Below are 288,358 nucleotides of genomic sequence, written 5' to 3' on the forward strand. Positions count from 1 at the left end.
TCGCCATTGCATCGGCGAGGGTGTTGCATACCCCGGGGGCAATTGAAAGAGCCGCCCTCGGCTCGACTACAGTTGTTTTGGGGCACAGAGGGGGCTAAAGGCACTTCTGGGAAGTGCAGGCTGTGTGAGGTGTAGGGACAAACCGCCCATGGTCCTGGAGACAGGCACCTGGGTTGGTGTCGGACTAAGACAAAAATATGTAAGAGCTGTATGACAGTTGGTCGCTGACGCCATTAAACCGAACTGTACAGTAGGAAAGGTGTGGTGTCATGTCCTGTAATCCACTCCTTGCACCAAGGTCTGTATATTTGTTTGATCAACGCTTCTTCCCTGGCGGCAATTATATGGTGTCTATCTGCATTGCATGAGCATATGCGACACAAGTACCTCCTGACTGACAACCTTACCCATGTATGAGTGGCATCCAGGTGCTATCTGTGTAACACCCCCGGTTCCCTAAAGACCCGCAGTTTACGGACTACCCCCATGTGCAAACCTCAGTTTGAGGGATCAGGTAGCGGTCAGTGTTTTACATAGAAGACGGTCCGACACAGCCACACTACAACCTGAAAAGCCTATGAAAGGGTTAATGCAGACTACTGGCAGATATGACAGTGTGCAAACATTTGGCAAAATCACATTGGCTTAGGAGCCCAATGGGTACACATCTTGAACGTTATAAACGTTACAGAGGTGGATAGGCTACTCAGGGTAGCACGGTAGTAAATGTCTCTTTACCTGAAAAGGAAAAGGCATAAAAAGTGCAAGCAGAATGTCCATACCTAAAAAGGAAGGCATTAAGTGCAAAATAGTAGTCAATAGACATAGCAACTTTTCCCTGGTAGTATCTGGCAAAAGTCTCTCAGAAGGTCTCTAGTAACAAAGTCCATCTTCTGGGTACAGCCCTTGATGTGGGGGAAAAGTGCACTGAGATGCAAAGGGTCTCCTCTATTTGGAGAGGGACAGAGTCCTTTGAAGAAATCTCTGCTGTGGCAGAGGAAGAGGTGCTATCATAGCACAGGACAGTGTATAATCTCTTGACTGAGATAAATAAGGGTAAGAGTCTCAGGAAAGTCTCTGGCTCTTTGGGGAAAATGGAGTTATACACAATATTTACAAAGTACCTGGAGAGGGCTACAGCCCTTCAGGGATTAGTCAGTATCGCTGGGTTCAGCAAAGACAGGATCCAGCTCCTGCAGGGAATCCTGTGCATCCTCAGCGGGAGTAGGTGCCGGCTGGGGACACCCGGTGGCAGTGGTGGGTACTGCAGGTGCAGCAACATCCTCCGGACCTTCAGGGGGAGGAGCACTGTCGCCCGGGGTGTCGGCTGTTCCAGCCGGGGGCTCAACTGAGCCAGGGACCACAGAGGGGTCCAGGAAAAAATAGACGGAGTCCAGCGGCCGCGCCGCGGCTCCTTCCAGCTCCGGTTCTTCCGGGGCCGGGTCATCACCCCATTGGTAACCGGCAAGGGGAGATGCGGGCCTAGATGGAACCTCCGGACAGGGTTCACTAACCGGGATGTCCTCACCCACAGAAGAGCCGCGGGACCTGACAATGCTCCCGGCAGGGGAACCGGTGGGGGTGGCGCCCTGTAACATGCCCGGCCCATGGATGGCAATGGGACCCGTACTCACAATTACTGTGGATGGGGCATTCACGTGGGTCACCGCCCGGGGACTTGCAGCCGAGGAGGAAGAGGTGTTCGGAGACTCCGGCCACTCGTCGTCCTCATACCAGTCGTCCTGCGGGAAGTAACGGTCCTCATCGGAGTCGGGGATCCGGATCACGCCAGCCGCCCAGGGTCCTCGAGGTCCTTCCTGCAGGGAGAACTCGATACACTCTCCCGGCTTGAGGTTGTGCTGGCTCTCCGGCAGATCAGGCCTCTTGACGGACCGGCGGGGTATAAATACTTCCCGTCCGGTGTAGTCCTGGGTGGCGAAGCCATAGCCCTTCCGCTTGTCGAAGAACCGGACCATGCCGGTGGTGCGGTTCTTCTCGACCCAAGCTCCCGCTGTGGATCTGCCGGCCATATACCGCTGGGCCTCCTTCTCTCGGCGTCGCTGTTCCGAGACAGCGTCTCGGATTCGCCGGCGGGTGGCCTCACCTCGGCCTTGAGGCTGCGGAGGTTTCGGTGCTGGGGCTCGTGGCTCCGGTTCGGGTTCGGATCTCCTTGGACGACAGGTAGGTGCCGGAACAGGAGCAGGAACCACCGGAGGGTCAGGAACCACTACAGCGGGGCTAGCAGGCCGCGCAACAGGAGTAGTAGGCCTCGGAGCAGGTGGAACGGCCACACTAGGCCCAGGCGTTGGCTCAGCAGGAGTCGGGGCCTCCCCACGTGGCGCCTCCACGTGGACCCGCGGTACCGGGATGGTAGCCGGGATAGGGACGAGGAACCGCCCGGGTGGGATTTGATACTGCGTCACCGTTTGGTAGCATGTCCTGGTGACGAAGGCCCGAGTCAATCCTCGGTGCAGCCGATGTCCAGCGGAGGGTCTTCGGACAGGCTGCGCAGAGACCACCACCATAGTCTCTAGGACCTCGTAAAACTCCGGACGCTCCACAGGAGGGAAAGGCGGAGGACCCCACATGGCGTTGTCCTCGCTGTCCAAAGTCCACTCCAGTTCTGGCGCTTCTCTGAGGCAGGGCAGGAAGTCCGCCTCGAGCCAGTGGGAGGAGTCCAAGTCCTTCCCGCCAAGAGCTGTGGCGGGCTCTAATTTTTCCTGCGCCACAGGAGGCGGGGTTCGCGCGCTTCGCGCGTGGGTGGAGCTTGATGCGTCATCTGGGTTTCCCGCCAGTGAAGGTTTTGGCGGGCTGGAATTATTTACTGCGCCACAGTTTCTGAGGTAAAAATCTTTAGGCGCGGCAGCGCCGGATGTAGCAGAGCTGGTACAGTTCTTGCCAGGATTAACCTCTGGAGTGCGGGAGCGGCGCTCGACAGCACGTGGCAGCAGTATCACACAGTTCATTCCAGAAACACACAAGTCCTTGGGCCTAAACCCGGATGGCAGCAGGGTTAGGCAGCACAGTCTTTTAATAAAGGAAAGTCTTTAATGCCGTAATAAGGCACAGAAGTCTATATCCTGTTCGTGATGCCACTTGCAACATCCCCCACCGGGGCCTAGCCCTTGATGTGAGGCCTGGAGACAGCCGGGGCCCGCGGTACCGGAGTGGCTGGCGGTTGCGGCCTAAGCACGCTGTTGTCACGGTGCTTGGTACGGGGGAACCGGAGGGCTGTCCTACAGCCTGGCAGGTCTCCCGCAGGGTGGTGTTGGCAAGAAATGATGAGGGAGAGGCTGCTATAACGGATCTCCCTGGGGCAACCCCTTAAAGTCCCGAGTGTGAGTCTCTGGGTGATGGACAGGGTGCCCGGTGATGAAGGCAGGGGTAGTAGCAGGGACCAGACGGAGGCAGAAGTTGAAGAAAACAACTTACAGTTCTTTATTGGAACCTCAGGAACATCAGCAACGTGCCTTTAACAAGATGGTGGAGTACCGGAGAGGTATTTGGAGGGAGCCACAGGATGTAGTTCACCAGCCTGGATGTTTAGGGCAGGCTGGGAGGCAGCTGTGTCCTTAGAGGATGCTTCAGCCCGGTCCTGGATCTCTTCAGGTATCACCCTTGAAGGTAGGATGATACCCCTTTCCTCACTACACTAACTCTAGTCTTATTCTCCACTTCAGGCAGGGGCTAGGCTCTTCCTGCGCTGGTCTGGTGTGCTAGAGACTCTGAGCTGCTGCTCAGCTAACTACTCTCTGCTTGCGTCCTGCAGACCCTGAGGGCCTGACTAGGACCGGTCTCTTCTCCCTTCTGGGAGAGACTGCTCTCTTCTCTCTCTTGGGAGAGACTTCTCTAGAACATTCCTGGCCAGAGGTTTTATTACCTTCCCTTGGTCAGGTGGTGGCTGCTCCTCCAATTACCTCTCAGTGCACAGAGACAGGATGCAACACATATCATTGGATAATAGAAATTACATCACATATTAACATCTGCCTTGCCAGGCAGGATTAACCACTGCAATTTCCCCTTGATCCTATAAGGACCATGTAGTGTAATGTGGTGTTACCTACAGATGGGACGTATTCGCAAGCACTACCTCGCCATTGCATCGGCGAGGGTGTTGCACATATTATAAGGCAAATTTAATAGGAAGCCAATTAACTCATCAGCTTTTAACTTTCATGCAACAAGAATTCTATCACACCATTAAATGCTTCTAAAATTAGTAACATCGTCATTGATATTCTGCACATACTGTATTTTTCATTGAGAAAGCAATAAAACCCCATCATAGAGATGATGGAGCCAATGTTTTCTTTCTAGCATGTGCTGAAGAAGTTTAGCAGTAAGGATTATCCGGGGATAACATGAATTGCTGTTCAGCTCTTTAGATTACACAGCCATCTAATTTTGTCTTTTTTTGGGTTAGCATTTGAGTATAAATATGCTGTCCTTCTTCTGAGACACCTAATGTGATTAGAACCCTTAATCATTGTTGCTATCTGAAGGACATCGGAGGCAGCTTGAGCACTATGCACAGTTTGAATAGAGGTCCTCCACTCTGTCTACAGATCATCTCTTTAATTATCATGGTGTCTTTTGGACTATACAGCATCATGAAGGGCATGTCTTTTGGTCTGTTCAGCTGGTGGTATGTACTTGGTGCTACCTGCATGGTGGGCTCTGCTTTTGCCTCCTTCCGCATTTATGAAGTTTGCAGTGTTATTGCGTACAAGGAATCAGCTGCAGAGTTTATTCACAATCCATAATCTGCCAGAATTACACAGGAATTCTGCATAGAGAAAGAGACTGGACAAGCGTTACATAATGCTTTACAATTGTAGAACTGTTTTATCCATTTCTATTTGAATACAATGATGTAGCTATTTTTGTATGTTTGTACTAACATTCTACGTGTACGTCTTTGAACTGTTTGTCTATTCCAACAAATAATTTGTTTCATTATGCACCATATGCTAAATCAGCCTGTCATCTGTAAATGGGATGCTGCATATTTTATACTCAATTGTTTGTGTTATGTTTTTTTGTATTTCTTTACTTAGAAATTAAATAAACATCTACATACAACACCCACATTTTAAAAGATAAAAATGCATTGCAAATTGCAATTCTAGATAAAGAAGGGGGAGTATCAGGGGGTCTATGGATATCTGCAAATAGGCGATTTTTCAATATCTAAGACCTAGAAAAAAAGAAACACAGGAAATGGCCAACATACAACTAGACACACACCTACCATGAAACTCACACATTTTCATATACATGGCCACTATCTGATGCCATCTAAGAAACCTTGCTCAGTCTACAAACACTTCATCATAAACAGAGCTTCCAACAATAATTAACTGCACCATAAAGGGTGAGCCAAATGGGCACTGTGCCATTGAGGAGACCATGGATGCCTATATGAGATTCCCATGGCTCATCTCTTCCAGGGAGGAGTTACCCCCACCCCTTGATCAGGCTATAATGGGTTGCCTACTTCATAGAATGCCCAAAGTTCTTGCACGTAATCCATTAATAGTCACCTGAGACTTGCAATAGGGCTAACTCAGCATGTATAGTTGCCTTAAATTGGGGAATTAAACATCCAATAATCCCCCAAAGGGTCCCACTGCATCTAAAACATCCCAGCAGACAAAGAAAAAAATTAATAATAATTCTTTATTTATACAGTGCCGACAGATTACACAGCGCTGCACAGAGCTTGCCAAATTGGTCCCTGTCCCCAATGGGTCTCACAATCTAAACAACCTAACAGTATGTTTTGTAGTGTGTGAGGACCCAGAGGAAACCCACGCAAACACGGAGAGAACATACAAACTCCCTGGGTGGGATTTGAACCCAGGACCCCAGCGCTGCAAGGCAGAAGTGCTACCTACTCAGCCACAGCGCCACCCTAAAAAATTGTTGTTTTATGTGTTTGGTTTGTCAAAATCAAGCATGACAAGCCAGAGGCGCTTACTTATAGACTCAGGCATTGTGACTGTGGTAATCTTCTTATAATTGTTATCCATGGCCTCCTTCCATCTAAAATCAACTTTTGAAAATATGCTGTTGAGTCTGGAGGGCTACCCTGGCCACTCTGTGATCTGGCTTTACATGATGTCACACGCTCTCAACATCAGGAGTTGTGCAGTGAGCACTTCCTGATATTCTGGTAAATATGCAAATATATTTTCTACCTTGTAAGGAAGCCTCTTTAAAGGGATTAGCCACTCTTTAACATAAATTGTACATGTGCCTTTACTGCCTTAATAATATTCCCTGAATGTTCACCAATTGATTCATCATCCCAGATGCTTCCTTTATTGCTGTGTGTAGACTCTCTGTGCAGTCTGCATAGACATGTAAACAAAGATCCTATACTGATAAATAGGAGGGACCTGTAACAGGTGATGATGACTCGTCCTGCTGAACCCCCTCCCTTCTCCCTGTGTAAGTCAGTGAGACAGATTGAGAGAAAAAAAAACACACTGCCATTATGGAAGCTGCCATTATGGACAGACTAAAGGAGTGAGAAACAGGAAGTTGTGTGGAAATGCAAAGTGCAGCATGGGGATAACAGGGAAAGGCTGAAACTCTCACAGGAGGCAAAAGTACAGGAACATATAGATGAACCTGTCAAATGGAAGATATTTATTGAAATGTGGCATAGTCCTTTAACATCAAGAAAGCCTAATGACATGATGAACATTAAAAGCCAAACCAGTACATCTATTCCAAAAGGAACAGATTGCCCTTTAGGAAAAGATATACAGGTTTGGCTTTTAACGCCCATTGTGTCATTAGTCTTTCCAATAAAGTCATTTTTGATGTTGCTTACAGGTTACCTATTAGGCAATGTTTTCCTTATCCCATCCTGGAAAAGATATTTGTATATTTCCTTTCACTGCCTCACTGTGTTCACTTAATCTCTTGGCTACTACCCATAGTGCATGGAGATCCTCAAGAGGTTAAAGAGTAACCGTCATTCAGAGCAAAAAATAAAAATAATAATTCTGCTCCAGATGTCCCTGGCAATCATTCCTCAAAGTATTTTGCCTCAGTCCTCATTAAGTACCTTTTTTGGCTAATAGCAACTATTGTTTCCAGGTCTTCTGAAAAGAACTACAATCAGCAACATGGAGGGTGTGAACCTGAATCATGTGACATCACCACAAGCACCCTACTTGTATGGGGGTATGATATGGGCAAAATGAAGAATTTTTTGGCATGTAATTTGGGGTGAACAATGAAAGCCGTAAAATCCAAGCCCACAAGAAAAAGGTGCAAATGCATTTTTTCACCAATTTCACTGTATTTGTATTTTTTTCCTGCTTCCCAGTACAAGGCATGGAATATTAAATTCTGTCACTATAAAGTGCAATTTGTTACGCAGAAAACAATCCCTCACGCAGCTCTTTACATGGAAAAATAAAGAATCTATAGAATTTTCAAGGTGGGGAACAAAAAAAAGAAAACACAAAAAAAAAGAACTAAGTCATTAAGGGGGTCAATAAACAGATTACATCATAAACATGTCAGGTATTGCAATGTCCCAAAAGTCCTGTTCTATCAAAATGTAAAAGCCTTTGGGTCAAATTAGACCAAAATAGATCTTTTTGGAGTCAATTACACTGGCTGCGTTTGGAGGAAGAAGAAGGGTAAATACATTCCCAAAAAGACTCTTCCAGCTGTGAAGCACAGGGGTACTTTTCAGCAAAGGGGTCAAGAAAACTGCACTGCATTAAAAGGAGGAGAGGACCATGTTGCAGAACAGGGACCAGGAGGAAAGATCAGCTACTGGTGCAGTTTCCCGGCAATGCGCAGCGATGCACAGTCACGGCTTCTTACAATGTAGGAGACGTGTACAATAACACATGCGCAAGCTTTGAACCTCGCGTGACAAAATGACGTCACTGAGGCGGGCGCATCATCCTGAGAGCGGAGAGACTCTCACATTTCCCCACAACCAAGGTAATGCCCGCCAATAATGCTTACTATATGAGCTTTTGCCTGAGTATATGAACTGTTGGCAGAATACTCAGCATATGAGCTGGTACTTTTAGTACTCCAGCAGTATACTGCATATAACAATGAGAAATGTAAAATGAGAAATACTATAGTCATGAGGCTGGAGTACTACAAGTACCAGCCCATATGCTGAGTATATGAGGTGGCACTTGTACTCTGGCCTCATGGCCATAGTACTTCTCATTGTACCCCTTTATATTGCAGTATATGAGCCCCATAATAATCAGCACCATATACTAAAAACAGGGAGAAACTGAGAACTGTTGAGGAAGAGCTTCGTGTGTGTCTTTCCACCATTCCTGCCAGGATATCCCTTTTGTGTTTATCGAAACAGGCCCAGGTTTGACACTGAATGAGTAAAATGAATTTAGAATCTATATTATTAACTATATGTATAATATGACTGTTTTAGTGTCATTTTGTGCTATTTTGGTTGGTGGTGTGCCCCAGGATTTTCTAAGTATAAAAAGTGTGCCGCAGCTCAAAAAACGTTGAAAATCACTGCTCTATAGCACAGATGTGTGGTGGCAGCTCCTCCCCTGGCGGGCCCCACCCCCCTTCCTCTATCATCTCAGAGCTGCCAGGACAGGAGAGGAGGAAGGACTGCGGGGGAACGAGGCAAATGTAAGTAGCAAAGTTTTTTTCCTTTGTTTAATACCCAAGAATAGTGGAGGACAGGTGGCCACTATGTGACAGGAAATGGAGGACAGAAGGTCACTATATTGGGGGAAATGGAGGAAGACAGGAGAACACTATATCGGGGAAGATTGTGGACAGGGGGACAGGAGATCGCTATATGAGGGGAGATGGAGGAGGACAGGGAGCCAATATTATGGGGGAGATGGAAGAAGACAAGAGGCTGATTTATGAGGGGAGATAGAGGAGTACAGGAGGCCACTATATGAGGAGAGATGGAGGAGGACAAGAGGTCACTATATGAGGAGAGATGGAGGAGGACAGGTGGCCACTATATGGGGGGATATGTAAAGTTGTATGATGGTTGTACAGGCTGTCATCCGTTAATCTGGACAATCGCAATCACCAAGTTGTCTGCTTTCAAAAAATGTATAGTTTTAGGGTTACCTTTATGTTTTTATCTGTTTAATCACAATATTTGACAGTTTGTGAATGTTGTAACATGAGTAGTTGAAAAGAAGATTTTTGGTTATTTCATTGATTTTATGATAATTTATCCATGTGAAAATATAACTCTGAGCTAATTATATTCTGTTTTGGGCATATTATCATTGTGCCACCCACCTGTTAATGTTCCCTAAACATGGCCTAACATGTAATAATGCACTTAATAGCTGTCACCTCTGCTAATGCCCCTGTAAAGTGACCCTTCTAATTATGTACAGGGAAAGGAGACACCTAATAATACCCACAATAAATAATTCTCCCACATGAAATAAATCTCACCAATAAGTGATGTACCCACATACCCCATTAAGTAATGTGCCCCACAACCCTCCAGTATATAATGTCCCAGCAACACCCTAAGCCAGTGGTGGCAAACCTATGGCATGGGTGCCAGAGGTGGCACTCAGAGCGCTCTCTATGGGCACCCACGCCATCACCCCACCGCAGACTTCGTGAGACAAGACTCAAGACCTCTTGCAGTATCATGCAGCACAGGACCTTAGAAGGAAGCTACAATGATAACCAGAGATTTTTCTCCTCCTTTCTACTGTATTGGTGTCCTCAGGTGCCTATACAAACATGTGACAGAGCAGGGAGTAATAAGCTACTGTTTAAATTGTCCCATCGGCACTTTGTGAAAAATATGTGGGTTTTGGATGTAGGTTGGGCACTTGGCATCTAAAAGGTTTGCCATCACTGCCCTAAGCAATTAACAATCTCCAAAGAAATTGATGTTCCCCAAAGCCACCCAGAAATTCATGTTCTCTGCAGCCCCCTTGATAACAGAAGTCCCTCCTGTCTCTCACACTAATTGACGCCCTCCCATCCCCTCCCAGGAATTGGTGTCCCCCAAATCCCTCAGCAATTGATGTACTCCACAACCCCTTCAAAAATGGATATCCCCCCCAAACCTCCAAAAATGGATGCCCCCCCAGCCACTTAGAAATGCTTCTCCCCACCCCCAGCAATGGATGTGCCCCGTAGACCCCCAGCATTTAATGTCCCCCCCACCAAGCAATTGATGTCTCCCACAAATCCCCCCAGAATTGGATGTTCCTATTAGCTCCTCATCAATGGATGTATACAGCCATACAGACAAATACAGCCCCCAGAAATGAATATTCCACCCCAGCCACCCCAGAGCATTGGATATTGTCCACCCCCCCCCCCCAGAAATGAATATCCCCCCCCAGACCCTCAGCAATGGATGTTCCCTCCACCAGCACCTCTTAGCATTTGATTTTACCGGCAACCCCACCCCCAGCAATGGAATTGCCGCATAGACCCTCAGCAATTGATGTGCCCCCTTCTCAGCAATGATGATTGATGTGTCCCACAGACCCCCCCAGAAATTAATGTTCCCATTACGTCCCAAGCAATGGATGTCATCCACAGCCTCTCCCGCCTCAAAAAATTTATATTCCACACCAGCCCCCAGCAAGGGATGTCTCCCCTAGCAATGGATGTTCCCCAACCAGCCCCTCTCAGCAATTGATGTTGCTCCCAGCCCCACCCACAGCTATTGATGTCCCCCACAAGCCCTCCCCCCAGAAATTAATGTTCCCATTAGCACCCCAGTAATGGATTCCCCCCAGCAATAGATATTATCCTCCACATCCTCCAATTAATATTTGCGCCCCTCCCTCAGAGCAATGGTCCATAAATTAAATTACTGTCCCCCATAAATGTCCCCAAAGCTCTCCAGCAAATGATGCTCCCTGTCATTTAATGTCCCCCAGCCCCTGTCCCCCTAGCAACTTCCTACACTGTGAATAAAAAAAAACAACCTGATAATCACCTGCCTTCCTTTCTTGCCTCTCTCCTCTTCTCCTCGCTGTATGGGATGAGTCGTGGTGACGTCATCACACCGCGTTTCTGGCTCCTAGCACTGTAGACAGATGGTAGAAGCAGGAGATGCGGTTTAATGATGTCAGTGTGTCTACTGCTATTTGAAGTGAAGGACGGAGCTGATGGCACTTGCCTCTAACTGCATCCGGAAGGGACGCAAAAAAGTAGAGAGAGTGGGGAGAGGACCCGGACAGTGGGACAAGAATACCGCTGATCCGGGGCACAGGCTAGGATCTTTTAGCCTAGCGACGCCCCTGGCGTGCGGTATTAACTGCAAAATCATGAGACACAATTGACACCTGTATTGCTCTAGAAATAATTCTCTGATATACGCTAGAGATCAAAATTAGAGAACAACACTTTGTAGTCCTATGTGAAAATATCCTAACATGTGTAAAATAGCAGTATTTTAAAGGATATCTACCACCAGGATGAAGGATTGTAAACCTAAAACACTGACATACTGGTGTGTGCCCCTGTGGCAGGATCCACTTTTTTTTAGCTTTCTATGAGCTCGTTTTTAAGGAAAAAAGGCTTCAAAATGATACAATCAAGCTAAAGGGCTCCAGGCTCCATTAACACCTACGTAGCCCGCAGCCCCCTAGGCCCATTTGATTAATTTTAAAAGCTTGTTTTGGGGGTCAAAAAAATGGGACATAAGAAGCTCAGAGAAGAGAAGATCCTGCCAGAGGGGGCACACACCAATATGTCAGTGTGCTTGGTTTACAGTCCTTCAGCCTAGTGGTAGAGGTCCTTAATGGCAAAGGGTTAATTTTAGTACGCTCCACCTCACCACTAGGGTCATGTGACCTCAATTTTGTATTTAAGATGTGTGTTTTTAGTAATTCAGATAGATCATGACTAAGGCTTAACAGCCGAAACGCGTCGATCAGTTTTCTTCATTGTACATATCCGAACTTGCTGTTGCACAAATAAAGAAGTTTTTTATACCGTCTGGGACAAGCGCTGGAACTCTTCTTTTCTACCTGTGAACCTTCCCTTGCCGGGGCGTTTCCGTGTACGCAGTCCTGCGGTGAGCATTGGAGTGAGTGGAGCTGACACAGACTTTTTCCATATGCTCAAAATAATTTGGGGGGATTTAAAGTATTAGACTAGGCTTTGTGTATTTAACCTTTTGTGTTCCCCTAACATGTTTAATTGCTGCTGTGATATTTACACTCACCGGCCACTTTATTAGGTACACCTGTCCAACTGCTCGTTAACACTTAATTTCTAATTAGCCAATCACATGGCGGCAACTCAGTGCATTTAGGCATGTGGACATGGTCAAGACAATCTCCTGCAGCTCAAACCGAGCATCAGTATGGGGAAGAAAGGTGATTTGAGTGCCTTTGAACGTGGCATGGTTGTTGGTGCCAGAAGGGCTGGTCTGAGTATTTCAGAAACTGCTGATCTACTGGGATTTTCACGCACAACCATCTCTAGGGTTTACAGAGAATGGTCCGAAAAAGAAAAAACATCCAGTGAGCGGCAGTTCTGTGGGCGGAAATGCCTTGTTGATGCCAGAGGTCAGAGGAGAATGGGCAGACTGGTTCGAGCTGATAGAAAGGCAACAGTGACTCAAATCGCCACCCATTACAACCAAGGTAGGCAGAAGAGCATCTCTGAACGCACAGTACGTCAAACTTTGAGGCAGATGGGCTACAGCAGCAGAAGACCACACCGGGTGCCACTCCTTTCAGCTAAGAACAGGAAACTGAGGCTACAATTTGCACAAGCTCATCGAAATTGGACAGTAGAAGATTGGAAAAATGTTGCCTGGTCTGATGAGTCTCGATTTCTGCTGCGTCATTCGGATGGTAGGGTCAAAATTTGGCGTCAACAACATGAAAGCATGGATCCATCCTGCCTTGTATCAACGGTTCAGGCTGGTGGTGGTGGTGTCATGGTGTGGGGAATATTTTCTTGGCACTCTTTGGGCCCCTTGGTACCAATTGAGCATCGTTGCAACGCCACAGCCTACCTGAGTATTGTTGCTGACCATGTCCATCCCTTTATGACCACAATGTATCCAACATCTGATGGCTACTTTCAGCAGGATAATGCGTCATGTCATAAATCTGGAATCATCTCAGACTGGTTTCTTGAACATGACAATGAGTTCACTGTACTCAACAGTTACCTAGCCTCCACAGTTACCAGATCTCAATCCAATAGAGCATCTTTGGGATGTGGTGAAACGGGAGATTCGCATCATGGATGTGCAGCCAACAAATCTGCGGCAACTGTGTGATGCCATCATGTCAATATGGACCAAAATCTCTGAGGAATGCTTCCAGCACCTTGTTGAATTTATGCCACGATTGAGGCAGTTCTGAAGGCAAAAGGGGGTCCAACCCGTTACTAGCATGGTGTACCTAATAAAGTGGCCGGTGAGTGTATGTGTTACCAGGACCTTGTTACAGATTAGATATATGATAACTCCCAGTCCAGATATTATCACACTATCTGTTGGTTTTTTTTATGTGTATCTCTTTTAATGGGGTGTTTTTAAATACTTTTTCTGATTATTGTGTATGACTGATGTGATTAATTAAAATGAATTATGTGTACCATATGAAGTATTGGTTACTTTACTTATTCAGTGCTATTGAGGTTATTTTTTGTTAGAAATTGCTTGCCAGTTCAGGGTAAGCATCTGTCTCATCATACAGTGTCACATTGTTTAAGGGCAATTAGACTGGAATACCCCCTCTGCATTGACCAAACCTGTCATTACCAGAAAGAATCAAAAGGCTAGACTTACCTTTGCTGAGAAGCATGTTGTGTGGACAGAGCAGCAGTAGTCCACAGGTTATTTTAGTGATGAAAGCAAGTTAAATTTATTTGAATCTGAAGGGAAATATTATCTTTTTCGACAAACTGGGGAAAGACTGAACCCAAGGTGTGTAAAAAAAGTCAGTGAAAAGTAGAGAAGCAAGTGTCATGGTTTGGGGAAAGTTATCGGAAGCAGGAGTTGGACCTCTCATATAGATACATGAGTGAATGCAAGTGTGTATCTTCAACAATAAGTAGTTCCTTACTTGAGTTCATCACTCAATCAACCAAAAATTAACATTCAGGACAATGCTCCCTATTACACAGAAAAACAGACTCTGCACCAAAAACCAACTTCCGACACAATTATGAAGGCTTTTGGACAATTTTTCCCCTTTTCGAACAAAGGGAAAAGGAGTAGTCATGGAAATAGCCTGGACATGGAAATAGTTTTGATGCCAAAAAATAATTATGGTGTGCCACAATGTGGTGTACAGTTTGAAACAGTTATAACCAGGTCTAAATGTGGACAGTCCGAAATTGATGAAACACATTAATCATCACAATAAATCACAGAACTGTGGAGACTGGAAGAAGAGTGGAACAAAATCCCACCAGAGCAGTGTGAGGGACTAGTGATGTTATTTGGCCACAGATGGGCTGAAGTCCTTCAGAGCAAAGGCCTGTATATATACAATATGTGTGAAGAACACATTGCAGATGTATGGAAACATCTGCAATGTTTTTTTTCACACATATTGTTCTTCACATACTATTGTGAAGAACACCATTCGGCGCGTGTGTCTTCCGATAAGTTAGCAGATGTACGGAAACATCTGCAATGTGTTCTTCACTGTGTTCTTTCAGTGAAAACATCTGCAAACATCTGCAATGTGTTCTTCTTTAGTGTTCTTTCAATGTGTTCTTTCAGTGAAAAATGCTCGCGTCTCCCATTGACTTCAACGGGGCTCGTTATTCGATACGACCACTCGAGCATCGGGAAAAGTTCGACCCGAGTAACGAGCACTCGAGCATTTTAGTGCTCGCTCATCTCTAGTGATCATACATTGTTCTCTCATATTGATCTCCAGCGATATGGTAACTACTTGATTTGATTCTACACTAGTGCTTGATGTCTGAATTAATGTGATTATTTCAGTGGGGTACGAGATGATAGCCCCAATATTATAATCACTGTGCTTGCAGACATTCCTTTCAGTTCCTCTGATGAGAGAAGAGATAAATCAGAAAGCACCCTCCTCTCAGTAACACACATGGCATAGTAAACTTTTTCCTCTTAACCCGCTTGTAAACATTGCAACAACATGCAATGTTAACATTGGGTTAACGTATGTGTTTTGTAAATGTAATTAGGCAAGTCTCCTCTCTTCGGTAGCTCCACTCAATAAAAAATTTTCACGCATTGTGATTTTTACCTGCTTTTGGCTTTGAAAACTGCATCTGAAAAATCGAATGTGTGAACACAGCCTGAGGCCGGTTTCCCATTTGCCGTTTTAGTCGCATTTCCAATGAAACGCAAATGCGTTTTGGCCAAGCCCCCTTCCACTTGCGTCTTGGATGCTTTAAAAATGCAATGAAAACGGCACATGGGAAACCGGCGTCAAGGCACGTTCACATGTGGTGTTTACATTAAACGCAATACAACAGCTCAGTAGAGGCAATTTCCCATTTACATTGCTGTCAAGAATGTGTTCTAAGAATGTGTTCTTCATGTGTCACGAATAACATTGCGTTAATGCTTGCGTTTTGTAAATGCAATGCTTACAACATTGTCATTAGGCAAATCTTCTCTTCTCAACTATTGTAGCGCATTTATAACTGCATGTGTGTGTTACGGTGATGGCACATGTGGCATTTTTGGCCCGTTTTTAAGCAGTCCCTCATCCGTTTTTGACAGGTTTCACCAATTATGTTAATTGAAACTGGTCAAAAATGCATGCATTTTCAAAAACGCATGCGTTTTTTGACAGACTGCTTAAAAACAGACCAAAAACGCATTCAAAATGTGCCATCACCCTTAACTGAGAAGAGATTTGCCTAATGACAATGCAAGCATTAATGCAATGTTATTCTTGACAACTAAATGTTTTTCCCGACAACCAAAATGAACACAGCCTGTGGTTGCATTTTCTTTGCGCTTTAAAAAGCATTACAACAGTTGAGGAGAGGTGATGAAAACGCAAACAAAGCGTGCTACGTGTGAACGCGCACAGGGGGCGGAGCTCAGGCCGATCGCATATGCATTTCCCGGGAAACGCATGCGATTGATAACCCGATTGCATGCGTTTCTCTGGAAACGCATATGTGATCTGCCCGAGCTCCGCCCCCTGTGCGATAGCGTCGTGTTATGAACGCGGTGTAAGCGGAACGTGTGAACGTGCCCTGAGGATGCGTTCACATGTTCCGTTAACGCATGCATTGCTGTCAACAATGCATTAACACAATGTTAACATAGTATTAACAAACACAGGTTTTGTAAACAGAATGTTGACAGCGATGTAATTAGGCAAATCTCTTCTTCTCAGCTGTTGTGACGCGTTTGAAAAAGCGTTTTTTGTTGTGATTTCAAACGCATTGAAAATGTTTGCTTGCATTTCCGTTTTTAAAAACGCAGTGCTTGATGTGCATTAATTGTGCATGTAATCACATGCGTTTCTACATGCAGACCACAAACGTAGGCATTTTCAAAATCGGAACCGCTTTGAAAAACACACCTCAGAATACTCAGACACAAAAAACGCAAGAGAGAAATCACAAAGTTCAGGATACTTCATCCAAAAATCGATGAAAAAACGTGCAAAAAATGTTATGTGTGTCATTGGTCTAAACATGCAAAAATGCACGCATTTTCTGTGTGTCTAAAAGAAGTACAGCACCCTCTCAGTCAAAATGCATTGTGTGAGCACAAATCAGGTGAGTATGTTCCCATTAGGTTTTTTTCTCTGTTTAATCTCCACACAATCAATGCAGTAAAACGCTACCATGTGAATAGGGCCGTGCAGGCATTACCTCAGCATACACAGGAGACACACGAGCACCTGATTGGAGGACTGCTGATGAAGAAGCTGTGAAATAGAGCAGCACCGCCTCCAGTGCGGGGCAGAAGTTTCTTGAGCTGTGGACGTATTGGCTCTCCCATGCTGTGTTGTGCAGGTTTCTTCCGTCAGCTGCACTGCCCATTTACCACAGAGCCGGGTGGCTGTGCACGGCCCCATTGCCAGTTCAGCCATGATGCACCTGAGCCTGATAATAGCTGTGTGCTGACTAGTGGTGAGGCAATCCAAGCTCTGCTCTGCTGCCGTGTACCGGGTTATACTGTCTATTATGTATATGTTAATAGGACACTGTTAGTTTTTGCAGTTTCTCGTCTGTGGTGTTTTTGTAGATCTTTCTTCAATTCACCACAAACTACTCTCTCTAACTTTTGGTGTCTTTGCCCTCATTGGTCCTGCTTGGACTCTGTTCACACTGCAGTTGGTGTACATGTTGTATGCACTGAGAATGGAACTACACTCCCTTTAAGAAACCTACTGCACAATGTGTTTGTGGAGGATGATTTTTTATCAGCATGGCAGCCATTATTTCCCAATAAGGTGCTCTGGAATGAATTTTATTTCCACAGAAAACTGTAGGCTGCACTCACATGTTGTGTTTAGAAACTCAACACAAATGTACATGTGTGGGGCTGAGCCTGATCGCATATGTGTTTCCATTGAAATGCATGTGATCGGTTTGTTTATATGCGAAACTCTGGGAGCTTGTTCCTGATCACATGCGTTTAAGTTTTTAATGCACTTTTAAATTTCGTCATGCTCTACTTTTGCAAGCCACGTGTGTGAAAAACGCACCGCACAAGTCTATGGAGATGGATCAAAAACACATTTCACTCTGAGACACATGCAAGTCCAATGTGTTTTACAATGATCAATTGCCATAGAAAAGATACTCAGTCCTGAGTCCTTTTCACGTGTGTTATCTGCGCATGAAAAACGCATTGGAAACCCCCCAAAAAAGTGTGAAAAACACACTGAACAAACTGACTGATAACTGAAATGTGATGAAGTGTTCACTGACCAAACCCTGATCAGACGCTGACCTGCAATGCAAGTGTGAAAGGGGCCTCACACATGCATTTCAAAATGCTGGAGAGATTTGCCTAATTAAATAACTGTTAACATTTGCATTTTGTAAACACAAGTGTTAACAGATGTTTAACCCCTTAATGACCGCCCTATCTGCTTTTTACGCAAGATTGCAAGATTTGGAGACATCGGGGCAGTATAGTGCCAGTGTCGGGCTTTGATATCACAGCCCAGACCTGGCACTAACACCCGGAATCGGAAAAACACCGATACTGGGTTTTTAAACCCTTACACGCAGCGGTCAAGCATGACCGCAGCGTGTAAATGTCCCCACTGTGGATCGGACCCCCCTGGTGTGCTTACCAGGGATCCAATCCCTCCTGCCTCAGCCCCGTGGTCCGGTGAGTGCCCCAAGTGTATTGCAGTGTAAAGGCTTGAACAAGGGATCGGGTGAACGCTTGTTCAAACCAAGAAGTAGAAAATGTAAAAAAGTGGAAAATAATAATAATAATAAAATAAGTCCCATAATCTCCCCAGCTACACATAAAATGCAAATAAAGTATATAAAACACAAAAAAATATGCATATCTGGTATCACTGCATCCGTATTACACTGTACAATAAATCTAAATTAATATTGAACCTGCTCGGTGAACGAGGTAAAAAAAACACGAAAAACTTCCCGTAATATACAATTTTCCATTAAACGCATCATAAAAAATGTTCTAAAAAGTGCTAAAAAAAAGTTACATTCCCTAATATAATACAACTGAAAAGAACAACCATTTTTGGCAAGAAATAAGCCCTCAACCAGATCTGACAACCGAAAAATACAGAAGTTATGGCCCTGAAAAGTTGTCGATAGTATTGGTTTTGCTCAGTAAAATTGGGCAAAGATAAGAAAAACTATAAATGAGATATCACTGCAGTTGTAGTGAACCAGAGCATAAAGATAAAATATTACTTTTATGTTACGGTGAGCGGGGGAAAAAAAATGCTAAAAATCCAAAATAAAAATTGATGGTTAATTAAATCTCATGAATAAGCTAGGTAAAATAATTACCTATACATTGTATCTCATCCCGCAAATAATAAGCCTCATATGTTCGCATTACCAAAAAAATAAAAATGTATAGCTTGTACAATGTGACAATACAAATCTTCTGTGACTAGTGCCTTTCATCCTATGCCCGTCCGTGCGCCCATACAGCAGTTTACCACCAAGTATGGGGTATCAGTACACTCGGGAGAAATTGGGCATCAAATGTTGCAGTACATTTCATCATTTAACTTATTATGAAACTGTCGGTTTTGGCCTAAATGCATGTATTTTCCCCCAAAAAATATAATTTCTAAATCGCAGGTCCATATTGTTTTAACCCATGTGAAACACTTAAAGGGTTAATAGACTAAAAAAAGTTGTTATATATATACGTTGTGGGGTAATTTATGGGCTTTAACTATTATTTAGGCCTTTCAAAGTCCCTCAAAATGTGAGTTTTGGCAATTTTCATGAAAATGAAAAAAAATGGCACCTAAAGTTCTGCTCCTCATAACATCCTAGAAAAGTGAGAGAACGCATAAAATATAATCTCAACAGACATTCCGTAAATGTTAATTATCAAGCTTTTTGGGTAGTTTCACTTCCTGTCTTGAAAGCAGAACATTTCAAACTTGGAAAATGAAGAATTTTTACAAACTTTTGCAGAACGTTCACTTTTTTTTCAGAACAAAACACAAAACTTATCACTTAAAATTTACAAATAACATTAAGTACAATTTGTCACGAGAAAAGTCTCAAAATCACCGGGATATGTTAAAGTGTTGCAAAGTTATAACCAATTACCGTGCGACAGGGCAGATTTGAAAAATCGAGTCTTGTCATTGAGCTGAAAACTAGTGTCGGTGATAAAGGGTTAATTAGGCAAATCTCTCTTCAGCTGTTGCTATAGGTTTTTAAGGATGCAGTCACAGGTCGTAACACATGACTGTAGAGGGTCTCTTAGGAGGTCAGCCCTAATTCACTTCATTGACCTGTGAATAAGGGCCCTTGCATTCTGATGATTTCTACTATAATTGTGTTCTAAGCCGAAGACATTGTTGTATCATTGCGCTTGTATTGCATTTAGAAATGCAATTATTGTCCATCAGGGAGTAGACCTTACTGCTTGCGTCCACGAACTTCTTCTACTGGTACATAGCACAAAACTTGATATAGATAATTTGGGCCAATGACTCTAAGCACACAAAGCATTGGCTTTACATTACGGTATGGCGGGCATACATTGCTTGCATGTAGGTTTAATCCCACAAAAAATGCAATAAAAATTGATTAAAAAATACGGTTACAAAGTACATGTCCTGCAAAAAACAAGCCATCAACCAGCTATGTAGCCAAAAAAGTAAAAATGTTATGCCACATGGAAGAAGGCGATGCAAAAATGCAATATTTTTTTCCCCACATTAGGGTTTTATTTGGCAAATTTAGTAAAACATAAGAAAAAATATTCAAGTATAGTATCCCTGTAATCGTATTGACGCATAGAATAAAGATAAAATTATTATTAGGATATATGGTGAACACCAAAAAATTTGTAAAAATGTATGCTTTTCTACGCCTGACCTAAAAAAAAGTTGTAAATTTTCAACAATAGGGGACACAACCCCAAAATGGTAACACTGGAAAAAGCATCTCATCCCGCAAAAAAATGCCATCAGATGGCCCCAATAACGATAAAGGTAAATTTTTATAGCCTACAAAAGGGGCCAATGAGGAAATGAAAATCCTGGCACAGGTAACATCCACATGTGGGGGGTCTCTGTTTTCGTGAGAAATTGCAATTTTTACACACAATTCATCATTTTTTTATTTTTGTAAGTAAACTCAAAACAAGCCAAAATTTACCAGTAAAATGAAGTAAAACAAAAAACAATCTCTTAATCTCTTTGATAAGTAAGTGTTCAAAAGTTATAACCATTCTGACACGTCATAATAGAAAACATGGGGCTGCGCCTTAAGCTATGATCTGGCTACATCCTTAAGGGGTTAATTCATCTTGGAGGTTGATATATCTGTGGGTTTTTGGGGACTTCTTATTCAAAAGTGGAACACTTGTGCAATCTTTTCTAAGGTTTTTACTAATCTGGACTGGAGTTTTTGTGACTTGAACACATTTTGTGCCAAAATTGCTTCATTTTTGTGCATCCACATCTGGTTTTTAAAGATGCATCAGTTGCAACACTGAAAAATTCTTGTGCATTTGACAAATTTGCAAATGTGCCATAAGTTGCAGATATAAGCAAAAAACGAGAAGCTCAAGATAAATGACGCCCCCCTTCCCCCTATGTACATTAGTTAAGCTGATTGCAACCCTGCCGGGTGAACAGATCCCTATGTAATAGGTTTAACACCTTAGCGCTCTGCGCCGTAGCTGTACTGCGCTGAGTCCCGCGATTAGCGCTCAGCGCAGTACAGCTACGGCGCAGAGACGATGCCGGTTCAGCGCTGTATAGCAGCCGAACCGGCATCGCTAGCCGCGGGATTTCAGCGGTAATCTACCGCTGACATCCCCGGCTAACACCCGCGGTCGGAGTGGGCTCCGATCGCGGGTATTTAACATGCCTTCTGGGGGTCTTTACCCCACGATCGCCCCCCCCCCCGCACCGTTTTCGGGGGGGCCGATCGGGACCCCAGAGAAGCCTTGGAGGGTTTACCTTTAAGATGGCGTCTGTGACGTCATCTTAAAGGCAAAGTGTCAGCCTATGCATCTGCATAGGCTGGCACTGATAATACCCTGCAATACATTAGTATTGCAGAGTATTATCAAGAACAAGCAATCAGATGATTGCTTGTTCATATCCCATGGTGGATCAAGTAAAAAAATGTAAAAAAAAAGGTTTTTCAATAAAAAATTACTTTATAAATCACTAAAAATGCCCATAAGCCAGAAAACATATAAAGAGACATATAACGCTCAAAAAAGTCTAAATCATAACACAAACCCCACATATATAGTATCACCGCGTCTGTAACAATCCATAGAATAAAACTAAATAACTATTGAACCCATATGATGAACGCCGTAAAAAAAAACGTCAAAACCCGCCAAAAAATATGATTTTTACCTATTATATCCCACTAAAAATGCAATAAAAAGTGATCAACAAAACATATGTACTCCAGAATGATATTGTTGCAAAGAACAACATGTCCCGCAAAAAACAAGCCATCAACCAGCTCTGTAGCCAAAAACGTAACAATGTTATGCCACTTGGAAGACGGCGATGCAAAAATGATAGATTTTTCCCCACATTAGGGTTTTATTTGGCAAATTTAGTAAAACATAAGAAAAAATATTAATGTCTGGTATCCCCGTAATCGTATCGACCCATAGAATAAAGATAACATGATTATTAGGATATACGGTGAACACGGAAAAAAAAAAAAGTAAAAAATCCAGTACAGAATTGATGCTTTTCTACTCATGACCTCAAAAAAAGTTCCAAAATTTTCAACAATAGGTGATACCATCCCCAAAATGGTAACACTGGAAAAAGCATCTCGTCCCGCAAAAAAAATGCCGTCACATGGCCCAAATAACAGAATAGCGAAAATTTTATAGCCTTCAAAAGGGGGCAACCAGAAAACTAAAATCCTGGCAGCTGCAGGGTGCTCCTTCCCTTCTGCGCCTCGCTGTGCCCCCATAACACAAGTAACGGCCACGTGTGGGGGGTCGCTGCATTCAGGAGAAATTGTAGAACAAATTTTATGGTGAGTTTTCTCTTTTTATCTTTTGGAAATGTGTAAATTTTAGGGCTAAATGAACGTATAACCGACAAAATTTGATAAATTTGAAATTTCTAAATTTCACCGCCATTTTGATTCAATTACTATGAAGATCTCAAGGGGTTAACAATCTTTGTAAAAGCTGTTTCTGATAGTTTGAGGGGTGCAGATTTGAAAATGGGTTGGTTATATAGGGGGTTTTGTTGCTAAATATGTAAAATTTGATTTCAAACAGTATTTATCCCCAAAATAGTCAATTCCGAAAATACGGAAAATCGCTATTCGATTTGTAGGCCGCGTGACGTCAAAATAAATTATCCAAACATTTCAAAAATTATGAAAATGTAAAGTAGACAAATGGGAAATGTTATTCTGCAAGTTATTTAGGTGGTAAATCTATCTGCCTGAAAACGCGGTGATTTAGAATTTCGAAAATGGCAAATTTTTCTAAAAATTCATCATTTTTTTTCTTTTTTTTGTAAATAAACGCAAAACTTATCAGCCAAAATTTACCACTAAAATGAAGTACAACATGTGGGGAAAAAACAATCTCAGAATCGCTTTGATAAGTGACAGCGTTCAAAAGTTATTACCACAGGAAGAGACACTGGTCAAATTTCAAAAAAAAGTTGCGAGCCTTAACCTGCAAACAGGCTGCGTCCTTAAGGGGTTAATAGGTATGCCAAGTTGTTTTTATTTACTTTTAGTCTGTGGGGAAAAGAACTGAAACTGCAAAAAACGTAATAATGTGGTGGTAAAATATTTTCATACTACGGGATATGTTGGTTGTAGCAATGGAGGTATAACAGAATATGCACAGATCCTAAGTGCATTAAGCTTTCTAAATATTTCTCTTCCTTCCAAAAAAGGTTTTTTGTTTTTTTTTTTTTTTTTTTTTTTTTTTTTTTTTTTTGTTATAGGGAAAAACCTGCAAGAACTTGAACGACTTAATAAAGCCATTGAGGCCGTGAAAAATGAAGTTGAAGAGAAGCAAAAGACCCTGCTGCTGTATACAAATGGTACCCAGGGTGCAGAAGATCCTGAAGCCCAGTCTGACGTCAATGGCAACATTGTAGAAGATGTGGTTCAAAATCTGCAGCCTCCATCAGGAAAAAATGTTAAAGTAGTCTCCATCAAAAGCAGGAATGCCATTCCCAAAAAAAAATATATTGTGGATAGAAGCTGTCCAGCCACAGACTTGGAATACGACCCATTGCTTAACTATTCTGCAGGCTTCTTTGGTACCAGTCCAAAAGGAAAGGAGCGTGAAAATAAGTCAAAATCAAAGAGAAGGTGTGAGGATGAGATGGAGGACACTCGGAAAAGGCCAAGGGCTGCATCTCCTATTAGACTGGAAATTAAGCTTCAAGAGTCTGATGATGAAGATATGCTTGTAATTGATGTCCCTCCGCTACTGGAAGTCTCAAAGAAACCAAGAGCAAATAAAGTATGTGGAAGTAAAGACAAGCACTTACAACTATGTGAAGAAGAAAAAGTTCCAGAGGAAGGAGACAATCTCTTGAGTGATCCAGCTGAAGCCACTGCTACTCTTTCCACAGAAAATGCTGTCCATATGAATGCAGACTCTGAAAGTGAAACCTTCCCTTCTGGTACAGATGCAATTGATCAAAACAGTGGCAGCAATCAAATAGACAGTTCTCCCCTCAATAATGATGATTTTGAGCCATATCCATCCCCAAACTTAAAAGAACTGGAGGTAGATGAGACAATTGTTGCCGTAAATGACAACGAAAAGGTTGAAGAGCATTTAGTCATTGGCGCAGAGTCTGCTAGCCATAGTGATTGCCAACCTTTGTTTCAAGAATTTGAATTAAAGCAACAAAGTAATGTACTCCATGAGGGTGCAAGCACTGTAAGTCAAGGCCGCAATGTTGGCCTTTCGGAGACTTGTAATGATCCAGGTATAGTGGAGGAACACAAATTTGAGGAGGCAGCGAGCAGTGCTGAAAATGAAGTGATTGTTGTAAATTCATCTTCTGATGCGGATAATAGTTCAGATGAGGAAACTGATCTGACCGATTCTGATGATCCAATAGAAGAATGCCGAAGAATTTTCAATGAATTCACTGAAAGTGAAGCAAAGAAAAAAACTGCGCAGGTAAGTCCTTTTTGGCTTCTGTACACATTTCCTTCAAAACTGCTGCAGGCATTTAGTCTAGGCTTGATCTTTTGATCTGCAATGGTTGTCAGGTAAGTGGCTGTGTGTTATTTCTTTTATGGGGGGTTTTTATTTACCACTAATGGAAATTGCTGATCTCACCCCAAGGTGCTTGGTGTAGTTGGTGAAAGGGAAACCTCATCACTCGTGTACAAAATTGTCCATTTATGTGAGGTATGGCTACTTCACTGAGGAGATCCACTGGACTGGTGTTCTGGCTATTTAGTGGTGAATGGGTGGTGTGTGGGAACACCCCCCCCCCCCTTCTTTCTGTTTGTCCTCCCCTTATTCTGATGTTAATGCAATGCTTCTAGTTATTGAAATGCTTTTGCTGAATATGCTTTGCATTTTAGATTCAAGATCAGTCTGATATAAAAATGCCAGAAACAAAGGAAAGCGATGAAATTCCCGGCCAGAAGAAGCGAGTTGCTCACCCATCAGCGAAATGTGATGTAACTATGGACCTTTTATTGTTTAGTCATGTTATATTATTTGACTGAAATATTGTGCAAATCTTACCTCAGATTGAGAGAACTCTCCTTAGAGTAACATCTGCAGGAAGCTTGCATTTTTGTCTTTCTTTGGGGAGCCCATGTTGGACACCATAAAAATTAAACGAAATCAACCAGTTGGGGAAAAATACTCACCACTGCTTTTCAGAAGAAGCCGTCTGTTCTTTGCAAGTCTAGACACTCCGACATCACCTAGAAAAGAAACTTATAATTAGCAGCCTGGAGTGCGGGTACAGGATTTTGTACCCCCCCCCCTCTTCCTGCATACTGAAGGGCGTGCATAATTAGCAGCCTGAAGACCTGGTCATCTCGTCCCCACGCTTCAGGATGCTAATTAGAAGTTTCTTTTCTAGGTCATCCCGACATGTGAAGACTAGCTAAAAACACAGCCAGGATCCATATGAAGAGGATCAGAGGCGAGTATTTCTAGGGGTTTATTTAGTTTGTTTTACGATTTCAAATAAAACTCTTTTGAACTAGGTGGAGGACAGTAATGAATGAGTTAGAAATTTCCTTTGTACAGTACAGACCTTGGTATTCTACACTTGGTGGCCAGTAGGAGGACATTTATATAAAATTTTACATACAAAATCTGCCTCTCAGCAGAAGACTCTGGCCTCACCCAAGTCTTCTATTCTCCCCTAATGGTACCAAATCCAGTCTAAAGATAAATGTTCTGCCTTCAACCTCCACTTAGAAATCTAGGTGCAGCCCATCTGCATTACAATGCTTTCCTAGCTAGCACTTGATTATTCTTTGGAATAGCTTGTAAACAACTTTTAAGCTTGCATGTACTAGCTCTATCACATTCTAACACTTGTAGGTACTGGTCCTGTACATGCACTACCATTGTAAGGGTTCCTACCCCATATACAGAACAAAATCAATTGCAGGCACTCTTCATGAATAATTGTTTATCAATGCTGCTAGACAATCTTGTAAGGTTTCGGCAAAATTCTTGCCTTTCTCAAACATCCAATGCTAGAAATTCAGGTTCAATTGCATTATAGAGCTCTTTGTAGAGCACATCCATGTTAACTGAATCGCACACTTCACGGTGCCATTCACTTAGCATGGACATACGGGATAGAGCACGGTGTGTAAAGCAATTGAACCCGACCTTCTAGGGCCTGATGTCTGAGAAGGGCAAGACTATTGCTGAAACGTTACAAGATTTAACATTGATAAACTAAAACAATATTTGACTTGAAGAGTGCCTAAAATTTTGTACTGACATTTGACAGACATCACTAGTTATGGCTGCATCTTCTGGAATTCACTTTGAGAGCACTTTCTTTGCTATACTTGGTCGCCATGTCTTGAGTTGTTTGCCAAATATGATAGGGAATCCAAAGTTAAGAACGCTTTCTTCAGAACAATGATTGTCGAACATAATGTTTGTCGTCATACTGTTGCTTTTTACAGTAACTTTGGATTTTCTTTAGGTCAAAACAAGTGGCACTATACTGGTGCCTTTTAGAGGTACTGCCACACAGCATCTGCCTCCTGCAAGGATAGTACATGTGCAACAGCAAGCTATACAGATCACCTCTGCTGTGAAAAATGGACAAGCTTTTGTAGCCACCTCTCAAAAGAGAATTTCTAGTTGCCTAACACCAGCCTATAATAATTTTGGCCAAATGGGTAAGAAATTCTTGTTTTTCTATCAGTCAAAATGACTTAGTGTGGTGAAGCCTTTGTAGGAACTTGCTACATAGTTTTATTGTGCTTAGTATAAACTAATATGCAATACTGTCTGTGCAGAGCTCAGCTTTTTAATTTTATAAACTACAGTCATTAAAAATGAAAGCTGAGCTCTGGTTGTCATGAACAGCTAGAAAAGTTTTGTTCTAACACTTTTGACACGCTCTCATTCGGTGGAATTTTAAAAATTGGGCATATTGTGAAATATGGTATACAAGGCAGGATAAATGGTCCCCCACGGAATAAAATTGTTTTTGTACTAGTTTTGTACTATACTTGTCAGCAGGCCACTTCATGGAAGCACTAATTTATTATTCTGTCCTCTGCTTTTTCTGAAACTAAACATTTTATCCGTAAATTTAGAAGATCTCTTCTAATTTGGTTCTTTCTGTAATGCCCTCTGGTTTTACTATACGATTTTTTTTTTTTTTTGGCAGTTTGCCTTAATTTAGTGGAAATGCAGCCAGTTGTACCAAATAGAAGTCAGCTTGGATTATTTCCAGGAAATGTGTGCATCAAACCTATTTTACCGCAGAAAAGGACCATACCTACAACACCAATGAAGGTACCTCTATGATCTTAACCACTTAAGTTAAATACTTAGCCTTTCTGTCTTCTAAAATATTAAATGGACCAGTATTAAAATGATAAATAAATTGGGGTGACGGGGAAACTTCTCTTTTTATACTCCACATATTTGATTTTGAAAGGGACAAAAATTCTGCTAAAGAACTTATTTTGGGCAAAGTGTACACTTGATAAATCACTTGGTATGGCTCATCATAGTACCCTCAGCCTCTGATTATATTGGCTGCTGTGGGGGCTTATTTGTGATCTCTAGGAAAGCAAGAATATTAACTTTGTCATAAGGTGGATGGAGGAGATGATGGTAATTTGAAGAACCTGAAATGTTTGTGTTGCCAAATCTGAAGACAGGTCATTGCACATCATTGTTGAGACACCAGATTTTTAATAGCTGTTGGCATTATCCATGAACACACAATTTCGCAACATGTATTGTGGAAAACTGAAGTCCCTGTATTTGGAATTGCTGTTCCAGCTAGCTACATGGAAACATTTATACATTACCGTAGATTAATCATGAAGTATAATATCACAGATAAATCTGTTGCAGTATAAGGCTGACTGTTTCACCCTGCATGGTCCTATAATTATGGTTCTGGTACAGTATGATTATAGTAAGCTAGGTCCAAACACTATAATTGGTTTTGGATATGCTATATATATGTTTCTATACAGAAAGTTACAAAAGCGTTTTCATGCACCAAGTGTCAGATGCTCTAAAAACTCTACGCTGTAACAGAGTCTACAATCAATTTAAAGGCCAGCAACCATGATGGTCTTACATTTATGTATGTGAAATGGTAGTTGGGTACAAAATTTGACAGCCACGGGCCCTAAAATAACTAATGGCTGCACTGCCACTTGGACTTTATGTACAAAAAGACAAGGTTATCAATATTGGCTTCTCCAACTTGTAAATTGGTTTCAATATGTTCAACTATCAATCCCTTCCCCCTTCCTTTTATGTTGGGTGGATGGTCCCACAGAACTTAGTTTGTTCAGAAAAAAAGCATTGCAGCTTGGCATTGTTGACAGTTTTGCTACATTTATGTTAAATGTTGGCCCTTTACGGACTTCCTATATTTGAGTGCAGTAAGCATGTTTCTGTTACTCCAGCACTCTCCAACATGTAGCAGGTCAATGGAACCTAATTTCCACTGCAGGTTTATTTTATTTTTCATGTTGCGTTAAAACGCATGCAAAAACCACTAAAATGGCATGTCATTAATTAACAAGTAAGAAGAGCTGAATGTAGTGAAGGTCTCCATGAAAACTTAGTTATCAAGGGGATAAAATGTTGGTGGTAAATGGATGTGTAATTTTAATTATTTCATCGTAGATACCTACACGTAAAAAGCAGCATGTTGCAGCAGAAAGTGGAAGTAAAGTGCCCCATGAAACAAGACAACGCTATATAAACTCTTTTGTTGAAGAGTTCTTAAAGGAATCTGCAACTGTACAGGAAGCTTTTGATAAGGTTTGATCATTTTTGAATTTTATGGGTAACTTTTATAAAACTTGGTTATTTACTCAACTATATTCATAGATTTCAAACGGTGTGTGTGTTCTCGCTCTAAAATTCCCTGTTATATTTGCCATTTTATTTTTTTATTGGCACAGCGCAGAATCTAAAAATCTAATTGTTTGTGATCAGAATAGTAAAAAAACTTAGTTGGATGACATGATGCTGCATGTAATTGTGCTGCATGCTTTGTGTAATACACATACAAATTTCAGTGATTTTTATCTTTTCTTTATTTAGGCTTTGGCAGAAGAAAAGTCAATATACGATAGATGTGGCAGTAAAAATATGTATCTTAATATAGCCGTTAACAGCCTTAAAAAATTAAGAGATCAGCAAAATGTTCAACTTGGTAAGAGAAATTGGTACAATGGTGAATTTTATCCAATATTTTAAAATAAATGCAAAATAAACGGAGTGCTGCATTAGGATGGTTTCACATCAGTGTTCTTTTTGAGTTCACTGACAATGGGTTCAGTGTAAAAATCGTTAAAAAAAACACCAATGGGGAAACCACATCAAGGTTCCTCTAGATCAGAGGTTGGCAATTAATTTTCCCATGTGACATGAGAAATTGTAATGGGTTTTGGAGGACCAGACTTGTATACTTAACGCTTTTACCCAATTTCTATATAATGTATTCAGTATGTAACCTATCCCTACATTAAAAAAACTGAATAATTGCTAGGATGCATTCACACGATTGTCGGGGGGGGGGCATGTATGTACGGCCACAAGCTTCTGGCTGTAGATATGTCCACCATAGACGGCAATAGGCGCACAGAGCGATACAATGCAGCACCGTACTGCTTCGTACACGGGGAAAAGATGGGACATTACAGCGCTGGAGAGGGCAGGGGTCACCCGGCAAACGTAGGCCCAGCTACAGCCCGGTGGGCATATGTTCGTGTGCATGTAGCCTAAGGTTTTATCTAATGTTAATATTGAGGACCTAATTTCATCATTATTTAATGATGGGAACAGAAGCTCAAAATTTCAACACTCACATAGGCTGGTCAGAGATGGATGAAGGGCAGGATGTGGCCCTCAGGCCATACAATACCCAGTTATGGTCTAAATCAGTGGTGGCAATCCTATGGCATGGGTCCCAGAGGTGGCACTCGGAGCCCTCTCTCTGGCACCCAGGCCATCACCCAGCACAGGTCAACATTCAGGACTCAAGACCTGAATCAAAGAGGTGTGGACAGAGCTTGATTATCATTGTAGCCTCTTCTCCAGACCCATGATTCATCCTGTTAAGAGGACTTTAGAGGGAAACTACAATAACAATCCAAATTTCTCCTTTCTCTTGTATTGCTGTCATTATACTTCTAAATTTATTTCAATAGGTAACAAGTATAGACGGGCTAGATTACACCCCGCGTGGCTTACAGCTACAGTTAAAAGGGCAATTAATCAGAAAAAGAGGGCATTTAAAAAATATAAATCTGACGCTTCACCTGAGGCTTTCAATACTTACAAAAAACTTACCAAAATCTGTAAAAAAGAAATCAAATCAGCCAAAATACAAAATGAAAGACGGGTAGCTAAAGATAGCAAAACAAATCCCAAGAAATTTTTTAGGTATATCAATGCAAAATGAGTCACAACAGGTTGGACCCCTTTATTCTGAAAATGGGGCATCGGTGACTGGAGACCAGGAGAAGGCGGATATATTTGATAGGTTTTTTTAGCTCCGTTTATACAATAGAAGAGAGAACTTCTGACTTGGGTGGTGCCAGTGCGGGTCATGGATCCTGTGATATACTAGGCTGGTTAGATGTAGACAGTATCCAATCTAAGCTCAATAAAATCAATGTGTACAAAGCTCCTGGACCAGATGGGTTACACCCCAGAGTTCTTAAAGAACTCAGTTCTGTTATTACTGTACCGCTGGCTAAAATCTTCAGGGATTCTGTAATGTCTGGTGTGGTGCCAAGTGACTGGCGCAAGGCAAATGTGGTGCCAATATATAAAAAGGGCTCTAGAACTTCCCCTGGCAATTACAGGCCTGTAAGCTTAACTTCCATTGTGGGGAAAGTATTGGAAGGGTTAGTAAAAGACTACATACTGGAGTATGTGACATCAAATAGTATAATAAGTGACAGCCAGCATGGGTTTACTAAGAATAGAAGTTGTCATACTAACCTTATCTGCTTTTATGAAGAGGTGAGCAGATGCCTGGATGGAGGAGCAGCTGTGGATATTGTGTTCTTGGACTTTGCAAAGGCATTTGACACTGTCCCTCATAGACGTCTGATGGGTAAAATTAGGGCTATTGGTTTGGCAGAAATCATTTGCAATTGGATTGAAAACTGGCTGAAGGATCGTATCCAGAGTTGTGGTCAATGATTCCTACTCGGAATGGTCACCAGTTATGAGTGGTGTACCCCAGGGTTCTGTGCTTGGCCCACTACTATTTAATATATTTATTAATGATATAGAGGTAGGAATTAATAGCACTGTTTATTTTTGCAGATGACACCAAACTGTGTAGTGTAATACAGTCTATGGAGGATGTTCATAGGCTGCAGGGTGACTTGGACAAACTGAATGTTTGGTCATCCACTTGGCAAATGAGGTTTAATGTGGATAAATGTAAGGCTATGCACCTGGGGGCCAATAATCCAAAGGCAAAATATGTCCTTGGGAGTAAATCTGGGAGAGTCCCTTGTTGAGAAGGACCTGGGGGTACTAGTAGATCATAAATTGAATAACAGCATGCAATGTCAATCAGCTGCCTCTAAAGCCAGTAGGATCTTGTCATGTATCAAAAGTGGTATGGACTCTCGTGATAGGGATGTAATATTACCACTATACAAGGCACTGGTTCGGCCACACCTGGAATATGCTGTCCAGTTCTGGGCACCGGTCCATAAAAAGGATGCCCTGGAGCTGGAGAGGGTTCAACGTAGAGCCACAAAAATGATAAGGGGTATGGAGGGTCTCAGTTATGAGGAAAGATTAAAACTAGATTTATTTAGTCTGGAAAAGAGACGACTACGAGGGGACCTGATTAATTTAAATATATGAATGGTCCATACAAAAAATATGGTGGTTAGTTGTTTCAGATTAGATCAAATCAAAAGACGAGGGGGCACTGTCTCCGTTTGGAGAAATCAAGGTTTAATCACCGGAGGCGACAGGGCTTTTTTACTATGAGAACGGTCAATCTGTGGAATAGCCTGCCTCAGGCGCTGGTCACAGCAGGGACAGCGGATAGCTTCAAGAAGGGTCTAGATGCCTTTTTACACCTAAATAACATTGATGGTTATGCTATATAGGATTGTTTCCCCTAAATCCCTTCCTCATCCAATCCCTTCCCTTCCTTGGTTGAACTTGATGGACAAGTGTCTTTTTTCAACCGTAGAAACTATGAAACTATGAAGGGTGCCAATACGTTTGAAACCTGTGAATTACTTTAAATTGGCATTTGGCACTTTGTTTAAAATATCTGGCTTTTGCTTGTAGTTTTGGCACTCAGTGCTTAAAAGGTTAGCCATCACTGGTCTAGATGGTACATAGAAATAAAACCTCTCAACATTTACGAAATTGAGATATGCCATTAAGATTGCCCTACTCTCAGCCAACTTTCCAATTGGAGTGCGCCACACCTTAAAGTTTTTCTTCCAGAGAGTCTGGGTCTGCAGTGAACTTTCCTTCTTTACCGAAGAAATTTGGGTGCAAAGCAATACAAACCAAACAAAGGGCTGACTTCTCCAATCTCCTCCCTGGCAGAAGGGTTAATTCTGGGGAAAGGCCTGGGCTAGTTGTCTTTCTCAGAAGGCGGTACCATGGTCAAAGGCTAGGAGCTCAGGGTCTATGGCAGAGTATCCCCATCTCAGCTGTTTCTTCTGGTTAGTTAGGGAAGAGGGCTTGAAGAAGACTAGTGTCTGCAGTTAGCTAGACTGGCAAAGACTGGGACTATTCTCCTTACATACTTTCTACCAGGGGAGAAGTGGTTACATTTCAGCATAAAAACTATGAAAAATAATTTTCCCATAGACTTGTCACCATAATATTTTAGGGTCGTTTCTAAAGTATAGACAATTTTCTAGACTGCACCTGTCAATTTAAATTTCAAGCTTGTAAAGGTAATAGCTTGACATGCTCGTATAGAAATCAATTGGAAAATTGGCTTTCTGCATTTCTGATGTTTTCAAGCTCTGCTACATATATGGTAAAATTTACTTTCTTCCTGGAACTTGCTGGAGACCTTAAATCCCCCCCCCCTACAATAAAGTGTGATGGGATTTATCATCCCATCCTACTTGTCTTGACCCCAAGCAACCCCTCACTGCTAAGTTATTTGCAATAGTATTGATGGTCTGTACTTTATCAATCAACACTACCACTAGCAGTGAACTGCATACATACACGTCCAAGAGCTCGCTCATTATAAAAAAAACTGGGTCATAACTTTGCTTGGCAGCTTTTTAGTTGCAAATGAGCCCTAATTTCCATTGTAGAATCTGGCCATATGCTGCAAATTATGGCATGGTGTCTTTTCTATCCGGCGAAATATATAACTTTCAATTTGCCCATGATAAATTTAGTTTAATAACTAATGTTAAATTATTATGAACTGTTTAGGTTTGGAGAAGTCCAACAGCAGAAAGATGAAGGTTATATCCAAAAAGAAAGTTGATAAAAATGGTAGGTGACCCTTACTTGTTACCAGATGCATAATGAATGACTTCTTTATACAATTGCCAGATTCTTGCACTGCTAGACTGCAACAATGTACCCTCTACTATCCTTGTTTTCTTTATATTCCTCTAAAACTGTAATTACAGTGCTGATGCTGCTGTTTGGCTAGCAGGGGCTATTTCCAACATATTTCACTATGATACGAAGACTCCCATCCAGTGCACTGTACTTGGTCCATGGGATCTGAACTTGAACCTGAATTGCGAAAACGTGGAAAATACTAGGGAAAGGAAGAAGGGTTGTAGTCGGTGATCCAAACTTCATACTCAATTTTCTCTTGATGCCAGGTCCACTAAAATGGTTACTCTAGCAGTTGTAAGAGGAGATCAGGCTTTCGTTCCTTCCCATTGCATTTTCCTTATGATCTGTAGTGAAGGAGCTTCTCTACTAAGCATGTGCATAAAGTGCAGCACGCATTGTTCTACTAAAAGCCTAGATCAGGGGTGCACAGCTGCATGCAACATGTGAAGCCTTGAGTTGTGACTTGCAGCCTGCTGACAGTCCAATTAGTGCTTCCATATCTGATGGAAGCATTTATGGGTGCAAGAGGCCAGGTAGCAATGAGAGCACCTGAGAAGTCTTCACTGAGCCATGAACCCATATGTTGTAAGGACTTGTCAGCTGTACTGTAAACTGCTCTACCTCTTTAACCATTTACCCCTGTATATTTGCATACAAAGTCTTTAAAACTGATTTTATCCTTTTTGAAGCAACTTGTATTTATACTGAACAGCCCCTGGTCCAACTGCAGTTATGAGGTTGTTATGAGAAAGATTTCCTCAGTACTGCACTAAAATTTGATCTTGGAAGGAGTTGAAGAAACTTTAAAGTTGAAGGTAAACTGAAATTTAAAGGTGAATAGTTCTTATGTGCAGTTCAACACATATGCAAGTCAGCAAGACTGTAATATACTGCCAAATTGGTGTGCCGGAATAATATAATACTAAATGTTTCTGTATAATCATGGCATGTTCTTAGAGGTATTCCCACAAAGACAAGATTCTTAAACTCAGGATAACAATATAACAAATTATCTAATTTACTGTTCGTAAGAAAAATACAGCATTTCAGATGTAAGCACCAGGACTGTTAGAAGATTTACGGTTGTATTCGGGGACAAGCAAAATTATAATTCGAATCTATCGCTGACTAGGGTCTGAATTACCCACTCATGAATAGCTTCTCTTGTCTGCACACTGCAGTGGTCTCTACTTCCTGCCCATCCCCATGCATTAAAAGACCAGCTCAGATAGGCAATCCAGCTCAGATAGGCAAGCAATAGTGTGCAGAGACTTGCTCTACAAACCTCAGACAGGAAAAAGGAGAGCTGACTGTCTTATTAATTTGAGGTAGCAGAGCTCAGTGTTGTTTTTTTATACCCATCTCATGACTCTGATCTTGCTGTATGTCAGATATTAGAATGTTCAGAAGCTGAATATCGTATCAGAACCATGCAGAGGAGAAAAAAAGCAGTATTCAATACTGTCTTCAGTTGAAAATGTAGCACTTGTTCAACTACTGTTGAGAGAATAAAGGCAGCGGCATGATCACAGCTCATTCCAGGGATCATATAATGAAAGGCATGATTGTCGGGATGCTGGCTAGACCAGCACAGCCCAAACCATGATAAATGTCATTAGAAGGCCAGCTGCACATGGATGTGCTCGGTCAGTGGAAATGGAACTTGGTGCTGCTGTTTGGGGTCTGACAGTACAAACTATGATTTGAGGACGCCAGTGCATTTGTCACCTGTAACTGACTGCACAGCATCCCTGGTTTCAGTGGAAATGTAAAAATAATCCCAAAAGTCTAAAATATTGAATACCCCAAAAATATGTTCACCCACAAATCACGAACTTCAACTTATACACCCAGATGCTCAAAATTTGCAGTATAAAGTACCAAGGTTACTAGCTAGCCCAAAAAATGAGTTTGAGGTATTAAAAGAAAAAAAACAAATTGTCTGGTCCAGAAGACTCAAAACACCCTAGCCATTTAATCTGTTTTACAGAACTTTCCGGGCCTCTCCTTTATAATCTGCTCAAAGACTATCTTCTCTCAGAAGACCAGTTAACTGAGAATGGTTATCCGAGACCACACCCAGATAAACCTGGTAGTGCTGTAATTCACTGCACAGCAACAAAAACTTCAGGGAGTGATGGTAAGTAAATTGTGTGTATGTGTGTGTAGGGTCTACTCCTAATTGGGCTTTGGTTAAGAACCTAATTACTTGCAAAACCTATATAAACTATGGCCACACATTTAACAGGCCTGTTGTGACTTTATACATTTTTAAAATGCTTCTAAAATTTTTGTTCATCAAAGCATTAAGACGAGTGTGCTGTAGATGTGGAGAAACCTATTCTGTAACACCACAAGGGAAGCATCTGCGTAAAGAAGAGTGCACCTATCACTCTGGTAAAGTGTTGAGACATAAAGGCAAGTTCATTAAACTTTAATTTCTTGTTTAATCAATAAAGTTGTAAGCTTAAATGTTCATGGTTAATTTAATCTAAATTAAAATTACAGTCCCAGGGGGAATGGAAACGCGCTATAGTTGTTGTGAAGCAGCTGTAGGAAGTCCAGGCTGTCAAATGGCAAAGGTAAAATGTGGTTGTTGAATTGAGAATGACACACAGTATTGCGCAAACATTTTATTTTTCTCCTCCCTGCAGCTACATGTGCATGAAGGCCTAAAAGAAAATCTTGATGGATTTCTAAAAACATTTGTTAAACTCCAACCATCTGATGGAAATCCTGGAATATTTTCTGTGGATTGTGAAATGGTAATCAAAAGGAAATGTAGAGGGGTGGGGGGATGTTATTACTTGATTTTTCTGATCTTGTCTTCTGTATACCATATTTAGTGTTATACAACTCATGGTCTGGAACTTGCCAGAGTCACCGTGGTCGATCCTAGCTTACAGGTCGTCTATGATACATTTGTGAAACCAGACAATGAAATTATAGACTACAACACCAGGTATGTTTAAAAGTATATACAAGTTCTGAACCTTTCTATCACTTCTTGGTCATGTTGTTTTAACCGATGAATGGGCTAAAACGTTTCTTCATCGTAAGTTATTTTGGCATCTGAAAATTACTGATCTATGTATTCCCCTGCCCCATAATGGGGAGATCTTACATTACTTTTTCACCATCCTCACCCTACTATAAAGGGCTTGAACATTTGACCATGTCCGCTTGGCTCCCAGCTACTCAAGCCAAGTAACAACTTCACTGATCTCCACGTGGGGAAGCATTTTTCATACTTTCCCTTTCAATGAAGGTGAAAGCCTTCGTTAAGGGTTAATTTTTTTTTTTCAGCTGTCCACCATGGATATCTCCAAAAATTTTGACTTTCAGGATGCTGAATTGTACTTGAATTCCCAACAAATGTACTCTTTTTACCTGCCTAAATATCTCAATCCCATTTTTCCTATATCTATACACATTGTAACCTTTCCATGTTGATGCTTATTAGATGAGGACTGGAACCATGCATTGTCTTCAGGCTTAACTCCTTTCCAACACTTTGCGTAGTAATACTGCATGGTGGGCGGTGAGATTCCGCATTATGCAGTACTATTACATCATGCTTCTAGGACCGGCTCATGAGTGGAACCAGTGTCATCTGTATGTTACAGCTGACACCCGTCTCTAACACCCGCGATCGAAGATTTTTGTGCGCTTTGACCCCTTACACGCATGAATACAACTTTATTAGACTGTTAAGTGAATAACAACTTAAACAAGCGATCAGAGCATCGCTTGTTCAAGCTAAACTGTATGAAAAAAAAATTAAACAGAGATCGTTTTTTTACTAAAATATAGTAAGTCCCCTAAACACACAAATCCCCTATGCATGTCTAATAAAGTAAAAATAACAATCACAAAAAACCTCACATTTGGTATAACTGCGTCCGTAACAATCTGTACAATAAATCTGAAACCTTATTGAAACTGCTCAGTGAACACCATAAAAAAACTAAACAAAAATGTACATGTTTCATAACATCCCTTCCAAAAAGTGTTCTAAAATGTGATCGCAAAGTTTTGCCAAAATGGTGCCACTGAAAAGAACTAAAGGTGTAAAAAATAAGCCCTAATCTAACTGTCAACTAAAGTCTCCAAAAAGATGAAAAAGATGTGAAAATAAGAGCTTTTCTCTTAGTCTCCAGCAAAATTGTAAAAATATATTAAACTATATAAATGATGCATCACTAATTGTAGTGATCTATAGACGAAAGATGACATATTTTTATGCATTCGGTAAATGTTAGTTTGTTTTTTGCTGTTATGACTGTAGAAAGTCACAAGAAAACGATATTAAAATCACTTGGATATGTTAAAGCGTTCCATTTATAATGACACGTCAGATTTGAAAAAATGTCAGTGTCAGGAAGGTGAGAAGTGGCTTTGGCAGCAAGGGGTTAACTGGAGTCATAGTTGCCAAAGGGGTTATACTCCGACAAAACCCCAACTATTTCTGTACTAGCCTATGTAAATGGTCTCTTAATGACTGACTGATCAGTTAATGCTGGGGCAATTGAGCAGACTCGCTGGCACTTTCAGTCAACACAATTCCCATAGATCAGCCTGCAAATATGCCATGAGACTGTCACCTCTTTGTGGTGGGGTTAAATGGAGTGATATATTTCTGTTGCCAACAGAAGACTTCTAACTTGTGTGATAAGAAAATTGTGTGTTTTGATATCCAGTCTAGCCTTAGTTTGACATCAGGGGGTACTAGGTCTCATATCAGTCTGCAGAACTCGAGGTTAGTTCCCAACTAATTCCAACTCTGACTTCATGCCAGCGAGTTTCCAAAGTATTTGCTTAATGTATTTCTTATTTGATGGCCTTAAGGCTGCACACAAGCTTTGCATTTATTGGGCCTTAGTTACTTAAGTGTATAGCAAAACTGTGGCAACCAATTGGAGCTCAGCTTTTTATTATAAAGCTGCGGAGGGAAAATGGAAGCTTGGCTCTGAGAGCTAAACTTTTGCTCATGGCAACCAGGCACTTCTCATAAATCTCCCACATTGTGTTCGTCATACACTTTTATTTTGCCTAGTTGTGCATGACTAAAGTGGTTTTTAATGTGGATTTCCCAAATCATAAACAATGATCAGTGACAAAGAAAAACTACCATTTGATTTCATGCATTATAAACCAAACATACCTTGAGAATGCTGGAGCTACCGTATATACTTGTGTATAAGCCGAGTTTTTCAGCACAAAAAATGTGCTTAAAAACGTACCCTCGGCTTATACACGAGTCTACTACAAAAAAAAAAAAAATTACCCACTTAAAAAAAAAATAAACTTAAATACTCACCCTCCGATGTAGGCGCGGCTTACCGATGTCCCTGATGTCAGCGTGTTCCATCTTCTTTCTTCTCTGCGGCTTTTCTTTGTTCTGGCATGGACGCGGCCATGTTTTCTTTGTGGCCGTGCATACTATGACGTCAGCAGCGGCCGCGTCATAGTATGCGCATGCTAGAAGAAAACATGGCCGCATCCATGCCAGAAGAGGAGCCGCGGAGAAGAAAAGACGGAACACGCTGACATCGGGGACATCGGTAAGCCGCGCTGACATCGGAGGGTGAGTATATAAGTTTATTTTTTTTTAAGAGCTGTGGGGGCAGGCTGCTGTATACTACTAGGGGCTTGCTGTATACTACTAGGGGCTTGCTGTATACTACTAGGGGCTTGCTGTATACTACTAGGGGCTTGCTGTATTCCCACCCTCGGCTTGTACTTGAGTCAGTAGTTTTTCCCAGTTTTTGGTAGTAAAATTAGGGGTCTCGGCTTGTACTCGGGTCGGCTTATACTCGAGTATATACGGTACACTGATATGCAGAATCCTATCTTGTTTAATCCTTGTGCTGAGTGGTTTTGCTGAAAAAACAATTATAACATTCAGGACCTTGGGAAAGCTGGGTTGCTTCAGCCTGCCCTTGATGAACAGTTTTTGACCTGTGTAGTCAGGACTAATTAACCTGTGCTGGATGACTCTTACACAGCACCCGGGGGATGGTGCATTGATTGATTACTTCTGCTTGTCAGGGATAACACCCTGATTACATCATCATCTGGAGCAGTGCATAGCTAATGTGAGAGGACAAGTGCCAAGCCAGGCAAAGGAGCAAGAGCTCTTCATTATCATGATTTTGTAATTGTTTTTCCAGCAAACCGCTCGGCACAGGGATTAAATAAGATCTGTTTCTGCATCGGTGTAGTTACAGCATTTTCAAGGTATGTTTGGCTCATAATGCATGAAAACAAATGGTAGATTTTCATCAAATGTATCTGATATGATAGATTAACCATTAAAATGCAACAATCTTCACATTATGTGCCTTATGGGTGGATTTTACACCTACTGCCATTACTTGTAGTTTTAGCCAGTGTGATATGAAATTAAATTTGTCATCTGTGGTTTTATGAAATAAATTGATGCTATTTTTGCCTTCTGGTGTAATTCTTTTGTGCATGGTGGGAGGCTGTTGCCTTGCCCAATGATGTAGTGTTATGAAGATGTGCTGTTCATCTTTACAGATCAAATGATATATAAAATTAAATTATTCTTTACATAGCTTCTGGGCCTTCAAATGTCCACTGTTACATTTTGGGAATTCACATGAATGCTAAATGACAAAATTCAAGTCTTTGAGACCACTCATATATATACCACACCTTCCATATACATAGGTTGTCTGGTGTCACAGAAGAAAATCTGAAGAAAATAACAACATCGATTAGAGATGTACAGGCTATTATGCTCAACCTGTTCAGTGCAGATACCATTCTTATAGGACATGGGCTAGAAAATGACTTAATGGCACTTAAGGTAAGGATATATAAATTGATTGTTTAGATGGGTTCTATTGGAAATGCTTTTGTCTGTTTTGTAAATGGTCTGATAAATTAAAAAAGTTTTTTTTCATACTAAAAGTATACCTGTGATATTTTTACTAGATAAAATCCTGATTATTTTGTCTTGCAGTTAATTCATGATACGGTGGTTGATACATCAATAGTATTCCCTCATAGATTAGGCTTGCCTAATAAAAGAGCTTTAAGAAGTTTGATTGCTGATCACCTACGTCGCATCATTCAGGATGATGGTAAGATTGTTTTGAGAGGCTAGGTAACCTACTTGTTCTCTTCTATGTATGCTAGGTGAATGAGTTACTATTTATCCCTCTAAGGGTACATATACTGGTTTGGTTTTGATCCCACATGTTTTAAGGCTTCTTGTTCATCTGTTCCAGGAGGAACATATTACCAATTGTAGACAGCACTGTTCTGACCTTGTTGGGTCTTAGTAGTTGGCTCAACAGCTGGCATATAGCTTCATGCCAAGCTGCAAACTATGGAGCAGTGGATCTCACATGCCGATGATACATGCCAAACAAGACCATTGCTCTGTAGTTTCTGACATGCAATTGCACATGTTTGTGTACAGTGTAAATCCTGCCATTGGAGTACAGTTTAAAATCCATTCAATTGTAAAACAAGTAAAGCCCAAAGGGGGAAATCTAAGTTCAGCCTCCGGAATATACACTTCCTGAAAACTTGTCTTTTTAAACTGCTGTGAAAGTACAACCTCCTCCTAGGGAGGTTATTATAACGTTGAAGTGTAGGTATAATGCAACATGGTGTGGGATGATGCCACAGAAATCTATTAAACCACAATTCTGAAGGAGGGTAGACAAGAGGAGAGAAAAGATTTACTTGGATAATTAGGACAAAAACTGTTTTTACAGGGGACAGGTGGTGAAACCCATTTACTCCTTCATAACCTTGGACTTAATTTCCTTGCACTGATTTACAATGCAATCTATGGAGTTACCCTACCCTCTAGTACATGCATGCGTCCCGCATAGACGGCAATAGTCACGCGGAACACCTCGTAGGCGCAGAAAGAAAAAGCATGCTCTTTACCATATTTACGGCCATGCACCATTCTTTTCAATAAAGAGGGGAGCGGGTCACCTCTCTTCCTCTCCAGCCCGGCCTACTTATGCCCACCTGGCTGCAGCACATGTTTGTGTAAATGTAGACATATATGTATATAAACGTGCACCTGCTCCATTCTTTAGTGTGCCTTGGCCCCATAGCAGCTGTTATGGCTGCTACCCCTATTCTTCCACCCCTTCTAATGAGCTGGAAAAACGATGGACATGTTATCAGAGCCCCTTGATGTTGTAGCTACATTCTGTTGTTTTTCTGAAGGGTAGTTGAGACTGATGTGCTGCTGCAGTGTAACAGCATGTGAAATTTTGGTAAGATCAACATCTTAATCTACGAGATGCCAGGTGTTCTATATGATTTGAATGCAGCCAACTAGCTTTCATTATTAACAGAGATCAAATCCACAAATTGTGTGGTGAGGTAATAACTGGACCAAGGTAAGGGAGAGAGTTGGCAACCCATTTAAAGAGAAATGTTTCTTGCTTTGTTCACCAGCTTATGTATCTGGCAGTGCCAAAGGGTGAGGTTCTTTATCAGAAGGCTCCGGGGGTCCAGCTGCACTGGCATACGACTGTATGCCAGACCCTTCCTGGTGTAGAAGACAATCCTACCCCACACATACCCACCCCACTGACTCTACAGTTGTAAAACTATGCCCTATGGGAGACTTCAAGGCTTACCATTCAGTAGCGTAGGAAATTCTCAAAATGCTGGATACAGGATGTTATTGAAGAATTCTTGGTTCTCCACATGTGAGCTTGAGAAAAAAAATAAGACGCTAGAGTTTGTGCCAATCTTTATTTTATGGGTAATTATGATTGGACCCTAAATTGTTGTAAGCATCTCAGTTTTTCAATGTGGAATAACAAGTTTCATTTAACTCCTTTATCATATCTGCCAAAAATATATTATAACATTTTTGTTAAGTAGATTAATTTTTTTGGTAGGGCTTGTATTATATTTACATCCCTGCTCTATATTGAAGTCTATGGGGAAGTGTATCATATTGGTACATGGACAATACTAACCTATAGAACAGGAGATGAGACTGTGCTACCTGCAGACTATTGAGGGGGAGAAGGTAGTGAGATATAGAGATCTGGAAGTGGCTAAAGAGCTGGGGCACTTGCTGCTGGTATACACAACAATACGTCTGTATTGGATCCACAGGCTGAACACACTGTTCAAAGTCTGTGGGAGAAGATCAGACTGATATAAACAGATTAGTATGCCAAACACATGTACAGTATGATATGCTGCATGGAATCCTATTATGTGTTCAGTCAATGGGACCAAACCAAAATATGGGTCTGTGGTTGGCCAAATACAGAGAAAGGCTGGCTGCCCACAAATGTGTAACCTGTGGAAATGGACCCCTGTGCTGGTCCAATCCCACAGACCGAACACATTGCACAGAATGGGACAGAAATATGATAATAAGGGCTCTTTGCATACTGCCCAAAATGCAGAGCCAGTAATGTAAGAACTGCTAGAGTACAGTTGCGCCAATAGCATTTGCATACAGTGATGTAAGAATGCCCATGGGAATGGTCCTGTATGCTGGTCTGAACAGCTTTGTCTGCAGTGATACAAGATGCTGGTTACCAATTGCTTCTAAACTGAATCAAAGCGGTAAGGGCGCATTCACACGTTGTGTTTTGGCCTGTGTTTGAGGTGAGGTGAATTGCTTAACTACATTATTGTTAACATTTGTGCTTTGATGCGTTTTGTAAACATGTGTTAACATAGTGTTAACAAAAGTAAACCGTAATTTAAATTAGGCAAATCTCCTCTCCTCAGCTGTTGTAATACATTTCAAACGCAATGAAAACGCAGGTCAAAACGCAACATTTGACCGTACCCTAATTGGTGTCCATATAAGGCACAACTGGAGTCCTTTATTTCACATAGGCTTTTGGCTGCCATGGTACTACCTTGGGAATATCAGGGGGACAATATGCTATAATTTTACCGATGACTAACCATGGCATCTATCGTGGATATCTGCACGTGTTGCGGATTGTCATTTGGAAATTTCACATGTAAATCCACACCATATACACATTTTTGTGCCTTTTTATGTAGATTTGGATTTGCATACACTTGCACAAGCTCCCCTGTCATTTATGTCACTTCATGACTGTAAAAGGAAAATACAAGGACCCAGTAGAAAAGTCGCATGTTATTGTCCACATGTTTTTTTTTTTTTTTTTCCCCCAAATCTTTCAATTCAATTTCACCATTGCATTCCACTCCATCTAAAAGACGCAGATAGAATTGAGTTCTGGCATATAACTTCCTGACCTGGAAATACAAGATTCTGCTAAATATCAGATGGTTGGGAGGCATGTTTATATACAGGGCACATTCAAAACTGAATATATTGATTCTCTTATGACTAATATATCTATAACCTGGAGTGAAAGGAAGATACTACTTAGCTGTGAGATATAGTGAGCGTTGTCCCATTTTGTGTTTAAATTGTTGGTGTTGAAAAGTAGGTTTTTTGTTACTGTAAACTACGGTAGTTTAAAGTGTATTAATTCATTACTTTCTTTAATTAGTCAGTGGTCATGATTCAAGTGAGGATGCTACTGCATGCATGGAATTAATCATCTGGAAAGTGAAAGAAGATACCAAGGGCCGAAGATGAATGTTTCCAGAACTGATGTAGACTTACACGTTTACTTACACATTATGCGTGATGGAGAAGTTGTTAGAATTGGTTATGGCCAATTTTTTGGGGGGTCGCAAAATGTTCATCTTTGTAAATCTTGCTTGCATTTATGTTAATATTTTTCTTGCTAATAATTTAACAGACAAAAAATAATCTGGTAAAAGTTGCACTGAAACTTTAATATTTCCAAATAAAGTTAACTGATGATGTGTGAATTTACTCTGGAAAGAATAGTACAAAAATACAAATACCATGTGATATTCTGGGATCACATACACATTGGCTTACAAAGTTACGATTACTCATTTGGGTATAAGCTACTTCATTGCAGTAGAGGTATTGTTGATGCCTAGAATTCTATCTGTACCTTAACATGTGTAACATTGGGCTGCAAACAGACTCATTGGTGTGTGTGTATGAGAGCTGATACCCATAGAAAAAGACTGGCTAAAATGGGATATGCTCTTTAAAGAGGATCTGTCTCCCTCCAAAGCAGCGCTAGGAGCTGCTTCTTAAAGTAAGCAGGTCCTAGTGCTAAACCAAACGCAGCAGTGTTACAATGCTAGTGTTATTGGAAACCTCCGATAACGCTGCTGCGCTGTACACTGGAACCCCCAGACCACTCTCGAAGTGTATTCATGAGGGGGTGGTCTGAGGTGCTGCCTCTTTCCTGGACTGCCCCTCCCCCTCCCCCTCCATAGGTGACTGCTGTGCATCATGCAGCAGTCACTGCCCCATTCCCGACCGCTTTGATAGTGGTCCGGTGGTTCCAGTATACAGTGCAGCAGTGTTTGTAAGCGTTAGCGGAGGTTTCCAATAATGCTAGCGTAGTAGCACTGCTGCATCTGTTTTAGCACCAGGAGCTGCCTACTTTAGTAAGCAACTCCTAGTGCCGTCTTTGAAGGTGACAGGTCCTCTTTAATTTGGGGGCTCAGGCCAGGCAGTTGGCTCATGCGCAGTGTGGTTTAGGCACTAGGGAAACCATGGCTGTATTTATGAGCACCCCACCCCAAAAAAAAAAAGCCCTGTGCTGAAATGTGTAGTAGTTTTTTTTTTTTTTTTTTATCATCCTGCAAGTACCCTATTCACATACTAAGGACTTGTCGAAATGTAATATTTGATTTGCACTTATTGTTATTTCAACAGCCTTTTTCGTTTCAGAGGTGTTGATTTATACACGCACTCACTCTAAAGTTTAGAGATATGTGGCTGTCATTTAAAATTTATGGGAAAGCGGTCACCTAAGGGTGCTGTCTCACGATACATTCTTGGTCACTATTGTTAGTTGTTTGAGATGAGATCACTCCTGCACACTGATATATCATCACTGCAGGGGTACTGTCACACGGTGCGTTCTTGGGGTTTTGCATGTTTACCATGTGTTTTGGTTGGATTGAATCTGTTTTTCTTTATTTGTGGAAATTTAAGCAGCTGTGAAAATGTTAATACAGGATTAAAACCAGCCAAAAGCATTATAAACATGCAAAAATGTGTTTTCAGTACATTTAAAAACGCACTGTGTGACAGCACCCTTACAGCGATGAGATATCATAACAGTATGGCATTTAAGTAGAAGCGCGCTGTGGTGATCTCTTCCTCTCAAACAACCAATAACAATGAGTATTCCCTTCAACACAAGAAAGAAAAATTTACATTTCTCAACTTGTCATGTGGCATTGTCACTGTACTAATTCATAAAGCATAGGGCATTTCTATATTGACTAAACACAACTGCCACTATAGTGATGTTGACGTCTCTTACATCTGTGGTGGCGGCCATCATTGTTGCTCAGAGTAAATGAACTTTAATCAGTGAACAGTCTTTTGGCCTACTGGTAAATACAAGATGACGCAGGCTATGCTAATGTAATTTGTTTTGAGAGGTATGTTCTAACACTTGGGAAAGGCCCGTTTCACATTATTCTGTGATCGTGGACATGAGAAGTGCTGTTCACTATGCTGGGGACTGAACTCTGTGCATCATATTGATATATGATGCACAGAGTTCTCTGCCACATATTGGGGAAACAAGAACTCTGGGAATCATTTAAATGTTCCTTATCTTCCCCTATTATATTGTACGCCCAATTCCCCCTTACATAGCCAGAAAATTAGGACTGGACCAAGACAGTTGAAAGGGATAATGTCAGAGCACCATGGTCCAACACAATCGGCAGCCCTTCGAGTTATTTACAAGTATATGACCACATATAAAATATGTTCATTGAGAATTTTGCAAGAAAAACAAGTGTACTTGGTTTTAATGTAACTGTATTCTTTCTCGTATGTTTGTGTTACATGACCCTCTTTCCATTGGAAAAAAATTAAGTTGGATCCAAAATGGCCATCATGGTCAACCCCTCCCATATACACTAAGCATTCCCATTTTATTTATGTGTATCCATATAAATGACCCACCCTGCAGAGTAATAAAAGTTATGTTAATTACCCAGGGGTGCTCAGGGTATGTCACCCAAGCCTAGTATTTAAATTTCTGCCCCCCGGGGTCTAACTGTCCCACCCGTCACCTGCTCTATGTACTGTACAAAAGTTACAAAACTGGAACAAGTGGAAGAAGACACTGCCCATAAAGCCTCACAAGTGTATATATGACAAATATACAGTGTTTATATCAAAATTATAGTGCATACTAATATAAACAACAGTTGTGGACAAAATCAAGCTAATTAGAGTTAGAATGGTTAATGACTTCATTTGGTTGTAAAGACAAATAGTATATAGTATATAGTACAGCAGTTCAGATATATCCAGGGCCATGTTACATTATCTTTCATTGTAGAGAACAGTTTTATTTATGCTTTATTATGCTGAACTATTAGACATTACCAGGAACAACTGAAACACACACACACACACATATATGTACACTATAGATGTCATTTGTTATGAATCACAATCTGTTTACATTTAGAAATTATTAATTAAAAAAGGGAATTAACAATTTTGAACTTACAACTAATGGTAAAAAGTCAATACTAAAACTATAGCTACTCCAAAATAAAAAGAATTGTATTTACAGTGTTCTATAAACATTTACATTTGCAGATGTGGGGAAAAAAAGTATTATACAGATTTTCAGACAAACACTATATTGCACACCCAAAACATTTTAAGCATATATATGGGTCTTCATGCAGCTTCTTCAGCCGAGCAGTCAATACCAGCATAGGCAAACTTCTCGTAAAGTGTTGTATTCACATAGGTCTAGAAACAAAAGCAAGCATTAGAAGAATAGATGCACACCAATATAAAACTCAGGTTTAAGAGCACAACTCTTAACAACAATTGTGAAAAGGCCAAAGTTTTATTGTTTGCAAGGTATGAATTGGTGGGGGTGCTCGGAATTGCGCTTTTCTCATCTCGATGGTCAATCTTAAATCTTTCATGACAAAGAGTCATTGGTACCTAAATGTCAAGGTCAATGTTTACATTTTATTTTGCTCTTCTTCAAATGACAACATATTTGACATCACTTATCATAACAAGTTTTTCTTAGTTTTGTTCATGATGTGAGATTTTAACTTGCTTAGATAGGTAAATAGATTTATTTATACAGTAAGCAGACGGGTTACTACAAATGTAAAAAAATTAAATAACATTTTGCAAAAATATGTTTTTTGTCGCCTTTACCCAGGTTCAGCTACGCAGATGCAGTGGATGCATGCAATCCTGCTAAATGTCATTTTTGTCTCCCTGTAGCTCCCTCCTCTTCTGCCTTCAGATGACTAGCTAGCGGAGGGCACCCTACAAATACCTATATCTCCTGAACCATGGTATAATTTTAAAGAAGAGAATCTTCACTTAAATATCGCATCAGGATTGTGTTTCAAGGTTCAACAGAACCAGAGATATTTACTGGTAATATACATCTCTCCATTTCTGACTGTAAACACATTTTTTACGGCAACTTCAGCTTAGCTCCAGTTTTAGGTTCCAAGGTTCAGAAGATGTAGCCATTTGAACTGGACCACTGTCATAACGTCTATGCTTGTGGTATCTGCACAGAGTATGTGCAATTAGGACATATATAGTCACATGGCATTTGTGAATGGGTTAAGGATATTTAACCAATATTGAAATCAATGAAAATGTACTGTAGTATTGCAGGATATGGTACAAGTGATTATTTGATTACATTTTTAAACTCTGTAAGGGGCTAACAAAAATGTAAGAGATACATTAAGTAAACCCCACATTTGAAAATACTCAAAAAAAAAAAATATCAGATGGTAAATCTTTTTCCCAGTTAGCCATCAAAATTTTTAAAATGCACTTTTTAGGAGATTTGCCACATGGATGCAGCATTGTAGACCAAGCACACATCTGTGTGAAAATTGTCTGTTGATGTTATGCAAATGAGCCTCAGGGGCTCATGTCTACTCCATAGGACGGAGGAAGAATGGATCCCGTTTCAGGAGACACACACGTGTGCTTGGTGTACAATATTGCATACATGTGGTAGATTTACTTTAAAGGAAATCTACCAGCCTCACTCGCCCCAGCCAGAGACACAGTGATATCACCCCGCTCTTGGCACTTCCACATGTGCACATCAGAATTGACCACGCATGCACAGGAATGAGGAGCTGGGAACAAATCCCTGTGAAGGGGTGTGAATAATAGACAACACAGCCTGCAAGGGCTCTGGTGACGACCCCAAGAGCCCCTGAGGCTCATTTGCACAATTCTAAAAAGTTTTTTTTTAGTAAAACAAGGGCATAAGAGAAAAAAAATTTGGATTACACTTTTTAAAGCTATTTAATCAACAAAACTTTAAATATGATGTAACCAAAGTGGTGTACAAAGCACTTATAAACCCTTTTTGTACCTTTCTTTCCTCAAGCATTCGTGTTAGAGAAACCAGTATTTTTCCAAAAGATGGCCGTTCATATGGCTTTTCACGCCAGCATTGTCGCATAAGGTCATACCTGTAGTTCAGTAAACAAAGGTTACGATCACCAGATAACAATACAGGCGGTCCCCTACTTAAGAACATTCGACTTACATACAACCCCTAGTTACAAACGGACCTCTGGATATAGGTAATTTACTGTATTTTAGTCCTAGGCTACAATAAACAGCTATAACAGTTATCAAATGTGTCTGTAATGAAGATTTATTATTAATCTTGGTTCTTATGACAGCCCAACATTTTTAAAATCCAATTGTCACAGAGACCAAAAAAATTCTGGCTGGGATTACAATGATAAAATATACAGTTCCGACTTACATACAAATTCAACTTAAGAACAAACCTACAGACCCTATCTTGTCTGTAGTGTTCATATTTGGGGTCGAGTAGATCTCTGAATAAAAAGACAAAATATATGCCGGGCAGCACTCACTTCTTGCAGATTCACTTGGAGCAGTGTTTTACAAGTATGTCTGGTTCAAATGTTGCATCGCTGAACCGCTAAATGAGTGCTGCTCTCTATTCTTTATCTATTAAAGGACTTTCTACATAGGTGGTATACATCAATCCCACTATGCACCTACATTTCTTTACATGCTTGGGAATGCTGTCCATTTTGTTTGATTTGTGAATTTATTTTATGTATCTGTCAACCAATATGTTTAATTTACTTGCAAGCAAAAGATATCCACAATCAATGGGCATATAAAAACAATGCCTTCATCAGGTTAAAACCACATATGTACAGAGAGATAGCAGTGTATATGATTAAAAGCCTTATATACACTCACCGGCCACTTTATTAGGTACACCATGCTAGTAACGGGTTGGACCCCCTTTAGCCTTCAGAACTGCCTCAATTCTTCGTGGCATAGATTCAACAAGGTGCTGGAAGCATTCCTCAGAGATTTTGGTCCATATTGACATGATGGCATCACACAGTTTCCACAGATTTGTCGGCTGCACATCCATGATGCGAATCTCCCGTTCCACCACATCCCAAAGATGCTCTATTGGATTGAGATCTGGTGACTGTGGAGGCCATTTGAGTACAGTGAACTCATTGTCATGTTCAAGAAACCAGTCTGAGATGATTCCAGCTTTATGACATGGCGCATTATCCTGCTGAAAGTAGCCATCAGATGTTGGGTACATTGTGGTCATAAAGGGATGGACAACATGGTCAGCAACAATACTCAGGTAGGCTGTGGCGTTGCAACGAAATATTCCCCACACCATGACACCACCACCACCAGCCTGAACCGTTGATACAAGGCAGGATGGATCCATGCTTTCATGTTGTTCTGACCCTACCATCCGAATGTCGCAGCAGAAATCGAGACTCATCAGACCAGGCAACGTTTTTCCAATCTTCTACTGTCCAATTTCGATGAGCTTGTGCAAATTGTAGCCTCAGTTTCCTGTTCTTAGCTGAGAGGAGTGGCACCCGGTGTGGTCTTCTGCTGCTGTAGCCCATCTGCCTCAAAGTTCGACGTACTGTGCGTTCAGAGATGCTCTTCTGCCTACCTTGGTTGTAATGGGTGGCGATTTGAGTCACTGTTGCCTTTCTATCAGCTCGAACCAGTCTGCCCATTCTCCTCTGACCTCTGGCATCAACAAGGCATTTCCGCCCACAGAACTGCCGCTCACTGGATGTTTTTTCTTTTTCGGACCATTCTCTGTAAACCCTAGAGATGGTTGTGCGTGAAAATCCCAGTAGATCAGCAGTTTCTGAAATACTCAGACCAGCCCTTCTGGCACCAACAACCATGCCTTGTTCAAAGGCACTCAAATCACCTTTCTTCCCCATACTGATGCTCGGTTTGAGCTGCAGGAGATTGTCTTGACCATGTCTACATGCATAAATGCACCATGTAGGCTGTTATTGGCTGATTAGAAATTAAGTGTTAACGAGCAGTTGGACAGGTGTACCTAATAAAGTGGCCGTTGAGTGCACATACAAACAGAACCTCTTTTATAACTTCTCTCAACCAATATCGTGTGCCAAAGAGTAATCCAGTTACAAATCCTTCCCCACCTCAGTTCTTTTTTTGGCAGCACAAATGACAACATCTACTTTACAGATACAGTAAAGTAGCATGATTTACTTACACTTCATCATCGCAGTTTAGTGGTTTCTCAAGTCTGTACCCTTGTGGTAGCTTCTCATAGAGTTCTGCACAAGTCATACCACAATATGGAGTTCCACCTATAAACAAAATTACATTTCATTGCCATTATTCATTTTATCAATTTGACTTTAGTTTGTCAACATTTTAACACTGATTTTGATACAGATCTGATTTTATTATGAATAATGGTACATCCTGTCATACATATTCGGCATAGTGTACAATCACTGTGGGAGCACATCTGTATCTGACAGCTGAGCTTCTATTGATACCAAATGTCTGACTCTTGAAGTGGCAAAGTCAAGAATTTCCACTGCACTATTGTTATACACAATAATACATCAATATTGCAGTGTGTAAGTCTGAACATTGGTTCAGGTGACTACTTGCCCATGGCCCATAGTGGAACTAAAAAAATGTAAAAATGAAACTAATAAAAACATCTCAAACTACCTACTTTCCATATAAAAGTAGTACTTACATACATACATACAAGTAAAAAACCAGTATACACACAACAAATATAATATCAAAGCATCTGCACCAACTACAGCAACAACAGACGAAAAAACTGACGAAAAACGGAATAAAAACCAATAAAAAAAGAATAAAACGAAATAATCAGAATTACCAGAATTTAAAAAAAGATAATATGTTATATATGCAACACTGTGAAAGGCAAAAACAAAAAATCAGAACTTATCTTATTATTAGGCCCCTTCTACACTCGCGAGTGTGATGCGATGAACTCGCGTCACACTGGCAACGCAGGAAGCAACCCCCATTTTGGAAACAATATATCGATAAAGACTTAAGAAAGAGTATACTGAATATTTTGGTCCCATAGGAGTTATAATAATTAGCTTTACAGAAATTAATGCAGATATAAATAATGAAAACCGATTGTTTTAGGAAGTTCAGCAATTCGGAATCTATTATGTTGTGCCCTTATTGTATGAAAAAAGACATCAATTGTCTCCAGTGACTGCGATAAAAACCATAACTTACCTTTAAAATCGTGAGTTCCATTAACATGTTTAGGACACATTAGTTGTCTTTGTTAATCTGAACAAAGACCCAGACTTGGGAGGTTATGAGTTTTTAGGGCGCATATGATACATGTTGTGTCCAAATAATGCCGTTCTGAGAAGTCAACTGTCTTATAATTCTGCTACGTGTCTACATTTTAGGAACAAACTACAAGGGGGTCTAATTTATTTTTAAAAACAGAACATCACCATGCACATACGAGGCTTAACTTGGTCATATAAATGTGCAGTATAATACATATTCTGTAGAACGGTGCACATTTTTCTTATTTAGTGTGACATATCAGGTGAGTGGGCCCCCTGACACTGTTTGCCCCATAGTAGCTGCTATGACTGCTACCCCTGTAGTTACACCTCTGAGTTGGATACCTAATGCATGTATTAAGAATGCCATACTTACCCAAACTGACAATTTCCCATAACAAAACACCAAAGGACCAGCTGAAATAAAAACATAGAAGAACTTACTCACCCATACAATATTTATCAGTTTAGCAAAAGGAATAAAAACTAATTGAAAAGTTATAATACTAACATGTCTATAGAAAAAGATAGCACCACCTCTGTAGACATTGGTGATAATGGTAAACAATAAACTAAAGGGAAACTGTCATCTTCACAGACACATATAAACTTAACTTGCAAGAAAATCTCTATAGTGGACCATGAATGTACCCACAATGTCTGCTGCACCCTTTTTTGTACAGTTTTAAACAGGAAGTAGAACATTAACAATCAAGGATAAATGGTTGGAACTTGATGTGAAATTGGATATAAGAGACAGTGAACTGCACCTGACTACCACGTTCATTTGCATATATATAAAATGAAAAAAAAAAAGATTTTTGCATTCGGTCCTTAGTTTTTTCAGAAAAACAAGCTTATGATTTAGGACACTTGTTTAAGTAGCCCACATTACAAGCTTTATTTCCTTTTTGTAGCCAAATTAAAAAAAAAAAAAAAATACTCGGTGCTGTGTACTGCTTTGAAGATAATAGGTGCACTAGTGTCCCCACACAGATATAGTTGATGTTCGGGACATACCTCCTACCAATGCCAGGACAAGGGTAGGCGATCATTTAGAGTTCCACCAAGCCTTCCACCCTGTGGGCACCATCCCAGCCTCTCAGTGGCAATCAATGGTATGTGCACAAACCACTGATTGCTGTGTGTAGGCAGCACAGTATTACATCTTCCTTTGCCCCCTTGCGTGGTCCAGCTAATGCCGTTGACTAGCAATGATGTCATTGGCACCACTTTTATCTATAGAGAGGATGATGGCAGCAGTGTCATCACCATGCCAGGGTCCCATATATTAGGCGGCATGTGCTGGGCTACCTATATAACAGGGGCATGTGCTAGGTTACCTACATATTCAAGGGTTGTGCTGTGCTGCGTATATACTGGTAGGCAGCCTATGTACTGTGGACATGTACTGGGCTACCTATATACTGAAGACATGAGCTAGGCTACCTATAAACTGGGGGCAGGTGCTAGGCTACCTAGATACTGGGCACATGTGCTAGGCTACCTATATATTGGGGCATGTGCTGGACTACCTATATACTGTAGAAATGTGTTGGATTGCATATATACTCAGGGGGTGTGCAGTGCTGCATATATATAGGGGGCATGTAGTGGGCTTCCTATGTACTGGGAGCATGTGCCTCAGCACATATACTGGAGACTTGTGCTAGGCTTTCTATATACTGGGGGCATGTGCAGGGCTACACGTCTCATGGGAGCGTGTGCTTGGTTACCTGTATACTGGGGGATTTGTTGTGGGCTACCTACATACAGTTGCATGTGCTAGACTACCTACATACTTGGGGCATGTTCTGGGCTAACTACATAGTGGGGCATGTGACGGGATACATATATACTGTGGGCATGTTCCAGAAAACAAATATACCTGGGGTATGTGCTGTGCTACCTATATACTTGTGGGGAGTGTGCTGAGCTGCATATATACTAGGGGCGTGTGCTAGGCTACATATATGCTGGCGGTGATATCTGTTACTGTCTTACATTAGTAATACAGAGAGATAAAGGGGATAGCCCTTGAAGATAATGTTGTTTGTATTTGGGACTGTGGGGGATGATTTATCAAAAGTGTCTGAAAGCAGAAATGTTCTAGTTGACTCATTTTACATCTAGTTAGGTGACAAAAGGGCAAAATGGGACCTGACTAAAAATGATAGTTTTAAAGTTATTTCGCATGTCTTGGTTTGCAGCCAGAAAAGGTTGATGCACTGGACAAGTTTTAGGGGGTGAGTGATTGCCTTTTTTAACAGTTAAAATACTGGCTACTAGATTTTTGGTCAACGTAAATGAACTTGTTTACTCTCCTAATAGCTATGCTTTCATATTAAGTAAGACATGGGTGCCAGTAGAATGTCAGTAAGCTGAATGCCATAGCATCTAAGGGCCGGAATCCTGAATGATAACCTAATACCAATTATAAAGGCAGTTTTTTCTCTCTGGGAAATTGTACTTTAACTACTAGAATTGGTAAATGACCACTTTTGTACCCTTTTCTTCAAAGCAATAGTTGTATAAGCAACATCTCATAATAGAAAGCAGTTTGAAGCTCTCCCCTTTGAATGGTCTTAGCAGAAATTTATTTAGTCATAGTTCTTTGAATAAGCTGTAGTGTGAACTGTAGTATTAGGTTTTCATGAGTAGAATATTTAGATTGTTAAAACCACCATTGGGACCCCTTTTCATCAAAAGTACAAGAGACATATTTAGAAAATTGGGTAGTAAAAGGTAGAATGTAAAGGTGGACCATGGATTCCTTGATGCCTACCCTGCGCGATGATCATACATGGCATTTCAATTGATTGACAGCTTTAGCTAAAACTATGGAGCTACTATAAATTTCTCCACATTAGTATACACAATTATACTGTATCATTCTACAATAAAGCAGTATACTTACACATCACTGTTTGACGTATAAACACTGTAGTTTAAGGATTCAATTGCCATCCATCGAACTGGAAGCCTTCCCTAGGAAAATGCATAATGAAAAAACAACTTTTATTAATCCTCTGGTGTAGCAGCTATCCAGTCAAGGGGGTGGTGGAGCTCATTTATCCAGTCAAGCTACCCCACCTCCTAACAACTGCTCAGTGTTAGGCCTCTGCCCCACCCCTCAGTTCAACATCATGGAATCCTCAGCATATTTTCCAGACATGCATGCTGAACCTATCAATACGGCCCTGGTCCTGCATGTCCCCGGCTGGCTGTACAGACGCACTGTGCATGTGCCAGTACTGTGCACTGTGCAGGCAAGAGTACAGGCGCATGTTTTGTGCAACTGTGAAGCCAGCAGTACCTTGCTGGCTTCACAGTTGCACAAAACATGCGCCAAATTGATATGTGCACTGCAACGACATATTCTTCAACTGCCTAGCTAATCTGATTAAACTAATTGTGAAATATTAGAAAAGTGCCTGTTACTGGAAAGTGCCACTGTGAGGATAGCCAAATAGACTGTGTCTGTGAGAGCAAGAGCTGCTTACCTCTTCTTCTTTTTAGAAAGCTGCCCCAGCTACTACCATACAATTTTAAAGGAAATCTACAATTAGGATGAAGGATTGTAAACCAAGTACACTGACACACTGGTGTGTGCCCCCTCTGCTAAATTCAGCATTTCTTTTAGCTTCTTAGGACCTTATTTTTACAATAAAAAGGTTTCACAAATTATGCAAATGAGCCTCAGGGGCTCTGTCAATGGAGCCTGGAGCCCCGAAGGCTCATCTGCATAATTTGTAAAACCTCTTTTTCTTAAAAACAAAGGCATACAAAGCTACAAGAAGAGCATCTTCTGCCAGAGGGGGGACACACCAGTATGCCAGTGTGCTTGGTTTACAATCCTTCATCCTGGTGGTAGATGCCCTTTAAGATTAGTTTGCTCTGCTCTACCTGTAAAGTGGTTTGCTAGCTATTAGCTCTGATAACATATATGCAGGCCATGGCAGAGCTAATAGATGGGAACTGTATAGAGGGACCAGGATTAGGTGAGATATCACCTGTAACCAGGATAACCATTGGTAGAAAGCAGGTGGTTGAAGGGTAGGGAATAAGATGGCTACGTGTTCTTTTACTCACTTGTGGTTTGTTTTAGAGTAATTCAAACTTAAACTTTAAGGGATATCCCCATCTGGGGATTTACATTTAATTTTACTTCATTTGCCATATGAAAACATTTCTTTAATTGGATGTTATTGAAAAAAAGATAATTTCTCATAAATGTAGCCTTGCTGTCCCTTAGAAACTAGTTCCTCGGATACGACCACCTTGCACTCTGGCAGCGGTGGCCAGACATGCGCTATTGAGCCCTGTCTGACCACCTGGCTTCACCATTCATTACCACAGGACGGCTGTGGTAACTGCAGTAACTCCCAGACATTTCATATACGAAAAAACTTCTGTTTCTTTGTGCAATCACTCCATCAGAGGTGGGCGTATCCAAGGACACAGTCTTGTTTCTAAGGGACCATAAGACTACATTTATGAGAAATTATCTTCACACAGGTAAACATTTTTTAATAATGTTATCTAATTTAAGAAATGTATGTACTGTATATGGCCGATTCATTAAACTGAATGTGATTGCCGAGACGAGAATACCCCTTTAACATCTGCATTCAGGACACTTCACTAGGTAAGACCCAGTCCTCTGGGTTTATATATTGTATATATATATATATATATATATATATATATATATATATATATATATACCGTATATACTTGTGTATAAGCCGAGTTTTTCAGCACAAAAAATGTGCTGAAAAACGTCCCCTCGGCTTATACACGAGTCTATAACAAAAAAAAATTACCCACTTAAAAAAAAATAAACTTAAATACTCACCCTCCGATGTCAGCGTGGCTCCCCGATGTCGGCGCGACTTACCGATGTCCCCGATGTCAGCACGTCCCGTCTTCTTTCTTCTCCGCGGCTCTTCTTCTTTCTTCTATCTTCCGTTTTGGACGCGGCCATGTCTTCTTAGTGGCCGCGCATACTATGACGTCAGCAGCGGCCGCGTCATAGTATGCGCCTGCTAGAAGAAGAGATGGCCGCGTCCATGTCGGAAGAGAGAAGAGGAGCCGCGGAGAAGAAAGAAGACGGGACGCACTGACATCGGGGACATCGGTAAGTCGCGCCAACATCGGGGAGCCGCGCTGACATAGGGTGAGTATATAAGTTTATTTTTTTAAGGGCCGTGGGGGCAGGCTGGCTGTATACTACTAGGGGCTTCTGTATACTACTGTGGGCTGCTGTATACTACTAGGGACTGCTGTATACTACTAGGGGCTGCTGTATACTACTGTGGGCTGCTGTATACTACTAGGGGCTGCTGTATACTACTAGGGGCTGCTGTATACTACTAGGGGCTGCTGTATACTACTGTGGGCTGCTGTATACTACTGTGGGCTGCTGTATACTACTGTGGGCTGCTGTATACTACTGGGGGCTGCTGTATACTACTGTGGGCTGCTGTATACTACTAGGGGCTGCTGTATACTACATGGGGGCTGGCAGGCTGTATACTACTGGGGGCTGGCAGGCTGTATACTACTGGGGGCTGGCAGGCTGTATACTACTGGGGGCTGGCAGGCTGTATACTACTGGGGGCTGCTGTATACTTCTGTGGGCTGCTGTATACTACTAGGGGCTGCTGTATACTACATGGGGGCTGGCAGGCTGTATACTACTGGGGGCTGGCAGGCTGTATACTACTGGGGGCTGGCAGGCTGTATACTACTGGGGGGGTTTGACCAATGCATTTCCCACCCTCGGCTTATACTCGAGTCAGTAGTTTTTCCCAGTTTTTGGTGGTAAAATTAGGGGTCTCGGCTTATACTCGGGTCGGCTTATACTCGAGTATATACGGTGTGTATATATATATATATATATATATATATATATATATATATATAGACATGTATACAGCTAAGTCTGAGTAACGACAGCTTCCAAATGGGAACAAATGAGGGAACAAATGAGTGCTTCTTGTTACATTCTACATATGTTTCTGCTCATGCAACCAGGGAATATTTTTTAATGTCTGTGTCAATTTACTGTATACAGGGGAATGGAAAACATATAAAGTTATTGATAAAAAAGGCACTTGGTTGCAGAGTGCTTTATACACAGTGAGGTAGACTTATCAGCAGTCTCTGAGAACAAAACTGTTCTAGTTGCTTATGGCAACCAACCAGCACTTAAATAAAATTTTCTCAGCAGTTTAAAAATAAAGCTCTGATTGGTTGTCATGAGCAACTAAACCGTTTTGCTCTCAGACACTTCTGATAAATCTCCCTCCATGTCATTAATTGTTCACTGATACTGAATAGTTTGTAAAGACAACTATAAAATACAAATGATGGAGAAAAAGTTTAATACAAGCCTTAATATTCCATGTATGTGAATGGAAAATTAAATTCAGGTGTCTTGTTCACTTTTATATGGTGATCTGGCTCAGTTGGGGTGTGGTCACAAGTATCCAGGGGCGGCGCCATGACTGGGCATACCTGGGCAAATCATGGGGCTGGAAGGGCCCACCTACTGAATCCATAGGTGGTGATATAAAAAATGATGATAAACTAGGGAATATTTTAGGGTATCGGAGACTGGTTTAGCTCCAGAATTTTTAATGCCGCCATGTGAGTTCACTGCAAAGGGGCCCCACTGAGGCTCTGTTGCCCAGGGGCCTACGGAAACCTGGAGCCAACCCTGTAAGTATCGCTAGCACTGCGGGGATGGGCCTAGACCCGATCACATATGCGTTTCTATGGAAGTGCAAGTAATCAGTTACCAGAACCAGGTGTTTTGCATCGTTTTAAGGTTCTGGTTACCTACTGCATGTGTTTCCATAGAAATGCATATGCAATCGGGCAGAAACCCCTCAGTATGCTAGCGCTGCGTTTGTAAACGTAGTACTAGTGGTACATATGGCCACACTCTTATTGACGTTATAGCTGATTTCTTCCTCTTCAGCAATTGGCCTAAACTGAGAAGTTTAATTTAGCTGTTCTGGGTTTAGGAAATTAAATCCTATAGACACACCGAAAGCTTATTACAACAAGCACTTATCAGTTACAGCGGCTGGTCTCCCATGCAAATCATATATATTATAAAAATTGGTCTACATGATATTTTGCTAGTCTATGTGCCATGAATTCATATTTACCATTGTCTTTTTTACATAAACCTCTTGTCCTCTAGATAAACCAAAATCAGCAATTTTTGCAATAAAGTTTTCACCAACCAAAATATTTCTAGCTGCCAAATCCCGATGAATGAACTAGATAGAAAATGAAAAGAAGATATTATTGTAACATTTTTGTGGACTTGTTAAATATGTTGCCCTATTGCAATATTTCATCTTATTACAGCTCAACACCTTTATCTAATAGATAAAAGATGAGTACATATGTAGGATAGAAACAGAATACAGTGAAACTTTTCCAGAAGACCACCCCTTTGAGTAGACTAGCTCCCTAAAAGGCTGATTTTTCATTGTCTGATTTTTTTTTATTATTCCTTATTTATTAAACTCTGTGGAAGCTGGCCTCCTATGAGAAGACCACTTTTTAAAGATCAATTGTTTGTGCAAAACGTTGTAGCCTGCTCAAAGAGGATTTACCGTATTTTTCAGCCTATAAGGCGCACCTCTAATAAATGCCTGCTAAGACATCTAGGTTCATATATGAGGCGCACTGGAGTATAAGGCGCAGGATCAAATGCAGTACCTAAAAATGACCGGCGGGTGGCAGACCTGTGCACAGTTCTAGCCAACTACACTTCCCGGGAAACTTGTCTTCAGCGTGTCAGAGAGCTCCGATCTCAGAGGTATGGCTGCTGGGGGTTAATGCAGGGTGATGCAGCAGGGGTTAAGCGGTCTCCCTCTGCCCCTTCTCCTTCCCTCCTCAGCCAGGGTGTTATTCCTGTGGGGTTCCCTGTGACTCCTTCTCTTTCCCCTGTTACAGGGCTGTCAGGTATGGGGGATTGTTTACTGATGATGATGATTGCCTCGTGGTCGGCACTATGGCAGCTCACGTCTCTCCGTGCTAGGGGAGGGCAGGATGGGCACAATGTTAGTTGTGGTGCCAGGGCACTTCAGGAGCCAGGGACCCTGTATACTGTGTGGGAGTGTGCAGGAAATTTCTGGGGATGGAGCTTAAACACTTGTAAATGTACAGTACATCTTGTCTGTAGTACATTTCTGTATAAGTTCATATATAAGGCGTACCGGCCTATAAGGCGCACCTTTGATTTCTGAGAAAATAAAAGGATTTTTGGTGCGCCTTATAGGCCGAAAAATACGGTACTGTAATCTATAAAACCATGATAGGCACATTTTAATTACCTTCAACATTATATAAAATATAATAAAAAATAAAACATTATTTTGCGCATATGCACATAACTATAGCACAGGTAGAATTTGAGAACTGTGTCTGTTGCTTAAACGGCAGCAGGATATGGCAGCATGTTTGTATTTTTAGTGTGCTGGAAAAGGAACTGTCCACTAAGCACAATAATAAAATGTCAATTCTTTTGGAGACTTGTAAATTCTCCAAAGACCTCAATAAGTCGCCAGTCCCCATTATCATGGACAACAAAAAAAAAATTGTATAATCAGAAAATAAATAGAGAATGGAAAAAGCGATGTGTTTTGCTATCTGTTTTAAAGGAAAATCAGGGACATACTCCCTTTAAGATCCTCAAATTAGTGCAGTGGAGATAGTGTAGAACTGTAAGACAAGCCTTCACAAATCTCACTTACTGTAATATCTACCACCTACAAATCTTGAAACTTCATCTGGAATATCACATACTTCTTACTTTACAGCTTCAAATAGCCTGTCTAGAATTCATAACCTTCTTCCGATTTCATCACTTTACATATATCTGTAATATTTTCCAGATAGTTGAACCAAATTATGTTATGTGAAGGAGAATATCTATATAAAATGTGAATGAGCATATCCATATAAAATATGTAGCTACAACATATTTATAAACCATTTTATGGCTATTTATAATTGCTGCACAAACTGTTGCATAATTCAGCTCAGATTTCATAAATGACATATTTTAAACCACACTCTTGTATTTTATGGCACAGGAAATTATGCAGATTGTCAACCTGTTTTTGGCTCAGGTAATCCATGCCTCGAGCGACATCTGCTGCAAATTGTAGAAGCTGCTGGGAAGACAAGGTTGATGCTGTGCTGTTGGCTATGGCAAATGCTGGATCTGTTTCCAGTACTCTGCTTTTCCGTAGAAAGTCCAACAGGTTGCCATGGGGTGCATATTCTATAGCCAAATACAAGTAACCTATATGAAGAAGAGATGGAAAGTTAATGTATTCTGGTTCTTATGCACATAATACTATATAATATATAATACTATAACACTAAATATACATACTATATTTCCACAGAACAAAGTGTTTTCTCTGTTGCTACAGCAAAACGTGTGCATTTCCCATAATGTTGCTTTCTGTAACATTTGGAAGTATTAGTAATCTTTACTGACCTCTGTGTTCACAGGCTCCCAGAAGATTGATAATATTGGGGTGACTTCCCAGTTTACAAAGCACTTCAAGTTCCCCTGCAAAATCTCGATGGTCATCTTTTGATGCATATTCTAAGAGCAAACAAAAATATCAGTATTGATTGTTGATAGTAGAACAAATAAAATATGATTTTACTTTTTAGGTACCGTATTTTTCGGACTATAAGGCTCACCGGATTATAAGGCACACCATCAATAAATGCCTGCTAAAATGTCTAGGTTCATATATAAGGTGCACCGGATTATAAGGCGCACCTGATTATAAGGATGAATGACCAGCAGGTGGCAGACCTGTGGACAGTTCAAGGCAGCTGTTGTCTGTAAGTACAGTTCATATATAAGGTGCACTGGACTATAAGGCGCAGATTTCTGAGAAAATCAGGAAGGAATTTTTGTTTGCCTTATAGTCCGAAAAATACAGTACTTTGTTCAAAGATACCTTTCATCCTCTTAATAGCAGCATCCATACGTAGACCATCCTTTTTGATACGAGCTTTAAGGACCTGTCCAAAATTTCCTTCACCTATAACATCTTGAAACTTTATATCATTCCATTCCAACACAGGATACTCCACTGGCTCTGGACTGTTTTTAGCTTTCCTTAAGTGGTTGAGTGTTCCAGCATTAAACTGCACAACTGGTTCTTCCCTCTGAATTAAAGTAAGATTGGGTAGACATTATAACTTTATACAAATAAATGCTGTGCACACAATAAAACAATGCATAGATCAATAAAACCATGTGTCAAATAATTAGAGTAGGTCACAAAATATGATGAAATGTTAAATAGATAGAAGTTGAGAGTCCTTAACTTTGTTGTTGATACCTTTTATAAGCTAGCTAAAAAAAATTTGATGACAATTGGAAACTTTCGAGACTACTCAGGTCTCTTCATCAGGCATAGTATAAGACAACATCTGAGTAGAACACAAATTTATACACAAATGGACACAGGAATGGTAAAGTATGGTGGATTGGGACTGGAAGATTCATATGCCCATTATCATGTAACATAATAGCAATCTATCATTGTACTTGATTGTAATAAACTTACTATTATTACAATAAATGAATGTAGTAAAGATGTAACAAATTCTGGTAGTATGCAGTGTTACAAATTTAACATATATGGACCATCAAACCGTGTAATAAAAATTGAGTAACGATGAACAATTAGTGGGTTCTAAAAATACCTTTTATTGAGTATGCATTGAAAAATCTCCTAGTATAAAATCACACAGCAGCGATAATTTCTTTCTGTGGGCATAAAATATCATAGGGCAATGTGTCCCTATACTTACACTAAGACATTTACTCTTGTTGATGAAATTGGATTAATTGGTATCTATCTGATATATTTCTTCTCCCCACTGCTAGCTAAATCCGTCTGTGATGTACTACCCTAGAATTAAGCACTACAAATCTCAGCAAGCCTTTCTTAAGAAAGTGACCCAATGCATTTCCTCAACGTAATTCTTCAGCGGTCAGATGAAGATTGAACGTGCACACAAGGATAAAGCACAGCTCTATTGGTACAGGTACACTCCAATTCTTCAGATGTGGGGGTTCTCCAATGCTAGGGTACTCTACCAAAAACCAGTACAGACGGTCCCCTACTTAAGGACACCCAACTTACAGATGACCCCTAGTTAAAGACGGACCCCTCTGCCCACTGTGACCTCTGGTGAAGCTCTCTGGATGCTTTCTTTAGTCCCAGACTACAATGATCAGTTGTAAGGTGTCTGTAATAAAGCTTTATTGATAATCCTTGGTCCCATTACAGCAAAACATTTTAAAACTCTGATTCAACTAATTCAACTTAAGAACAAACCTATGGACCCTATCTTGTACATAACCCAGGGACTGCATGTAGTGAACACACTCTTTGATTGTGCAAGAAATCAATTTTTATTTTATGTTTCAACGCTGATGCTTCAGCTAGTTTTACAAGCCTTTCTCAAACACATGAAGACCAATAACGTGAGTTAAGGAATAAGCTTGAGATGGACACCAGGGAATGGGGTATGGAACATCTGTGCTTTGTGAAGAGTCACTTCCAACAAGAAGAAACTTTTACCCCAAGCCATGTCACAAGGTTTCATGGAAATCAGGCACATCTATGAGGAGCTGGCTTCTTTAAGGTAGCACTAAAGGCATAATATACCTATACATCCAATAACCATTGAGAGGCCGCTATCATGTCACTATTGACACAGGATGAAGAAGTAGCATGGGGGCATAGAATAAATGTGTCACAGTACAAGGAGGATTCTTAGCAAAAATTAAATTTTACACTAGAAATTCAATGTGCTCTGCACACATATGACTATTGGACTCGTAAGTTAGAATGCATTATGGGCCTTTCTATTAGGTTTGTCACTTCTATAAGTAATGTCTTTTATCTATACACATTTATCTATATAATTTATTATATGGACAATCAAGGTAGCACTGTCTTATAAGCCAAATGGAAGGCCAGATACAAGCCTCAACAGAATCATCCAATTCTGTAGAATATGTTCAATGGAATGACAACAGTCATGTGCTCAGCATTCCATTTATATATTGAAGAATCCAAGGAAGCAGCGCTCCAATAATGTGTGATTAGTTTATTTACTTGAAAATGGCTCCATGGAGCAGCTGAATCATTGTATATTTTCACTGTTGGTGAATAAACTAATCACACTTTATTGGAGCGCTGCTTCCTTGGATTATTAATTTGTGGTTTAAACACACTTGGAACTGGGTTCATTTGAGGCATGTACCCTACCTCTGGACAAAGATCTGCTGTCACACTGCATATTGATACATCTAATAATATTTTCATAGAAGAGCATCATTATATTCACAATATAAATATTAAAACCTACCACTCCATTCTGGAAAGCCTGGGCCATTCTGTGCTGGAAATTGGCACGTTTCAGTTGAAGCATAATAAGAAATGCTAGTAGAATAGTTAGACAGGTCATGCCGGCAGAGCCCAAGATAGCAATGAGGAGCATATTGCTGTCTTTCGATTCATAAGGCCCTGGGAGAGGGAAAGATGTAGGAATACAGTAAGATCGTAATGTCTTCTTTACAGTAAATTGTTACATAAGCCCCTTTAAATTGTAATGTCATGTTTTCACTGGGACCACCCTAGTACCAAATCTAATATATCTTCTGGGCATACAATACGTAATACAGACGGTCCCCTACTTAAGAACATTCGACTTACATACGACCGCTAGTTACAAACGGACCACTGGATATTGATAATTTATTGTACTTTAGTCCTAGGCTACAATAAACAGCTATAACAGTTATCACAGGTGTCTGTAATGAAGCTTTAGTGTTTATCCTGATTCTTATGACAACCCAACATTTTTAAAATCCAATTGTCACAGAGACCAAAAAAGTTCCGGCTGGGGATTACAATGATAAAATATACAGTTCCGACTTACATACAAATTCAACTTAAGAACAAACCTACAGACCCTATCTTGTATGTAACCCCGGGGACTGCCTTGTAAATGTATTTAGGAAATTACAGGGCAGCTTTCAAATTGTGGCTAATACAATAAATAGAGTTAGAAGAATAGCTCTGTTTTCTGTAACCCAGCCAGGTCAGGGAACTGAAAATCATTGCCCAATCAAATAATCTCTTTTACACATAAAAGTGTGTGCATAGTCAATACAACTTACTGGCTAAATATGAAGAACTTACAAAGGACCAGCGGATGTGGATGTAAGGTGGAAATGTGATTCAAATCTCAATATAGGAAAGAGTTCATTACAGTTAATGTAGTCAAGCTATTGTATGTCTCATCCCAACAGGCCATGTTGCAAACACAATGTCAACATTTAAAATTTCTTAGATGCTTATATATAATGATATACATTTGATCAATAAAGATGTTTGTCTTCTTTCAACCTATAAGTGAAGAGCTAAGCTGAAACTTACCTCTTACTTCTTGGCGTGTTTTTACATCTCGTACAGGATTGTGAAGGCTTTGTCCAATATTGTTTGCAGTGTATAACTCAATCAGGTATGGGGTGTTGGCTTCAAGTCCTTTCAGCTGATATTGAGTGATGGTAATATTCCTTATCTTTATGTCATGATTGTACTCTGTGTCTCCAAATATCTTATAACGGATAATAACAGTTGATATTGAGTGTCCCTCTTCAACTGACCAGGTGACAATTGCTGAGGAGTCTGTTATGTTAAGGACATTGATTTGTGTGGGTGGCGGTGGAGCTTCTGGAAGTAAAATAAAGAAAATACATTATGATCAATTAACATATTACTGTAACCTTAATAGTAATAATAAATAATAAAAAATGAATAAATATAATCATGAAAAGATGTGATTTTTTTTCCTATAGAACCTATTGCTTAATACATGTGCTGAGATTAAATCTTTTTGTAGCCAGTTAATGGAATTGAATGTAATGATGCCCAGAACATGAACCAAAATAGATATTAAAAATGCTGAAAAGATACTATACTAAAATGTGAATAATTCTTACAATGCTTCAGTCATCTGTGAAGGGATACTAGAATTCATGTTCATATTTTAACTTACGGTCACTGTAGGTCCATGCAGATATAGGCTCACTCCATTCACCCTGTGACTTGGTGTTCACTCTGACTTTGCATTGGTATAATGTCTTGGGATTGAGGTTATCTATTATAATTCCAGTACCATTGCCTGGACTGGATTTGGAAATCACTTTTTCTATAGCATTTGGACTACAGCATTCTGCTTCATATACATGTTCTTCTTCTGAGTCTTCCTCATTCGGTAACCAAGTCAGGTTTAAAGATGTTTGACTGCTCGGTGTCAGAGTGATCACTTTTGGGGGAGGAAGGCCTAAAAAGTAAAATACAAGTGGTATTGGGAAATAGTTAATTTATTAGTATGCTTATCTCAAGCTACAGTTTATAGCATTATTAGGAACTGCTTTCATTAGGGTTATGAAACCTTAACAACTACTGTATGCCCGGTCCATAACTGAATTGAAACCAGAAAACTGTGCTCCATTTATGGTACTTTGTTGTTTGGGATTTGGAATGTTTGATAGCAAAACACAACTGAACAATGTACTATTTGTAACAATACCAAAAAGACTATAACACACCCAAATTCTAACCCCAATGACAGCTGAAGTGAACATCTGCGAAATTTTTAGATGCATTTAGAAAAAACACAACTAAATTTTAGAAAATCTAAGCAAATTTAGAACACATTCCTGTTTGCATAAGATGTGTATATTCTGTGCATAAATGTACATGAGTGTATAAATGTGTGTAAGATTGTATAAATGTGTATGAGTGACGATATTGTATGTGTATGTATCTATGTATGTGTATGAATATAGTAGTATAGAGTATATAAATGTGTTTAATTGTAATATACAAATATGTATATTTTTTAAGGTGGAACAGGGGCAGCATTCAGGAGGCTGCTATGGGGTCCTTTCTCTCCTAGTTAAGTATGTCCCAATGCCCGAGCCACAGCAAACCATATCCAAGACCTGAATAAAGGGCAGTAGATATGTGGGCAGTAGACATGTGCTTGTTGAATTGATGGTCTGCTTTCTAATCAGGATGTAAATTGCAAGGAAGTAAGTCAATCACAGAAACAAGCTGTAACATCATTTATTTAGCCTTTACCTGTATTTCCGCGCCTAATTTGTAGGTATGAGACAAACCCTTTATTAATAAACTATGAGTGAAGGTTAAAATGGCACTGAACGAGAACAAAATTATCTTTAATGACACCTCATGGGAAACCATATTATCAAATTGGCCAAAAAAATTTTCATGCATAGTCCTTTACCAAAAGCTTCCGTGGTGAAGACACTTAATGGACCTGGATGTCCCACACCTCCTTCTCCTTTGCGTCCCAACTGAACACACACTTTGTATTCTGTTCTTGGCTCCAGGTTTTCAAGTTTCACAATTTTATAATTCACAGGTACTGAAAATAAATTAGATGAGATTCACTTGGCTAGTATTCTTTATCCTTTTATCAACTGCATCATTTTATAAATTTTATACATTTTTGTGATAATATTTAACCCTTTAATGGCAGACTTTATTTGTTGGTTCAATATGATCATAAATATAAAACATTTACAAGCGGTCCCCTATACCTGACTTACAGACGTCCCCTAGTTACGGACCTCTGGATGTTGGTAATTTACTGTATTTAGTCCTATTGTTAATTAGGCTTATTATTAATCCTGGTTCTTATGACAATCCAACATTTTTAAAATCCAATAGTCACACAGACCAAAAAAATTTGGCTGGGGTTACATTTATAAAATATACAGTTCCGACTTACAAACAAATCTAACTTAAGAACAAACCATCGGAGCCTATCTTGTACGTTACCCGGGGCCTGCCTGTGTATAGCTTTTGTTATCTTTTAATACCTTTAAAAAAATAAAAATCTTATGCAAGAATAAATTTTGTATTGTCATATTCTCATAGCTTGGTGTGAGAGTAGGGGTTGTCCAGGTATATAAAACATTTTATATTAAGTGTTGACGGAGCTTTAAAAATAATAAACAACATATAATCACTTCTCTCCGCTCCCATTTAGCTGCAGAGATGGCTGCCATTGCCAGTCTGTGTTTAAACAGTGCCTTAGTTTCAGGCAATAGCCAGCATGTGATAGTGGTTGGGACAGCACTGCTGGCCTCTGTAAAAAAACACTGAGACCGCTGAACGGGAAACTGTGTATATACTGGTGAGTATATGCTGTTTAATATTTTAATGCAACTCTAAGGTGTTTATTGCTGGACGAGCTGATATTTTTAATTATATCATTTTTAAAACTGTACATCCTTTTGATCACTTTCTATTCAAATGTTTATGGGAGATAAAATAGCAGACATTTTTTCACTGAGTTCACAAAAAATGAGAATTATTTTTGCATACTGTACTAATAGAACTAAAAAAAACTTTAAAAATGCATAAATAAAAAATAAAAAAAGGGAGAGAAGAACACATGATAATAATACTGAGAAACAGTGACTACTGTTGTATAACTATGTAAAGATTGCAGTGTTATACAAATGAAATGACCCTTTGTTTTATACAGAAATGGATTTGTCATTTCTTGGGCCCAAAGAAAAGTTATTTCTAGGGGCCCCATAATAAACATTTCTGCATTTAAGTCCAGAATATGAAGTCTGCCATAGTTTTAAACTATTAAAAAAGATTGAATGAACAATATTTTGTTGTTCACCGGTCGATTTCCATGCATTTTTGTGAATTAGATGTCAACTATTAGATTGGAATATTTCTTACCACTTAAGCTATTCCATCCCGTTGTTTTCGTGGAAGGTTTATACAATACAGTTGTAGTTACAATAGGACCATCTCCTCCATAGGAGTCAGTGTTAACATATATGTGAAGATAATTGGGTCCACTTTTATTCAGCATTGGGCCATACTGAGGATATGGGGCAGCTGAAAAAAAGAGAAATGAAGGAAATATTTTAAACATATGATCACGGATATAACTAAAGACCCATGTGCCCCAGGGCACAAGTATTTCTTAGGGTCCCGATGCAACCTTTTCTCATGCCAGTCAGTACCATTCAGCAGCTTGAGTGACCCAGTGATGCTACAGTAGCAGCTAAATTCATTGCCAGGGCCTTAAAATTTCAATAAATATTTCTATATTTTGAAAACAGTTTATCAATAATACATATTTTCTGACAAGGCAGCTTAGCTACAACAACTACAGCTACTGTATATGTAAAGTGGATGTCTCAATCATATATTTTTAAACCAACTAGACATGGAGAGAAGTCTTTAGGCTCCAGTGTTACTTTGTGTGATAAATCCCAATGCACAGACTGAGGATGAAGGATTTATGGTGAGTGCTGTACAGTGGCTTTTGAGCCCTATTCAACTGCAACCACTGTGATCTACAGTATGTAGCTAAAGCTCAGACTATTTCAAGATATGCAAGACCTGAACATAAGAAGTTAATATGCCTCTTAATAAATAATGCACATGGGCAATGCTCTGTGTCCTTGAAATTCAAGTACACAGTGTGCCAGCTGGTAGCTGGTACAAATGTGATCTATAATTGACACCAATTGTAAGTGTACATTATAGTGAGTTTATCGAGCAATGGATACCATGATTCCTCATTCTAAGTCTTGATCATGCAAGCAGTAAGAACTGGCCAACACATGGGACTGGCCAACATCCCAACCTAAGTTGCATAAAAACCTTGCAGTGTAAAATTATTTTCACTTCAAGTATAGAATCAAAAGCATTTCAATTATTGCTGTGAGAGTTAATGCTATTTTCGAAACTTTCTGTATCATTTGATCAATAATTTCCTACCTTTCACATAGATGTGTACATGCTGATCATCTGTCCCTGCTGCAGTCTTCACGCTATAGATCCACCAACCTGAAAATCTAGGTACGATCTTTCCAACTAAGAATTGGGCAACTGTCTGCTGATCGACTTCAGTGGTTGACAAAGCCTATGGAAAACACAAATATTAGTCACCGAATGCTGAGCAACACATCAAATAGCCAAAAACAACTTTTGGAAAAGAAGTGGATTTGAAAATGTTACAAGATTTTGATGGACACTTTCTTCATAGGTGTCCTAGGCGTGTGTGTGACCCAAGACTTATAAAACGTTTGTATGTTATAGACATGTATTTATGTGTTTCACATAAATGGTTCAAAACATGCTGAAAGGTTAACTGGTTTTCACTGCAACCAAACCTTACACACATGTGTCCGAGATAAATAGGATTGTATAGGAGTATAGAATATGTAGCAAGAAATTAAATTGGGAGACTTTTCATAAAAAAAAGTAATGCCTTCATTTTGAAGTGTACGAGATCAATTTTAGTATTCTAAACAGGACAGTTCGAAGTAAAAAATTTCACGGATATTAAAAAGGTTGAATATTCTAGAGAATGCAACCTGAAACATGGTGCCATCTTCTTTAAAAAGCAGAAAATCTTCAGCAGATGGTTTTGGGTAGCCACTGACCCTACAGGTTGGCTTAAAATCAATTCCTGAGTTTAGTTCCAATGTTGTTTCCATTTCTTGTATCTGTGGTGGGATGTATGGTTTACCTGCAAGGTATAAATTTATTATCAATAGAGATGTTGAAAAAAATATGTATCCAAAACACATAAATTGTCCTACTAAGACATAGGACATAACTGCCCAACTCCTGGGTGTTATTCAGTCAAATGCAATTCAGGATCTATGGGAAGCCTAGTGGCTATTATATCTTACGTGGGTTTTATCAGGCTTTTCTTTGTTGAAAGGAAGCCTTCCTCTAACACTGCACAAAATACTCTCCTTCACTTCGGACATCAGGGACAGTCTCCAATCAAGGGAGGTGCTTCTTTCTACAGACAAGGGAAAGTGTTGGGGACTGCCCTTGTTAAGGCGGGAGTCTTGTTGGTGATAGGGTCAGAGGTTGAGGGCTCTACACACCCCCTGCAGCGCCTACTTGTACAGGTCTGTAGACTCCCTCCCAGCCCTACATCAGCGATGGGTATTGTATATTGGTATGGTAAGACACATTAGAGTTACGGTGGCCTGCACCATTTGTTAAGAGGACTGCAGTATTTACTCTTTGGTGTATGTGTCACCCCTGTCCCTCCTATGCAGCCCATCTATGCTGAAACATTATAGCTGAGATATTGCCGTTTCTTGTTCATATTGTATGTCTTATTTTTGCATTTATATGTATTAGTGAATAGGGGTGTTGTTTAGCATCGCTCTTGCGAGTATTAGAAGAATTTTAATATTTACTTAATAAACTTTACAGTTTAGATAATTACTCTTATACTGCTCTAGAGATGGCAATAAATATTACAGGCAATTCTTGTAATGTGTCTAAGACTTGATCTGAACTCAATACCCTTGGTATCAGAGGTAGCAACTTAGTGTTTTAAGTTCACTATTTTATCTTATTAATAGCAATCTTCTGCGGTACGAGCATATAATACTGGATTGTGGAGATATAACAATAATATGTACCTATCTCCCTCTCATAACAGGTGAGCTTGTGACTCACCACACTATGTTGTGGCCTCTGATACCAAGATACCAAAATTTCCATGTAATATTTGATCTGAAAATGTATATTGTATTATATATATATATATATATATATATATATATATATATATATATATATATATATATAAAAGAAAAAATGGCAGCACTCCGAGATTGAATGTGATCAAAAACGTACTATTTTATTCCAACATGTGCCAAGCAATGTTTCGGCTCCCAAAGCCTGCAGCCTTCTCAGGTTTGAGAAAGGCTCCATTTTTTCTTCGTCTATAACTTGGAGGAACTGAGGTCCTGGTTCTGGGAAGTGCACCTGAGTGGTATTAATTATTTTTTGAGTGCTGCTATATATATTTTTCAAACTAATATATATATATACCCTGTTTCCGCCATACATTAGTATTAGTAGATCATTTAGATACCACAAGAGGTTGTGACTTGCAGCAAGAAATCATGGGATAAAATCTCTGACTGTTGCGCTGCAAATGTGATACAAGCAGCCACCTGGACAAGAAGTGCTGACAAAAAGGGGATCATTGGAGAAAAGTGCTATTGCTATTGTCGCCAATAATTGTAATGGAGTAACAAGAAATTCTGCATGAAATAAGTTTGGCCAACAATAAATGTGAATTATTTTTCATGGAAATATAAGACATCCCTTGAAAATAAGACCTAGCGCCGGTTTAGGAGCAAAAATTAAGACACTGTCTTATTTTTGTGGAAACAGGGTATATATATATATATATATATATATATATATATATATGTGTGTGTGTGTGTGTGGCCTGTCATCAATATATAACAATACAGTGTTACCTTGCTTTACCTTCGTTTTCACAGTGAAGCCCACGCCACCCTTGCGGACAAATACACCCTTTGAACCTATCGCATTTCCCTCTGGTGCAGAGACACTTCAGCTTGCAGTCAGGCCCATAGAAATCCTCAGGGCAAGCTAAAAGAGAAAATCAGTAAGCATTGTTTCTTGCAAGCACAGCTATGCAGATATCTATATCATTCTTTTAACATTTCTGTGAGAATATTGATAGGAGCTACATTACTTCATCTATCCTCCAATTCAATCATGACACATAAAATAAGGGCATCTTACTCTTTGACTATTACTAAGGCTGTTTTTACACCTAACCTATGCTCGACTGGCCCTATCTGCTCACACCTTCCGCACAGGGCCGTAAACACAGGAAAAGATAAATCATGCTCTATCTTTTCCCCATGCACGGTGCATACCGCCACCCGGTGCCTATAGCCTTCTACAGGTGACGTATATCCAGCCATGCACGGCAAGTGTGATAGGGGCCTCAGATGTAATGTGGATAAGTATCCATCATAGTCCACTAGAAGGACTTATTGTAGTTATGAAAACATTATGTGGATACAACTTTATCACAGGAAAACATTTGTGGTAATGTAAGAGACGTGAATTGTTTTTATAGAATTTCTTTTTCTCGTTTACATTGGACTTTACAAACACCGTTGTTTCACTCCCCTCTGTAGGGTTTACAATATTAATTCCCAATCATCAGGTTTATGGAGTATATGAAGAAACCAGTTTACCCAAAGGAAACCCACACAAACACATAGAGAATATACACATTGAGCAAATGACATGTATAAATGACTTATGCTACTTATTTGCTACTACTACAGCACTATTTTATAGAAGAACAATTTATATAGTTTGTTTCCTGGTTTTATTTCTCACATATCCATATATTTGATCTGAAGTACCTTCATCACACATTAGTCCAGTCCAGCCTGAGGCACAGGAGCAGCCATAAGGGTCTATTAGGCAAAACATTTGTGATTTGCAGGTTTCTTTTTCTCCGCACGTCTGCTTGCAGGTTCTTCCAAATCTGTGTTCTCCACATGCTACAGAAGAGTATTGAACAAGGTTAACATTCCATATGTATGATAAGGATAATGATCTGGAGAATCACAAGATATCTGAATTTTATTTACCCAACATACACTGTACAGGTAGAACCTGCAGTCTTTAACCATGTATTTAGGTGGCTAAATAGTGCAGAGGCCTTCTGTCTTGTTTGTCTTGCTGTATTGTCTACAGCAGACACCTGCCACTTGAACCAGTGATTATGCCATTTGTATGCTGTGGTCAAACCCAAGAATGGCACTCATCTTGGCTCTCTGTTCAATCAGATTTATGATTCACTGAGCTTCAGAGTGAATCTATTTGTCCCATACATATCTGGCTTTGAGGCTCTCAGTGTTTACATTTTTAATTACAATTTTACCAAAAAAAAGTTAGTTGTATCCAAATGTATTTCCCTAGCACGGTGAACAAGATGAGCTGGTATTCCTAGGAGATTCATTTATAGCACAGTTATATTCCCTAATAAATCATATACATAATAATACAAATTTTAAAGGGGTTGTTTAGCAAACTCTCGAATTATGGCTGTTTGCAATATAAATTCTTCTTTAATATATAACATGGCTTTTTGTAATATAAATACTATTTTAATATGAAAAGATGCTCCTGGGATTTCTATGGACATTCAGACATTTTTATAATCTAAAGTGGTATTTACCACCTCTCATTAGAGTTAGAGTTGCCTTAAAGAACAACTATAAAGTATAAAAACTTTTGCCTACCTCTGCACTAAGTTAAAATAAGCATAAGATCTAATTAGATATCTAATTAGGCATCTGCAGCCATTTTCCTACTAGCAGGGGTTTGACCTTATCTCGCTGGCTACTCTCCCTGCCTTTGTTTGGATTGGTTGCCATGGGAATCCGTATCTGTAAATTGGAGAGGAGTATAGGGTGGGTGGATCTTGTTGGGAGGAGAACTAGCTGAGGTGCATGCTCCTGACCTGTAGCATGCTATGTGCAGGAGAATATCAGTCTTGACTATTGACGGCAGCAACAAGAAAACTCCAGGACCTTGAGTGATGTCAGAAGCATATGACAACTCATCAAGACTTCTAAATGCAGATACAGAAACCGCTCCTTACTCAATGATGTTTTCAAATTTAGTTTTTTATAATAATATTAGTTTCAGGGTTATTTCCCACATAGTCTTACTATTTAAGGTAAAAGGTATGCTGCTGAAGAGACATGTTGGGTTGACTTGCCATTTGCCGCAAGAGGGAAGCAGCTCTGGCGCCCAAATATAAAAAATTATCCTTTTTTCATTTTGCCACCTAAAATTTAAATAAAACCTTATCCCAGGTTGTAAAGTTCCCAATGTTAATAATAAAAATCAGCTGGTCCTGCAAAAAAACTGAAAAAAATTAAAAGGGTCAGTGAAATAGAGATTTTTTTCTGAAAGATTTATATTTTTGAAAGTATTTGAACATGGCAATAAATAAAAAAGTTTAGATCTCTGTGATTTTACTGACCCAAAGAATATATAGGGTGTGTCAATTGGAACACAAAAAGAGAAGCCTAAAGTAAATCTACCATAAACTCATAGTTCAATGCACCATGACTGTGGTAATATTCTTGCATGGCTTTCTTCCTTCTAGATTCAACTTTAAAATTATGCTAATGAGCATCCTTCACCGGCTTTTACACTGTGAGGAGCACTTGCCCCCTCCCACTTTGTGCCAATACCTGAAGAGGGTGTATTTTTAGAAGGCAGGAGGCCATGGATAAGAAATATACAAAGATTACCACAGTCACAGTGCTTGGATCTATGAGTAATTGTTCCTGATTTATCATGCTTGATTTTGATGCTAGATTTTCTATAAAAATAAAACCCATTGCAAAACAGCATACCTGTGATTTTATTGTATCAAATAGTAATGACCCCACTTGGAAACACAACTACTGTAGATACGAAGCCCTCATAGGGCTCACTAAACTTATTTATAGATAGATAGAGCTTACCCATTTCACATGTTGTCCCCATGAAGCCTGGAGGGCAAATACATTCTCCTGTATCCTCATGACAAACACCATTGTTACGGCATTCAGGGCAGGTCTTGTTACACAGTGGTCCCCACTTTTGTGCTACACATCCTGAAAAAAATGATTGCAATTAAAACGGTTTAATCTTTTCCCTTTTTAATTAGCTTTTCATTGCAAGATGTCTTTTTGCATAACTTACACTTCTATTGTAATGTTTAGTTTCACCTGCAACATGGTAAATAACACAAAGTGTTAAAGGTGTAATATACTTATACTGTAAATGTCTTTTCAGGTGGGATAAGCTATTAAAGGGGTCAATAACAGCAATTCTAGTAATTTGTGATACTAAAGCAGTACATGTCAAAATAACATCATAATATTTGTCGTCATAATCTACAGTTGTCAATGGGTTAAAGATCCCTAGATATTCTTATGAAAACCCCTGAACAACTATAATTTGCCACAAATGACAAGTCAGTGTCATTGTTTTTCTCAGCAGTCTTGGGGGTTTAGTGGTAGAAGGGATCAGTATAAGTTCCCTTACTTGCCTAAGATACTGAAATACCAGTTTCTTTGTTGATCCACATTGGTAAGGAATTAATATTGGAGAATCTAGTGGCCTAGAACAGTAATTGGAGTTTTGGTCATGTATGTTTATCATAAAGGGATGTTCAAGACTTGGGGCAACAGTCTATGAGCCAGAAGTGACAGACACTCTTATTCTGAAAGACTTTAAGCTATCCATGTACTACATATCATACTACTTTTAAGCTTCCTTTGCAGTATCTGGTTGGTCCTGGCTGTATCCAGAAAAATCAGCTGTTTGCCTGGAGTACATGCCTAGTCCTTAATGTTTAATTCCTGGTCTCCAGTGGTTTGTTCATTACATTAAGCAACAGGTTACAGCATAGCACAATAATAAATGGCCGTCTTAGGTTAAGTTCCATGAAACAAAAACTTTAAAGGGGTATTCCAGGAATCAGCATAATTCATATACAAATGGGTACTCAAAATATAAGCTAATGTGTAATTAGTTGTTATTTAAAATTTTGCTCTCGTTAGCAGAAAATGCTGATTACATAGACTGTAATTAAGAATTAAAATGCTACTGGTCCTTTAATCAGTCCGTTAATTTCCTCTGCGCGGTCCGTTGCAGAGCATACACGGGACAGAAGATGGACGCTGGTCACATGTCCACATCACATGTCCTGCACCTGCCTGGGCAGGTCATGTGATCACCACTACGTTTGGCTGTAGTCGGTTGGTTGCAGTGCATCCAGTATGGCCAGTGTTGTGGTGAGGTCAGTTACACATCATTACTATGGTAACAGAGCAGGAAAACCTGTTAGATCATCACTGGGAGCAGAGCCTGAGAGGTAGGAGGAGTTACTGAGAACTAAAGGATCATGGAACTTGTAGTTTCCAGTGGCGGCCATCTTTAGAGAGGCCATACATTTTGTAAATCATAAAATCTAATCTTTAAGCTCCGTTTTGTAACTAATGACATTGAGAATTGTTGTACTCATTTATTTATATCATCATGGGTTTTTGTGTCAGACGTTCATATTCCCGGAATACCCCTTTAAGCTTTACTCACAAAACTAAACAGGCACATGTGACATTATCCTTTACATTACATCCTAGTCTTTGCTATACTCTACAAGCTGGAAAGTAAACGTCTTTTAAGAAGACTTTCTAAACGACATGGCTGTGCATATTCTATGCCAAATCCATAACCTTCTCAACCTCTTATAATAAAATCAAATTAAAAACAACTTCCATTTGTAAAAAGGCAAGAGAGGTCAGCTCCCTCCACATCTATGGTCATCAGCTATAATATATAAAGAAGCACCACTGTATGAGGTGTATTGGCATATCCCATTCCACATCTAACCCTAAGACAAATAAGTAAACTTACGTCTGACAATTAATCGGGTCAAGGCCATGTTAAAGTGATTGCCTCCAATGTATCTTACTACGTAGGTACTTGCATCACTCGGCTGAACATTCATTATAGAGTATTCCAACAGAGGTGGCACTTCATGCTTTGGTACAGAGTGGAGGAAAGAACCTATACATATAAAGTAAGAGGTTAATTTATACAATGATACAATGGCATCAAATTCAGCGTCTTACAATGACTGCCCTGAAATTACGCTGCACATCTCCATGAAGCAGGCCAAAAGTGGTAAACATAGGCACACTTCAATAAGAATTGAACTAGAACGAGGTTTACAATAACCCAGGAGTGAAATATAAGTAGAAAATCAGGAAATATATTTGATCAGCTACTGTATTTTAACTTATTGCAATGTGATGCATGCAACAGCAGGATCCTCCATGAAAAGAGATACTGTGATTAAAAAATCCTAATAGGATATCAGAAAATGGGTTTTGGAATGTATATGGAATGGTTTTGGAATATATATATATATGACCCTAAGCATTACATGTTGATGCACCAGATGTAAGACTTACTGTTCTTGTAGAATACAACATCTTCATCTTTTGGGAGCTTCTTAACAAAACTTAGCGTGACATTGTCTCCTCTACTTGCAGTGACAGTCAATGAAGTTGGATGAAAAGAAGCTAGGAATCGATAAGCAAATAACAAATACTTTTAATGTAATATTTGAGACGTTTTATCAGTTACCTTAAATATACTGTTATTGGCAGCTTTCAAATGGTGACAGATCAGAGGTTACTTCAAAAACAAGGGTGCACAACTTGCAGCCTGAAGGTCACATTCCTCCTGCACTTCCTCCAGTTGTTGCCACCCATGCCAGATGACATTACCCTTCACCCTAGTTTGTCTAGGTCTAGGAGAAAGGTATCAAGGAGCTCTTATTCATGCAATGACCCTCCAGAGCTTAGGGGGTCCTTCATTATGAGCCTTATGGTAAAAGTGAATGTATAGAATTTATCTTGAATTTAGTTTCATATTGTAATTATTTATTTTTAATAATAAACTTCCTGTGAGCTGAAATAAATGGAGGTCACAGCAACATGAGGCTCGCAGCAGGGGTCCAATGCACTCCCAAAAAACAGAACAGCTTGTCTCACATGCTCCTTACTGCTCTATCCGTTGTTAGACAGTAAATGGGGAAGGAGTATGCATGCTTATCCTGACAATTGAATTCATTGAGGGTACAATGGACCCCCACAACTAAGAACATCCTAATGTACAAAATTATTCCCTATCCTTTGGATAGGGGATAATTTGTTGTGAACGGAATAACCCTTTAATTATTTTCTGTATTCTTCTGTTAAAACAGCAGAAACTGATAATACCTGTCACGCCGGATATAGAGTCATTAGATGGATATTTAGATAGATACACAAGAAGCATAGCACAGTTAAAACAAACTTAAATTAAAAAGGGTGCAAAAGACATTACAAGTCCAGGCAACAGGGCATCTAGTATATATGAAGAAACGGCAGTACTCCACACAAAAATGAAAAAAGGGTAGTGTACTCCATACACAGCGGCAATATTTCGGCTCAGAACACACTAGGCTTTTCTCATGCCCTTCACCAGCTTGGGAAAGGCTCTATACCAGTGATGGCGAACCTTTTAGAGACCAAGTGCCCAAACTACAACAAAGACCCACTTATTCATAGCAGAGTGCCAACACAGAAATGTAATTTGTGATTTACACTCCCTGCTCTGTCACAGCTTTCATTCATACCAGCACCTGAGGACACCAATAAAGCAGAAAATAGAAGAAATGTGGATGATCATTGTAGCTTCCCTCCAGGGTCCCATAAGCAGGAAAAATTGTCAGGGCAGGAGCTACAATGATAATCCAGATCTGTTCACACCTTCCCACTCCTCCAGTAGTCCCAGGTAGAGCTGTCACTTTAAAATATCTCTGAGCACAGCAAGTCCTGGGCTGTCTGGGACTGCAGGAAGATACCTGGAGTCCTCTCTGGTGATGGCCTGGGTGCCCACAGAAAGGGCTCTGAGTTCCGCCTCTGGCACCAGTGCCATAGGTTAGCCATCACTGCTCTATACCAAATTCTGTCACATGAATTGAATTACTATTCATATTTTCCACTCTATTTACACCCCAACTCTTCATGGTTCTTTGTGGCATATTACCCCGGATAAATGTCAGTTTTGTAAAACATCTGCAACAACCTCCTGCACACATTAAAAGAAGAATATTCATGAGATTCCAGAGATAATCATAATTCAAATTCAAGTGTGCCATTAAAATATAAGCTAATGTATAATTACAGTAGTTATTATTTAAAATTTTGCTGTTGACATACACTTTAAAGCAGAATTAAAATGCTACTGGCCCTTTAATCGGTCCAAAGATTTTGCCGCTGTGGAGTAGACACAGGACAGAATATGGCTGCTGGTCACATGTCCACATCACATGTCCTGCACCTGATTGGGCAGGTCGTGAGATCACCACTATGTTTGGCTGAAGTTATTTGCTTGCAGTGCATCAACTACAGCCGTTATTGTGGTGATCTCAGTGGTGCAATGTGCAGTGACAAATCATTACTATGGTAACAGAGCAGGACAGTCTGTTGAATCATCATTGGGAGCAGAGCATAAAAGGGAGGAGTTGTTACTGAGAACTGAGGGATTATGAGAGTTGTAGCTGTAGATAGTCTCCATCTTGCAGATAACTTTGCCTACGTTAGAAAGCCCATAAATTCTGTGAATAATATAAGCAAACTATTTAAGCTCCATTTGTGATTTATCACATTGAGTTTTGTTGTATTCATTTAAAGCATTATAGGTTTCTGTATTAGACGTTCATAATGGAATACCATTTATGGTTTTTACAAATCTGTGGCATCCATTTGGAAAAGAAGACATTCTATTCAGAGCGGAATTTATCATAGAATTATATGTAGTTATTTTTGTTTTAGGAAATAATAATACCCAGAACAGCTCTAACCTAAATCCTGATTACAGAAGAGATCCCTACAATGTGTCCAATCCATACCTAGTCTTTGAAAATATCTTAGACCCAAAAAAATCAGTACTCATAACAGACACCTAAATTAATTAACTCCAAACCAACCCCTTAGATAAGTTAGATGAAAAATAATTGATTACTTCCTAGACTAGACAACTAAAATTAATTCACACAACACCAGAACCCTAACTTTAATCATACACCAAACCTATATATATATATATATATATATATATATATATTGTTGTATGCATGCTGTATGTATGTGCTGTGTGTATGTGTTGTATGTGTGTGCTGTGTGTATGTGCTGTATGTATATGCTGTATGTTTGTGCTGTGTGTATGTATGTGCTGTATGTATGTGTGCATGTGCTGTATGTATATGCTAAATATATGTGCTGTGTATGTGTGTGTATACGCATGTGGGTGCTGTGTGTATGTGCTGTATGTATGTGTGTATGTGCTGTACAGTATATACTTTATGTATGTGTGTGTATATGCTGTATGTATGTGTGTGTATATACTGTATGTGTGTGTACAGTATATACTGTATGTGTGTGTACAGTATATACTGTATGTGTGTGTACAGTATATACTGTATGTGTGTGTATATTCTGTATATACCGTATGTATTTGTGTATATATTGCATGTATACGCAGTATGTGTGTATGTGTATACTGTGTGTATGTGTATAAACTGTATGTAGACACATGCATATAAATATTTATATGTATATGGTGTGTGTATCTGCTGTATATACTGTATATATGTGTGTATATGCTGTATGTATATGCATTGTGTGTATATACTATATATACTGTATGTGTGTATATGCTGCATATAGATTCAGTATGTGTATATGGTGTTTTTATACTACATGTGTGTGTATACAGTGTATACGCAGTGGGTGCATACCGTATGTAAAAGAATGTGTTGTATGTATGCTATATGTATGTATGTATATAAATAGTATGTATGAAACTTTGATGTATATATACTGTATGTATATACAGTTTGAGTTTGTATATACTGTACATGTTAGTGTACAAATATATATATATATATATATATATGAGTACATAAACTTGTGCATATGAGTGTATAAGTATGTATGTGTGTACGAGTATATAAAAGTGAGTGTAGAATGTTATGTGTGTGGTGTATTTAAGTGTATAAATGTGTGTGATTGTATAAACGTGTGTGCCTCTCCTAGTTACGCCACTGGCAAGGATTATAAAATTTTACAGTAAACGGGCATAAATTCACTGCTAGATGTCACAAGAGATGAAAATATAAGAAATATAAGGATCTCTGGACGAATAAGTAAAGGGGCTTCTTTGGAGGCCTCAGTTTTAGCAATAAGTGCAGATAACAGGCTATGGATATCCACCAAATATGTTATTAAACACAGCATCTCATCTCCTATACTTAGTTCTTCTAAAAGAACAATCTTTACATTGTCGAGATTTTGTCCAAGAACACTTCAGAGCCAAGTTGAAATGACATATTTCTAGACCTTTCTTTTGCCAGGAAATAGAGTTTTATCAAGCTCCAACATGACCAGTGTTTGGAGCATATGCAGCAGAGAGAATTAATGATACACTGAAAACAGAGCTGTACCTGGATGTACATCATGAGATGGGGAGTAATATCATTACTGCTTATATTCTGTATGGGGGATAATCTCTCTCCTTCTTCCTTTCCTATTCTTTACCTATCCATAGTAGGCTGCTGATCAGATCCAGGCTTTTGGAACAACCATTTACATTTCTCCTGCAGTGACTAAGTAAATGTAGTGTAATGGTAAAAATGGGTATTGAGATCTTATTTATGACATATTATGCCCTAATTTGACATATGAACAGGGGTTGTCTTTTTAAGACTACCCATATAACTGCAATAGAGCTTCCCAGGATCAGCAGAAGGCCTGGACACACTTACATACTCATGCTCGGAAACATTTCATTAATTATAATGGGTAAACATGACTGTATCAACTTCAATTCATTGTAATCATAGATTAGCATGTAAACATCACACACTAATAGCACAGAAAAGGATAGAGGGATTTGTTACCTTGGGATGACATTTTTAAAGTTCGTGTCCTAGTCACTGTGTCCTGTGATTTCCATTCACAGTAATAAGCTCCAATGGCATCCCTTGTCTTTTCCTTTTTCCACAAGACTTTCTTTACCGATCGTCTTTGTTCATCCTGGATAACTTCCAAAGGATCCTGAAGTTTATTACTAACAGCTTCAAAGTCCCTTGCAATAGCAATGGTCTCTGGCGAACTCCATTGAGGGGCAATACAAGTCATGGAGGTGTCAGAAGTTGGAACTAATGGAAGTGAGTTCACTAAAATCAGGTCTCTTAAGCCATCCACTCCACCTGTAATGATAAGTTATTGAAATATTAATGATGGAAAATAACATTACTGTATAGTGTATTTAGTCAGCGCTGTAAATTCAAGATTTGATGGCATTTAGCATAGTATCCAACTATTCGGAACAGACACCCTCCTTTGACATACTCTGAATCAACCCTTTTGAAGCTTGTAGCAGTAAACAAGTTTAGTTTGGCTGCCATATCAAGAATTTTAGAAGCACATTCCACAAGAAACTCAGCCTATTGTTTCAAAATTGGATTTCCCCCAAGGTCCGGGAAGCATCCATTCTTATTATAACTGTAGTAGTCATAATTTTACAGAGTTGTCATTTTTTGTGCTTAATATTGTGTATAGTGTATATGGTAAATATTATGAACTACAGACATTGGGGCATATTAATAAACTATTTCTGGCAAAAGGAGCGGGAAAAATTGAAAAAATAAGCTTTGTCATTTTTTCCCATGAAAAGTTTTTTAATAAATGGTAAAATTGTAAAAACCTTCACCAAAATATGTTATGAATATGAGGTAGAGGGTGCATGTAGTTTTGCAAAGTGTCTTCTACAGCTCCGTCTGCCTCCTGCCTTCAGTTGACACAGATTTATGCAAACTGGTGCAATTGGGCTTAGTGCAGTTTCCCTCACTAATGTGCACTTTGCACCACATTATTTAATAGTGGTGCACACTCTTAACCAAACACTCTGAGTTTGTTTTTATGTGGCATTTTGTACTTCAAGTTAGTGGAAAATATTGGTTGGTATATATTGAATTTATTTATGAAAAAAGGGGAATTTGGTAAACACTTTGAAAAAAATAGCTATTTTCAAACTACAAAATGTTCTGTTTTTCAAACTGATAGTCTTATTACCCAAATTAGTTACTAACTAACATTTACCATATCTCAGCTTGGATCACATTGCGGGGTGACGGGAGCAGAGGGAGCCCACTACCTCCACAGGTATGTAGATCCCGTGGTCACTACATTGACCGCGGCATCTAATGGGTTAACAGCCGGATTGGAACAGAGTTCCAATCTGTACTGTTAGAGCAGGGTTCAGGATGTCATATGACAGCCAGGGCACTGATCCTCCATGCCCATGCAGACCTTAGGTTAGGCTGACTGAGAAACCCATTGGCCCAGCCTATGGACCCTTAGTGACCGATGGAGAAATCTGTATGGGCAGTCATTAAATCTGATCTGTTTTTAAAATATGACACAATTACACATTTTTTCTTGGCGCAATTTGCTTCATACTGTTGCGACACAATTCTGTCAAATCACAGTATTAATTGTTAATCACCAACACTGTGATTAACTTATTTTCTTTCTGTAGAGCATATTTTTGGTTGGATCTGGGGCTGTGTTTCTAGGTGACACAGAAGCAGAGATATCCACTGTTAAAGTATCCACTGTTAAAGTTACAGTAAGTAATTGAAACTTTACAGCAACTTAAAGAGTGGATATCTCTGGTTCTGTGGCACCTACAAACACAAACCTGCTGTGATATTAAAGGTGAGATTCCCCTCTTTGATGGTAAAACTTGTGTTTCTAGGTGCCACAGTTCAAGAGATAGAAATGTTTGAAGTTGTCATCTGTCTTGAAATCTAAAAATGTGCTATCTGCACCGGGTATTTATAGGCAGTTGTGAAGAGTGTAAAGAGCTCTACCGACTACCCGATAACAATGTTGCGATTATTATTTTGTTCAGTAAGTCTCCTCTAGTGTCTATAGCCTGCTTTACTGAGATATTTATCCAGCAGATCCCTTTAGGAACAATGACATAAACAAAACAAAATTACAAACTTTAAAGGAAACCTACCACTTGTAGTGGCAGGTTTCAGATGGAAATACCGAGCACCAGCTCAGGGTGAGCTGGTGCCGGAGCTTATTTTTGTTAGTGTTTTAAACCGCGGTATCGCGGTTTAAAACACTTTTTAAACTTTATAGCCGGCGCAGGGAGGTACGCGCTTGGTGCTTACCATGCGCGCGGCTACATAGGAAGTGAAGGAGAGCCGCGCACATGGTAAGCGCCGAGCGCGTACCTCCCTGCGCCGGCTATAAAGTTTAAAGAGTGTTTTAAACCGCGATACCGAGGTTTAAAACACTAATAAAAATAAGCTCCGGCACCAGCTCACCCTGAGCTGGTGCTCGGTATTTCCATCAGAAACCTGCCACTTCAAGTGGTAGGTTTCCTTTAAAGAATATCCAAAGTTACTGTTTGTGTAACAAGGCCTCATGCACACAGTTGTGTGCAAAGGTTGTGAGCTAGCACTCGGCCTCTTAGGCTTCTATTGGGGAGACTCACGATGCAGTGCATGCACCCTGTGTCACCACACCTTGAAGGTGCCAACTGCTGGCAGTCACTGCTTAGAGCCAATAACTATAGATACCATATGAGTAAATGGCATTGATGTCTAACAATCCCATTTGCAGAAAGAATACACAGTTTGTTCAAAGCCATATTTATTACCTGTTGGCACCAACTGTACATATTCATCTATCTAGTGTATTAAGACTGATATTACTGTAATTAAGATATACAAGAAAAAGTAATAAAAGAATAGATAGATAGTATGGTGGAGTTTTATATGCTACTTACAATATACAAGTTCTAAAAAAATTTGAATTTCAGCAAAAAGTTTTTATTTCAGTAATTCAATTCAAAAAGTGAAACTGATATATTTAAAAGAGTAATGACAAACTGAGTGAACATTTATGTTATGTTGATGATTATGGCTTAACCCCTTAGTGACCAAGTTCATTTGTGCCTTGCTAAATAAGGCCTATTTTTCAAAACCAGCATGTGTCACTTAATCGGTTATAACTTTAGAAGGCTTTAACTTACCCAAGTGTTTTTGAGTTTGTTTTTTCTGGCCCTTTTGTACTTCAAATTACTGGGAAATTTTGGTTGATTTATTAAGCATTCATTTATGAAAAAAGGTGCATTTGGTAAACATTTTGAAAAAATGTGCCATTTTCAAAATTCTAAATCTTCTGTTTTTCAAACTGATAGTCCTACTAGAAAAATTAGTTTTCATATCTCGTCTTTGTGTTGACATAATTTTTTTGGTAAAATTTTACCACGCCAGAAAGATCGCAAATCGATTTATTTCACATGCATCAAAATCACAGCATGCTCTACTTTTGCATTTCATACACGTTTTTTACGTCCCATTAAAGTCTATCGAGACGCATCAAAAACGCAATGCTTTTTAAATTAATGGGTTGCTAGGTGATGTGAAAAAAAAGATTGTAACATTTGGGCGTATATTTCCGTTGCAGGGTTCACCGCCATTAATAATTGTTTTCATATTTTTACAGATTGGGAATTTGGGAAATGGTGATACCTAACCTATTGGGTGCTTAGGGACATTTTAATGAATTTATTTTTAATACATTTTTTTGTATGTAGCTCATACTAATACACTGCAATAACCATGTATTACAGTGCATTAGATGTGTCAGCCTATGCACTTGCATAGACTGACAGGTGCACTGCTCAGTCCTGCTAGGGGCTGGACCAAGCAGATTTTACCTCGGACAGACCCGGGGACCTCCAATAGTTTTCCGGCTGCCCGGCAGTGAAAACAGCACCCTGCGATTGCATCATGTATATTCATGTCTGAAGTTACATAAAAAACGTATATACATTATATAGTCGAGTATAAGCCGACAAGAGTATAAGCCGGGGTACCTAATTTTTCCACCAAAAACTGGGAAAACCTATTGTTGAGGGTATAAGCCAAGAGTGGGAAATGCAATGGTCACAGCTTCCCCAGTATATAGCCTGCCAGCCCCCTGTAATGTATAGCCTGCCAGCCCCTCAAATTATTAATCCTGCCAGCCCCTCAAAAAAAAAAACTGAATACTCACCATTCCGAAGTCACAGGCAGCTCCTCTTCTATCTTCATGTGTGCGGCAGGTCCGTGACTGCTCCGTGGGCAGCGCCTCTTCTTTCTTCATACTAGTGTCATGTCCACAACAGCTCTGTGCGCACGGTCCGGGCGGTGCACAACTGCAATGTCAGCCGCTGTCATGGACCTGCAATGCACATGAAGATAGAAGAGGCGCTGCCCGGGCCATCGGAATGGTGAGCACTCAGTCTATTTTTTTCTTGTATACCCGAGTATAAGCCGAGAGGGGAATTTTCAGCACAAAAAGTGTGCTGAAAAACTCGGCTTATACTCGAGTATATACGGGGTATAAGTTTAATGTTTAAATATTAAACTTATATATATATATATATATATATTATATTAAACAAAGCATATCACATTAGTAATATATAGGCCCAAATATAGTCCAGTTAAAGTGCACCAGTATTAATCATGGCCAAAATGCAAAAATTCACAAATATATATTATATATATATATATATATATATATATATATATATATATATATATATATATATATATACCGTATATACTCGAGTATTAACCGACCCAAGTATAAGCCGAGGCCCCTAATTTTACTACAAAAACCTGGTAAAACCTATATATTATTTACCCGAGTATAAGCCGATTTTGGGTTTTCAGCACATTTTTCTGTTCTGAAAAACTAGGCTTATACTCGAGTATATATGGTATATATCTATTGAAACATTAGTCAGACCTTAAGGTTTCATTAACTATAAGATATCAAGATAAATACAGTCCAGTATATTGAAAAGGCCACCTTATGTCCCCAGCCTGACACGCATTTCGGCAAATGCAGTGCCTTTGTCTGGTTATAACAGCGGAAAAACTTGTTGGACTAGTCGATGGAGAAATCCGTATAAGCGGTCACTAAGAGGTGAAAAGCAAGGAAAACCCAAAAGTCATTATCAAATTAAAATTATTGACCCAAAGCACCTGCAAAGGCTTCCTAAGCTTTGTAAAAGAACCATTTGTCTAGTTCAGTAGGTAATAGAATCATGGGGAAGACTGCTGACTTGACAGATATCCAGAAGGCAGTAATTGGCACACTCCACAAGGAGGGTAAGCCACAAAAGGTCATTTCTAAAGGAGCTGTCTGTATTCAAGCATAATAATGGAAAGTTGAGTGGAAGGGAAAAGTGTGGTAAAAAAAAAGTTGCACAAACAACAGGATAACTGCAACCTCGATAGGAAATTGTTAAGACAAGGCCATTTCAAAATTGTGGTGAGATACACAAGGAGTGGACTGCTGCTGGAGTTAGTGCTTCAAGAGCCAGCACTCACAGACTTATCCAGGACATGGGCCACAAGTGTCACTTTCCATGTCTCAAGGCACTCCTGACCAATGGAAAACACCAGAAGCGTCTTACCTTGGCCAAGGAGAAAAAGAACTGCACTGTTGCACAGTGGTCCAAGGTGTTGTTTTCAGATGAAAGTAGATTTTGCATGTCTCCCTCCCAGGGACTGAGGTGCTCCACCTGGCCTCACAATTTCCTTTTAAATGGAAAAATATCTCGGCAGACCTATCATCCCTGTATGCCTTAAACTACAAACCACTTCTAGAGCAAACTTGATCTAATCTCCCCCACGTTACGCTATCTCCCCTGGGTCCCAGTTGACTTTAGACCCTCGGACCTCAACCATTCTCTGTTTTCCCCATACTTTTTCTTTGCTTGGGACAGGCTGATGAACATGAACACCCTGCTTAGGATGAGAGGCCCGGTGACTCCACTATTTCACATTCCTGCCTTCCCACCTGGTGTGGGCAGACAGAGGTTTCTCTGTTGGGAGGCTTCTTCCGACATTCGCCTGGGTCAGATTGTCGAGGGCGATTCCATTCCCACTCTGGGGTCCCTGCAGGCCTCCCATCCGGACTCCCCACTGTCCTGGCTAGAGCACAGACAACTGACATCTTACGTAATGGCTGACCCAGAACAAACCTCATTTGGGTCGTCCCCCACTGCCCTGGAAGCATTATTTAGGTTGTCTTCTTCACCAACACATGTAATCTCCACCATATATACGGCTTATTATTGGAGGACGCCACTCCCGGTAGGCCGCATTACATTGGAGCATGGAAGGAAGCACTCTCTATCGAAATTACAGATGCAGAGCTAGATAAGGCCTTCCTGTTCTCGCACAAGATGCCGCTGCCCTGTAGCGCTCAAGAGAAGAATTACAAAATATTGTCTAGATCAGGGGTCCCCAAACTTTTTACATGCCCCTCATAATTAATTATTTCCTATGCTGCCCCTTATGAGGACTAATTAATTATGAGGAGCAGGATAGGAAATAATTAATTATGAGGGGCAGCATAGGAAATATTTAATTATAATTATTCCCTATGCTACCCCCTCATAATTAATTATTTCCTATCCTGCTCCTCATAATTATTCCCTATGCTGCCCCTCCATTATTATTTTCTATAATGGCCCCATAATCCATTATTTCATATATTAGCGCAGCCACAATCTTTCTACTGCGGTTTAAAAAAAAAACCCTGTACTTACCTCTGGCTCCCGCGTCTTCTTTCTTCTGGCTGCTGCCGGACAGGAAGGGGTGCATGGCCGCGCAGCCAGGTTCAAGGAGCGATGTGCGCCAGGGTCGTCTTCCGGCCACATCGCTCCACCTGCAATAACAGTGCTCAAGCGGCTGCTTCCGGCCGCATCGAGCACTATTTAGTGACGGGCAGGAGCTTTCCGTCCAGACGGACGGAGGCCCCTGCTCGACTGCCTAAGGCCGTGGCCTAATCATAGGCCACAGCCTAATCATTGACTATATTGGAGCGCCAGCCCGGAGGCTCCCAAATAACAAATCCGGAGGCTCGGCGCTGGATGGGCCGGGGGCCGGATAGAAACGGTCCGCGGGCCGCAAGTGGCCAGCAGGCCGTAGTTTGGGGACCCCTGGTCTAGATGGTATAGAGGCCCCTCTCGGCTCCACAGAATTTTCCCCGAAGTCCCAGATGTGTGTTGGCGCTGTGGTGCGGAGGTGGGTACCTTACTTCATATTTGGAGGAGCTGTACGGCTCTTCAACCATTCTGGAACAAAATCTTTGACACTTATCATCAGGTCACCGGTAAGACAGCCACCCCTTCTCCTCAGATAGCTTTGCTGTCGATTATACCTGGTACTATCTCCACTATTAAGAAAGGTCTCCTTCGTCACTTTTTGACCGCAGCCCGTACAGTAATCCCCAGACATTGGAAAAGTCCACAACCTCCTACGATAGTTCAGTGGGTACAGCAGCTCGGTTTTATCCGGAGGATGGAAGAGTTGGTGGCCAACGACTCAGTAGACCCTAATAAGACGAACACAGCATGGGCCTCATGGGACATATTTTTGGACTCTCAGGAATTTCATGATCTCCTCCTGTCATAGATAAAATGTGCAGTAGCTCTCCCAACCTTCAAAAGAAAAGTCTTACGGGCTCCCTATCCCTTATATGTGTCCAGCCCCCCCCCCTTTACCCTTCCCCCCAAGTTCCCTTTTCTTTATATTCATGTGATTGTTTTTCATGATTATCTTTTATTAGTTTGTTATATGTTATAGTAGTTACTTTGCCCGAGATGGCATTAGGGGGTCTTCATCCTTTGACTCTCATCCCCATATGAGCATATGATATTTGTTGTTTCTGACCCTGCGCATTCAGATTTATTATGCCATCTCATGTTTGTACTGATTCTCGTTATGTTCTCCCAATAAATGTTGATTAAATGGAAAGTAGATTTTGCATTTCATTTGCAAATAAAGGTCTGCTGGCGTCATCTACCAATTTTAAAGCACTTCATGCTTCCTTCTGCCAACAAGTTTTTTGAGATGGAATTTTCATTTTATCTGCAGGACCTGGCAACCATTCATACTGCCAAAAGTACCAATATCCAATAGACCAATATCTGGTTTAATAACTGCAGTACCACTGTGATTGATTTGTCAGCAAACTCACCTGACCATAGCTATCATGTATTATCAAGACAAAGGTGAGATACCCCAGACCCAAGAACTCAGACAATCTTAAAGGAAATCTACCACCAGGATGAAGGATTGTAAACCAAGTACACTGACATGCAGCATGATCCACATTTCTTTAAAGGGGTATTCCAGGAATAAGCATAATTCATATCCTTAAAATGGGGTCCTAAAATATAAGCTAATATGTAATTAGTTATTTAAAATTTTGCTCTCTTTAGCAGAAAAATACTGTGGACATACACTGTAATGAAGAATTAAAATGCTACTGGCGCTTTAAATCAGTTGATTTTCTCTGTGCGGAGCAGACACAGGACAGATGATGGCCGCTAGTCACATGTCCACATCACATGTCCTGCACCTGCCTGGGCAGGTCACGTGATCACCACTATGTTTGGCTGTAGTCGATCGGTTGCAGTGCATCCAGTATGGATATGTTGATGTGCAGGGATGGCAGTTACACACATCATTACTGTACTATGGTAACAGAGCAAGAAAGTCTGGAAGTAGAGTATAAGATGGAGGAGCTGTTACTGAGAACTAAATGATCATGGGACTTGTAGTTTCCAGTGGCATCCATCTTGGAGATAATTCAGCATACTTTAGAGAGGCCATAACATTTTGTGAATCATAAAATCAAACTATTTAAGCTCCATTTAGTGACTAATGAGATTCAAATATTCATTTATTTATAGCATCATGGTTTTTTGTATCATGTTCCCGAAATACTCCTTTAAGCTTCCTGTGCCCTTGTTTTTCCATCAACACCTATAGGTTTCAATAACATCTACAGAGCCCCTCAGGTTCATTTTGTAAATGTAATTGTAAAAGCCTTGTTTCATAAAAGCAGGGCATAAGAAGCTAAAAGAAGAACAGGTCCTTCAGGTCCTGCCAGAGGGGTCACACACTAGTATGTCAATGCTTGAACTTGGTTTACAATCCTTCATCCTGGTGGTAGATGTCCTTTAAGGCTGCTGTCATGAAACCTGAGCTTCCAGAACACCTCTGCAGTGCCATCAGCTGATCGCATCCATGCCACGCCACATTGATGCAGTCATTCAAACAAAAGTAGCCCCGACCAAGTATTGATTGCATTTACTGTGCATACTTTCATTTGGCCGACAATTGTGTGTTTAAAGAAAATGATACATTTGGTTATTTCATATTCCAATTTTCCAAGATAATGACTGCTGTGTTTTTTTTCTGGCTATAAGCCATACTCATAATCATTAATATAAATACTCAGTTTGTAATGACTTTTTGAATTGAAACACTGCTATTCTAATTTATTGAGAAGCGCTTGTATGTCAAACACACCAAATGTGAAGCAGCTGTCAGTAATGTACAAATCAGGATTTTACTATTCTAGAGAATACTTTCCATATCTGCTTTGTGAACAAGATCACAAAAGGTCCATCCTACCTCCTCTTTCCTGTCCATACGACTTTCCTTCCTCAAAGAAAAATGCAGACCTCAAGGCTGACACTTCCACATTTTCAACTTTCACTGGGACTTCTTGCTTCAAGGGACTTCCTTATTTTAGGGAGTTGCCAGTAACATATTCGGTGACTGGGACAAAAGGAAATCACTTCTAAACAAGCCCAGAAATATTCTCTACTGTCCAAAACTTTATATACAAGTTAAACTCTGAGCATTGCTTTTTAGTTACACCACAGGATAGCTTATATATTCTTTTAGTGAATCCAACAGAAGGGACAAAAAATAAAGACAAATGTAAAAAATACATATAGTGACAGATGCGAAGGTGCAACACACGTGACAAATCAATTACTATTAAAATGCAATTCAAAAGTTCCTCTTTACAGTTAAAATGAAACAAGCCTTATTACTGAATCAAATCTTTACAGGATGTCTACTCAAATGATAAGGTTAACCCCTTAACGACTTGGCCCTTTTTAGTTTTTTCACTTCCATTCTTCGCTCCCCACTTTCAAAAATCTATAATTTTTTTATTTTTCCATATAAAGAGCTGTGTGATGGCTTTTTTTTTGCGTAACAAAATGCACTTCATTGTGACAGTATTTAATATTCCGTGCCGTGTACTGGGAAGCGGGAAAATGCAGTGAAAATGGTGAAAAAACGCATTTGCTTTCACTGTGCGCCCCAAATGACTGGTCTACTTTATGATTTTTACTGTTTTTTATATTTATATCAGTTCTAGGGAAAGGGGTGATTTGAATTTTTAGGGTTTTTTTAATTATAAATTTTTTTTTAATTTTTACTTTTACTATTTTTCAGACTCCCTAGGGTACTTTAAGCCTAGCTTGTCTGTACGATCCTATCATATACTGCCATACTACAGTATGCCAGTATGTGTGGATTTTCCTCCCCATTCATTACCATGTGCTGATAGCACATGGTAATGAAAGAGTTACGGGGAGCGGCAATCCGCGACAAGATGGCGGTGCCCACGTGGAGCCATCCTTTTGAAGCCGCCGGCACCATTGCTGGCGGCGATTGGCAGGAAAACACCCGCGAGCGGTGCTAGCACTGATCACAGGTGTTACCGGTAAGCCTTTGCTGCAATATGCAGCAAAGACTTACCGGCCATGGAGAAGGCTCGGCCCGCGAGCCCTCTCCATGCACCGGGACCCAGCTTTGGAAGGGGTTAATAAGGCACAATAGCATCTTATGCTGGTCATATACTAGGAGTTTTGGGCATGTAAACCCAGTTATTCAGACAATTTTCAAACATGTCAAATGACAGCTAGTGAAGAAATTAGGCGATACCTTTTTGAGGCTGAGTATATTTGATGGTGAGCTTTGGAGAATACTAGTTCTCTTTGTCAGACATGATGTTATGCATCAAACAGTGATCCTGATTTCCCTACATGTACATGTTTTTTTCGGCACCCCAATCCTTCAATTGTGTTGAAACGCGTCAGGGAAGGGAAGTGCAAATGGAAAAATAGGGACAGCTTATTTAAGGATCACCCTTGTTAGGGCAGGAGCTATTATGGGTTTATAGGGCTATGTATCAGTACATTCGTACATAGCCTTTCCCCAAAGACGGACAAAGTTTTTTCTGAACTAGACTTAAATAGGAGAGATATGGATTCTGAGGCCAATCCCATGCATAGCAGAAATAGCAAATTTTCTACAATATGAAAACTCTTATACAACTGACATGGAGTCAAGATTAACAACTTCTAGTGGATGGCCAAACTAGGTGTACTCAGAGGTAAAAAGATATTTGCTGGTTTGTGTGTGTACAAGCAATGGTTAATACTCTAAAAAGTTTGGGTCTGCAGGCTAATTCATAAGCAGTGGTACATGTCAGCCACATGTGTCCCACTCCTGGGGCATTAAGTATTTGTGTTCTAGTTTTAGGAACATCTCCCTGCAGAGAATGGTTAGTATGTATTAAAAGCAGTATTAGATATAATAGAAAGTCGACATCTGTTTTTGAGTTTCACTCAGTACCACATGCCGAAGGTGTTATTTTGAGAGGAGAAAATCCTGTCACAACATTGATGCTTCAATCTTGATTTATTTTAGCATAGTAGCAGACACAACAACTCTTGTGATCTAGTGATACCAGCTGATCCACATATACCATGCTACAAGAATGCCATCCATTCCATTATACATGGTGTTTTTTTGGACTAGAATCAATAACATAAATTGTGTCTACTCAATGCATTTGTTGCAAGCTTAAGAAAAGTAGAAAAATTGTAATCTTTTTAAGAATTGGCATTCTTCATATACATTATGATAAATTCTTCAGATAAATCATCAATATATGTTTTGGAATTTAAGTTCCTTTGGCAATAGCCTTACAAAAGTCCCCAATGAGGGAACAGGTATCTCACCTAATTGAGTAGATTGTTCTTTCAATTGATCTTTCAATAGATCATTGTCTACTTGTCCCACAGTGGAGACTTTTGCAAGGTTAGTGACAAAGGACCTTAAACACATTCTTAAACATATCTACAATGATAATTTAACCAATGAACAACGCCAATGCTTAAAAAAAAAACAATCTTTGTCGGAGATAACGTTGTAGCTTGGCAATGTAAGTTGTACGAAGACTAAGCCTATCATCAATTGAGTGATGAGACCTGCTATAAACAATTTAATCCACTTTTATAGTATAGTAAAGAAATTTCTGGAATTTTGAATAAAGCTAAAAGTGATGGAATAATTAGCAAAACACTATGAGATGTGGTAAAAGTACACAGGTCGGCCTATTGTTTCAAGTATGGGTAGTCTTACTGAAAAAATTGTAAATATATGGACTTTATTCTAATAACATTGGCAGAAATGTTACCTTCTTTTACCAAGGATACAACGGATTTCTTGAAGAAAATTGAATGTCAAGATATGTACCTGGAGATGTGTGATGTAGAATCATTACATACAAGCAAACATCATCAGGATGGCATTAATGCAGTGAGATGTTTTCTTCAGATTAATATTACGGAAGAACGTTTTGCTAAATTTTTACCTTCATTACTCAAATTTGTTTTAACATATAACTTTTTGGGGTTTAATGGGTCCTGCCACCTGCAGCTCCAGGGCATGGCAATAATGGTGGCCTGCGTGCCCTCATTTGCCAATTTGTTCCTGGGGCTGTGGGAGAGGTACCCATTTCTGTCAGATGGGGCCATCTGAATGTACTGGGTTATATTTTGAACCCTGTACATTGATGATGTGTTCTTCATCAGACAGGCGCCTTTCAATGATTTGGATTTATTTTCCCAACAGTTAAATAAAATCCCATTTAACATCCATTTCACATACAAGGCTCATAAAAATCATATTGACTTCTTGGATGTTGAGATGGAACGGGACCCTGATGGGATTTTATAGACACAAGTATTTAGAAAAAGTACAGCAACTAACTGCTGCATCTTCTCATCCTAGTCACTTAAAAAGTGGAATCCCCGTTAGTCAGTACTTGAGGATCAGATTTGCTCAAATGAAGAAAAATTTGAACAAGAGGCCCTGGAATTAAAATAATGTTTTCTGGATCGAGGTTACATTCATCATACCTTGAAAAGAGCCTATAAAAGAGCAAAAAAATACCTCTAGAGCACAGTTACTACCCAACAAGGATTCAAACAATAAGGTAAGATTGATTATTGATTGACTTTCATTCCCAGTGAAACATGATGCGTGAATTTCTAAATACTGGCCGATACTCTATTCAGATTCAACAATTACACAGTTTATCAAACCAAGTCCAATTTTGACTGCACAAGGATCTAGAAATCTGAGAGAACAACTGGTAAGGAGCCATTATCAAACAACATTGACTAATATTTTTGGCTCAAGAGGACCTAGGTCTGGTTTCTTCTCATGTGGATGATGTGTAACATGTCCAAATATGGAGAGAGCAGTGGAATTTTGCAATTCTGAACAAACGAATATCTATCAGATCAAAAAACATATCTTTTGTGATATCTTTGCGTGTCTATACGTGTCGATGCCGCAAGATTTATGTTGGGTCACTATTAGAGAATTGTAGGTTGGGATTCGCGATCAATATGTTATATGGATTACATACGTTTAATACAATTAATATACTGCACCTTATATATGTTCAATGACGGTCTTTGTCTATGTGTGTTTTTCACATGGGTTCAATGTTGGTTATTGCAAATACATGCATGCATATTGTGATGTATTATTTGTACTTGTAACATGCATAATTGATTGTGGTGTACATGACTTGGTTTATTCATAGGTATTTATACAATGTATACTGTATATATTTATTCACAGTATGTATTCACTTTATAGTATGTTTTTTGTACACAATTTGTATGGATTTATGACATGTGTAAATTGATTACTTTTAACTTTTTGACATGAGCTAATTTACCTAGCACTTCTCACATCCCCTCACTTCACTCACGTCCTTTCACTTCACTTCCAGCACTTCTCTTTGCATCTTTACCTTCACCTTCCTTTCGCTCAACTCAACGGTATACTAATGGCAGTGTCATGTGTTTTTATTTTTACATAAAATTTTATTAGGTTTTTTTTTTTTTATTTAGGGGTCTTATTTTATTTTAAGTTCCCATGGTAATATGGGCATTATACACATGTGATGTATTTATAACTTTATTATTCTGCGCATGCCTAGTTTGTGCTTTCTCACATACTTCAGCATTCACTATTTCAGGGGGTAGTTGTATCCTACATTGCATTGTGCCATGTGACGATGCGCATGAGTGGTCAGGTGATCACTAGGTAATTCCCGGCTCTACCATGTTGGAACGCCGTGACAGTGAGTGGGCGTGTTCTACACTGAATTGTACCATATGACAGTGTATATGACTGGTCATGTGATTATTAAGTCACACTCACCCCAAAAATATTGAGCGCATTCACATGCTAACCTTACAGTTTTACAGGATGTTGCTCTTGTCAATCATTTAGGTGGTACTCTGAGCGGTGGGTAGTCACATGTTTACTAAATTACACATATTTACTAAAAACCACCCCAGAAGAAGGCAACGCCAAAGTGTGCATTAGAGTTAGGTCTGTACACAAGATTTAATACAGAATTATTATCTTGCTTTAGTCTGATGTAATTTGCACATCTGATTCTACATGTCATTTATCCTTGGGGATCCTCTCTACATTTATACTTATGTATTGCCTATTATGATATGTTATTGCACACATGTGTATATTATGAGTGCCCCAGGAATTATTACAGTTTAGACTTATTGTATACCCTTTACATTACACCACCTATTTATGTCAGTTCATTTAGATATTTATATATTCCTTGTGTAAGTCTGCTTTTCACTGTGGATTCTTCTCCTTTATTTTTAGAGGATTTTAATAGTTATTAGATTAATAAGGTATATTTGACATGAATTTGTGTTGTTTTGGTTCCTTTCTGAAAAGCAGTGCTTGTGGGAATTCTATATACATCAACTAATGTCTTTCAAACACCTATAAATATATAAACTTCCTATAGGGTTTTTCTTCATCTATCTCCATTGCAACAGATGCCAGACTGGGGTGGCTAGGAGGAGGGCAACCCGCAACAAGCATGTTATATTAGTTACATTTCATAAAAATAAAACCAAAATGGTTAAAGCAACAACCGGGGCCCATTCTAGAGTTATATATATATATTTATTTATATATATATTCTGGAGATTGTCTGATCAATTGAATGCTCAGATTAAATCTTCATTGTGCCAGGACAAACTTAGCATGTAGAACATTGAGAAAAAGCACTATGTGTGCACATAGCATGGCTAAAAAAAGCCTTCTCTTTTGATATAAAAGAACAACATACTTTGTAAACTAGTAACAGCAGCAGTCAAAACAAAGGTGGGGTATACTTGGCATTTCAACTTGTAGTGAACACCCTGACTGCCAGTTTGGCAGAAAGTTAATGCTGTCCTTTACGTGCCCTTTTTACTTCCTATGGCTCTAGAAAATGTCAAGATTACTTTTCTGACCTCACTAAGAACTTAGCATTGTCTTTTCACAAGCCAGTAGGAAATGTGAAATCACAGTGTAACAAAAGAAGGAAAACTGACATGGCTGCTGCGATGGGCAATAGACTTCAAAATGTCCACTTGTAGTCTCAACTACATTAAAAAGTGGAAGAAATATACAGTACCCTACAATCTAACACCACAGTAATAACTTATACATAAAATAATGAACATAACGAAGCAATTGAAAAGAGAAATATAACTTTCAGTGGTGGCCCATTGTTTTCAACTTTCACTTGTCCACAGCCCATACGTAAATGATAAATAAAATCAATTGTTCTAGCTTTTCCTTACTTGGAAGTACTTTTCTAAGTTGCTGATACAATGTCAAAATCATATCGGCAGTGGAACATACCGATAAGCTCTGCCGCACTGTGGCACTTAGCAGTCTGATCACCGGCCACATGTTGCAGCGGTCTGGCTTATTCATGAGTGGGCCATCCAATGCATCAAGCCTGCCACAAGCTACAGTCACCGCCATCATCTAGCATGGGAGGGGTGAAGAAACAGAAGAGAGGGGGTGCCTGGACGGCCCCCTAATGAATAATCCAGTCCGCTGGAAGATATGGCCAGCGATCGGACCGCTAAGTGTGGCAAAGCTTATTGGTATTTTCCGCTTCAGCTATGATTTAGATAAAAGGAAGACGGCTAGGGACAGTTTTTCATGTGTAGCTACTCCTTTTTTTGAGCTGACAGGTGTCCTTTAAAAGCCTGTTGCCTCTTAAGTTATAGTACATTATAACAAAGATATGTTTATAAAACAACTTGTAGAAGTAAATAGTTTACCAATGTAAGCAAAAAAACAAAATAAAATACCAAAAAACACTACTAGCACCACCTACATAATAAAAAAAAGAATGTTCCGTGGGCAAGAGTCCGCCAGGAGTAAAATATTGATGTCTTGTCCTTTGTGTGGTTGTGCTTCTGTTCAGTGTTGCACTGGCCCATCAAAACTGGACTCCAGAGGGCTGATAGAGCAGTCCAATCTGGAGGCTACTAGGATATATTGCTGATGGAGAATGGGATCCTCCAAGGAACCCCATTCTGCCGGGCGTTGCAGGGTTCAGATTGCAGACAGATATACCATCAATATTTAAGTCTTATAAAACATCTTTTATATTACAATTAAATTATATTTTTTAACAGCTTAACTCTCCTAAACGCAATCATAAAAACAATTGATTGGCCTACCACTACCAAAAATATAATAAAACTATTTTTACTTTTCAGATTCAGCAGATTGTTCGACAAAGCTTAGAGAGAACCTGACACCACATTTTTCACAAATACAGCCAGTGGCAGGTTCCTATAGAGCCCTAGTAACTATCTGACACTGTTCTAAAAATTGCTTCCCTTAGATCCCCACAAAATCATAAGTTATAAACATGCCTGGTATCTATGCATCTTTAGAGCGAGTCGAGAGACATGGCCTAATGTCACAGGACCAGGATGACGTCATCACAGCGTCTTAACAAATTGTACCCCATGCACATATCTGACCGCATAATAAAATCACAGTATGCCTGCGTGGACTTCTACTCCTCCCCATGCAGGTTTCATGTGATATGATATGCTTGGTGTACAGTTTTCTAATGTTATAAGACTAAAGGACCCGTGGTGAAGTCACCCTGGTCACATGACATTACTACTGCATGCAGAGAAAGCAAGGGGAGGAGCTTCTGGATTTAGCCTGAGGAGGCCACGCCCACCTCAACTCACTATAGACATGCTTGGACAACAGGTAAAATTATAAAGTTGAACATATCGGTATCTGAGGGGAACAATTTTTAACTAAAAGAAGGATGTCAGTAAGTTACTAGGGCTCTATGGGAACCTACCACTAGCTGGATTTGTGAATAATGTGGTGACAGGTTCCCTTTAAATTCCATTCTAGCTCTAAATTTGGCAAACAGAATGCATTCACAGATCAATGACCAATCCACAAAATATGCAGGCGCAAATGCATCTATGCCTGAATTCCTCAAGAAAACTTTCTCTGGCAGATTCCCAGGCCATCACTTCTTTTACAGTAAAGAACGCTGCCACATTATGAGAATAGAGTTTCTATTTTTCTTAACTTGGTTATTGTTTTCCTTACTGTATATATTTCTTATTTTTCATAAGATTACAATATTATTTTGGTTTTTTTTTTCTTATCAATATCCCTTAATGACCTGAGGAATTGCCTAATTTGCCTTTCAGAAATTGACAGTATAATGCATTGCACCAGATAGGTAGCGCAGTGCATTATGAAAGAGATGAAGTGATATCCTGCCAATCCACCCTTGAGGGGCAAAGTAATTAAAAAAAAATAAAAAAATAAAATAACCTCATCCCTTCCAACCGAGAAAACTTATAAAAAAATAAAACTCTATAATAGTATTCATCCAGTACAACAAAAAATGCAAAAGAAAAAAAAATTAAAGGAAAAACGATGCCCAAATTGACATTTTTAATCATCCATTCATGACAAAAAAACTTCAAAGATATGGAGCTTGAAAGCTAATGATGGAACCAATTATTTTCTCCCTCAGAAGAAATCAATTATTACATTTAAGGTCACATAAAAAGAAGAAACCTAAACATTTGATATTGACCGAAAGAAAAATTTTATTTTATTTATTATTTGCGTTCTTTTTAAAAGAAACTGTACAGAAAGGATTAATAAAATTTCAACAATAGGACAAATAAAACCCAAAATTGAGCTATTAAAAACTACATTTGGTCTCAACAAAAACAAGACTGCCTTTTACAAGCTATAGCTTTTATATTTTCCAATGATGCAGAAAACTGAAAAATAGCCTGGGCATTAAAGTGGAATTGGGTGATTGGGTAAACTAGCTTTTCCAAGAATGCTTACACATTTTTGGGAAGGCCCTGGGTGGTAAGAAAAGTAAGAAAACTGCCCCCCCCTAAATATTTTACACTTGCCCAGCTATAGTACAAGAACTGTGATGTGTCACATATGAAAGTTTAGCATATATACCAACAAGTCCAAACAAGCAGGTGGGTAACAAGAAATAAAACTGGTGTAAGTATTGACACTAATATACAAGTATCCATCTGCAGTAGCCATCTCCCATGGAATCACTGGCACAGGTGGATACTCATATATTGGGGTCTATACCCATGCATTTTAGCTGGAAGTGCTACCACCAGCAGTTGATTGTATAACTCCTCAGCCGCAGGAGTAGCACAGTAGTCACACACCTTCCAATGGAGGAATTGGCCATCAGAATCCAAAATATATATAATCAAAGCAGCAGATGTTAAAGCAAACAAAGTTGATCCGATTCAGTCAAGTGTAAAGGTTCCTTTATTCAATCCAAATCATAAAAAAAAATATGTTATAATTCATCCAGTACAGGATGAGTTCCTCACAAAGACTCTCAGCCATGAGTAAGATTTAGTTCCATTACCAGGCATTGGATGGTACAGCAAAACTAAAATTCATGACATTCCACAACTATGTTATCACTAGGTTTCTGCCTCTTTATCTAATGTATTGATCATGTATAACCAGGTATAACCTAAAATAATGTAAGCCAATTTAATACAATAGCAAGAAAACAAAGCAATAAAAAATAATAAACAGCTTCTCGCTTCACATTGTGTAACTGGTTGCATTGTGTAATGTGTTGCCTCTAATATAGGCAAGAACATTTTTAAATTAAATTTTAATGGTGATTCACTGAGTGTCATAGTTGTGATGTGATAGAGGCAACAGAAGAAAAACCATGCTTTATAATCTCATATATTAGGGAGTAAACTAGTTCTTCTTACCTGAAATGAAGTGTATTGAGATACAAACAGCAAACAATGCTAAAAAATCCATGCTTTCCAAAATATATCCATCCAATTTCCACAACAGTTCATAGAGTTGGTGCAGGTCGCATACTATATTTTCGTGACGCTTTTGTTCGGTGTTGCTCTAGCATACTGTAGTTTCCCTGTGCTTTCCCATGGACACTGGTATACTACTGTCTCGCTGCTGTCTAAGCACTGGGAGTTTAAGTTCCTTTTTCCTGTTTCCTTTTTAGATTAGGATGTGAAAGGCAGGATCTTTAAGGTATTTTGTACCAGCTTTTACAGAACATGGAAAATGCACTCAAGAGAGGAATCTAAAGAGTGGGCCAAGACTGGTGGGTAATAATAAACCTTTAAGAGATTGTCCAGCTCAAACACAAAAATGACCATATTGTGTTACTTGTTTAAAACATCCTTTGACTTCTGTTGTCAGATGTTATGCTGTCCAGAGTAGGTCACTGCTGCAGCCAAACAGTGACCTCTACACCCATGGCATGCACTGACTGATCTCAGCGGTGATATCATATTTGTGTAGAGGTCTTTGCTGAGGCCAGTAACTGGCTGCACTGGTGAGCACTCCTTAAAACTTTATGTTACATAAAAACCGCCCAAAGTGAGTTGTAGTAGATGGCATTAATTGCAATAAACACAAAGCTGCAAAGATTTAAGTGAATAAGGCGCTTCTGTTAAAAAAATACTGTATTCATGCTTTTTGTGCTGTTGTAAGCCTTATTTCACAGCTCATATTATACTGTATAAAAATTAAGAGTTGCAGTCAAAACTTCCTTGACATGGATGAGAATATATGATATTCAATTATGAGAATTGATTAGCTGTAAAAATTGCTACCAGAAATTCTGGAAAACGTTGGCGTAAAAAGAATGAGTACTTACCTGCTCTTTGGACCATAGGATGCCAAAGACGGAGTGACCTGGGAGCTGGAGTGGGGCAAGAACCCTTTCATTTTCTGGGCACCCCTACGAGTTACTGTACTGACAAGTTATAACTTTGAAACATTTTGGAATAATTGGGAGTCTATTCCTTTGGGAAACAACTAAATACTTTAGCTATTATCCTAGGCCATGTCACTAGGCTTCCTGAAAGTCAAACATTGATGTGGAGGGAGCCGCTTTATTAAAAGTAGAACTAAGGCATAGTTTTCCTTTACCCACCTTGGAAACTATTTTTGTTTGATGTGTGATCAAGATCTTGGATAAGCCTGTCTTTTACATTCAATTCAGATAGTACTATTACATTCCAGAAACAAAGATTATGTGATGGCTGCCTTTGCTGGACTGACTGTGGCTTAGTTGAACTGAACTCACAGCAGCAAAGAGATTTTTGATGCAGTGAATTTAAGGTCAACGATGGGTCTGCTGTCGGAAGAGGAAATTATTCTGGGGGTCAAAAAATAGATCTGCTATCACACACAACATCACACATACAGTGGTCAGTCTGAGAATAGCAGGAGATCAAATGGACCATAATACAGTGATCTGAATTAGACCTTGGATTCAGTTTAGTTGCAGTAATTACAACAGTGTAAAAATGATGAAGGGAAGGTTATAAATAAATTGCCCAGGCCAGACGGTGACAGCAACTTTAGCCTAATTAAGATACAAGATATTTTGGTCTCTCTAGCTGCAAAGGAGAAATCTACTGGGCCAGTCCACTGGCTTAGGCAGCTCACCACTTCCATTAGAGATTGGCTATCATGTGTTTAGGTAGTACATATCAGCAGTACTTAGAAACATTGGAGAAGAAAGGGCGTGAGCCTGTTAGGTCTCTTTTTTTTTATGCCACTGACAATTTTGTAAAAAAAAACAAAAAATAAACATTTGTCATGCATCCACTATTAGAAAAAGCTGCATTCAGTATAATGTAATAAGTAAGATATACATGGGAAGAAAATGTCCAAAAAAACGATTATAAATATTGTTGACCTATCTATAGAACAGATTAATATCAGATCAGTAGAGGTCCAACACTTGGGTAATGGGTCACCCACTAAACAGAGGTGATTGATGAGGGTCCTAGACATTGCACCTCTACTAGTCTTACACTGATGACCTATCCTATCGATAGGGCCTTGACATGTAGAAGCAAAAAAAACCTTTAAAAATGTCTGCATTTAAACCTGAATTTGCACTTTAAAATGGACAGGAGTTAACTGGCTGCTTTCACATTTTGCTTGTAAGAATGTAAGACATGTAAAAATGATATGAATAGAAATGAAATAAATTGAAAAAAATAGAATATAACTGTGATGGTTACAATTGTCTGCATCAAACCACCACAGGGTATAACTAAAAGCACATTCATGATGTCTTGATCTCTGCCGCCCTAATATATAGCTAAACTAGTAAAATCCCAGCGTTTGGCAGACACTGGATAGATGTGGCAGGCATGTAGAGTAGTTAATATAACACCTCAGCATGCTATTATCTGTCCCTCCTATTGTAGTATGGCTCATGTTCCTGAAATGCTCTGCATCCAGTGAGGAACTATCCCTGCCTTCTCCACTCCCTTTCCTGTAATACGCCCTACTAGTGATCAAACCCATCATGATTCATATCCACACCTAACAGGATTCATTCCACTTCAAGCGCTCCTTTGACTTGTTGCTGAGAACACACTGCCATTACTTACATTACAGCAGTGCACATGGCATTGCACTAGGCGGAAGGTCAATTTTAATTGACTGCTAATGAAAAACCATTAACCTTAAACATTAACATTAAACATTACTACCATAGTATTGCCACAAAACAGATGGGGTTATCCAGAAATGATACTATATAGCAGTATATGATTTAGTTGAATGGTTGCAGAAGCATTTGTTAAAGACTCTCTTTAATGACTAATGAGTAATACAAAATATTAAAATTCTTCCTCTTAGTTATTGCTGATTGTATTAAAACAGAGTTTGCGATAATGTAACCTCATACATATTAATGGCACTCTTAATGTTTATTCTAGCTCCCTTGCCTAGTATGAATTCATTCTTACATAAACTTCCATATCATTTGAGCAGACACTCAGCATTTTCTACTTGATGACAGGTCCTCTGTAATGGTGTCTCACATTATCTGACTACATTACACTGTAGTGGGGTCTAATGTAGTATCCCAGTGACCACTATACCCCCTACAGCAGCAAACAAGGAAGCATTATAAGCTCCATGCATACAAATAGACAAAACAGAAATCTATGCCAGATAATCAAATAACTTATATTTATTATTTATTATCCATCTTATTAACATATCAGGCGATTTGTATAAAACATAAACTGCAAAAAAGAGAAAGAGACTGCCAATACGCTGAAATAGCTGGAGAGCAGGAAGGAAAAACTAAAAGGTTCCGTTCCTGGAGTTCTGCAGAGCATCTATGAGAGTTTTATTATACTCTGCTATCTGTTTAGTTACATTCTTCATCACTTGCTTGTAGTCACTCTCTTGGCTCTTTGATGCTATGACTGTATAGAGATGTCAAGGAGGTATAACTAATGCATCATTTATACTACATAATCATGTTTAGTATATGTAACAAACATACCATATAATGTATGCAACTGCTATACAGATTATATATTGCCCCTTACTCAATTCCTTCTAATGCTGAAATAAATGGCATGCTTAGAAATATCAGTCAAATGTATGCCAGAGGACACTGGTAAGCCAGACTGGTCTGTCATTCCTTATGGATCATATAGTAGGAGAATAACCTAATGTATATACACCTTATGCACTGTTGACTCCTAGGGAGTAGGAAAATATCAAGCTAGGAACCTAACACATTGTATCTGTAGTAGTTTGAACTACACAGAAAAGGCTTTGTACCATATGTCTCTGGTGCGAGTATGGAAAGGGTGACATGGGTTCTTTACAGTTTAGTAGAAGGAATATGTCTACCATCCAGTCTTTTTACATTTTCTTCCACACAATGCACAAAGGATACATTCTTTCATCACAAAGTTGTTTTGCTCATGTTGCTGCCATTTTCGTTCCAGGTTAGTCAGCTGTAAACACAAAAAAAGAAACACCACTGGACTGTTACTATAGTTATTGCAAACCAGCATTAGGCCTCATACCCAGAACCATGTGCTCACATGGGCCATAACCTGGGCAAACACGCAGTGAGCAGGAGTAGGGAGCGCTCCTCACCCCTATCCTCTCCATAGAAAGCCGGGGATGGCTGCCACTGTATTCTGGAAAAATATAGGACAAGTCCAATATTTTGCATGGCGATCATTCAGCTTGGTGAGACACTGTGTGCTCATCTCTCTGTGACTGGGTGCTATAGAGCTCTATGGGGGCCCTGATCTTGCCACAAATTTAGCGCCCAAATCATGGCCCCCTTAACAATCGAGTGCATGAGGCCTTAGAATGACATCCAGTGAATACAAGGATTCTGCAGGCCTTAACCACGGATAATGAATCCATGGATCCTGAATTTTGACTGCTGAAGGTTGATGATCAGCAGATAGGCCTTAATGGTTTATGTAGGACAAGCCAAATACAGAAAGCTGTACTTGTTACTGCAACTCAGCCACAAGGTGGTGAATATGGCTGAGCTGCACTACCAGGCACAGCCAGCTATGCAGATAATCTTCTGTGCCTTTACAGACAGCCTTTAGGTTAAAGTCCACCCAATCAAACATTGAAGGATAGTATATAAAAAAAGGACATCAGTAAAAATATAGATTATTCTAGCACCCTGTACAGGATGGCAATTTGCATACAATATAATATTAATGTATTTATTTATTTGTTTTTTATAATTATTTTTATTAATTTTATCATAAGACAACATAACATGTATTCCAATGTTGTACAATGACATATCAAGCAAATAACAAGACTTTGTAGTTCCTGTGTCATCTTTATATCTTCTTTTCCTCTTATATAACTTGTATCATACTTGACATATCTGATGATGACGACATTTGTAGGAATATCCTGTAACACTATTGACCTTAACTATTTAGGGCAGCGATGGCGAACCTATGGCACGCGTGCCAGAGAGGGCACGCAGAGCCCTCACTGCTGGCACGCGCCCCATCCTCCTAACCACTGCCAGGTGCGGACAACCACTGTCCACACCTGGTTGTCATGGCTGTTAGCAGTATCGGAGCTGCGCTCCGATACTGCTAACAGCCATGACAGAGCAGGGTGCTGACACTTCCTGCTCTGTCACTACGATCACATCAGCGCACAGGACGGTAAGCGTCCCAGCGCTGGCAGCGAAATGATGTCATTACGCTGCCAGCGCTGGGCACCTTACTCCGTTTGCGCTGCAGTGATCAGCCGGAGGAACGAGGTGAGGTTTTTTTTTTTTTAACTCGCGCATCCACGGGGCATAGATCAGCAGGAGGCTGATTTCCTGCCCACTCCCGCCCCTCCCCTCCCCTCCCCTAAGCAACCGGCCCGAAACTTACTGCGCCGCTACCACAAGCCCCTGCGCCCGAACCCCAGCCGCTATCGCACCCCTACCCCCCCGCCCAAACTCCGCCCACTACTGCAATTTGCCTGCACGAACTCCGGCCGCTCTCACTACCCCCCCCCCCCTCAACTCCGGTCACTGCCCTGCATCACCCCCTCCCCTGGAACTCATGCCTCATAACCCCATTGCCCCGAACTCCAGATGCTGCATTACCCCCCCCCCCCCCTGCCCTAACTCTGGTCGCCCACCCTCTGCCCATCTACCCTACTGACCCCCCGGAACAACAGACACCTGAACTTCTGCCTGCCAGCATGGCCGCCACCTTGGACAACCAAAGAGTAAGTAACATATGTATTTATATGTATGTATTTATGTATATGCATATTATATTATATATTTATACCTGTGTGAGGGCTTATTTTTTGCGTAACATATTTTACTTCTCATTTATTATTCCATGTCGTGTACTGGGAAGCTGGATTTTAATACTTTCGCTGTGCGCTCCAAATCATTTGTCTCCTTTATTCTTTGGTTCGGTAAACTCATAGAAAATACCCGATTGGTAGGTTTTATTGTGTTTTAATACTTTTTCAAAAATTAAAACAGTATACGAAAAAGAAAATAGTTTCGCCATCTTGTGACGCTGATAACTTTAGTGCACGGAGCTGGGGAGGTTTGGGTTTTTTTGCTTTATGAGCCGTTGTTTTCATTGCTACCATTTTGAGGACTGCGTGACCTTTTGATAACTTTTTATTACTCTTTTATGTGATGTAAAATGGTGTAAAAGTGGCGTTTCAGTGTGTATAGGACTGCTGGAATCCGAGCTCAGACAGTCCTGTGTAAATTGATTCTAAACTAAACCGTCAGTTTTCAGGTTAAATTGCCGTACTGGCACTTTGCGATAAGTCATTAGGTTTTGGGTTGCAGTTTGGGCACTCGGTCTCTAAAAGGTTCGCCATCACTGATTTAGGGCCTTATTTAGTCCCTTAACAACAATTTTTTTTGGGGGAAGGGGTGGGTAGGTGGGGGGAATAGGCAAGCTGTGATTCCTGATACCAGTAGCTAATAATATTAATTTATTGATCCCCTGGAGAAGGGGGAATTCTTTTGTACACAGTGCACAGGCATGTACCGTAGTTACAAATAGAAAGTGATACAGAAAAAGTTACATACAGTTACATACATGTTACACACACAGCAGACTACATTTCCTTTGGTTGTTGATTGTTTGCTTACTTAAAAGGAGTATTCACACGAAGACAAGTTTCTTATATGTACCAATAACAATATGTGTAACAAAATAACACATTCTCTAATTGACTGTTGTTAACAAAAATACAGCAATCTCTATCAGTCCGGTTATATACAATTTCAGTTCCCCCCAGACACAACCCTGTAACTTCTAACTGAGGGTCAGGCCACCATCTTGGATTCCTGTGTGAGGCAGTGCAGCTGAGATTCTGTGTCATTCTGCTCTGAGCCTGTAGACACGCCCCCTGCACGGAGCTCACAGACACTCACTGATCACTTCCTGCCAGCACATTGTGAGCCAGTCTGCTGTCTCTGGATCTTGGCTCCAGTGTCATGTGTCTGCAATGTCTTCAGCTAATGCAGGGTGTGAGAGACTTTCATTTCCCTGCAGTGCAGAATTTTTCCCATAATTTCTGCAGCACGTGGCAGCACAAGCTAGAGACTGTATCATCTCTGAGTGGTTTGGGCAGGAGCTACGGTGATTATTCTTTTCCTTATATCTTCCTATAAAATGATACTTATACAACAAAAGGCTACACTGTCATCTTCCACATTATATATACTGAGTAAAATACTGAGTAAATACTCAGTAAAAAGCCATTATGGTACAGACCATGACAGATGCCTGAGTTGGTGACCCAAGACATCAGAAAGGCAGTGAGATTGACATGAGGGTCACCATGAGACCACATGACCCCACGGAAAAAAATAGAGAATTATTGTATTGTACCAGAGTGCTTCTTAATGTCTAATTCCCTGGTATCCCCTGCAAATACTATACATTAAGGAAAACCACCATAAAAATCAAGCATGATAAGCCAGAAACACTTACTTATAAATCTAGACACAGTGACTGTGTGGTAATCTTCTTATGTGTGTTATCCATGAACTCTTCAAACTTTGCAAAAGATAGTAGTAGGCGGCACTCAGGAGAACCACACCGGAATAAGTGCAAGCATGTTCTTTTTATTGGGCTTCAGTCGTGCATCAATACATGGATAAAAAGAACGCGTAAGATCGACGCGTTTCGACGCTTAAAACGTCTTAGTCATGATCCGCCTACTACTATCTTTTGCAAAGTTTGAAGATTTCAACAGTCAAGGATCTGACGGAGTGCACCACCACAGGATACAGGTGCAGGAGGACAACTAGGTGATTGGGTGAGCGATCCGAAATTTCTTTTCATTTTCTATTATCCATGAACTCCTTCCTTTTAAAGTCAACTTAAAAATTATGCTAATGAGACTGATGGGATACCCTAGCTTATCTGTGATCTGGCTTTGCAGATCACCCTTCTGCCTGCTCCCTCAGCACCTGTAGTAGTGAGCAGGAAGTGATGCATCTAGGAGTAAGTGACCATGATTTATCATACTTTATATTGTTGGCAGATAAAAACGACCAGCCACAGTTCCTTAGGGACCGGTGGTTTAGTGTCCTAAATTGTCCTTTAAAAAGTCTGTGAGGCTTATTTACTGCGCCATACTCACACAGTGCATGGGCAGTGTAGTAAGGAGTGTTGTACGCCGCAGGCATGTGGAGCGCGAGAATGAGGCAAATATAAATGTTCTTTTTTAAAAAAAAATTTTTAATAGCAGGCACAGATGGAGTAGCCAGAGGCGTATAGTCAAGATGTTTTGCCCCTGGTGCCCTTATCACTCATTTGGCTCCCTCGTCCTAAATTGCTTGCTTATTTTTATTTTTCTGAAAACAGCTTCCATGATGATTTCAGTGGTTATGTTAACACATACACAAAAGCATCAGGAGCAGAATGGTGGACATCAGGTATGTTAACTATAAATGTAGTAATCGGTGTGAAAGGTTGCTTGAACAGTTGCTTCACATTGGATAGAAAAATAAATACGCTGTGGATTCTGTCACATTTCCACAGCAAAATCTTCATCTCTTACATTTGCATTGTTTCACAGGAACAAATGGCACACTGCATGCTAAAAGTTACTACAAGTTTGGACATTTTCTGCAGAGAGTTGGAAAATCCCATCAAATTTTCTGCTACTGCATCTGTAAGGAAAAAACTGTATTTTCTAACACAGGTGAATGTAATGTCCATTGCTCAGGTTGCCAGCGCAGCTACATACATTATCTTGTAAAGTATGGTATTTCTGCAGACCCCATTCTATAAAGGAGAACAACAACTCTTCAAACTAAGGTAACTGTAAGCCTTTTATTCAATCAAGATATGTTTTTATGTCCCGACCTGACCCAGTACTAGCAGATAAGGACCCAAAATTCAGAAATAGAAAAACATACTTTTAGAGTAAAAAAAGATCTCATGTTTAATTTAGTTGCAAGTATTGTTCTGGTGATTATTTATGGCACAGTAAAAAGTTAGAAAGGTGGATTTTATATGACATCTTGTTATATAATAATAATATAAGAAAAAAAAGCTGCAGATGCATACCTGTGATATTATGACCTACCTGTGAATGGGTCTCATTATCCTGTAGTTGGGTTTTCAGTTTTTCATTTTCAGTATTGAGCTGTGCCATTGTCTTCTTAAATGTGTCTCTGCGTTTGGTTAAAATTATTTTATCATTTTGGAGTTTCTAATAAAATGAAGAGAAAAAAAAAACTGTTACACCGTATTAAAGGCAAAAATATGGTCTTCTCTACTATGCCTTATTCTTATTTGTGCAAAAATGGCTACAAGGAGCTAGAGCAGTACTGTTTGAAGTTGAGCCTGTACTTAAATGGGTATTCCCACGAAGACAAGTTTCTTATATGCACTCAGGATAACAAAATAACACATTCTCTGTTTCACTGTTATTAACAAAAATGCAGCATTTCACAGATAAGTCCAACCTGTCTCTATCAGTCCTGGTGTACACAATTTCAGTTGTCCCTGAGATTCTGCCTGTCTCTGCTCTGAGCCTGTAGCCACGCCCAAGTAGATTAGTGATCTGGGGGAAGGGGGAGGCAGGCACATATCTGTGAGATCTAGCAGAGCTCTCAGTGTAACAGTCTGTCATGCCTCTGTGTAATCATCCCATGCATCTCTGATCTGTCTCCTCTATCTCTATGCGTCAGTGTGTTAGCACAATGTCATAAAATAAAATCAAGTCCCCGCCTTTTATGAGGATCCTCTTCCAAGATAATAGGGGAGAGCATTGAAACTTATGTTAAAAGAATACAGGAAGGAGTACAATATAAGGGTGCATGCACACTACTGTGTGCCCGCCATGGCAAGTACAAGGCGTACAGAAGAGGAGGAGGGGGTGAGCGTTGCTCGCCCCTGCCCCTCTCCATAGAGATCTATGGCGCACAGCGCCATAATACGGGAAGAGATAGGACATGTCCTATCTTTTCCCCGGGTACGGAGCGGGACGGTGTCGCACCATATGGACCCCTACCGCTTCGTGCACCCATTGCTGGCCTATGGGGGACATATATACTAATATATTCTCTTTCCCCAACGTTATAAACAAAAACAATTTTCTTATAAACATATTAAAATAATTAGCAGCTCATCCACAATTCTGTTCCATGTTCATAGTATCGGATCCATATTCAGTGTGAATGGTGCCCAGAATAAAGTTCAAGAAAGCCAGTGCCAGTCCAGGTAAGTGATCCAAGGGAAAAAAAGGTATTGAATATCCAGCACTTTTTATGACTTACGTGAGTGCTGGATATTCGATACCTTTCTTCCCTTGGACAATATTCACTGTAATATAGACATATAGATACAACATACAGGTGAGCTCTAGCTCCAGGACACGAGAAAACACAAGTAACCAATTACCTTTTTCTTCTCATCTGCCGAGGCTCTGAGGGCATCCAGGTCGCTGTATGTTTTTAATCCTTCAGACATTTGCTGGATTTTCTCCTTCAGGGATGTCATCTCGCTGTTTATCTTGGATTCCAGCTGCTCTACTTTCTGAAGATCCTGTTGTAAACGCTGGCTCTCTGAGGAAAACAGATTTTTCAATATTAAAATGTTTCTTTAACCTCTTTTACATTAGACTTTAGCTGCTGTTAAAGGGCACCAGTCACAATGTCTGGGATTATTATAAACCATTGTGATAGTCGTGGATAAATGGTGTAATGTAATTTAATCCCAATTTATGAAATATTGATCAATTAACTGGCTTCATTTATACTTATGGCCTCAAATCTTATTTGGGAGAATATTTTATTGTCTGCTCGATAGGCATGGGATTGATACCAAATCTAGGGGGAGAAAATCCAGTTTAAAGGGACACGGTCACCATCTTTTATACCACTAAACTACCTCTTTGTTAAAACTCATACAATAAGCTATAAAAAATTACCTCTGTGCTCAAATAAGTCATTTTTTTGTTTTAGATGAGTCAGCCTCTGAAAGTGACCAAACTCTTTTCTTGTCCCCGGACAATTGCATATAACTTTGGAGCTAATTTTCTAAATAGGTAAATGCACAAGTTAACATAAAAATTGGAATGTTACAAATACAGTTTAGTTGTGTAAAAGTTGGTTACATCGTCCCATTAAGAAAGGGTCTGATCAGAAGCATTCGGAAGGCTACACATCAGGGAAGTGAGCATAAAGAAGTCATACAGAGTGCGGTAGGGGGAGCATAAAATGTGAGTTGGGGGTCAACTACTGCTGTTCCATATGGGAGTCTTCATGGCTATGGGTTTACTTTTTGATGTATTGGACACTTGTGGGTTGTTGAGAGGATAGGGCACTTAGATGTGGACACAAGTCCGATTATATAGATGGTCATGTTAAACAAATAATTTCCTCCACTATTGATATACAGGCAGTTTGTTCTTAAGTTGAATTTGTATTTATAATTTTTGCCCCAGTAATAATTGGATTTTCAAATTTTCTTTTGTTGTCATGGGAACCAGGGTTATCAATAAAACTTCATTACAGCTGATCGTTGCAGCCTTGGAATAAAGTAAAGCATCCAGGGAGCCTCATCAGAGGTCACAGTGGGCAGAGAAGTCTGGATGTAACTAGGTGGTCGTCTGTAAGTCAAGTATCCTTAAGTCAGGGACCTCTTGTATATGTTTTTGGAGCATGTGACTACATACCAGATGTCTCCCTTACTGGTATCATGTAGCAGAAATAACAACATCACAATATTCTGGACCCACACTATATTCATACTTTTATTCAATGGAATGTTTACATGTGGCTTTTATTGAACATTTAAATTTTTATAAGAACCGGTTGTTTATCCTTTGCTTTTTTGGATTTTGTGTATGTAACAATGGAGCAAGGTCAAATGACAATGTAGGGCAGTGTTCCCCAACCACCGTTCCGCGGGGCCAAGACCGGGCCTTGCAACAACTGGTTCAGGGCCACAGCCGTTCTCTGTAAAATTAAAAAAACTCACCTTCCCCATTCCGCTGCAGCAGTCTTCTCTTCCTTTACTTCATTCCACATTAATGGTGCTCTATGGTCGATGCACGTGATGATGCCATCACATTGTGTCTCCTAACAATAGAGCCATGCATTAATGTGGAAAAAAACTGAAGAAAGAGAAAACTGCTGCAGGGAAACAAGCAATGTGAGTATTGGTTTTTTTTTTTTTTTTGACAGGGTTTGGCTGGGAAAGGGGACATTGGAAGTAGAGAGTGGAGGCAGCTAAAGGAAACGGGACAATATAAGTTAGACACACAAGGAGTTATGGTGATGCAAGCAAACATACATTTTTGCCTATGAAACTATGACACCAGACCGCATCCCTCCCCACCCCCCCTTTCACCAATCGCTCCCTGGAGAAAATTTATGTTTGCAGCCGGTCCCTGTGCAGAAAAAGGTTGGGGACACGTGAATTGTCCAGCCTATGAATATTATTGTCTGTAACATGTTGATTTTGCTGTTATCACAGTACAGTCTGATCACCTGTCCAATAGACTTTCAGTCTGGAAAAGTTTGTAACATGTCCATACATTTTAAGGGTCAATAAAGCTCTCATTTACTTCCCCTATTTTCTGGCTTTAAGCAAGTGTAAAACCACTAATCGCAAAGGTGCCACTTGGTCCATAGAATGGAACTGTACATCCTTATATGAAATAACAGAAATAAGTGAGGACATTTCCATAAATAGTGTCGATAAGGTGGATCAACCGTTTCTTTGCAGAAGAGTTTCTTTCAAATCAGAAATTAACTTTTTAGATCTATTAGCCATATGCATATTTCCTGAAAGGTCAAGTCTAATTTTTTCATGTATGCAAAAATGGATGCCTCAAAAAAGTCAGTTACCAAACTCTGTCTATCTCCATCTTTACCATTATATTCTATGGTTCTATAATAAAACTTAACTATAAGAAGACAAAATAGAAGCAACAAAACAAAAACAACAATGTAAAAGCAGACAAAATTCACTAGAGAGGAATGTGAAGAAAACTCTAAAGTCATCAAATCACAGAACATGTGGGAGCCTGTAGTCTTTTTTGACCAACAATAATTACATGTTTTTCTCTGACAAGATGTAGAAGGCAGCATATGCACATTATAATTCATCAGGAGCTGCCTCTTGAGAATAGAAAATAAATAATAACTAGAGTCAGGAAGAGGATACAGGCCGGTTCCTTTAGATATGCTGAGAAGTGGCAGAAGGTATGTACAAAGCAATTCAGCCCGAGACCAAACTTCTTGACCCCAGAAAAAACATCTGAGGAACAATAGCATTAGTGAAATTGTTTACTCTGGGCAGCTTCCTCTTTCTTCTGCAGGGCTGCTGATGAGGTTTTTTTTTCTTTCACCGACAAGCCATTAAAAGATATTTAGATCACATTTCATCTTGGCTACACTGTCTGGATCCAAATCTATTTGTCAGGCAGCAAACACACTCCGCAGCCATTAATGCATGCCGTAGACAAAATGAGACACTAGTTTGTTTAACCTATCCAGATTTTTAGCAGCCTTCATCACAGGTCAGCCGTTAAGGGAACTCTATTTTAATGGATCTTTGTGAGGTTGTAAATTACATATAGCTGAATTCATGATATTATAGAGTTTATATGTAGCTGCCCTGGACCATTTCATTACAAACATGTGGCAGGATATGGAAAAGCATGGAGAGGGGTGAAAGGAAATCTACCATCAAAATCAAGTGAATTTCTCCGATATGGGTTTCTATTGGATATACCCAATTCGATCAAAGAAACTTTGGCGCGGTCCGTTCCGTTAGTATTTTATATTATATATAAAAACCAGAATATAATAAAAACATAAAAATGAAAAGCAAAACGCATTTCGAATCCGTAACGGGTTCTTCGTCAGTTGCATTACAGGGTGTTTATTGGTAGCTCATATATAAAGCAATGGTGGTTGGTGGGTTGATGATCCGGTACCGGGTAACCGAGCAGTATTAACAATGGATTGCCGAACAATCAATGAGAGACTCCTCTAAAACAATGTAAAAACCACTAAAATAAACATTTGTTCTGAATGTCATGGAAATAAAATGCTGAACTATAGGTGAAAGAACCTTTATTGTGTATTGCTGTACTTAAATTGTATTGATAGAGTGAATACCTCGCTACATGATTACTCACTATCCGATGTGATGTCTGGATCCTTAAAAAACTACTAAAATGGCTTCCCTAGATGTGAGAACTACAAGTACAGAAGCTCATAGGGACCAAAATTTCTCCTACGGAGGCTTTGGGAGACCAAACTAGTTCCGTGGTTTTCACGTCAGAGTTTACTGCCTAAGGTAAGTGGACTACCTGATAGTGAATGCGCTGCAAAGAGCCTATGAACTTGTGTACGTAAGTTCTTGTGTTATAAAATCCAGGGTAAAGCAGTTTAATAGAATGGGACAAGAAGTGTGTGTTCGGATTTCAAACTAAAATCGTTTCTGTGACCTCATTTAGTCTATCTGGTTTTAACCCCTTAACGCTCTACGGCGCAGAGGTATAAGGGATGTATGAAGAGGGCTCACGGGCTGAGTCCTCTTCATACAGAGGTGGGGTTTTTTGCATTTTGCACAAAACCCCCACCGCTAATAACCGCGGTCGGTGCTTGCACCGATCGCGGCTATTAACCCTCCATCTTTTAACCCGCCATCTTTTTTCCGATCACCACGCCCCCGAACGTCATCGGGGGGGCGGCGATCGGTTACCATGGTAGCCTCGGGTCTTCTTTTGACACGAGGCTACATGGCTTATGCAGGTTCGTTACAATGAGCCAGTGGCTCATTGTAATGTATGACCTGTAAAAATGCCATATATTGCAATACTGTAGTATTGCAGTATATGGTAGGAGCGATCTGACCATCTAGGGTTAATGTACCCTAGATGGTCTAAAAAATAGTGGAAAAAAAAAAGAAAAAAAAAGTTTAAAAAATAAAAAAAATTAATAAAATATTAAAAGTTCAAATAACCCCCCTTTCCCTAGAACGGATATAAAACATAATAAACAGTAAAAATCACAAACATATTAGGTATCGCCGCGTCCCAAAATGCCCGATCTATCAAAATATAAAAACGGTTACGGCCGGCGGTGACCTCCGAGGCGGGAAACGGCGCCCAAATGTCCGAAATGCGACTTTTACACCTTTTTACATAACATAAAAAATGAAATAAAAATGATCAAAATGTCGCACAGACCTCAAAATGGTAGCAATGAAAACGTCGTCTCATTTCGCAAAAAATGACACCTCACACATCTCCGTGCGCCAAAGTATGAAAAAGTTATTAGCGTCAGAACATGGCAAAAAATTTTTTTTCTTTTTTGTACACATTCGTTTAATTTTTGAAAATGTATTAAAACACAATAAAACCTATATAAATTTGGTATCACCGCGATCGCACCGAACCAAAGAATAAAGTAGGCATGTTATTTGGAGCGAAGAGTGAAAGTCGTAAAAACTGAGCCCACAAGAACGTGATGCACGTGACGTTTTTTTTTCAATTTTTCCACATTTGGAATTTTTTTCAGCTTCGCAGTACACGGCATGTTAAAATAAATAACATCACGGGAAAGTAAAATTTGTTACGCACAAAATAAGCCCTCACACAGGTCTGTACACGTAAAAATGAAAAAGTTATGGATTTTTGAAGTTGGAGAGCGAGAAATCGGCCGAAAAACCCTGCGTCCTTAAGGGGTTAAAGGGAACCTGTCACCAGGAGACCCATTTTTAGCACTCCCCCAGTCCCCACAGAGCATAGTACATACACTGCCAAAGTGTTTTTGTATAAAAAATTGGTTTTACAGAAAAAAAAGATGTTATATTGTACCTTTCATTAGCATCTGCTGTGTGACTAGGCAGTTGCCTTTTGGGAGGAGCTGGAAAGGAGCAGTCCCCCCCCCTTGGGAAACATGTGACCTTTTCAAATATATTAATAACTCCCCTCACTCGGGATTGGCTGTAGAGGAGCAGGGGGCGTCGCTAAGCCCAGGGATGGGTGTTTTCATATATTTGAAAAGGTCACATGGAGAAGCTGTTCCCCAAGGGTGGGGGGGAACTGCTCCTTTCCAGACCCTGAATGAATCTGTCACTGGCCTGACAGTTTCAGCCTAGAGAACGTGCACAGTCCGACAAAAGTGCGGGGCAAAGCCCTTAGTATATGTGCCCCATTATAGGTTACATATTGCAGTGTAATATATGTCATGAGATTTTTGATTATGGTATGCACTGTATATGGAATTGATATTCATTTTTATGTAATTTTTATCATGATTTTCACCAATTGCATGGCATTATCATGAACCAATCAATCAAACAGATTGTTGATACACCTTTAGATACTAGTTGGTTACTATAACCGAAATGGCGAGTCTGCCATTTTGCTTTTATAAACTTTGGAGTTCTGCCTTTTCTGTGGATTATCTACCAATGTACCCATGCTCTAAGTTGACTAATATTCTCCATCTAATCTCCCATCCTAACTTCCAGATGTTTATCAAGCACCACAAGTTTCCTGGAATGTTCCACAGCACCCTAAAAACTTTTAGACAGGTACATATGGTACCATACACAAATACTGGCTGAAAGACTAGAATGCATATGACTAATGGAACACTGTGAAAAAAACAAGCACTTTTACATTTCCCCCTAGATAATAAGTTTTTGCTAAGAATCATTCAATCCTATTGCTTAGGTTGTTTTGTTTGCTTTTCTGTTATGCGGAAAATATTTATGCTAAATAAAGTTTATGCAAGTATCCATGGTTGTAAGTAGACTCCTTACCAGACGTCAAATTCTTTGCTGTGCTCTGCGATTTGTGCATTTCAGTTTCCTTAAAAGTAAGGTCCTCCTGCATAATTTTGAGGTCCTGAGAGGTAACTGAGGAGATTTGTTTCATTCGACTTATATTCTGTAAAAAGGGAGAACAGGCAGTTTCACCAGGAAACACTAATATTATAAAGGAAATCATGAAAACAAAATGTATACTGCATGTCCCATTTGTAATACAAAATGTGTCATGTCATTAGTATAACACGAAATGTCTGCAATGTGGTGCCAGAGCACAGGCATGATTAGACATCTCTACTAAACAAAGGATATCCTTCTATCCTGGCAACTGCCAAGGACTCACCCTGCTCGAGTGTTCCAGTAGCGTGACAATGTTTGCTTCTATCTCTGACTTCCGCTCCATCTCTTGATTCTTATTTTCATCAAAGGTGGAAAGAAAACCTGAAAATGTAAAGTTAAAGCTGAGAAGAAAATCTGCCTGTATGACTGAAAGATCAAATATAACAAATGAAAAAATATGACTGTTCTCTTAGGGGTTATCTTATGGAAATGATCTCCATTCCGGCTAATATGATGCATCTAGATCATCACAGCTAGTTGGATTGAGATATCACATATTCAAATGAAAATCCAGAATAGTGAAGGTATTTTATGGAGTTAACTGAACTAAAGAGCTCAAAAACAAGAGGAATAAACACTATAAAGGATACAAGGATACCAAAAAGGAGACAGAATTTCTTGACTTTCTGGCGAAAAAAGTTGCATTGTTTTTTTTGGCGACTTTTTGGTGCTAACAATTCACACTGAAATTTCATGCCACTTGAAAATAGTGGCTTAACCCCTTAACGACATTTTGCACCACCCTACCAATTTTTCACATCTGACGTGTCACTATAAGTGCTTATAACTTTGGAAAGCTTTAACATATCCAGGTGATTTTGAGACAGTTTTCTTGACACACTGCATTTCATGTTAGTTGAAACATTTGGGTGATTTGTTTTGCAGTTATTTATTTAAAAAAATTGGGCAGAATTACTTACCCGGTCCTGTGGTGATCCAGCGGAGCGTTCTCAGTGGAGGATTCGGGTCTTCCGGCGATTCACTAAGGTAGTGCGCCCGATGTCCACTAGGTGTCGCTGCTGCGCTGAATTCCGTCGGAGTTCACTGAAGTTGACCGCCCTACCCTGGGTGCAGGTAAGTGCCTGTCAAGCGGAACTTTTTTTTTAATAATACTGCGTTTTTTCTGAATCTGTCGGGTTTTCTTACGGCCACGCCCCCCGATTTCCGTCACGTGCATGCTGGCACCGATGCGCCACAATCCGATCGTGTGCGCCAAAATCCTTGGACAATTCAGGGAAAAATCGGCGCAAATCGGAAATATTCGGGTAACACGACGGAAAAATGCGATTCGGGCCCTTAGTAAATGACCCCCAATATTTGGTGAAAATACTGAAAAATTCACTATTTTCCAAATTGTTTTTTTTTTTTTACTTTTCCGACACATAGTCATAACATTGAATTAACTCTGGTATGAGTCCTCTCATATTTATAGGATGTTATATAAAGGTTAGAACTTTAGGTGCGATTTTTTTTACATTTTTATAAAAACCACAAAAATGATACTTTTGAGGGACCTGCTCAGCTTTCAATTGACTTTGAGAGGTCCAAATAATAGTAAAACCCCATAAACAACTTTTATGAAATTTGTTAAATTTGTTTTTGGCTAAATCAATGTATTTTTCAAAAAATGTACACATTCACAATGGATAAAATACTAAAACACACTGAAAAGTTTGGTACCCAATTTTTCCAGAGTATGACAATACCGCATACTTGATGGTAAACTGCTGAATAGGAAAACGCCATGGCATTGAAGGGAAGCAGAACCATTCAGAGCATTTTTTTTAGAGGTTATACAATCTTTATTTTTTATTTGGCAATTTGGACATATTTTTGCAGGATGAGAGGTACTTTACAAACACTTCATTTTAAGGTGTCTTTAGCTTATTGATGAGATTTTATTATCTCTTAAATGCGTGAAGAAAAAGAAAATCATCAACTCTTGTTTCAGATTTTTGGCATTTTTTTCGGACGATCACCATACCATAAAAATAATATGCCAACTTTATTCTATGGATCACTACAATTTTGACGATACCTAATATATATATATATATATATATATATATATATTTTTTTTAATTTGTCCAGTTTTACTGAAGAAAAACTAAAATAGAGAAAAATGCTTTTGCATTGCTTTCTTTTCCGAGGCTTAACTTTGACAGTATGACACCCTTTCCCAGGTTTAGGAGGATACTCTACATATTTTTGTAAAGGTTTAATAGGGAATTTTTTATTTATTTATTTTTTTTAATTTGTAAAATTGTCTTATTTGTCTGCTGATTTGTTCAACAAAATTGTTATTTATAATGACCCTCAGTCATGAAGGGGTAAAAGGGCCAAAGCCTACTTAATAAATCTGATAAGTTGCGTCCAAAGGCAATCATGGAACTATCCAAAGTAACAGGACTGATGATGCATGTCTCTCACAATCAACATTTATCACCTATTCATAGGAAAGTGGTAAATATCATGCTACCTACCAATCACTAGAAGGAGAGGATTTATGCACCTATCTATTCTAGTTCCTACTCAGCTCCATGATGTAAATTGTATATAGACCTCAAGCTTGTGGCTTACACTGTAAGAAGAAAAATACTTTTATATAGATGCTTTACAGAAACACCCATACAAAGTATAAAATGCTGTTCATCTATGTAAATGGATATTGTGTAAAGAACTTAGCAGGCAATATACAGCCATATTTAGAGGCCATGATATAAACTGTTGAAAATTGTGTGACTTCTAGAAGCCCTATGAAAAGAATTCCTTGGTTCCTGAGCACAGCTCAAGGTGGGATAAGGAAAGTGGTTTTAAACAGAGTTTTTACTATGTGCAGGTAAAACATTTCAATTCTTCCATTAAAAAGATGCTACTTCCACTGAAAAGATGAAATCAGGATTTACCAGTTTCACCCGAGAATAAATCTGCTAAATGCTTTTTTTTTTTTTTTTACACCTATAGCCACTTAAAAATTCCATGGACTTTTCCACTGCACAATGATAAAGTCTTGCTCATTTTATTTATTTTAAAGGGCCATAGGAAAAGTGTCTTGTGGATGTGAAAATATCAGGAAACAAAGAAACTTAAATTTCCTGGCAAACGATTTCTTCCTTTAGAAGGAATCTCAATTCTCAACGGAAGACATATAGGTAAACAAGCATATTGTGTGCAAGACAAATTTCGACATAATACTCTTATTTTCTAAAGAAAGCTTCCGACTTTAAAATATAATAAATCAAGTATAATGGAAAACACAATTACAGGGCAACACAGAAAAATACTGCATAACGTTGGGACCGGAGGTTTTATTTGACCCCATACAAACAAAGAATAAGGGTATGCTCTCCTGTAGGGTCCACAAGAATATTCCACTTGAAACATATGGTCAAAACCAGTTTCTCAAGGGCAGACAGTGGGTTGTGATAGAGAATTTGAGTCTTAGGACACTTACTGTCCATGCTTTCCTCTCGCTTTCTTAGTTCCTTGTACTTTTGCTTCTTTTCCCCTAGAATATAAAAAACACATGCATGTTAATGATCATCATACGCAACCTACGGGGCCTAATTCATCTTTTTCAGAAGTTGTTCACAAGCCTCTGGCTAGATTAGTATATCGCCTTAGACGGCGGTAAGCAAAGGTAAAAAGAGCAGCTGAATGGATGATTAGGATGGCAGTCCATGGCTGCCTGAATCACCCACAAGAAGTACAGCTCCTGATAGTTCATCTCCTCAGTGGTCTGTAAGCTCTTGCGAGCAGGGATCTCATTCCTATTGTTCCTTCTGATTATGGTAATACTCTGTAATATCTTGTTTTATTTATATATGTACCCCATCAACTGTACAGGAGGTCCCCTACTTAAGGACACCCGACTTACAGACAACCCATAGTTACAGACAGACCCCTCTGACCTCTGGTGAAGCTTTCTGAATGCTTTACTATAGTCCCAGATTGCAATAATCAGCTTTGAGGTGTCTGTAATGAGGTTTTATTGATAATCCTTGGTCCCATTACAGCAAAAATTGTTTAAATTCCAATTGTCACTGGGACCAAAATTTTTTTTGTCTAGATCTACAATGATAAAATATACAGTTTCGACTTACATACAAATTCAACTTAAGAACAAACCTCCGGACCCTATCTTGCACATAACCCGGGGACTGCCTGTACAGTGCTGCAGAATATGATGGTGCTATGTAAATAAAGCTCTATTATTATTACAGATAATTAACTATGCAGCACAGCTCTTCAGCTATCAACTGGCTGGTCGCCAGTAACCAGCCATTTGTGACATCATGAACCAGGCAGAAGATCCTTTATTGTAACAATTAAATTCCTTTGTGACTAGAGTGACTTGGTGAGGGCTTTTGTTTGTGAAATTAATGTGCCAAATAAAAAAGTGAAAATCAGAATTAGACTGCTGAGGTGTGGAGGGGGACACATTTAAATTTTCATCTAAGGCAGAAAAAACGCCAGACTCAGTCATGGCTTACAGACTCCTATTGTGCCTACTGTACCTTAGTATTCTTGCCCCTTCCATAGTAAACAGTACTAAAAACTAAAATAAATAATGCAGATAAAGTAGATTTTGAGGTGACATTTAAGTACCAAGGAGTATTAATCTCTTAGGGTTCTGGGTTTACTGCTCTGAATATTAATCCCTTGCTATGTAAGTTCCAACAAAAAGTTAAAGACTGGTGTAAGCTCTGGTAAGCAAATTGGTCGGGCCAATTTGGTTAAAATGTTCATATTGCCTCAGCTACTCTACTTTTTTCATAACTTCCCTATTTGGCTCCCGATTAAGTTGATTCATAAGATAAATAGTTTATTTAGAGATCGGATTTGGATCCGTTTAATGACCCTCCAAAGATCGAAGGATGATGGAGGCCTAGCCCTACCCAATCCCTGGATATATTTCTTGTCGCCTCAGTTACAACACTTACAAGGCTGGGGAGAAATGTCCGGGGGATCTACCTTGAAGAAGCTACTCGGACATGTGTTAGGAATCTCTAGTCTGTTAGGAGGCCTGGAAGTAGGTCTATACAGATCTGTTATTAAAAACCTGTGGACAATGCGGCTTATAGACAGGGTCTAGTGCAGTGGTGGCGAACCTATGGCACGGGTGCCAGAAGTGGCACTCAGAGCCATTTCTGTGGGCACTCAGGCCAGGACAGAGTTCAACAAATAGAACCAAACTGACCAAAGCTTCCTGCAGTCCCAGACAACTTAAGAGATGCCAGCGCTATTTCAAGGTGACACATCATTGGCTGTTTGGAACGGCAGGAAAAGTGAAAAGGTGTTGACAGAACTGCAATACATTTCGAGGTCCTCATTCTGGACCCACTATTTTTCCTCTACAGAGAGACCCTGGAGAGAAGCTACAACAAGAGTCATAATTTGCCTTTCTTCTTTCAACTGTATTGGTTGCCTCAGGGGGCCGATACGATTGAAATGGTGGACTCCATGTACATGTTCAAGAGAGGTCTGGATACCTTTCTGGAGAGCAAAAATATCACGGGTTATGGGGATAAAACATTTATTTAATTCTTAAAGGTTGGACTTGTTGGACTTGCGTCTTTTTCCAGCCTTATATACTATGATACTATGAAAGATGTGGAACAGGTAACAATAAGTTACTGCTTAAAATGCCATGTTGGCACTGCACGGTAAATAAGTGGATTTTGGTTGTAGTTTGGGCACTCTGTTTCCAATAGGTTCGCCATCACTGGTCTAGTGGAAGAATAGGCATTTGTTAAGGATAGATGGTTATACTGTTCATACTATCATTTGGTCCAATATACTCTACCCTGGACTGGGCAAATTTAAACAGTTTCCTCAATGGACTTGTAGAGGAGTGATCAGGGTGGTTCAACTTTATGAGGGTACAGTTTTGTATCATTCTTCATTATGAATAATTAAATGTGACAAAACAGTAATAAACATCAATTAGAGATAAAGGACTCGCAGGTCCCAACAGTGTAACATAGAAAATAAGATGTTACATCAATTTTGAGGAAAAACTGTATGGTAAGAGCTGCAGCAAAAGCTCCTGCATACACGATCCTTTCTGGATGTCGTATATTGGTCTGAGATCGTTGGATTAACCTGTTACTAGAGGGAAAGTGACCTAGTGAACAGAATAATATAACTATAAGGGAATGAGGGTACAGTTTTAAAGTCTTTTGAACAACTGCAATCAGAATTTAACCTTCCCCGATTTAGTTTCTATCAGTTCCTACAACATGTTATAACGCAACAGTCGCTGTCTGGGGCCCTAAAAAAATCAAGTATCAAGTATTTGGAGACCATTGTAGGATACCCCACGGCTGGCTCCATCAACACTCACTAGAGACAGACTGTTCAGAGAGGGTCTAGATTAGGGACATAGGCTTACCATTGAATATATCGGGTGCGGTCTCCTGCTTATGACTCTTCAGTATTATTGTATTGTGAGATGTCTATTGTTTCGGGAACCTGTTCTGTAAATTTTTTTTACACTCTGATGCCAATTTATAATATATACCTTTTTAGTACCAAGTTGGTTGATGCCACTATGTATCCAAATCCTTACTGGAACACTGACATCCTAGAATGGCTTGTTCCTGCCACTATGACTTCTACCATGAAATAGAAAGTAGTCATTGTGACCCTGTTCCTGTCCTGTTTGGTGGTGGTTTGTGGAACTAAACCCTCAGGACAGGTGCGTTTTAAAGGAGACTTGTCACCAGAATGTTATCCCTCACTCATGTAACATCTGCAGGTGAGGGATTAAAGGTCCTTCCCATATCACCTAAAATGATCTAGCACAGTCACTGTACCTTAATTACAAGTACCTTGCACTGCACTTTTCAACAAAGGCACAGTGGGAGGGTGAGTAAGCTTTATGGTACCTGTTTTTAATGATTTTGAGGTTTCCCTTTAAGTAGCAGGTTCATGTGCCTAATTAACACTTGGTCATGGAAGCGTTATTTTTTTTGTTTTTTTGATCCTAAATTTTTTGATTCTTTAATTGGTTTGATCTAAAACTGTATCAACATGCAAGACTTGGCATGATGTATAACTAGACAATAAACCATATACAGCAAAATTCTACCAAAAGCCACCCTTTAGAGAAGACCCCTCCCTAAAAGTCAGATCTTTTTTTTTCCACTATACTCTATGGAAGCCTTCATCTATGCAGACAATCTCTTTATTATAAAAGACAATCTTTCTGGAAGGTCTGCTCAAAGACGTTTCACTGTATATGGTAGCAAATACCATACAAAACATCACCACTAAACTGTGCCTGGTGATGTAAGTCTATATAAAATGTGTCCAGTCACATAAGTGTAATGTAATGTAATGCATAGGAGGATTTCCGGATGTGACAAAATAAATAACAATGGTAGTCCACAATAATGTTTGATTTCAACTGCATTGCATATCACACAGGCAAAACCTGCTATAGGAGAATGTGTACACTCATGAGTTATGAAAACTGAGCCATCCCTCTATCTATATCTAGCTGTGCCCATTTCGCCAATAAGAATGGGCAGCACATGCATCCTCATCTGAGGAACTGCAACTCCTAGCATGATCCATTGTAGGTTACACAGCAGCTAGAGAGCCCTGTCATACAGAATAATTTCTATGTACTGTCCCTAATAGCTAAATCATATCATATAATCTACTGTCCTCCAACAAGAGTCACAAACATATGTGTTTTAACCCCTAGGGGACACAGCCTATTTTGGCCTTAAGGACGCGGCCCCATTCTTCAAATCTGACCTGTGTCACTATAAGTGGTTATAGCTTTGGAACGCTATGAGATATCCAGGGGATTTTTAGATTGTTTTCTCGTGACACATTGTACTTCAAATTAGTTTAAAAATTTGGATGATATCTTTTGTGTTTAGTTATGAAAAAAAACAAAATTTGGAAAAAAATTGGAAAAATTCTTTATTTTCAACGTTCTAAATTCTCTACTTTTGATGCAGATAGTCATAGCTCCCAAATAAATTCATAACTTACATTTCCCAAATGTCTGCTTTATGTTGGCATGGTTTTTTAAGATTCCACATATTTTACTAGAATGTTATAAGGCTCAGAATTTAGGTATCATTTTTCACATTTTTTGTAAAATCACCAAAACCCGTATTTAGATGGACCTGCTCAACTTCTAATTGACACTGAGAGGCCTAAATAATAGTGAGACTCGTAAATTACCCCATTGTGGAAACTACACACCTCAACGTATGAAAAACCACTTTTAAGAAGTTTGTTAACACTTTACGTGTTTTATAGGGGTTAAAACAAAATGGAGGTGCAGTCTGCAAATTGTAATATTTTTTCACAATACACCCATTTTGGGTGGAAAATTAAACATTTACAATGGATTAAATGAATAAAGGCTCCACAAAGTTTGTTACCCAATTTCTCCCGAGTACACGGATACTCTATATGTGGTGGTAACCTGCTGTATGGGCGCACGGCCGGGCATAGGAGGGAAGGAGGCGCCACCCAGATCAGATTTTCTATGTCACATTGTACAGGCTATAATTTTTTTCTTTTTTTTTAAGTGGACCTATAGGGGCTTATTTCTTTTGCCACATGAGATGCACTTTTCTGGTACGTAATTTGGGGGAATCTATAGGCCAATTGGTGAGATTTTATTAACTCTTTGTTGGTGGAGGAAATGAAAATCATCACTTTTCAGGAAGAGTTTTATGGGTTTTTTTTTTTTGCCCGTTTACCATACCATAAAAATAGTATATTATTTTTATTCTATGGGTCGCCACGATTACAAAAAGACCTCATTTATATAGATTTTTTATTTTTTTCCCATTTTTACTGCATAAAAAGTAATTTGGCAAAAATGTTGTTAATTTTAGCATCACCGTCTTTCATATGCATAACTTTTTTATTTTTTGCCTCACAAATCTGTTTAAGGGCTTATTTTTTGCGAGAAGGATTGTTCTTTTTAGTGGTCTTATTTTAGAGTGCATAACATTTTTTAAATCCCTTTTTAGAGCATTTTTATAGGGTATTAATTGAAAATGATCTTTTTTCTGGAGCTTTTTTTTGTTTTGTTTTTTACGGGGTTCACTTTGCAGATCTAATAACGATTCTGTTTTATTATGCAGATTGTTACGGACGCAGGGATACCAAATATGTGGGGTTTTGTGTATTTTATTCAATTGTACTGAATAAAAACCAATTTGGAGAAAATCTTGTTCATTTTAGCATCACCATCTTTTCATATGCATAACTTTTTTATTTTTCGGCTGACAAATCTGGTTAGGGGCTTATTTTTTGCGAGAAGAGTTGTTCTTTTTAGTGGGCTTATTTTGGAGTGCATAACATTTTTTAAATTACTTTTTAGAGCATTTTTTGATAGGGTATAATTAAAAATTATCTTTTTTCGGAAAGTTTTTGCGTTTTTTTTTCTACGGCGTGTACCGTGCGGGTCCAGTAACGATTCTGTTTTATTATACAGATTGTTACGGACGCGGCAATACCAAATATGCGGGGTTTTTTGTGTTTTTGTGTTTTTTATACTTTATTAAGTGTTTTTATGGGAAAGTGACATTTTAGGGGCTTATATTTTTATGTATTTATTTTTTATTTATTATAATGTGTAGTGTTAAGTGTTTTTGCATATTTTTACTTATACATACTTGAACTTAAACCAGTGAAGCTCTGATCACTGGTTTAAGTTCAATACACTGCTCTACAATACTATTTTATTGTAGAGCAGTGTAAACTGTCTGAGCAAGCTTGCGCATGCTCAGACAGTTTACAGCCAGACCCGGAAGGGGTCTGGCTGCCATGGAGACCGAGCAGCTCCGGGGCACATGCCAGTCCTCGGAGCTGCCCAGAAGTGGATCGGATCCCCCGGTAAGCGGCACGGGGGATCCGATCCACATCGCAAACACCCTTACACGCCGCGGTCATGTTTGACCGCGGCGTGTAAGGGGTTAACACCCGCGATCGGAGCCGGCTCCGATCGCGGGTGTTAGCGCAGGCTGTCAGCTGTACTAGACAGCTGACAGCCGCTGCTTCTGGTACCGGCTCCGTTCGTGAGCCGGTGCCAGAAGCAGGACGTTATAGAACGTCCCCGTGCGCTAAGCATCTAGCCCCGGGGACGTACTATAACGTCCTGGTGCGCCTAGGGGTTAATAATCATTAGCAATCACTCAGAAGACTTTAACAGATCCAATAATGTTAGTGACATTTTGGATTAGATTAGATTTACTTACTGTAGGTCCAAGTGACAGTGCACAATCTTAGTGAATAGCGGCAGTGTGCCTTATCGTCAGACAATGCACTTTCGTGACCTCTGCAGGACCGGGTAAGTAAATGTGCCCCGATATGTGCACATGGTGCATATAAAAGACTTGTAAGAAGCCAGGGAGTATGTACGTGAAGACTGTTACAGTGACTAGCACTCATATTTTTGGTATACAAATCTCTTGCTTTAAAATTCTCTCACAATATTTAGACTGATCTTGTACTTCGCCTACAAACAAGGTATTCCACGCAATTCTTTGTAGTGAAGCATGATGGGCTGCTGTTATCTAAATGTGATTACAAAAAAGTCTCAGTCTCCATAAACTGAGACTGTTTACCTTCCTCTTACTTTGAGTCAGGAAGTACAAGCTTTCAATTTGCTTTTACTTTGACTAAACCTTTCCTAGTTTATCACAAAATAACTTCCTTTCACAGAGGATGATTCTGATTGATAGTTTCCATCCCATACCATCAGGACATTGCAAAAATACTCTTACCCTGGACCATTTCTCTACTAGACATGACATTGTGTATTTTGCTACATTTTTGATGTAAAGCAAGTTAACAACAAAAGGGCAGGGGATGTTGAAAAACCATTAACCCCTTAAAAACCAGGGCGTTCAAAAATCCCTAAAAATGTTTCCATGTAAAGAGCTGTGTGAGGGCTTGTTTTCTGCATAACACATTCTAAATGTAATGAAATTTGTGGAAAAAAATGCTTTTGCAACGTTTTTTTGTGGGCTTGGATTTTACGGCTTTCACTATGCGATGCAATCACTGGGATACCAAATTTATATAGGTTTGATAATGTTTTCATACACTTACAAAAATTAAAACCAGATACTCAGCTAGTTTTGCCAAAATAATCAGCTTTGTTTCAAATACATCTAAAGTCACTGGATATGCACAAGTCTGGCTTGTAATTTCAGAAGAACAAATTGTCTAGATACAAGAAAAAATACACTGGGAAAAAATAATGACCTACTATAATCAAAAACAATCCAGCTAGGAATTTATGGGAATATAGATTAGGCACAAAAAGCCTATGCGCAATATTTTAAAAGGGACCGCGGAAGGACAGTGCAAAATACCAGGAGCAGGGCTGCTATCAGCTACACGGAGGGAAGGAGTTAGGGGTTACCGAACAAGGCGGCCTTGATGGTGGATGCCTACTTGACTGCAGCTTCCCACACCCCACACCCCTGACTGGTAGCTCTACAAGAATAAAACAATGAATAAATGAATTTGAAACAGGGTTTATGTCATTTGGCTCAATGGAAAGTCGCCAACTACACCACAACTGTGCCAAAACAACGCCACACAGACAAAAACAAAATGATACATCACCCCCCAATGGGTTTTGTCAGACATGTATTTTTTTAAACATGCACAAGGTTTGCAGCACAAATCGGGGGAGTGCCATCGGATGATCCGATTGATTCGGACTGAACGTGGGATTTAACTTTCAAGTTGTGTCACAAGACAATGCACCAGGAAGAAGAATGTGAACTCCGTCTGACCTGAGCGGGGAAGCCAGACATGTAGGATATTGGGCGCACAATCTTATTGAATTGCGGCAGTGTGCCTTATTTGTCAGACAATGCACTTTCGTGAACTCTGCAGGACCGGGTAAGTAAATGTGCCCCGATATGTGCACATGGTGCATATAAAAGACACCAAGACAATCACAATTTCTTGCAGTGCGCAATACTTTTATCAGGATAACTTGGGAATCCTAGACACAACCATTTCTGTTCTTGTTGAGTAAAGATTATTGTGTCAGTGGTCGGCCATCTGTGTCCATATTATTTATTACTTTATAAGGTTTTCTTTTCCAGTAAAGTGAAGCTGCTCAAAAAAGTACATGCTGAAAAAGCACTTTAAAGAGATATGATTACATCCGCATCCTCTTTCCTTAATTTTGTGAATAAAACAATAAGACATTCCAGTGGGATACACTAAATTGATTTCCTTGCAGCTGTAGGATGTCTTACCGGCTTCCCTTCTAGCCATGCAGAAATGAAGCAACCCCCTTTCCTCATTACATAAAAAAAAAATTCTTAAGAGTCATTTTCTATTGATGTCTCCCTCTCATCTGGCACACACTTCTTATTGTTCTACAATTAGCTTTGTTAAAATAATTCATACTGTAGCATAGGTATTCACAGATATGGTGGCGTGTACAGTACAAAGTCAATGAGATACACAGTAAACCTGCCATACCAATTTGTCATGACACTACACACAACCGTTCTGTTGATTTACACACATCCTATAAAATCCTATATAATGCTTTACATAATACAGTGAAATGTCTCCCCATTTATCAAAGCAATGAGAGCGCAAAAGTCATATTCTACAGTGTATAGGAATTTTGTTTATCATCGGGTACAGGCTATTGGCTTTCACTTTGTGCCTACTAAGGGATGCCTACAGGCTGCCATACAATAAGGCCAGCTAGAATAGGTTAGTGATTAATTCTAAGGAGTGGTCTGGGATCCGACCAATGAAGAGACCACAGTGCTCAAACAAGTGCTGTGCTTTCTTTACTTCTACTAAGCCCCTGGCCAAACATTGCTAATGAACCTCAGCTATATCTTCTGAATGGGTCTGAACTGCAACAAGGCTGCGAGGGAATTAATTCAAAAATTTAAATTAAATTGTATACACTGATAGAATTGCATTACATTCCTTTATACCATAGAATTTAATTTTATTCATTATAACTGTAGAATTATTTTTATTTTATATGTTGTACTAGCTTGAAGGTCAGCTCTATGCTGTGTAGTTGGTTAATACTTTGTGTCAAAATACACTCCACGCATGCCTGGCATCCATGTCTTTTTGTATCAAAGTACAATGGGTGGAGATTTTTTTTAAGAATTAGACATTGTCCTATTGTTTTATGTATCTTGGTATTTTGCAGATGCAAGTATGTGAATTGTATTCTGATAAACTAGAATCTTCTTGAGAGTACTACTAGTCTTGTATGATTTGATTCGCTTAGCTCACAATCCTTTAAACCCTTAATTTGGAACCGTATCAAAATCAAAGGCGTTGTGGGTTTCCATGACAAGGCCCTAGGACTTCACTGGCTTCTGAACCAATTGAGGTGGCCAACCAGTTATTAGGCCCCCACACAGAGATGTTTCAATGTGATTTAAGCAATCAAATAAGGTGTTATCTATTATGTCTGTCTAGTCTAATCTCTACTTTCTCAGATTAAAACAGTGATGGCTAACCTATGACACGCGTAGCCATTTTCACTGACACACGGCTGCCTGAGAGTTAAGTTTCATCCTACATGACCAGGTGCAGTAGCCAGGAGGCTGAGAGATTGCACTGAGCTTCCAGCACTCCCCCCTCCTCCTCCTCCCCCCGGGCCGGCCCCTCCCCATGTGTGAGCTGTGCCTAGTGTCTCCAGTCAGCACAGGTATCAGCATGGGGCACAGCAGGAGAGGTGACCCGGCCATACACCCAGGAGGCTCCTGTGCAGCTCCTGATAGTTGTGGTGGGGGGGAAGATGGCACAGTCAGAGGTCACAGCGCTGCTGCCTTGTGTCATGTCCCAGCAGCTGCCACCTCTACACTGACCATCTCCACAGCAGGGGCAAGGGAGGACAACCACTCTCATCATATTGTAAGTAAGGTCAGTGCACTGTATGATAGAAAACAGTCATCAAGGCCTGTGTGTCAGTTTTGTGATGTACAACCCCTGAAATAATCACAACGCCTTGCAAATCGACAGACATTGCGATTATTTTGCTCCTCACACCTTCTCCATGCCAAGAGGGCATGAGGGAGATGCAGACAGCGGCGCCTGCGCCCTCGCTATAACCTGTGAACTTTCATGACAGAAAGTTCACAGGGTACTAAGCAATTCCACACGTGTCTGATTGTTACCGATCTATTACAATGTGCGATTTGCACATAGTAATAGATGATTGGGAAAATCCCCATATACTGCCATACTGTAGTATGGCAGTACATGGTAGGATCAATCAGACAACCTACGGTTAAAGTAACCTAGAAGTTAAATAGTATACATATTTGTTATTTAAACTATAAATATCACAAAATTATGTATTTTTTTTGTCAAGGTGACACACCACCCGAGTTATGCTCGGTTTTTTGGCGAATTTTGACACACCAAGCTCAAAAGGTTGCCCATCACTGGATTAAAAAGTATCTTCCTTTTAATTTTACTGTCAGGACCACCATGGCCAGTTTTAGACAAAGTGGCCCTTTAGCCCTTCACAATAACACTTTGTAGTTCACAAACAGTAGTATGATAAGGCAATCTGTAATATGGGACTGTAGGAGAATTTTAGAGGAGATAGACAGATGATAGGTAGATTGATAATAGAAGATAATTATGAAAGATCATATAAATTTAAAGATGCATAAATATAAAAAATATTATATATAGTTAGCTAGATAGATGAAAGAAGATAGATTCAGTAGAAGAGAGATCGAAGAATGATTAAAAGATGAATAGATAACTATATAGGATATATGTATGATAGATAATAGATAGCAGATAGGTAGATAGATATGTAGATAAATAGATATTTCTCTTTCTCTATTGATAGATAGATAGATAGATATAAAATTTGAAAATAAGCAGCACTCCAACATCCAATAAAGCTGAAAAAAGTGGTTTTCTTTTTATTCCATGTGTAGCAACGTTTCAGCCCGTAAGAGCCTTTGTCAAGCTTGACAAAGGCTCTTACGGGCTGAAACGTTGCTACACATGGAATAAAAAGAAAACCACTTTTTTCACCTTTATTGGATGTTGGAGTGCTGCTTATTTTCAAATTTTATACCAATGGAGGACCTTCACCCAGTCCTGACAGCTTGCACCCGCCGAATTTGATTTGATTTATGTGTGCTGCTTGAACTTTCCAACTCTAGATAGATAGATAGAGGGGTGGATAAAAAAATAGACAAATTACAAGAGATATATCTAAACAGATAGATGATGGATATGTAGTGAGGAGATAGATACCAAGGGATATTATAGGAGGAATACATCCTCTGGCCACAAAGGAGAGGGCGCATTTAGGACAGGGGGCCCTGGGCAAATGCCCAGTTTGGTGCCCCCCAACAGAGGCCCTGGGGACCATTTCAGGGGAATGTAGGACCACCACAATGTGGCATGGAATTCTAGTGTATTATTTATCTGCAAGATAAAGCACAGGAGATATGTATATATATAGGGCAGGGCACAAATATACATAAAACAATGTGGTTTCATTTTGCTGCCAACTTCCATGGCATTGAGATTTTAAAATAAAGTAAGTTCTTACCTTCTTAAAAATTAACCAGAAAGAAGAAAACAGAAGCAACAGAAACAAAACAAATAGGAGAAAAAAAGAAAACTCTGAAATATCACATGCAAAGTTTAGTTAAAATGAATTTGAGATGTTTATAGAAACATATGATGTATAAAAACACCACTGACGTCTAGAATACAAGGGCTCTATAATGGAGTAAAACATCCTCTGGAACAGCTTAGAGATTTCTGTAACTGAAAATCTAACAACACTCTTTCTGAAGGTCTATACATATGGTTAGAGTCGTTCATCTGAGTTCCTTTGTAAAATAGAGAACGTATGGCAGTCACATTTCCTGACCGAAGATTCACTGTAAAGGGACTGTACATATGATACCACTGGTAGCAGTTTCTTTCTATCCAATTGACTTCTGTCCTTTAGGTGATTACAGAACTGGATAGTAGTCCTGTAGAAAGGCAGAGATGTCTAGAAATGTAGAAAACCTCAGATTCCAAGCCCATGCACATTGAGGCCCTGCATAGCTGACTCACCAAATGTATTTCATAGACTACAGGCAGATGAATGCCGCCTATCAATCATATTAAAGGGGATAGCCACATTACCTCATGTTTTTTGCATTGTGTGCCAAGACCTTGATCTTATATTCATGGATACTACCATAAGGTCCTGGCAGGGTGGACTGATAAGATCACATGACCCTCCATCTGCAGCCATTTTATGGTCAGGAATGTCTGGCTGATGAGGTAAAATATAGGAGGCTTCAATTTACATATCAATAAAGCAGAGCAGAACTATTAAAAGATGTAGGTTGGTAAAATATCCAATATCTTCCCCCCCACACTTACACACATTACAAAAAACATGAGGTAAAGTGGCCAACCCTTTTAAGTTTGTCTTAACCTTTACTTGTTCACCTTCTCTAGTAGAAAGACTGGTCTAGGTACTGATAGCAATTAATCACAGTCCACCTTATCTACATATTAATACATGGCAGTTGCAATAAATTGGATCTACAGTCCGCATAACATTTTTTGTTAATCTTCTGAAACAGAAATATCTGTCATTAACATTTATTAATTGGGGAAAAAACATTGGTCCCAGATCACAGACTTCACCAATGGTATTAATTTACATGTAGCCTTCAGTGGTTTTGAGCAGCAACCACTTACATAGTGCTGTGGCGCTCCTAGTGAAGAATCTTTAAAGCTGAAGAGCAGGAACATTCTGTATTCAGAGAAAAATATTTAGCACACGCCAGTCCTGGAGCGTTCGAGGGAGTGGGAGAACAACTCTGGAGCTCAATATATGTATAATTATGCACGCCTCTCAGAGCTCGAACCGGGTCTCATACATGGGAATGTATGGAGGAGGAGAGAAGAAGTGGCCTGCAAGAAGGAGTACATAATAATGCATATAGTGAGCTACCAAGTCGTTCTCCGCCTCCCTCGGCGCTCCAGGGCTGCCGTGTGTATTTTTCTCTGCAAACAGAACGTTCCTTCTCTTCAGCTTTACAGATTTTTCACCAGGAGAACAACAGCACTATGTAAGTGATCGCTGCTCAAAACCACTGAAGAGCAGTCATTGATTTTCAGTAAAATTAAAGAGATCACAAATCCATATCCATACCTGTAGGGCTCTGTGTAGGGAAGCCTCCTTTCTGTGTGCAGGATGTCAGTTTCTCCAATTACACCTAAATTCTATCACCATCTATCAAATTCCTCTTTAAAGTTCTCTGACAGACTCCCTTCCCACAAAGGCCCACAATCAGGGTGAAAAAAGTTCTGTTCACTTTAAATTAAAAGGGATGCTATGATCTATTACTTAAGTTCTTACAATAACTAGCCACACAGTAAAATTCCTCTCCCTCAAAGTGGAATCTTTAAGACCAGAGAGTTCAGTGAATCACCATACTATAGTGGGTATGAATAGTTTTAGACACCTTTACATTTTTCACTCTTTGTTTCATTGCAGCCAATTAGTAAGATTTTAAAAGTTCTTTTTTTTGCTCATGATTGTACATTCTGACATTCTGCACCACATGTTGACACAAAAAACTGTATTGTAGATATTTTTGGTAATTTATTTAACAAGAAAAACTGAAATATCACATGATCATAAGTATACAGACCCTTTGCTCAGTATTGACTAGTAGCACATTTTGAGCTAGTACAGCCATGAATCTTCTTGGGAATGATGCAACAAGTTTTTTACACCTGGATTTGGGGATCATATACCATTCTTTCTTGTAGATCCTCTCCAGTTCCCTCAGGTTGCATGGCGAATGTTGGTGGCAGCCATTTACAAGTCTCTCCAGAGATGCTCATTTGGGTTTAGGTCAGGGCTCTGTTTGGGCCAGTCAAGAATGGTCACAGAGTTGTTCTGAAGCCCCTGCTTTGTCATTTTAGCTGTGTGCTTAGGGTCATTGATGGCAGATAAACCTTTGGCCCAGTCTGAGGTCCAGAGCACTCTGGAAGAGGTTTTCATCCAGGATATCTCTGTACTTGGCCGCATTCATTTTTCCACACTTATAATTAACACCAAAAAGTTCAATCTTTGTCTCATCAGACCAGTGAATCTTATATATCATAGTCTGGGAGTCCTTCATGTGTTTTTTTTGCAAACTGTATGCAGCTTTCATACATCTTGCACTAAAGAGAGGCTTCCGTCGTCACACTCTGCCATGAAACCCCGAGTACTTTGAGGAACTTCCCTCCATTTCCCCACTGCATCTCTGGAGCTCAGCCACAGTGATCTTGGGGTTCTTCTTTACCCATCTCAACAAGCCTCTTTTCCCACAATTGCTTAGTTTGGCTGGATGGCCAGGTCAAGGTACACTAGGGTCATACCCAAACTTCTTCTATTTAAAATGGTATTCCAACTTAGGCAAATTAATGTTATTGTTTGTATGATGAAAAATTATACAATTTTCCAACATACTTTCTGTATCAATTTCTCATGGTTTTCTAGGTCTCTGCTTGCTGTTCTATAAAAAATCTTCTAAATGTACTTCCAGTAGACAGAAATCTGACTTTGGTCACACATGTGCACAGCTCATTAGTATCACAAAGAGTAATCAGAGCTGTGTGCGTTAACAAGCCATGCACTTGTGTGACCATGGTCAGATTTCTGTCCACTGGAACTAAATCTAGAAGCTTTTGATAGAGGGGAAGCAAGCACAGATCTAGAAAATGGCAAGGAATTGATAGAGAAAGTTTATTGGAAATTTGTATAATTTTTCATCATACAAAAATAACATTAATTTTCTGAAGTGGGAATACCCCTTTAAGGATTACGGTGGCCACTGTGCTCTTAGGAATATTGCAGACATTCTTTTGTAAATTTAGCCAGATTTGTGATTTTGCTACAATTCTGTCTCCTTAGACCTCATGATTCTCGTGTGCTCTGACATGCACTGTTAGCTCTTATATAAAGACATATGTGTGTCTTTGCTAATCAAGTCCAATTAGTCTAATTAAACACAGCTGGACTCTATTGAAGGAGTAGAACCACCTCATGGAGGATCAGAAGGAAATGGACAGCATGTCAGTTAAATATGAGTGTCACAGCGAAGGGTCTGAATATTTAACAAAATGTGAAATTTCAGTTATTCTTGTATAATAAATTAGCAAAAATATCTAATAAATACCAATTGTCTGCAATGAAAAAAATATTGGAAAATTTAAAGGGGTCTGAGTACTTTCCGTACTCACTGTAAAACTTCAGAAGCACTAGCCTCCTGCATAAGTCAAGGGCAAATAAGTAGTGCGAAATAAAATTGTATACACTGGACTCTCAGCACAGATGATATTTCACACTTAGGAAACACACAGCCTTTATCCTGTAAGATACCCTACTGCTACACTAGACAGGTGAAATGGAAAAAATGCTACTTCATGCTATTCTACATTAACCCTTGTAATAACTGCTTGCCATTTACTATATTTACATTTAAACTATATCACTGTAAAAATATCACTCCTTTATAATTTATTATACAATATTTAAGCTGATTACATACTAACTTTCATTACTACCTGACCATTTATGTAAGATACCCCGAAATTAAAGTACCTTGGTGTTCTTCCAAATCCATATCCAGTCTTCCAAGTTCTTCACTCAGTTGTTTAGCCTTTTCCTTAATATCTGTTAACCTGATAAAAAAAACATTCCATTATTTGGCCAAAAACCATTGAACTGTTCATCAAGATAGATAAAAATGGTAAAAGTTTAATAAAAAAAAAATCATATGGTAAGTGTAAAGCTTTGGTGAAAACATGAATTCAGTTACGGTCTATGTTTAGGCTGTGTAGCCTTGCGTTTAGGAATTTCATTGGATTTTCTTCAAGCTTTACAGTAAGAATACCATATTACACTTACCAACAACCTTTTCTCCAGTTTCCACATCACCCAAATGTTTTGCTCTTCAAAAACATTAGTGAGAACATTTTTTAATTTTTTTTTCTATTTTTGTTCCCCATGAAATTATAATCACAATATATCATGATAAATTAAAATTAATATGGAAAGTGCAGGATCTGTCATTACAATGATAATTAGGGTGTTGAAGCTCATTTTCCCAAAAAAATAATAATAAATAATAAAAAAAATAACAACACACTTACTGTCGCTCCATGCTAGCTATTTCCTGATTATCTTCTTTCACCTATTAAAATAATAAAACATTTTAATATATGATTACATTACATCTGTTTTTGACTTCAAACGCTGTCAACCTTGTCTGTAATGTAAATGACACAGGACAGGAAACCCTAATAAGAATACCAGAATGAGGCCTCTTACACAGTCATGTTCCTCGGCCGCAAACAACGGGCCTCTGCTCCCTTGCAAAAATAGGACTGTTCTATAATTTGTGGTCCGGGTGGTTTGCCATTAAAACAATGTCCAATGTGAAGATTAAAAATATAGTATGCTTTTTATAGTGAAGCGGGGGATTTTTTTTTTATTATATGGGGAAATGGCTTTGTAATTTTATGAATATTTATTAATATTTTTTGTTTTTACTTTATATGTCCCCCATGAGGTCATAAAAGATCCTTGGGGGACATTTTCACTTTTTTTGAAATTTTACTTTACAAGTTTTCCCCTGCAACTGAGGCATCTATAAGAGCCACAGTTACAGGTAAAATGGGGGGGGGGGGGGTCTGATCAGAGCTGTACTGAGTCTAATTAGACTCAGCAGCTCCGATTAACCCCTTTAGACCCGGCGGTCACATGACCGGCGAGCAGGTGGCCGTGCAGGATCCGCTCCGCTATGCATAGCACTCGTTCAGCGCGATGCTGTGAGGAGCTGAGAAGGGAGAAGCAGTAATGAACCACATCTCCCTAGTGTCCTGCTCCCGCGCTAGCGACGTCTAAAGATGCCACTGCAGACTCGGGACCTGCAGTTAAATACATTCCAATACAGTTAAATAAATCCTGAACCAGTTGCATGTTGCAGACAGATGTGATTTCCTTAAAAAGCAACAGCTGCAGCTATTTTATTTGTATCAGCTGGTTATCAAATAGATCAGCATCATAAAGTATGGTAGATTTATTTATTTATTTTTTTACATGTAAAACGATTATACAAGTACAGGCATTTTATATTAAGCCGTTGAGCAAGTCAATGGCGAAGATGTATTAATGTGTTGGTCTTTAGACCAGTGTAGAGTAGAACCAGACAGTTCTCTGCTGTGTCAGATTAATCCCTATGTCTGATGCAGGATGAATAATCTGGTGCAGTATAAGAATGGTGATTCATACTTTCACCTCCTTTTAGTTGGTCTAGTTTTACTGCACCTCAATATTGAATTTTCTGGTGCAGACACACCTCCTTTTACCAAGGACATGCCCCCTTCGTAGGAGTTGGTTAACAGCCTAAAACTGGTCTAAAACATTCAGTAAATGTGGCGCCCAGCATGTCAGGTGCAAATGACTCAGATAGATTGATAAATCTGCTCCATTGTGTCTGATGCTGGATGATTACTCTGGCGCACTGGCAATTTGTACTTTCCTCCTATTACTTGGTTTGCTGCATCAGAAATTTCTTGCGAATAGGCTGTTTTCTGCAGGGCCACACCCCTTTTACAGGGGCCACGACCCTTTTCTGACAAATCCGAAACCTTCCTAAAATGGTCTAAAACCCTAATAAATGTGCCTCATGGCATTTCAGTTGCAAATTGCTCCAGTATTCTGGCGTATATAAATTGTATGTAAATAAGTATCTAAATAACTACGGTACATTATTGAAAAAAAAATATAAAAATTGTGATTCTTGAGTTGACACCGTTAAGACCTGCGCATCACAGCAACTTCTATTAGATACCTGCTTCAATAACTTTTCTCTCTCCTCCTGTGGAGAGCCCATACTCTTATCTTCAGCAATAGCTTGGTCTCGACGAGTCTCTAGTTCATGGAGCTTCTCATATAGCAAAACAGCTTCCTGTTTAACCGGCGAATGTGTTATTTCCTGGTGGAAAATAAAGCATATTAAACTATAAACTATTTCATATGTTTGAATTCTAGGTAACTGCAGTATTAGCCCTCATGCACATGGCCTCACTATTCCCCTCTCCATTGAGAACCGAGCAGCCAGCTCCATATACCGTGAAATTGTGCAGCCGGATCTCAGGCCCCTTTATGGACGTGTGCATTGGGACTCAGACTGTATATAAAGGATGGATGACTGGACAATTTCTGTGTAGCTCATACCAATACGCTGCTTTAAAGGGACACACCAGATATTACTCCGAAACGATCGCTAAGTGTATGAAATTCTAGAATTCCCTAGTTTATGGCTGCTTTTACAGGAATGTTGCAGAAATATTCATCAGAGCTTGGTCAGTGGTCTATATTTTTAAATAAATGGATCAGTGATGTGCTCGCATTGTGTGGACACTTGAACGAGACATTTCCACACGCTTTTGTTGCAGTAGTAGAGCATGCTGAGTGTTTCACATACAAGAGAGAGAATTCGTTTCACATACATCAATTAAGAAACCTGCGAAACTTGTCTGAGAAAAAAAAAATTAAATATAATGGGTCAGTGTCTAATGCAAGTCCTACACATGAAACTTGCACAGGTAATATGCCTGAAAAACAGTTGTGTGAACTCGCCTGTAGTGATCAATTCTGGGGAAATGAAGAAGTAAAAACTGGAATAGTGAAAATAGGTTACACGCTATACATTTGTCAGGGAGCACCTTTAAAGGACACCTGTCATCAGGTCTGTGTCACTTGTCCTGTCACCTCTACCTGTTGGAGCAGCTCACAAGGATCCATCCCAGCCTTTATCTAGTTATTTCATACATTATTCATTGTAAAATCATATATTCTTTATTATGTAAATGAGGCTGGTCACATGGTCAGAGGCAGTGATGTCACCCCTGTTACCCCTCCCCTCTCCTGCCCCTGCTCATGTCTGTGTGTAATGTATAGTAAAGCATGGCTAGTGTGTGTGTGTATGTCATCTGCTGACATGCTGCATCCTCCTAATATACAGGTGAGAGACACAGACAGCTACACATGAATCTGACATGTTCTGCTGTAACATGGCTGCATCCTGGAGCTGTTGTATCTCCCCTATACACACACATGCACACACAATCTGCAGGAGGCGTGGCCACCAGCACCAGGAAGCACATCATTATACAGCCTCACATCATTATACAGTCTGTCAGTCAAGCACTGGGGGTGTGGCTGTGCAGCGGCGTAACTAGGAATGATTGGGCCCCATAGCAAACTTTTGCCTGGGCCCCCGTCCCCCCGCCGACCACAGCACTTCCTCCCACCCCCTGCCAATTTTGAACATATACAACATATATAGGGTTTTTTAATTATACAGTTTTAAAAGTAATTGCAATAAGGGGTTAGAAATGATGCAACAAACACCTAAAAGGACCTACTTCACAAAAAAAATGCCCCAGCAGCCTCCATTTTTCAAATAAAATGCCCCAGCAGCCTCCATTTTTCAAATAAAATGCCCCATCAGCCTCCATTTTTCAAATAAAATGCCCCAGCAGCCTCCATTTTTCAAATAAAATGCCCCAGCAGCCTCCATTTTCAAATAAAATGCCCCAGCAGCCTCCATTTTCAAATAAAATGCCCCAGCAGCCTCCATTTTCAAATAAAATGCCCCAGCAGCCTCCATTTTCAAATAAAATGCCCCAGCAGCCTCCATTTTCAAATAAAATGCCCCAGCAGCCTCTTTTTTTTTTAATAAAATGCCCCAGCAGCCTCTTTTTTTTAAATAAAATGCCCCAGCAGCCTCTTTTTTTTTTTAAATAAAATGCCCCAGCAGCCTCTTTTTTTTTTTAAATAAAATGCCCCAGCAGCCTCTTTTTTTTTTTAAATAAAATGCCCCAGCAGCCTCTTTTTTTTAAATAAAATGCCCCAGCAGCCTCTTTTTTTAAATAAAATGCCCCAGCAGCCTCATTTTTCAAATAAAATGCCCCAGCAGCCTCCATTTTTCAAATAAAATGCCCCAGCAGCCTCCATTTTTCAAATAAAATGCCCCAGCAGCCTCCATTTTTCAAATAAAATGCCCCAGCAGCCTCCATTTTTCAAATAAAATGCCCCAGCAGCCTCCATTTTTCAAATAAAATGCCCCATCAGCCTCCATTTTTCAAATAAAATGCCCCAGCAGCCTCCATTTTCAAATAAAATGCCCCAGCAGCCTCCATTTTCAAATAAAATGCCCCAGCAGCCTCCATTTTCAAATAAAATGCCCCAGCAGCCTCCATTTTCAAATAAAATGCCCCAGCAGCCTCCATTTTCAAATAAAATGCCCCAGCAGCCTCCATTTTCAAATAAAATGCCCCATCAGCCTCCATTTTTCAAATAAAATGCCCCAGCAGCCTCCATTTTTCAAATAAAATGCCCCAGCAGCCTCCATTTTCAAATAAAATGCCCCAGCAGCCTCTTTTTTTTAAATAAAATGCCCCAGCAGCCTCTTTTTTTAAATAAAATGCCCCAGCAGCCTCTTTTTTTTTTTTTTTTTTAAATAAAATGCCCCAGCAGCCTCTTTTTTTTTTTTTTTTTTTAAATAAAATGCCCCAGCAGCCTCTTTTTTTTTTAAATAAAATGCCCCAGCAGCCTCTTTTTTTAAATAAAATGCCCCAGCAGCCTCCATTTTCAAATAAAATGCCCCAGCAGCCTCCATTTTCAAATAAAATGCCCCAGCAGCCTCCATTTTCAAATAAAATGCCCCAGCAGCCTCCATTTTCAAATAAAATGCCCCAGCAGCCTCCATTTTCAAATAAAATGCCCCAGCAGCCTCCATTTTCAAATAAAATGCCCCAGCAGCCTCCATTTTCAAATAAAATGCCCCAGCAGCCTCCATTTTCAAATAAAATGCCCCAGCAGCCTCCATTTTCAAATAAAATGCCCCAGCAGCCTCCATTTTTCAAATAAAATGCCCCAGCAGCCTCCATTTTTCAAATAAAATGCCCCAGCAGCCTCCATTTTCAAATAAAATGCCCCAGCAGCCTCCATTTTTCAAATAAAATGCCCCAGCAGCCTCCATTTTTCAAATAAAATGCCCCAGCAGCCTCCATTTTTCAAATAAAATGCCCCAGCAGCCTCCATTTTTCAAATAAAATGCCCCAGCAGCCTCCATTTTTCAAATAAAATGCCCCAGCAGCCTCCATTTTTCAAATAAAATGCCCCAGCAGCCTCCATTTTCAAATAAAATGCCCCAGCAGCCTCCATTTTCAAATAAAATGCCCCAGCAGCCTCTTTTTTTTTAAATAAAATGCCCCAGCAGCCTCTTTTTTTTAAATAAAATGCCCCAGCAGCCTCTTTTTTTTTTAAATAAAATGCCCCAGCAGCCTCTTTTTTTTTTAAATAAAATGCCCCAGCAGCCTCTTTTTTTTAAATAAAATGCCCCAGCAGCCTCCATTTTCAAATAAAATGCCCCAGCAGCCTCCATTTTCAAATAAAATGCCCCAGCAGCCTCCATTTTCAAATAAAATGCCCCAGCAGCCTCTTTTTTTTTTAAATAAAATGCCCCAGCAGCCTCTTTTTTTTAAATAAAATGCCCCAGCAGCCTCTTTTTTTTTTTTTAAATAAAATGCCCCAGCAGCCTCTTTTTTTTTTAAATAAAATGCCCCAGCAGCCTCTTTTTTTTTAAATAAAATGCCCCAGCAGCCTCTTTTTTTAAATAAAATGCCCCAGCAGCCTTGCCTAACAAGTAAAATGTCCCAGCAGCAGCCTCCCTTTACAAATAATAAACTTATATACTCACCCTCCGGTGATCGAGTCTTCTTACCTGTGTCTTCACGACCAAAACAGCGACTCCGCTCCTCAAGCTCCTCCATGCTAAACCGCGCGCCTCTGGTCACGTGAGTGATGTCAGGTGGCTTCAATCACATGACAAGGGGCGCGCAGTGCATCCTGGAGGAGCTGGAGGCCGAGCCGCCATTTTGCCTGGAGGAGCTACGGACAGTGGGCGGACCGGACATCCGACGCGGCGCTGGGTAAGAAAATTAGAGGGGGCGGGAACAGAGAGGCAGGTCAGGAACAGAGGGGCAGGAGGGGGGCAGGAACAGAGAGGGGCGGGAAGATTGTAAAACAGCGTTGCGCTGGATAGCAGGGCCCGGGCGGAGGCCGGACTGGGTTGAGAATTGTAGTGCAGCCATTGTGATTGAGCCGCTGCGGGCCCCTGCGGCTCATGGGCCCCGTAGCAACCGCTACGGCTGCTACGGCGGTAGTTACGCCACTGTGGCTGTGCCTCCCACTCATGAATAGCTTGAATATGCTAATGCTTCATTGGACATTTCACAGGTCATTTGCATACAGCTTTAGGACCTCATTGCTTAGGTTTACAGGCATGTAGAGGGATAATGAAGGGATAGAGGCAATGCTCTCTAATGGCAGTTTATGAAAATATATTTAGTTTAGGGGGGTTATTTTGCATGACGGGTTCTCTTTAACTCCCAGCATATGGTGGGTTTATAACTTCAGGTAACCGAGCTGAAAAACTGAGCTGATATGATATGGATTACGGTGCTGGAGATAAGGCTGGGATCACATTACATTTTTTGCATCCGCCAGACCGCCACATTTTTGACTCTTTGTTACAGCGTATTTATTAACTTCTATGGACATGATGGATGCCCAAACATGTTTGTTGTCCTCTGTGCCTGTATCCTTTTTTTTAGGTTGAGAAAAACGTGGGCTTCGGCCTTTTTCAAGTCCTTTTTCAAAACATATGAAAACCGTACACTTTTTTATACATTGGGGTTTATGGGGTTATGTATGCAGAACGTGTTAAAGCGTATTAATCCGTCACATCATTTTTTTATGCAAAAACATGGAACTTAAAATTCTCCATCTTGGTAGGGACACATGGGATTGGTTTCAGAAGGTGCAGGAAGCGGAATAAAAAATATGTTTTTAAAGTGCAAAAATTAGATGCATATGGGTGTGACGTGTACGTCAAATAAACATAGACGGATGACAATAAAAGCATCTGTTTTCATCAATTAAAACGTATATGTTTCAGCATACGTCAGGCATATGCACAAACATGATGTGAATCCAGCCTAAGATAAGTAGTAAAAATAAGAACCAGGAAATGGTATGCACTTACCATTTCCAGAGCCTCTTTCTTCTCATGGAGGGAATCAAGTTCTTTTTGCTGTATCTCCAGCTCCTAGAAAAAGTATAAAATATGAGGAATGCACATACTGGTTGTACTGCGTCTTAGGTGGCTATAAAACATTCTGAGCAAAGCTAACAATAAAAGAAAAAGATGTGAAAGTAATCCCCCGACAAACATATACACTCAGGGGCATATTTATCATACGTCGGCGCTCGTGGGGCACCGTATGATTGCCCCCCAACTACATTTTACGCACCGGGATACCGGGGGAGGCATCCGCGCAGCATTTATTCTACGGTAGGCCCTGCCTGGCGTAGAAAAAAACCCCAGACAGCGACTTTTCTCATATGAGGCTGGATAATGGGGGGGGGGGGGTGCAGGCTGTATACCGGGGGCAGGGGAGCTGGCTATCTATATACTGGGGACAAGGGGGCATCTGGCCATATACATGGGGGGGGATGTGCTAGCATGCCCCCCATGCTATACTAAGGGAAGCCTGGCTATATACTGGATGGAAGATGTGACCAATGTATTTCCCACCCTAGGCTTATACTCGAGCCAATAGCTTATTTGGGATCTATAGGGACCTGCCACTAGCGGTATTTTTGAAAAATGTGGTGTCAGGTTCCCTTTAAGGGGTGCTAAATGTTCTCTTTATTTTTCTGTGCAGAGAGATAGTTGAAGGGCAGCACAAAGGAGTGTTTAGAGCTGCACCTTTAAAAGCTGTTCATTCTTTGCTTTCATGGTGAAGTATATGGCTTGCTTCTCTTCTGACATATTTTTAATAATGTCTTCTGCAGCTCGTTTCTCATGTTCGATGTCCTCCTCTACAGCTCGAATCTGATCTTCTTTTCTGTAACCCAAGAAAACAACAAAGTTTAAATACTGATAAAAAGAATGAAAAAATGTCAGTGAGTGTTTTGGTCAGATAAAATCCTTAAAGCCTTTTATCACCTACAGATACAAAACTTTTGACTAGCAAGCTGATAACATTAGATGATATTGGCTAGATGGATTGACTTACAGCAGTCTATTGAGGGAACACTCGGGCTTGGAAATAGCGCCACTGGGATCCAGATCACATCGGGAAATTATTTTCAATTCAAGGAGGCCAACAAAGCTCTACTACACATTCCATAAATTCTTATCCACAAGAACAACCATAGTAAATGCCCCATCATTTCTGTCTAGTTTTTATTGTTTGTAATGAGTAAAAAAATGCATCCCCTGCATTCCCGAAAATAGTGCAGCATCTTGCTTATTATGTCAGTAGTAAAGCTAGACATTCAACGACTGGAATAACGATTACCGTAGTCTATAATTTTCTAATTTGTTAGATTTGCCACAACGGATTGTGCCCATGTGTTCTATAATGTCATAATGATTTTTCCAAATTCTCATGTGATTCCCCCTTTAAAAACAAGCAGAATGGTGCCCATATTGTGATGTTCAAAGATAATAGGCAAAATTGTTCTACATCCCAAGAGCTATTCATTTGTGGGAAAAAAAACTACTATTTATGTACAGTGGATAAAGCAGTCCCTAGTTGAAATGCAACACAAAGGCTCTTTCTTGGTCACATTTCAAGTTAACATTGCGTTTGCAGAGCGTTTACTAAACGCGCTGGAGATGCAATGTTAACTCAGGGTGTGATCGGGGGTTGGAGCCTTTCAATTGCTTTTCAAAACGCAATTGAAATTCAGACATTGGGGGACATATATCCTTACTTTGTTGTTTTTTCTTTTTGAACTTGATTTTTTTTGCACTTTTTTGGAAGCAACATCTTTTTGGGGCGCTTATGCCAAGGTGTTAAAGGACAGAGTGGGATCTCAGTTGGATGCATAAAGTCAAGGAGGTGGAGAGGTTAACACTGAAGTCAAGGTGGGGATGCCCTCCTCTACACCGTTCCAAAAACTGTACACACTATTCCACACAGACTAGGGCAGTGATAGCAAACCTTTTAGAGACCGAGTGCCCAAACTACAACAAAGACCTGCTTATTTATCGCAAAGTGCCAACACAAAAATTTAAATTTGTGATTTATACTCCATTCTCTGTCACAGTTTTCATTGATACCAGCACTCTGAGGACACCAATAAAGCAGAAAATAGTCCCAGGTAGAGCTGTCACTTTAAAATACCTCTGTGCACAGCAAGTCCTGGGCTGTCTGGGACTGCAGCAAGATACCTGGAGTCATCTCTGGTGATGGTCTGAGTGCCCGCAGAAAGGGCTCCGAGTGCCACCTCTGGCACCAGTGGACTAGGGATTTGTATAAGGGCAAAACTGTGTCCTTATGAGAATCTATTGCTCTCTTGATACAGCCCCTTATTTTGTTTGCTTTGGCAGTTTTATGAAGAAACTTAACTTACATTTATCTACATCAAACCTCATTTGCCATTTGTCACCTCAGGCCTACAGTTTGCGCAAATCCCTCTGTAATATAATACTATCCTTCTCTGTATTAATTACTTTACCGAGTTTAGTTTCATTTGCAAATATTGAAACTATACTGTGTATGAGGTCATTAATAAAAATATTAAAAAGAAATGGCCCTAATACTGACTCAATGCACCCCAATGATCACACTGACAATGTGCCATTAATGACAAACTTTCACTTTAAATGATGTTTTCTATCACTCAGCCATTTACTAACCCAAATACACAGATTTTACCCTAGCCCCAGCGGTCTCTGCGGCACTGTATCAAATACTTTGGAAAGGTCCGGATACACAACATCCACAGCCTCCCCCAGGGTCCAGTCTAGAACTGACCTCCTCAAAGAATCCAATCAAATTGGTCTGAGGGGACCTATCCCTCATAAACCCATCTTGATGTTGGGTTATAAGGTTATATACAGTGACATACTCCAGGATAGCACCTCCAATAAAGCCCTCAAATATTTTCCCAACAAACTATGTTAGACCCCTAGGTTTAAAGTTTCCAGGATTGCTTTTTGACCCTTTTTTAAATATTGGTACCACCTTTGTAATGCACCAGTCATGTGGAACAGAACCTATCCTTTAGGAATTTTCAAATATTAAAATTAATGGTCTATCATGGTACATAATTCAATCAGTCTCCGGGGATGAATGCCATTTGGGCCCGGTGGGGTTTTTTTGTGGTGTTGAGGCAGTGCCGCACCTTTGTCATTTAATGGAGGATTTACTTTAATCTCCCTTCAAAGTTTGCCATGGTCAAGTTTTCTGAGTTATCACCCGATTCCAGATGTGAAAGCCACGAATGCAGTGTTCCCCAATTTTGAAGAATGAGTGAGAAGCATCCATTGATTTAACAGATATATATCAATCATTTTTAAATCTCACATAACAATGATCTTAAAAGGGCTGGCCACTAATAGCAAACATTATAATAATTCTTTTAATAATTACTTTATTTGTATAGCCCACACAGATTACGCAGAGCTGCACAGAACTTGGGAGGAAACCGGAGGACCCGGAGGAAACCCGTGCAAACACAGAAAGAACATACAAACTCTTTATTACGATATGTACAAGTGTCACAGGAAGTCCCGAGTCTTATTGCCAGGGTGTCACGCGACCAGAGGCTCCTGCCGGTAAACAGCAAACTTTAAGAGGGTAAATATAATTTGGGTGACCTGATTGTTGGATTTAGTAAAGCCATTACAATTAAATTGTAGACAAAGTGGTAGAAGTAGCAACAGTTTCCTGTATAGTATGTGATGACACGCCATTTTATTGAGCTGGTTCCACCTGCACTTGTAAGACAAAGCAAGAAGAAGACTAGCCTGGTTGGCAGCTCCATTCTTTAAACTGGTTATGCTTGCTAAGTTTCAAAAACTAGAAGAGTTAAAGGTATATTTCCACAAACACAAGATTTGTAAATATACTTAGGATAACAAAATAACATTCTCTAATTCACTGTTATTAACAAAAATACAGCATTTCACAGATATAATTCCAACCTGTCTCTATCAGTCCTGGTGTCCCTGGATCTGAATCTTCTGACAATGGTCAGATTCTTCTTGTGAATAGCTTCTCTTGTCTGCACACTGCAGTGCTCTCTGCCTCCTGACCTCCCCCCCTGCATTATAAGACCAGCTCAGACAGACACGGCAACCAAGCCGCAGTGTGCAGAGACATGCTCTACTAGCTACAAGCAAGATAAGGTCTTTATCCAGGGGAGGGAGGCATATTGCAGAGCTGACTCTGTATGTGTTATAGGTGAGTTAGCGGAGCTGGGAGTGTCATTTTTTTTATATACACCTCTTGGATATCATCATCTCTCATCTATGATCTGTCTCATCCCTCTTTTTCTAGTAGAATGTTCAGAAGCTAAATAAAAGTGTAGATAAACCCTGTAACCCAATACTCAAAGCACATAGGCATCACACTGTATACCCACAGAACTACAGGGATCATGTAGTGTCTGCTTAAGTCCTTGCCCACACTCTGGGATTTTACACCAACCATCACTAAGGGTTATAGGCGCTAAAACTTCAATAAAACTGAGTAGAATCTTAAAATAAGGAGGTTAAAAATGATTTTTGTTGTTCATGAGGGATTGAAATTTGAGAACTTTTTTTCATGGGCAAACCCCTTTAACAGGGAAATGTTGTGTTCTGTCAGATGTTATCTAATAATAGTAATTAATTCTAGTAACTGATATTGGACTTTTTATTTAAAATATTACATACACCTTATTACACACTTCATTATTAGTAGATATAGCACACTCCCATTAAAAACAGACATTCAAGAAATACCAACTTAATTGTAGCGTTCTATCTAAATACTCATTAGGTAAGCTGACAGATCAAGTACTGTAATAGACCTTGCTATGAGTGACCTGATTATTCTGCAGAGGTCAGGAAGCAAAAGATCTAATCAGGCTGTTCCTTCACTTCCTTATTGGATTATGTTTCGTACAGGACAAGACGGTACTAGTCAATCTTTTGCTAGAGGAGTGTGAACACCTGATGTGGAGTACAAAGGTTAGAGCAAAACAAGGAGTTGCCATGTTGCTACTATCCTCCTTGCCCATGAAAACGCCAGTTCTGTAATTTACACTAACGCTTGCAGAGGAAGGCTCAGACCACAAAGGTAAGAAAACTTACAAAGACAACTCAACAACTATGTTTTATGCATGAATGTGTTTGGTTTGTGCAATGGCTTTTGTGATTATTATAGATAGTGGCATCAAAGATACAATAGGAGTTTCAGTAAATACCTTCTTACAATATACATCACACGCTTTAGCAGTAGGTGTAACCTCCTCTCCTACCTTGTATACATTGAATTGTGTCATTATGACCCCAATTTATGTGATATTTATGCATATCTGGCACATCAACTACCACCATGTTCTTTATTTGAGTTAGTTTCTAGTCCTGAAATCAATAAAAGTTGGTGTTAGGCTCACACAATATAACTAAAATATAATATTGTCCTGCGATACAAATACTATACTATCGTTACCCATCAACAATAGTACAGGCCCAGTACTACTTCCTGCTTTTTCCTATGTGTGGGGTGAGGGGAGAGAATGAACCCAGTGCAGGTCCACAATCCTTATTGGGTAGAGGGATTTGCCCTATTTAGGCAGGCTTTAACCTTCCACAGGATTTGCAGGAGCTGTCATAGGTAGTAAAACCTGTAGTAGATTGTGTTTTAGGTTTTACATATAATACAAAAATAAGAGGTTGCCACAACACTGATTTGCCCCTGTGCCCCTGTTGGTGAGACCCTTCACCCTCACAGATCAGATGTTAAAGATGGAATGGAACAAAATGCAAATGTCTCTGTTTCACTGAATTAAGTCTTTGCTCCTTAGCTCTCAAACAAGTCTGCAATACTATGTCTTGAGTACATGAATTTCCACCCTCCCTGGCAGTTTTCAGGGTGAGGGCATGTAGTGGTGTGAACGCCCGCCCTGCAACATGTACTAAAACCGGCAGAGACTACAGGAATAAAACTAGGCCGGTTCAAACCTGGTCTAAAGGTTAGAACTGGAAGAGTTTGTATCCACTATGAAGCCAGAGCTTCTTAATGGATATGAGTGCCTGCCAGACCGCCAGCGAGGGGGGGGGGGGTATTCTCATCTTGGTATTCACATTCAGATTCATTGATCTGCCATATGTAAACATTTCTTCTATTAGATGTTATTTTAAAAAATGTTCCCGTGTGAAGATAATTTCCCATAAATGTAGTGATATGGTACCTTAGAAACAGGACTGTGTCCTTGGATACAGCCACCTCTGCTGGAGGGATTGCACAAAGAAACAAAAGGTTTTTGTATATGAAATGTCTAGGAGTTACTGCACATCCTATAGCAGTGGTGGCGAACCTATGGCACGGGTGCCAGAGGTGGCACTCGGAGCCATTTCTGTGGGCACCCAGACCATCACCCCAGGACATAGTTCACCAAATAGGACCAAATCCACCAAATCTTCCTGCAGTCCCAGGCAACTTAAGAGATGCTTTAAATATAAAGATATTTTAAAGTGACACTTCATTGGCTGTTTGGAACTGTGGGAAAAGTGAGAAGGTGTGGAAGGGGCTGCATTATCTTTGGAGGTCCTCCTGCTGGACCCACCATTCTTCCTCTACAGAGAGACCCTGGACCCTACAATGATGTGATTTCAGCTGTATTTCTGGCCTCAGGGGCCAATATGATTGAAAGATGTGGAAGAACAGGTAGCAAAACGTTACTGCTTAAAATGCTGTGTTGGCCCTTTATGGTAAATAAGTGGATTTTGGTTGTGGTTTGGGCACTCTGTCTCCAAAAGGTTCGCCATCACTGTCCTATAGCCTTCCTGTAGCAATGACTGCTAAATCCAGGTGGCCAGGCAGGGCTCAATAGCGCATGTCTGGCCACTGCTGACAAATTGTGAGGTGGTTGCATCCGAGGAAGCTATCTCGTTTCCAAGGGACAACATGGCTACATTTATGAAAAATTATCTTCCAATCCAATTGAAGAAATGTTTACATATGGCAAATTAATTTAATTAAATGTGAATGCCCAGATGGTAATACCCTTTTAAGTCTTAATGAATCCAGAGAAGTTGAATGCTTCTCTGTTTATTAGCTACCATGAACATTTGATATAGGGTTTCTTAGGGAGTATGACCATCACTCTAATTTTTAGGACCTATTTAATGATTTGCTATCAATATATTTAGCAACAAAAGCCCAATTTACATCATGCATAAATGGTACCTGACTGCTGACTGCTGATTTGCTGATTCCAAAAGAAACTAGACACTTACCAGACAACAAAGTACTGCACACAATACCTCCTAAGCCTAGGTCTGGACCTTACAGTTCTCTGTGCTTTATAGTTGGAGATACAGGCAGATACATAGATGGTGATGTGAGCTGCAAATAAATATCCAATCCCTACTATTTCTTCATAATTCTTATGTATAAGATGAAGATTCCATGTGCTATGGATTCCTATGTGGTGGCATTTAGCCTCTCATCTTTGCTGTGTTAAGGAAACCTGTCAGGATATTCATGGCGTTGCTTAAAACACTGATATGGTTGCCTTCTATATATTTCACTGTAGAATACTGCAGCCTTTCAGAAGAAGAAGAAAAAAGCTGGGCACATGGTGCAGTTTCCTGGGGGCAGTTCCTTAATGGCTATGCTTTACAGACAGGACATTCAGTAAATAATAATTATTAAGGAAATTTGGTTTCTTTGACATGTCCTGGAAGGCAGACACCATAGCCCTTGTTTGTTTGTCATAAATGAGAATCATGAACTGCTATGGGCTACAACCATATTAGAGTAGATGGGTGAGAGCCAAAATGTTCTAAATGCTTATGGCAACCGATCAGTCACCACCTGCATCCGATCATCACTATGCACCACATGCATAGCCGCTAAAGGCAGGGCATTAACATTTTTCACTAGGATAATGTTGGCCCCCACACAGGAATATCTGTGGTCAAGTTTAATTAATTGCCAGTCAAGCACTTATGGGACTATGTGGTATGCCAGATCCAGTAATCAGCAGGTGCTCAGTATCTACCCCCCTCCTGCAACATCTATGGGAATATGTGTTGCAATATTCCATACAGAGCCTGTATAGCTCCATACCTAATGTCACCTGGAGGACACTAGTGCTTCCTTTCAATGGTACAGTTTTTCGCAATAAATTTTTAGATTAGTTTGCTCTAATCAGTTACATATGTAATCACTTACACCAAGAAGGATTTTTTGTGAACAAATGAAACTGTGAGTTTGTTTTTGTGTTCTCCTCTCCAGGAAGGAAATATGAAAACCATTCTTCTAATGATTTGCATGGGAAACCTCTACAACCAGATTCAATGCCAGGATTCCCTGGTAAGCAGTGCTGAGAGGGACAAGGTTCCTACATATACATTTTGTGAAATATATTATGCAATATCTAGCTTCTTCAAGTTTTTTTTTAGGTTATTTATGTTTTGCAAGAGAAGTTTAAAAATTGTCCTAAATTCTATGTTATAAAACAAAAACACTACTTACGGTACCTCTTTTTATCCAGCATTGCAGCTCCTTTAGTCTACCCAGCTTCAGTTTACTGACTGCTGCAGTCGATTAGAGCAGCTATGCAGATAAATCAATGAAAAACTAAAACCAAAACTATTTTACATATACAAAAGGAAAAACATGATTTCACCCCTTTACAACCAGCTTAATCTGGGCCACAAAATCCAAGCACTATTTCTTACTTTTTTCAAAAGCTAAACCTTTTTACTTTTTCAATTATCATAGCTTAATGATGGCTTGTTTTTTAATACAATGAGTTGCCTTTTTTAATGGTGATATTATGGGATACATAGAATTTATTGATAAACTTTTGTAAATCCTTAATTGTGAAGAATTTGGCATGTGGGAGGTGGGCTTGCCAGAGATAGGACTACTAAAGGACTAATACAGGTGGAGAGTTGTACTATGTATATGCCGTTATAGGACAATATTAGGGGGAAGTCTTTATAGGCATTTTAGGGGAAGTCTTTATGTTGAATGATATGCAGTGATGGAGAAGGAAAGTTATCCATTATTTATCCCAGGTGTACTCAGAAGGGGTTCAGAAGCAATTTCAACATTTGAGGGAGGAATTTGGTTTGCTGAATAGGTGGTTCTTCCAGAATTTGCAGTAGATATACGTCTTACAGACACAGGCTCTCTCAATGTTATTGTTATCCAAATGTGGAGGGAAGCAAAGGGACTAATTGATAGGGTATATGGTTTGCATGTCCCTCATGATCCCGAGATTGGGTTGTTGAGTTGCATAACTAGGTTGCAGGGGAACCATAGTGAGCGCTTAGCAGTGGCCAAATTCCTGAAAAAAAGTATTGCTAGGCGCTGCCTGGAAGCAAATGCTCCAGGATGGGTCAAAGTGATCCTTATGATTCATAAAATTGTTTGAATGGAAATGAGAGTTTAATGAGAGGGGGAGTGTTAAAAAATTCTGGGCAAAATGGCTGGAATCTCAGGGTATGGTGTCAGAAGAATTGCAGAGGGGCTGGTTGCTATTGAACCCAAGGACGCCGATGGGGTTATAGTATGCATTAGAGGTTTTCTTTTTTTCTCTTTTTTCTCATTTCTCTAACCAGACATGGGTCAGAACCTAGATGAGGGGCCGAGGCTGTGCTGCAATTAAATAAGAAGCAAAGGATAGAACAATGGGTGGGATGGGGGATTATGTTTGTATTATTTCTAATGGATTCAATGTAAGATCTTTGATGCGGATGTCTGCTGTGAAATTGCTTTTTTAAATTCTGAATAAGCTTGTTTTGGTAAAAAAAAAAAAAGTAAACTTTTTTTAAATTCACAAATGAATTATTTTCTGGTATGCTATATATGGGGTGATATATTAACATACAGGTATACTCACAGCCATCTATTCAGACTAGTAAACTGAAGTAAAGAGAGCCCTCAGACCTTGACAATGATATTTTTTAATAACTGTAGCCTATAAGGGTGCACAAAATATTTGGCTTTACCACAACTGTGTAAAAGCTTCACGATTTAACATGTATTTCTTGCTTATTATAGGAAAGTAACTTGTCTGGGAAAAACCTTACAAAGATTCCTATGAGCAATCCCACCAACATAACAAAACTAAACTTAAGCAGAAACAGAATTTCTTTAACTACAGAAGACCATTTAGCCCTATTACATTATCCTAACTTGACAGAGCTGGATCTTTCTGATAATATTATTACGGAGCTGACTGGTGATGCATTTAAGGATCTACCAAAGCTTGAAGTGTTAATTCTCAGAAAGAACTCTATAACATCAGTTGGAATTACGTCATTTGCTGGACTTAACAATCTGAAGAGCCTGGATCTTAGCCTAAATCACATTACATACTTACCTAAAAACATCCAGATACCATCTTCGCATCTGCAAGCTTTAGACCTTCAAAACAACCTCTTCACTACCCTGGATATTAAAGAGGCACTAAAGGATGTGAAACAGTCTCTGCATATAACACTAAGCAGTAACCCATGGAATTGTGATTGCTCCCTCATCAATCTATCATCATGGTTAAATGACAACACAGTCTTTCTTGGTTAGTAGAGCAAGGCAAACTAAACTAAGAAGATGGACCCTCCATGACTAGACATTTATCCCCTATCCTGTGGATAAGGGACAAATGTCATTAATGGAAAAAAACCTGTAAATTACTAGTATTTTTTGGTGCTGAAAAATCCCTTTAAATAAATTATGTTTGATGAGCATGTTCAAAAGCATGTTTGATTATATATGATTATGAAGACTATCATAATACAAGGGCTAGGCTTATGGAGCATTGCTTACTCTACAAGTTTAAAGGAAATCTACCACCAGGATGAAGGATAGTAAACCAAGTACACTTACATGCTGGGGTGTGTCCCCTCTGGAAGGTTCCGCTCTTCTTTTAGATTCTTATGCCCTTGTATTTATGAAAAAAAGAGGGGCTCTGGGCTCCATAGATGTTAAAGGGCATAAGAAGCTAGAGAGAAAAAAAAAAAGGAGCTTCTGCCAGGTGCATGATCCTGGAGGTACATATTCTTTATAAGGGTGTTCCCATTTCAGAAAATAAATGTTATTGTTTTGTATGATGAAAAAAGTTATAACATTTTTCATGATAAAAACAATAACATGTATTTGCTAAAATGGAAAACTCCTTTTACGCAGTCAATCCTTAAATTATGTCATTTTACTTGCAGAAAATGAGAACATCACTCTGTGTGCGACACCAAAAGAAATGTCAGACTACAAAATCAAAGACATAAATAAACCAGACCTACTAAGCTGCCAAAGCAAAGACGTTTCTTTAACAACTCCTTTCTTTGACAACTCTACGTCTTTTCTCATAACCATCAATGGAACCAACACAACATCTACAAAAGGTATGCTTTACTGCCATTTATCATACTGTTCCTTTTAAAAGTTTAAAGTACTTCTTTTAATGTATGCATATAGAATTATAGGAAAATATGCAAAGTTTTCCAGAAAACCACTTTTAGCTCACTTGTAACGCAGGTCCCTTGACATCAAGCATGACATACAAGAGGCCTTATGACATGATGTGGGATTAAAACCAAACCAGTACATCTATTCCAGACAGTTTCGACCTGGTTGGGTCTCTTCAGTACAGCGTAGGGAACCGGTTTGGCTGAGTGAGAGGCTTGTGACTAGGGTTTTGCTTATCCCATCCTGGATTAGTGTAAAGAGGTTTTGCACCCCAAACCATGCAAATGTGCCAACAGACTGATGCATTTTTCCTGTCCTAGAGTAAGCCAATAACTAAGGCGTTTAAATGTAAAGCAGACAGTCTAAACTCCTTAATGCACCGTGATGTACCCTGGCACTGTTTAGGGTGTATGGAGAGGGCTCTCAGACTGAGCCTATTACAGGTGTCTGCTTTATTATACAGAAGGCACCTGCCATTAACTGCCGCAACTGGTGCAGTGCTGTTTTATTTCAGTATATTGTATGATCGATTAGATGCCTAGGGATCAAACAGGGTCTAATCAAGTAGTAAAAAAAACAATGATTTAAAAAAACATTTAAATTCACTCTCCTTTTCGTTAAAACATATATAAAATCAAATAAATACAGAAAAAAAATCATAAACATGTTGCATATCTCCAAGTCTGCCCAAAGATACAGTATAAGGCTACATTCACACTCTGTTTCCCGCCGTACCGTAGCACGGCGGGCACACGGCAGTGCCGGGGAGAGGTGGAGGGGGACAGCGCCGCTCACCCCTGCCCATATTCTGTTGAAAAATAGGACATGTCCTATCTTTCTATGGGTTATGGAGCGGTATGGTGCTGCACGTGTCCTGCACCGTACCACTCCCGTACAGCGCCGTGAGGCCATTGCGATGTAGGGGGTACGTATATACACTGTCCGTATATATACATCCCCCATACGTTCGTGTGAATGTAGCCTAACAATGATTAACCCCTTAAGGACGCAGCCTGTTTGCAGGTTAAGACTCGCAACTTTTTTTTTAAATTTGACCTGCGTCTCTTTATATGGTTATAACTTTTGAACACTGTTACTTATCAAAGCGATTCTGATATTGTTTTTTCCCCACATGTTGTACTTCATTTTAGTGGTAAATTTTGGCTGATACGTTTTGCGTTTATTTACAAAAAAAAGAAAAAAATGATGAATTTTTAGAAAAATTTGCCATTTTCGAAATTCAAAACCACCGCGTTTTCAGGCAGATAGATTTAACACCTAAATAACTTGCAGAATAACATTTCCCATTTGTCTACTTTACATTTTCATAATTTTTGAAATGTTTGGATAATTTATTTTGACGTCACGCGGCCTACAAATCGAATAGCGATTTTCCGTATTTTCGGAATTGACTATTTTGGGGATAAATACTGTTTGAAATCAAATTTTACATATTTAGCAACAAAACCGCCTATATAACCAACCCATTTTCAAATCTGCACCCCTCAAACTATCAGAAACAGCATTTACAAAGATTGTTAACCCCTTGAGATCTTCATAGTAATTGAATCAAAATGGCGGTGAAATTTAGAATGGTCAAATTTTGTCGGTTATACGTTCATTTAGCCCTAAAATTTACACATTTCCAAAAGATAAAAAGAGAAAACTCACCATAAAATTTGTTCTACAATTTCTCCTGAGTGCAGCGACCCCCCACATGTGGACATTACTTGTGTTATTGGGGCACAGCAAGGCGCAGAAGGGAAGGAGCACCCTGCAGCTGCCAGGATTTTAGTTTTCTGGTTGCCCCCTTTTGAAGGCTATACATTTTCGCTTTTCCGTTATTTGGGCCATGTGACAGCATTTTTTTTGCGGGACGAGATGCTTTTTCCAGTGTTACCATTTTGGGGTTGGTATCACCTATTGTTGAAAATTTTGGAACTTTTTTTGAGGTCATGAGTAGAAAAGCATCAATTCTGTACTGGATTTTTTACTTTTTTTTTTTTTTTGTGTTCACCGTATAGCCTAATAATCCTGTTATCTTTATTCTATGGGTCGATACGATTACGGGGATACGAGACATGAATATTTTTTCTTATGTTTTACTAAATTTGCCAAATAAAACCCTAATGTGGGGAAAAATCTATCATTTTTGCATCGCCGTCTTCCAAGTGGCATAACATTGTTACGTTTTTGGCTACAGAGCTGGTTGATGGCTTGTTTTTTGCGGGACATGTTGTTCTTTGCAACAATATCATTCTGGAGTACATATGTTTTGTTGATCACTTTTTATTGCATTTTTAGTGGGATATAATAGGTAAAAATCATAATTTTTGGCGGGTTTTTAACGTTTTTTTTTTACGGCGTTCATCATATGGGTTCAAAAGTTATTTAGTTTTATTCTACGGATTGTTACGGACGCGGTGATACTATATATGTGGGGTTTGTGTTATGATTTAGACTTTTTTGAGTGTTATATGTCTCTTTATATGTTTTGGGGCTTATGGGCATTTTTAGTGATTTATAAAGTAATTTTTTATTGAAAAACATTTTTTTTTACATTTTTTTACATGATCCACCATGGGATATGAACAAGCAATCATCTGATTGCTTGTTCTTGATAATACTCTGCAATACTAATGTATTGCAGGGTATTATCAGTGCCAGCCTATGCAGATGCATAGGCTGACACTTTGCCTTTAAGATGACGTCACAGACGCCATCTTAAAGGTAAACCCTCCAGGCTTCTCTGGGGTCCCGATCGGACCCCAGAGGTGCCAAAACAGCAATCGGCCCCCCCGAAAACGGTGCAGGGGGGCCGATTGTGATGTAAAGACCCCCAGAAGGCATGTTAAATGCCGCGGTCGCGTTGACCGCGGCATTTAACGGGTTAAACACCCGCGATCGGAGCCCACTCCGACCGCGGGTGTTAGCCGGGGATGTCAACGGTAGATTACCGTTGAAATCCCGCGGCTAACGATGCCGGTTCGGCTGCTATACAGCGCTGAACCGGCATCGTCTCTGCGCAGTAGCTGTACTGCGCTGAGCGCTATTCGTGGGACTCAGCGCAGTACAGCTACGGCGCAGAGCGCTAAGGGGTTAAAGGAGTTTGCCCATGAAAGAAAGTTCTCAAATTTGAATTCCTTAGTGATGTTTACACAACAAAGATCATGTTTTAACCACTTAGTTTACAATTTTATTTAAGTTTCAGCTCCTATCACTCAGTGATGGTCAGCAAAAGATTCCAGATTGTGGGCTGGGACTCTCTAAGCAGACACTTCATGATTCCTCTCTGCTATGAGATTCTGTGTGCCGACAAATGTGCTTAGCTATTATTTAGCTTCTCAAGATTTTACTAGCTGACACATAGAAAAAGAGAGAGGAGACACATAAGAGAGAGAAAGAGAGATGATGAGATCCATATTACATACAATGACACACATTAGCTTTGCTACAGCTGAGCTATAACAAACACTGTCAGACTGCTACATCTGAACTATAACACACAAAGAGTGCCTCCCTCCCCTGGATAAAGACCCTATCTTATCTCTAGTTTGTAGAGGAAGTCTGTGCAAGCTGCTGCTTGGTGGCAGGAAGTGTAATGCAGGGGGAGGGGCAGAGATCACACTACTTCAAGCAGACAAGAGAAGCTATTCAGGAGAAGAATCTGTCCTGCCCGACCATAAAGATTTACAGTCAGATCTCAGGGCAACCAAAATATTATATTTGTGAAATGCTGTAGTGACATTAGATTGTGTTATTTTGTTATCCTGAGTATATTTAAGAGTCTTGTCATCATGGGAATACCCCTTCAAGCTTTACATTTTTTAAGGTATTAAGACATAACAAAGCTATATAAATTTGGTATTTCTGTGACCCAAAGAAAGAGGATATATCATTTTGAGTGCATAGTAAAAGCCGTGGAAATAAAGCATGCAGCTGAATTATTTTGGCAATTCCACCAGATTTGTATTTTTTTCCCCATGTATCCAGTGCATTGTATGGAATTTTAAATGGTGCCACTATGAGGTAAAACTTGTGCCCCTTTAAATGCTTAAACTTAGATAGAAAGTATCATTCAACACAGGACACTTTGATACAGCTGGCATAGCTTAATTCTATCTTTAACCCCTTGGCCTTCTTTAGATTTTTCACTTACCAAATTCAAAAATCTATAACTTTTTTATTTTTCCACATAAAGAGCTGTCTGATGGCTTATTTTCTGCGTAACAAATTGCACTTCATGGTGATGGTATTTAATATTCCATGGCGTGTACTGGGAAGCGGGAAAAAAATTCCATATGCAGTGAAAATGGTAAAAACCCACATTTGCGATGTTTTCTTGTGGGCTTGGATTTTACAGCTTTCACTCTGCGTCCCAAATTATATGTCTACTTTATTCTTTGGGTCGGTACGATCACGTGGATACCAAATTTGTATAGTTTTTATAATGTTTTCATACATTTAAAAAAAAATTAAAACCTCCTGTACAATATATATATTTTTTTATTTTGTCATCTTCTGGCGCCAATAACTTTTTCATACTTTGGTGTACGGAGCTGTGGGTGGTGTAATTTATTGCGAATTTTGTTGGCATTTTCATTGCTATAATTTTTAGGACTGTACGACCTTTTGATCACTTTTTATTAATTTTTTTTACATTTTTCAAAATGGCAAAAAAATGCCATTTTCGACTTTGGACGCCATTTTCCATTACGGGGTTAAATGCAGTGAAAAACTGTTATTATATCTTGATAGATCGGACATTTTCGGACGCAGTGATACCTAATGTGTTCATGATTTTTACTGTTTATTTATATTTATATCAGTTCTAGGGAAAGGGGGGTGATTAGAATTTTTAGGGTTTTTTTAATTATAATTTTTTTTTTAAACTTTTTTTTATTTTTACTTTTACTATTTTTCAGACTCCCTAGGGTACTCTAACCCTAGGTAGTCTGATTCATCCTATCATATACTGCCATACTACATTATGGCAGTATATGTGGATTTTACTCCCCATTCTTTACAATGTGCAATTAGCACATTGTAATGCATGGGTTAAAACGTTAAAACGGGAACACCCGAGGCTACCATGTCGACGGATCGCCGCTCCCCGTGACGTCATCGGGGAGCAACCATCCGCGGCACCCATGCGCCGCAGCATTGCCGGCGGCGATCGAGGTGAAAACCGGTGTTACATGTAAGCCTTTGCTGCAATATGCAGCAAAGACTTACCGGCTATGGAGAGGGCTCGGCCCGCGAGCCCTCTCCATGCACCCGGACCCGGCGCGCTCCGTACTAGTACGCGCGTCGGGATGGGGTTAAAGGCCCGTCACCAGAATTTTACAGCCGAAACCAACAATGCCTGCTGGTAAAGTATAACAAGTTTTCCCCAAATAAAGTAAAATTAGCTGCCTATGAGGCACTGTACCTTAATTACAGCTCATTTTCTTGTTTTCTCCTGGGATGCCAGTGAACCACGCCCCCTAATTTTAACTGACAAATATGTGTCTCTTCAAATCTCGGGCACTGCCCTGTCTCCTTGCTGCTGATTTACACGTTTCACTGCTAAGACATGCTGCTGTATCGAACCAGTAGTTAGGGACACTCTGCCAATATTTAACTACAGACATATAAAGCTCTGTTTAATTAAAGGAATAAATGTGTCAAATTTTTACATGGTGCCTTGGGTTACACTCATGTCATGTGACCAGGTTGATGTAATTTAAGGTCCTTTTCCCCTAAAATTCGCTATATCTACCCTATGTATGTATCTGATCACATGAAATCACAGCATGCCTCCATGTAGGATTGGGAGAACTGGATGTCCATGGAGACTGTACGGTGATTTCATACGATCAAATACATACATAAGGTGCATTTTGCAAATGTAAAGGAAGCGAGAAGGTATGGACAGCGATGGATTATGGTCAGTGCTCCTTCTCTGGGTACCCTGATTCTTCCTCTTTAGGGGACCCTGGAAGGAAGCTACAATCCAAATTTTCTTTCCATTGTATTGGTGTGCTCAGAACACCATTAGGATTAAGACTTATGATACAGTTGGGATCAAAAGGTTACTGCTTAAATTGTCATCTTGGCACTTTGCGACATAAAAGTAGGTTTTGGTTGTAGTTTAGGCACTCTGTGCCATCACTGTTATATGACATCACCCTGGTCACATGACATGAAGTGCTGAATAGTGAGGAGACATAAGGCATGGGGGGAGTAGATGGGAGAGGCCAGTCAAGTAGGACCTGATACCAGGTAATCATAACATAAAGTTAATTTTATGGAGATTTTATGGAAACCATTTTAAACTAAAAGAAGGGTGGCATTAAGTTAATAGGGCTCTGTGGGGACCTGTTACTAGTAAAAATGTATTTGTGAAAAAGTGACGACAGTCTGCCTTAAATTTACAGACCACATTAAAGGAATTCTGCCACCAGGCTGAAGGATTGTAAATTAAACACAATCCAAATGTAGCTCCTTTTATGCGGCAGTGTGAACGGAGGTCTATACTCTAACACACCCACTCTTCAATAACAACTTAGTATTATACAAACAATCAAGACCATCCGAAGTATATTTGCTAAATATTAATTTATATTAACCAAATTCAGTAGAATATCAATACATTAGTACATCACCAATCTTCTTTTCCCTGGAAAGCAATTGTCCATTGTTTACAAGTTCACACTGCACATTCGGCTCCACTGAGACCATGGACGTACTAGTTGTGCTGTGACGTTTGGGAGGCAACTCCTACTTCCTCAGACCTCGGAGTTACCTCCGAAAAGTCGCAGCACAACTAGTACGTTCATAGTCTCAGTGGAGCCGAGAGCGCAGTGTGAACTTTAAACAATGAATGATTGTAAACCCAGCACACTGACATACTGGTGTGTGCCCCCTCTGGTGGGATCCATTTTAAGCTTTAAGCTTCTGCACTTTAAGCTTCTTATGCCCTTGTGTTAAAGAACAAATGGCTTTAAAATTATGCAAATGAGCCCAATGGGTTCGAGGCTCCATTAAAACCTATGGAGCCGTAGCCCCTCAGGTTCAAGTGTATAATTTAAAAATCCTTATTTTGTAAAAAAAAACAGGGAATAGGAAGCATAAAAGAATTGCAGATCCTACCGGAGGGGGCACACACCAGTATGTCAGTTTGCTTGGTCTACAATCCTTCATCCTGGTGGTAGAAGTCCTTTAAAGCAACAAGTCCTTTCTTTCACTTGTGACAATTCACTATTGCCCACATATATATTGTGCTTTCTTAACATAAGGTTTTGCATCACATTAATGGGAATGGGAATCCTATTACACAGAAAAATAGGTTTCTATTTCCCCAGCTACCTCCTAATGTGCACACTGAAATAAATTCTGTTCAGAGCTTGAAGTTCTGGGAAACATGGAGCCAATTGAAATTTTACCCATTAGGCTGCATACTACCATAGGCTAGCTTTCGGGAATTTGTAGCAGCTAACCTGCCTTAGCCTTACATGCTTGATACATATATAGTCCATTACTGTCCATGTCTACTTGTCATATGAAATGTGCATATGCAAAACAACTATCAATGTAATGTCACTGTTTTATAACATAAGTATAGAATTTACAAATGCATTTTATTCCTATGGTTAGCGCAAGCGATCTTTCTACGTACATGCTTTTCATTCCTGACCATATCCATTAGTCTGAGGAATGATCATTACTGACAGATCATGTAGTAAATCTGCATGCATTTCATTTTACTCATGACACACTTTGTGACTTCATATCTTCACTCTGTGTCAACTTGTTTGTCAAGTCAACCCAACCTTCTCTTTACATGGCAGCAATAAAGATAAGGAAAGCAGGGAGCAGTTCACAGGTTTATTGATTTTCTTCTGACATTACACAAAGATGAGAGAAGAGAAATTACACAGTTCATAAAGAGGAATATGTCTAGCAGAGATGTGTGTTGTTTTTGGAGCACTTAGATAAATGGATTTCTGTAAATTGTAAAATCTCCAATACAGGCGAGTCTCCCATCTACTACAAAATCTAGCAATCCCATTATACAAACGTCTGAGTGACACATTTTCTTTTTACAGAGTTACACATTAGCCCTGACCTATGATTTGCGTTCCACATTGAGGAGAATTACAGGGGTAACTTAAAGCGGTTGGCAACTCTTTTACATAAACTGCCCATTGATACTGAATGTTTATCAAGTGATTCAGCAGTCCTGCTAATCACTTCTGTGCAGGCCCTCCATGCTTCTTTGTTTACATGTCAGAGCTCTGCTAAACATAAGGGGCTGCAGTAGGAGATTATGAAGAAGGCCTACAGTAGTCAGAAAGAGGAAACTGTGTAATTATGCAGAGGGTGGCATGGAGAGAACAAGGAAAGGGAAAAAGCCAAAAACACAAATACATACAGAGATATGTCTAATGGAAGAGAAATATTGAAAAGTGGCCAACCCCTTTAGAAAAATCCCTTGAATGTAACAAAGTCCACCAATGAAAAGTGTTATTGGAATAAGCACAGTTATGAAATTCTATCTGTAGACAGCATGTTATAGAGTAGCAGCGGCAAAGGAGGTTGATAAATAGGTTTGTGATAAGAGATGTCATATAGATTGTCATGTATTTCTTTTTAATAACTTATTTAGAAATCTATTGGACAGTCATAACTGCCATCTCTGACTGTATTTCCCTTGTTGAATGTGCACACAAACACTGAGAATGACCTCCTACTGGACTCCTAAGTATAAGACAAAAAGTGATAAAAATGGGTTTTGCTGAATCTTTTACCTAACATTTTGATACATCAATCTTCTCAGCTCTGTCTGTTCTATAAAATATTTTATGCTGGAAGACAAGACACACCAGCAAAATAAGATTGAAAAAGTGTGAAATGTCAATGTTCAGATCTCTATAAAGTATTCTTTTCATCTACAGGAAACAGTTGGACGTTTCTGATTGGGGTTGTAGTTGTTGGACTTGTTACATCATTACTGATATTAATAGCAGTCAAGTTTCCGAGATGGTACGACTTCATCCTCAGTTACAATCATCATCGTCTCAAAGAGGAAGAACCTTATATGTTTGAGGAGGAGTTCAATGTAGACTTCAGCATGGGCCCCAATGACAAAATTCAAGACGACGAAACAGTTGTGGTGTTTGAGCAAACACACTCATTTGTGTCAGAAGAAGATGGATTTATAGAAGACAAGTACGTTGATGAACGAGATATAAAACTTTCCTAGCTTTAACCATAAAAAACAAGTTTCTTACTTCTCAAGAACTATGAAGCTGAACCTTTAATTATAGACATGTAGACCACAGGAAAAGCGACAAAATATCTGACTTGGTTATGATTTTCTTGTCCTGCTCCAATGCCTACAACTCCTCAAAAATGACAGAGGGTGGTCCTTGCAAATAAATGCATACTTGTACATACCTAGACATTTCCTACAATTTATTTAAAAAAAGGCTCCATCGCATACTTCCATTGTTAAATATCTAAATGTGATATTAAAATTATTTTCATCGAAGTCCAGCAAAACAGGTCTGTGAGAGACACAAATCTTGCTTCTTTGTAGGTGGCCAAATGCTAATTTTCCACCATAATTTGCAAATAAACTCTTTAAAAATCAGACAATGTGATTTTCTAGATTTGTTTTCACATTTTGTCACATTTCCGGCTTCAAACATAAAGATATAAAATTGGAATTTTTTTTGGTGAAGAATCAACAAGAGGGCCACTATTGTGAAGTGGAACAAAATTTATTGGATATTTTAAACTTTTGTAAAAAATAATAAACTGTTGCAGACTCCAACAGGTTTTATTCCAAAGTGGTCCTGTATTTAACTCCATCCATCTTCCCGTCAATTTTAACAATCTTCCTGGTCCCTACTGAAGAAAAGCAGGCCCAAACCATGATGCTGCCGCCCCAATATACGACAGTGAAGGTGTGTTCAGGGTGATGAGCTGTGTAGCTTTTGCTCGATTTTCGTTTCATCTGACCAGAGCACCTCCTTCCACATGTTTGGTGTTTCTCCCAGGTGGCTTGTGGCAAACTAGACTTTTTATGGATATCTTTGAGAAATGGCTTTCTTCTTGCCACTCTTCCATAAAGGCCAGATTTATGCAGTGTACGACTGATTGTCACTCTGAAGTTCATGAAGTGATCATTGGCCTCTTAGCTCCATCTCTGATCAGTCTTCTCCTTGTTTGAGATGAAAGTTTAGAGGGACGGCCGGGTCTTGGTAGATTCGCAGTGGTCTGATGCTCCTTCCGTTTCTGCATGATCGCTTGTACAGTGATCATTGGGGTGTTTAAAGTTTGTGAAATCTTTTTGTATTCAAATCCAGCTTTAAACTTTGCCACAACAGTATCACGGACCTGCCTGGTTTGTTCCTTGATAACACACAGGTGCATTACATTTATCATCATCAGTTATTTAGCACAACATGTGTGTTTAAATGCATTGCAACAGCTGAAGATAGATTTAACAGCTGTTAACACTTGCATTTACAAAATGCTAATGTTAATGCTAGTGTTAACAAACACACATGTTCACAATGCGTTAACGCATGGTTTTGTAAACACAAGTGTTAACAGCTGTTTAACTAGGCAAATCTCTCTTCAACTGTTGCAATGCATTTTTAAACGAGACGTGTCACAGCACCCTGAGACCCTCACTGAATTTCTGGAGTGAGTTTGCTGCACTGAAAGTAAAGAGGCCGAGTAATATTGCACGCCTCATTTTTCAGTTTATTATTTTTTACAAAAATTTTAAATATTCAATACATTTCGTTCCACTTCACAATTGAGTCCCACTTATACTTCACAAAAAAATTACAATTTCATATCTTTATGCTTGAACCCTGAAATGTGGCTAATGGTACTTTCACAAGGCATTGTAAGTGGGAGAACTTACACAATTGATGTCTGACTAAATACTTTTTACCCCCACTATATAGTGGTGCCTACTGTTGTTGCTGGCAACACAATATGGGACGGAGCCTTTAATGTACTTGTTGATGTAGTCATAAAAATACTTTGAAAATACAGAAGGCTCTATACATTGTGTAGTGTTACATGGCTCAGATCCAAGTCACTTATATTGACTAAAGTAACCCAGTTGAACTGTGGGGGTACTGGCATTTCATCCCGGCTATCAGATGTTGATATTTCCTTATAAAAGGTCATCAATAAGGAAAACTATTTACAGTGTAAAGAAATATTTGTATAACATACCCCATAAAATTCCTTTTGTGGCAATACATTTTACAAGCTGTTGTTATTGTACTGTTTCCACAAATTACAAAACTACTGGCTAAGTAGAGAAAATATAACACACAATTGGGAAGTTATACAGCCCCTTTAAATCTTACTTACCCTTGCCTCTCTGTAAAAATGATATCTATGCTTTGAACCTCCCGATCATTCTGTGCCTTTAGCTATAAGAAATACAACATATTACAATAAGGAACATGAAAAAATTAACAAATGGATAAAAAGATTTAATATAATAGGAGGAAGAGAACCATCATCTGCACTTTATATGTTTGAAGCTTTATATGGTTCATGAAGGAAAACAAAAACTGCATTAATAAACTAAATGCGTGAACATGCCCTTTTGTTACCCATACAAGCTGAAATATGCCTGTAGTAAATCCTTTCATTATACCTTATAAATGGACCAATAAAGTGCCTTGATTTCAGAGACTGTTTCAGCTCTTATCTCCATCTGGTAAGATAAGCCATTGTGAAAATAGTCTAAAGGGTCAATTCATACATGGCAGATGTGTTACAAACTTAGCTTTGTATTAACTCTTTATTGATGCTGTCAAGGAAATAATACTTGACACAGTTTTATTAAGATTTTCATTTTGTGTATTTCAGCAAATTAATGTTATTGTTTTTAAGATAAAAAATTATACAATTTTCCAATATACTTTCTGTATCAAATCCTCACGGTTTTCTGGATCTCTGATTGCTGTCATTCTATAGAAAGCTTCTATGTTACCTCCAGTGGACAGAAATCTGACCATGGTCACACAGATGCACAGCTCGTTATATCACAGAGAGTAATCAGAGCTGTGTGTGTTAACGAGCCGTGCACCTGTGTGACTATGGGCAGATTTCTGTCCACTGGATGTACAGAAACCATTAAGAATTGATACAGAAAGTGTATTGGAAAATTGTCTAAGGGTGAAGACACACGTGGCGTTTTTAGGCCGTTTTTACTAAGTGAGTTTTCAGATTGTAAAAAACGTATGCGCTAAAAACGCATGCGTTTTAGTCCATTTTTAATTGCGCAAATTTGGAAAACCGGACAAAAAGGCATGCGGTTTTTAAAAACGGATGCTTTTTTTAACGCATGCATTTTTTACGATCACGCTTTAAACACGCTTTTGGGCCCTTTTTAAGCAGTCCGTCTTGCGTTTTTGACCAGTTAAAATTAAGATGATAGGTCAAACCTGTCAAAAAGGCATGCATTTTTTGACGGACTGCTTAAAAACGGGCCAAAACGCCATGTGTGCCATCAACCTAACTTTTTATCATAAAAACAATATACGGTAATTAATTTGCTGAAATACACAAAATGAAAACTTTAACACAACTGTGTCAGGTATTTTTTTGGTACAGAAAGTATACAGGCAGTTCCCAGGTTCTGTACAAGATAAGTTATGTAGGTTTGTTCTTAAGTTAAATTTGTATGTAAGTTGGAACTGTGTATTTTATCATTGTAACCCCAGCTAAAAAATTTTTGGTCTCTGTGAGAATTGGATTTTAAAACTTTTGGCTTGTCAAAAAGAACCAGGATTAACAATAAATCGGAACTGCAGACACCTTTGATAACTCTTACAGCTGATCATTGTAGCCGGGGACTAAAGTAAAGTAAATAACCAACATCCAGAGGTCCGTTTGTAACTAGGGGTCTTCTCTAAGTCGGGTGTTCTTAAGTAGGGGAAAATTGGATAACTTTTTATAATATAAACAATAACATTAATTTCCTGTAATGGGAATACCCCTTTAACCCCTTTGTGTCTAAGCTATTTTAGGGCGTAAGGACTAGGCCTGATTTTTTTAAATTTGCCCTGTGTGATTATAAGAGGTTATACCTTTGTAAGGCTTTAACCCCTTACTGACTGATGCCGGCTCGGCTATGGATCTGAGCCGAACCAGCATTGGGAATCATGGGGTGCCGGCTGTAACTAATAGCCGGAACCGTTTTCGGGGGGCGCCGATCACTGCTATGGAAGTGCTGGGGTCCGATCTGGTCTCCAGCACTGCCTGCAGAAACTGCCAGTAAGATGTCTGTGACGTCATCTTACTGGCACAGTGCCAGCCTATGCAAGTGCATAGGCTGACACTGATAATACCCTGCAATACATCAGTATTGCAGAGTATTATCATGAACATGCAATCAGATGATTGCTTGTTCATGTCCCACGGTGGGAAAGTAAAAAAAAAAAAAATGTTATTCAATAAAAAATAAAGTAATAAAATCAATAAAAATGTCCATAAGCCCCATAACATATAAAGAGACATATAACCCAAAAAAGTCTAAATCATAACAAAACCCCCACATATATAGTATCACCGTGTCCGTAACAACCCGTAGAATAAGAGTAAATAATTTTTGAAACCGTACGATGAACGCCGTTAAAAAAAACTGTTGAAAACCCTCCAAAAATTATCATTTTTACCTATTCAATCTTACAAAAATATGCAATAAAAAAGTGATTAAAAAATACACACTGTTACTGGTGCAAAGTACAACATGTCCCGCAAAAAACAAGCCATTAACCAGCTCCGTAGCCAAAAAAGGAAAAATGTTATGCCACTTGGAAGACGGCAATGCAAAAATGATAGATTTTTCCCCACATTACGGTTTTATTTGACAAATTTAGTAAAATGTATGAAAATATATTCAAGTCTGGTATCCCCGTAATCGTATCGACCCATAGAATAAAGATAACCATATTCAAAAGTTATAACCATATAAAGCGACGCAAGTCAGAATCAAAAAAATGGGGCTGAGCCTTAAAGAGAACCTACCACCACAAATCTACCTATAAAGGTAGATTGGGTGGTAGGTGGATCAATGGGACGTGAGGATAGCCCTCGCGTAGCTGCGCGCCCTCGTCCGGCGATCCTGCCGTCTGCGCATGCGCAGAAGAGCAGGCCCGCGCCTGTTTCGGAGTTGTGACCGCGCAGGCGCGGGCCTGCTCTTCTGCGCATGCGCAGACGGCAGGATCGCCGGACGAGGGTGCGCAGCTACGTGGAGCTGCGCGCCGAAGATGGGTGAGTAGGAGGGGTAAAGTGGCTACCGGGGCGTGGAGTAGCCGCCTCGTGTAATCTCATATGCGGCTACTCCACGCCCCGGTAGCCGCATAAGTAAATTTGAATAAATATCAAATTAAAGTTATAAAAAAAGTGCAGGGACGTGAGGATTAGCCCTTAAAAGGGCTATCCTCACGTCCCATTGATCCACCTACCACCCAATCTACCTTTATAGGTAGATTTGTGGTGGTAGGTTCCCTTTAAGCTGTAAAATGGCTGCGTCCTTAAGGGGTTAACATACTCAGGGTATTTTGAGCCTGTTTCTCGTGACACACTGTACTTCAAAGTAATAGAAAAATTTTGATGATATCTTTTGTGTTTAGTAATGAGAAATTTTTTGCTTTTCAGGCAGAAGCACCCAAACAACTTTATAACTAACATTTCCCAAATGTCTGCTTTATATCGGCGTGGCTTTTTTGGCATCCTCTCTTTTCTAGGTTGTTGGGAGGATCAGAACTTTGGATGCAATCTTTCTCATTTTTATGAAAATTGCCAAAAACCTTTTTTAGAGGCACCTGCTCTGCTTTAAGTGACTTTGAGAGGCCTAAATAGCAGTAAAGCTCACTAGATTATACTATTTTAGAAACTACACCCCTCAATTTGTGAAAAATCTACTTTAAAGGGTTGTCCGAGACTTATGAAAAAAACAAAAAGGTGGCCGGGAGGGGGCTGCCTAAAAAAATAAAGATGTACTTACCTTCAGACGCCCTCCTCGTGTCCTGTTCTGCTGTCGCTCCGGTTCGCCTGCCATGTAAACAAACATGGGCACCGGAGCAGTGCTGGATTCAGCTTCCGGCTGGACCTAACAACCATACGGCCCGCATACACAGTGCTGCGAATAGGGATGGGTGGGCGTAGCTGGCCGGAAGTTGAATCCAGCACTGCTCCGTAGAGCGTCGGAAGGTAAGTACATCTTTATTTTTTTAAGCAGCCCCCTTCCGGCCACCTTTTGTTTTTTTTCCATAACTCTCTAACAAGAAGTGTGTTAACCCTTTAAGTTTTTCACAGGCGTGAAAACTAAATGGAGGTGTAATTTACAAGATGTAATTTTTTTTAGACAATATATTAAGTATGGGCAAAAATTACAAAGGACAAAGTATTAAATGCCGAAAGCCTCCACAAAGTTTGATACCCAATATCTCCTGAGTATGAGGATGCCCCATTTGTGGTGGTGACTGCTGTAAAAGCACACGGCCGGGCATAGGACAGAAGCAGCGCCATTCAGAGCAGATCTGCAATGCCACATTTTGCAGAATATAAAATGTTTATTTTTTGTAATTTGGACATACGAGGGATTATTTATTTTGTGGATGATATCCACTTTTCAGGTACATCATTTACGGGGGTTCAATAGCTAATAATCAGATGTTATTAACTCTTTCTTGGTGGTGGTTAAAAAAATCATTAATTCTTTATTTCCCATAAAATAATGTGTTATCTTTATTCTATGGGTCATCACGATTATGGCGATACCCCATTTATGTAGCTTTTTTTTTTACAGTTAACATGTTTTGCAGAATATAGAACTCATTTTGTGAGAAATTCGCTTGTTTTTGCAGCACCATGCATTATTGGGCACAACATTTGTAATTTTTCATTTTTAGCTTATTTTTAAGCTAAAAACGAAGCTTTAAGTGGTTTTAGAGCTTATTTTTTGCAGGACAAGCTTTACTTTTTCGTGGTATCATGTCGGGGTAAATGTTACTTTTTGATCACTTTTTATGTTGCTTTTATGGAGGTCAGATGTGAAAATTTCATACATTTTGTTTGCTTTTTTCTCACGGCTTTCACCATACAGGTTCAGTGACAATTTTGTTTTATTGTATGGGTTGTTACGGACCAGGTGATACACGATGGGGCACATTTACTTACCAGGTCCTGTGCGTTTCCCGATCCGGACTGTCCAACAAGGATGAACTCTGCCGCAATTCATGCAGATCGTGTGCCCGATATCCAGCATGTGTCGCTCCCCGCTCAGGTTCGCCGGATTTCACCTTCTTTTTTTCTGGTGCATGTAAGTGCATGGCTTGCGACACAATTTTTAAGTTAAATCCCGCAGTTTGTCCGAATCCATCAGATCATCTGATGGCCCGCCCCCCAATTTGTGTTGCATGAAAGCCGGCGCGTACGGCAAAAACCCCTTTTAAATCTCTGTCCCAGCAGAGCAAAACGGAAACCACCGGGATGTCCGACAAAAGTGAGGTCCGTGGGGCCATTAGTAAATGAGCCCCAATATGTTTAGTTTTTTTATGCTGTATTTGATTTTTATATGGGATGGGACTTTTAATCTTTTTAATATTTTTTTAAATTGCACTTTTTAAAAAAAAAACAAAACTTTTTTACCGCTTTATTTTGTCCCAAGGTAAGAAATGAACAAGTCATCACTTGTTCATTGTAATATACTGCAATACTAATGAGCTGCAGCACATTACATAGTCAGCCTATGAGGTCCTGATGGGCTGCCATGGCAACGAACGGTCGCAGCAATGCACTATAGAAGCCGCAGTCACTATGACTGCGGCGTCTATAGGGTTAAACAGGCGGGATTCCGATATTCACAATCCCGACTGTTACTGAGGGATCCCAGCTATCGTAGATTTACGTCAAGGTGTGGGAAGGAGTTAATGCTCCATCATTATTTGTGGGTTGGTATGTTTACAGCAATGCTTATTGTATAGCTTTATGAATGGATTTATTTACATTTTTAGGTCTCAAGTACATCAACATATGTATTTAACAGGCCGTAAGCGGAGAAACCTAATTATCCATCTGTGTCCTGTCTAACATCAAAGGGAGCACTGCTTACCCTGCCGACGTTGTAGGTATATGACAGTACAGGTCAGAAAAACAGAATATCTTTTGCAGCGTGGGCAGTTGGCTAAATTCATGGTGCAGTGATGAAATGTGCACAATAGAAGGCAATGGAGCTGTGAGTCAGTTACTGTTAGTGCAGCTTGCTCACGGCTAAAGCACCAGGTATTACACCAGGCATTACAGTAAAAACTTGGGGAAATTGACATTGTCACTATTCACATGAGAAACTGACGCACTTACACTGCTCCCTCCAATGCCTTCATAGCACCCTCAAATTAAATTCTGTATATTTAACAGGACATGTCTATGTAAATTGCCGCCTTATGTGACACAGTGCAATATCCATAACTGTACTTAAGATTAAAACCTCATGAAATAGAATGCCTAATAGTTATACCCAATGTGTAATGTTTTTTGAAATGCCAGTAATCAATAAAAACAAATGGTTACAAAACTAAACTTGATAAATAAAAACAAAACATTTAAATAACTATAAAACAAATATTGCCAAAAAATACAATATACCATTCTTTCCTAGAAAGCTGAGGACACTTACCATGTTATAGTCATTGAGTACTTCTTCCATGTCAGTGTTAGTATTCAGTTTGTCTACCAGCTTAAAAATAAACAACACATTTGTTAAAGCCACGAAGATAAAATAATGCCCCAATTTGAAAACTCTATTACAAAACGGTTAAAAAAATACAGTCCCAGATGTCATGCATTATATTGCTCCATTAGTTTTTATACAGCAGAGATGCAATACCAGCACAAACCATGCTCAGGAGTGGCACTGTTTTTGGAAGTAAGCAGCCTTGTTTCTCAATCAAGGGACAATCCCTTTAACAGCATCAGTTACATTCGCACACAACAAATGTTTAGGACACAGGATACAGAATAAGGGTGGTTCTGTGGAAAAGCATGCGATCGGTAAGCAGAACCCGATGTCTTGCATTAAAACAATGCAAGACACTGCATTCTGGTTACCGATTGCTTGCGTTTCCATGGAAATGCATATGCGATCAGGTCAAGGTATGCCTTAGTAAACGCAGCGCCAGCAGTCTATGTGACCGTACCCTTAAGCCGAGGCACACATTACGTTTGGAACCCGTTTGAGGGCCGTTTTTAAGCAGTCTGTAAAAAAACGGATGCGTTTTTGACCTGTTTTACCAATTATCTTAACTAGAACGGGTCAAAAACGCATGCTTTTTTTAGTGGACTGCTTAAAAACGGCCCAAAAACGGGTTCAAAACGCCATGTGCCTTAGGGCACATTCCCACAGTGCGTTTTGAAACTCATTAGAACAGCTGACGACAGGTGATTTGCCCAAGTACAATATTGTTAACACTTCTGTACAAAATGCATAGTAAACGTGATGTTAATGCATGTTTAACAATACGTTAATACATGCATTTTTGCAGTTTGTAAACGCGAGTGTTAACAATATTGTACTTCGGCAAATCACCTCTCCTCATCTGTCCTAATGCAGTTCAAAATGCTATGAAAATGCAACCAAAACGCACAGTGTGAATGCACCATTACATATACATTTTTAAACAGACAGAAAACATATGCTTTAAAATGGACCAAAAACGTTTGCGTTTAACGCCTTTGTTTTTAAACAGCTGAAGAGAAGATTTGCCTAATAAGATTGTTCGTAACAAAGCGTTTACAAAACGCATGAGTAAACGCTTTGTTAACACATGCATAAACGCTTTGTTAGCGCATGTGTTTGTTAATATTTTGTTAATGCATACATTAACATTGAGTTTGCAAGTGCGTTTTGTAAACACAATGTTGACAACAATGTAATTAGACATTTAATGCAAGATGGTGTTTTGCATTAAATTAACGCAAAACACCGGCGGCTCATTCCCGATCGCAGGCGTTTCCATAGAAACGCCGATGCGATCGGGTCACGGCCCGCCCCGGTGGGTGCGGCTTTGTCTGCGTTTTCAAACGCAGATAAAGCGTTACGTGTGACACCAGCCTGAGACATCCTTCTTTGAATTAAGTGACTGTGCACACACAGGTGCTTAATTCCCACTGAGGGCTCAGTGGATTTTTACTCCTTTATTAGCCTATCTTTGAAGTTTCATCTTTGATCTGACGCTACTGGCAATTCTTTGGATAGGAGATAAGTCTTTATGGGACAACACCTATAACGCTGGATTATATTGAGGTGTTTACATTTAAAGTGGCATTTATAATTAACAATCACAAGAATTTTTCAAATATGGGATCATTGAATATCTGCCCACGACTAGATGCCACCGAGTCACATTTTTGATTTGGAAATATAAAATAAAATGCACCATGTTGTAGTCGGCAAGTTGTCCCTGTTGTTCCTTGATTTCATGAGCAAGTACTTCAGCTCTGGAGAAACAATAAAATGAATTATTTACAATATTCTTTCTTCTTTGATACATAAACAATATTATAGCAATGAATGAATTATAGAAATCCTAATGTGAAAGTAGACTTAGGCCGGCCGCACACATGGCGTTTTGAACCCGTTTTTTAAGCAGTCCGTTAAAAAATGCATGCGTTTACGAAAAACACTTGCGTTTTTGACCGGTTTTACTAATTATCTTAATTAAAACGGGTCAAAAACGCATGTGTTTTTTAGTGGACTGCTTAAAAACAGCCCAAAAACACCACGTGAGCCGCCGGCCTTAGCATTCAGAAAGCATTTTCTATAGTTTAAGCAGAACTGTAGACATCGGGATAAGAAGTAACTTGCCTTTTCTCATAGGACAGATAGACAGAGTTCTCCTGGTTATATGTATCAATCTCTTTATTCAGCTTTGAAATTTCTGTAGTAAGTTCATTTATTTTCCCCCTATAAAAAGTCAAAAATGTAATTGTTATTAGCTGCACATTTATTCAGTTGTAAAATGAAAATAAATCCACAAGTCCCCAGAGACCAGCAACATTATTATTGTGAACAGTATGCCGTAAGTAATATATGCTATATTTCTGTTGATGTTGCTCATATATAAATACCTACAAAAAAGATAAAAAACATTATTGATAGATAGTTAGATATGACAGGAAAGTCCAAACCGCACACTCAGAAACAAACCAAGATGGGTGCAAGGGTCACAGGACTAGGTCTTAAAGGGAGTCGTCAGAAATTGGCCTACTAAACTATTACCAACCAGCTGAAGAGCTTCTTGATTATGTTTCTTAGGGTGATGCCACACGTGGCATTTTGAATGCGTTTTTGGCCCGTTTTTAAGCAGTCCGTCTGCGTTTTTTGACCAGTTTGAATTAAGATAATTGATCAAACCTCAAACCTGTCAAAAACGCATGCTTTTTCAAAAAACCCATGTGTTTCTTGACCGACTGCTCCTTTCCAGCCACTCCCAGGGGACGAGTGCCTAGTCACACAGCAGATGCTAATGAAAGGTACAATATAACATATCTTTTGTTCCGTAAAACCTATTTTTTATACAAAAACACTTTGGCAGTGTATGTACTATGCTCTGTGGGGGAGTACTAAAAATGGGTCTCCTGGTGACAGGTTCCCTTTAAACTCTCTGCCTCCTTGACTTCATAAAACCAACTGACACCTCACTTCAAAGTTGATTTTATGGATGATGCCACCACGCCATGAAAAACAATCTGGAAGCCTCTCATATGTTTGATAACATATTGGTAGTGGTTTATTTAGCCAATTTCTGATGACAGATTCACTTTAAGTCCTCCAGCAAATAGTAAAAGAAATTGAGCAGCATTCCAGTTGTGATGATAAAAAATGTAGACCTCTTTATTCCATAGCAAGTGATAGCAGCAATAATTTGGCTCAAACACATTTTTAAAGGCTTGAAATAGGCTGTGTTTGAGCCGAAACGTTGCTACTGTCACTTGCTATGGAATAAAGAGGTCTACATTTTTTATCATCACAATTGGAGAGCTGCTCAATTGTAAATACATGTGTGGGCACAAGCCCTAAAACACACTAATTCATTACAAAATGAAGTATATAAAAAATAACTTTGACAAACCTAAGGAGCCCAAGGAAGTAAGATTTGTCCATAATCTGTCTTTGTGGACCTGAAAAAAAATAATACAAAATTCAGAAGTTTTAATTTTTTTTTGTATTTAAAAAACAAACAAATGATCTCTTGTGTAAGGTTGTCTATCATCTCTCTGGGTTAGGCCCCATTTACATGACCATTGTGGGGACGTATACTGGACTGCAAATATAAGCAGATGGCTATGGTGATCCGGGCTCATACACATGGCTGCGATTCCACAGCTCTATTTATGGTCTGACTGCCCAAGCTATAAAGCTCAGAAGAGGTCCTATTCCTGCACATGTTCGGGGCTTGAGTAGTCATTTATACAGTCATAAAGTGAGCAAAAATCCCACACAGGTTAATAATTATACTTATTTATATTCAGCATCGCTTTGGAAAACAGGTCGCAAACAATTTTAGTTTTATTTGGCCTGAGACAGCACAGAGAGAGTTAAAATATGTGGTTTTTACCTTTCATTCCCGTTTTTATTCCACTAAGACCCTGCTGGGTGACAGGCCGGTCTGCTACTTTTATTTGAGATGAAAGCACTCCCCCTACTGCAGGAGGACCACCACGAGTCCCAGGTCTAGCAGTACCTGGTGGCATCTGCAGAGAGAGGAATGAGGGAGAAGAATTACTATTTTAAAGCACACCTTTCATGGCAATTTGGGACATTAAACCACGCACAGGACCTTTATACAGTGAACTGCATACGACACCCCTTTCACTGGGTGAAATGAAACTGGAGTGTACTACTCCGGCTTTAATTAATTACTGCGCAGATGAACACAGAGGGACTAGATAAACGGTGATTTGGGAAACTTAACCACCGAACCATAAGGGCAGGTGGGTGCTTTAGAGTCCCAAATTACCCTGACTGGTCCTTGCCCTGCAGCACAGAAGACTATCTGTACAGGAATTAATTTACTATGTTCTCCTGCCAGCTGAAAGACCTGCGATGACATCATGTCATCACATCACCCGCAGTGTACAATTGCAATATCTGAATGCTTGCTGTGTGAAGAGAAAAGGAGCAAACCTTGGGCAGACGTGGGGAGGCTGACTGCGCAGAGTCGGGGGCAGACAGTGGGGAAGGCGTGGGGAAGGCGTGGGGAGGCCGCTGGGAGGCTGGCCGCGCGCAGGGGGAGGACGCCGGGAGGCTGGCCGCGCGCAGGGGGGAAGAAGCCGGGAGGCTGGCCGCGCGCAGGGGGAGGACGCCGGGAGGCTGGCTGCGCGCAGGGGGGAAGAAGCCGGGAGGCTGGCTGCGTGCAGGGGGAGGACGCCGGGAGGCTGGCTGCGCGCAGGGGGAGGACCCCGGGAGGCTGGCTGCGCGCAGGGGGAGGACGCCGGGAGGCTGGCTGCGCGCAGGGGGAGGACGCCGGGAGGCTGGCTGCGCGCAGGGGGAGGACGCCGGGAGGCTGGCTGCGCGCAGGGGGAGGACGCCGGGAGGCTGGCTGCGCGCAGGGGGAGGACGCCGGGAGGCTGGCTGCGCGCAGGGGGAGGACGCCGGGAGGCTGGCTGCGCGCAGGGGGAGGACGCCGGGAGGCTGGCTGCGCGCAGGGGGAGGACGCCGGGAGGCTGGCTGCGCGCAGGGGGAGGACGCCGGGAGGCTGGCTGCGCGCAGGGGGAGGACGCCGGGAGGCTGGCTGCGCGCAGGGGGAGGACGCCGGGAGGCTGGCTGCGCGCAGGGGGTAGACATTGGAGGGTGCCTATAAGGCGGAAACAAACATTTGTCCAAATTCAATTTCTAAATTTCATATATGTACTCACCGAAGTTGAAAGCCTACTTGCAGTTGGAGGAACTCGGATTCCGCTCGGTGGTCTGTTGGGAATGGAGCCAATGCCTGCCCTTGAAATGGGACGAGCTGATGGAGGCCTTTGGTTGCTTGACATTTTATCTAATTACTGGAAAATAGTAAAGTTTATTTTCAGTAATTCATAGAAAAAAAAAGAATCAAAGAGTACTTTGGTAATAAACAGAATGTTTAAATCAAAAGTTGAACCAGATGCCTAGTAAAGTGATCATCACTGACTAAGGAATAGACAGCTGCCATTGGAGACAGATAACAAACCACTAGTCCATAACCACGTAAAGTAATCTGGGGCAGGGGAAAGAAAAATCTCCCCCTACTCTGGAGTTCTAGCACTGCTAGTAGTGTTGGTTGTAGCAGGATGCACAGAGGGAAATAACTGAGCCTACCTTACAAGTCCATTACAGTAGAAAAGGCTGCCTGAGCAGCATACACAGGACCTGCTAGGAGTTTTTTGGCTCGGCAGTTGGCTCACACATGGGGCCATTGAAAACTAATAAGAGCAATGATATCTTATCCGGTAAGGCTGCAATCCTTGCTGAGAACCATTACAGGCTCAGTCTTAAATCAACAATTGCAAGTTAAATGCTGTAAAATGGTGAAACTTTCCTTCTCCCTGCAGAACCAGAAGCACCACCTGACCCTGAAGATGTGTGTGAGGTCAGTGACATGGCTGATGTTGCCAATCACTGGCCTTGCTGGTCACCAGTGGATGTCAGGGACATCACTAATGCAACAAAATCCGCACTACAGCAATGCTGTCTGTAAGCCACTGACTAGCCACATAGAGGGGTCACTGATGTCATCGCTGACCTCTGGAGATGCCACATAGAGGGGTCACTGATGTCATCGCTGACCTCTGGAGATGCCACATAGAGGAGTCACTGATGTCATCGCTGACCTCTGGAGATGCCAAATGGAGGGGTCACTGATGTCATCGCTGACCTCTGGAGATGCCACATGGAGGGGTCACTGATGTCATCACAGCCATTCTGCACTTTGTTACCAGCCCTGATTAATGTGCCATGTCTGGATGATGCCAATGTAATGTATAGCCAGTGTGTGAACTAGACAACGCGTTTATAAAGGCCCAATCTCATTTACTGACACATATAACACACTAATGGCAGTAAAATGGGTGGAGCTTTCCACTGGTGCCACAATGTTTTCACTACCTTCTGCATGAGAAATGCCAGCAGTGTACTGGGAAGCCTGTGTGCTAATAACTACACATAGTTATATCCTAATGCCACAGCACTCACCCTCCCGGCCTGCGCTTCTCTCACTCACTCCGTCTCCGAGCAACCAAGTCACGTGTGGAGGGAAAGCCAACGAAAGACAGCGGCAGGCAGGGAGTTCTCGCGAGATGTGCGCCGTGTGCGGTCATGTGATGTATATGCAACTGGTGGTGCGACATTTGCGTGTGTATAACTATGTATATCTGTAGCCAGTGATCTATATCCATATACGTCAGTACTGGAATTCGTTTCTGCTATTCTCTGTAGTGACTGGTGCAGCCTAATACATTATAATGGAGCAGCACACTGCTGTAATACTAATATTACTGACCGGAATAGATCATTCAATCGCTTTGTGAGGGACATTGTGTTGTTCTGCTTTTCTATAACGGTATGTTTGGGAAAGTTTTACTGAATAAACTATTACTAAAATGTGTTATAAATATATATACAGCATCATCCTTTTACAGTTTCAGCTATAGATACAGAGGATAAATGTACTTATGCAAAGTGAAAGGCTACAGGCATGGCCATAAGTTTTGAGAATGATACAAATTTTAATTTTTACAAAGTCTACTGCATCAGGTTTTATAATGGCAATTTGCATATACTCCAGAATGTTATAAAGAGTGATCAGCTTTACAGCAATTAATTGCAAAGTCAATAATTGCCTAGAAAATGAACTTTTTCCCCCAAGACACATTTCAACTTCATTGCAGGCCTGCCTTAACCCCTTAAGGACGGAGGGTTTTTCGGCTCATTTCTAGCTCTCCAACTTCAAAAATCCATAACTTTTTCATTTTTCCGTGTACAGACCTGTGTGAGGGCTTATTTTGTGCGTAACAAATTTTACTTTCCCGTAATGTTATTTATTTTAACATGCCGTGTACTGCGAAGCGGAAAAAAAATTCCAAATGTGGAAAAATTGAAAAAAAACCGCACATGCGTCACGTTCTTGTGGGCTCAGTTTTTACGACTTTCACTCTTCGCTCCAAATAACACGCCTACTTTATTCTTTGGTTCGGTGCGATCGCGGTGATACCAAATTTATATAGGTTTTATTGTGTTTTAATACATTTTCAAAAATTAAACGAATGTGTACAAAAAAGAAAAACATTTTTTTTTGCGAAATGAGGCGACGTTTTCATTGCTACCATTTTGAGGTCTGTGCGACATTTTGATCATTTTTTATTTCATTTTTTATGTGATGTAAAAAGGTGTAAAAGTCGCATTTCGGACATTTGGGCGCCATTTCCCGCCTCGGAGGTCACCGCCGGCCGTAACTTTTTATATTTTGATAGATCGGGCATTTTGGGACACGGCGATACCTAATATGTCTGTGATTTTTACTGTTTATTATGTTTTATATCCGTTCTAGGGAAAGGGGGGTGATTTGAACTTTTAATATTTTATTAAATTTTTTTATTTTTTAAACTTTTTTTTTCAGTTTTTTTTTCATTATCTTTTAGACCATCTAGGGTACATTAACCCTAGATGGTCAGATCGCTGCTACCATATACTACAATACTTCTGTATTGCAATATATGGCATTTTTGCAGCACATTCATTACAATGAGCCACTGGCTCATTGTAACGAATCTGCAGCTGCCAGATAGCCTCGTGTCAAAAGAAGTTCGGGGGCGTGGCGATCGAAAAAAAGATGGCGGCGTCCGCGTGCCGCCGTCTCTTAAATGCCGCCGGCGACTTTGCCGGCGGCAACGGGGGGGGTTAATAGCCGCGATCGGTGCTAGCACCGACCGCGGTTATTAGCGGTGGGGGTTTTATGCATTATGCAAAAAACCCCCACCTTTGTATGAAGAGGACTCAGCCCGTGAGCCCTCTTCATACATCCCTTATACCTCTGCGCCGTAGAGCTACGGCACAGAGCGTTAAGGGGTTAAAAGGAGCAGCTAACATCGTTTCAGTGATTGCTCCAGTAACACAGGTGTGGGTGTTGATGAGGACAGGGCTGGAGATCAATCTGTCATGATTAAGTAAGAATCACACCACTGGACACTTTAAACGGAGGCTGGTGTTTGGCATCATTGTTTCTCTTCTGTTAAACCTTGGTTATCTCTAAAGAAACACGTGCAGTCATCATTGCACTGCATAAATCTGGCCTAACAGGGAAGAGTATCGCAGCTAGAAAGATTGCACCTCAGTCAACAATCTATCGCATCATCAAGGAGTTCAAGTAGAGAGGTTCCATTGTTGCCAGAAAGGCTCCAGGGCGCCCAAGAAGGACCAGCAAGTGCCAGGACCGTCTCTTAAAAGTGTTTCAGCTTTGGGATCGGGCTACCAGCAGTGCAGAGCTTGCTCAGGAATGGCAGCAGGCAGGTGTGAGTGCATCTGCACGTACTGTGAGGAGGAGACTCTTGGAGTAAGGCCTGGTGTCAAGGAGGGCAGCAAAAAAGCCACTTCTCTCCAGAAAAAAACATCAGGGACAGACTGATATTCTGCAAAAGGTACAGGGAGTGGACTGCTGAGGACTGGGGTAAAGTCATTTTCTCTGATGAATCCCCTTGGAACATCTGGAAAACAGCTTGTTCGGAGAAGACAAGGTGAGCGATACCACCAGTCTTGTTTAATGACAACTGTAAAGCATCCTGCAACCATTCATGTGTGAGGTTGCTTCACAGCCAAGGGAATCGGCTCTCTCACAATCTTGCCTAAAAACACATCCATGAATAAAGAATGGTACCAGAATGTCCTCCAAGAGCAACTTCTCCCAACCGTCCAAGAGCTGTTTGGTGATCAACAATTCCTTTTCCATCATGGTGGAGTACCTTGCCATAAAGCAAAGGTGAAAACTAAATGGCTAAGGGAACAAAACATATAGGGTACATTCACACGCGGTATGCCCGCCGTGCGGGCATACCGCCGTGTGCTGGAGGTGAGGAGGAGGTGACCCCTCCTCCCTCCATAGGAAATAGCGGCACACGGCCGCACATCCGCCGAAAGATAGAGCTTGCTCTATCTTTTTGCGGTGTGCGGCCCGGATCGGTGCCACACATGTGTGGCACCGGATCCCCGCCGTGCCGCTATTGCCGTCTATGGGGACGTACATGCGGCCGCAAATTTGCGGCCGCATGTACGGCCCCGCAGACGGCAGTGTGAATGAGCCCATAGATTGTTGGTCCATTGCCTGGAAACTCCCCAGATCTTAATCCCATTGAGAACTTGTGGTCAATCATCAAGAGACGGTTGGACAAACAAAAACCAACAAATTGTGACAAAATGCAGGCATTCATTGTGCAAAAATGGACTGCTATCAGTCAGGATTTGGTCCAGAAGCTGAGAGCTGCCAGGGAGAATTGCAGAGGTCCTGAAGAAGAAGGGGCAACACTGCAAATATTGACTTGCTGCATTAATTCATTCTGTCAATAAAAGCTTTTGTTACTCATAATATGATTGCACTTGTATTTCTGTATGTGATAAAAACATCTGACAAACACACATAAAAACCAGAGGGCAACAGATCATGTGAAAATATAATATTTGTGTCAACTTATGGCCATGACTGTACAGCATCCTCTTCTACATTCTTCCTTCAGCTGAAGGGCTGGAGGCCCATCACTTAAAAAATGGAATAAAAAGTTATCAAAATGTCGCACAGTCCTCATAATGATAGCAATTCAAATGTCAGCTCATTTTGCAAAAAATGACACCTCGCACAGCTCCATACACCATAGTATGAAAACATTTTTAGTGTCAGAAGATGGCAACATTTTTTTTCTTTTAGTACACAATCGTTTCACTTTTGAAAATGTGTTAAAAAGCAATAAAACCTATAGCACCGTGATCTTACTGAACCAAAGAAAGAATCAGACGTGTTATTTGGAGCGCACTGTGAAAGTCATAATAACTGAGCCCACAAGAACGTGACGTGAATGCATTTTTTTTCAAATTTTTCCACATTTGGAATTTTTTTCTAGCTTCCCAGTACACGGCATGGAATAATAAATAATACGATGGAGAAGTAAAATTTGTTACACACAAAATAAGCACTGCACATCGGGGCCGCCAGAGGGTGAGTATATAAGGTTTTTTTTTTTTCTTAGTACTGGGATCGTTTGTTGACATGATTAGAATTTTATTTATACATTTTACAATAATATATATATATATATTTCATGAGCCGGTCACACATTTAATTTCAGTTAAAACGCATATGCAATCGGGCCAGGCCCCTCCCCGTTTCGGTTGGATTGCATTTCTAAACATCTCCCTCACATGTAGCAAGGTATCATTTTTTACAAGATTGTGTTTTTATTGCTGCCACTCTGAGGAATACACAAGCTTTTGATAATAATTCTTTATTTGTATAGTGGCTACCGATTGCGGAGTGCTGCACAGGGTTTGTCAAATCGGTCCCTGTCCCAACGGGGCTCACAATCTAATCAACCTACTTGTTGTTTTGGAGTGTGGGAGGAAACCCACACAAACTCTTTGCAGATGTTGACCTGGGTGGGACTTGAACCCAGGACCCCAGCGCTGCAAGGCTGTAGTGTTACCCACTCAGCCACCATGCTGTCTGTATCTTGATCACTTTATATTAAAATTTGATTGCAAATGACTAAAAGGTGGTGGTTCTGACATTTGGGTGCTATTTTCCATTACTGCTGGAAATTACCATTTAACCGCTGGAAATAACCATTTTTATATTTATATAGACCGAGTGTTTTGGGATACCTTGGTTTTCTTTAATATCAGTTCTAGGGAAAGGGGGGTGATTGAAACTTCTAGGTTTTAATTTTATTTTTACAATTCTTTTAGGACACCCCCCCCCCCCAGAGTATTTCCACCCTTAGGCTTATGATTGCTTCTACCATATACTGCAATACTACAGTTGGTGATCTATACTAGACCCTTTAAGATCAGGATGGATGACAGGCCTAGCATGGACTCTCAGCTTTCATAGCAACCGATCACAGCCATTCAATTACCTCACTGGGGGCAACAATCGAATCCACAAAGGAGGCACGGCCCCACCCTACATGGGAAAGGCTTTGCTTTTCAGCCTTCTCCATATCCTCTTCCCAACACTGTGCCTTAATAGTATGTCATGCATCAGGAAGGAGTTAAAGGCCCTATGTGCTTGAAGGTGGCATTGGAGAAATAGCCAAGCTCTCTCCAGCAAACCAAAGGAAGCTAAACTGTTGTAGAATTTAGTAGAGACCCGTCCTGCGGTATATTACACTTAATGGGGGAGATTTATCAGAACTTTTATGCCATTTTTTACCAAACTGCCAGTAATTGCAATTATTTCTTCCTGCACGCCGACTGGGTGTGGAAGAGCATGAAGGTGGTGCGACTGGCAGAGTTGTCTGGCGTGGGGCATTCTGTTCCATGCTTGCGCACTATATAAGGCCTGAAAGATTGCAGGCTATAGCACAATTCTATGCCAGGCATTCCGACAAATCCATCAGGAGGCTGAAGCTTCTTGAGGTATCCAGCATTGCCTGACGGACTCCATTTTGTATATTTTACTCTCAGTGTGCACTGCATGTGGTTCTGTACAAAGTTGAATGTGCTGAACACAAAATCACAAAAATATCAATAATGGAAATAAAATTTATTAACCAATGAAGGGCTGGATTTGGAGTCACAAACAAAAAACTAAAGTAGAAAAACACACCACAGGTTGATCCAGAGTAATGTCTATAAAACAAGACAAAATGCGGCTCAGTGCTGTCTGTGGCCTCCATGTGCCTATTTGAGCTCCTTACAACCCCTTGGTATTCTCCTGATGAGGTTGCGGATGGTCTCCTGAGGGTTCTTCTGTGGGGAATTGCTCTGGTAGATCCCTTGTAACAGTGCAGGAACACATGCAGAGTTAAAGTCCAAAAATCAAGTGTTTATTCACACTTCCTTGTCAAAACACAAATTCAGCCTTGGCTTAGGCACTTCCAAAAAAAACCCTGCCCGGCTGGGCACTGCTTAATACAATAACAGCTCCTAACTATACATGTACCAGGCTGCCTGGCACACGCTCTTGGCCAGCAGACTAACAGGAGGCACTGAGTTACCTTTGCTGTGTGAACTCAGCGCAGCCTTCAGCTGTCCAGGTAGTGCCTCACCTACTGCTTCTGGCCTGAAGACTAAATCAGGCTCTAACGAGGTCTGTGACCCGCACCTGTGGGCTATACAGAAACCCAGGACCGAAGCCTGGATGGAGTACAAGTCCCACTACCAGCCTACCCCTACTCCATAATAACCAGGCCCAGTACGGACATTACAAAGGTGTCTATGCTAGCTAGGCCAACAAACAGACTTCCCCTGCTTACCACATGTCTGCATTAACCCTTGGGTTACTGCAGACAAATCCAGGGCTTTTACCATGTGCTTTTTATCTGCCTGTAGGGCAGATAGCAGTTCTCCCACACGACACCTCTCACACCTCCCAGACCAACTCTTGCACAGTCTGTGGTGCAACGTGACGTTGGTGGATAGAGACAGGATGTCCCAGATGTGCTCAATCAGATTCAGGTCTGGGGAACGAGCTGGCCAGTCCATAGCTTCAATGACTTCATCTAGCAGGAACTGCTGACACATTCCAGCCACATGAGATCTAGCATTGTCCTGCATTACTGCAAGACCTGCATATGGTCTTGCAAGGGGTCTGACAATCTCATCTCAGTACCTAATGGTAGTCGGCTACCTCTGGTGAGCACATGAAGGGCTGTGTGGCCATCCAAAGAAATGCCACCCCACACCATTACTGACCCACTGCCAAACCGGTCATGCTGAAGGATGTTGCGGGCAGCAGATCGCTCTTCACGGCATCTCCAGACTCTTTCACGCCTGTCACGTGCTCAGTGTAAACCTGCTTTCATCTGTGAAGAGGAAAGGACGCCAGTGGCGAATTTGCCAATCGTTTTCTCTAGTAATTGGCAAGCATCCTGCACGGTGTTGGACTGTGAGCACATCCTCCATCTTTGGACGTCGGGCTCTCATACCATCCTCACGGAGTTGGTTTCTAACCATTTGTTCAGACACATACATTTGTGGCCCGCTGCAGGTCATTTCAAAGGGCTCTGGCAGTGCTCCTCCTATTCCTCCTTACACAAAGGCAGAGGTAGCGGTCCTGCTGCTGGGTTTATTGCCCTCCAGCGGCCCCCTCCACATCTTCTGGTGTATTGACCTATATCCTGGTAGCACCTATGGACACTACCAAATAGACACAGGGAACCTTCTAGCCACAGCTTGCATTTATGTGCCATCCTGTGTGAACTGCACTCCCTGAGCCACTCCGTCTCATGCCACCACGAGTGTGAAAGTATCACACAACAACATCAGCCAGAAAGCATTGGTACTGAGAAGTGGTCTGTGGTCCCCAACTGCAGATCTAGTTATTTATTAAGTTTGTCATGCGAATTGACTGTGAAATTGATTTTCAATCAGTGTTACTTGCTAAGTTCATAAATAAAACCTAAAAATATTTTCTCTTGCTATTATTTAGGTAACGCACACCTTGTAGACCTTTTTGGGAGAATCAGGGTGCGGTCACACGTTGCAGTTAAAACTGCATCGCAATCAGGTGGTTTTAGGGGCAGTTTTGTCAATTGAACAGGTGAAAGACATGAACTGAATGGTTGAATTTGATTTTGAAGGGGAAACCTGCTCCACTGTATAATACGATTGATGAAGAAACACAGGTGACCGGCAACAGCCTTATAACGAAGAGACTCCACAGAGTAGATTCTACTGTTTGCAGCCGCACGTCTATACCGACACACTGGCACGCTGGGGTGCACACTAAATACAAAGGTACGATCAACGTATGAAAATAGAAAAGCCGAGTGGCACTCACCAGGATTAAAAGCAGGAATAAACTTTATTGCAGAAATATGTCCAGGACAGGGGGGATGCACGCCACGACAAGGCAACGGGTCGTTTCGCACACAAAGCGCTTTCTTAAGCCTCGGCTCCGCTTTTCTATTTTCATACGTGGAACTGTATAATATTTTTAATTGTAGCTCCAGAGGCCACAGTGCGCAGAGAGGCCCGTCTGTAAGTAGGGGATCGGCAGTAAGTTGGTTTTCTTTAAGGAGGGGACTGCCTGCATTTACATTGGGCAGTTGTTAAGGGGTTAAAAAGTAGAGGATATCCTAACCTGAACCATTTTTATCACTTTTTTGCACTTCAGTTTACAGAATGTATGAATGTATTCAGTGAGTGTGTGTATTCAATGAGTGTATGAGTGTAAGAACAGCCATGCAGCACTATTTTCTATAGAGAGAACACCGTGGCTGGGTGGGCATACTTGTGTGTGCATGGGGTCTTATTTGTACCACCATATTTTTAGGCCAATAACTTTTTCATACTGAGCTGTGTAAGGCTACATTCACACGACTGTATGATTTCTCCAGTCCTGTATTTACGGGCCGTATGAGCCCGTATATACGTGACGTTTTTCATCCGTATGCAGCACGTATTTAACCCGTATTTTATACATGCCCATAGACTTCTAGGGCATACGGAACTGAAATACGGGAAAATAGGACATGCTCTATATTTTTATACGGCCAGTATACGGTACGTACACTCCAGTGTCAAAAACGGCAATATAAATGGTTGGACGTATTGTCCATTGAAATGAATGTGGCCGTATGTAACCCGTAAAAAAACGGTACGTATACGGCTGTTTTCATACGTCCGTGGGAATGTAGCCTAAGTTCACATCACATTTTTTCCATACGTTGTAAGGACAAGTTGGGCGGATTCCTGATGTATCCTTACAACGTATGGCACGGACTTATCCCACTGTATGCTTAGGAGCTGGTGATTGGCTGCTGCCGTTGTTGCATGTGCTGTGCATTATAGCTGTAACTTCATAGCCCGCAGTGCTTTATTGTGCTTATGGAATGGCCCGTGGCGGGGGAATATGTTGTGCGTGGAAAACTCCTAGTCTGAGCCGCACTCACTGTTCTGGGAAATGGCAGGGGACTGGGGGCACTACGGGGACTGGGTGCACTATGTGCTTGTCATGGCACGCCCATCTTTTGGGGTGTTTCCCCAGCAATGTCACTGTCCTTATATGGACAGTGACAGCACCGGTGTCTCCTCTCCCCTCCTGCAGTGCATCGTACCCTGTCTTTTACATTGAATATGTCATATACTGATCAGACGGAGGCAACAACTATGCCTCCATCTGCCGGAATATATAAATGGGTACGCTCAGTGTATTCATCAGAAAAGCTCCCAATGTATCTGCTGAGCGTACCCATTGACATAATCTGGCAGATGGAGGCATAGTGTATACCATTAACATGATGTAAACCCAGCCTATGGTACCGTTTCTGGGGGGCAAGCTGACGTTTTCAGTGCTATGATCTTGGGGACTGTAAAACCCTTTGATCACTTATTAGTCACATTTTTATGTGTTCCTATGATCCATTACAATATGGTGCTGTGCATGTGCCACCAGCGTTCAAATGGTTAACACAAGTAATCAATGCAAGAATCAATCACCATTGACAGTTAGCAGTGAGTGTATGGTGGGGGGTCAGGGGTGAGCCCCCTCCATACATCATTGCCACATCATGAGGTAATAGTATGTGATTTTGTGGTAATGCTTTGAACCTAGGGTGTTGTGTAGGTGCTGAGGATGGGTGCTACCATGCCACCTTACAGGGTGACTTCTGTGCAGGTGTCTGCATTATTATACAGCAGTCTCCCATACTGTATAGAGAGGGTTTACGATATCAAGAAGTAGAGCAACATCATTAAGGACTTGATAATCTTTCACCTCTCAGTATTGTATGATGCAAAGTAGGCTCTGTACTGAGATGATTACAGTAGGAAGCAGCAGTCCTGCAGGGCATACACTACCTGTGGGCCCAGTGACAGAATGGTGGGAAAATAAGTAGTATATTCCTGCTACCTGTGTCTTCTGTGTTTTATGAACAATGGCCTGTGTAACAGGGTGACTCCATAGCAGATGGTACTATGTGCCACACTGACCCAACACAGAACAACGCCATGAACGGACTAAGCAACCGGCAAGCGACAGCACCACCTGCTGCCAGGAGGGCCGTGTCTCTGCCGTCACTTCCTATGGTGTCCCAGATTTTGTGCTCCGCCGCTTCATTTCCGTGCTGTGTGCGGCTGTTGCTGTGTCATGGCGGAGACCGGCTGTTACCGGCTGCGCTGCTCTCTCCCCGGGCACGAATTGGATGTCCGTGGGGTGGTACAATGTCCCTTGTCGCCAGGTGAGGGCTTCGTGTCCGTATCACGTGACAGGAGCGCACGACTTTGGGTGCCGCACAGGTGAGAAACCCCCTGGGGAAAGGGCGATAGAGCTATAGGACAGGTGTCCGGTCCTGTCACCAGAGACCAGTGTATAAAACCATGGAATGTCATTAGATTGGACATATACTGAGCCACTATTCCTCTAACTGCACTAGTAGTGTATCAGCCTACACGTCACAGGGTTTGTACCTCCTCACTGTACACACTACAAGGGTCACAGGGGTTGTACCTCCTCACTGTACACACTACAAGGGTCACAGGGGTTGTACCTCCTTACTGTACACACTACAAGGGTCACAGGAGTTGTACCTGCTCACTGTACACACTACACGGGTCACAGGGGATGTACCTGCTCACTGTACACACTACACGGGTCACAGGGGATGTACCTGCTCACTGTACACACTACACGGGTCACAGGGGATGTACCTGCTCACTGTACACACTACAAGGGTCACAGGGGATGTACCTGCTCACTGTACACACTACACGGGTCACAGGGGATGTACCTGCTCACTGTACACACTACAAGGGTCACAGGGGATGTACCTGCTCACTGTACACACTACAAGGGTCACAGGGGATGTACCTGCTCACTGTACACACTACACGGGTCACAGGGGATGTACCTGCTCACTGTACACACTACAAGGGTCACAGGAGTTGTACCTGCTCACTGTACACACTACACGGGTCACAGGGGATGTACCTGCTCACTGTACACACTACACGGGTCACAGGAGTTGTACCTGCTCACTGTACACACTACACGGGTCACAGGGGATGTACCTCCTCACTGTATACACGTCACAGGGGATGTACCTCCTCACTGTATACACGTCACAGGGGATGTACCTCCTCACTGTATACGGGTCACAGGGGATGTACGTCCTCACTGTATACGGGTCACAGGGGATGTACCTCCTCACTGTACACACTACACGGGTCACAGGGGATGTACCTGCTCACTGTACACACTACACGGGTCACAGGGGATGTACCTGCTCACTGTACACACTACACGGGTCACAGGGGATGTACCTGCTCACTGTACACACTACACGGGTCACAGGGGATGTACCTGCTCACTGTACACACTACACGGGTCACAGGGGATGTACCTGCTCACTGTACACACTACACGGGTCACAGGGGATGTTCCTGCTCACTGTACACACTACACGGGTCACAGGGGATGTTCCTGCTCACTGTACACACTACACGGGTCACAGGGGATGTACCTGCTCACTGTACACACTACAAGGGTCACAGGAGTTGTACCTGCTCACTGTACACACTACACGGGTCACAGGGGATGTACCTGCTCACTGTACACACTACACGGGTCACAGGAGTTGTACCTGCTCACTGTACACACTACACGGGTCACAGGGGATGTACCTGCTCACTGTACACACTACACGGGTCACAGGGGATGTACCTCCTCACTGTATACGGGTCACAGGGGATGTACCTCCTCACTGTATACGGGTCACAGGGGATGTACCTCCTCACTGTATACGGGTCACAGGGGATGTACGTCCTCACTGTATACGGGTCACAGGGGATGTACGTCGTCACTGTATACGGGTCACAGGGGATGTACGTCCTCACTGTATACGGGTCACAGGGGATGTACGTCGTCACTGTATACGGGTCACAGGGGATGTACGTCGTCACTGTATACGGGTCACAGGGGATGTACGTCGTCACTGTATACGGGTCACAGGGGATGTACGTCGTCACTGTATACGGGTCACAGGGGATGTACGTCGTCACTGTATACGGGTCACAGGGGATGTACGTCGTCACTGTATACGGGTCACAGGGGATGTACGTCGTCACTGTATACGGGTCACAGGGGATGTACGTCGTCACTGTATACGGGTCACAGGGGATGTACGTCGTCACTGTATACGGGTCACAGGGGATGTACGTCGTCACTGTATACGGGTCACAGGGGATGTACGTCGTCACTGTATACGGGTCACAGGGGATGTACGTCGTCACTGTATACGGGTCACAGGGGATGTACGTCGTCACTGTATACGGGTCACAGGGGATGTACGTCGTCACTGTATACGGGTCACAGGGGATGTACGTCGTCACTGTATACGGGTCACAGGGGATGTACGTCGTCACTGTATACGGGTCACGGGATGTACGTCGTCACTGTATACGGGTCACAGGGGATGTACCTCCTCACTGTATACGGGTCACAGGGGATGTACCTCCTCACTGTATACGGGTCACAGGGGATGTACCTCCTCACTGTATACGGGTCACAGGGGATGTACCTCCTCACTGTATACGGGTCACAGGGGATGTACCTCCTCACTGTATACGGGTTACAGGGGATGTACCTCCTCACTGTATACGGGTGACAGGGGATGTACCTCCTCACTGTATACAGGTCACAGGGGATGTACCTCCTCACTGTATACATGTCACGGGGGATGTACCTCCTCACTGTATACATGTCACGGGGGATGTACCTCCTCACTGTATACATGTCACGGGGGATGTACCTCCTCACTGTATACATGTCACGGGGGATGTACCTCCTCACTGTATACAGGTCACAGGGGATGTACCTCCTCACTGTATACGGGTCACAGAGGATGTACCTCCTCACTGAACACACTACACGGGTCACAGGGGATGTACCTCCTCACTGTATACGGGTCACAGGGGATGTACCTCCTCACTGTATACGGGTCACAGGGGATGTACCTCCTCACTGTATACGGGTCACAGGGGATGTACCTCCTCACTGTATACGGGTCACAGGGGATGTACCTCCTCACTGTATACATGTCACGGGGGATGTACCTCCTCACTGTATACATGTCACGGGGGATGTACCTCCTCACTGTATACATGTCACGGGGGATGTACCTCCTCACTGTATACAGGTCACGGGGGATGTACCTCCTCACTGTATACAGGTCACGGGGGATGTACCTCCTCACTGTACACACTACAAGGGTCACGGGGGTTGTACCTCCTCACTGTATACGGGTCACAGGGGATGTACCTCCTCACTGTATACGGGTCACGGGGGATGTACCTCCTCACTGTATACATGTCACGGGGGATGTACCTCCTCACTGTATACATGTCACGGGGGATGTACCTCCTCACTGTATACAGGTCACGGGGGATGTACCTCCTCACTGTATACGGGTCACAGAGGATGTACCTCCTCACTGTACACACTACAAGGGTCACGGGGGTTGTACCTCCTCACTGTATACGGGTCACAGGGGATGTACCTCCTCACTGTATACGGGTCACAGGGGATGTACCTCCTCACTGTATACGGGTCACAGGGGATGTACCTCCTCACTGTATACGGGTCACAGGGGATGTACCTCCTCACTGTATACGGGTCACAGGGGATGTACCTCCTCACTGTATACGGGTCACAGGGGATGTACCTCCTCACTGTATACGGGTCACAGGGGATGTACCTCCTCACTGTATACGGGTCACAGGGGATGTACCTCCTCACTGTATACGGGTCACAGGGGATGTACCTCCTCACTGTATACGGGTCACAGGGGATGTACCTCCTCACTGTATACGGGTCACAGGGGATGTACCTCCTCACTGTATACGGGTCACAGGGGATGTACCTCTTCACTGTATACGGGTCACAGAGGATGTACCTCCTCACTGTACACACTACAAGGGTCACGGGGGTTGTACCTCCTCACTGAACACACTACACGGGTCACAGGGGATGTACCTCCTCACTGTATACGGGTCACGGGGGATGTACCTCCTCACTGTATACGGGTCACGGGGGATGTACCTCCTCACTGTATACGGGTCACGGGGGATGTACCTCCTCACTGTATACGGGTCCCGGGGGATGTACCTCCTCACTGTACACACTACAAGGGTCACGGGGGTTGTACCTCCTCACTGAACACACTACACGGGTCACAGGGGATGTACCTCCTCACTGAACACGGGTCACAGGGGATGTACCTCCTCACTGTATACGGGTCACGGGGGATGTACCTCCTCACTGTATACGGGTCACGGGGGATGTACCTCCTCACTGTATACGGGTCCCGGGGGATGTACCTCCTCACTGTATACGGGTCCCGGGGGATGTACCTCCTCACTGTATACGGGTCACAGGGGATGTACCTCCTCACTGTATACAGGTCACAGGGGATGTACCTCCTCACTGTATTGCAGTTTGCATCTGATTTGCATCAATAGACAGACTGAGATCCATGACAAATTTAGATTTTCATCTTGATAGCATCCCATTGAGAAAGAAGAGATGGGCTGTAAATCCTACATCTACTCAACTTCAAAGAGTGTGCCACCTTACCTCATGTTTTTTGTAACATGTTAGGGGGGGGGCAGGATATTTGGTAACTTACTAATACACATTTATTATCTCCGGGGGGTGTTAAGAATGCAAGTCCTCTTCATACAAACACCCATTGCTAACAACCATGATCGGTTCTATCATCGATTGTCGGTGTTACCCCTTGATTGCTGCTGGCGCATGGGCTACGCCATCAGGGTTGAGTTCACCGCTCCCTGTGACGTCATTAGGGAATGACGATGACTGGTTTCTGCATATTTGTTACAATGTACCAGTATATGTAAAAACTCCATATACGGCAATACAGTAGTATTGTAGTACATGACGGGAACGATCAGAGCATCTAGGGTTAAAATACCCTAGAGGGTCTAAAAAATAAAAATTAAAAATAAAAGTGAAAATTCAAATCACCTAAAACTGATATAAAACTAAATAAACAGTAAAAATCACAAACATGTTGGATATTACCGCGTCCCAAAATGTTCAATCTGTCAAAATATAAAAAAACGGTTGCCGGGGGTGAACTGTATAACGTAAAATGGCCCTCAGATGTCCATTTTACTTAACAAAAGGTTGCACAGTCCTTTAAATGGTGGCACCAAAAACATGAGATCATCTAGCAAGAATTGATGTCTTGCACACCTCTGTACACCAAAGTATGAAAAAGTTGTTTGGAGCACACAGGGAAAGTCATAAAACCTGAGCGGCAAGGTTTCACCAATTTCTCCACATTTGGAATTCTTTTTTCCAGCTTCCTAGTACATGGCATAGAATAATAAATAATGTCACTGAGAAGTAAAATTTGTTATGCAGAAAATAAGCCCACACACAGCTCTGTTCACAAAAAAATGAAAAAGGTAAAGCTTTTTGAAGGAGGTTAGCAAAAAATGCTTCAATGTGCAGGCGTTAAATATTCAGCACCACTTTTATGGACAGGAATGGAAGATGATGAGGTAAAAGAAAGATTTTTTTAACCAGGGGTCTTTACCATTCAACAAGGCGGTACAACGCTTAAATAGATGTACAGGCGGTCCCCTACTTAAGAACACTCGACTTACATACGACCCCTAGTTACAAACGGACCACTGGTAATTGGTAATTTATTGTACTTTAGTCCTAGGCTACAATAAACAACTGTGACAGTTATCACAGGTGTCTGTAATTAAGCTTTATTGTTAATCATGGTTCTTATGACAACCCAACATTTTTAAAATCCAATTGTCACAGAGACCAAAAAAGTTCCGTCTGGGATTACAATGAAAAAATATACAGTTCCGACTTGCATACAAATTCAACTTAAGAACAAACCTACAGACCCTATCTTGTATGTAACCCGGGGACTGCCTGTATATTGGTAAATTACCTAATATCCTGGCCAACCCCTTTTTAAGAATGGGCATAGTAACTTCAAATTCCATGTGGAAAAGCCAATGTGGATCCTGACCATGTGCATGTAACATTATAGGATCCAATTCTTATTTGTATGAATTTATGCATTGCTTAAATGAATTAAGCTGGACTCACACGAACGTAGCCGTGCGGGCATATGTCTGGCGCCATGGAGAGGAGGAGGGGTGACCCCTCCCCTCTCCATAGCGATCCATTGCGCACGACACCGTAACACAGGGAAAGATAAGACATGTCCTATCTTTTCCCTGTGTACGGAGCGATACGTGTGGCCATTGCCAACCAATGGGGGATGTATGTACTGCTGCAAGTTACGCCCCCCCCTTCCTGCGGCCACTTGAATTTAGCCTTAGTAATGCATATATGTTTAATGATGCAGTTATGTATGTAATGTTTTCATATGTGATCTCCCTCTAAATAAATATCTTTTATTGGACTTGAGATGAGTTTGAGGTGTAACTAATTTGTATTGTAACTATTCAGCTCCAGCACAGGTTTCATTGAACTGAATCGCATGAAGGGACATTCCAACTTTGTTTCCTGTGTGTGCTATATCCCACCTAGTGATACCTACCCTCGAGGGCTGATTGCCACCGGTGGAAACGACCATAACATCTGTGTGTTCAGTCTTGATAGTCAAAATCCTCTGTATGTTCTGAAGGGCCACAAGAACACGGGTAGGTTGTTTTATAACACAGTTCAAGTCCATGACTTGTTACCCTTGCTCTGCCCATGAATAAGATGTGATGCAAGACAGGGGCAGTGGTTTCTTATATTGTCACTGGGTTTGTGGTTTAGGCACAAAGAAAGATTTATGTGCAGTTTTGATGCTATATACCACCCCTTTCATTTAGAAGTAGGGTTGTTAAACCTGAGGTTGTACATCCACACAGTATGAATTATATTACTATGGAAATATGCAGCACTTATCCACCTTTGCAAAGGAAGGGCTCTGCTACACAGAAAAGCAGCTAATGGCTCATGGCCATGAACATTATTCAGGGATTCATGGTAGTCATTGTTTCAATGGATAGCACGTTTTACCATGTATATCTATGGGCTTGTGCACAAGACAGCAGTGTGAACCGAGCTACCAATTTTAGAGCAGATCCTATTCCTGGGTTTTTTTTGTGGGCAGTCCTTTCTCCTATCATTGGCACAGGAGCCTTACCAGGAATCTACTAGCATATTACAACTTTATTAAAGGGGTTTTCCCACAAAGACAAGTTGGGCCCTATCCACGGGATAGGGCCTAACTTGCTGATCAGGGGGGGTCTCAGTACTGAGACCCCCACAGATAGCGAAAACGAGGGCTACGACCGACCCCTCGACGCTCCTCAGACTAATGGAGCAGACGGTTGCGCATCACCGCTCTGCTCCGTTAATCTCTATGAAGCTGACACTTGAAACACTTGAACTTCATTTACATAAATATAAACATTTTATTACTAAATTAGTGGAGCAAAGCTCCTAATAGAAAATGGGTGTAATCGGGCTGCTGGGAGATACACAGCAAAGTTAATGGTTGATAAAGTTCTAATATGCTGGTAGATTTCCTTTAATCCATGTGCAGATTCATGTACTGGTAGCCTTAACCAATGAAATGAACCAAATTACCTTTGCCTCAGTTCTGCAACCATGACCATGCGTAGTTAAATACCCAGTAAGGTGTGATATTATAATACCAAACTTTTATAAAATGTGTTCAAAACCACCCAGGAAACTAAAAATGTGAGTAACGACAAACATAAGTTATTACATACAAAAGATTGATTCTACCAGCCAGTGCAGCCAGAATAACCAAGCTTTATCGGTAATGTGGAGTTACCAGAGAGTTATGATGTACCTTCCATTAATGCAATGCCTGTGACAGGGAGGTAGTACCGGTAGATGTCTGAGATGGAACAACCGAAAGGTTATTTTCCTCAAACCCACGGTTTATAACTCTCATCCTTATAAGCAGAGTACCAAAGCCTCTCTCTGGAAAATATGATATCCCTTGCACCACTCCGAATTGTGGGATAATGCAAATAGCTCAGATACATCGTCTGGACACGTTAGAATGTGGTCACCATAGTTGAATAAAATAATACATTTTTGAAAGAGCAATAACCTATTTGCCTATAGATTTGGGAACAGCAAGTGATACACAAAGCCAGATTATACACTGGTATATAACCCTCCTACTTACTGTGTAGAACACCATTACACTTCATTTTATAGTTTAACAAGCATATAATAAAAGCTTTTTAGGCTTCTCTGTTCCTCCCACAAATAATCATATATAATTGTGAGGAATATTCAGATTCATGAGATCCTTGCTCACTTTCTCATATCTTGTACTTGCTATGCTTAGAACAATATGAGTGTGCCATTCAATGATACAGTGACATTTTTTTTTAATTGATATCATAACATGGTGTTACTGCAAAATATGGTCCACAGCCATTGGGTGACACTACCAGGTCATGTCACATAACTAGGAAATAAGTCGGAACTTTTAGAAATAATTCAGTAGAGAATTAATGGAAGAGATGGAGTGAAAATATTGGAAAATAACATGGGTTGAACATACAGTGATTGCTGTGATTAAAAAATTCACTGGTTTTGGTTTTGCAGTTTGCAGTCTGTCTTCTGGGAATTTCGGCACTTTGTTAAGTGGATCATGGGATACAACTGGAAAAGTGTGGCTAAATGAGAAGTGCATGATGACCTTGCAGGTGAGATCCTTCAATAGAGTATTAAGTATAATAAATGTATTCTGAATTATTGTAAGACACATGCACAGGTATTTCCAATAATGTTGTGGAAATTAATGGAAATTTTTTTTGTTTTTCTTGTAGGGCCACACTGCTGCTGTTTGGGCTGTGAAGATTTTACCAGAGCAGGGTCTGATGCTGACTGGATCAGCTGACAAGTCTATCAAGCTGTGGAAAGCAGGGCGATGTGAGAGGACCTTTTTAGGTGTGTAAAACATAATGTGTGTAATATTTCCATGTTTGTTGGCTTTGCACAGCTACTATACACACGCAACATTAACCCCTCGGGCTGTGCCCTCTCCATAGCTGGTAAGTCTTTGCTGCATATTGCCAGCACCGATCACGGGTGTTTTCCCGCTGATCGCCGTCATCGGGGAGCGGCGATCCGTCGCCATGACAGCCTTGGGTCTTCCAGCTATCAGCACATTGTAATGAATGAGGAGGAAAATCCCCCTATACTGCCATACTATAGTATGGCAGTATATGATGGGGTGGTACAGACAACCTAGGGTTAAATCGAGTGGTAGTGCATGCATGTATCATCCTCTCCATTCTTCAGCAGTCTTTTAGAATTGAATGGAGTAGTGGGGTAAAGTCACAACATAATAAATACTGCACCTATAAACTCTAAAATGAACAGGGCATATAATTGGTTTGACACATGGCACCAAGACCACTGGCATGCATTTTTGCCCAGTGCTATAGTAAGGCAATGGTGGTATAAGACAAAGTGCTCTGAAGTATTGCAGTCTATGACAACAGACTTTCATTTAGATTTTATGCACTAGGGAGCTCGGATCACAAGAGCAGTAATTCTGTTCTAAAAATTAAAAAAAAAATCTTTTAACAAAATGTACAATACATTCAACAAAATAACATTCTTATTGATATGCAGGACATGAGGATTGTGTCCGAGGATTGGCAACATTAAACGAAGCTGAATTTCTCTCTTGCGCCAATGATGCCAGTATAAGGAGATGGCTTATCACCGGAGAGTGCCTGCAGATCTACTATGGACACACCAATTATATCTATAGCATATGTCTATTTCCAAATTCTCAAGGTAGGAAAATTAGATTAAGACAGGAGCAGTTTCTCTCTGCTGGAGCAACTGATCCCTTTGTACCTCATGTCTGTTCTCCAGAAGACCCCATATTAAACTGTTTGTGGATTTGCAATGTCTTATCTTACAGTTGTTTGTCACGAACCAGAATAGTATTCAAGTATTTTTATTGAAATGCTTTTTTAAGAAGAACATAAGCTACAAGGTACCTACATAATTCACTGCTCATTTCAGTTCTGTTGGGTACTCAGTTATAGAACGCCAGATCCCTTTATGAGCAAACTCCTCTCAACATTGTGGTTTATTAAAATAACAAAAATTTGTTATGTTGTAATGTATGACTTATGTAAAACTAAGCAATAACTGTGCTGTGTCTCCTGGGCATTATTATCAGATTTTGTGACCACCGGGGAGGACAGATCAATGCGGATCTGGAGAAAAGGAGAATGTGCTCAAACCATTCGTTTACCTGCCCAGTCAGTGTGGTGCTGCTGTATCTTAGAAAACGAAGACATTGTTGTGGGATCAAGGTGGATATACAATTTGTTTTTTGTGACCTGAATTGCATATTATTTGGAAAATATTGCAAAGTTGTATTATTTTATAAAATGTTTATAAGTTAAGCATTCTGCCAATGCAGAAGTGGAAGTAAATAGGTGTAAGGCTATATTCACACTGCCGTTGCCCGCCCGTACCGTACCGTAGCGGGCAACGGCAGTGTACGGGGAGAGGAGGAGGAGGTGAGCGGGTTTTTTTTTTTTTTTTTTCTTTTAACCCCTTATCACCGACACTAGTTTTCAGCTCAATGACCAGACTCGATTTTTCAAATCTGACATGTATCATGATAATTGGTTATAATTTCGGAATGCTTTAACATATCGAGGTGATTTTGAGAATGTTTTCTCGTGACACACTGTACTTCATGTTAGTTCTAAATTTAAGTGATAAGTTTTGCGTTTCGTTCTGAAAAAAAGTGAAAATTTGGCAAAAGTTTCTAAAAATTCTTCATTTTCCAAGTTTGAAATGTTCTGCTTTCCAGACAGGAAATAAAACTACCCAAAAAGCTTGATAATTAACATTTACGGAATGTCTTCTTTATGTTGGGATGATATTTTATGCTTCCGGTCATTTTTCTAGGATGTTATGAGGCGCAGAACTTTAGGTGCGATTTTTCTCATTTTCATGAAAATTGCTAAAACTCACATTTTGAGGGACAACTCGGCTTTCAAGTGACTTTGTAAGGCTTATATGATAATAAAACCCCATAAATTATCCCACTATAGAAACTTCACCCCTCAATGTATGTAAAACAACTTCTATTGAGTCTATTAACCCTTTAAGTGTTTCACATGGGTTAAAACAATATGGACCTGCGATTTAGAAACTTTTGGATTTTTTTTGAAAATACATTAATTTAGGCCAAAATTGACAGTTTCATAATAAATAAAATGATGAAACGCTCTGCAACGTCTAATGCCCAATTTCTCCCGAGTGTACTGATACCCCATATGTGGTGGTAAACTTCTGTAAGGGCGCACGGCCGAGCATAGGATCAAAGCAGCGCTATTCACAGCAGATTTGTACTGTCACATTGTACAAGCTATAAATTTTAATTTTTTTTGGTAATGCGAACATATGAGGCTTATTATTTGCGTGGTGAGTTACAATGTATAAATAATTCATTTTAGGGGTCTATAGCTTATTCATGAGATTTTATTAACTATTTCAAGGGTGACACAAACAAAATCAACAATTTTTATTTTGGATTTTTAGCACTTTTTTCCCCGCTCTCCGTAACATAAAAATAATATTTTATCTTTAGTCTCTGGTTCACTACGATTACGGTGATACCTCATTTATATAGTTTTTCTTATCTTTGCTCAATTTTACTGAGCAAAACCAATATTGGAGAAAATCGCATTGTTTTTACTATTGACAACTATTCAGGGCCATAACTTTTGTATTTTTCTGTTTGAGGGCTTATTTTTTGCGAAAAGAGTTGTTATATTCAGTCGTATCATATTAGGGAATTTAGCTTTTTTTGATCACTTTTTAGAAAATTTTTTGTGATGGTGTTTGATGAAAAATTGTATATTACTGGAAGTTTTTTCGTGGTTTTTTTTTTTTTTTTTCATCGTTCACCGAGCGGGTTCAATATTGATTTATTGTACAGATTAATACGGACGCGGTGATACCAAATATGTACATTTTTCGTGTGTTTTATATACTGTATTTGCATTATATGTGTAACTGGGGAGATTATGGGACTTTATTTTATTTATTTAATTATTATCATAAAATAATTTTTTTTTTTTTTTTTTTTTAACTTTCATACATTTTCCACCTTCTGGCTTGAACAAGCGATCATCCGATCGCTTGATCAAGCCTCTACACTGCAATACACTTGTATTGCAGTGTATAGTGTAAGTAACTGAGCATGCTGCGCATTCTCAGTTACATACAGCCGGGTCCTGCCAGGAAGGCAGAACCCGGCAAGAAGAGGAGCCGGAAGCCTTGGGTCACTCGCCGGACCCGGGGGCAGCAGCAGGAGGGATCGGATCCCCGGTAAGCTCACCGGGGGGGTCCGATCCCGTGTAAGGAGTTTTTCCGATCCCAGGTGTTAGTGCCAGGTCTGGGCTGTGATATCACAGCCCGACACCGGCACTATACTGACCCGATGTCCCGTACCCTTAATGACCGACATAGATTTCCGATAGGGCGGTCATTAAGGGGTTAAATCAAAACTTTTTTTTTTATTAAAGCACATCTACCATCAGTTTGACTGATGGTAGATGTCCAGCCCTACAAGCTCCTCAGCCGGGAGCAGGAGGTAAGATTACAGTGAGTGGGGCGTGCATAAATTAAAACCCGAGAGGGGCTCATATGACATCAGCCTGTGCAGCTCTGGCTCATTTACATATTTGTTTAAAGTAATTTTCGGAACAAATATGCCCTTTATTTGTGCACTAAAAACAGTTCCAATTAGTGCATAAACAAACTAGCATCTAATGCTTGACATCTACCATCAGTTAAATTAATGGTATAAGGATATTAAGGACAAATCAAAGCCTTACATTTTCCATTTTAAAAGGAAAGTGAGATTGGATTAACCAATTAGTAATAACAACACCACGTACCAAATTATTATGCAAATGATATTTATCTCTGAATTTCCTAAATGGTCGATACAAATGACAGTCAGGATAATAAGTCATTACCCATTCGAGTATAAATTGAACTTTATTGAACAAACCTCCCAATGCTAACAGTTCCAAATTATTTTGCACAACAGGGATTCAAAACATTTAAAATGCCATTACAAACCAGCAAACAGATTTTTGAAGCTGCTGGTGCCTCTGGAGTCTTGCGAACCTCAAGCTGTAGGATCCTTCAAAGACTTGCTGCATATACCTACTATTCGGCCACCCCTAACCAGTGCCCACAAGCAGAAACGGTCGCAGTTGACCCAGATATACATGAAGACTGATTTTCAAACAGCCCCGTTTACTGATGAGTATCGTGCACCCCTGGATGGTCCAGATAGATGGACTAGTGGATGGCCCAACAATGCTACAACGTCAGAAAGGAGGTGGCATATTTTGGGTTGGAATCATGGGGAGAGGACCCTTTAGGCTGCCATGGAAATAAAAGGAGAGAATCTCGCCTGACCTCAACCCTATAGAGAACCTCTGGAGTATTAGATCTGTGAAGGTGGTCGGCCCTTCACATTAAAACAGCAAGGAGGCAATTCTGACTTCATGCAAAGAAATTCAAGCAGAAACTCTCCAAAAACTCACAACTTCAAAGAATTGTGAAGGTTATATCAAAGAAGGGTCCTATGCTACATGTGACTTGGCCTGTTTGGATGTTTTGGATTGAAATAGCTTTTGGTTTCAGTGAATGTGACCTCCTAATGCCACAAATTTAATAAATTACCATTTTCAGTTCTTTACAACTATAAAATATAATATACTAATATAATAATTAGCAAGAATTTTATTATACTGTCATTTGCATCGACCATTTAGGAAAATCAGAGATAAATACCATTTGCATAATAATTTGGAACCTGGTGTATATGTTTAGTATTGTTGTTCTGCTACCGATTACTCTTTAGACACTTATATTCTTACACTTCCACAATATTGCTCAGTAATGCACAGTATTGTGTATTCTTGCTAATCTACTGATTAACAATAATGGTTAACAATAATGTTTGGCTTGAAGCTTTTAAATGTGCTCTGCATCTGTTATTTTAGTGACGGTATTATCCGAGTGTTTACAGAGTCCCAGGAACGTATGGCGAGTGCTGAAGAACTTCAAGCTTTTGAAGATGAACTGTCTCAATCGGTTATTGATCCAAAGACTGGTGACCTGGGAGATATTAAAATAGAGGATCTTCCTGGAAAGGAGCATCTTAGTGAGCCAGGTAAATTTAAGAAGTATCCCTAAAGCCTTTGTGTCAATAAAAAAAGTAATAGTTATACAATTTCCTTACAGTTTTCTAAATCTTGGCTTGTGGTTATTAGGAGGGAACCTTCATTATTTATTCCCAATTCTGTCAGTATGTATGTATGTATGTGTGATTAACACACAGGTGCATGGTTCATTACATTAAAGGGGACCTTTCACCTCTGATTCAAAAAAGTAATCTTAGTCATTCAGCTCCCCTCCCCAGATGTCCCACAGCGCCAGTTCATGGAATATCTGAGAAGGAATCAGCACAGGTCATAGATAGCAACTGAATGTCCTGCATGTAGCAAAATCCTTGAAACAAACTTTTGATTTAAAACACATTTTAGTGGAATAAAATGTGTGTTTAAATCAAAAGGATTTTTTCAAGGACTTTGCTATGTGCTGGAAATTTGTGTTTGGGTCCATACTCACCCTGTGATTATTAACAAAAAAATCTTTAGAACCCTTCAAAAAACCACAACTGTAATGAAATAATTTGTGTGCTTTAAATTTTGCCTTAAATTACTTTTTTGGTGCTTACATCTGCAGCAGTACCCAATTTGTATAGTAAGTTAAATAGTAATTTACCGGTACTTTTAAATAAAATCAGTTTTCTGTGACCATTGTGAGTGCCATGACTTTATTTTTCTGATGATGGAGTTTTTTCACAGGGTGAGCTGTACTTATCATTGGTATAATCCAGTTAAATATGAGACTTTTGAATAACTTGAGATTCTTTTATTTGTATGTAAAAAAAAAAACTTTCCAAAAATATGAACATTCACATCACCTCCCTTTCTGTAGATTACTTTTGTTGGGATTTAAAATTTGTTTATTTTAGAGCTTTTTGCAGATTGGCCAGCAGCAAGAACCTGGAGATGTGCCCTTATTTTCCCTATAAAGTGTATACTTTAAAGGGAATGTACAACCTCCCCAATCATTATAACTGGTTGGCAGCATACTTTCATTATTTTTGTCCATAATGGCTTTTCTCATTGACATCTTTTTGCAATTGGTACACAAATGTTGTGTCCACATACTATTTTTGTCTGGACCACTTTGGGTACTGAGGACAAGACCTTGGTGTACCAACTGTCTCATTAGCATACAGATTAAAATGGGAATATCTTGAAAATAGGTGGACAGAAATAATAAGGTATGTTGGAAATATCAGCACATTTCTCTATAACATAGTGACATTAGATTAAAACACCTGATGAAGGTGGTTGGCTCCCTTTTAATATGTTTCCTTTCTACAGGCACAAAAGAAGGACAGACTCGCTTGGTGAATGTTGATGGCAAAGTGGAAGCCTATCAGTGGAGTGCAAGTGAAGGGCGCTGGATCAAGATTGGGGATGTGGTTGGCTCTTCTGGAGCCACTCAGCAAACCTCTGGAAGGGTGTTATTTGAAGGAAAAGTAAGTAGAGATGATTAACTGATGTGTTAAATTAAAAGGTAACTTTAGTCAAAGTGATCCTTTGGTATATTATACATCTAAATAAAAATAACCATACGTAAGCCTACGCTATTAAGTAATGCTCAAACATTAGGAGTTAGATGGGTTTGCCTAAGTTTAAAATATATCCCGTGGATAGGAGCTAACCATCTGATAGGGTCCCATACTGGGACCTCTACTGTCCACAAGAACCGGGATCCCATTCCTGTGTCTCAATGGAGCAACAGATGGCTTGCTGCATCTTTCTTTTTGTGGTAATGCTGCAAATAGCTTAGTGCTTTTTTTTTCTATTTGCAATCTGTGTTTTAGTCAACTGGGTGTACACCACCACAGTTCTGGTGATCCTAGGGATTCTGTGTTTGGACCATTACTTCATTCCCCATAAGATAGTTTTCCAATACCCCCAAAACTCGTGGGTTTCATCATATATTTACAGAAATTCGGTCAACTTATGTACTGAAGATTTGTGTCTCTCTCTTGTTATAGGAGTATGATTATGTGTTCACAATTGATGTGAATGAAAGTGGACCTTCCTACAAACTGCCATATAATGTTACAGAAGATCCATGGCATGTAGCACATAATTTCCTTCAAAAGAATGATCTTAACCCTATGTTCTTGGATCAAGTTGCAAAATTCATTATTGACAACACTGGTGGACAGACAATAACCTCTACAAATTCTGGATTTGCTGATCCATTTACTGGTAAATGCAGTGAAATGCTGTTAATGCTCCTACTCAGTTCATGGTACATTGGACCAGAACGAGATGATGCTAAACATATCCAGATAACTGTTTGCAGTGTAGTTTATGGGTATGATGTTATTATGGGACACATTGGCCTTCTTTATCTTCCTTTGCATCTTCTTTATTATTCAGGATTATTGCTTTGATGTGTAAGATTGGGAATGGTAAAGGTATGATGGCAAACAAGAGGATCTGCTAAAGAAAAAATAATATACAGTATTCTCCATAGTACACAAATTATTTGACCTGAAGTGGAACTTAAAGGAATTGGCCATTTTAAAAACTGTTTGGTATTAATGTGACTGTATTCTCTTATGAAATGCGACGCAAATTCAGTAAAACATCCAACGTTCGTGGTATTGTCAGATGAAATATGCCTTAGATCAAAAATTAGCAGATATATACAATATTAAATGCCTAATGTCTGTTATGTCACCAATTCTTTTCTATCTTGGGAGGCAGACTGATTTCTGCTTGAAGAAGAAAATTTTCTTATGAAGATATTTCCTGCTACAACATTCACCATTTGAAGTTATATAGTCCATAGCTCTTTATCACCAAATCCGTGGCAAAATAATGAAAATTTTGAAGTTTTATTAAAGATTGTTTGAATTTTTCCTAGGTGGGGGCCGTTATATTCCTGGTAGTTCTTCTGCTGTTTCTTCTGGTGCAGATCCATTTACAGGCAAGCTTAATAACTTTTTAATATTCACAGATTTGTATTTTAAGTGAACACAATTTTAAGGACTCGTGCACACAAACTTGTCTGCTGATTTGTTGTTCGTGACACAGAATCGTGTGCATCAGGTCTAAAGCATATCTAACCTAATATGACGCATCAGTGAGTTTCTGTCTTGTTAGTAGCAAGATGGATTCAGAGAGAAGCAGATTATTATGTATCAAGCAGCTATTTGTTCTGATAAGGTATATTACCAAATTTCTAGTATTAACTTATTCTTTTAATTTAAGCAAAGTTTTTAAAAAAAAATGTAGTGAGCATTTAATATAGTGGCCGATATAGTGTCTAGGTTAGCTATAATTAGAGTAAAATATCCTACTGTATATTAACCCCTTATCGGCAATGTAATTTTGTCGTTAAGGATGTATGGAGAGGACTAACTGGCCAAGCCAGGGCAGGGCAGATATCAGCTTTATTATACAGCAGACACCTGCAGTTAACTGCTGCGATCAGTAATAATATCAATTAAAGGGGTTATCCGGGTTTAAAAAATTTCTTATGGCCGGGCTGGGGAGGGCTATTTAAACACAATAAACATGTACTTACCTCCTCCGGTGCTGCTGATGTCCCGCGCCGCGGCCGGTCTTCTCTGTGCGCCGGTCTTCTCTGTGCGCCGGTTTCATTACAAGTGCGCACAGAGAGCTTCCGGCCGGCCGGATGCTCCCATGCGACACCATCTCCCAGCGCTTACAACGCTGAGAGATAGGAACGGATGGGAGGAGCTGTCCACATCGCGGACCGGAAGCTCCCTGTGCGCGGCTTCCGTGCCCCTGTAAACAAACAGGGGCACGGATCGAAGGGACCGCGGCGCGGGACATCAGCGGCGCCGGAGGAGGTAAGTCCATGTTTATTATGTTTAACTATCCCTCCCCAGCCCGGCCCTAGGTAATTTTTAAAACCCGGATAACCCCTTTAACCTGTAAGGTGCTGCGTTGGTACAGTCACGCCGCATGGGAAGTTCCATATTGGAGATGACCTCTTATCCAGCATTTTCTATTGATGTCTGCTGGAGGCAGATGGTGATAATAAATCAACCCATGCAATAGTTTAGCATGATATAATTTATTAAAAATATTTTTTTAAAAAAGTGTACACTACATCACAATCAATACATAAAATTTCATAATAATATATTTACTAAAGTCCACCCCTCAATCCATTGACTTGTTTGTTTCAATGTCTTATAAATAGATATTGTAGATAGTAACTACGGAGTATATACTAAATATAATGTGTATCAATCATTGATAAATGAATTTTCACACGGTATGTAGTCAGATCAATGTAAAAAATTTCTTCAAGCCAGACCATTTTCGCTGAAAATTGTAATAGGACCATCCGGTCCATAACCAATTGAAGAAGACTTTGTATCATAGCGACGAACGGAGGAGTAAATATATCTGATAGATCAGTAGTAGGTCAGTTGCTGCATATAACTTCTAAGAGCTTCACTAGAGCCTCCATGGACTTTCACTGTGACACAGGTTTAATGTTCTTTTATGATAAATATACAAAATGGCACACTAAGCACATGGGCATAAGAATATTCCACCTAAATAAAACATAAACATAAGTATTTTCTAAAAAGGGACTTTTTTTCACTTAGTGGTTTATTCCATCCTAAATTGAATGTCTCTATATCTCTTCACAATATTGGAACAAAAAAACAACGGAAACCTATATCTTTTCTGATCAAACATTTTTAGTCATCAGCAATATTTATATGAGTACAAGTGCAAATGTATACACAGTATATGATTAATGATGTGATATATTTTATACCATTGCAGGGAAAGATACAATAGGGAATCCTCATCTATTTATTTGGGCATACATATATTCTCACCTATTGGATAAAATTCATTTATCAACGATTGATCCACATTATATTCGGTATATGCTCCGTACCCATTATGTACAATATCTATTCATAAGACATTGAAACAAGCAAGCCGATGGATTGAGAGGTGGACTTTAGTGAATCCATTATTATGAAATTTTGTTTATTGATTGTGATGTAGTGTATTGTACACATTTTTTTAATATGTATATTTTTAATAAATGATATCATACTAATATTTGACAGGGTTTTATTTTCACATGCTGTCATCCAATATCTTAGCCATGTTATCAACTATATTTGAGAATTGTAGGGGTTTTAATAGACATTGATGGTAAATCCACTGTTTTTGTGGGGACAAAGTGAGCCGCAGCACAGGATAAATGCTGAAGTCTTTTGTTCAGACTGTGACTGACAGCATAATGCATTAAAAATGTGATTGTACATAAAGAAATATACTTGGAACTAGTCCAAAATCATTTGCCTATGAGTATATACATCTTCATATTGTATCTGGTTGTTCTAAAATGTCATTTCCTAGGAGGGCTGTGAATACTCTTGTAGAAGGACAGTAGACAGGAGGCTGATTAGGTCTCTTGGGAATAGGAGAATGAGAGAAGCTGGTGATATCAAGCCAGATATCAAAGCATCTCAGGCTTCAAAGAAACCAATTTAGTTCATATTGTGAAAGGTTGCTGTAGGTTAAACTCCAGTCGGCTCTTGGGTAACTTCTTTCTGTTGCGTTATTTTTTACTTTATTATAGCTTTTTTTTCCATTTTACTGAATTTGTACTTTTTGCTCCTGGAGTGTGTTATCATTATAGCAATGGCAGCAGAAGTGTCTCCATTGGTCCCTGGAAAAGTATGGTAATTCCCTTTTCACACCTAAAGCATTGAGAAATGAGGATTGCCCAGAGTGCAGTGATATGTTTTATGTAAAAGAAACCAAGTCTACTTACTATGTATTATTATGTAACATGGAATAACACGGATAATATTCTATCTGGATGCTAAAGAATGTTTTACTAATTATTTGTCTTGTTCTTGTCACAATATAATTTGTGTGAAATTTTAATCTGTAGGCGGTAGTCGATACATGCCCGGCTCATCTTCAGGTATTCCCACAGCAGGGGCAGGAGATCCATTTACAGGTAACCACTCACATAATATCTTTCAAAATACTGTATAAACTTAACAACCCCTTTTCATAATATACATGTGGATTGCACAGTGTTCATCTTCTTTTAATCAGTCTCATAGCGATTAATGAAATGGTAGGGGTTTTGTTTTTATGCAGTTTACTTTTATAAGTAAAATAAGTTTTTTCATATTCAGATATTCCAGATCAACTGCACATGGCTGCCTTTATATGAAGTAAAAAAACTATTACAAGACTATCACAGCTATATCATTTATTTATGAACTACTTTTAAGGACAGTATAGCCAACACTTTTTTTTGCAGTTTAAATGACATCTACCACCAAGATGAAGGATTGTAAACCAAGCACAGTTACATGCTGGTGTGTGCTCCCTCTGGCAGGATCTGTTCTTCTTTATGATTTCCATGCCCTTGTTTTTAAGAATAAAAGGCTTTAAATATTATGTAAATGAGTCTGAGGGGCTCTGGGCTCCATTAAAACCTATGGATCCCATAGCCCCACAGGCTCATTTACATCATTTTCAATCCTTAACAAAAAAGGGAATAAGAAGCTAAAAGAAGAGCAGACCCTGCCAGAGGGGGAACACACCAGTATGTAAGTGTACTTGGCTTACAATCCTTCATCTTAGTGGTAGATTTCCTTTAACAACTATGTCCATGGTATGTCACAGCAAAGTTTACAGAAGATTCTTACATAGGATTATTATTCCTTGCAGGGAGAAATGCCTACAGGTCAGCCGCTGCACAAATTCCAAACACATTCTTTCCGAAGAAGGAACCACTCACATTTGATCAAGCAAACCCAGCACAAATTTTGGGTGAGTGTGTTAGTTTTTTAGTTTTTGTGAACCATATAGTTGTAGTGTAATTCCAGAGAAGGGGTACATTTACAAAGAGGTCTTGGAGACTATATGGGGAATTTCGTATATACAGTTGCTGTATTGTGTGGAAGCAGGCACTCTGAGCATCACATATCACCATAACCTGTCCCCGTCACTGTGGTCAGCCAGCGTTGGGTCCACAGTCATATGCCACTACTCCAATTCAAACAGCAGATCATTTGTCCGTTCTGTTGACACACAGAGTGTGTTGTAGTTTGATTGTTTAATTTCCCCACAGCAGTTTATAAAATGAAAGCTGTGCTCTGGTTGGTAGCTATGAGCAACTAGAAGAGTTTTGCTCTCAATTTTTTCTGACAAATCTCCTCCATAGACTTCTAGTTTATGAGGATCAGTGATAATAATAAAATTATTATTAGGATCAGTGAAAAACAGTTACCACACCAATACAATTGGGCTGTAAAAAAGTGAATTTTCCACAAACAAGATTCGTATTGCTCGTGTGAATATATAGTCAGTAACACAGAGGTTTGCATTTTGAATATTAAAGAGACTATTACCATGTATTGGTATATTACTAAATGTCTATTATTACAAATAGGTAAAATTAAAGAACTCAACGAGTCTGCTCCTGAAGAATACAAAATGCCTGAAGAAGACTTGATAAGACTTGACAAACTGCTCTCCTTAGTTGTAAACATCTCAAGAGAAACTGTCACCGCTCAACAAGTAGACACATTGTGGAGAGCAGTCAAATGGCCTGAAGGTATGACCAATATGATCCAAGGATTAGGCTACAGTCAAATGTCTCTTCTTTATAATTCAGTGTAAATCAAAGGGTTATTCCACCATCGTGCAGGATTATGTGGTTTTGCAGTAAACCATTAAATTCTCACATTGCTCATTATTCACAGTGGTTACCAGTGACAACTGCAGATGGGTGTAGTCATGGGTCCTTTCTTTAATGGCTTTTGGATGGGGGCACAGTAACTTTGCGAAGACTACTGTACATAAGGGGATGGTACTTCGCCAAGTAATACATTTGCCAACCTCATTAATTCAGCACCAATATCTTAGTATCTCCACTGACCCTGTGAAAAATCTGCATAGCCATGTGTTGGATTTGGTTCAATTACTGTTTTATTATATTGGTTTGCCTTTTATAACCATTAAAACATCTTTTTTTTCCCCACTCCAGATATTGTATTCCCTGCATTAGATATCCTTCGTTTAGCCATCAAAAATCCCACAGTCAATGAAATGTTCTGCAGTGAAAGAGAAGGAAGTGCGTTCACCAACTACCTCTTCCAAGTAATGCGGCCCAGTGGCAAACAAGCCAACCAGCTGCTTGCTGTTCGGACATTCTGCAACTGTTTTTCAGTTGATGTGGGCGCAAAGTTTATGATTTCACAAAGAGACACCGTATTAACAAAATCCATCGAACTAAAGTCCATTTCTAATAAGAATGTCCACATTGCTTTGGCTACACTCATCCTCAACTATGCCACCTGTTTACATAGAGTAAGTGACTTAGAAGGGAAAGCCCAATGTCTGTCAGCTATTAGTACAGTTCTGGAAGTTGTACAAGACCTGGAAGCTGCTTTTAGACTCCTTGTGGCCCTTGGGACACTGATCACTGATGATTCCAATGCTGTGCAGTTAGCCAAGTCCCTAGGAGTTGACTCTCAGATTAAGAAATACATGTCTGTCACAGAACCAGCCAAAGTGAATGAGTGCTGCAGGCTGCTTTTAAATACTCTCTAAGTTCCTTTTTCCCCCTCATAGCACCAATGTAAAAGGTATATTCCTGCAGCATATGGATTTTTTTTTTATCACCTTAACATACCCTGAATACACTGAATGCTGTGGATTGAATGCTGAAAGTTTGTGTCGTCTTTAAAATCTAAATTGACTTAAAAATAAATTTTTGCACTGAATATTATCCGATCATTTGTTTGATAACTATACATTAACCTTTTACAACTTATGATTCACATTCAGAGATATATGCAGTATATAACGGGCCCTATCCGTGGAACATACACGCCCGAGGACAAAATTGTTGGTACCTCTTTGTTTAATGAAAGAAAAACCAACAATAGTCACAGAAATTACTTGAATCTGACAAGAGTAAAAAAAAAAAAAAAAAAGTACATTTCTATGAAAATTAACAAATCAAATGCAGAGATTTTCAACCATGCTTCAACCGAATTAACTCAATTAATTCAACCGCATTGTTTGAATGCGCCCTCACGTGTCGCATTGAAACACCTGAAGAGAGATGCGTTTAACACAATATTAACATTTGCATTTTGTAAACAGCTGTTTAATTAGGCAAATCTCTCTTCAGCTGTTGCATGCGTTAAACGTGACATGTGACCGCACTCTCGGGGCTCGTTCACACGTTCCACTACCGTCACATTCATAACGCAACGCTACCGCACAGGGGGCGGGGCTCGGGGCGACCGCATATGCCATTCCCAGGAAACGCATGCGATTGATAATCCGATCGCATGCGTTCTCCGGAAACGCATATGCGATCACCCCGAGCCCCACCCACTGTGCGCTTGTGTCGCGTTACGAACGCGCCCTCGGGTACCACCATGTCTGCCCAGGTCTGTTTCATGAGTTTTATTATTATTTTTTTTTATTCTGTTGAACCATGGTTGAAAAGCAATGTCTGCCTTTCATTTGTTCACTTTCAGATTCAAGTTATTTCTGTGACCACTGTGGGTTTTTCTTTCATTAAACAAGGGGTACCAACAATTTTTTCCATGTTTGTATGTTAATCTTAGAATAATCAAAACTCTGAGTGTAAGATGTCTCTTCTTCCCAAGAACACAGTAAGGGTGATGCCACACATGGCGTTTTGAACCCGTTTTTGGTCCGTTTTTAACCAGTCTGTCCGAAAATGCATGCGTTTTTAAAAACCACATCCGGTTTTGACAGGTTTTGCCAATTATCTTAATTAAAACTGGTCAATAATGGATAAGTTTTCAAAAAATGCATGTGTTTTTTGACGGACTGCTTTAAAACTGACCAAAAATGGGTTCAAAACGCCATGTGTGGCATCACCCTAAGAAAGGGATTTTACAGGCTAGTAACAACAAAAGAAATCCAGTTGTTTGGCTTGTCTCACGTGAAAAAACACAAAAAATAATTTTGCAATTTTCCCTAGAGTGGAAAGAGTAGATAAAAAAGAACAATATCCTCATTTAAGTTTACTGAGAAAACAATGTCTATCACAGAGGAGGGGGGCAGGTAGAGCACTGCCTTTAAAGGGAACCTGTCAGTAGGTTTGAGGCTTTCATAAAATTGGAAGTTTAAAGAGGACCTGTCACTGCGGAAAACCCACAGAGCAAATGTGCCCCCCATAATCCTCCCCCCCTTTTTTTTTTTTTTTTTTTAATTTATGTGAAGTAAATGGATTTAAAAGAATCCAAACTCTTAACAAATAAGAGGTCGGATCGTGTTTCCGGCGCGCTGGCAGTCGGCGTTATTCATTAGGGGGCGTGCCGACACACCCCCAGCACGCCCCCCGCCAGCAGACACATTGTAAAAGTCAGCGATGCGATGCTGCCGGCTCTCTGTGCCGCTGTAAAGAAGCCTGGCTCGGCCACAGCCGCTGACAGGGCGGCGTGGCTGGCCGGCAATGTGAGTCCAGGCTATGGCTGCAGCCGCTGTTAGTGCTGTCTCGTGCAATGTGTCCGCTGGCGGGGGTGTGCTGTGGGTGTGTGTCGGCATGCCCCCTAATGAATAACGCCAACTGCCAGCGCGCCGGATATACGATCTGATCTTATTTGGTAAGAGGTGGGATCCTTTTAAATCCATTTATTGCACATAAATTTAAAAAAAAACGGCTAGGGAGAAAGGGGCTGGGGGGAGGATTATGGGGGGCACATTTGCTCTGTGGGTTTTCCGTGGTGACAGGTCCTCTTTGAGGTCCCAAACCTCTATCACTTTACTGTGTCTGTTACTTTGGATTTTTGAGTGTTACTGCTAGCGAGGAGTTGATGTTTCCAGAAAAAGGACTTCCTGGTCTGTGAGGCAGATCCTGGAAATGGGATGGGTAAACTGCTTTATGCATCTTATCAATGACAAATTCAAAGGAGTCATAGGGTTGTGAATTCAACCTCCATAACATACCAACTTTAAAGCTTCTGCAAGTCAGATTCCTTCAAAAGAAGGTAACCTCTGAGAAAAATGTCATGTCATGTCATGTCTGGAAAGAATGAGCTGATGTCTGTATGCCTACCACTACTGGTGGGATAGCTGCTGACCTGATCTGGAGAAGGTGAGGACAACAGGAAACATTGGCTCTGAAAAGATGTCTGTATGAAGGTAAGTCTCTTGGATCTTGCTCTTGGAATGTGTACTAGCCACATCACTGGTACATGTTTCTTCACACACTCCAGAACCTTCACTGAATCCGTTCTATCATGTTACAGATCCCACCTTCATAATTTGTACAGGTTGTTGCTGCCACTTTGTGTGCCTGGAACAGGATAGTATATCCCTTCAAAAGTGGAGTCCGGTGAAGTTAAAACAAACAAAAATAGGCTAAAATGCTCTGGATTTGTGTAATAACTGACCTACAGAGGGAAGAACCAGCACCTTGCAAACTACGATGAGAATGGAGCAATCCAAGTATTGGAGCAATGCGCTAGAGTGGGGGAATGTTAGACATAATGAATGGACCCTATGGTGGAGGCTGTTGAGTCCAAAATCTGTATGGAGTGACAAAGTTGGTATCTTCTAAGATAGAAGAGCTTCTTTTGTGAGATCAAGAACCATGCATGTTTCTCAATATATAAATTTACCTGATATGCAATAGCATTCCAATAAAATGATTTGGGGTAGTTGAAATGTGTTAGCTGAAATAATTCTGAGTTGTATTGTAAGGTTCCCACAATTCATGTAGGTGAGCATAAAATATCCAGTGCTAGATTTACCATGGATTCACATATATAATTTGGAGTCGTAATAAATAATTTATATCACACGTACACCAGGCCCTCTATAAAATGTCAGTTGGGTTCCCATCAGTCTGACCCCTACCAATGAGTAATGTATTCCAACACAAAAGTTTCACTTTTCAAGGCAGCTAAATCCATTCCGGACCTGGGATCATACAAGCATTAAAAGGTGTTAGGCCAGTTCTGTTCTTAAATAGCAGAAAAAAATTAACAGAAGGCAACATGTGAAGTCTATGGGGATGGCCTAAAACATTGAGTGAGATTACCCCTCAACATGATTACAGTGCCTGGGCTGTAGTCCTGCAGGGACTATAACGCCCAAGTGGTTATTCTTATTATTGAGCCTGCTTATTAGGCTCTGTGTTTGGGAAGTAAGTGTTCTACTTATGGGGACTGCCAATTAAGGCCGCCGTGTAGGTGTGTGGAGTCTTATAGCCATGGATGATCCACTAGGGGATTCTGGGAAAATATGAAAAAGGATGGGATAAGGAAAACCATGCCTCTTTTAGTTCCCTTGTAAGGCAGCTCCCTTGACATCACACATGATATACAAGAGGCCTTATGACATGATGCAGGATTAAAACCAAACCAGTATATCTATCCCAGAAGGAACAGACTCCCAACTGTAGACAGCACTGTTCTGACCTGGTTGGGTCTCTTCAGTACAGCGTAGGGCACTGGTTTGGCTGAGTGAAAGGCTTTTGATTAAGATCAGGAAATAATAGTTTTTTTTTTTTTTTAATTAGGATCTGTATCATACACTAAATAAAAACACAACATCTTAGAAGGAGGCTTTACATGTGTAATAGCAATGCATCATAAATTCATTCAACCACACAGTAGTCCCTTACAGATGAAATGAGTAAGAAATTATATCTGGTCCACGTATGAGGGCCTCCTTTTGTACACCTAGCGGTGTCTGCAGGTTAGAGACCTGGAAATTATGTCCTTCTATGTCACAGGCATTAAACCGTTCAGCGGAAACACTGACACGCTGGTAAAGCGTGAACGTGACTGGAAGACCGGATGATGCAAGTAGGCTGCGAAGAAAGCAGAGCCGAAGATTAGATCGGGTTTTCTGATGGCCATCAGAATTACTATGTGCCAGAGCTCGAGGTGAGGATGGATCAAAACCACGGCCAGAGGGTGATGGTGGCCGGGGAAGGCGGATTATGGGAACCTGAGGAAGAAGTGGAGGTTCCTAAAAAAATAAATAAATATAAAATAAAATTCAGGAGCACAGCAGCAAAAAAAAAAAAACGGGGTGCAGAATAATGTGCAGTCACAATGTCACCTGCTAGCAGACATAAATTACATTAATCCTGTCGTTTTACTGCAGGTTGTATGGGACCTAATGTCACAGCATAGTCCCAGAATAAGTATAAAAGATAAATTCACATACAACAGATTTTGAATTTTTGATGAATATCATGTTCTATTTATCTAAATGGGCTTGTTTTAGCAGCAAGCACATTGATTTCTACAAGATCAAAGAAACACTTACAGAATTCTGCCCAATAAAAATTGGCCCTGAATGAAGAATACAAACATCTGGACCAGTGGTTGCAAACCTATGGCCCGGGTGCCAGAGGTGGCACTCTGAAGGCACTTAAGCTCAGCACAGAGTTCACCAGACAGAACTCAAAGAATCTAACTGCAGTTCCACACAAGTCAAGATTTGCTAATCTCAGTGCTATTTTAACCCTTTAATCACCAAGGAAGTATCTCATAATCTGGATTCGCCCTCCTGTTTTCAATTGAATCAGTGTCCTTAGGAGGCTGTTATGTTAGGAGACCAGTTCAACAAATAAATAAATAACTGCTTATATTAGCACTTTGTGATAAATGTGTGTGTTTTGGTTGTAGTCTGGGCACTCCGTCTCAAAAAGGCTCACCATCGCTGATTTGGAGTCTGCCAGGTTACTCAAGACTCAGCCGGATCACATCAGTGTTTCTATGGAAACGCCTGCAATCGGGAACGAGTCGCCGGTGTTTTGCATTAAATTAACGCAAAACACCGGCAGCTCATTCCCGATTGCAGGCGTTTCCATAGAAACGCTGATGTGATTAGGCCGCTGGCTGCCCCGGTGGGTGCGGCTTTGTCTGTGTTTTTAAATAAAGACAAAGCGGTGCGTGTGGCACCAGCCCAAGAAAAATAAATATATGGTCGGGGGGACTGCTTAGAAAAGTAAACTTGTACTTTTGTTGTCCCTCCCAATGTCCAGTGCCGCCGTCTCTCTCCGGGAAGCTGCTCTGCTTTCGGACAGCCACGCCCAACTGTCCACTTATTTCAATGCTGGGAATGGTCCCGGGGACGTGCCTGGAAGCTGTTCTCAGCGCATTATTTTTCATAGGGTATCGGACAACCCCATTAAGATACATACAGTCCTATCCTTACTGGAGGCGGAGTGACCTGTATTTGCAGCATCAGTGTGTGGCTTAAGTGGACAGAGAATACATTCACAGTGCAGTGATCATCTCCTAGTAGTGGTGTATTATGTATAGCCCCATAGGCTACAGACTATAAATACATATTATCTTCCCTATACGTTTGTATGGAGCAGCCACATCAACAACACAAGTCCATAAATGTAGCCAGGGACCCTCCATAGACTTCTGTATAGAGTAAATGTAATACAACTACTTAGCGGCTTCTGTTATCCCACCACTGCCTCAGACCCAGGTGTATACACTCACTCTCTTCTCGCTCATGCTTCTGTCACGTGATGATAGAGCGTCCACCCGATGCCGCGGCGGCCGTACAAGTTGTATGAGCCCCGGAAGTGGCGCGTTCTGCCGATATCCACCGATTGCAATATATCTAATTCGCACTAAAGCCACGAAAAAGCATCGTCCCATACAAATAAGCCTCATGTAGTGCTTTATTTAAACGTCCCGACTGTATTTTATTGTGCTGTGCCCTTACATGGCATGGCTTCCCCAGCTTCTCAATGACGTGCTGACGTACTGTGTACGGAGTGTCGCTAGGGACATGGCATCAGTGTGCTGTGATTGGTGGAGATGTGAGTGGTATCACACTGGGAGCTACTTGTTTACCTGAGTGGTGGTACCCCGGAGATTCAGCATATCAGATCTACACAATACATTGCGGCCATGACCGGGGGAAAGAAGAGCTCCAAAGAGAAGAAGAAGAGAAGGAGGTCAGCCTCGTGTGACGCTGGCTCCCATGTGGAGAGGAAGAGGAGGAGTACAGAGTGCAGCCAGCAGGTGCCCCCTCTATGATCCCCCATTGTGCTAGACTGTCGCTCACACCAGGATGGTCCTAAGTAATACGTCTCCAGATGCTTCCATAGGAGCAGCTTACTAGGGACATATTCACACACTAAACCCCTAGTGGTCACATGACATGTTTGAGAATGATAGGTAACTTCAAAAGCAAGGGTGCAATAGTGTGTTCACAACTGCATCAAACAATGTATGGGCCGAAGATGTTGCCTATATCTTTAAAGGGGTTGTCCACTTTCGGTAATGAATTATTATTAGAGATGAGCGAACATGCTCGTCCGAGCTTGATGCTCGGTCGAGCATTAGGGTACTCGAAACTGCTCGTTACTCGGACGAATACTTCGCCCGCTCGAGAAAATGGCAGCTCCCGCCGTTTTGCTTTTTGGCGGCCAGAAACAGAGCCAATCACAAGCCAGGAGACTCTGCACTCCACCCAGCATGACGTGGTACCCTTACACGTCGATAGCAGTGGTTGGCTGGCCAGATCAGGTGACCCTGGGATAGACTAGCCGCTGGCCGCGCTGCTCGGATCATTCTGTCTCTGGATGCCGCTAGGGAGAGAGCTGCTGCTGGTCAGGGAAAGCGTTAGGGTGTTCTATTAGCTTACTGTTAGGCAGGAGTGATTCTCAAAGAACCCAACAGCCCTTCTTAGGGCTACAATAACGTTCTACTTTTTTTATTTTAATTTGCATCTTTTACCATTTTGTGAGGAATTAGCAGGGGGACTTGCTACCGTTGTGTTTAGCTCTTAGTGGCACACATATCCATAGCAAAGGCCGAAGTGGCAAAATTCAGTAGGGGTTGGATTTCTATTAGGCAATAACTCAGTGTCATCTCATCTGGCATAGTAGTGTGCTTCCTTTGATACTTGGCTAGAAAATAGCCATAGGAGAATACAAACAGCTTCTTGAAGCCTACAGTAGCGTTCTATATATTTGATTTCTGGTTGATCTGCTGGTGGCTGTAGTTTCTGCAGTGCATGTACTTGCCAATTCTGAGCAATTTGTAGTGAGACTTGCGACCGCTGTGTTCTGCGCTTAGTGGCGCACATATCCATAGCAAAGGCCGAAGTGGCAAAATTCAGTAGGGGTTGGATTTCTATTAGGCAATAACTCAGTGTCATCTCATCTGGCATAGTAGTGTGCTTCCTTTGATACTTGGCTAGAAAATAGCCATAGGAGAATACAAACAGCTTCTTGAAGCCTACAGTAGCGTTCTATATATTTGATTTCTGGTTGATCTGCTGGTGGCTGTAGTTTCTGCAGTGCATGTACTTGCCAATTCTGAGCAATTTGTAGTGAGACTTGCAACCGCTGTGTTCTGCGCTTAGTGGCGCACATATCCATAGCAAAGGCCGAAGTGGCAAAATTCAGTAGGGGTTGGATTTCTATTAGGCAATAACTCAGTGTCATCTCATCTGGCATAGTAGTGTGCTTCCTTTGATACTTGGCTAGAAAATAGCCATAGGAGAATACAAACAGCTTCTTGAAGCCTACAGTAGCGTTCTATATATTTGATTTCTGGTTGATCTGCTGGTGGCTGTAGTTTCTGCAGTGCATGTACTTGCCAATTCTGAGCAATTTGTAGTGAGACTTGCGACCGCTGTGTTCTGCGCTTAGTGGCGCACATATCCATAGCAAAGGCCGAAGTGGCAAAATTCAGTAGGGGTTGGATTTCTATTAGGCAATAACTCAGTGTCATCTCATCTGGCATAGTAGTGTGCTTCCTTTGATACTTGGCTAGAAAATAGCCATAGCAATAGGATAGGATTGTTTGGTTTTAAAAACTCAAAAAAAAACAAAAAACACAAAAAAAAAAAAAACACACAAAAACACCAAAAAAAACAAAAAGAAGTAAAAAAAAAAAAAAAAGTTATAACTCTCATTTTAAAAATGTTTAACCCGAGGGCTAGGGGTAGAGGACGAGGGCGGGGACGTGGGCGTCCAACTACTGCAGGGGTCAGAGGCCGTGGTCCTGGGCGGGGTGAGACACCACCTGCTGATGAGGGAGCAGGGGAACGCCGCAGAGCTACACTCCCTAGGTTCATGTCTGAAGTTACTGGGACTCGTGGTAGAGCACTGTTGAGGCCAGAACAGTGCGAACAGGTGATGTCGTGGATTGCTGACAATGCTTCGAGCAATTTGTCCACCACCAGTCAGTCTTCCACGCAGTCCACCCATGTCACCGAAATCGCCACTCCTCCAGCTCCTGCACCTCAGCCTCCTCCCCCCCAGTCTGCCCCCTCCCAGGAAAATTTGGCATTTGAACCGGCATACTCTGAGGAACTGTTTTCTGGACCCTTCCCACAGTCACAAACCACTTGTCCGGTTGCTGCTGAGCAATTTTCCGATGCCCAGGTTTTCCACCAGTCACAGTCTGTGGGTGATGATGACCTTCTTGACGTAGTGGAAGTGTGTAAAGAGGTGTCCGACGATGAGGAGACACGGTTGTCAGACAGTGGGGAAGTTGTTGTCAGGGCAGGAAGTCCGAGGGGGGAGCAGACTGAGGGATCGGAGGATGATGAGGTGACAGACCCAAGCTGGGTTGAGAGGCCGGGTGAACACAGTGCTTCTGAGACGGAGGAGAGTCCTCGACCTGAACAGGTTGGAAGAGGCAGTGGTGGGGCCAGACGGAGAGGCAGGGCCAGAGCTGGTGCATCAGCGCCACTGTCAACTAGTGAAGCTCCCGTGGTGAGGGCTCTTGCGGCGAGGGCTAGATCTTCAGAAGTGTGGAGGTTCTTTAAGGAAACACCGGATGACCGACGGACTGTGGTGTGCAACATTTGCCAAACCAGGCTCAGCAGGGGTTCCACCACTACTAGCTTAACTACCACCAGTATGCGCAGGCATATGAATGCTAAGCACCCCACTCAGTGGCAACAAGCCCGTTCACCTCCGGCCGTGCACACCGCTGCTCCTTCCCCTGTGTCAGCTGCTAGTCAGCCCCCTGCCCAGGACCCTGGCACAAAAACCCCATCGTCGCCTCCACGATCCTCCACAGCATCCACCAGCGTTCAGCTCTCCATACCCCAGACGCTGGAGCGGAAACGCAAATATAGTGCAACCCACCCGCACGCCCAAGCCCTTAATGTGCACATCTCCAGATTGCTTAGCCTGGAGATGCTGCCCTATAGGCTAGTAGAGACCGAGGCCTTTCGCAACCTCATGGCGGCGGCCGCCCCTCGGTATTCGGTCCCCAGCCGCCACTACTTTTCCCGATGTGCCGTCCCAGCCCTGCACCAGCACGTGTCAGACAACATCATCCGTGCCCTGACCAACGCCGTTTCTGACAAGGTCCACCTGACCACGGACACGTGGACGAGTGCTGCCGGGCAGGGCCACTATATATCGCTGACGGCACATTGGGTTAACTTGGTGGAGGCTGGGACCGAGTCTGACCCTGGGGCTGCTCATATACTGCCGACGCCGAGGATTGCGGGGCCTACCTCGGTCCAGGTGTTTCAGGCCTACTATGCCTCCTCCTCCTCCCACCCCTCCTCCACCTCCTCCTCCGAACTACCATCCGTGGGCACGGCGCCATCAGTCGGTAGCTCTAGGCACAGCAGCAGTGCCGTCGCTAAGCGACAGCAGGCGGTGCTCAAACTGCTGAGCCTAGGCGACAAAAGGCACACCGCCCAAGAGCTATTACAGGGCATCACGGCGCAGACTGATCTGTGGCTGGCACCGCTGAACCTCAAGCCGGGAATGGTTGTGTGTGACAACGGCCGTAACCTGGTGGCGGCTCTGCAACTCGGCAGACTGACACATGTGCCATGCCTGGCCCATGTGTTAAATCTGATAGTGCAGCGTTTCCTCAAGACATACCCCAATCTGTCTGATTTGCTCACGAAGGTGCGCCGCATCTGTGCGCATTTCAGGAAGTCCAGCCCAGATGCTGCCACTCTCAGGGCAGCGCAGCGCCGCCTCCAACTGCCCGCTCACCGACTGTTGTGCGACGTGCCCACGAGGTGGAATTCAACACTGACCATGTTATCCAGAGTTTACCAGCAGCGCAGAGCGATTGTAGACTGCCAGATGTCAACTTCCACCAGAACTGGTAGTCAGGTCAGTCAGCTTCCTCAAGTCTACAATGAGGAGTGGACGTGGATGTCTGATATCTGTCAGGTGCTGAGTAACTTTGAGGAGTCAACACAGATGGTCAGTGGCGATGCCGCCATCATCAGCCTCACCATCCCGCTGCTTGGCCTGTTGAAAAACTCTCTGGTCAGCATGAAGTCGGAAGCTTTGCGCTCGTCACAAGAGACGGGGGAAGAATATTCCCTTGTTGATAGCCAAAGCACCCTGAGGTCTGTTTCTCAGCGCATATCGGAGGAGGTGGAGGTGGAGGAGGATGAGGAGGAAGAGGAGGAGAATGTTGGCGAGACACAAGAGGGGACCATTGTTGAGTCCTTCACTGTTCAGCGTGTATGGGCAGAAGAAGAGGAGTTGGAGGAGTTGGAGGAGGAGGAAATGGACAGTCAGGCCAGTGAGGGGAGTGAATTCTTACGCGTTGGTACTCTGGCGCATATGGCAGATTTCATGCTAGGCTGCCTATCCCGTGACCCTCGCGTTCAAAGAATTTACTCCAGCACCGATTACTGGGTGTTCACTCTCCTGGACCCACGGTACAAGCAAAATCTTCCCACTCTCATCCCTGGAGAGGAAAGGAGTGTGAGAATGCATGAATACCAGCAGGCCCTGGTGCACAAGCTGAAACAGTATTTCCCTTCTGACAGCGCTAGCGGCAGAGTGCGTAGTTCTGCGGGACAAGTAGCGAGGGAGAGTAGGCGAGCAGGCAGCTTGTCCAGCACTGGCAAGGGTACGCTTTACAAGGCTTTTGCCAGCTTTATGTCACCCCAGCAAGACACTGTCACCTGTCCCCAGTCTCGGCAGAGTAGGGCTGATCTTTACAGAAAGATGGTGAGGGAGTACGTAGCTGACCATACCATCGTCCTAAATGATCACACAGCTCCCTACAACTACTGGGTTTCAAAGCTGGACATGTGGCACGAACTGGCGCTGTACGCCTTGGAGGTTCTTGCCTGCCCTGCCGCTAGCGTCTTGTCCGAGCGGGTTTTCAGTGCAGCTGGTGGCATCATCACCGATAAGCGTACACGCCTGTCGACTGACAGCGCTGACAGGCTGACGCTTATTAAAATGAATAAAGGCTGGATTTCTCAGAATTTCCAATCTCCACCAGGTGAAGGAAGCTCAACCTGAATAATTGATCCACTCCTCCTCCTCCTCCTCATTTTCCTCCTTCTCCTCCTCTTTGTACAGTAAAGCAGAGGAAAATGGCTATTTTTTGACAGGGCCCACTGGCTCTTGCTATAGTACTTAATGCATTTAATTTTTCTGGAGGGCCACCTACCCGGTCCTCTGTTTGAAACAATTTTTGTGAGTGCCACATACAGGCACTCAATCTATTCCATTTTTCTGGAGGGCCACCTACCCGGTCCTCTGTTTTAAAAAATTTTTGGGACTGCCACATACAGGCACTCAATCTATTCCATTTTACTGCAGGGCCACCTACCTGCTCCTCTGGTTTGAACAATTTTTGGGACTGCCACATACAGGCACTCAATCTATTCCATTTTACTGGAGGGCCACCTATCTGCTCCTCTGGTTTGAAACATTTTTGGGACTGCCACATACAGGCACTCAATCTATTCCATTTTACTGCAGGGCCACCTACCTGCTCCTCTGGTTTGAACAATTTTTGGGACTGCCACATACAGGCACTCAATCTATTCCATTTTACTGCAGGGCCACCTACCTGCTCCTCTGGTTTGAACAATTTTTGGGACTGCCACATACAGGCACTCAATCTATTCCATTTTACTGGAGGGCCACCTACCTGCTCCTCTGGTTTGAAAAATGTTTGGGACTGCCACATACAGGCACTATCCAAATTAAATTGTCTCCATAGCAGCCTCCACACGTTGTCTCCATTGCTACCTCCAAAAGTCGTCCATATAGCTGCCTCCATACATCGTCCCTTTATCAAACGAGGTGTGTCAGGCAGAAATTTGGGTTGTTTTCATGGATTCCACATCAAAGTTGTTAACTTTGTCGCCACCCTGCTGTGTTATCCACAAAATATACTGGCAAACTTTTACCATTTAGGGATATTATTTCAGCGCTTCTTGCGCATCTGTTTACATTCCCCTCACCCGGCATATCCTAAACTTATAAGAACGCTACTACACTTGATCTTATACAAAAGGTTCTTAGAAGTGCTGTTTGGGGAGTAGCCTAGAGACAGGGGCTTGGATTGGCGAAAGCTCGCCTGGCAGCGGAACGCCAGCTCCATGCGCATCATGCGCTTCTTGCGCATCTGTTTACATTCCCCTCACCCGCCATATCCCAAACTTATAAGAACGCTACTACACTTAACTTGGTGCAGGCTGGGACCGAGTCTGACCCTGGGGCTGGTCATATACTGCCGACGCAGAGAATTGCGGGGCCTACCTCGGTCCAGGTCTCAAAGGCCTACTATACCTCCTCCCACCCCTCCTCCACCTCCTCCTCCTCCGAATTACCATCCGTGGGCATGGCGCCATCAGTCGGTAGCTCTAGGCACAGCAGCAGTGCCGTCGCTAAGCGACAGCAGGCGGTGCTGAAACTGCTGAACCTAGGCGATAAAAGGCACACCGCCCAAGAGCTATTACAGGGCATTCCACATCAAAGTTGTTAACTTTGTCGCCACCCTGCTGTGTAATCCCCAAAATATACTTGCAAACTTTTACCATTTAGGGATATTATTTCAGCGCTTCTTGCGCATCTGTTTACATTCCCCTCACCCGCCATATCCTAAACTTATAAGAACGCTACTACACTTGATCTTATACAAAAGGTTCTTAGAAGTGCTGTTTGGGGAGTAGCCTATAGACAGGGGCTTGGATTGGCGAAAGCTCGCCTGGCAGCGGAGCGCCAGCTCCATGCCAAGATCCAACTAACATAGTTTTAACTGCAGCACCTTTAATCTACTACTAGTTCACTGCCTCCATACATGGTCCCCTTATCAAACGAGCTGTGTCAGGCAGAATTTTGGGTTGTTTTCATGGCTTCCATGTTAACTTTGTCGCCACCCTGCTGTGTAATCCACAAAATATACTGGCAAACTTTTATCATGTACCGATATTATTTGAGCGCTTCTTGCTCACCTCCTTTGGTTCCTCTCTGCCACCCATTGGTTTGAAGCCTGAGTCCATTTAGGGTATGTCGCCATGACACTCTCTAGCCTGCTGCCGCTGCCTCTGCATGCCGTCCCCTATAGTGTCAGGGTCAATTATTGGATGTTTTAGATGCTATCTAGCTTCATTCTGTCACTCTGTCATGGCCATGCTGTTGCTCATAATTTTGGCATAATGGTGCGATTATGCAGCCTCAGAGGCATCCATGCATGCTGCCCCTGCTGTTTCCTGTCCATTTCCGTGGTGTTTCCATCCTTTTCTGAGGTTCCCAGGTGTTTGGCCAAGCTTCCCTGTGCAGAGCCTTGGTCCCCTTGAAAAATGCTCGAGTCTCCCATTGACTTCAATGGGGTTCGTTATTCGAGACGAGCACTCGAGCATCGGGAAAAGTTCGTCTCGAATAACGAGTACCCGAGCATTTTAGTGTTCGCTCATCTCTAATTATTATGTATTATTTGTATAATGAAAAGTTATAAAATGTTTCTATGCAATACTTTCTGTATCAATTCCTCCTGGTTTTCTAGATCTATGCTTTATTTACTTCCAGTGGAAAGAATCTGTCCATGATGATGTGATACACAGGCAGGTGCACAAGCCATTATCTGAGAGAGTAATAGGAGTTGTGTGATAATAACGGCTTGTGCACCTGCTTGTCCATTACGTCACATCAAATTTTAAGGGAGTGCATCTTCAAAGGAATTTCCAATATTCAAAAGTTTGCTGCTAGAACAGAGGGGGGCTCTGGAGAAGTTAGTATTGTGTCTGTTTTCCAGGTGGATTGCCCCTTAAAGAAATTACTTTTGACAATTGTCTTTGGAAGCTTTTGAGATCTATAAATGAGAATAAATCTTCTTCTATTATCTTGATATGCCAATGAATGCAGTATTGCCACTGTCTCCTCATGGTTGTAGTCTTGCATTACCATAAATCGGCTAATAGACTATTTGTCCCTTTTCAGGAACCAGAACCCTCTGCTTTGCCCGCTGGAGGAAAAGAAGAAGACGTGGAAGAGCTGAGTGATATAGAAGAGGGAGGACTAGATCTGAGTGTGGCACTTAAACCTATAAGCTTTTACATCTCAGACAGGAAAGAGATGCTGGAGCACTGCTTCCGGGTACTTGGAGATAGGAAACTGAAGAAAATGCTTCCTGATATGCTACAGGTAAAGATTGTGTTACTAGTTACATTACAGAAAAAGTGCACTTCACAGGCTGAGCCCTCTCCATACAAGGTGGGTGTTTTCTGCATTTTGCAGAAAGTACCCACTGGTGACACCCGCGGTCGGTGTTATTAGCGCCAAAAGATGGCAAAATGAATAATTTTTTTGTAAGGAGCTTTTAATTTTTTAAAGAAAATTTGTAAGAAAATGTATGAAAACATTATAAAACCTATATAAATTTGTTATCCCCGTGATCGTACGACCCAAAGAAAAAAGTAGACATGTCATTTGGTGCGCACAGTGAAAGCTGTAAAATCCAAGCCCACAAGAAAATGGCGCAAATGCATTTCTTCATCAATTTCGCTGCTTTTGGATTTTTTTTTTCCCAGTACACGACATGGAATGTAAAATACCGTAACTTTGAAGTGCAATTTGTTACTCAGAAAAGAAGCCCTCACACAGCTCTATATGGAAAAAAAAGGTACGGATTTTTCAAGGTGTGGAGTGAAAAATAAAAATGAAAAGGGCCTTAAGGGGTCAACCCTTTTCCGTTTTAATATGCAAAAAAGAATTGCCAAAAACATCACTGATGCCCCATATTCCTACTGGCTTTGCTTTGACATCTTTCCCTGTGTTGTCCAAATGACACCTCCCCTTTATTCTTTGGGTCAGTATAATCACTAGAGAAACAAATTTGTAAAGGTTTTAATACAAAAAAAAATACAAATCTTTTGTACCAAAAAATCTTATTTTTGCCTAATTCTGAGGTTAATAACTTTTTCATACCTCAGTTTATGGACATGTGTATGGAGTGTATATATATATATATTTTTTGTAGGTTCAACCACAGCGCCTAACAGGTTAACTGCCACTATCAGTGACTGATCCTCTTAGGCCCATTCTACACTTGTCAGTTCAGTCCTGGCTTGCAGCGTTCGGCCGGGGGATCCCGGCAGCACGTGGTGCGAGTTCATCGTATCACACTCGCAAGTGTAAAACAGGTCTTACTACTGTATGACGTAAGGAACTGGTTTATCACTAAGTAGCCACCATTAGCCTGTCCAGGTCACATGTACAGAACAGCCTCTCCACTGCCAACGATGGCTACATCCTTCAGGACCGACCCTGGATTACGCTGACCTCATTCACTGTAGAGAGGGCTTTGTAAGGCTGCATTCACACGGCCGCATGGGGACGTATATACAGCCGATATACGTCTCCCATAGACGGCAATGGGCGCATGGTGCCCTATGGGAGCAGTATGGTGCGGCACCGTACCCCGGGAAAAGATAGGACATGTCCTATCTTTTCCCGTATTAAGGCACCATGTGTTCCTATGGAGAGGGGCGGGGGTGAGCAGCGCTCACCTCCTCCTCTCACCATGCGCTGCCTTGTGCCCGCCGTGCGACGGTACGGCGGGCAACGGCAGTGTGCATGTAGCCTAAGGCAGGAAATTCGGCATTGAGCTCTCCGCCCCTGGACTTTATACAGCAAATTTGCATGTCATTTCATAGTTGATTTTCTGGATGATGCAGGTAGTATAACTGATGTAACTAAAACTAGATATAGAAGGGGGGAGGTTTATCAGAAGTGTCTGAGAGCAGAACTGTTTAAGATGCGCATGGAAACCAACTAGAGCTCGGCTTTCATATTGTAAACTGCTGTGGGAAAATGAAAGTAAAAACGGTTCACTGAATTTTCTGACTGTCTCTGTATTAATGGCTTTCTCTGTGTGGTCCAAGTAAAACATCCTCTTATTCTTTGAGTCACCACAATCACAGATATATTGTATATATAAATTGTGTATAGTTTTTATTATGTTTTAATGCTGTATATAAAACATTAAAAAATTAATAATTTTGTATCACCGTATTAGAACACCTATAAAGCAGATCCTTCTATGACTGGAAGAGGCTCCTGGCTATCATAGTACCAGGTCAAGCCCTTTATGAGGTCATGGTGGGGTAAAAATTGAATACAGTAGGGCAGTGTACATGTTCTGCCACCTTTTAAAGGAAATCTACCATCAGAATAAGAATTGCAGACCAATACATTGACATATGGGTGAGTGCTCCCACTGGCAGGACCTGCTCTACTTTTATCCTTTTATGCCTTGGTTTTTACAAAAAAAAAAATGCTTTTCAAGTTATTCAAATAAGCCTGAGGGGCTCTGGGCTCCATAGGTGTTAATGGAGCCAGGTGCCCCTTTGGCTCATTTCCATAATTTGAAAGCCTTTTTTTTCCTTAAAAACAAGGTTTTAGGAAGCTATAAGAAGAGAAAATCCACACACCAGTAGGTCAGATTTACAGGTGGTAGATGTCTCAAATTTACTTGCTCGTACTTTTGTCGAGGGGATGACATTACTTTTTGTATGTCCGTGAATGGACAGATTATCGTAAATATGTTGTCCCCTGGTAATCTATGTACGTGTTCATCTAAGCTGGGTCCTGTCTGACAATTCACAGACGTCAGGATCAGCGGGCAGTACCGTGCTGCAACGAATACAGACTGTTTATAAAGTCTTTTTTACAATAATCTGTCCGTTTCCAGACAAAAGGAGAATCAAGTAAGTTTGGGACATCTACCATGACTAAATCTTTATTAAAAGTGGTTATTGCTTTTTTTTTTTTTTTTTTGTAAAATACTTTGACCTAAAGCTGGAGTTTTAAAGGGTGTTCTAATTTCAATGTACAAATACTTCTAAGGAGATATTTTTAATGGACTGGAAAACATTACAAATTGCTACATACAGCACCATAACTTATTAGCTTGGGTTCATTTAGGGTTAATAACCTTTGAGATTTTAGTATAACGTATCACAATAAAATCAGAGGCCTATATAATGTGGGGTTTTTTTTATTATTTTTTTTTATTATACAGGTTTCATGGTATTTCCCCAGGGTGGTGCTGCTGGTAAATGTAAGGCAAACAACCAAGGAAATAAGCCACTAGTGCAGTGCTCTTCTGAGCAGATACAGCAGAGACTGGTCTTTTAAATAATATATTAGTATATAATAGTATATTTAATTCTCAAATCACCAGCCCTACAAGTTTTTTTTTTTTTAATGTATTATTTATGTTTATTATGTAACCCATTTAATACCTGCTTTTCAATTCCTTCTCAGGTTAAAGTTGATGGTTGGGAAAACCGATAATCCACAGTGGGAAGCCACTTCAAGCAATGTTTAGACATGTCATTAACCCTTTTAACGTCATGTGATGTAACTGTATGTCACAGTGCCGTTAGGGATGTATAAAGAGGGCTTATGGGCTCAGCACTCTTCATTAGAGATGGGCAGTCTCATTGGTAGGGATCGGCGTCTGGGCGCCAGACCTGGACATCCAATCCAGAAATTTGTCGCCCCTAGCACTTTGATTAAAAGACTTTGATTAGCCTGGAGGACACACCCTATCCAACCATAGATATGACTAATTGGCCACTGATCCTGCAATGTGTCATGGTCAGGCAGCCAAATCTGGCAATTTAGCACACTCATCTCTACTCTTCATACATACCTCCACTATGCAGCAAACACCCATGCTCAATGCTGTTATTCCTGGCAGTGAACCCCGTAACTGAAAATGGCGCCCAAATGTTTGAATCTCTATAATCATACCGACCCAAAGAATAAAGGTTAGGTGTCATTTGGAGTGCACAATGAAAGTCATAAATACAGAGCCCACAAGAAAATGGCACAAGTTTGTATTTTAATCGATTTCACCTCATTTGGAATCTTTTCCAGCTTCCCAGTACATAGCATGGAATGTTAAATATTGTCTAAGTACAATTAAAAATAAAGTATTTTTGGAGATGTGGAGTGAAAAAACAAATGCAAACACAAAAAGAGGCCATCGGTGGTATGATATTAATGCTGTAGATTTAGGGTGCAGATCTCACAATACATGTACAGCAGTTATTCTATAAGCGCACCGCATAAACCCTTGCATTTTCAGAGTAATATAGAATAAAACTGCCCATTAACAGCTTTATACATCACCTGTCTAGTGCAATCTGTGTTTTTGAGGGCTTAGAACAGTCGGCAGACTCCCATCACTACTTTCAATTCATAGGAAATGTGTGTTTTTACGTGTGAAATGTATTTATTGTGTTATTTCTCTGCAGGACTTGTCTCTAGATGAAATCAAGCAACTCTGTCTTGAGCAAGTAGAAATGGAAACTGACGAAAATTTGTTAAGGATACTTCAAGGTAAAGCATGCACATGATTTCTTGTTTTTGTAGTGTAATGTGTATATATACAACAAATGTTATTATAGATAATCACTTCTCACAATGCTGGCAGCCTGTCTTCTGTGGCTTATTCTTCTGGTGAGAGTCAGTACAAGCTGCTTAATTGTTTGTTGTCTTCACAGCTAAATAAGGGTTAATATCCCTAAGGGCATAAGCACCAATTAAATGTACACTCTAAAAATAACACAGTGGCTAGAGACCCAAAGGTACAGGGATTATATGCAGCCCATGGCAGCAGCTGCAATGCATAACAACCAGAAATGAAGTAGAATAGAATACAGATAATGGCACCCAACACAAATGTTAATAAAATAGAATTTACGCCATTTCCAGTATTACGTTAAGATCAGGGCGTCACTGTGCAAACTACCTGTTTGTTCGTTTCCCAAGCATAGCTCCATTAATTTTTCATTAATTTAGAAATGGCTTATTCTGGTATGACAGCTAACGCAGAAGACTCCGATTCTAATGAGTGAGACTGAAGTGTAGAAACAATCACAGATGTTGCCCAGGAAAACTGTATCTGAAAAAAAAATAAATGAGTGTGCAGTTAGGTCTATTCGCAAGTGGTAAATATTGGAGATGCAACCAGACCAGCACATCTCACCTTCATATTTTTTTGGACCTGCACCATGATCCAACCTTTTTGGGACAAAATTGCTCGCACCATTAACAATATAACATCCACGAACATTAAAGGGTAACATAAAAAAACATAATTCTGCGCCAGGTGTTCCTATGAATTATTCCTCAAAGTATTTTGGCATTCAGACCCCATTTAGTATGTTTTTGGCCCATAGAAACCATGGCTTCCAGCTCTAAAAAGAACTGCAATCAGCAATATAGAGGGGCTGAACCTGCTTCCTGTGACATCACCACAAGCACCTGCCGCTGACCAATGAGACCATCGCAGATGCATTTTAGACACACCCACACAGGCGAGTGTGGAGCTTGTAGCTAAGAGGTTGAACAATCTTCATAAGTGAAAATATGAAGGTCTATAATAATAATTCCTTTATTTATATAGTGCACACAGATTACGCAGCGCTATACAGAACTTGCCAAATCGGTCCTTGTCCCCAATGGGGCTCACAATCTTATCAAACTACCATTATGTTTTGGAGTGTGGAAGGAAACCGGAGTACCTGGAGGAAACCCAGGCAATGGCAAGAAAAGTTTCAGTATTATAACTTTTGCAACTAGAGAAGAGTGAACACCAATGCAAGTAATAGGGAGCATAAACACAATGTACCCCCACTAGATTAAATAGATTTTTCCCAAAATCAAATAACACCACAAAAAAAAGGAAACGAAAACCAATCGTTTATATTTAGTTATTTGACCATTGGTGGACTTTTTCTGTATATGTTGTCTTTTTAAATGGATTTGTTTTATTTGATCTAATAAAGTGTTATTTTATGCTTTCTACACTGTAACTAGAGAAGAGTGTAATAGCAAAACGTCCCAGCTCAACTTTTTCAGATCCTTATACTTTTTCAGTGCTGTTGGCTAACTGACTTAATGCCTATATTGACCCATGGAAATGACCTCTAAGAGGTGTCCTTCTCTTCACAGCAGATTGCACACCTCTCTCAGAACAGTGTCGCTTCTGTAAATGGTTAGCTCTTAGGGTACATTCACAGGACATATGGACATACAGCCATGGCTGGAGAGGAGAAGGAATGAGCGCTGCTCGCCCCTCCCCTCTACATAGAGCAGCGCAAGGCAGTAACACTGTAAAATATAGGACATATCAGTCCCCATTATGTGTAAATGAGTCATTAGGGCGACTTCACCCTCTAACCTTCTTTCTAGATCTTGTTTTTCTTTTTTGGTTAACTTTCTCACACTCTTTATCTTCCTTCTCCATTGTACTCAAAGATAATACTTGTCCTCTATCTCAAGTTTTGAAAATAAGGAGGTTTAGCCCTCTCTACTTTCCCTTCTTCCCCATTCCTGAATATCTGCACTAGAATAATAATATGCAGTGATTGACAATTGTATATTATCGATGCTAGCACAATATCTATTTCGGCATTGTTGTAATATGATGCAGATTTCAACAAAGTTTTTAAAACAAATGAGTGTGCAGTTGCAGGTAAGTGGTGTAACATTACAGGTGATAATAGCAGATAAATTCAGATGGATAATTCCAAATGTGTAAAGTGCAATCCCTTCCAACTTGGCTCTTCAGTTTATATAATGCTTGTTGTCAATAAATGTTCTTCAGATATTTAACTAATAAGACTGAATACTCGCCTCTTTCCCCGTTCCTGTGCAGCCATGGCCCCAACAGTCCTTTGTTTGTGTACAGAGGCCTGTTAGGATCACAGCTACACACCTGCTACAGCATGAAACTCCTGGGTAGAGATGCCGAGAGTTACAAGCACAGATGTCTGGCTGCATACCCATTTACTTTACTTTTCTACATTTACTTGCTTGGTAATGGTGACAAGAATTGCTGACAAACAGTCCTGCAGCAGAACATCTGTGTTTTATTTTTTTTACTCCTCTTTCCCCCCTGAACTTCTATTTTCACGTACCTGTCTGTGAAATACTAACTATCTTTGGAGTAGAGAAGGGGTAGCAGGAAAAAAGCCTCCTTAGTGTAGACAGATACATTTTTCTCTGATAACTTGTATTACCGATCCCCTTAGATTGAAAGAGATAGAAACCCAAACTGAATCTTTTAAGATTTCATTTCTTCATGACAGTTTCTTTTATTTTTCTTTCCAGGTGATAATGGTGAAGAAAATGAGGCAGAGGATGGAAATGAGGGAAATCTAAAAAGAGGAGAATTCTTCAATAAGTAAGTATTTTAAAAGTTCTCATTTCTGCTATATTAGGACAAAGGTTTCAAGGTGTATTGTCATCTGGCACATACAAATGAAAAGCCTGCTAATGGCCACTAAGAAACTCGCTTTCATGTGAAGGGTTTATAGAGCTTCCATGTTAAGGGAGATAAGGGTTTAAAGGGGTTGATCCAAGTTTTCCCCTAGCCCCTGATTCTCCATAGAGAATGAATGAAGTGACAATTCATATGTTTAACTTGCTGCTCCATTTGGATTAGAAAACTGGCCCCTTCTTCTGCTGATTGTAGTATTGATGGCAGGACAAGAAACCTACCTGGTTGATCCTGCCAGTAGTATATGCTTGTTTTAAAGACTAAACCACTACTATTCTTTAGTACCAACTATTCTTTATGGTGAAACTGCGAATGGCTCATTAAATCCGTTACGGATAACATTTTTATTCTGGAAACGAAAATCCTGCTGCAAATGGATTAGGGGTGGGCAGAAAACGCAGATAAAAATAAAACTAAGCTGGACGGCACCTCGTGTGATAACATCAATAATATGATGTACGTAAAACTGCTCATCTGATTTCCACTTGGTAATATACAGAATCAAACCCAATCCGGGGTATGGTATCCAAGGACGATGGTTGTTCCAGCAGCTCCCAGAGCTCCAGATCCGCTAACCCTGAAAAAAGGGAACCAGTGCAGTAGAAATATATAAAATGAGGTAAAAAGGGGGGCTATCTTAGGTTATTAGCGCCCCAGGATAGCCCAATTCTTTCCTCAACTTATATATGTCATAAACACAGATAAAGGCTGGTGGTAGGTTGTCTTTGCCCCCATTTGCATAACTATTAAAAGATGATTATTTCAATTGTTTCTTCGGTTTCTGTCTACAAGTATGCTTCAGACATTAACCCCTTTGTGTCTAAGACATTTTACACCTTTAGGACCAGGCCTGATTTTTAAAATTTGCCCTGTGTCATTATAGAAGGGTCTAACTTTGTGACGCTTTAACATATCCAGGGGTTTTTGAGATTGTTTTCCTGTCACACATTCTATCTTTTGTGTTTAGTCATGAAAAAAATTTAAATTTGGCAAAAATTTCTAAAAATTATTCATTTTCAAAGTTCAAAATGTTCAGCTTTTCAGGCAGTTAGTCATAGCACCCAAGTAACATTTCCGGAATGTCTGCTTTATATCGGCACAGGGTTCTACGCATCCTCTCTCTTTTTTTAGGTTGTTAGGAGGTTCAGAATTGTGGGTGGAATTTTTTCTCATTTATATGAAAATCGCCAAAACCCTTATTTAGAGGCACATGCTCAGGTCTAAGTGACTTTGAGAGGCCTAAATAACAGTAAAACCCATAAATCACGCCATTTTAGAAGCTACACCCCTCAATGTGTAAAAAAAAAATCCCTTTAGATGCTACACATGGGTTAAAACAAAATAAAGCTGTGATTTACAAGCTGAATTTCTTTTTAGACAATATAGTAATTTAAAAAAATTAAACCGTTACAAAGTATTAAATGACGAAAAACTCCACAAAGTTTGATACCCAATTACTCCCAAGTATGAGGATGCCCCATATGTGGTGGTGAACTGCTGTATGGGTACACGGCCGGGCATAGAAGGGAAGGAGGCGCCATTCAGAGCAGATATGCAATGTATTTTACAGGCTATAAAATGTTAATTTTTTTGTAATTTGGACATATAGGGGATTATTTTTTTTTGTGGATGAGATCCACTTTTCAGGTACATTTATTTACAGGGGGGATCAAGAGCTAATAATCAGATTTTATTAACTCTTTCTTATTAACTCTGGTTAAAAAAAATCATTAATTTTTGTTTATGGTTCTTAGCATTTTTTCCCCCCTACGTTTACCATAAAAATAATGTGTTATCTTTAGTCTATGGGTCATCACGATTACAGCGATACACCATTTATATAGCATTCTTATGGTTATCTTGTTTTGCAGAATATAGAACTCATTTTGTGAGAAATTTGCTTGTTTTTGCATCGCCAAGTAACAATGGGCAGAACATTTATATTTTTTGTTTACAGAGCTGGTTTACAGCTTATTTTTTGGGGGACAAGTTGTACTTTTTCTTGGTGTTCACTGTACGGGTTTAGTGACAATTTTATTTTATTGTATGGGTTATTACGGATGTTTTGATACCCGGTATGTTGTGTTTTTTTGGTGATTTTCACTTTTTTATCTTTTATTTGATTACTGCATGGGACTGGATCTCAGGGGACTTTTTTATTCTTTTTTTAATAATTTTTTTATTTTTTTTTTTTACTTAGGATGGGACATGAAGAAGTGATCATTTGATCACTTGTTCATTGTAATATGCTGCAATACTAATCTAATCAGGGCTACCATGGTAACGATCGGCACCTCTGTGCCCTGCACGGAGGGTGCCGAATCCCCATGCTGATACACCATAGACGCTGCGGTCACTATGACCGCCGCGTCTATAGGGTTAAAAAGCTGGGATCCCTTCTGAGCCCGGGCGATCGACATGACGTGATTCTATGTCAAGGTGCGGAACGATCCGCATCCTATGACGTAGAATCACGTCAAGGTGTGCAAAGGGGTTAAAGGCCCCTGCTTGGCACTGTTATTTTTTTGGACTTCCATTTAAATGTTGAGACAAACACTTTTTAGAGGTTTAGACCTCTTGATGTATCTGTCGGGTGGCTGCACTGTCAGGCAAAACTACACCAGGCCCAAATTGGTGTAGTTTTGCATAAAAACCTGCAAACCATCAGTGGATCTTCTTTATTTCATTCTATTTCAAGCTTGTTAAAATGGTACATAGGAAACCACATAACGATCAAGGTGTTTTGTCCTGATTTAAGGACACAGAACCCTAAACCTAGCACATGAAATAGGTTGTGTTCTAGACTTTGTATTTCTGCTGCTGTATTTTGCTGCTTCATATGTATGTAATGCATATATATAGGTTGTTTTTCTTGGAGGATACCACTAGATGGTCTCTTTATTCAAAGTAGCATCAATATGTAGTATAAATATACACTTAAATAATCTATACCTCCCTCTATCTAGCAGCATAGTTGGTGCTGCCTGTAGATGGCTCTGCAAGCATTGTCTTTTTTTTCCTTTCCTGCCTTTTTATTCTTAAATTCTTTTAAATTGAATGTCTACAGCAAGTTTTAAAGTATGGAATAGTGTATACAAAATAACACCCAAGGGACCTAAAGAGCAGATGGTCGTCTTTCCTCTATTCCATCTCCGTTTGTGTGCAAGTAATAGCCTCTTCTGCAAGTTATTGCCTATTTTTACTGTAATAGAAATGATAGTTCTTGTAATGAAGCAGCTAAAAAAGGCATGGTGCATGTAGTAGGCTTATAATCTAGGAGAAGGAAATGTGTTGTAGCTACACTTTATTTCTATTTGTTTGGTTTTTCTCTTTTTTTAGCACTTGCTTTTCTTGTCACCTCCAAAAGGACTCCTCTTAAGTTTCAGGCTAGCATAGCTTTCTGTACTTCATGACTATAAAGAAACTTAGTGAAAGTGATGAAATGGCAATAGAAGGGGTATTAACATAAGTATTCACTCTTTAAATACCAACATACCAAAGCACCCAAATGTATCCTATAGGTAACCATTAGGCTTTGGCACCCTTTATATTAGTTTTAACAGATTTTCTTTTAAGCTGCAGAAGCTGCGTACTAGATATATTGTCATAACTATATCCATTTCCACTTTATAATTGTTTATCCATGAAGACTCTTTCCAATTACAGACATTGCCATGGATAAAAGCCCTTTGTACTCTGTCTATACTGATGCTTTAATAAAAGGGACCCTCTGGTTCACAATATATGTATAATGCGGAGAGTTCAAATATCTGATGGCCCTATTGTTTTTTTTCCTAGCACAGTTTATCTAGTTGTCAGTGTCCTCCTTGTTTCTGTGTATCCTCACCAGTTTTACAGACTAGACAATGTATGTAGAGATCCTGAGAATCTGGTATAGAATAATGCAGAGGTAAATAGGAATCTTAAGAAACTGCACCAGATGCATTATAAAGAAGGGTAGCTAGTATTGTAACTGCATTATTGTGAAATTGTTATTATGAACCGGTAGGTAGGTAGTCTTGCTTGATTGTATGTGTGTAGCTGTAAGTATTGTTGTGAGGGCTGCAACAACTCAATATTGCTCCAATATTGCACCAAATGCATCACAGTGGTGCACTTTTCTAGACATGCTCCTCTACTGCTTGACATTTTTTTCTTTACACCACTTTTTGCCTGACACATTTCACATATAACTGTGCACCTTAATAATAATCGTGGCACATTTTACAACACATCTTTGCCATGCCCCCACTTCTACACGCTTTTCAAAACTGTTAAATGGTAGTTTAGTACTGCTGGATGCAGTATTAGTGGAAGTTATTGTAGAGACCATCCGGGTCCACTCCAGTTTTCAGTAGGCCACTGGGCGACAGAGCCTCAGTAGGCGTCTTTGCAGTGAACTCACATGACGGCATTAAAATTTCAGAAGCTAACAGTCTCCTCTTACCTAAAATATTCCATAGTTTATCATACCATATAGCTTCATCATGGTTATTTTATGTAAAGTCCCCACATGGTTATTTTATATAAATCCCCCTTTGCCCCCTATGGATTCATTAGATACAGCCCTCTCACCCCCTATGGATTAATTAAATACAGACCCCTCACGCCCATCGATTCCTTATGTACAGCCATATGTGGGCACCCCCAAGCAGCCCTGGGCCCTGGCACTTGCCTGGGTATGACTTCTGCTGGCACCAGCCCTGGAGACCATAACCCAGCAACCACAGCAGCACTATGACCACAGATCTAGCTGCCAGCCAGTTCACATGCAACGCTGGTCCCCCAAATTATAAATAGGTAGTGCCATTTTCAGGTGTGCTGGGGCATGGAGCTACTAAAGCACAGTCCTGACAGCTTCTCGTTACAGTAAGTGTTGCACACTACTCAACCATAGTACCAAGTTTGGCCAGAATACAGTATATTACTGGATTTAAAGCATTTTCAAGTTAAAAGTATTGAAAAGGTATTGATATTGTGATGCTTCATGTAACCCTATTTACAAGTAGGTTATCTGTCTGTAATTCTTACCGTAACTAGTTCCTTTTTCATTAAAGAGTTTTTACTTTTGATTTGAATTAGTAACATCTTTTTTGTCTTGTTGGCAGAAATGATAATATAGCAACAACTTCCTTAAAGGCCACTTCAGGACTTGAAGAGGCAGATGGAAAAACAGGTAAGTAAATGGAGTGCTATGATTGATGATATACAGTATATCTATTATAGTGATTTCCAATCTTCAGAACTAGGACATAGGGCAAGTTGGATGTATTGACAACAGTTGACTGCCAATGCCTTACTTCAAAGGACCAATTCTTTATTGTATGACCACTGGTATAGTGATAATAAAAATGGCATTTCCAAAATGGTAGCCAAGAGTGGTCAATAAAATACTCAATCATTCAGTCACCTCTCCTACCTGCCCTTTCTTGTGATAAAAATTCTTTACATGTGACTTACATGTGGCTGCTGGAGCTATTGGTTTGCTAAAATTGGGCACATGAGAAAATTAGGTAATGTAATCATGTATTCATTTAATTTATTACATTCTCTACTTTTGAGAAAGAAAGGAGGGTATGGCACCAGTAGTGTAATTGTGTAAGAATAATGCTCATCTTTGATGGTTGTGTGGATTGGCACAGCTCAGTTCCCTGTCAGTAATGTTGGGCAATGAATATAGCAAAAGACAGGTTTTTTTCTTCTCTTAGTAAATGCACTGGACACATCAATCAAATTGGATTCCAGATCATTCATTATTAATGTTAAAATATGCTAATAAAAGCTTTTTTCACGCCCGTGGTGCGCTTTTCCTCAGTAACAGAGCATTATACATATATAAGGTATAGTGAAGTTTAAATATATGAGTATTAACTGGAAACTTAAAGGGTTATTCCAGGAATAAGCAAATAGGTCATTAAAATATAAGTTAATAAGTAATTAGTATGTAATTAGTTGTTACAGAGTATGTGTGGACATTATGAAGAATTAAAGTGCTTCTGGCTCTTTAATTAGTCCTGTGACTTTGTTCCTGTGGAGGAGACACAGGACAGAAGATGGCCACTGGTCACATGTCCACATCCATGGGCAGGTCATGTGATCAGCACTATGTTTGGCTTAGTCGGTTGGTTGCAGTGCATGCAGTATGGCCAGTGTTGTGGTGAGACGTCATCTCGGTGGAGCAATGTGCAGTGATGGCAGTTGCATACATCATTACTACGGTAACAGAGCAGGAAAGTCTGCTTCATCATCACTGGGAGCAGTGCATAAAAGGGAGGAGCTGTTACTGAGAACTGAAGGATCATGGGAGTTGTAGTTGCCTCCATCTTGGAGATAACTCCACCTACATTAGGAAGCCCATACAGTTTTGTGAATTATAAAAGCAAACTATTTAAGCTCCCTTTTATGATTGACATTGAGTTTTGTCTTGTTAGTCAGCTAATACAGGTAACTTTAAAGGGCTTGGCGACTAATACAAAACTTCACCCGGGTCAGTAAGAGAACCTAACAGGGTCGCCCATATATCCTTGACGTAGGGTGTGTACATATAGCAATGACTACACTGCCCCCTCTATCTGCCAGAAACAAGCAGGAAATGAGCCACCTGGCCCTGTAAACAGAAAGAATGATGGTGGATATGGGGTTCTTTATTGGGGCCCCCATTGGCTTAGTAACTGAACTGTACCTTGCAGTTGTGAATAGAAAATGTCTTTGAGAAAATTTGCACATAAAAAATTGTCCCTCCCTAATATTTTTCATTTCATACTGTATGCCCTTGGATGTCTGGAAACTTTAATCAGAAAATGTCATCATTTCTGAATACACTGCTGGCATTTTATGCAAATCATCATAGATTGGTGATTGGTATGATGTTTTATTATTCATAATTAAAAGTAGAGAACTAAATCCATAGGAGGATAGACACAAACAAGCGCAACTTATTATTAGCAGCCTGCGCTGTGTTACACTGACGCTTCTTAGATGCTGATTGTGCCAGGATTATAAAAGTTATCCTGATTTATGAGCTAATAATTGTATGTTGCTGAAGTTTAATATTATAATGTTTACTTTCATAATATTGATGATCCGACAAAGAGGTGGAATAATTATTCAAATGAATTTGTGTGAATAATCGTGACGCTCATCACTTGCATGTGAATAATGTCTTCAGACTTGAACAGGCATTTTAATACTAGCTACTTTTGATCATGATACTTTATACCAACACTCTTCAGAAACTTTATACAATACAGCAAACATTTAAAAAGACATGGACCACACAATCGAATATTTTATGATGATCTATTTTTTCGGAATTTGCAAATATTTATACATGGTTTCAGTGCACATTTTTATTAAACTGTACAAGTTCATCACCTAGTTCACAGCAACCCCTACTCCATTGGGTGCAGTGACATATGCCAACCGCAGCACAGCACCCTAGAGAGAAGTGATCTAAGCACACAACCTGACAAGTGGAGCAGCCCCTATGTCTTTATTCTTTCTCTAAGCATTTGCATTACAATATATTGTGATGTGATTTAACTTACCTTGCACCCTGACAGAATCCTCTGTGTAGTCCTAGGGGTTGGGCTTTGGCTTAGATGCATTTAAAAAAACATGTGACTTGTCTTTGCTGCATACTCCTCCGCTCTTGGCCCCCACCTTTGTGCTGATGTACAGCTCCACTCACCTGCTCCTTCACAGAGCTCACAGCCTGGTGAGAAGACATAAGGGGGAGGGAGGAGCTGTACAGAAATACAAAGGTGGGGGCTTACTAACTATTAAAAAAAACTTTAATTAGAAAAATGATAACAAAAAAGCTTTTTTTATTCACATTTGTATTCAATTATTGGCAAATTTTATAAAGAAAAAAATGTTATGTAAAGCTTTTCCAGAGATCTCCTCATTTGGCCTGAACATTAAGGCACCAATGACCATTGGTCATTAAGTAATTAATCAAAATTGGTGCAGGGTCTTCATTAATTGTTTTCCTTAGAACAAGACTAAACATGCCACTAAACAATATGCTTCAGGCTCCTTCCCCATTGGCATTTGGTGACATTTATTTTTCATTTCTTTCTTAGGAAGCAAATGCATGAAATAGACTGTCATCATGCATGTGCTTTTAAAAGTTTTTAAATGTCTGTGTTTTGTTTACTAAATAAAGTTGCAATTTTTCAGAAAATTTTGGAGTATACCAGCCTTCTATATGCATATCCCCTCTATTTTTTGTACAGTCTTCATTAATCTTGCACTCCCTGCACTGTTCTGGAAGTGTGCACTTTGGTGCACTTTGTTTCTGCTGCAGAATTGTGGCACAGACAAAATTATGGTGCATGTCGGTAATAAATGTGGCACAAACTATGACTAAGCACTAAAAAGCCCCTTTAGGTGCACATCTTTTATGTGGAAATTGTTGGTGCAGGTACGACCCAAAACTGGCGCCATATAGAAGCATTTTGCATGTTGAAAGTCAATTAATACAGACGGGCACTACCAATATGATAAGCCCACGCATCAAGAAACCGTACAATAACCCGAAAACAGACCAAGCTGAATGCGTATGTGGGTCAAAAATATATAAAGTTTATTAATATACAAATACAAGCATACACAACAAGTATTAGCTGTATTACTTTTTGACATACTCTTATATACTTTCAATTATTAAACTTGATGCATTGTGTGTACTTATTGCTAGGCAAGCTTTTTCTAGTAGGGATTCAGGGCTATATTCCTTTATAGCCCAGGGTTGTGTGTGTGACACAACAAGTTGAACTCTATCATGTGGATAGGGGCTAACCAAAAGGAAATCTACCATTTAAAATTTTTTTTTTTTAATAATCACCTACACATACTTGCCTACGTTCCTCTTCATCTTGATCCCGGCAGTGTACTTTGCTATGCTTGACACGTAGGGATCACCTAGAAAAGAAACTTATAAGCTTGTCCCCGCACTCTGCTAATTGTGCATGCCCCTGCATACATCTTTGCTATTCCACAACACACTAGATCTGCTGTGTCTTCTTGGTGTATCTCCCCAGATAAAGAACTTATCTGTCTGTATCTTGTATTTCTTCACATGCTGCTGCCTTAGGTTATCAGTGTCTGTGTATCAGTGTGCAACTCCGTCCTGGACTGCAAGGGGTCGGGGCTAGAGTCCGGGGAGCAGAGAGAAACTCTGCTCCACAGCCGTCACGCAGAAATCCAAGATGGCTTCCCCAACTCTAAGTCAGAAGTTACAGGGTCGTGTCTAGCAGCAGCTGAAATTGTGTACACCCGGACTGATAGGGACAGGTTGGAATTATATCTGTGAAATGCTGTATTTTTGTTTTGATTTAGAGAATGTGTTATTTTGTTATTCTGAGTACAATTAAGAAACTTGTCTTCGTGGGAATACCCCTTTAACGTATGTGTGCGTCGGGCCTAAAGGAGACTTGCAGTCTGCAGTACACATGTAACAAAGATTGCTTTTACTGTTTTATAAGTTCCTTTTCTGTTGCCTTATTCAGGTAAGGGAGAGGATTGCGATGCTATCAGCATTAATGCTGATACATATGACAGTGACATAGAAGGGGCAAGCTGTGAAGAGCGTATTCACGAGATACCTGTTACAACTGGTACCAAGGCTGCAGGACAACCCGATGACCTTGTGATGGACATTGAGAAAAGTGTGAACGAGATTTTGGGGCTGGCTGAGCCCGTAGAAGAGCTTCCTGCTGTTCCTGTTCCCGTGCTTCCTGAGGACATTCAGCCCTCAGCTCAGCAGCTGGAACTCCTGGAGTTAGAGATGAGGGCCCGCGCTATAAAAGCCCTGATGAAGGCCGGTGATGTGAAGAAAACTTAGTGGTTTCTTATTGCTTATTCTTTAAAAAAATAAGATGTTTAATATTGTGTCTTTTGTTCTTAATAGGCTTTCAATAACTGTGGTTTCCTTTTACAAAAATAAACTGATCAGTTTTAGAATTTTATTAATTTATTGAATTATCTGAAGTCACACATAAAATATTCATGTTCTTTTGCGGACTACTATTCCATATGAAGACTTACTGTTAATGTACTGGTAGAGGTGATTAACTGAATGGAGGCTTCCATACTAGCATTTGTGGGAATAAATATTTGACAATATTTGCCCATTGCAAGTGTTAAAATGTTCTGATACTGTTACAGTCGGCAAGTTGTGAACCCACTGTGTAACCTAAATGGTTTAAAGGGAACATGCCATCAAGATTTAAATGGTGAGAAGACCTGCAGTTTCCCATAGAGTGCTCAATACATAATTCACCATGCAACTAAGAAGGACAACATTCGGGTAATGAATCTCGGGCCGAAATTTGAAGAGACACTGAGCTGTCCAAATGGTTCACTGGCAGCCTGGGAGACTCTTATCTTCAGAAGTTGACTCATGTCTACTCATTTGCATATCTTAAAAATGGCTGTTGTTAAGGTACAGTACCCCACTGACAGATCATTTTCGGTGATAAGGAGATGACTTTTTAACCCTTTAGCATTACTGGTGTGAGGGTAAAATTCTGTTGCAGGTCTTCTCTAAGCAATTGCCATGTTTTGAACCCTTTTTAAGTGTTCTGGACATAAACCATCATGTTGCTACTTCATGAATTGGTACTGGTATACCTAGTAGGGCAAGCAAGGTAGTTGTCAGGGATGGGTAGAAGATCCCCAGACTTGATCCCGCACAAAATTATTGATAATCTCTACTTAAAGATTTTTGTACAAATGATACGGAAAGCTGATGCTTTATGTGAACGATCCCTCCTCAAAACTGATAGAAATTCTGAGCCATACAAAGGACATATTTGGTTCGTTCCAGATGGATAACTGCTTATACGAAAAAAAATGCTGTTTGACTGTACATTGACAGAATAAAATGCATGAATAATTAAAATATGATTGCTCACCCTGAGAAGACCATAAGCAAACCAATTGAAATCAGTTATTTAGGTCACCATATAGTGGAAGCTTTACAATATGGGGCTAACATAGACACCATGGAGGTTCAATAGGAAACTTTACATTGCTGTTTTAACTAAAGTAGATATTTGTTGTTGTATATTTTTCAGCCATAAAAGAAATTCCATGTCATTATCCTCAGTATAATCTTGGTTTACCTTAAAGACCATTAGTTTTTATCCATTTTAACCAGATTGTGATTCTTCACTGTTGTAATTTGCAGAATTGTACATTACATTTAGTCAAATTAAAGGCCATGTCATCTGCCTCCCACTGTTTCTCACCTGTTATTTGGTGTGCTTTGCACTCAATATAATAAAAAAGCTTAATCTGTTTTGATCACATTAATCTCTTACCAAGTTGTTTCTGTACTGATTAGCCAAACAGTACAGTGCTGTATGTAGTAAGTTAAACTCACAGAATATAGGGTCAGAGTCACATGCTGAGAAAAGCTAATCAAACCTGTACCATATTGCATCTCCTAGGCAGCTAGAAATGAGTTTTGTCTTAGTGGCATGTAATAACATTATATTTATTGATGTTCTACTTGTTAGTCTTTTATGGAACACTTCAGTTTTTATCATGAGTGTGAGATATATTGCTATATAAACTTTTAACAGTACCTAATAAGCCCATAATGACATAATCTGCCCAGCTATATATGATAAAGTACTGCTATAAATTAACCTTTAAAATTCACTAATTATTGTATTTTACACTAGCTGCTTCAGAACTTCTTTTTTAAAGATCACATGAATCTTCATGTTAATCATTACTTTAATACTTTAATATCATGAACTTAGCATAGCATATATTTACATCTGTGTGTGTGTGTGTGTATATGTATATGTGTATATATATATATGTATATGTGTGTGTTCGTTCAGCATTTATGCCATGAAAGCTCCTGGCGAATGGGCTGAGCATAATCATAGATTTATATACCATTATATGTCCCATCCTGCAAAAAACAAATGATGGAAAAACAAAGCAAGCTATGTGTTTCCATTGTGTATTCTGCTGCAGAGTCGCATATACATTTAGCAGAGGATATAATATCCTATGGGAGACTCATTCGGCTGCATCCACCCTTGTCCTCTTCTGAGCATACACTCTAATCCTCTGTTGTAAGGACACATCCGGAGTCCTAATGTATCCTTATAAGGGACCTAGATTTGAATTACATTATTCTTATTCCATTTTTGCTCTTTATTTTCACATAGCCACCCAGGTTCCTGCAACATCCTACAAACCATGCCAGACACTATCAGGATATTCCAAGGTAGGACTATAATGGAGCACTGATCTCAGGAAAGAGGGAAAACTTACTGCAGGAGAGAACATGCAAAGAAATACAAGGTTATGCAGTGGTTTGGTTGGGAAATTCTTTTTTTTTTTTCTAAACGGTACATTAAGAAATGAAATGAAGAATGATGCAAGGAATTCCCTATAATCATGATTACATTTGGGCACTTCGGTTTTATGGGGTAAAGAAGGGACTCCTTGCATCATATAAAATGATGGTGCTCTTGTCCTCAGCAATCTTTTTATTTTCCATTGATCTGTTGGTTTTCACTGAAGCTTACTGAAGCATTCTTTACTATGTGCTGTTTCACACTTTCTGATCAGTTGAAAAAATGTTAGAGCCAGTCCTATTTTTTTTCACATTTGTGGATCATGGAAGGGGAACTATGTGTTATTGCTTGTAGCAAATGTTCACCTCTACCCGCACCTCGACGTACCTGTAGGTCATAAGGTGCAGGTAATTGCCACACCATGGTATACAGTTACGCCCGATCATCATGTGATCTGGGATCACAATTGGTTGCGATCTAACAATGTACATGTCAACTTATGCAGAATACAAAGTCTTGTATGTACATCAGTATTGCAGTAAATTACACTTATTCATGAGCCACACTGGGAAATAATAAAACAGTAAAAAAGAATAAAAATAAAAAAGGACAATTAAAAAAAAAAAGTAAAAATCAAATAAGAAACTGAAAATCGCCACAACACAACATATTGTAACAACTCGTACAATAAAATACATATTTTTTCACTGAGCACATATGGTAAACGCTATTAAAAAAAACCCTATGATAAGTAAAAATTACAAAATTTTCACATCCAACCTCGTTTAAGTGGATAAAAAGTGATCAAAATGTTACATTTACCCTAACATGATACAAAATAACGGACAGCTTGTCCTGCAAAAAGCAAGCCCTAAAACTCTTCCGTAAAGAATAAAAATGTTATGCCTCTTAGAACATGGTGATGCTGAAACAAATGCATTTCTCACCAAATCTGTATTCTGTAAAACAAGCAACGCTATATAAATGGGGTATCGCCACAATCATGGTGAACCATAGAATAAAGATACCATATTATTTTTATGGTACGATGAACAGCCAAAAAAAAAACCTAAACAAGAATTGATTTTCTTATCCCTCACCAAAAAGAGTTAATAAAATCTGATAAATTATCAATAGATGCCCCAAAATAATGTACCTGAAAAGTGAATCTCATCCTGCTAAAATAAACCCTCATTTTATAGCCTGTAAAATGTGAAAAAGCAAATCTGCTCTGAATTGCACTCCTTCCATTCTATGCCCGGCTGTGTTCCCATAACATGTTTTCCATGTTAACCAGCACTCGGCATACTTGTGAGAAATTGGGTGTCAAACTTGGTGGATCTTTTAATCCATGTTTCATTTTTAGCCCTTTCTCTTTCATGAAAGACTCTCCTAGACTCGCACACTCTTCTCGCTGTTTGTTTAGTTCATTCTGTTTCCACAACCCCCCTTTTTCCTTCTTTCCCTATTCCCGGAATTTGGTACTATGTTTGTTAATTCTTTGCTCCATGATCTCTGCTTCCTTTACTGCACCAAACCCCTGTGCAGCTGCTGTTTGTAGGGATCCTTATACATTGGATCCGATCATCCAATTTCTACCATAAGTCTTGTACGGCTCTGGTCATATTTTTTAATTAGAGTTTACTTGGTTTTATACCCTTGTTCTGCATTTGCACATTTCATTGCACTTCACTTTTAATTCTCTTTACTGTACTGTATATTAAAAAATAAACTAATGTTAAAAAATGTCACAAACCTTGTGGCTAATAACACAAGATTAAAAAAAAAAAAACAAAGGCAAAATTGTATTTTTTATCCTCCAACAGAAAGGGTTCACAACAGTTAATCAAAAATGCAACAGGTCCTACAAAACACAAGCTCTAATACTTTCACAACAAGAGAAAAATAAAAATTACAAATCGCCCTATCAGGGTCTTGAGTGTTTACCATTCTATGGACAGGAGTGTCTGGCTGATGAGGTAAAACCAGGACCAGGCTTCACTTTACAAACCAAACTTGCCAAACTTTTAATGGATGTATATTGGTAAGTTGCTGAATGTCCTGTCCCCGCAGGTTACAGAAAACTTGAAGTAAAGTGACCAACAGCTTTAATATTATGACTTTGAGTACAGTATTGTATTTGCATTGTGTTTTATTACTAGTACTGTCATTGCTGCATCCATTGCTTTTAGAAGGTTCTACGCTTTTTTTCTAATATTAGAAGTTTTAGAAAAAATATATACCTCACATATCAAATTGTCTAAATGAGAATATAGCCTTGTTCTATTAAAACAATAGTAGCTCCAATAACAGAAGAACATTTATTTTCCAGAGCTGTTTCATGAAATAAAACTGTCTCCATGATTGTTTTTTAACCCCTTAACGCTGAAGCCACTTTTCACCTTCCTGACACGGCCCATTTTTTAAAATCTGACATGTGTCTATTTAAGTGGTTATAACTTTGGAACGCTTTAACATATCCAGTTGATTTCGAGATTGTTTTTTCGTGACACATTGTACTTCCTGTTGGTTAGTAATCAATATATTTAGTATTTATTTATGAAATAAATGGAAATTTGGCAAAATTTTTGAAAAAAACAATGTTTTCCAAATTCAAAATTTTCTACTTTTTGGAAAGTTGGTCATATCACTAAAATAACTTGATAACTAACATTTTCCATATGTCTGCTTTAACTTGGCATCATTTTTCAAACATCTTTTCCCTTTTTTAGGATGTTAGGAGACTTATAACTTTAGGTGCAATTTTTCAGATTTTCACGAAAATCATCAAAACCTACTTTTGGAGGGTCAATTTAGTTAGAAGTGACTTTATAAGGCCTACATGACAGAAAACCCCCACAAATTACACCATTTCAGAAACTACACCCATCAAAATATTCAAAACAACCTTTGGGAATTTTGTTAACCCTATGAGCGTTTCATGAGCGTGAAAGATAAATGAAAGGGAAATTACAGAAATGTAATTTTATTTTACTATAGATTCATTGAACACTAAAATTTGCACCTTCACAATGGGTTAAAAAGAAAAATGCATTTTACAATGTTGAGGGCAATTCCTCCTGAGTATGCAAATACCCATTTTGTCACTGTACCCTGCTGTACGGGCACAGTGGGGCACCTGGAAGGGAAAGAGCGTTGTTTCATTTTTGCAGGGCAAATATGGCTGAAAAAGTTTTCATGTGTCAGGATGCATTTGGAGAGCCATAATGGTACCAAAACAGAGGAAAGCCCCAACAAGGGACACCATTTTGGAAAGTACACCCCTTTGGAGAGTTTAGCAAGGTGTAATTTGTGTAGTTGCCCCAACAGGTGTTTGATTCATTTAGGCCCCAAAGGGAAAAAAGGTGAACATTTTCTCAAAAAAAGTCACTTTTACCCCAAATTTTTGTAAGCCACAAGGGATAAAAGATTAAACAACCCCCATAAATGTGTAAAACTATTTCTCCTAAGCACAGAACTGCACCACTTTTTCATATAAAGTGTTGTATGGGTGCACAGTAGGGCTCAGAAGAGAAAGAGGGGCGTTGGCCTTTTAGAGGCCAGATTTGACAATCATCCTTTACATGTGTCAGGATGCATTTGGAGAGCCCTAGTGGTACCAAAACAGAGGGGAACCCCAACAAGTGTCACTATTTTGGAAAGTGCACCCTTTGGAGAATTTAGCAAGGTGCAATATATGTATTTTCCCCTACAGTTGTTTGCTTCAATTAGGTCCCTAAAAGGAAAAATATGAAAATTTTCCCAAAAAAGTCACTTTTACGGCTATTTTTTGTATCCCATAAGGCATTAAAGATAAAACAACCCCAAAAAATGTGTACTAGCATTTCTCCCGAGTATAAAATTGCCCCACACATGCAAATAAAATGTTGTATGGGTACGCAGTGAAGCTCAGAAGGGAAAGAGGGGTGTTGTCCTTTTAGAAGCCAAATTTGACAGACATCCTTTACATGTGTCAGGATGCATTTAGAGAGCCGTAGCGGTACCAAAACAGAGGGGAACCCCAACTAGTATCACCATTTTGGAAAGCACACCCCTTAGAGAATTTAGCAAGGTGTAATATGTGTATTTGTCCGTAAAGTTGTTTGATTTCATTAGGACTTAAATAGGAAAAAGGTGAAAATTTTCTTATAAAGGTCATTGTACCCCTAATTTTTTATAGCCTCAAGCGATAAAAATATGTAATAACCCCCCAAAATGTGTAAACCTTTTTCTCTCGAGTGTAGAAGTACCCCACATGTGTATATAAAATGTTGTATGGGCGCACAGTAAAAGGGAAGGGGGATGTTTGCCTTTTAGAAGCCAAATTTGACAGAAATGTTTGACATGCATTTGGAGAACCCTAGTGGTATAAAACAGATTAGAATCCGAAAAGTGACCCTAATTTTTGAACGCACACCCCTTAGAGAATTTTGCAATGTGTAATATATGTATTTGCCCCTACAGGTTAATGATTCAATTAGGCACTAAACATTAAAAATGTGAAAATTTTCCTATAAATGTCACTTTACTCCTAATTTTTGTAAGCCACAAGGGATAATATATTAAATAACCCCAAAAAAGGTGTAAAACTATTTCTCCCGAGTGTAGAAGTACCCCACATGTGCATATAAAATGCTTTATGGGCGCACAGTAGAGGAAAAGAGGGATGTTTGTCTTTTAGTGGCCAAATTTGACAGAAATCCTTCACATGTGTCAGGATACATTTGGAGAGCCGTAGTGGTACCAAAACAGAGGAAAACCCGAAAAGTGACCCTAATTGTTGAATGTACACCCCTTGGGGAATTTAGCAAGGTGTAATATGTGGTGTAGGGTAATACACGTCATGAAATGAGCATTTTGAACATATAGGTGGTTTCCAAATATGATGTGCAATGGAGTCCAAGATGGAAATTGCAATTATTTCTGGAAAGTTCAGTGCCCGTTATGTGGCGCCCCTTATGAAATAATGGAGGGGTATAGGGAGCAACGTAACCTAACAGTTGTTACAATTATTAATTTTACCTAAATGAATTCACAACAGCTTGGGCGTGAATTGTGAATGTGTTGCGTATAAGGAGGTAGAATATACCAGGGGACCAACTAAACTTTTGTCACTCTGGAGGTGTCGCAGGTCTTTTAGTAGTATGTAGTGTCCATCCTAACTCCTCTTTTGGAACAGACTCTTTATTGAGTCCTACCTTTAGAAGCAGCAGAATTCACCGGGAAAATGCTGTCCTGGAACATCTAAACCAGAGGTACTGGGGCCCCGTCCTTCTTGTCCCAATATTAGTTTCCTAATACCTTCCTCTTGAAAACGGAGAAATGATACGGCAGGACCTGCACATTGGAACAGCTCGTAAGAGTTGTACAGCATCATCTGTACAATGTGCACGGCCGGCGCTTTTGTACCATATCTTCGTTTTCCGTAGGGAAATTATCGCCAAGTGTTGCTCTTATTCACCCTAGCGATGGCCATTGTGACGAATATTGCTGCTTTTGGCTGGACCAAATCGACCAGCCAATAGCGGCAAACATGGACAGAGGGGGGCAACAAAACCCCTCTGAACCACAAGGCACAATTGGTGGCTGTCAGGAACAGCCGCCACCCTGCCCCGATCACCGTGTCTACAGACATAGTGACCAGTATTACTGACGTCATAAGTAAATTCGCTTCTATTGGCTGGTCTGAATTGATGAGCCAATAGCAGCGATCATGAACTGGGGGTGTGGGGGGGGCGGAACCCTTCTGGTCCATGGGGCAGGATGGATGGCTGTCAGGAACAGCCGCCATCTTGCCCCGATCACTGTGTCTGAACAGTGTTGGCAAGTCACTACCCGCCGCACCGTTCTATAACAACGCGCGTTGGGAATAGGCTATACAATCTTTATTTATTTTTTAAGCAATTTAGTCAAATAAGGGATTATTTTTTGCGAGACGAGATGCACTGTAAAAAAACCCTTTATTTTAGAGGGTGTTTAGCTTATTGAAGCAATTTTATTAACTTTTTTCATGTGGAGGAAAATAAAATCATCAATTTTTGTTTTGGATTTTTAGCATTTTTTGGGGGGGGTGTTCGCTGTAGCATAACAATAATATATTATCTTTATTCTACGGATCACTACGATTACGGTGATACCTCATTTATGTAGTTTTATTTATATTTGTCCAATTTTATTGAAGGAAAACTAGAATAGAAAAAATTACATTTGTTTTAGTATTGCCATTTTTATAGCGGCATAACTATAGTATTTTTTGGTTGACGGAGCTGGTTGTGAGCTTTTTTTTTTGCGTGACAAGTTGTTCTTTTCAGTGATATCATTTTGGCGCTTATAACTTTTTCGGATCACTTTTTAGAACATTTTTTGTAAAGCAATTTGATAAAAAGTTTTAATTTTTGGCAAGTTTTTTTTTTTTTTTTTTTTTACACGTTCACCTAGAGGGTCCAATTATGATTAGGATTTATTGTACAGATTGTTACAAACGCGGCGATACCAAATAAGTTGGTTTTTTTTGTGATTTAGTGTTTTTTATACTTTATTACTTGTGTACAGGGAAATGTGGTGTTTGGGGGGACTTTCACTTTCTTTTATTATTTATTTTTATTTTAAAAAACCTTTATTTATTGTTTTAACTTTTTTTTTTACAGGTAATGACATCTAAGCTTGAACAATTGATCTTTTGATCACTTGTTCAAGCTATTTTACAGGTTACACAGTGCAATACAGATGTATTGCACTGTGTAATGTAAGACACTGAGCATGCTGCGCATGCCCAGTGTCTTACAGCCGGGTCCTGCCAGGAGGCACGGACCCGGCTTCCGGAGGGAGATCTCGCAGCCCCGGGCACCGGCAGTCCCGGGGCTGCGATCGGAGCAGCGGACCCCCCCGGTAAGCGCCGCGGGGGGGTCCGATTCACTTTAGCTTGCATTTAAATGCCTCTGACACGCCGTGGTCAGCGCGACCGCGGCGTGTTAGGGGTTAACACCCGCGATCGGAGAAATCTCCGATCGCGGGTGTTAGAGGCAGGTGTCGGCTATAATATATAGCCGACACCCGCAGCTTCTGGCGCCGGCTCCGTTCAGGAGCCGGCGCCAGAAGCTTGACGTAATAATACTGCATTTTGCGGGAACGCACCTCCCGCCATGCAGTATTATTACGTCAAATGTCGGGAAGGGGTTAAGCTTCTGTATTATGAATCCTGAAGCCTAAAATTGTGTCCCTCCAAAACTTGACTTCTTTAATTTTCTTGGAATATTGGATGGTAAAGATTAGAGATAAGCGAGCATACTCATCCGAGTTTGATCATTTAAGTGAAGAACACAGTGAACACAGGATCATTTAAGGATCATTTAAGTGAAGAACACAATGAACAGAGTGAAGAACACATTGCAGATGTTTCCATACATCTGCTAACTTATCAGAATCCATGGATGCAGAAAGGTGTTCTTCACAATAGTATGTGAAGAACAATATGTGTGAAGAACACATTGCAGATGTTTAACACGGGTCATTCTCCTTTTTGAAGTTCCAGGACTGACTTCCTTATTTATCAATAAAATGGCACATTTTATTGGTCCCCTTGAAAAATGCTCAAGTCTCCCATTGACTTCAATGGGGTTCATTATTCGAAACGAGCACTCAGCATCAGGAAAAGTTCGACTCGAGTAACGAGCACTCGAGCATTTTAGTGCACGCTCATAGATATTGTATAAGGAGACATTCCAGACCATAATGGTTTTAAATGGGTTAGACATTGCATGTCTTTTGAAATGAACAGTGAAGCCTCCTACCTCAGCAGCTGCCTTTCCTGTCCATACTATGACATTTGATTCCTGCCTTCTAGGACCCTACAATTGTATTCATTCCTATGAACATAAGGTCCTTAAAGGTAGTTTGATCATGGTCAGAGATCACATGATCCATCTGCTGCAGGGATGACACATGATGAAGTAAAAGACATTTAAGAACCAGTGGCTTTACTATTAATATATGTATATTGGCAAGTTACCTAATATTCTGCCCCTTGAACATTACAGAAAACTTGAAGTAGAAGGGCCAACTCCTTCATGTGTCATATGAAGAGAGAAGTAAGTATGGTAGGGTATGGTATCATATATTTTATCACGCTATAATAAAGAAAATTTACTAGTCTATACCCCTCCCTTCTTTTCTGGAAGATAGAGGGGAAGTCAATATGCCACATGGAATTTGACATAAAATATATGATTATCGTAAAACTCTGGAGCCATTAGTGGTAGGTCAACCAAGCAGTGCGATAAATAAACCATAGCTACATCCTCATCACCTTTATGCCTCTTGCAGGCTGTAAACAATAGGCTGTGAGCAGTTGTTTGTGGCCTGCCGGACATCGGCTCTATACTTAGCAGTGCAGTTGGCTGGCGCATTCACATCTGAGGTGACACACATGTCTGCTGGATATATATTAATAAAGATAGACCATTAGTTAAGTTTTTGTGGAAGATTCAAACAAGAAAAAGATGGAGTGCCAAAGGAAGAGTTTCACTGCTTTGCCAGTTATGCCGCAAACTAAATAGCATTAATAACTAATTGGTTTCTATTAGATTAGACTCCCATGATTCATCTCTGAGTAATAGACTTTGCTATCATACACTGCACAATAGCAGAGTAGATCATTTATGTTCTTGGGTTAAGGCTACCAATTTAAATAGACTATATTTTGCCTGTAAATCAATCGTCTCAGTCTTGTTGAATTGTTGAGTGCTTGGTAATCCTGCTGAGATAGAGGAACACATCAAAATGCAAAATGTGAAACAGCCTAATGGTAAACCTAATTCAAGACTTTAATTTGCGCTGTACAAAGGCTTTTCTCGGTTGGGAATCCCACATTCATATTATTCTATAAACAACAAAAGCACAACTCCCCAGGGAGATCCAAAGTTTCAATTATAACTGGAACGAGGATCCATTGTAGTTATTTATGTTAGTTTTAATGCTGAACAATAATTAGACTTCAAAGTGTCAGTTGTGAAGATAAATTGCCAGTGTTTCATGGAACCACCTCACTATATTTTTCTTCATTTTTTTTAACTACCGTTGCTTGGCGTTTGTGGACTAATGTTCTTTTTTCTACTAATATTTCTTTTTCTGCTTAGAAAATACAAATCTATATAGGTTGCTATACTCATTAGACAAATGCCATCCAAACACGCTAATTTTGGTATAACTAATTCTGTAAAAATACCAGATCAAGGGAGGGAGTACATAACTGCAGCACCAGACCAAATTCTGTAGTTACATACAACACCAGAACCAAGATCTGTACAGTACATACAAAAGTACCATATTCACATTGGTATTTTCCGTGTTTATTTAGCATTTGTTGTCACCAAGCTTACTACATGGATAAAGGGACAGAAACAGGATTATTACATAGATACAGCACTGGAACCAGGCTACTGCACATATACAGTATCAGAACTAGGTTAACTACAAAGATACAATGCCTTATTCAAGATTACTACATAGATGGTACAGGCATTTACTGTTTCATTTGTATCTCTTTTATTGAAGGATTTCTCTTTGATTTTCTTCTTCACTTGGCTTCTTCCAGCCACAACTTATCTCTGCAGATTTGGCAAAAGAAAATTTTAGTTTCCTTACTTTATTCTAATCTCTTCCACCTTCTTAAAACAAACTGAATATTGTCCTCTTGCTCTCTGAGACATTGTTATGTCTAGCCAATATACTAAAATAGCCAATATAGTCACTCTGGCCCCACAATTGCCCAAAAAATAACTGTGCCCTCACATAGTACCCAACAAAGTCACTGGGCCCCACTAGCCAATAGTCATAAGACCACCCAGAGTAACAAATAGTCACAGTGCTCCCACAGTTGCCCAAGTCACACTGCCACCTACAGCAGTCAATTGCCACAGGATCACAAGTAGTGCAGATCTGGAACCCACTCCAGGTGTATGTGACAATTCTTTGGTTGTACTGCTGCACTCTTAACTTTAACCCTCTTGGAGCTAAAACAGCGGTCCAGGACTGATCCAGAAGTCCCAATGTTAAAATATAAAGTGATAGAGATAAAAATATATAGATTTCTTATCTGACCGTTCACAGAGGTTTTCACTCCAAACGTTAACAATAATTGTTCTCGTTTGTCCTCCGTTCTGCTCACAGCACAAATCCACAGATTCTCCAGATAAGAGTAGCCCACTGTTCAGACCCATGTGGATGCAATTTTTGTTCCTCCTATTGTTACCACCGTTCACCACAGCAGACCACTAGAAGAAACACGCACTCCAATTGTGTAGAATGTCTTCATAAAATGCTTTAATAAAATTAAATACTACTCACAAACGTTTAGTAAAAATGCGCATATCTATAGAAAGGACACCAGCCTCACACATCCGCCGACCCTGGGTTTCGCCGACACAGCTTCTTCCGGGGCGTAGCTGGTTTCTAACTCCCGTCCTCTCTTATGTGAGATAATTAGCATACAACATACAGCATACAACATCATAGCAACATTATAACAATACGATATACAAAACAGATTTCCTTATGTATGTGGCAATATTGGAAGTGAAGAAATACCTGTGTGCACTGTCATGGAAATCAACTGTAGCAGTGTCCTAATGCGCGGCCCTGCTCACACATGCCTTTTAGTAAAACTCTAAAGAAGCTTTCATATTTTTGTCTGTCTGTAAAGGCATTTTTTTTCTGTCCACTCAAAAACAAAACCCAACTTTACAGATGATACTGCTTATTGCTTTAGTATTCTATGTGGTAATAGCTTCTTCAGGGTTACTTTTGGTCTCTGTGCTATATTTGATTAATGCCTTTTTTGCCTGGCCAGTTTTAGTGGTCAACCTTCTCTTGGCCTGTTTGTTTGGGTATCCTGTCCTTTTCAATTGATGACAATGGATTTGATGATGCTCAAGGCGATCATCAGAGATTTGATTATTGTTTTTATAATCAAACCCTGACTTTCTCAACAACTTTATCCCTAATGTGTTTAAAGGTCTCCCTGGTCTTTATGGTGTTATTTGGTTAGTGTTGCCTCTTGCCTAATGATGTTGAAGACTATAAAGCAACAGAACTAAGCTTAGTAAATAAATGCAGCACCTAAAGTAAGCTCAGAACATATTGAGGATTGAGGCAAGTATGGCACTCGGCTGTCTCCGTCAGCACTATAGATATGAATAGAGAAGCTGACACATGTGCGACTGGCTGCTCTGTTCTTCTGAGGCCCAACGGATTGTGATCTGTGGCAGTTCAATCACTCCCGCAGATCAGCAAGTTATCGCCTATCCTGTGTATACGGGCTAAAATGTTAATGGGGAACCCCATTAACATATAACCTCAGTTAAAAAATAGGCAATTTTCCAGTGAAACCTCATTAAGAATGGCTGCTAAAAAGCAGTAGAAGGGTTGTTGTTTGACCCTATAGGAATTGGTAAGCCTGATTAAAAAATTACCTTCGCTCATTTCTGATAAAACTGGGCAATGTTTGCACCTTGCTAGAGCCTCCCTATAGTTTGGTCTATGGTTTGTTATTCCAACTATTTTAGGGTGAAAAAACTGAATGTAGTCAGGATGGAGGGTACTGGCTATACAATTAGGGTTCTGTAGTGTTGTTAACTATAGTGTTGCTTGTAAATAATTTTCTTAACCTTTCAATGACCCACACTGTATATGGTTGGCACATGGTTATTAACTCCTTACCAACATGTGATGTATTAGTACATTACACTTCGGTTACAAGAGTATTGAGAGGGCTCACGAGCTGTCATCGCTATGAAAGCCTTGGATCTTTACAAGACCCAAGGCTGTGTCATTTATGAAGATGTCACATTGTAACAGATTATTTACACAATCCCCATATATTTGTAAAAATCCCCATATACTGCCTAACTGTACTATGACAGTATATGGTAGGATCAATCAGAAAACCTAAGGTTAAAGTACTAGTAAAGTAGGGGGCAAAAGTAAAAAAACATTTTTTTTTTAAGTTGAAAAAAATCTAAAATTTCAAACATCCCTTTCTCTACAAATGATATATAAATAAATAAAATCATAAACACTTTAGGTATCGCTGCAATCCAAATTATTCAATCTATCAAATTATAATAGTGATTGTCAAAAAAATAGCGCCTAGATGTCCAAAAAACTGCTTTTTCGACATTTTGCAGCATATACAAAAATGTAAGAAAAAGTTATCCAAAGGTCTTATAGTCCCTAAAATGGTAGCGAAGAAAATGATAGTTCATACTGTTAAAAAAAATTGCACCTCACATGGCTCCGTACACCGAAGTATGAAAAAGTTAGTAGCACCAGAAGATGACAAAACAAAGATTTTTTTTGTATAGAAGGTTTTACTTTTTAAAGATGTACCGTATATACTTGAGTATAAGCCGACCCGAGTATAAGCCGAGACCCCTAATTTTACCACCAAAAACTGGGAAAACCTATTGACTTGAGTATAAGCCAAGGGTGGTAATTGCATTGGTCACAGTCTCCCAGTATATATCCAGCAGACCGCCTGTAGTATATAGCCAGACCCCAGTAGTATACAGCCAGGCCCCATGTAGTATACAGCCAGCCATCCGGTGCCCTGATGCTCGTTGCGGCTCCCGATCATCATTGCGGGTCCTGGCGGCTCCTCTTTGGTCATCTCTCTGCTGTATTAGCCGGCAGAGACACATCTACGCAACCTCCTGGCCGGAGGCATCTCTGCCGGCTTATACAGCAGAGAGAAGAACGAAGAGGAGCCTCGACGAGCATTGGGGTGCTGGAGGGTGAGTATGTAAAGTTATATTTTTTATTGACTCGTGTATAAGCCGAGCTGAGGTTTTTCAACACTTTTTTGTGCTGAATAACTCTGCCTATACACGAGTACAGGCAGTCCCCGGGTTACGTACAAGATAGGGTCCGGAGGTTTGTTCTTAAGTTGAATTTGTATGTAAGTCGAAACTGTATATTTTATAATTGTAGATCCAGACAAAAAAATTTTTTGGCCCCATTGACATTTGGAGTTTAAACATTTTTTGCTGTAATGGGACCAAGGGTTATCAATAAAGCTTCATTACAGACACCTTACAGCTGATTATTGCAATCTGGGACTATAGTAAAGCATTCAGAAAGCTTCACCAGAGGTCAGAGGGGTCTGTCTGTGGGTTGTCTGTAAGTCGGGTGTCCTTAAATAGGGGACCCCCTGTATATATGGTATTTAAACACAATAAAACTAATAAATAAGTTATCCCTGTGCTCGTACCGACCCAAAGAATAAAGGAGATGTGTCACTTGGAGCGCACACTAAAGCCGTGAAAACCAAACCCACAAGAATATGGCACAAGTGCTTTTTTCAATATATGCCATGGAATATTAAAGGAAATCTCCCATTGGGAATTTACTTACTAAAATAGATCCCGGATAGATACCTAGTGGCTGCATCATCCATGAACAGTTTTTTATATTCCCTAGTATTTTGCCTTTGTCCTAAAAACTTTATTTTATTAGTATGCAAATTACCTGCAGAGGCTACTGGTGGGTGTAATAACTCATGTGAGTTCCGGGGGGCTAAGGCACCTCCATGCACATCCTTGTCTGCTGTAAACATGATGGCAGGGACATGTGCAGGCACTCCTGTCCTGCCGCTGGGCTTAGGGAAGGTCTGTGCCTAAGCCAGCCCCTGCCACCACGTGCACAACAGACAAGGACATGCGGGGAGGTGGCTCTGCAGGGCTACAGGGGTGTACACAGCGACTATAACACTCCTTCAGTAGACTCTGCAGGTCATTTGTGCTGGGTTGAGCCTTTTTTCTTCAATTATACCTCTAGGAAGTTGTAGTTAATCCAACATCAATCTATAACACAAGAGGCTTGTTGACTCTTTAAAGAAGTGGTCGAAAATGGAGAAGAGGCAGGCGATAAGCCTATGTATTGTTGTCACGGGTGGTCCCGCGACTCATATCGCGGGTCGCGGGCTCACCCGTGCTCCCCGGGGCTCGCAGGTGCAGCGCCGGCGCAGCTCACCTCTCCCCGGTCCTGTGTCTCCGTCTGGCTCCGTGCGTGCGCGTCCCCGTCTCCTAGGGCGCGCGCGGCACCTTCAGAAGATTTAAAGGGCTAGCGCACCGCTGATTGGTGTGCTGGCTGAACACTTCACCTTTAAAAGGCAAGTACCTCCCTTACTACTTTGCCGGATCTTTGTGCCTCACAGCGTGAGAGAAAGCTCTGTTGCGATTTGCCTGCGTTCCTGTGTTCCCTGCATTCCAGTGTCTCCTGCGTTCCTGAGTCCTTCCATGTTCCAGTGTCTACCCGAATCCCTCCGTGCTGCTGTCCTGTGTACCAGTGTTCCTCCGTGCTGTTGTTCGTGTGCCGTATTCCCGTACCCATCTGCTTGGACCTCCTGTTGCTGACCCCGGATTTGACCCTGACGTTGCTTCTCTGCCGCCTGCCCTGACCTTGTGCCTGGATCCGACCAAAAGACTGTTTGCCGTTTCTGTACCCCGACCCTGGCTGCCACTGCAGACAAGTCACTCCTGTGGAACGACCTGGTGGTACCACGCTGCAGCAAGTCCAACCCGCTTTGCGGCAGGCTCTGGCGAAAACCGGGTGCCACTTAGACTCCGGTCCCAGGTAGTGGCTTGTGTCATCGTCTGCAGTGGTCCACAGGATCCACATCCCTCTAGCCTGACAGTAAGATCCGGCCATGGATCCCGCCGAGGTTCCGCCTCCCAGCAAGCCAGATCTTGCCACTATTGTGATCCACCAATCCCGGCAGATTGCTGCACAGCGTGATCAACTGGAGCAAGTCACCGCCATGCTGCAACAACTGCTAGCTAACCAGCAACAGGTTCCTGAGGCTGCTATTGCGACTCCTTCTGCACCGGCTAGTCTACCTGCTGTTGAACCCAGAATGCGGCTGTCCATGCCCACCAAGTATGATGGCGATTCCAAGATGTGCAGGAGCTTTATAACGCACATAGAACTTATGCCGAGCCAATTTATCACGGAGCGTGCCAAGGTGGCGTTTATAATCAGCCTTCTCTCTGGGAAAGCCCTGGCCTGGGCTACTCCCCTTTGGGACCGGAACGATCCAGTCACGGCTTCCCTTGCGGCCTTTCTGTTTGAATTCCGGTCTGTATTCGAGGAACCGGCTCGGACCTCCTCCGCTGAGTCTGCCTTGCTGAATTTACGTCAGGTGAATTCCTCCGTCGGAGAGTATGCCGTCCAGTTCCACACCTTGGCGTCAGAACTCTCCTGGAACGACGCGGCTTTGTCGGCAGCTTTTAAGAAGGGTCTGTCTTCTCAGGTTAAGGACGCACTGGCCGCTCGTGATCTGCCATCCTCTCTGAGTGACCTCATCTCTCTGGCCACCCGAGAGCGTGCTTAAGAGTCACGTTTTGAGCAACTTCCACTCCATCCACGACGCCCCCCTCGCCTAGCTCCTACCTTCCAAAGACCATTCCAGCCTCCGGTCGCACCACCTGCAGAGGAGTCTATGGAAGTGGACAGAGCCAAATTGTCACCGCAGGAGCGTACCAGAAGACGCCAAGGAAACCTCTGCCTCTACTGCGCTAGTCCTGAGCATTTCCTTGGGTCTTGTCCCATCCGACCCCAACATCCGGGAAATGCCAGCACCTAGGGTTCTTGGGAGAAGCGTCCCTAGGTGTGAGCGGTGCTTCTCAGTGTTGGTGCCGGCAACCAGACCCAAGTTTCTGCCTTCCTGGACTCCGGCTCCGCGGGGAACTTCATGGATGCCGCACTGGTTTCCCGGTATCACTTTCCAGTGGTCCTACTTGACAAACCACTGGTTATTTCCTCAGTTAGCGGACAAGTCCTCTCTAATCCGGTGCGATATCGCACTAAGCCTCTAACTATGCAAGTCGGTGCTCTACACAAGGAGAAGTTGTCCTTCCATGTGCTACCTCGCTCTACTTCATCTCTTCTGATAGGTCTTCCATGGTTGCATAGCCACGCACCAGTCCTTGATTGAAGGACGGGAGAAGTTCTTCGTTGGGGTCCGGATTGTCGGTCTCGTTGCTTAGACGTTCCTCACCCTGTACCTGTCTTGCCAACTACCTTGGGCGACAAGCTCTGAAGAACCTTCCAGCGTGCTACCGAGACTATGCCGACATTTTTTCTGAGAAGCAAGCGGAGGTCCTGCCTCCACACCGTTCCTATGACTGTCCCATCGACTTGCTACCGGGTACGTCTCCTCCTCGAGGACGAGTATACCCGTTATCAGTGCCTGAGACCGAAGCCATGTCTGCCTACATAAAGGAAAATTTGGAGAAAGGATTCATCCGGAAGTCTTCTTCCCCCGCTTGAGCTGGTTTCTTCTTTGTATCCAAGAAGGATGGTTCCCTCCGTCCGTGCATAGATTACCGCGGCCTCAATAAAGTCACGATAAAAAAACGCTATCTCTTGCCTCTCATCACCGAACTCTTTGACCGCCTACGGGGTGCCAAGGTTTTCACCAAGCTGGATCTGCGAGGGGCATACAACCTCATTCGTATTCGGGAAGGCGACGAGTGGAAGACAGCTTTCAATACCCGTGACGGCCATTTTGAGTATTTGCCCTTTGGACTCTGCAATGCTCCAGCGGTTTTTCAAGAATTTGTTAACGATATTTTCAGAGACTTGCTCTACTCTTGTGTCATAGTCTACTTGGACGACATTTTGCTTTTTTTCCCAGATCTACAGTCTCATCAGACCCACATCCGACAGGTTCTCAGGCGCTTAAGGACCAACCGTTTATATGCCAAACTCGAGAAATGCCTATTTCACCAGAGTAGGCTTCCGTTTCTGGGATAAATCATTTCTGATAAAGGGCTTTAGATGGACCCTTCCAAGTTGGCAGCCGTACTTCAGTGGCCTCGTCCAGTCGGGTTACGTGCCATACAAAGATTTCTGGGCTTCGCCAATTATTATCGACAATTCATTCCTCACTTCTCATCCCTTGTGGCTCCCATCGTGGCATTGACTAAGAAGGATGCCAACCCGAGACTATGGCCTCCGGCAGCTGAAGAGGCCTTCACTGGGTTGAAGTCTGCCTTTGCTTCTGCGCCAGTACTCACAAGGCCTGTCACGGAGAGGTCTTTCCAATTAGAGGTTGGCGCCTCATCCGTGGGTGCTGGGGCCGTCCTCACTCAGAAGGGGCCCAAGGGTCGTACCCTCACCTGCGGTTTTTTCTCAAAGACTTTCACACCTGCCGAAAGAAATTATTCCATTGGTGATCGGGAACTCTTGGCCATAAAGTTAGCTTTGGAGGAATGGCGCTATCTACTGGAGGGAGCTCGTCATCCGGTTCATATTTATACTGACCACAAGAACCTCCTGTATCTCCAGACCCCTCAGCGTCTTAATCCTCGACAGGCTCGTTGGTCTCTCTTCTTCTCCCGATTTGATTATTTAATACATTTCCACCCTGCAGAGAAGAACGTTAAGGCCGATGCCCTCTCTCGTGCTTCAGATGTGGTTGGAGAAGATTCCGTTCCTAGTCATATTGTTCCTCCGGAACGACTGGTTCAGGCTGCTCCAGTGGATCTCCGGCAGCTTCCACCAGTCAAGACGTATGTCCGACCTGCTCTTCGGAAGAGAATTTTAACTTGGGGACATTGCTCTCTTGTGGCTGGGCACCCTGGAGTGCAGCGTTCTATAGCCCTCATTTCCCGTTACTATTGGTGGCCAGACCTGGCCAAGGATGTGCAGGATTTTGTGGGTCCCTGCATTTCCTGTGCTCGTAATAAGCCATCTCGCCTTAAACCTGCTGGTCTCCTGATGCCGTTGCCTATACCCAGCCACCCGTGGACGCACATGGCCATGGACTTCATCACAGACCTTCCATTGTCCTCTGGGAATACTGTCATCTGGGTGGTAACTGACCGGTTCTCTAAAATGTCCCATTTTATTCCGTTGCCTGGACTGCCATCTGCTCCACGCCTAGCCAGCCTATTCTTCAGTCACATTTTTCGACTGCATGGATTGCCATTACACATTGTTTCGGATCGAGGGGTTCAGTTTGTCTCCCGCTTCTGGCAATCTCTGTGTAGCCAATAACAGGTGAAACTGGACTTTTCCTCTGCATACCATCCACAGTCTAATGGACAAGTAGAGAGAGTCAACCAAACTCTAGGCTGCTATCTTCGCCATTTCGTCTCGGCCCGCCAGGACGACTGGTCCGCTTTATTGCCATGGGCGGAGTTCTCATACAATTCCTTGAACTCTGAGACTTCTGGTTCTTCTCCCTTCTTCATCGTGTATGGACAGCATCCACTGATGTTCCTGCTGTTGATGTGTTGATACGAGATCTGAAGACCATCTGGGAGCAGACGCGGCTTTCATTGCTGCAGGCCTCTGCTCGCACCAAACTCCAGGCCGACAAAAACCGCAGGCCTTCTCCAGTCTTTTCTCCTGGTGACAAGGTCTGGTTATCCGCTAGATACATCCGGTTGAAGATTCCTGGGTACAAGCTTGGTCCACGATTCTTGGGTCCTTTCGTGGTTCTTTCCCGCATAAATCCAGTCTCCTACAAACTGCGCCTTCCCTCCACCATGCGCATCCCAAACTCCTTCCATGTCTCCCTACTCAAGCCTGTCATCCTGAACCGCTTCTCCCGGCAAGTACCTCCTCCTGCCCCGGTGGCTGACTCCTTGGACTTTCATGAGGTGAAGGAGATCCTCGACATGAAGATGGTGAGAGGGAAGCGGTTCTTCTTGGTTGACTGGAAGGGGTTCGGGCCAGAAGAGAGATTCTGGGAGCCTGAAGACAACATCCTGGACCATGACCTCCTACAGAAGTTTCTACAGCCCAAGAGGAGGGGGAGGCCGAAGGGGGGGGGTACTGTCACCCGTGCTCCCCGGGGCTCGCAGGCGCAGCGTCGGCGCAGCTCACCTCTCCCCGGTCCTATGTCTCCGTCTGGCTCCGTGCGCGCGTCCCCGTCTCCTAGGGCGCGCGCGCGCCACCTTCAGAAGATTTAAAGGGCCAGCGCACCACTGATTGGTGCACTGGCTGAACACTTCACCTTTAAATGGCAAGTACCTCCCTTACTGCCTTGCCGGATCTTTGTGCCTCACAGCCTGAGAGAAAGCTCTGTTGCGATTTGCCTGCGTTCCTGTGTTCCCTGCATTCCAGTGTCTCCTGCATTCCTGAGTCCTTCCGTGTTCCAGTGTCTACCCGAATCCCTCCGTGCTGCTGTCCTGTGTACCAGTGTTCCTCCGTGCTGTTGTTCGTGTGCCGTATTCCCGTACCCATCTGCTTGGACCTCCTGTTGCTGACCCCGGATTTGACCCTGACGTTGCTTCTCTGCCGCCTGCCCTGACCTTGTGCCTGGATCCGACCAAGAGACTGTTTGCCGTTTCTGTACCCCGACCTTGGCTGCCACTGCAGACAAGTCACTCCTGTGGAACGACCTGGTGGTACCACGCCGCAGCAAGTCCAACCCGCTTTGCGGCGGGTTCTGGTGAAAACCGGGTGCCACTTAGGCTCCGGTCCCAGGTAGTGGCTTGTGTCATCGTCTGCAGTGGTCCAGAGGATCCACATCCCTCTAGCCTGACAATTGTAAAGAAGAAAACCAACAATTACATCCTTTGCCAAAAGTTGCCAGTAGTGTAGTAGAACATATCAAGGATGTGGAATATAGAACAATGATCAAACCAAAAGAAACAAAAATTCCACCACAATAAGGTCACTTAAAGTAGTAAAAAATCAATTTTTATTTTCAATGTATCTAAAAATCATTAATGCAATTAGACAAATGCTCAGGGGACAATATCCCTGGCTAGAAACGGCGTGGGTACAAGTCAGACATCTATTACTATGTAATTTACAAGTGAAACAAGATATACTTAGTTGCTATATACAAATGGGAAGAGGAAAGGAAATGATGCAGTAATCAATTCAGATGTATAGATGAAAAGCAGTGCAGTGCTGTTTGATTGGCACATAAGTCCTTACCCATGAATGGAAACCACATGCCGACCCCGACGTACGTTTCAGCCGTCAAGCCTTCATCTGGGGGTTCATCTATGTATTGTAAAGACTACTTCTCAATAACAGAGGCTAACTGGATAATAGGATAGACTAATTTCCAATTAAATAAGTAAATACAGAGAAAGGGCTTACACTTGGGACTGTGGCACATGAGGTCCCAAGGGTAAGTTGGCCACCAATCCTTTTTTTCCCATTGTACTTAACTGATAATATGGTGATTAAAATATTATTTTTTGTAAACAGCATTTAATTTAAACGTTGTGTGATTAAAAAATAAAAATAAGAAGAAGCAGGCATCTGCGTCCTCTGCCGCAATATCAGTAATCAGCTATGCACGGGAACCACAGGCAATGGCAATAAATCAAGATTTGTGGTGCACTCCAACAAATGACCAGTGAGTATATATGAATCCAAGAAGGAAAAGAAAAGAAACGGGTCACTCACCAAAAATGAAATCTTTTATTCAAGTCAGCAGGGTCATGTAAAGAGAGGTGCCGGACACGTCACAAACGATGGACCGTTTCGCCTGTGAAGTGCTTTTTCAAGTCTGTGACATCATGCAGTGGGCTGGTACTCCGTCTTATACGTGTTCCGGACAGGTAACTATGGTAAGCATAAACAAACGCTCCACCACACATTCAAAACATTGTAGTTACACAGATCATTACTACAGCAACTATTTCAAGAAAGGACATGCAAGCATATATCATAACTTGTAACATGTATCCAATCTTTACCTTACAAATACACGTTTAGTTTGTTCCGGTCGTTTAGACCCATCGCTCTTGTGCGCATAATCCATCTGGCTTTGCACCTGAGCAGCTCCTTATCCCTATGCCTGCCTGATGCCAGGCATCGAAACAGTTAATGTTAACCCTTCATGCGGGGATAGGAATAAGGAGCTGCTCAGGTGCGAAGCCAGATGGATCATGCGCCCAATTATCAGCCATTACAGTATCCTGAGGTAAAGTGTTCCACAGTGTCAATGCTCTTACTGTAAATGATCCCTGTCCATGGTGATGCCAGAGCCAACTCTCCTCTAGAAATAGAGGATGCCCCCTGGTCCATATGCCACTGGACTAGGTATAAAAAGTACTTTGCAAATATCTCTGTACTGCGCATTCAGGTATTCGTACATTGTAATGAAGCCCTGTAGCTATATCAGAGGTTCAACTCCTGCTGCAGAAAACATTCCTCAAACCATGACACTTCACTACCTTTTACTGACTTCTTTACACAATGTGGGTTCAGTCTTTCTCCAGTTTGTTCATGAACATGTTTTCCATCAGACTCAAAATATTAAACTTGCTGTTATCACTTAAATTAACTGTGGACAACTTCTCCTCTGTCCACACAACAAACTCTTCAGCAAAAGTGAGTCTAGCCTTTTTATTATTTCTTCTAAAGAGAGGTTTGGTTACTGCAGAATGGGCTTTCAGTGTAAATGCTCCTAAATGTTGTGACACTGTTTGTTGGAGACAAATCCTTACCCTGTTTAGAGTTGAACTGGCAAGGTATTCCAGCTGTTGAAACTATTACCCATGAATATTCTCTACATTATCCTGCCCTCTCTTGCATTTGTCTTATGAAGGTGATCAGCCTTCTTGGTGGAATTTATTAAGTTTGTGATGTTTTAAAGATGCAATATTCTAGAAATCACAGACTTGGAAAGACCTAATTCTCTTGCCATGGCTGATAGGATCACCCCTTTGGTCTTCGTCTGGACAGCCTGCTGCTGAAGGATATCAGTCACTTTGGAACAGCACACCATTTTTAAAAAGTCAGTGCAAACTGGAACGTTATGCTGTTAAATTGGGTTTGTTAAGATAGTTAAGGAAATTAGCACCAGGTGCCAGATTAACACCAATACTGTAGGTATTTGAAAGTGTTCTCTAATTTTGATCAGTTTTCTTTTACAAAAATCTCATTTACATTTTTATTATGTGCTCTAGAATATGTACAATTTATGAAATAAGCTTAAAATACTGGTATTTTACTCATGTTAGGATATATTCACATAGGACTTCACAATGACATTTACATTTAGGAAAATGTATGTTGTTCTCCAATTTTGGTGTACAGTGCAGATACCATTAATGTACCATTCTTTTAAATATTTCAAAGACAAAACCCCACACACAATACAAATTGTATACTTTATTGTGTAATCATAATGATTATAATACCAGCAATGAACAGGGACAATTTGAAAACAAAATATAATGGACACTGTTTCAAATTTTGAAACGCTACTGTGTAATCCTTCTTAAATGTCATTAATAAAAACAATATAAAGAAGGGACCCCAATACTGACCCCTGTGGCACTCCACTGGTAACTTTATCCCAATCTGAGAATTTTATCCCAATTTTAATAACAACACTCAGTTTTCTATCACTAAGCCATTTGCTAACCCAAATACACAGATGTTCCGCCAATACCAGCAGTCTTATTTTATGCACTAATCTTTTATACGGCACTGTATCAAATGCCTTGGAAAAGTCCAGATATGCAACATCCACAGCCTCCTCCAGATCCAGTCTAGAACTGACCTCATAGAATCTCACCGGATTAGCCTGGCAAGATTGGTCCCTCATAAGCCCATATTATTGCTGGGTTATAAGGTTATGTGCATTGAGATACCCCAGCATAGCATCTCTTAACAAAAAGCCTTTTCACCCCTCTTTGAATATTGACACCACATTTGCTATACACCAGACCAATGGAAGAGATCATGTCCTATACAAATCTTCAAATATTAAACAGTGTGACTATCACAGTGCGTAATATTTGCAGTGCCTAGGGGTGTATGACATCTAGGCCTAGTGAGCATTGTTTATTTTAGTGGTTTTATGGTGTTGCTGGACTTGTACCTGTACCTCATTAATAGCTGCAGTATGGAAAGTTTTCTGAATATGGTTATGGGGCTGACTTTTTCTAACAGAATTCAGCTGTGTGAAAAAGGCCGAAATATAATTGAAATTACTCATTGAGGTCTCTGGGAAAGTTTTTCAGGTATGAGCAGTGCAGGGAGGGTTGTAAATAAGTTTGGCAACATCTGTCAGTATTGGATGTAATGATAATGTTTTCTTCTATTGTCATCTGCCCTTTGATGTAAATAAGGTGACTGCTGCTGAAAACAGAATCAACAAGTGTTAGTCTTTTACTGAGCCTAGGGGCCACAGTGGAATTTCTTATCAAGTATAGATAGTGTAATTTTTATATGTAATAGAAATTCTAAAAATGTACTAAAATATCTTTCAACATTAGAAAAACATTCAAAAATAGGCCATTTTATGGTGACACATTTTCTTTAAGCACTAGGGACATCTCTCCATATGATAAAAATAAAATAATAAAGCTACAATTTCTGTCTGGGTGAAAAATGTGCTAAACAACTGCAGGACATAAAATATCTACCACCAAAGAAAACCCATGGTGAGTTCAACCATAAGAAGTTTATTTTAATTACCTAGGTCTTGTATACATATTCAATATTCACTCTGTACACAAAATGAATATAACATATTACACTACAATGTAAAATCACAATGTTTATGAGAACAAATAACATTAATATTAACATCACAGAGAATTTTCTCAGTGTTACAAACAATGAAATTACATTAAAGGCAATATCAAAAGATAATGATGAGAAATTGTGCTTGTGTTTTCTGTCTTGTTTTGCATTATGTACGAGGGGCAGAAAGAACAGGAGTGAAAATGAAAAGAAATGGGCTTTTTACATTTAATTGAACTCACAGCATGTAATGACAGTAATAAATAACTCAGCAGTGGCAGAGTGACTAAATAAATTGGCTTGAAACAGCAATGATTCATCTTATGCCTTTCATTGCCATCAGCATCTTCAGTGCTATCCCATACTCAAGAGCGTAACAATTCAAAGTGATCTCATCTCCAGGCAGACCCCTATTAATTTACTGCATTAATCTGGAGAATATAAAAACAAAGAGTAAATAAAGGACTTCTTTTATAATAAGTTATGCAAAAGTGAAAGGTTGGGAGGGCACTCACCACAGGATCGTTGTGTTGTTTCTTCAGACATGTTCCTTTATTAATACAAAGATAATACATACCAGGGGAGAGTGGGTGATGCTGTCAGTGCTAAATACAAGCGACAGCCATTTTGTGCTCTCGTCGCTTCCTCTGGCTTGTGTATAATCACGTGTCCACTGTGTTTCCTTTTATTGGGACCTCCTCCCTCATACTCCTCCCATCCCAACTCTCCACAATTAAAAAGCTTAAAAAACTAAACTTCCTATAGCGCTAGTCTGACTACATAGGCGTGGCTTTGAGAATCCAAATAATTCGCCTGAAAATGCTCACTCCCTGTTATAATACCGGAGTGCGCTCAGCAAGGTTGGTTAGTTACTGTTACTATTTTACTATTAAAAAGTACATGGTTTACCTGTACCAGTACCAATATCACTTTTGACATTACATCAATTATGAGTCCTCTCATGTGCTTTATCTTATACATTGTTTTAAATGTTCGCTGCAGTATATAGGTTGCACAATAGGCATATGACGGCAGCCAATCCAAACACTATAGCTAGTACGCATAATCTTTCAGGTGTCCCTAAACACTACAAAGAGGTTCATTCAGGTTCCAAGAATGGGATGCAAGTTATAGGCATTGAACAAGTCTCCATACCCCATCGGGGAGGAGACTGGTAAAAAGCTCTTTTCTCTAGAGAAGCGTTTTGGATCTTTAATTTTGATACTCGATTTCCAAAAGGACACAATCACAAGCATGATCTTATGTATTTTTTTTATTAAAAATGAGATAAAGTGGTTCACATTTTATGTATAGATTGTACTTTTCTTGTGTATAGTCTCAGCCCTCAGAAGGGGTGTGAACTTTTGTTGTACCAAAACTCGCCTGGGTTCACTGAACTTCATTATTTAAATCCTCGAGCGAGCCATTCAGGTTAGGTATGAGTAAGGACTAGGATGGCATAGTCCTAAACGTGTTTTCCGTGTCTTGTGTCTCCATGTCTACGCTATCCACCTCAAGCTAAATTCTATGAAGATGAATTAAAGATGAACTTTTAACAGTTACCTTTTTCTACCTGAGTGCTGGAATCCTCTCTTCTCTCTCTGTGTTATGCAATTACAAGCTAAAAAGCCTTGTGGGTTCCGGACAGGACATTGGATTCCGTGCATACAGTCGTTCTCTACTCTCCGTGATCTTCATGCGGTGAGCTGTTTTTCATGCAAAACTTTCTCTTATGTTTTATATAAAGTACCGTATCTAGCCCAGAGTTTGGTTGACCCTCTGACCGTTAGACTGAGGATGATATGCAGAGGAGAGGTCCAGTTTGACCTGCAGTTGATTGCAGAAGGAACGCCAGAACCTGGAAACAAACTGGACCCCACGGTCTGAGACTATGGGGCAGATTTACTTACCCGGTCCATTCGCGATCCAGCGGCGCATTCTCTGCGCTGGATTCGGGTCCGGCCAGTATTTAATAAGGTAGTTCCTCCGTCTTCCACCAGGTGGCGCTGCTGCGCTGAAAAGCATCTGAACGCACTGGAGTTCACCGGCTCGGTCTGAGTGAAGGTAAGCACGTCCCGAGCAACACATTTTCCCTTCTGAAATGCGGCGGTTTTTCCGAATACGTCGGGTTTTCGTTCGGCCACGCCCCCGATTTCCGTCGCGGGCATGCCGGCGCCGATGCGCCACAATCCGATCGCGTGCACCAAAATCTCGGGGCAATTCAGGTACAATCGGCGCAAATCGGAAATATTTGGGTAACACGTCGGGAATACGCGAATCGGGCCCTTAGTAAATGACCCCCAATGTGTAGTTGGAAGATATGGAGAAAGAACAGGCTGGCAAGATGAGTAGATGACGGCAGACCTGGCAGAGGCACAAAGTGGGATATCTTGGAGAACCGATCTGTTATCACCCAGATGACTGTATTACCGGAAGAAGATGGGAGGTGCATAACAAAGTCCATGGCTATGTGAGTCCACGAGCAACTAGGTATCGGCAACGGCAGGAGCAGACGGAACTCACAAATTTTCGAACATCCTTGACCACATCTGGCCAACAGTAGTAATGGGATATGAGAGCGGCAGACCTCTGCACCCCAGGGTGCCCAGCCACACGAGAGCAGGTCGGACATAAGTCTTGCCAGGAAGAAGCTGCCGCAGATCCACAGGAGCGACAACAACCATTTATTCTAGAGGAACAATATGACAAGAAGCCGGTTCTTCCCCAATTACATCAGAGGCACGAGAGAGAACATTGGCCTTAAGATTCTTCTCTGCTGGACGGAAGTGTTTCATAAAATTGAAATGGCAGCAGAAGAGGGACCTATGAGCCTGTTGAGGATTGAGACGACGGGCGGTCTGGAGGTATAGGAGGTTTTTGTGATCCGTGTAGATACAGACTTGATGAAGAGCTTCTTCCAGCAGATAACACCTTCCAAGGCAGGTTTTATGGCCAGAAGCTCCCGATCGCCTATGGAGTAGTTCCTCTCTGCAGCAGAAAAAGTATTTCAGAAGAAACCACAGGTGAGTGTTCAGCCATTTGGCCCTTTCTGGGTTAGGACGGCTCCAGCTCCTACAGAGGAAGCATCAACCTCAAGTTGGAACAGTTTCTCCGTTTTAGACCATGTGAGAACAGGAGCTGAGGCAAAGGCAGACTTCAATTTAGAAAATGCTTCTTCAGCCACCGGAGGCCAGAGCTTAAGGTCAGCGTTTTCTTTGTTATAGCCACAATAAGTGACTTGAGGGAGGAGAAATGTGGTAAGAACTGCCGGTAGTAGTTAGCGGAGCCTAGGAATCTCTGTATAGCTTGTAGTCCTACTGGGCAAGGCCAGTGGAGAACCGCAGACTTGGTGTGATCCATCTGTAGACCCTTGTCACAAATTATATTTCTGAGGAACAGAAGACTCCTCTGGTGCAACTGGCACTTCTCAAGTTTTGCATACAGGCGATTGGCTCTTAGACGCCTGAGAACTTGTCATACGTGGGCATAATGGGATTCCAGGTCAGTAGAGAACACCAGGTTATTGTCCAATTAGACCACAACACAGGTATATAACAAGTCTCTGAAAATGTCGTTGACAAATTCTGGAAAGACAGCACGTGCATTTCAGAGTCCAAAGAGCATGACCTGATACTCAAATGTTGAAGGCAGTCTTTAATTCGTCCCCTTCACAGATGCAGATAAGATTATGTGCCCCCCGAAGGTCCAACTTGGTGAAGACCTTAGCTCCACGGAGGCGGTCAAAGAGTTCCGTGATCAAGGGTAGTGGGTAACGGTTCTTCACAGTAACTTTATTAAGCCCACGATAGTCTATGCAGGGGCGGAGAGAACCATCTTTTTTGGCCACAAAAAAAGAATCCAGCACCGACAGGAGATGAAGACTTGCAGATGAACCCTTTATGCAGATTCTCTTTGATATAGGCTGACATACCCGTGGTCTTGGTTACGGACAATAGGTAAACCCGACCTCGTGGCGGAGACTGCCCGGCAGCAGCTCTATAGGACAGTCATAAGGACGGTGTGGTGGCAGAGTCTCTGCTTGTTTCTCTGAAAAGACGTTGGCAAAGTCCGTATAAGCAGCAGGAAGACCCACCAAAGGCTTGGAGGATACCGAAGCAGACATGGTGGACACTGGCCGAAGAACCGAGAGACAGCGACATTGGCCTCAAAGACGGATTGAAACTCTGCGAAGAAGGTGGTGATATTAGCCGTGACCTGGTCTTCTATCCAGGGCCTTCCTGGAGAGGAGGCTGATAATAAAAAACACTTTAGACCGTTCTGTGATGCATTGCGTAGGCATGAGTTCAATGTGCAAGGAGTGATAAAGCCCCTACACAACTTGGGATCATCATATGGCCGTATCTTACTGTCAGTATCAGTGGTAGTGGATCCTCTGTACCAACGTGGACGATAACGTAAGCCAGCACCTGGGACTGGAGTCTTGGACCAGTTTTCACCAGAACCTGCCGCAAAGCAGGTTGCAACGAGGTACCACCAGGTCATTCCACAGGCACAACTTTGGCCAAGGCATAGTTCGGAATCGTGAGGCAAACTCCTGGTCGGGGACAGGCAGGAAGTCGAGACAGACAGCACAGGATCACAGTCGGGACGTAGCGGTAGGTCAGGACAGGCAGCATGGGATCGGAGTCAGGAACAGAATCGAAGTCACAAGGGAAATCAGAATAATCGCAAAGATCCGGCAGGGTTAACAGGAAGAGGTTGAACATTTATAGGTTGTCAGGTGACCAGCACGAATTAGCTTGATTAGGGACTTGATTGAGTCGAATTACATGAACATGTATTTCGTGTACCAAATAGGAGGCAATAGACTGGAATTCCTGAATGTCCTTGTGGAACTCATAAATAACCAAATCAACACGAAAGTGTTTAAAAAACCTACAGCAAAAACTGCCCTGCTCCACTATAAAAGTTACCCAGCTTTGTGAAAAAAGCGCTCCCGTACTGCCAATTTAACCGCTTCCGCAGAATTAATAACAGAATTAATAACACTAAAGTAGGGTTTGAACAACAAGCGGAAGAACTAAAACAGAAGCTCCTCTGTAGAGGATACCCTAAACCCATCACACAGGAAGCGTAACAGAGAACAGCACAGGATGATACGGAAACCGTTCTTAGTAGGAGTATGTCAAAAACCCATAGTAAAGGCAATAATAGAGTGCCATTTTGTTTTCATTTTTCTCCCATGTCGAACATCATTAGGTCGGCCATATTAAAAAAATTGGCATATTTTGGAACATGATACGGACCTAAGGGAAGCAGTAATAAGAAAACCCCTAATCACATTTAGAAGAGGGAGGACAATAAAGGCACATTTAGTGAATAGCCACCTTAAAAAAGGGAGATCACTGAACAGAAATGGTTAAAGAAAGGAGGTTTCAAATATGGGAACTGTAATTTTTGGGCGCAATATATTAGGTCAAAGGTACTAAGGTTTGGTAATCAGAATGTAGTCCTGCAACAGTTCCTCAATTTGAGGACAGAAGTTGTTGTGTATGTCATCCTCTGCCCCTGTGGCCTATTTTACATAGGCAAGACTTAGAAACCTATTTGTAAGATTCAGGGAGCATGTCAGGTCCATTAGGACAGGAGAAGGGGGCCACTAGATTAATTGAACATATAAGAAAAGTGCATAACGCAAACCAAGGAGTCATGAAATTCGCAGTCATTGAGCAAGTACGTCCTCCAAAAGCAGGAGGCGATCACCAATGGATGCTGCTGCAAAAGGAAGCAACTTTTATAATGCAATCAGATGCTTTAGGCCCAGGGGGATTAAATGATCGTTTGGATTTAAGTGTGTTTCTATAGGGTCAAAGATGATATGGCTCTCTTGTGTGTATATACTACCTTAGAGGTCCCTTATAGTAACCCATATATATCGTATATTTACCTTTAAGAATCATTGAGTATCAAACAAGAATCATGTAAACAAGAAAATGGTTTTAACCCCTTAAGGAAGTAGCCATTTTGTAGCTTAAGGCTCAGCCCCAGTTTTTGTATTCTGACATGCGTGGCTTTATATGGTTATAACTTTTGAACACTGTTACTTATCTAAGAGATTATAAGATTGTTTTTCCCCACCTGTTTACTTCATTTTAGTAGTAAATTTTTGCTGATAAGTTTTGAGTTTATTTACAAAATAAGATTTGCCATTTTCGAAATTCAAAATCATTGCGCTTTTAGGCAGATAGATTTACCAGCTAAATAAGTTGCTGAATAACATTTCCCATATGTCTACTTTACATTTTCATAATTTTGGTTATGTCTGGATAATTTATTTTAATATCACGTGAATTACAAATCGAATATCACTTTTCTGCATTTTCAGAATTGACTATTTTGGGGATAAATACTGTTTTGAATGAAATTTTAAATATTTAGCATTAAAACCTCCTTTATAATCAACTCATTTTCAAATCTGCACTCTTCAAACTATCAGAAACAACTTTTAGGAAGATTGTTAGGCCCTTGAGATCTTCATAGTAATTAAATCAAAATGGAAGTGAAATTTAGAATAATCAAGTTTTACCAGTTATATGTTAAATTAACCCTAAAATTTACACATTTCCAAAAAATAAAAAGAGAAAACCCATCTTGCAGTTATGCAATTTCTCCCGCGTACAGAGACCCCCACATGTGGCCGTTACTTATGAACTTTATTTGAGGGTAGGAGTAAAAAAGCATCAATTTTTAATGTTCACCATATAGCCCAATAATTATGTTATCTTTTTTCTGTGGGCAATACGATTAGGGGGATACCACACATGAATATTTTTCTTATGTTTTATTTATTATGTCTTATTTATTATTGTGGAGAAAATTATATCGTTTGTTCTTCGCCGTCTTCCAATTAATCGTTCATCGTGCAGGTTCAATAATTATTTACTTTTATTCTACGAGTTGTTACAGATGCGGTGATACTATATATGTGGGATTTGTGTTATGATTTAGACTTTTTTGTGCATTATATGTCTCTTTATATGTTATGGGGCTTGTAGGCATTTTTATTGATTTGTTAACTTATTTTTAATTTATTCAATTTATTGAATAACATTTTTTTACTAGTTCCCCCATGGGACATGAACAAGCAATCATCTTATTGCTTGTTCATGATAATACCCTGCAATACTACTGCATCTGGGGTCCAGATCGGACATCAGGGCTGCCATAGGAATGATCTGTGCGCCCCGAAGACAGCATGGGGGGGGGGGAGCGATCATGGGGCAGAGACCCCAAGAAGACAGTATGAATGCTGCCATCATATATGCAACAAAAATTTGGAAGAAGGACAGTTGCTTTCGTCACCACCAACACATTATATGGTTTCATCTGGATGGTAGTGTGAAAGATCTGCCATTTTTTGGCCAATATGCCAAAAGCACATTCAGCATATCGCCAGGCACAGGAAAGACAGTAGATGAATATGCATCTTCGAGTGTCAAGGCCACAATGTGGATAGGGATGCAACACCTTGTTTGTCAAGGCAAATACCTCAAGGCAAGCTGCTCTGCCTGAAGCTGCTGACTCATTCTGGAAGCCTGAAAGAAGCCAGCATCCGCAGAAATTCCATAGGCCCCAATATCTACGTTCCAAATCGGTAGTTACCATCAGCAACAGGGAACAAAACTACCGAAAAATACTGTTTCTAGTTGAAGTGCTGGGACCCTGAGGTGACTTCTTCACACAGATGTGCTTTCCATCCAAGGCACCAATACAGTTAGGAAACTGTGCTTTAACCCAATAATCGGAGGCAATCACAAGCCATTGTTCAGTGCAATCCATTGGGGTGCGTTGGCTTACATACATTCGTATACCTTGGTAGTGCCTGTCCTACACAATTTCAGTCTAGAAAGCCATTGTTCAGTGGTTACTGGCCTTATTACCAGGGAATGAAAATGAGTGCAGATAACTTCACAGGTGTTGCGCCCCCCTTATAGTGGATTTGCAAAGCAAAAAAATCTAAATGTAGTGACACAAATAAATTTCCTGTGGGAAAAAAAAACTGAGAAAAAAAGATAGAAAATTAAAAAGCACCAATAAATACATAAAGAAAACAAATAAAAACTTGCTGCAAGGTCACCAACAAATGCTCTTTAATGTCGTGAACCCATAAGCACAGATGTCAATGCCCAGGATCAGCCAAATGCCGACTACAGCAAACAAAAAGACAGGCTAATAGCACCAGCTCCTCAAAAGATATATTCATGCCTGCTAGGAACAACCACAAAAGGGCACCAAATAAACACATAAAATGGTACAAAACCAATCAAATGACATTATCTGTTCTTTTTATAATGGGTGCACATAACAGAGGAAGCCCAAAAACCCAGCCCCCTTTTTCTCAGGACGATGTGAACAAAAACGGCAACTGAGACAAAATGGAAAACAGATACAAACGAGAGACAAACCTGGTCTATAGACAAATCAAACACAGCACCATCTCCAATGTAAAACTACCCATAGCTGAATGATTTGGCTGATGCGGCACTATCAAACTATGTTTCTACTTTTATCTTTAATGCATCCATTTATTGATTGATCAAAATGCACAGGAAATACTGATAAATCATTGCATTTCACCATTGACAATAATTATATAATAGTCAACTATAAGTTAAGTAATGTTTCAACTGGTTAACAATTGTAGATTGTACTATAACTGCATATTGTATTGGGTAATTCATTTAAAAAGTGGGACTTGATGTGTTTCTCAAAATATGTGATAACTATGTCTACTTGCAAGATTTCATCAAAGCATTACTTGTTTTTTTATAATTTAATCCACCACTATTATTTGACCCTTTATGTGGCATCCAGTTCAGCACTTGCTTGACCAGGCCACATCATAGAAGGTACTCTTCGCAAAAGTATTGACATTTCTGGTTGCATTAGCAAGTTGTAGCAGAGTAGCCATTTTCAGGAACACTACAGATGGTGTCAGGAAAAAACATACCTGAAATAGTCAGAATTCCTTTTCACAAAGCCAGGAATTACGACTATCATTCCCCTTACACAAACTCTATGCCAAGTGAGCGTGGGTGGAAGTGAAGCAAGCCGTGTCCTACACTGGAATGGCCAAGGTGGGGCTTTTCTTCTTTGCTCTTGTGCACCACAAACTGTACCAGAAACTAGAGCCTGCCAATTTTACACAAAGGCAGGACCCCGCTGTATCATATCATATATTTGCGCATGAGTGCGGGTGGGGTCTAAATTATAATAAATACCTAAAACTGAAGTTATTAAAATATATTATTGGCTACTTCAACTTTTAGTGATCTGTGAACATATGAAACCTTTTTACCTCTGCTACACTGCCTTTAATTAGTAATATCTTACCATCTTTGATACCATACGCTGGTCTATGGTTTTATCAGGATATCACACCAAATATATTGTCAATGACAGAGCAAAAATATATATTTAAAATTTCTCATTTCTTAATAAATTGGAAAAAGGCCATTTTCTTTTCATAACATTCCAACTGCACAGTCTGCCATAATCCAATTGAAATGATCAGTGCAACTTCTTTCACTTAAAGCTAAGTAATTTAATAGACTTAAGAACATTTCAGATGTATAAAAGTTAGTAGAAAGGTTTAAAAAGAGCTAAACTGGATTTAAAGATTATCCTTCTTTAGCAATTTGTATCTTTTGAATCCTTTACAGTGCTTTCTCCCTGCAGACATGGTTTTATTGTCTCCTCTCTTTAGCTTGATTTGCACACTGAAATGTTTCTGGTCTAGGAGAAAGATAATGATATAAAAAACCTATTTATATTCTGAGCAGCTCACATGCTTCCATTTCTGTGATTATAAAAACACCTGCATTTAATATACAAGCCATAACAAGAGGCATATAGCAGGCAGTTTAAAGAAGTAATCAAGTAAAATATTACAATATTATGGCGGATCACAAACTGGTAATGACTTACCATTAAAAAAGTAGAGGGCTGGCAAACACTGTGACCTAAATCAATCATGCATGCAACATTCTCATAATACATTCTGAGCTTCTTCTATGCACAGTTAGATGGCTCTACGGCTGTATTCCTAGCATACAATTCGTTTTCAAATCTATTTATATATTCTTTGAATGTAAAAGATTAAAATTATATTGCCAGTTCATTTTGAAAGTGAAAACCATTATTTTGTTGTGGTTTATTGTAATTTCTCATTTTTTTCTACATTTTGTATCTTTTAAAAAAATTTTTTCCAAGCTTGAGCATGTAAAAACTAAAAGTATTTTATGAACAGTCATATTCAGTAAAAGGCTCCCTTTAGCCCTGCACAATAACACTTTTTAGTTTCCAAACAGTAGTATGGTAAGGCAATCTGTAGTATTGGAGTACTTTATAGGAGATAGACAGGTACATAGATTGATGATGGAAGATAAATATGAAAGATTTATAGATAACTGATAGATTTATATATGCATAAATGTAAAGTAGATTATATCTAGATAGATGATAGAAGATAGAAGATAGATATGAGCAAAAGATACAGTAAATAGAGATAGAAGATTGATTGATAGTTGGATGGATAGATAATAGATAGGAGATAGATAGTAATATATATATATATATATATATAAATATATATACAAAAAGTAGAGTTCAAGTCCGCACAGTTTTATGGAACCCCTAATGAGGAGGGGTGCAGAGCCCGCCAAGCTCCTGGCTTGGTCCTTACGTAGATACAAATTGGAAAAAGCGAGCAGCACCCCAAAGGTAGAATTCAAAAGTTGGTGATCTTTATTGAGGCAAGTGGCAATGTTTCGGTGTTGAAAAAGGTGTCCAACGCCCAAACGTTGCAACTTACCTCAATAAGGATCACCAACTTTTAAATTCTACCTTTGGAGTGCTGCTCGCTTTTTCCAATTTATATATATAGATGAATAGGCAAGCTATTTATAGGCAAAGCTAGATAGATAAATGGTTAGATAGACACTTACCGTATATACTCGTGTATAAGCCGAGTTTTTCAGCACAAAAAATGTGCTGAAAAACCTCCCCTTGGCTTATACACGAGTCAATTTAAAAAAAATTTAATACTCACCCTCCGGTGCCCGGATCCACCGGCGCCGGTTCCCGATACCCGTTGGCAGCTCCCGATCCCGAAGTTGAGCACATTAAATAAATAAACTTAGTTCTCACCTTCCCCGCCGGCACTCACTATGATGCGGCGGTGTGATGTCATCAGCGGCGACACCGCCGCATCATCATGAGCGCCGGCGGGGAGATCGCATAGACGCGACTCTGCTGGCAAGAGAAGACAGAAGCCGCTGCCGGGGATTGAGAGCACCGCCGAGGATCGGGGGTGAGTATCGCCGGAAGGTGAGAATTAATTTTTTTTTTTATGTGCTCAACATACAGGGGCAGGCTGGCTGGCTGTATACATGAGGGGCAGGCTGGCTGTATACATGAGGGGCAGGCTGGCTGGCTGTATACATGAGGGGCATGCTGGCTGGCTGTATACATGAGGGGCAGGCTGGCTGGCTGTATACATGAGGGGCAGGCTGGCTGGCCGTATACATGAGGGGCAGGCTGGCTGGCTGTATACATGAGAGGCAGGCTGGCTGGCTGTATACATGAGGGGCAGGCTGGCTGGCTGTATACATGAGGGGCAGGCCGGCTGGCTGTATACATGAGGGGCAGGCTGTATACTACACCCTCAGCTTATACTCGAGTCAATAGGTTTTCCCAGTTTTTGGTGGTAAAATTAGGGGTCTCGGCTTATACTCGGGTCGGCTTATACTCAAGTATATATGGTATATAGATAGGAAATAGACAAATGCCCATTGTGCCACCCCCTAATGCAGGCCCTGCTTATAGGCTCCTAAATTGGTTCCATGACTGTAAGATTAAATTGTGGGTTAGGCTCGAGTCAGACCCTGGCCCCGCACTATGTTTCCCTGGCACCCATCTACTATAAACTCCAGGACCTCCCTTATGTGGCATGGCACTCCCTGGCAGGCCTCGGACCCCTAACTAGAAATTGCGCTTTTATTCGAGTGATGGCCCTCTTAGCCCAGTGAGCGGTAAACACGTCCTTCCACTCCGCCTATCCTCATCTTTTCTGGACAGGCGAAAGGAAGATCCTCCATTGATCTTCCATGACTTGACAAAGCTACAGCCTTTTGAAATGTTGCTACCCTACCGACCATGCACATCTAAGCTTACCTGGGAATATTACCTTCAACATTTTTACATCTACTGAGGTGTACAGGTGAACAGAGACCTCAGAATACAAACACCACCTCCTCTCCTACTTCTGGGAACCTCTCTCGCGTCTACAGCAGCTTATTAGACATTGTCCCAGGTATATTATTGTGTCTGCACCAGTATTTTGTCTAAGTTTGCATGAATAAAGTGTCTTTGGAGGTTGCACATGTATTTATGAAGTGTTTGCGCCACAATTGTGTCGTAGTTACTTTTTGTCTGACACTTTAAAAAACTGTGCACCTAAAGGGGTGTGTTGTTGTGTGTGTTCCTAATTTGACATAAAAACAATGCTCCATTTGAATACACTTCATTTTACTTATAAATATATTTTTCCATGGAAAATTTTACAAGCATTTATAACAAATCATCTTAGCACCACAAAGCCGTAAAAATGCAAAGAACTTATTTTAATCCATTTTTGAGGCAAAGTGTTTTTTAAAAGTCTATCCTGCTGAGCAGAATAGCATGTAGATAATGTTTCAGGGGACCTCCCACTTTCTCAAGCATGCATGTTACCATTTGCATAGAGATTAACCCCTTAGTGACCAAGCTCATTTGCGCCTTGATGACCAATTAATATTTTTCAAAACCAGCATGTGTCACTTTATCCAGTTACACAGCATTTTGGTTTCATTTGGAAACAAAATCCAAAGGCTCCACCTGTGATCGGACTTTGAGGTAAGATTGCATTTACTTTGCGTCTAGTTAAGATGTTGGAAACACAATGTTCCCAAAATATGTTATCACGGGTGGAGCCATTGGATTGCGTTTCCAAACGTAATGCCACGTGTGAATGTGGCTTCAGGTACCAAAAACCTTTATCCCAGAGAATTTGTCAAATTTTTATTTTTTTCCATGAACAGTGCTGTGTGAGGGCTTGTTTTCTGTGGAACAAATTGTACTTCCTAGTGATGGTATTTTATATTCCATGCCGTGTACTGGGAAGTGGAAATACAATTCAAAATGCCAAGAAGCTGTGTTTGCGCCATTTTCTTGTTTATGCTCTGTTTTTAGATCTGCCACTGTACACTCCAAATAGCATCTCTAATATATTGTTTGGTTAAGTACGATCACCGGGATACCAAATTTATATAGGTTTTATTAGGTGATAATAGATTTTACCACAAATATAAAACTTATGTACCCCCCAAAACTATTAACTTTACCATATTCTGACTCCAATAACTTTTTCATACTTAGGAGTACAGAGTTGGCTAAGGTATGATTTTTTTCCCAGGACAAGCTGACGTTTTCATTGGTACTATTTTGGGGACTATGAGACCTTTAGATAATTTTTTATCATGTTTTTATGTGTTTGTGAAATGGCAAAAAAAGTGTTGACTCGGACATTTGAAAGCATTTTTCTGTTACGTGGTTCACCGCCGGGAATCAACCGTTTTTATATCTTTATAGATTGGACTAACATGTTATGTTTTTTCTACTTTTTTCCAATTTAAAAAAATTATTTGTTTATTATGTGGCTTTTGGGACATTTTTATGAATTTTATTTCTCAATTTTATTAATTTTGATGTTTTTGTGGGGGTTTTTTAAACTTTTTTTTCACATTACTATCATATGAGCAGCTGGGGCTGGACTGAGCAGGCATGTACTGATGGCAGACCCGGGGACCTTCATTAGGTTCCCGGCTGCCCGGCAGTGAAGACGGCATCCCGCAATCGCATCGAGGGGTGACGGGAGGAGAGGGTGCCCCCTCCCTCTGAAGGTACATTGATCCCGCGGTCACAGCATTGGTGACGTGTTAGATTATATGACAGCCGGGGTACTGCTCTTGGATTGGGGGGACCTGTACAGCCCTTAGGTTAGGCCGCCTTATGACCGATGGAGAAATCAAACACACCTGCAGAACAATCATGAATGTTTCTTCATTTTTTAAAACTTTATTACCAACATTACAGCTGAAAATCGATCAGCATTTTTCATACAATCAACATGAGATGGACTTTACTAATGCACGCTGGAACACTATAAAAACGCTTTTAAGTTGCGATTTTCATTTAACCATCAGGGTTTTGTGATCCTAAACAATAAATCCAAAAAGTTTCATTCTAAAGTAACCCTATTTTTACATGTTCTTCATCATTTCCCATAATTTCTTACAGTATACACCAAGTACACTAACTCTATGGCCACATTTATGGAAATGACATGCAACTGGAGTTTCACCAAATCTTTTCCCCCCATTTTTCTCTCTCTCGATTTTCTTTTTAAAAGTTGTTCTTTTTAAAGATTCTGCTCAAATAGTTCAATAGATGACTTATGCTCATTCAATTTTAACTGGTCTGGATGCCTGCCCTAATTACACTTTACCGCATATGCACTTCAACATGTAAATCACTTTTTTTTCGTATTGCACATAAAATAAATCTTGATTTTTATTGCATGGCCATTTAAGAGATGATATACATTTTCTCCCTTAAAAATAGCATTTCAATTTTAACAATTAAGACATAGACAAAAGTGTCGATCTTTCTGGTTTGTAAAAAGTTATGAAAACTCTTCTTTTTAGGACAAACATTCACATGTACCAATTCATTAGCCAGAGAGCGACCTTTAGGATACACAAACATAGGGGGTACTCTAAACAGTTGACCAAACTTAGGATTTGATTGTAGAATATCTCAATGATGCAAGATAGATTTCTTTATCAAATTAGCATATCTTTCGTATGTAGAGACAAACACTAGTTTTTCTTTCTTGTCTCTTTTTCTAGGAGTACTTATATTTTCCAAAGTTATTCTATTACCTATAGCTCTCACTTTAGTTTCATTATACTCTCTGTCAGCAAATTTTTGGGCCATCTTTTCTTTATTACTTTCAAATTCTGAAGGAGAACTACAAATCTGTTTAACCCTTATAAACTGACTTTTTAGAATTCCTTTAAAAGTCTGTGGGGGATGATAACTATCTCTCCACAACATATTATTTCTATCTGATG

At 40.6% G+C, this 288,358-nt stretch overlaps 7 protein-coding genes across 10 annotated transcripts; 4 read left to right on the forward strand and 3 right to left on the reverse strand.

Annotated features, from left to right (window-relative positions):
- Positions 1-16,913: 16,913 nt before the first annotated feature.
- Positions 16,914-44,783, forward strand: LOC140133250 (RNA exonuclease 1 homolog). The gene is made up of 16 exons (XM_072153213.1): positions 16,914-17,094; positions 23,613-24,811; positions 25,225-25,323; positions 26,829-27,027; positions 27,525-27,652; positions 29,012-29,149; positions 29,435-29,546; positions 33,788-33,850; positions 35,916-36,065; positions 36,230-36,343; positions 36,434-36,507; positions 36,580-36,690; positions 36,772-36,887; positions 40,622-40,760; positions 40,917-41,037; positions 44,452-44,783. Exons 1-16 carry the CDS (start codon positions 16,962-16,964, stop codon positions 44,538-44,540), a joined length of 2,985 nt encoding a protein of 994 aa, XP_072009314.1. The 5' UTR covers positions 16,914-16,961; the 3' UTR covers positions 44,541-44,783.
- Positions 44,784-47,653: 2,870 nt separating this feature from the next.
- On the reverse strand, positions 47,654-103,370 carry TEK (TEK receptor tyrosine kinase). The gene is made up of 23 exons (XM_072153197.1): positions 102,712-103,370; positions 83,246-83,557; positions 78,708-78,818; positions 78,148-78,300; positions 76,209-76,340; positions 74,085-74,225; positions 73,165-73,290; positions 71,229-71,383; positions 70,630-70,774; positions 69,577-69,738; positions 68,099-68,239; positions 66,842-67,129; positions 66,220-66,516; positions 65,147-65,304; positions 62,716-62,926; positions 62,238-62,348; positions 61,846-62,036; positions 59,884-59,997; positions 55,620-55,690; positions 53,079-53,119; positions 51,610-51,706; positions 49,414-49,513; positions 47,654-47,789 (listed from the first exon to the last, which is right to left on the reverse strand). Exons 1-23 carry the CDS (start codon positions 102,761-102,763, stop codon positions 47,715-47,717), a joined length of 3,384 nt encoding a protein of 1,127 aa, XP_072009298.1. The 5' UTR covers positions 102,764-103,370; the 3' UTR covers positions 47,654-47,714.
- A 2,583-nt stretch (positions 103,371-105,953) lies between these two features.
- IFT74 (intraflagellar transport 74) lies at positions 105,954-182,705 on the reverse strand. Of its 2 annotated transcripts, XM_072153225.1 has the most exons (20): positions 182,558-182,705; positions 181,255-181,389; positions 179,955-180,090; positions 179,469-179,517; positions 178,202-178,300; positions 177,774-177,834; positions 176,015-176,074; positions 169,690-169,751; positions 147,585-147,723; positions 146,859-146,921; positions 141,594-141,737; positions 139,891-139,931; positions 139,340-139,419; positions 123,158-123,211; positions 119,927-120,024; positions 119,578-119,704; positions 113,188-113,351; positions 111,869-111,994; positions 106,695-106,755; positions 105,954-106,212 (listed from the first exon to the last, which is right to left on the reverse strand). In XM_072153225.1, the coding sequence occupies exons 2-20, from the start codon at positions 181,375-181,377 to the stop codon at positions 106,088-106,090; spliced, it is 1,812 nt and encodes a 603-aa protein (XP_072009326.1). In that variant the 5' UTR covers positions 181,378-181,389; positions 182,558-182,705; the 3' UTR covers positions 105,954-106,087. The 2 variants fall into 2 exon arrangements, with proteins under 2 accessions (XP_072009326.1, XP_072009335.1); XM_072153234.1 differs by lacking the exons at positions 105,954-106,212; positions 106,695-106,755; positions 111,869-111,994; ... (1 more) ...; positions 119,578-119,704; positions 119,927-120,024 and adding an exon at positions 122,209-122,284.
- LRRC19 (leucine rich repeat containing 19) lies at positions 151,745-170,119 on the forward strand. Its single transcript, XM_072153246.1, has 5 exons — positions 151,745-151,953; positions 155,122-155,199; positions 156,898-157,417; positions 158,058-158,240; positions 167,244-170,119. The coding sequence occupies exons 2-5, from the start codon at positions 155,131-155,133 to the stop codon at positions 167,549-167,551; spliced, it is 1,080 nt and encodes a 359-aa protein (XP_072009347.1). The 5' UTR covers positions 151,745-151,953; positions 155,122-155,130; the 3' UTR covers positions 167,552-170,119.
- A 9,868-nt stretch (positions 182,706-192,573) lies between the features above and the next one.
- PLAA (phospholipase A2 activating protein) lies at positions 192,574-215,541 on the forward strand. The gene is made up of 14 exons (XM_072153260.1): positions 192,574-192,805; positions 199,029-199,222; positions 201,165-201,265; positions 201,389-201,509; positions 202,200-202,367; positions 202,762-202,897; positions 206,627-206,796; positions 208,082-208,239; positions 208,765-208,984; positions 209,649-209,711; positions 212,688-212,756; positions 213,482-213,583; positions 214,206-214,370; positions 214,803-215,541. Exons 1-14 carry the CDS (start codon positions 192,657-192,659, stop codon positions 215,366-215,368), a joined length of 2,382 nt encoding a protein of 793 aa, XP_072009361.1. The 5' UTR covers positions 192,574-192,656; the 3' UTR covers positions 215,369-215,541.
- A 3,820-nt stretch (positions 215,542-219,361) lies between these two features.
- On the reverse strand, positions 219,362-221,768 carry GEMIN7 (gem nuclear organelle associated protein 7). 3 transcript variants are annotated; one of them, XM_072153294.1, is made up of 2 exons: positions 221,638-221,768; positions 219,362-219,781 (listed from the first exon to the last, which is right to left on the reverse strand). In XM_072153294.1, exons 1-2 carry the CDS (start codon positions 221,665-221,667, stop codon positions 219,428-219,430), a joined length of 384 nt encoding a protein of 127 aa, XP_072009395.1. In that variant the 5' UTR covers positions 221,668-221,768; the 3' UTR covers positions 219,362-219,427. The 3 variants fall into 3 exon arrangements, with proteins under 3 accessions (XP_072009395.1, XP_072009386.1, XP_072009404.1); XM_072153285.1 differs by lacking the exon at positions 221,638-221,768 and adding an exon at positions 221,278-221,482; XM_072153303.1 differs by lacking the exon at positions 221,638-221,768 and adding an exon at positions 220,476-220,496.
- On the forward strand, positions 221,675-247,304 carry CAAP1 (caspase activity and apoptosis inhibitor 1). Its single transcript, XM_072153272.1, has 6 exons — positions 221,675-221,808; positions 229,977-230,180; positions 234,302-234,386; positions 237,165-237,237; positions 242,442-242,509; positions 246,846-247,304. The coding sequence occupies exons 1-6, from the start codon at positions 221,695-221,697 to the stop codon at positions 247,178-247,180; spliced, it is 879 nt and encodes a 292-aa protein (XP_072009373.1). The 5' UTR covers positions 221,675-221,694; the 3' UTR covers positions 247,181-247,304.
- The last annotated feature ends 41,054 nt before the right edge of the window (positions 247,305-288,358 follow it).

Source organism: Engystomops pustulosus, chromosome 1 (assembly GCF_040894005.1).
Source record: "Engystomops pustulosus chromosome 1, aEngPut4.maternal, whole genome shotgun sequence".
In the NCBI taxonomy this organism is placed as follows: domain Eukaryota; kingdom Metazoa; phylum Chordata; class Amphibia; order Anura; family Leptodactylidae; genus Engystomops; species Engystomops pustulosus.

Excerpts from the sequence above, each read along its gene's own strand:
- LOC140133250 (XM_072153213.1), top strand. The coding sequence starts at position 16,962 with ATGCTGTGTTGTGCAGGTTTCTTCCGTCAGCTGCACTGCCCATTTACC. Across the intron at positions 40,761-40,916 it reads ATGACTTAATGGCACTTAAG|TTAATTCATGATACGGTGGT; the intron begins GTAAGGATATAT and ends TTTGTCTTGCAG. Across the intron at positions 41,038-44,451 it reads TCGCATCATTCAGGATGATG|TCAGTGGTCATGATTCAAGT; the intron begins GTAAGATTGTTT and ends TTCTTTAATTAG.
- TEK (XM_072153197.1), bottom strand. The coding sequence starts at position 102,763 with ATGGATTTTTTAGCATTGTTTGCTGTTTGTATCTCAATACACTTCATT. Across the intron at positions 76,341-78,147 it reads GACCCGATTAATTGTCAGAC|GATGTGTAGCACAAAAGTGG; the intron begins GTAAGTTTACTT and ends CATTTTTTTCAG. Across the intron at positions 65,305-66,219 it reads AACACGCCAAGAAGTAAGAG|GGCCTTATGAATCGAAAGAC; the intron begins GTAAGTTTCAGC and ends TCCCTCTCCCAG.
- LRRC19 (XM_072153246.1), top strand. The coding sequence starts at position 155,131 with ATGAAAACCATTCTTCTAATGATTTGCATGGGAAACCTCTACAACCAG. Across the intron at positions 157,418-158,057 it reads TGACAACACAGTCTTTCTTG|AAAATGAGAACATCACTCTG; the intron begins GTTAGTAGAGCA and ends TTTTACTTGCAG. Across the intron at positions 158,241-167,243 it reads CAACACAACATCTACAAAAG|GAAACAGTTGGACGTTTCTG; the intron begins GTATGCTTTACT and ends TTTCATCTACAG.
- IFT74 (XM_072153225.1), bottom strand. The coding sequence starts at position 181,377 with ATGTCAAGCAACCAAAGGCCTCCATCAGCTCGTCCCATTTCAAGGGCA. Across the intron at positions 177,835-178,201 it reads TATCTGTCCTATGAGAAAAG|AGCTGAAGTACTTGCTCATG; the intron begins GCAAGTTACTTC and ends TTGTTTCTCCAG. Across the intron at positions 111,995-113,187 it reads CGGCAGATGAGAAGAAAAAG|AAACTCCAAAATGATAAAAT; the intron begins GTAATTGGTTAC and ends TCATTTTATTAG.
- PLAA (XM_072153260.1), top strand. The coding sequence starts at position 192,657 with ATGGCGGAGACCGGCTGTTACCGGCTGCGCTGCTCTCTCCCCGGGCAC. Across the intron at positions 199,223-201,164 it reads GAAGGGCCACAAGAACACGG|TTTGCAGTCTGTCTTCTGGG; the intron begins GTAGGTTGTTTT and ends TTGGTTTTGCAG. Across the intron at positions 202,898-206,626 it reads GACATTGTTGTGGGATCAAG|TGACGGTATTATCCGAGTGT; the intron begins GTGGATATACAA and ends CTGTTATTTTAG.
- GEMIN7 (XM_072153285.1), bottom strand. The coding sequence starts at position 221,454 with ATGAGGCTTATTTGTATGGGACGATGCTTTTTCGTGGCTTTAGTGCGA. Across the intron at positions 219,782-221,277 it reads GAAGCATGAGCGAGAAGAGA|GAACCTCCACTTCTTCCTCA; the intron begins GTGAGTGTATAC and ends TTATTTTTTTAG.
- CAAP1 (XM_072153272.1), top strand. The coding sequence starts at position 221,695 with ATGACCGGGGGAAAGAAGAGCTCCAAAGAGAAGAAGAAGAGAAGGAGG. Across the intron at positions 234,387-237,164 it reads TTTGTTAAGGATACTTCAAG|GTGATAATGGTGAAGAAAAT; the intron begins GTAAAGCATGCA and ends TTTTCTTTCCAG. Across the intron at positions 242,510-246,845 it reads AGAGGCAGATGGAAAAACAG|GTAAGGGAGAGGATTGCGAT; the intron begins GTAAGTAAATGG and ends TGCCTTATTCAG.